The sequence below is a fragment of the Astatotilapia calliptera genome, chromosome 5 (assembly GCF_964374335.1).
Source record: "Astatotilapia calliptera chromosome 5, fAstCal68.1, whole genome shotgun sequence".
In the NCBI taxonomy this organism is placed as follows: domain Eukaryota; kingdom Metazoa; phylum Chordata; class Actinopteri; order Cichliformes; family Cichlidae; genus Astatotilapia; species Astatotilapia calliptera.
The window spans coordinates 4998944-5287301 of NC_137426.1; the positions used below are offsets into that span (position 1 = coordinate 4998944).

Here is a 288358-nt window from a genome sequence, read left to right on the forward strand (position 1 = left end):
AACCAAATAAAGTATTGCACACCCGAGCAAACATTTTTTAGTTGTGCCGAAACCAAAGGGTATATTGTATTATTTTATATGTATATTATGCTGCCAATGCTATGATCTTAACTACCTAATAATACTTACTTGATCAAGGTGTTTTATGCTCAAAATATGAACTTAAAAGAAAATAAAGTAGGACTGGCTCGCCACCAAAAGAGTAATTATTAAAACTGATCGGGGGTTATAACCGAAAGCAAGGATCGCCCCACCTGCCTCTCTCTTAAGCAAACCAACCAAATGCAGTTTGAACAACTATTTAAGGCTGATTCTTCGTTCTTCGCAAACTCTCAGCTCAAAGTCATTTGGGTCCACACACCTTTGATCCGGAAATATTGGTGCACAGAATTTCATTAGAAAACACATATTCACCTTCTCTGCCTCAGTATCTTATGGTCATGATGATTTAAACTGAAATGGAGCCTTACACAAGTTGCTATGGACAAATGCAGAAGTTGGTGAACTTCCCTTCTTTTTAGACAGAAGCTTAGTGAAGAGTTGTTAAAAAAGTGCTCGGGATTACTCACAACTATATGTAAGTGTACGTTTGAGTGCATGTTTGTGACTGGATGTAGATGCATGTGAAAGCTACAGTAAGGTCCATAAGTATTCTGTTAATGAGGCTTTTCTGTGTAATTTTCTCTGTGTATACCATCACTGTGGATTATAAAGCAAACAATCGATACGTCTTTGAAATGCTGACTTTCCACTTTTATTTAAACAGCTTAGGAAAAGAATTGCTTTAACTATTAATGAAAGATTTTTTTGCATACTAGTCTCCCATTTTCAGCAGTAACTGGACAAAATTCCCTTCACATAATTTTAAATATAATGATTGCTGTCAATGACAGTGTGAAACCTAGAACCCAACAATACATGCTGTGTTCCCATGCTCTGTTGGCTTGAAATCGGGTGACTAACTTAAAGATTATCGCATTGCTGGCAGACTCTGGACAGAGTCTTTTAGATGTTTTATGGCAAAGTTTTCTGTGCTCTTCTCGGTCTTTTAGTGTTTCAAATGTAGCCAATTTCTTTTTAAAATGAACTATATTGTAGATTTAGACACTTCTGAAGGTTTTTCTATCTCTCTGATATTTATTTTGTTTTTTCAAACCAACCACTTATTCAAAATCTCTTTTAACCTTGTATTGAAAGTTCCTGTTAACAGCCAGACGCAAGTTCAACACTTGGAATCACCTCTGGATTTTTTTTTTCATTTTTTAATTTGGAGTTGATTTTAATTTTGTCATGAAATAATGAAGGAATTGGTCTCACCTGGCCATGAAGCTGCTTATCAGTCAACTGTCCGATTCCTTTCAAGCCTCAGAGGCCTGTTTATAAAAACAGATGTAATTTTTAAACTGTCAGTGAAGTACTTTTGTTAAACCTTATTAATTAAAGCTGAAAGTCTGCATTTTACTGCCCTATTTGAAATAAAATCCACAGTGGTGTTGCATACAACAGCAATAAAATGTAGAAAAAAGTGTCATTGCCCCAAAACTTATAAACCTAACTGTATGTTGAAAATGTTTTTGTGTGTCTATGTTTGTCCAGGAATGTCATAGGAATTGAGTTTTAGTAAAATAAATAATAAATTATGAATGAATATAAATAATATAAATAAGTCACACAATCATCAATGCATAATACAGGGCCCAGGAACAGGAACATAAAAATAACTCCAACCAACAGAACCAAAAGCTGACCAATCAAACAAGACACAAGGAGGAACAACCACTAACAAATTATACAACAACAAACAATTACTTCAACTTAACAGTTATCAGACACAAAACTAACCGAATACTGAACTCAGAGAAACTGAAAGAAAACTTATTTAACCCTTAGATAATTCTGGGAACATTTTGTGCCACTCAGGGTTTTTTTTTTTTTTTTTAAATTTTCATGCTATTTTGGCTGCCCAGGATGAATAAAGCTCACATTTGCCAGAGGATAACTGCTCCCTCAGTTCCTGAAATTAGCTTAAAATGGTTAAGCAACACAAAATTCTAAGCATCCAATATATACCTGCACACCATGCTACCAACTATGACGAAGAGCTGGCAGCTTTAAAATACATAATGATTTAAAGTAGAAGAAATTATTACTACACAGTATTTTTGCAGCAGTTTTCGGGAACCTGTCATTTTTTGTCGTTAGGATCAGGAGTGTCAGTTTGTTTTTGTTTTTTTAAAGAAAAAATAAATCAATGCTGTTACCAATCATTGACTGTGGAGCTATGTAAACATACTGGCCTTTAAACTATGGGTCTTTTAAAATGGAAAAAAAATTACCATAATTTTACTGCAGTTTTTGGAAGGTGGCATTTTTTTCCTTAGGGTAAAAAGAGTCCAGATTCTAAGGGTCATTTAAGAGTCAAGCTAAATTACATATTCATTTGATGATTTCTAATTATAGACAGTCATCAGAAAATCTAGGGGTAACCCAGGAGTGTGCTAAATTTGTGAAATCCTGCTTCCTAGTTCAGACCAACCTGCCTGCCTTGGTTTACCCTTGTCTCTGTGTCCTGAATCCAAACTGTAAACAGGTTCCACAGAAGCTACCTCCCATTCAACCTTTAAATATCCTAGGAGACACCAGTAAACCAGCAGTTTAAGAGTGAAGAGCTCTATTGAGTTACTATTTGGTCATTAATTTAATATGAGGCCTGATTATTCAAGACCTTGTACGTGAGGAAAGGGAGTTTAGATTCGATTCTGGATTTAACAGGGAGCCAATGAAGAGAGCTAGAGAAAAAAATATTGGCAAAATATGCTCGTTCTTTACGTAGCATTTTGGATCAACTGAAGGCTTTTAAAGGAATCTTAGGACCGCCTGATAATAATGAATTACAGTAGTCTAGGATAGAAGTGATAAATGCATGAACTAGTTTTTCAGCATCACTCTGAGAAAGGATAATTCAAACTTTAGAGATGTTGCGCGAATGGAAGAAAGCAGTCCTATATTTGTTTAATATGTGCATTGAAGGACATATCAAAAATGACTGCAAGGTTCCTCACGGTGTTACTGGAGGCCAAGGTAATGCCATCCAGAGTACACATGTGATTAGATGCCGTATTTCTACAATTTTCAAGGCCGAGTACAATATTTGAATTTACAAGCAGGAAATTAGAGGTCATCCAGGTCTTTATGTCTTTAAGATATTTCTGCAGTTTAACTGATTGGTGTGTGTTCACCAATGGCTTCGTAGATATAAAAGCAGGGTATTATCTGCATAGCAATGAAAATGTATGCTATGCCTTCAAATGATACTGCCTAAGGGAAACATGTATAATCAGAATTGGTCCTTGCATGGAACCCTGTGGAACCCCATAATTAACCTTAGTGTGTGAAGAAGTCTCTCCATTTACATGAACAAACTCTATTGGATGGATATGATTCAAACCACTGCAGTGCAGTACCTGTAATACCCACAGCGTGCTCTAATCACTTTAATAGAATGTTATGGTCAACAGTATCGAACGCTGCACTGAGGTCTAGCAGGACAAGCACAGAGATGAGTCCACTGTCAGAGGCCATGAGAAGATAAATTGTAACTTTCACTACAGCTGTTTCTGTGCTGTGATGAGCTCTGAAACCTCAGTGAAACTCAGTAAAAGCAGTCCTCTGCACATTATCAGTTAGCTGTTTTACGACTGCTGTTATAAGAATTTTTTAGATACAAGGAAGGTTGGAGATCGGCCTATAATCACTGAGGTTAAGATCAGAGACTGTAAATCACAAATTAAAAATTAAAGTTTAACCTTAAAAGGATTGGACTTGTACATGACAATGACCAATTTATTACATGAACTTAAACTTAACTAACTTGATATATATTACCTATGATTAACAATGAATTATTAATTAATCATGTTTCACAATTTTTAACCAATTGTTTGCCTGAAATCGTTTTATAGAACAAAATATAAGAGGCAAGAGAAAAACTGGAAAGATTATACCTGACACACTGAATTAAATTTACCCACATTTTATAGAGATAGTAGTGCCATGTAGTTCATGCCATACATGTATATTTCCAGGGAAATTCTCTTTTAAAAGTCATATATAAAATGTAGCAACCAGCCAGTATTGCTGGTTCAGCTGTGATGAGCACAGAGCACTGTGTCCCTTTCTTTTCTTTAGTTTTTAAGTTTTTTTTTTTCATATTATGTTTTGCATTTTACTATATTAAATTATATGCTTGTTGTGCTTGTTTATATTCATAGTAGGGCTGCATGATTTTGCATAAAATGAGAATCATAAATATTTCTTGCACTTATTAACTGCACATCAACTTCGTAACAGTTGAAACTGAACATAAAAAAATGTTGTACTGCTTATAATCCCATCCCCACCGTTGCTCGACACTCCGTGTTTAGAGCAGGTAGTGCAACATTTTTTAAATAGTTGCCGGACGGCACTGTGTAGCGTTTGTCTAGGGCAGACCTTCCCAAAGTGTGGGGCCCGCCCCCTAGGGGGGGCGCAGAGCCATTGCAGGGGGGGGGGGGGGGGGGGCGCAGTATGAAAAGGGGGAGAAAATTCCCCCTGTCTAAATCACGGACCAACAGTATCCCACAGTTGTTTATGTTTTTGAACCCATTTTGCACAGAGAGACACTTTTTGAAAATGTATAGGGGCGATCATGGCTCAAGAGTTGGGAGTTCACCTTGTAATCGGAAGGTTGCCGGTTTGAGCCCTGGTTTGGACAGTCTCGGTTGTTGTGTCCTTGGGCAAGACACTTCACCCGTTGGCGCCAGTGTCCGGCAGCCTCGCCTCTGTCAGTGCGCCCCAGGGCAGCTGTGGCTACAATGTAGCTTGCCATCACCAGTGTGTGAATGTGTGTGTGAATGGGTGGATGACAGGTTGTGTAAAGCGCTTTGGGGTCCAGGGACTAGAAAAGCGCTATACAAATACAGGCCATTTACCATTTTTATTGATAGCAATGTTGAATATTGTTACACAGGAAAAAAAACAACTACAGGTAAAATAATCACAAGGTGACGCCTCTGGCTTTCTAAATAGAGGGACAGTAACTGCATGTGTGTATGTAAGCCTGTAAAAACTGAAGATAGTCAGATTAACAGAAACGGTATTCTGTCTCTATCTGCCATTCTGCAATTCATCTCATGTAAACAATAACGTGGCGCACAGCATGATGTGGAAAAAGGCACAAACCTTTGACGTTGCAACGAACTCTGTATTCCTCATCCACAGGTAAACGCAAAAAAGGAGTTTTAAAAAATCTCCGCTTTCGGTGATTCGAAACGCCGTTTACGTGGACGAAACAGCTGAGTTGTCAAAAATACTCATGTAGGTGTGGATGTAGCATAAAAGAATTATAAGTTTATTTTATTACTACCTGTAATTTATTGCAGATTACTTGTATTTGCTTAATTGTTTACTGAATGTTTGAGGTGTGAAATAAACCGAAATGGAGCAAAATAAGGGTGTGGTTGGAGGATGTGTTTGTGCGCGTGCACGCGCGGGAGGGGGGGGGGGCGCGAACATTTTTCTTGTAAAACAAAGGGGGCCCAGCAAAAAGTTTGGGAACCACTGGTCTAGGGTGTTGATCATTTTCCTAAATCCCTCGTTTTGAACAGTGTTATCTTCGGTCAGGTGATAAGTGATAACCTCCGTAATTTCTTTGCGCCTGCGGAAATTCGAGAGGTATGGGGAAGCGCTGTATAAGGTTGTCAAAGGAGCTTGCAAAGAAAAGCGTCCGGACTTCTTTAAGTTGCTTGAAGACGTTTCACCTCTCATCCGAGAAGCTTCTCGGATGAAGACTGAGAACCTTCACAGACATGCTGTATAAGGTTCCCGTTATTGATGTTTGGGTGGTTGACCGGGACGGATTTTCTCCTGTCACTTTCTTGGCCTTTACAGCTTCGTTATCTCTCACGTGCTCTCCGTTGTTTTTTCCCTGCCAGCTGACTTCTGTATCACGTGGTATAAGCCTCCGCCCTTGTCATTTGTTGAGTCATTTGTTGTTTGAAGAGTGGGCGCTTGTTTTCATGCAGCTTATGTCCCGGAAGAAAATCCGGTACATACGTCATCTTTTTTTTCTTTTTTTTTTAATCGTTGTCATTTCGAAATGAGTATGGATTGAGATCGCAATTTTCTAACGATTAATTGTGCAGCCCTAATTCATAGGTTGTGTTCAATGTTTATTTCTGTTGTAATTTGACATTAATTAAGGCATCTTATCTTATTATCTTATCTTATCTTATCTTATCTTATCTTATCTTATCTTATCTTATCTTATCTGATTATTAAATAATTACTTCAGGCTTTAGGAGCTGGACTGTAGTGCGACCACGCACTCTGGGCACTTCTGTATATGAGCACTGTAGGCACACAGCTAGTTTTTGTGTTTTCTTCACTGCAGTGTGCCTACATTTCCCATCGAACCCTTCGGTAGGACGAAAGTGACTACACTTTTTGTTTTTTTTTCAACCAGCCCTTCGTTTCTGTCAGGGGTGTGGGCGCTGCTGTGCTGCTTCCTCGTCAGGTCTACCTGGAAATATGCGGCTATTCGCTCTGAGACGACTCACACGGGTAACTGTAATATATTTCTGTGCTATTTTGCCCCTGAGGTAATGTTTCTTACTGCTGCTTAAGTAAACTGTAGTGTTTATATTTAATAAATAGAAATGCTCAGCAATAAACCGCTGGCTGTTTTCTGTCTGCCCTTTATGCACTGCATTCATGGAAACTTGAGGTTGCCAGAGGTTAAGTTTGGTGAATGCAGCTGGGTCCACGTGATGATGCCACAGCGACTGCCACAGCTTACAAGCATAAAAAGTGAATTCATTATTATTATTTTTTAAGTGTAAATTAATAATGGTTGCACAAGAACCTTCATTAAAGATAACATGATATTCAGTCCAAATACTTGGAACCGGGATGTGTTATCATGCTGCGTGTATACTTGTATTTGTATGTTTTTGTGCTAGCTCGACAGATGATCACTTTGTAAAAAAAAAAAAAAAAAAGACTGGATGAAATCATACTGAACTGTGTACTGTCTACCTTTGGATTAAAACATACTCTTATAAAGTAAGTATATAAAACAAGTGAGGTTTTAAAAATTAAAAAAGAAGGACAACAACTCATTAGGAAGTCAAACTTTGTTGCAAACCAGATTTGGCTTTGTTTTTATTTATTCTGGAGTATTAGATTCATATCAGCATGCTTTAAAAATGAAAAAACAAAAAAAAACCAACCAAAACAGTGTATTTAAAGTTTGTGTGGCAAGTCGGAACTGTTGGGACCTAACAATTATATCTACGCATGAAAAACGATCTCTCATATAAGTTAAGCTCTAATGACCTAGCTTTGTAAAGTTTTGTTTGCATGGGAAAAAGTGCTGGAAAAAGTGGAGAAGAAGTGGCATGGTTAGGTTGGAGTCAGGTACAGTTTAATGCAAATGCAGTTAATGTAAGTACAGTCTTAGATTATTTAGTCTGATAATAAATAACTGTAAATATTTTAGATGTTTATTGATTGCCATTCCTGCTGACAAAGGGTTTATAGAATAGAATAGAATTCAACTTTATTGTCATTGCACATGCACAGGTACAGGGCAACGAAATGCAGTTTGCATCCATCCAGAAGTGCTTTAGTGATATAGATATATTACAATATATATTAGCAATAATATAGATATGTGAGTATATTACAGAAATGGGTCTATTATGGTATGTTATAATGTACACGGTATGAAGTATGTTGTGAATATTCTATAACTATAAGTATGTACAGGCTGTAGTGAGTACAAGCTATGTACAGGCTATGAACAGGATATAAAACATGAAATTAAAAAAAACTATACAGAAATCTGAGATATACAGCTATACAGAAATGGGAACTATGCAAGTTATAAACAGTTGTAGGATTAAAAAGTTATCGTATGTACAGAATGATTATTTACACAGAGTATGAAGTCAAGTAAAGCCCTGATTCTGAAATATTAGGATGCCAAAAAATACCAAAGAGTGCCTCATTGTGTGATAGGAGTTACATGACATGTGAGAACTTGCCTGTGGATTGCTTAACAACATTCGTCACCAATGAATTTACAAGGAAACAAAGCTACAGCTGCTGTTCGCTGTAAATGTTAGTTACATTTAGAAAACTCGTGATCTGAAGTACAGTTGGATTATTGAAGAATGTGTTTAACAATTTCAAATGGCTCTTAAATACATGCAGTAATTTTGCAGGCAAACATCTTCCATTAGATTGTGCTTAAATCCTAATATTTAGTTACTTTTGGATTAGTCGATTATTCTGATTTCTTCTCTCCTGCCTCCTAGGCACCAGGACCACTCCTATTACTTCCTATCACGTCTCCCCCAGACATAAAAGAGGATGTTACCCGGATTTGCACATTGGCATCAAACCTTGTTTCTGGGTATAATAAGGACAGGCACACTCCAGATTGAGCTTTTTAAAAAAAACACAACATTTTCCCAAATTTAAATGATCACATCTTTGAAAGAGCAACCTGTGAGTGACAGATATGGAATTTGAATTTTATAATTAACATTATTTTCAGATTTGATTTTCATCAGTTCAGTTTTTTGCAAAGTGAGACGTGAGGTGTAGAGACAATAATAAGATTGTTTGTGAAAACATTGGAGAGTGCTGCTGTTCGCACAGACTGTAGAGTGAATCGTGTACATCAAACCTTTTTTTATAACCAATGGTTTTTGTGAGAGCTAGAGGTCATGTTGAACTAAACGTAGCTCAAACATCTAAACTTTTTGGGTTTGCTTTGCTGAACACTTGAAAATCTTTAGTTGTCAGTAAGAGATGTGGCCTCCTACAGATTTACTGATATGGCCGAAGGCCTTTAACAACTTGACCAGTAGGAAGGTCATCCTATCAGTGATGTAACCAAGAAACTGACATCAATTTACCAAAAGAAACTTTAAGAAAAAACATTCTTTGTAAACTCTAGAGACATTTGTGTGGGAAAATCCCATTGGATCAGCAGTTTCTGAAACACTCAGACGAGCCCATCTGGCACCAACAACCAAGCCAAGCTCAAAGTCATTTAAATCACCTTTCTGCCTCGTTCTGGTGCTCAGTTTGAACTTCAGCATGTTGTGTTGATTGTAAATGGTAAATGGCCTGTATTTGTATAGCGCTTTACTTAGTCCCTAAGGACCCCAAAGCGCTTTACACTACATTCAGTCTTTCACCCATTCACACACACATTCACACACTGGTGATGGCAGCTACATTGTAGCCACAGCTGCCCTGGGCGCACTGACTCCCATTCACTAAACATATATGTTTAGTCAGGTCTACTACAATTGCAATACAACCTTTTTTTAATTTATTTGTATTTATTTTGAATTAACTGAAGAAAACATTTTAAAGTTGACATTCTCTCCTTGTAATTTCGGTAGAATCACAACTAGTGCATAGCTTTTCATTTTGACAGATTTACATTAATCGGATTATGTTGTTGGACAGGATTAGCTGCATTGATAAGGTCCAAAGTAGCTTTTAGCTGTCCAAAAAATGATTTAAAAGATTTAAAAGCTAGGATGACTTGAACAAAAACATATTTCACACTGTAGACCTGATAGAGTTTATGAGCGGGGTTTCATGGAGGAAAGGCTTTGAGCCAGCCTTGAACCCAAAAGTGTTAGCATCCACAGCATGTGTCTGAAGCACTAGGAAACCATCTTTAAGAAGTGCAGTGCAAAGATTACAGTATAAATGTGCCGTTCCACTGCCTACGCCTCCTGAAGATTGCCTTTGTTGCCAGTATCGCTTAAGTCTCTGATTGTCACCCTGACAATCCTTTGATCCGAATGGAGTGTAGTCGTCTTGACTGTGCCTCTGTCCCTTTACGCCTCCTCACCCCGTCCAGATTTTAGTCTAGATTTCCAGTCTAGTGTCATCCAGAGTGTATCACAGGGCAATTTGTAATGGGCAGCCCTGCTATTAGTCAGTGACAGAGGAAGAGGCAACGCTGTGTCAAACTGACGGATGCTGCTGCGCTGTTGACACTTCTTCTCTGCAACCTTAAATATCTGTTGTGTTCTTCTGTGGGCTCACCCAGGACTGCAGCTATCGATTAGTTTAGTGATCGAGGATCGATTATTCTCTGAGTTAATTACATGATCGAATAAGAAACACTTCTGTTTTGTTGATGAGCTATAGTAAATATTAAGAAAAGGAAAAAAAAGACAGCTCTTTTGGGAATGAACTGCTCATTGGTTTCCATTTTATTTTGATAATTCAACTGCATACAGCATGTGGCCTAAAAAAGCTAAACACTGTCACTGAAGTTATATATTTTAAATAAAATATTTCCTAAATGCATAAATGACTAAATTATCATAAGTACAGTAATGTCCTAAAATGTCCTAAAATGAGGCTTACATACAACCTGAACTAAGAGGTCAAATAAAATAACCTTATCCTGTCTTTTTGGAAGACTTCCTTACATTAGTCAAAGGCAAAACAAAGAGTTCTGACAGTGCTTTATTTCCTAGATATGTACATAGATTTTTTTTATTTATTTTCTTTTTTTTTTGGGGGGGGGGGGGGGGGGGACTTGTGCGTGTGTCCAATCCAATCCAATTTTATTTATAAAGCACTTTAAAATACCCAGCACAGGAACAAAGTGCTGTATAGAAAATAAGTTAAAACAATAGAATAACGGAAAACAGCAAAATAAATAAATAAAACAGAAAACATACAATTAAAACAGCCCTATGTTAAAACCAAAACAAGATAAAACAGCATTGAATCACCTAAAAACAACTAAAATAAAAATAAAAACCAACATCTCACGTGGTGTCAAAGGCCAGGGTAAAGAGGTGGGTTTTCAAGAGTGACTTAAAAACAGATAAAGAAGTGGCCTGTCTAATCTCTAAAGGAAGCTCGTTCCACAGTTTTGGAGCTGCTCCAGCAAAAGCACGATCTCCTCTAAGTTTACGCCCAGTCCTGGGTATCTTCAGGAGCAGCTGATCAGCTGACCTGAGAGAGCGGGTGGGTGTATAAGGCTGTAGCAGCTCATGGAGATAAGATGGAGCTAGGCCATGGAGAGCTTTAAAAGTAAATAAAAGAATTTAAAAATGAATCCTAAAAGAAATGGGCAGCCAGTGAAGTGAAGCTAAAACAGGGGAAATGTGCTCAAACTTTCGAGTGCCAGTTAAAAGACGAGCTGCGGCATTTTGCACCCTCTGTAGATGACTAATATATGATGCACTGACCCCAATATAAAGTGCATTACAGTAATCCAGCCGAGTGCTAACAAAGGTGTGGATCACTGTCTCAAAGTGCTGCCGTGAAAGAATTGGCTTTATTTTTGCCAGCTGAAAGAAGCTAGATTTTACCACTGCCTTAATTTGATTGTTAAACTTCAGATCACAGTCCACTTTGACCCCCAGGTTTGTGACAGTTGGCTTAACATACTGGGCCAGGGAATCTGCATACACATTGGGGGTCTCAGTGGGGCTACCAAAAACCATCACCTTTTTATCATTGAATTTTAGACATCCAAGCCTTAATGTCATCGAGACACTGAAGTAATGGCTGTGTAAGGTATCTGTCTTTTTTCTTTAGAGGGACATAGATCTGACAGTCATCAGCATAAAAGTGGAAAGCAATGCCGTGCTTTCTCAGTACAGAACCAAGAGGAAGCAGATATAAAGAGAAGAGGAGGGGGCCTAGAACTGAGCCCTGTGGGACACCACACAAGAGGGGAGCGGAGGACGACACATAGTCACCGAGGCTGACACAAAAAGTTCGCCCCGCCAAGTAGGACCTGAACCACTCCAGTGCTGTGCCCCTAATGCCCACCCAGTGCTCCAAATGAGAGAATAAAATGGCATAATCCACGGTATCAAACACAGCTGTCAAATCTAAAAGCACAAGAACAACACAGTCCCCAGCATCAGTCGCTAAAAATATGTCATTAAAAACTTTTAAAAGGGCTGATTCAGTGCTATGAAAGGGTTTAAAACCAGATTGGAAAACCTCTAACACATTTTGCTTTTCCAGGAAGGTCATTATTTGGCTGTAAACTACCTTTTCAAGAATTTTGGAAAGAAAAGGTAGTTTGGAGATAGGCCAGCTAATTTGCAAGGTTTTTTAATCAGGGGTTTGACTACTGCATGTTTAAAATCTTTAGGGACAACACCTGACATCAGACTATGGTTTACCAGTTCAAGAACCAAAGGACCAACTGTAGGTAACACCTCTTTTAAAAGTCGAGGAGGGACAGCATCATTTGGAGACCCTGTAGGCTTAAGATGACCAACAGTCTCCTTTAAAAAGGACAGAGTCACAGGCTCAAACCTGTCAAAGACAGCAGAGCAGGAAACAGAGACTGAGAGGTCATGAGCACAAGGAGAGATTTGAGCCCTTGTGGAGGAGACCTTCTCAATAAAAAAGTGTAAAAAATTTTCACAGGCTTCTGATGAGGGCTCGATACAGTCAGTATATGGTGCATTAAGAACAGAGTTAATAGTTTTAAATAAAACACGCGGGTTGTGACAGTTTGACAAAATAATGTCAGATAAGTGTTTTCTTTTGGCATCTTTTACAGTTCTTTGATATTGACGCCAACAGTCCTTCAGCATCTGGAATGACACTTGTAGTTTGTCCTTTTTCCACTTGCGCTCAGCTCGACGGCAGTCGCGCCTGACAGCTTGGGTCATGTCGTTCAGCCAGGGCTCAGATTTAGTTTTAGGCAGTCTGGTGTGTCTGAGTTATTAAATGTTGTAATGAATAAAGGAGAAGGTGTGGTGTTAAGCCTTTAGAGGAACAAGCTGTAGCTGGAATGAAGTGAGGAAATCAGCATTGTCTGAGGTTTGCACTATGCTTCGATGCAACGTTTCCTGCTGCAGAAAGCAGACATTCTGATGGTGTAGATTTTAATAATTCATGTTTATAATTATTCAGCGTCAAACAGCACTGGGTCAGTGACTTCTGCTAGCTTATGTATATTTTTACTGGCCTGCGGGTTGAAAAAAGGTTTTATTTTTATATTTTTAAATATTAATATAATTTAATCAATATAAAAGCAAAGTAATGTTACTAAAGCTTTGAAATAAATATGATCTAGTACATCCCATGCCCTCCTTTAAACTCACCCCTGTTCGCTGAGTATATCACTGCAATAGAAAAATGGGATGGATAGATAGATAGATAGTTATTCCAACACCAACACAAGGATATCAGATCGTGCGCACAGTGATCAGTTCTTATTTAGTGTTTGGTTTGTGCAAAAACTACTGCTTAGTTGTCCCCACCCCCTTTGTCCTCCTGTTTCCCCTCTGCCTCCCCTCCAGCGAGGAGTTAAAGAGTTTAATGGCGTGTGGGACAAAGGAGTTTTTAAGTCTGTTGGTCCCAGACTTCTCTGGTTATTAGTGACCAACATTGTCAATAATGTCTTGCAGTTTTTTGCTGCGGTGGATAGGAGCAGCTACAAAAACTTTTTTTCAACATACTGGATCCTGTAAAACAGGTTGTTTGATGCAGGACTCCTCCCCGGGTTTTTAACAGAAATGCTTTTAATGGTGATTACAGTATCGGGTTCTGCTTCTCAGTACGGCTCCGCCTCTTTGTTCTTCGACGTGTGTGTGTGTGTGTGTGTGTGTGGACAAACTCTACATTAAACTACAACAGCGTCATCTTCACTGCTACTGTTGTGTTATCAGTTTTTTGTTGGAAAACCCAGGGCAAAAAATTTGCGTTGAGGATTTTTTTTTTTATAATCGAATCGTTGCAACCTACTTTCACCACTCTAATCCCATGTGTGTGTGTGTGTGTGTGTGTGTTAGTGTGTGTTTTTCTGGGTTGATTGTTGTTTGGTATAGCTGCTGATGGACAGCAGTCATCTGTAAAATTGACTCTCCTCAGGAGCTGCTTCAGGAAACGGGCAAAAACAATACAGAAGTAGGATTAATGAAATGATTTTCTTCCTTCCCTTTTCTTCTGTTTCGCAATTGTACTTTGAGCACAGATGTTTGACAGGGAAGGCAGAATGCCAACAATTACCTTATCATTGTCACCCAGATGTAGTGCATCTGTGACTCTGTCATTATTTTGTGCTCAGCACCCAGGTTGACGCGGCCTATCCCGCCCCTTTTCTCACAGCAGAGTTTTCATCAAGTTCACCTTCAAACGACAGCGTAATCTGTCGCCTAAAAATAGTCCCGCTGTGACATATTTGGTGCTTGTATCTTGGCTCTCGCTTCTCTTGGATCAGTTTGTTTTGTGTTTATTAATTAATCTCCCATAATGATCAAGGCTGAGAAATGAAGCAGGGAAACAGAAAGAAACACAACAGGGAGTAACCTGTCTTTTGGCTGTTTAAGCTCAGAGCTTTCCCATTTGGACACTGTGAAATTCACATCGATGACAAGAGGAACTAACAAAAATGCCACACAAATGTTACTTGGTTGAGAGTGCTTAGCGGCGTAGGGTGACAGGATAGTGCGGGGAAAGGATGAAGGTGAAGAGGAGAAAGGAGAGGCAGCCTTGTCTGTTTTTCAGTCTTCAGTAACCCTGTAGCCACTCAGTTTGGGTTTTTTCTGCCACTGCGTTTCCTGGCGTTGGTGTGCCACAGTCGAAAAAGAGACAGCAAAGGACAGTTCCCGTCAAGGTTTAATGACCCGTGTGATTTTTTTTTGGCGAGAAATGTGTCCTCAGAGGCAGCTCGACCTGTCTCCCAGGCCCTGTCTTTTCCAGGATCCTGGGGAGGGAAATCTCCACCATCATAAATGCTACTGGTGACAGAAGGCCAGGGTAGAGACTATTAGAAATCAGTCATTAGTGTGCCAGTTGGCTCCCCTGGCGTGTCACCGTTGTCTCTTTTGCCACACTGGGGAGCAGAGGAAGAAGTAGACAACCACAATGAAGGTGATAAACTATCTTTAGGGTATTTTATTTTATTTTTTAAAGAGTGTATTGAATTATACTATAGCTAGACCTCTTTATGTTGTAGAGATTATTTAGAATGAGAATATACATATATCTTAAAGCCTGTGAAAAACAACACTGGTAAATATTATAAAGCCATTTCAAATGAGTAAAAAGCCAAACTTAATTCACACTGCATGGAATAAGCATAATTACATGTTTTTCATATGGGTGTCCTTAAAGAGTCCTAAGTATTGTGTTAATTGCTTTTTAATGGCGCTATTAAAAGGAGGCTGTCCCTCACGCCCCAGCACACCTGTACAGATGATAACTATAGGTTTGTAGTGGGGCGATTGATCTCAGCACAGAGTCATCATCATCATATTGCTGATTAAATGAAGAGAATGAGCCAGTTTGTTTTGAGTGCAATCAACCTGTCAACATTTTATTTAACCTTACAGCTCTCCCACACAGTGCTTCTTTTTTGATTGAGAGTTATAATGGGAATCCACTTAAATAGAACACAAACCTTTTTTTGTGTGTATTCAGAGGTTTTCTGATGGTCCAAGCACCGTGTCGGTGGTGTGTCATACTAACAAAGAAAAGTGGGATCAGGATTCACTTTAGAAAAGAGCCAGTGAAAATTGTATGGAGTCTGCACTCTCACACGATCAAGCATTGCAGCAGAGGAAGAACTCGCCAGCCCCAGTCCAGATTAGATAAGCAGGAAGTGCTGAATCTGTTCTCTGTATGCCTCCTTCTGGTACACTGAGGCTGTAAAAGTCGGTCCCAGTTTATAGAAGTGCTGATAGAGGCATAATTGAACAACCATGCTGATTATTGATATCACGAAAACACGCCAGCTTCTAATTATACCAGGCTGCATTAGAGTGTAAGGGAAGCGCAGTAGTTGAAAGGAGGCAAATGTCTCCTAATTTGTACAGGACAAATTAGAATCACACTTTAAATATATGAAATGATCAAATAAAGACTAGAGAATTGATGTTCTTTGTAATAGGACAGCTAGCAGCAGCATGGTGACCAAAAACTGACAAATGTCCATGAAAATTCAGCAACTTTAGGAGATGACAGGGACTTTAACTGCACCATGATCTGTGGCTACCAAGTCAAACTAATTTGATTTCTCAACTTTGAGATGATAAGCTTTCAGCAGGCTACAAAGAGAACGACATGATTAGGTGGGAAATATACAATAGTTGTACCTGGAAATCCAATACAACCATCTGTTAGCTGCAGGATGATGGACACACTCTCACACTCTGGCAACTCATGACCCAGTTTGGTGCAATGACACAGTTTTAGAAAACATTTCTACTGTAACTGCGATATCTGTGTAAAGCTGACAAACTCTAAATCAAACCTTTTCCTTTCTGTATTTTCTTTCCTCATATTCCCAACTCGTCTTCCACCCACAGCCGCTGTGCCAGCGAGTCCCTGTTTGTCTCAGTGCACGTGCCCACCAGTCTCACGCTGCCACCCGTGCAGCGGATGAAGATCGTCCTTGGACGGGTCAGGAGACCCTGGCTCAGGATGACCCCGAGATGTGGAATCTGCTGCAGAAGGAGAAGGACAGGCAGTGCCGTGGTTTGGAGCTCATTGCATCTGAGGTACTAGGAGCCAGATTAAGTGGCGCAAAATAGCATGTGAGCGCAATCTCCAAATTTCGCTTGTGGTTGCAGTTAGTTTTCCAATCATAGACATGAGTTTGTTTAAATATCAAGTGTGAAAAAATATCATTCAACATCAGCGCAACTGGCAGTAAATTGCATGTGGCAAACATTAGTAAATCAGTTTGTTCTCTGAGAAAGGAACTCTCAGAAATGTAAATGCAGCAGGGTCAGTTGCAAAAATCTCTGAGTTCCCATCTCTTACACACTGTAATCTCTTTGTAAATATGAAAGAATTTTTGTTTATACTAAAACCCAGTTTGAACTGGTGCAACTTGCTAGTAAATCTATATAGAAACCTACATTGAAAGTCAGAATACGTCAGCGCACACCTTTTATGTTAATCTATAAATGGTTTTGTTTCCTCTCGTCATTTTGATTGAAGCGGATGGTTATTTGAAATATATAACTAATGATTACCTTAAAACACTCAGTTGAGAATAGGCGCTTGAATTTTTCACAGTCCTTTAAAACTGTTGTCACGGAGTTGTAAGGCGACAGACTCACTTGTTTAAAAAAAACATATTTTTAAAAGGGTTTAGTCAGTCAGACACTCGTTCCACTTTTTTGTATTGATTCAACTGTCTTTCTTTTTTTAAGCAAAGATGGTCAATGTAAGCAGTTATTCGGTGTCTCAGAGAGCTGATAGCCTCTCCCTGACATGTTAGCAGTGCAACTGTCTGAGAATAACTAATCCCCTCTCATTAATGAATGAATGCGCCGACTTTGGGATATTTATTATAGTTATTCTACATGTTACTGCTGGCTGGAAAAGTGAGGGAAAAGCCTTTGAGGTCTTGTGATAGATGTGCACACCAAATCCAACACATGATCGTGGGTATAGCATTTGAAATTCACACTCTGCCAAGTTATTTATTCTTGAATCCTCTTGCTGTCTGCATTAATGTTGTATACCTCCAAATGTCCTGTTTTAAATATTTCCATTGGCCTTTGAGGCTTCTAAAACTGAACTTTTGTCTCACACATACAGCTCATAAACTGATGTCATGATCTCTGACAGGAATAAATTCATATCAAGCTTCCTGTTAATTCATTATTCACTCACTGAGGAACTGTACACAGTAGGCTGGAAGTCATTCAAACTCAACTTCTTTAATAGTAAAAACACTTACAAGAAACTCTGCTTGTTGTGAGCGAGACTAGCTCAGTTATCAGAAAGATTTGGGCAGCTCTTTGTTTTCATTCCAAGGCTGGATGGTGTGAAATGAAAAATTTTACTATTCAGAAGAGCAGACAAGGTTTTATTTTCTGCTGTTCCTTCTCTCTCCTCCTGTTCCTTCTTCGCCACAGTAGTTGTTCAGTGGAGTATGTCAGCCCCCTCTCAACACAAAGCCTGACCACTCTAGTGTGAGATAAAGCTGATGTCTTCATTCTGCCTCCTCCCCAGCTCACTCTGCAAGTCACATCACAGTACAGCTCAGACAGACATTCCTCCGATGAGAAGACGTACAGTTTTGCACACACACACACACACACACACTGACACTAAGAAGCAAATGCGTTTCCTTTCTAATATATGCACAGTAGTTGGCATGACAGACGGATGCAGTAGAAAGCTGTTACTGGAGCTGTTATCTGCCTTGATCTCCTCTTGGCTCACAGGTGAAGCATTTGCATAACAACACACCACGACCACCACCCCACTCAGAGAGGCAGCATTCAGACTTTATTTGTCTGTGTTCATTTTATGTCAGATGCTGTTACTGACCAGTGTGACGATATACAAGAGAGACATGTTACACAGTCGGGGCTGCATCACTCAGATTTTAAGATTTTGGTCAAGCTCTACTGTATTGCAGTAATTGCAGATTTAAAAAAAGGCAAAGGAATGCATCTACTAACATCATCAGTCAATGAGTCCAGCCAATAAATTTCATCTTGAGCAAACTGAAAAGATACAAAGGAAACAGTATGCTTTTTTTCCTCTAACAATAATGACTAAAATTTGTTTCTCAGTGCGTCTCAACGATCCTGATGTAATTCAGCATGTGTAGAAACATTTATTGCATTATCTTGTATCCTCCAGCTGCAAGGGGATAATCATTGGAAAGTGCAGAGTGTTAGTCTATGGAAGTCCAGAGGTTCAATACTGTAATGATTGCCTCTTGCCGGAGGGGGATTTCTCACTATCACTTAACAGACTTTAATTTGCTGTCCTTGTCCCTTCTGTCTACTCGTGCCATTGATCTGTGTGTGTCCGCCTGTGTGTTCTCATTGCAGAATTTCTGCAGCCGAGCAGCTCAGGAAGTTCTCGGCTCCTGTCTTACCAACAAATATTCACGCAACCCTGTCATAAAGTAAGTTTTTATTCAGCCACACCTCTGTTTGTTTTCACTATTAATATTATGTGCTTGAGGATATTTGTTACAGACGTGCACAAACACACACCGATCTATACTGTGTAGTCTTGTTTACCCATGATAGTAATTTCTTACCAGGTACATAATCCACAGCCTCTGCCTTTCCAAAGAAAATTCCTGAGGGGTTATATTTGAAGAATTTAGTGCCGGGCTGATAGTTGCATGTTTTCTATTTTCAGTTTAGTTCTGTTATTTCCTTCAGATAAGTCGCATTTATCAGCAGCAACCAGAAAGATGACATGTTTTGAAATTCATCTCATTTGATGCCTTTGATTCCTGGAATACAATCCTACCACAAATCTCTCTCCCACTGACTGTGTTTTTAATTTTTGTTTTTTTCCCTCCCGACATCCCACTCATCTGTTGTTTTTTTCTCCCACTTTTAATGTAATGTAACAAAAGGATGATCTCATTGAATGAGTGGTTTGTAAAGTAGCCATCTGTTGCACCTTCATCTGTAATTCCACTGAAAAGGTTTGATTTTCACCAGAGATGCCTCACATCTGCTGTGGAAGTTTTGGGTCTAGGTTGGTGTAGATCTTTCTTGACTAAATTTACTGTTTGTGGAAAATGTGTGAAAATATGTTAAAGGGGCCGTAGTCTAAACAGTTTTACAGCAATGTACCAAATGACAATGCAAAATTAGTGCTTTACTTAGAGGGTTTGCTTGTACTGATGACTCTAGACTATGGAGAACATTTGTGTCCATAATGTATACCTGTCATAGTGTTGGTTTTTACCAATATGTCCTACCTGCTCAATCCCAAGCAACAGACAAATAGATGGCAAGTAGCTGGTGATTGCTGTTGGCTATATAGGCAGTTCCCATCAGGGGCTGGCTGTAACAAAAATAGATTTAATGGACTGAACAGACTGGTATAGCTAATATGATGAATGATAATTTCATTTTGTATTTGCATGGAATGCAGTTAACAGCAGTTCACCACACTGGCTTGTCCGTTGTGTTCACGGCATTGTTCTGCTGGCCAAAAATGAACTATCCCTGGTTTAAGGGACCAACGACATAGTGAATACAGATAAAGCATGTCATCAATGTTCCCTCTAATTTTCCATGTGTCTGAGCGAACACACAAACTCCCTGAGCGGTCCCTTGGACCACTGTGAGCGACATCAGACGTGTGCACTGTGGTCCCACCAACATTGAATCCATCCAAGTTACATGGTTTATTAAGATAATCAAATTACAGCATTTATATTTATGTTAGACTACTTTTAATTAACTGCTTTAGCCCACTTACAATGAAAATGTAAAACAAAAATGTAGTCATTGACCTGTGTAGTTTGTTAACACTATTGGGAGTAAAAATAACTTGAATTCCAATTTTGAAAACATATCTTTCTTCTTTTTTCTTTTTTTTTATAAAGCTCTGACTTGTATTATGAGTATGAGTCTGTGGTCTGGTAGAGAGTCCTGTAACTCTCTGACTGCAAAATACAGTATATAATGACCAATGTTGGACAATTAATTATATAGTTACTTTTTAAAAAAAGTATCTCAGTTTGGCAAACAAAGTTTTTTGCAGCTATTTTTTTTAAATGCAGCCAAGGCGTTTTTTTTAATAAACATTTCAAACTATTTACAGAACAATCAGCTGTTCTGCATCAAATTTAATGCAATACAAATATTTTTGGAGTGCCACTCCAAAAATTATTTCTTTCCACTATGAGATAAAGGAGAACATCAGCCTGCAGGCTGTACTTTTTTCGACCAATAGGAAAGGGTGGGGGTGTTTTTGGTTTTGTTTTTGCTCACAGGCAGAGCGTTTTTTCTTATAGAACGTTTCTTCCTGCAGTAAATATAAACAACGACAGTATTCAGGAAGAAAACCAAGCATTTCATATATTTTTATCATAACTCTGGTTTTACGTGGCCGATCAACACAATTTAAAAACTGGTATAAAGTCCACACTTTTTCCATCAATTGTTCCGTCTGTCCTGCTCACATCTCCAATGGTTGTACACGTTGTCATTAACGTGGCTTCACTCCACATCAGCCACGCCGCTTTGCCAGCTAAAACACCGGTGTCGGCACATAAGGACGCTGTCATAGCCTGTCAACCACGTTGATTAGCTGCGTATATACGAATGTGAATCGCATCATTGGCTGGACTATGGGATAAGGTGGCATCGTTCTAATCCCATACAGGAGCAGCCAGTCACTCACTGACTAACACTGCAAAACAGAATTGTTGAAATTTTAATTTTAATTTCAATTCAGGTTAGATTTTTTTTGTGCGCAACGAAGATTTTCTGTGCACAGAGACCGTGTCAGCAGTGCGCAATTGCGCACGTGCGCAGCTTAGAGGGAACATCGCATGTCATGCATGTGAACTCAGCTTGCACTTAGTTCTTTTCCCATCCTCAAGCACTCGTCTTTGTACCAGGAAGTCACAATGACATACCAATAGTACACGGACATTAGATGAATTGAAACAAATTTTCCATTACAGGTCTCATGGTGGAGGAGGAGTGGTTGACCAAATTGAGCTGCTCTGTCAGAAGCGAGCTCTGGAGGCCTTTGACCTGGATCCAGCTCTGTGGGGCGTCAACGTCGAACTGTACTCTGGCTCTCCTGCCAACTTTGCCACTTTCACCGCTGTACTCAATCCCCACGATCGTATCATGGGCCTGGACGTATCTGATGGTGGACAGTTAGTATTCACTGTTGCTTTATTTTCATTGTTGGTCCTGTTTTTTCTTCATCCACACACTTTTAAAGCCACCCAAGTTGTTGGTCAACTGTAGTGTGTTACTGCCCTGTTTTAGTTTCCTACAAATCTGATATTCATATTGAATAAAATTTTGTGAAAAGGTTTACAAACAGAGTCTTTGAACTTCCATGTTTTATTCTTTATGTATATATTGTTTTTTCTCACTCCAGTCTGTCTCACGGCTACATGTCTGATGTGAAAAGAATCTCTGCAACCTCAATCTACTTTGAGACAATGCCTTACAAGCTAAATGTAAGTAGAAAAACCTTCTACTAATATCTACTGACACCTGTTGATTAGGGCTGTTTGATAGGATGATACATATGGGATGATATGAATATACATATCGGATATGAAAACATCGTTTCATATTATGCTATCGTTTGTTTTGTGGTGTCGCAAAATAAGCTGTTTACGGCAATATTTTTTCATCGTTTTGATGGTCACTGTAGTGGCGATTTAAAATAACCACACTATGGACGGACAAGCGACTGTTTTTACACGTACTTTCATTAGCAACGGTAAAATCATTGTGTGGTTCCGCCGTCTGCTTGTTTATTTTCTACATAAACCTTTCACAATAAAGCTCAACTTTTCAAAATACACTGAAATGATATACATTATTCTCAAACATCAAATTTCAGAATATGCGTCAAACAAATTACCTGAAATAAAAACATAAGGTAACTATAAATGGTGCTTACAGTCACCACGTGGATGCGGGCACAGAGAATGCCAACATGGCCAGTGAAGATGAGGCAGAACCAGGTAGCTCCAAACAGAAGGACCAGTCAAAACAAATCGAGGACCTTATTCCTAAACGAGGGGCTACCTCTGTAGCATGGACAGGGTTTGGTTATGAAAAGTCTGACACGGACCAGAAAACACAGAGCAGGCAAACCTCTTCAACCACCTACTCAAGAATCACGTGAACGAGTATGGAGAGAGTTAACGGATGAGAAGCAAAAAAGAGCCATCAGGTGTTCAAAATACACCTTAGACTCAAACATTAGAACAGGCTTTTCCCCACAGCACACCGTGTAATAAATACAAAGAAAATGACAGCCAGTACAAGTTATGTCTAAAAATGTATAGTTTAATGCATCAGTCAAAACACTCGACTCCAGGTACACGACGCCCAGCTGAAAACGCTTCACACAAGTCGAGTTCCCCGAGATTCACAGAATTTACAGAAAATGCACTATTTTGTGATATATATTGTTATTGGGATAAGAAATGTCATATCGGGATATGACATTTTGATCATATCGCACAGCCCTACTATTTATACCAGTGTAGTACGATTCGCTTTTTGGAGGTAGAGTATGAAAACTGGGAGATATACTGATGTATTTTTGATGTCTTACGAATGTCAGTGTGAGAAGTCTTCCAAAAGCCAATAAGCCAGCAAATGTTAAGACAGTCAAGCTTTCAGTATGTTAGAGTTAGATGTAAACACATTGCACAAGGCCGACACACGCAGCTTTTTTGCTAGTTCTTCTTATAATAGAATTTAAACTTAAAAATAATAATGTAATAATGACTACTGCCACATTACAGTAAATGTATACTGAGCAATAAGCCATGTCTTAGATTGCTGTCATAATATTGGCAGTTATGCTGACAGTGTTGGTCAGCTTGTGTTCATCAAATGTGAACACCTGGGATAACTAAACTATATTTGAATCTTTTTACAGTGTTACTCTTTTTGTTTAAAATCATTAACTTATTCATTGAAAGAAACACAAAACAAGAGCAAGAAATGTAAAGACAATAATAGCCTTTTAGAAAATCCTGTTTGTTTCCCTGCCCCAGAGGGAAGACATGAGGCAGTGTGGCTAGGGATTTAGTGTCTAACTTCACAAAACTTAAACGCAACAGACACTTGCTGGCAGCTGTTTGCTGACACAGGGCAGTTCGCAAGTTTATAGTCAATATACGGCGACCATGTAGTCTTACTGCTATACTTGTAACACATTCAAAGTATTTTCCACCTGCACCAGCATCTGTTAAGTTAGGTTGCATCAGATTTAACAAGTGATTTTTTAAAATTAACATAAAGTTTTGATCACTCGACTATATTTAGTGTAGAATATTTTATTTCTGCGGTCATAGTTGCAGTATTGGTAGCAGCTGATGGATGGTCATGAGAGTCTGTGTGTCCAGACCTGCTGATGTATGGGCAAGCAGGACCCCTCTGTGAGAAAGATAATGGGAAATCGACAAGCTGGCCAGCACTACTGGCTCTGTCTTCACAATGAGCAGGTTGATGGAGTGAGGGGGCATCCATAGATGTGCTCTGGAGATGGGAGATTATCAGGCTGTCTAAATAAAGCTTTCCTTCCTCCTTTTCTCTCTTCTTTTTCGTGTCTCTGTCTGCCTTATTCACCATTGTTTTTGTCCCTCACTTTGTTTTTCGGCTGCATTCTGGTGTCTTTCACTGCTTCTCTTTTCTGACGCTTAAAGGTGGACTAGAGGGGCAAAACTTCACTATGAGGCATCAGACATATCGGTCACTGGACAGGGTGAGCCTGGCTCCATTTCATGTGACTTCAAATTGCATTTACTGGAAAAAATGGATTGTCTAATGTGTTTCTTACATTGTTCATTTTAATAAAAGGGGGCAGAGAGAGTCTCGAAACCAACCTGAATCTGTTCAGGTTCATTGCACCAGCATAGCAGGTCCCTGAATGGTTAAATTAGGATAAGTAGGGGTGCATTACTGCAATTGCTCCATCTTCTTCCATGATATGATAGGTATAAATGCCTCCTTTAGATAAATTCCTTCCCCTTTTAAGGTAGCCAAAGTACTTCAAATACAGCTGCTTCGAATGAGCTTCAAATGGAAAAAATCTCTCTTCCGTGTAGATATGTTTGCTCTTGATACTCAGATATCTGACAGTTTTTTGATCTTTACATATTCCTTTTTTCTCCTGACCCTTACATTCCCTCTAATATTCTCACATTCTTCTTCCACTTTCTCTTTATTCTTTCACACTCTTCCTTTATCTTCTCTGTTTCCTCAATCTGTCTCCCTTTCTGCAGATTGCAACAGGACTTATAGACTACGACCAGATGGAGATGACGGCCAAGCTGTTCCGGCCCAAGCTCATCATCGCTGGCACCAGTGCCTATGCCCGGCTCATTGACTATGCCCGCATCAAGAAGGTGCACGGAGAACTCTCTGCATTCACAGCTCACCCCATGTTCACCCCGTCTTTTTCCGTTCTTTGCATTGTAATGCCAAACACACCAGCTTCCCATACCGACAGGTCACATCTCGCCAGCATTACTTCAAACCGTGTCTTTGCTAATTTCGTCCGACAGAAATGGAGACTCGTCTGCTCTAAATAAAGAGCATTCACTTTGAAGCTTCAACATTTTCCAAACACACTAATTTCAGGGTCATTACACACTTTACACACAGCTGCTTTCTTCTTCTGTTGACTACTCAACTCACACTGAGTCACAAGTACTCAGTAGCAACTTTTAACCACACACTTCACTGTTCTCTTTGACGGTGCACAAGAGGCCCCTTTATCTGTTTTGTTATACCCACCCGCTGATTCACTTCATTCACTCCATGACTGTTTCCCTTTGTTGCAGAGCTCCACTTTAGCTAGTACCATCAGATGGAGTGTCCCACCATTACAGAGCTGTGTTTTTATTAAGCACCATAACTACTTTGCCACTAGGCCTGAAGAGGGGCCATATTTTCCCCCTGGCATGTCTCTGTGCAACTGTTCTCTGTTTTATGGCCGAATCTGTTAGGCAGACTTCACATTTTAGGCGGGGGTGAGCTACCTAGATTGTAGAGTTGTTCATTTTTTGTGTGTTTTTTTTTTTTCTTTTACTATCGGTATTCATCAACTGCCGCGCTTCACCCTCTTGTGTTCTTTACCCTCTTTCCTTTTAATCTAATAAACGTGCAGATCCAGTTCAGATATGAGAGGAAGAGAGATTGTCACGATAATGCATATTAATTGGAGCACTAAAAAGATTGTTTACTGCTCTGATCATTCGCCAGCGAGTCATTTGCATGTTAGCGAGCTATTTATTGTTTGTGCCTTTTTCAATAAATGCTGGCAAGAGACAGCAAGGATTTATTGAATTGCGTTATAATATTTCAGGCCTCTGAAGACTGCTGAAGGATGTAATTACACCAGCTCTCATTTGAAATGTCTTTCCTTAGAGAACATGGGTACCGTTAACAGATGGAGTTAGTCCTCAAATCTTAACTGTGGGGGGGTAAATGTAAATGTAGTGCCAAGACATTGTATCTGAAAAACATTTTATATGCATACACAATGTAATTTATCTATATTTGAGCAGTGTCAAAAACTCACTAAAGCTGAAGTGCTAAGTTTGAGCTTTATCAGGGCTTGGGTGTCTTCATTAAATCACTTATTTTTGGAAAAGACGTAACCGCCTGGCAGAGTCCACGGTGAGTTTAGGGGTCATATTTAATATGTCTGCAGTAAAGTCCAACTGAGCACTGTGAGCAGAGAACTTTACAGATGGCAGAGATCAGTAGGAATTTAAAAATATTAATTGAAAGGAGCTGCAGTGAGCTTATCATAAGAGCAAATCATAAGTGTTTACAATTTTTAAACATGGTGAGCACTGATTTGTTCCAAAACATAAAAAGTAAACCCCAGGAAGACCCCCCCCCCCCCCCCCCCCCCCCCAAAAAAAAAAAAGGCCCATGAAAGAAATGCTAAGTAAGATTTCGCTAAGTAACAGAAGCTAGTGGAACAGAGGCTTGTCCAGATGGGACATCATAGCTTCGGCTCTCTTTTGAACTTTTTTTCTGAACTCAGGACTGTGTCACCTTAAAGCAGGGGACAGTGTCTAAGAAAGGCCAAAAACCTTACACTGCAAATCTAATCCAGATGGAAAAGAGAAGGTATTTTCACCTCATAGTTTTCAGGCTAATCCTGGAGGCTCAGTGATTTTAATTTAAAGTCTTTGTGAAGCACAGGGAACTGCACCCGATTCAGGATACTTTATTAATGCTTAAGGAAATTGTCTTAAAAAAGGACTTGGATAGTTAGCTATAGATGATTTTCTCAGTATTATTGTAGGGTCTTTGCCTAATAATATAAACATTCAAGATTCAAAGCGTTTATTGTCGTGTACAAAGTAAGCATTTCTCTGTACAATGAAATTCTGTCTCTGCTGTCCACAAACAGATGCCGGTTAATATGTACATTAGAACTAGAACACATAAAGCACAAATAGTATAAATAAATAAATGGAGACAAGAAATTGAAGTATTAAATAGATTTGTGTGCATTGAGGCCACTGGTTTAATTTGGGCTGTATAAATAAAACTGAATGGAATTTCACATTTTATGTTAGTTTTTGTTTTAAACATTTCACCCATTAAAGTATAAAAAGTTCAATTTTAAAAAATGTAAAATCCATGGATGAAACTTTACAGTCAGTTCGACCATTCAGACATTTTACACAGCAAATCGCCAAAACTGTTTTCAGTAAGCAGTTCTTCACTCATCCATTTCAATCTAATCTAATAAATAGATCAAATTAAAAAGAAAATTCAATACAGAAAATAATACAAGCACACAAGCTTCTTCATAGATACCAAACCGCATGTGAAGGTTATTTCTGAGACTGGTAGAACTTTATTTTTTATTTAGCCTGTTGTTTGCTGGGTCGTTACTTCTACAGACCTCGGTTTGATTTTTGAGCATGTCCTTCATTTTATTTGTTAGGTTGAAATTTAATATTTTGATTTATTCTTTAGACTCTTTAAACTCTTATATTGTGCAAGAGTCTTGAGTGCCCCATAATTTCTCTACATTTCGCATAAGACATGCCAGATCTTCTCCTAGTTTTCTTTTATGAAGGTGTTTCAAAGTTGTTCTTTGGACATTGGCTGTGTTTGAACGTTGTTTCAAACGAAATAATTGGACCAGTTTTAACTTCATAGATGTGCGTGGGTGTGTAACTTATCAGCTGTTTGGGCCTGGTCTTTGGGAATATGAACAGACAAAGCAATCTCATGGTGCCTTCCCAAAAACGGGGCATATACTACTATGTGAATTCCATAAATTTAAGGTTTTCCTACTTCATAATCAGTTTTTGTTGTTTCTGTTATAGCTCATCACTCATCCAATTGACTCCTTGGATGAGTGATTAATGTTTCTCTCACTGAAAACACTACATCCAGATGAACAGAATCAACTTTTTGGGATTTACTTACCTGGCACGAATCAAGAGCTTGTTTAAATTTAAAATTGACTATTACATTGATTTAGTAACTGAAAGGTTGGAAACCTTTTGGGGGACCAGCACTGTATCTGTTGTTGCATTCGGAGTGTCCATTTCACAGTGCAGTATTATAAAAGGAGTCAGACACATGTGAGGTACAAGTATTAACGGCAGGCAACTTTTTGCTTTAACTACTGCCAAAGCAACCGTGCATAACTATGATCATTACTGCAATGAATGTTTGTTTTTTTCCAAAGCCAATGCATACAGTATTTGGCATGTGCAGATTGCCTCTACATGTGCAGTAGATGCAAGGGCAGTACCAAAGCTTTGGTTCCCTCTCCTGCAGTTCAGAAGTGTTTCATTGAGTCCGAAAAATTTAGAACAGAGCCCAACATATTTCTGTCATATTTCATAGTGGCACATACATTGTTTTTGCTATCATGGTGCTCTCATGGTCCTTTGATATCACATCTAAAAAACACTCTTCTCTGACAGGACCAACCTACTATTAATTTGTGTTTAAATTTCGAGTTACTAAGTGCTTCCTTTGTAACATTCACACACGCATTCATACACCAATGGAGTATTCATACTCTGATCGTAGAAAACATGGAGGTTAGTATCTTGCCCAACTGGAGCAGACCTGGGATCGAACCACCAACCTTCCGGTTAGTAGGTGAAACTTTATTAGGTAAAACTTTGTTATTTTTGTTATTTTCACAGTAGAGGGTGTGCAAATATTAAGGGTATAACTATTGCACTGTGTATTAGATGGAGGAGTTGTAAAGTGAGACTGATTCCCTGTGTCTTTCAGTGGTGCATTTGGGTGATCTTAGTCTCTCACTTAACACTGCTCCTGTGACTGGTCAGCACAGATGAGTGGGCGGGAGGTATTGCCCAGCATTGTCCTTACTTTCAACAAAATTCGGCTCTCCGACACCACCTTAAGGGAGTCCAGCTCCATCCCCACAACATTATTGTCCTTTCAGATCAGTTTATTGAATTTGTTGGCATCTGCGACCCTCAACCTGCTGCCCCACCATGCAACAGCATAGAGGATGGCAGCAGCCACAACAGACATAGAAAATTCTGAGCATTTCTGACAGATCTTCAAAGACGTCAGCCGCCTCAGAAAATACAGACGACTCTGGCCCTTCTTGTAGAGCGCAGTGGTGTTTTTAACCCAATCCAGTTTATTGTCGGTGTGTACTCTCAGGTATTTATAGTTCTCCACAATTATCACATCGACCTCCAGTATTGAAACAGGGGTCACATGTTTCCTGATCCTCATAAAGTCCACAATCAATTCTTTGGTCTTTGTCATATTGATCTTGTATTGAAAAAAAATGGAACTTTCCTGCCACATGTGTATACATGTTGGTCTTAATTTTATGACTGTTTCCTCATCCTGCCTCTTTTTCTTCCAGCTGTGCACCAACATCAATGCCTACCTGCTTGCTGACATGGCTCATATTAGTGGCCTGGTGGCAGCCAAAGCCATCCCCTCGCCCTTTGAACATGCTGACCTGGTCACCTCCACCACGCACAAGTCCCTCCGTGGAGCAAGGTAAGGTCAAACTGTAAGAGACACGGGTGGGAACAAAAATCAAATTACTGAGAAGCAAACCTGGTTTGGTTTTTAGAGAATAGTAAAAGTGCTTCATCAGTAAAAGATTCTGTTCTGTCCAGGGCTGGTCTCATCTTCTATCGGAAGGGTGTTCGCTCAGTTGACAAAAAGGGAAAGGAAATCATGTACGACCTCGAGGACAGGGTCAACTTTTCCGTCTTCCCCTCCCTGCAGGGTGGACCTCATAACCATGCCATTGGTGCTGTAGCAGTGGCACTCAGACAGGTCTGCACAACCTTAAGAACATGTTGCATAAACTTCAGTCAGCAGAGGGGAAGTAATCTGTTCTGTCACAAGATGCATATAACATTAGTTTTTGTTAATAAAACTCTAGACATGATGCAGTTACATCATACAGTTTCTTGATGTCTGTATCTATTTTTGATAGCCAAATGATAAACTTACTGTATGGTTTTGGTTCTGTGTGTCCAGGCACAGTCTCCCCTGTTTAAGGAGTATGTTGACCAGGTGCTAAAGAATGCCAAGGCTATGGCTGCAGCTCTTCTCAGCAAAGGCTACACTCTGGTATCAGGTAATCTAGTGTGTATTTACTCAATTCTTTATTTTCCAAGTCACAGACTCAGCACAGAGCATTTAACACTGAAAATTCACATAAAATGTCCTGTAACAAAATGCAAATTACACAGCAAGAAAAAAAGCACAAATCCATTTAAATTCATGATGTGCAAATAGGCTAATGTCGCTGCGCCTGCCTTGTCAGTCAAGAAAATAAAATCAGATGAAAGTGGTCACTTTGCGGTTGTGAGCAAATGCTTGAATCTTGTACTGAATCCAATACGCTGGCCTCAGCTGTTTTTTGATGTATAGCCTTCAATTGATACTCTAAAAATACAGACTTGTCCTGTGCTTACTCTGCAGTGTGTACATACACCCTTCTTTAATCCCTTAGTAAATGTTTTAGCCAAATAACTGGAAAGAGTGAAAGACCGTACCAGTAAAACACAAATTCAGTGCTTTTACAAACCCTATACAAATGTTGGTTGACTTAGTTTCAACTGTTAAAGACAATTCCTGTCTGACTTTCCTGATTAAGTTCCCTTCAGGTGACAAACTATCACAGAGACTAATAATATCGTATCTTATAACGTTTGGATGACTCTTAAAACCTTTGTAAACTGGAAGTGGAATCTAATTAGTTAACATCTCCCAGTTGCATTTTCTCAGTACAAAGCTAGAATAAGTTCATACGATCTAATTACTAGGAGGTACACTGTACAACTACCTTCCATAGTCTCAGCTAATGGAGAGCGTCATTACCAAAGTGGGAAGAGGCCTAAAATGTTCTTGTTCCACCACAGGTTATAAATAATGCTGTCAGTTCCTAAATGTTGTCTAATTAGCAGCAATCTTCAGACATAATGTGTGCTTAAGAAAACAAACAAGCAAAAAAAAGAAAAAAGAAAACGCAGTCCAGAACACGCTTGGCCTGTGATTTACTCTATCCCATTAATCTCCTCACTGTCATTCTCTTTGGGGGTGATTTTTGAGATTTATGTTGTAGAGTTCTCTATTTTAATGGTCAGCCATCTTGAAAATTGAACTCTGTACATTATGAACTTGTAAATGATAATTCCAGAGTAGTAGAATTACACACAGTTGCACATGGGCTACTCTGATAGATTTTCATAATGTTTAACTATTAAATGAAGTGCTGTGGAGAGCTGCCTTTGTATAGTTGATGTAAGGAGCACCAAGATAAAAAAGCATCAGTATAAAAGTCATCTTGTCCATAACCAACAAATTTGTGAACTAATGAGCAAATCCTGCAGCCCAGGCAAGGTAAACTAGCTGACAGGTTGTGTAATGACTTATCCATGTTTTTAAAGAAAGCAACATTATCAGGTACTTCCATTGATACTCTGAACACATAATTATCCACTCATGTCCCAAAATCAGCAATTTAGTGAGTCCTCACTTAAAAAAAAGAAAGAAAACAAAAGGAAAACAAAAAACTGCCTCACACAGTCATCCAGCAGCTCGGATTATTGTGGGTTTTTTGGTTTATTATGTCTAGAATAAAGATATTTATAATACCTTTGGTGGTTGTCACTATTATTGGTTAGACTTTTACGTGTCCTGCTTAAAAAAGTGCATTTTGACGGCCTGTATTCCAGGAACATGTGCATTTACTCTTGTGGAAGCTAACGGGGATCTAAATAAATGATCTATTTGTCTCCTTCACACTTAAATCTTATTAAATGAACAAAATCTAATTTGGCTTTTTTGGTTTCAGCGTTGTGAAATGTATAAATAGCATGAATCAGATAAGCACATAAAAGAGGAGAAAATGTCAAGCAGTACTCCTTCTTAAGCTAAATCTAATATCTGTGTTTCATACATTGGTGTGACAAGGTGCTGTGATCAAATGCTTCACAGCGAGGTTTGTGTGTCTACAAAACAACATGCTTCTGTCCTCATTAAAAATTCCAGGTGGGACCGACACCCACCTGGTCCTCGTGGACCTGCGGCCCAGGGGTGTTGACGGGGCTCGGACTGAGAGGTTACTTGAGCTTGCGTCAATCTCCACCAATAAGACTACCTGCCCTGGAGACAAGAGCGCCCTGGCGCCTGGTGGCCTCAGACTAGGTAAGAAGCAGCTTCACATCACACTGTGTTTGGCCGAACACACACCAGGGGTGTTGTGAAACCATGCGCTTCCCTGTATATTCATTTTGAATGTTAAAAGAAACCGATCAGTTGTCCAGCAATGTTATAAAGTTTTTTTTGTCAGATTTATTTTACATTCACCACCTTCTTCAATTAATCTGTGTTGCTTTTTTAAAAATGTAGTTCTGCAAATGGAAATTAGTCAGCCACAAATTAAGCCACAAGCACTGAGCTGTTCATGATTAATTAAACTTGTTTGGCTTTTTAATCATCTTTCAGGAAGTTCAAGAGCTTCTCATCTACACTCCCTCATTTTTAGCATTATCTTAAGGCAATATTTCGTACCTGTAATCCAATGCACTGCACTTATTACTTTCTCTTTTGTCCTGCACTGTGGCAGCCATTAGTATTTGTGTAGTTGAATCTGTATAGATTAATTACTGACCTTTTAAGAAGCTCCAAGTCTATACAATTTTTAAAAACTATATGGCAAAATTAGCAGAAAAAAAGCAAGAACAAGAATTTAAAAAACGTAAAACTGGAAAAGTACAAAAGGAAGTATATAGTTCATAGTCTATTTCAACCTGAGTGATGTGTTCTTCTCTGTCAGGTGCTCCAGCCCTGACCTCGAGACAGTTCAAAGAAGCTGACTTTGTGCAAGTTGTCGAGTTCATGGATGAGGGTTTGAAGATTGCCTTGGATGTCACGAAAAAGACAGGTGAGCCTGCTGTGAGGAGGGGGGCAGATTAATCTGTAGCTCAGGGGATGCCTAAAACATGTTTAAACTCTTTTTACCAAAGCACAGTTTGAAACTGTTCATTATTAACTGTAATAGCATTAGTGAATTTATAAAGTCAAATATAGTGCACGGTCTTTAAAATTGCTGCATGAGAGAAGACAAAATGCCCAGTGGTAGTGAAACAGAGGAAGCTAAGAATAAACATCTGAGCATTTCTCTTTTCTGTTGTTGTTTGCAGGAAAGCTCCAGGACTTCAAGAACTTCCTTCTTCAGGACCCAGAAACGGTGGCTCGCATCGCAGATCTGCGCCACCGTGTTGAAGCTTTTGCCAGGCCCTTTCCCATGCCAGGGTTCTCCGACCATTAGCCCACTGTGGACTCACGGGTCTATCACAGCCAGATGGCAGAGAGCCGGCAGGGCAGAAGTGTGGATGGAGTGAAATGTGGCCGGTGCCTGTGAGCTGAAATGGCTTCAATTCACTTTTTCAATCATATACGGGAAACAATTTTTATACTGCTTTGCAGTCACGAGTCATCTGTTTGGGTAAAAACATAGCTTCCATTTTGAGTTAAAGAAACAATCAAATGTGACAGATTTTCTAGAGCAGAACAACATATTTTCTATTGTGTGTGTGAAGATTTTCTTCTTCATATCATTTTGTAATAAAAATGTGTGTGGAAGAAATAATTAGCAAAAGTCGGTGTCATAGTGTCTGTGATCTCAATGAAAAAGAAAAATCATACTGGATATGTTTACTCACAGTCACCTACTAACTGGAAGGTTGGTGTTTCGATCCCTATCTGCTCCAGTGTGCATGCCAAATATCTTTGGCTGGGCAGGCTTTTGCAAGATACGAACACCAAATTGCTCTCTATCAGAGTATGAATGCGTGTGAATGTTAAATAGAAAGAGCATAGAAAAAAAAAGTGCTATATAAGATCCAGTCAGTTTACCATTTACCCTTTAATGTGTGTACCTGCTCTCATCACTGAAAAGCACAAGGCTAGTGACAATTCTGGTATTCTATGGCGAATGCTAAAAGGTGCCAGGTAATACGCACAGGGCCCACTGGAGGATGTCAGGCCCCAGCCACCTTCATGAAGTCTGTCTCTTAATCTTTGGTCAGAGACATTCACACTAGTGGCCTGCTGGAGGCCCTTTCTGTTCTCATGTGCTCATTCTGCTCCTCCACAGTGCACATGGTTTCAACAAATGCGAATAAACTGTCTACATCACAACTCAGTCAAAACATATTTTACTATAATGTTCAGAAGTCTCTGATTTTTTTTTTAACTGACAACTGCTGGTTTGAACCAATCTTTTTCATGTTTGTGTTCATTTTAGTAGTGCCATTCTAATAAACCCCAGTAATGAAAGTATGGTCTGTGTTGTGTAATTCTGTTATATTGTTATGTTTAACGTATTTGCAGAGGATTAAAACAGAAATCTTAAGCTTTGAAAAACTAATTTAGTCAAAATATATAGAAAAAAAATGTGAATGCATGCATCTATTTGATATTGACATAACATTGTTGGTGGCATTTACCTGGCAGCGTTTGCAGATGAAAGTTTCCTAAACAGTACAGATTTTCTACATCTCCACTTACATGCATACTCATATAATTACACTTGAATTTTTTAATTTCATGATACCTCATTTCTGGTTTTCAAGAAGAAAACTTTTTACAAACCGTTTTACAAAAAAGTGTTGGTTTATAAAATAAGTATGAAAAAGTTTTTCCTTATAACATTTTTTTGCAGTTTGGTTGGTTTTCCACAAGTCAGCTTGTTACACTCACTGGCCATTTGGTTGGTACACCTCACAGTAATATTTCTTCAGGACAAACCATGAATTAAAAACTCATCTCATTTAATATGTGCATCTGTTCACTTGTTTTTTTGCCCCTCAAAGCTACGCTTATTTCAATCTCATAGCAAGGTGTCTCTGAAGGTGTGCCCGTCTAACCTTAACACTGATTGGAACAGGGTGACTGGTGGTTTGCGCATGGCCATTGTAGATAACATTCATGTCTTTGACAGTAAACTAAGGGAAACCAAGACAGCAGGCATGCTGCCACTGGCCCTGCTTTCACAGCTCTGAGATCAGTTACGATCTGCGCTTCCTTGCAAGCTCCAGCTAGCATTAGCAAGTAAATGAGTTTCTGTGATTTATCATTGTACCAGAAAGGTTTTCTCCTGTTAACCATCCTTGGTCAACATGTTGACCATGATATAGAGAAGATAGAGTTTGAAAAAGTTGTACTTCATTGTCAGTACATTAACAATCAAAACTCAGAGAACTGCCGTTCACTGTTCAAGGTTCAAGGTTCTTTATTTGTCACATGCATAGTTATACAAGTATAACACACAGTGAAATGTAGCCTTTTTTTTTTTCTTTTTTTTTTTGAGGTATTTGGATATTAGGGCTGGGCGATATGGCCTAAAATCCATATCATGGTATAATTTGAAGCACGAGCGGTAACGATATATATCGCGATATATTCTTTTCTTCTGTATAACATATTTTCCACACTATAAGGCACACTTAAAATCCTTTAATTTTCTCAAAAATCGAGAGTGTGCCTTATGTATGAATTCTGGTTGTGCTTACTGACCTCGAACCGATCTTGGCTTGCAAAAATCTGTTAAAAATGTTTTAGTACAACTTTGGTAAGCCGCACTGCTTGATGGATTGTCAGAGCATTATGGCTGCTGTGGTGAGGAGCTTCGCGGAGTAATCTGGGTCCAAAACTCCATCGACTTCAGGTCCCAAAGTCAAACGAACACTGAGAGTTAAAAACGGTCTAAATTATTTCATCTTTAATAAAATCATCAGCGTTGCTGCTTTACCAGGTGCAACAATTAAGTTTAACATCCATGAAAACAGAAGTTATTAAATTTAACGGAGTTACAAGTTAACAAGAAGTTAGCTCGCTAGTTTCCACCTAAACATGACATACCATGTTCTGAGAGATTTTTGAAACTAATTAAAACGTACAGCTCTGCTACCACTTCCAACATAAATGAAGACAGACAACTAAACAGCAGTGGCGTTTGCAGGGTTAATGAAGTTGGACTACCTGGTATATAATGTTGTGCTACGTGATTGCTAGCAACACAGCTATGTTAGCATAACATTAGCACAGTAAAGCTGGAGGATGAACGCCAACTTTTTTTCCACTCGATGATAAAAGTTAACGTGAGGGATTCTGGTGGTTAGGGACAAATGCAATCGCATAGCAGGATGCTATACACGGGGCAAACTTCAGTCAGGAGAACAACTGAGATTATTCATCCACAATAAGAGGTTAGTTATTAATATACTGCAACAATATGGGAATAGAAGAGCTGAGAGAGAATTCAATATTAATGAATCAATGTTATAGAAGTGGAGGAAGCGCAGTTTTTGGCTTTCCCCATATTTCAAAAGTGCTTCATCTCTGTTAACATCTGTTCACCGGCATAATTTGATTGTAGCCGCTGCGATGCTTTCGACCAAAACAGGCGCAGCTTGATGACATCATCAACATGCGCTATCGTGATAGATCAAAATCTCTATCATTGGTCAAATTTATATCGTTTCTATCGTATATCGTTTATATCGCCCACCCCTACTGGATATATTTCTTTTAAATCCCAGATATGGTTGTGTTAGAAAATCAGAGTAGATCAGTTGTTCCCAAAACACTCAGTCCGGCCCTTCTGGAACAAACAACCACATTCAGAGTCAGCTTGGTCAGAACGGCAGCAGATTATCTTGACCATGTCAACGTGCCTAAATACAATAGTTGCTGCCAAGAAAATGTTTGCACTAGCAGGTGAGTCTATCATAGTGGCTGGAAAATGAACTGCAATTTGCTAAAAGGACATTTTTAGAGCTGGTTCCTTCATGTGGCACACTGCCCGTGCCTCAATGCTCTTTTTTTTTTATACTTAAATTGTTATGCCCCGCCCACCGTTCGGCTGTTCTCTTACCTGCTGACTGCTTAACAGTGGGTGTGAATACCTGGCACTCATTTACCATGAAAGTAAGCAAACTTGCTAAAAGTTGTTTTTGGTTTTATAATAGTTACTTTCATAAACATAAATACTTTTCCTTTGCTCGTTTCCAATAGGAAGAGTTGCACCGGACAACTCACGCCTTTCCCACTCTACGAAAAAGGTTCATCTGCTAATGTCAGTTGGCTGCATCCACAGGTAGGTTTTTGGTTGCTGCTTGTGCTAATATGTCCAACAGAGGCTGAAGTCTTCTCTCTATTTACTGCTACTGCCTTATATTGTAACATCTAACCACTGCATGCAATAGAATCCATCTATTTTTTTTAAACGTTTGCATGAGGTTGTTTTCTCTTGCTGAGCTGTTTGTATGACGATACCAGTTGGCTAATTTGCATAAAGTAGAATGGCATTTGGGACTATTTGTCACGATCCTGGGTCTTATGACCCAGTGTTTTGAGTTTTAGTTCATTTTGATGTTTTAGTTTATGTAAGCCCTTCAGGTTCCTAAGTTCATTTGTTATCATGCTTAAGTGTTTCTAGTTCTTATTATTTTCCCCTCGTGTTTCCAACTATGGTAAATCTCCCCTGCTCTTCATGTGTTTCATGTCTGTGTCTTACATTGTGAAGTTCGGGTTGTCATGTCTACGTCTCATTATGTTTCCTGTTTTATTGTGAAGAGGTCTGGTGTTTCTGTGTTCATCGTGTTCAGTTTTACTCTTCCCCTGTGGCGTTGTTATGTTCATGTTGATCTACTGTGCCTTTCTGTTCCATGTTTCAGGTCCCTATGTTCTGTCTCCCCCAGTCTGTTAAGTTCACATGTCTTGAGTTCCGTCAGTGTGTTTCCTGTTTTACTTTCACAGTCTGTTCTATGTTAATGTTTCTAGTTTTGCTCCCCTTGCCTCGTCCTGCTTAATTACTCTCAGCTATGCTCTCCTCCTGTGGCTCATTCCCCCTCGTTATCCCTCAGTGTATTTAAGCCCCATGTTTCTCTTTGTCAGTGTTGCGTCCTCCCTCATAGCTGTGTGATTTTTCCCTGTGGCTCCTTGTGCTTTAGTTTTCCCAGTTTAGTTTATTTTGTATTGTTTTTCGTGTCCCACTTCACGCCAGCAATAAAGCTGTGTTTTTTGAGTTTACCTTTTGACTCTGTGAGTTTGCGTTTGGGTCCTACTCTTGCCTGCACACAGCCGTATTGTGACACTATTTTTGTGCCAGTGTTGGGCTGAGTTGTTTAGCATTTCCCTGTAGACAGGGTGCTGTTGTTTTGGAGGTTTCCTATAGGCTTGCTATCAGTGTCAGAAAATATTGGCATTGAAAAGTGAATATTAAATGCAAACATTCACATATTTCACTTAATTTCAGGAGTAGGACAAGAAAAAATATTTCAGTGGAACCAGTGTTCATTCAGCCTTTGCCACTGTCCACTGTTAGGTTATCAGCTGTTTTGTGTTGATTATTCATGTCATATCTATGAAGACATTTTTATTGTCATTTTAATTAAATTAATAAGAACACCTGTGGCAGTGTTTAGATGTGTCTGAATCTTTTCGGAGCTGTGGACTGGTCCTTGTGCAGCGAGTCATCACAGACCATTTGACCTCAGCAGGATTTACAGAGATGCATTAAAGCTGGCGCCGGGATTGTATTTTTGTGGAGGAGTCTTTTGTTTGCGTGAACATGTGTTGTGCCAGGTTCCTGCTTGCAGGACTGATCAAGTCAGAGTCCCTGATATTTCAGCTATGCATGTTATGTGATGTGTAGATATGCATATTAAATCTGTGGATTTACATGTCTGAGCATGAGGTGGCACATTCAAGTTGGTTTCAATGCGTAACAAGAAACACTTCTTTAAATTCACTCGTGTAAAATGTGTCATTTCTGGGTCTTGAACCCAAGGCTTTGTGTTTCTCTGTGGATTTAGTGAATCCTTGTGGTTTTGAGGGTCACTTGTTTTAATTTGGCTCTTTTGCAATTTTAGTCAGGCTTCTATATTTCTTTGCCATTTATTATATCCTCTGTTTGTATTCTAGTTTATCTTTTTGGTTATGCAATATTTAGTTATCGTCTTTTGTGATCCCTTTCTGTGTTCCCAGTCATGCCCCCCTTTCTGTCTGGTCTCTCTGTCTCCTGTTTGCATGGTTGTCTGGTTTCCTCTTTCATTCTGTTACTTCTATCTGGTCACTGTGCTTGTTTATCACCTGTATCAAGTTCATAAGTCTTAGTCTGGGTCTCAGGGTATGTGTTAGTTCCTGTTTTATTTTGATAGTCCTGTGTTTCATGTACTTCGTTCTGAGTTTTAGCTTCTCTGCTTAGTTGATTGACGTGATTTGTTACAGCTGTGTCGTCCCCCCCCCCCCCCCCCCCCAATATATTACCTGGTGTGTATTTATTTTAGAAGTCTCTGCTGTTCTTCCCATGGTAGTGTATTCCATTGCCCTGTTTTTCTCTAAGTTGTTCCTCAGATGCTTTTGGGGGGTTTTTCCTTTGGAATACCAGCACAAAAATGGTAAAAATGGCCTGTATTTGTATAGCGCTTTACTAGTCCCTAAGGACCCCAAAGCGCTTTACACATCCATTCATCATCTTGAGCCACGATCGGCCCACAAAAGCTGTGATCTTGTTGAATCGTGCATTAGGATCCACACTACTGAACCATGACAAAATAGAATTGACTAAGGGTACATTTATGTCATACTTTCCTTTACTTTGAATTTAAACGATAACAGCTTATGTGCATTGTTGAATATGTAAGTTAAATATGTAAGTTAAACAATTTGAAATGGGTTTTTTTGGAAAATCTGAACATTTTTTTGTGTATCAGCCAGCCACGACAATAAAACCAGTGAGAGGTGAAAAAGTAGCATTGATTATTTTGTGATAACGACGTGTCTTTAGAGGTGGGATAATGAATAAAGCTTTGTTTGGGTTTTTTCAGTCTAAGATGGCTGCAAGAGGCTCTGGGTTTGCCGTTCAGGTGGGAAACCTTTTTTCCTGGCATTTATGCTGATACATGTTCATGTTGCTCTTCACAAGTCTTGGCAAGTCTATGCCATGCCAGCAAGTTATTTTTGAAGCAGAAAGCTGACCTGCCAAATATTAGGCAGGTGCTTTTAACAAGCAGACTGATTTGTAGGAATCATGAAAAGCAAATTGCGCCTGTACCTTACTTGTCTCCAGATGATGTGTGTGACAAAATATGACTATAGTAATGTACTGTCAGTTTCTAGTGCTCAGAGTAGAAAAGCAGTATAGAAACATTGTACTTACAGGAACTGCTCCAACATGGAAGCCCATGACACAAAGCTCAGAGTACAGAGGTTTTGTGTTGAGGTTAACGCTAGACGTTTGGGGGTCTGCAGTTAATGAGACAGCAGAGTGTTGGTCACTTTTGCCGGAGTACTCAGAAAACCTTAATCTGCCAATTTATGGGGTCTCGAATTCAATGAGTGACAGTAATTCATACCTGCAGTTATAAATATATTCAGGTATAGTTTGGGAATATTAATTTTGTTGGTATCCACTCAGGTGGTCTTCATTCTGTGGTCATGGTATTTTTCTTCTATGAGTTTGTTATTACTTAATGCCTACAAAGCCGAGGTTACCTGCTGTGCATTACAGCTACATAAAGAGTGATGTGTGTGACTACTGACACCAGTAACTATTCTTCTGCAACCAAAATTTAACTCAGTTTTACATCAGAAAATACTGAAAACAACACTGCACACCTGCATAGTAGGTTTTGGAAACTGCTTTACACATGCACACGCGCGCACACGCACATACAAACAACTTGGTGAGAAACCTTTCAGTCAGCACTAATGGTTCCGTCCTTAAAAAAAAAAGTATTTGTTTTTTGTTGGACATCTTACGTAACGCAGCTTGCTCTTAATCCCTTGCAGGAGTTACCACAATATTTTCATTGTTCCGTTCTGTAGAAGCACAGCAGATGAGTTATATGTTTTACCAGCAGAACAGATCATAAAATCACTCTGTAAAAGGAATGGGTTCACAAGCAAGAAAAAGTGCAATGAAAAAGTACTCTTCAGTTGTAATTGTCATAATCGTACACAGTATTACCCATCTGGTACATTTCCTCATAATGCCGGTCATATATCATAGCCTTAAAACTCCCTCTGATCTGCCCTCTGCTGTAAAAACAGAAGCAAACACACACTGAGACACACATACACACACACACCGAGACACGCACACAGTTTAAAATGAAAGGATGATAAAATTTAATTCCCTTGGTAGCTGATCTGACAATAAATCATGTCCTTTTAATGAGGAGAGGGATAAATGACAGTGTCAGCAATTAATTAGAAATGCATCTTCAGCCTGTCATGTCTGTGGAGCTGTGTGTGTGTGCGTGCGTGCATGCGTGTGTGTGTGTGTGTGTGTGTGTGTGTGTGAGAGAGAGAGAGAGACGGTATGAGTGTGCCTCACAGTATGCACGAATGTACCTTTGTCACTTCAACACCTGTCATGATTAAACCTGGCAGAAGTTGATACGACCATAAAATGATCTAAATATAAACAGGAGGAGCTGTCTGTCTGTCTGGATGTAACCATGTTACAAGTCATATTTATACATCCAAGCCACACTAATGCGTTGTAATTATTCCATGAGTGCTTCTCATAGTGTCAGTGGCATCACATCAGAGCACATGGATGATGCTGGTCTGTACAGTAATCCTAATCCGGCTCCTAATCCTTTCATGCTACCTCAAATGCTGCTGCTGCTAGTGCTGATAATCATAGTCAAACGTGACCCTTTATCGAATCCCCTGCACCAACAATGCACAACCTAACAAAGTCCTGCATAGCATGGAGTTTATCTTTCTGCCAGCTGTACCTAACAAACGTGAAACACAGATTTAGACATGAGTGGAAACAACCTGTCGTCATATCAGACACCCCTTTTTAAAGTAACCTGAGACAACTTTTTTTGATCAGTGCTACGAGTAACAATTACAAGAGAATCATAGCTACAGGTCATCTCTGCTTTTTTTTTTCTTCCTTTGTGTTTTTTTTTTTTTTTTTTTTTTACAGATGGCATCATATCAACCAGCTCCTGCTCTACTGAGTCCTTCTCTGCTATTTTCCTGATCTCTTATAAAGAGATAAACTTACAAAGTTTGCTGTTTCAGTGATAGTTTTTATATCATATTATATCACTTCAAACAGAGGTGATCCAGTAATGCTGCACTAATGAATTAGACTAACTATTCACTTTAGCTAAAGTTATTAAGTTAGCTAAAGAGTTGGGATGCTGTGTAAGACATAAATAAAGCTAAAATACAAAGGTTTGGACACCGTTTTGCATGTTTCCCTACTGTAGGGGTCTCTGCAAGCATACAGGGCTCTGAGAGGGTCCAAGATGACAACTTTGGAATTCTACTAGAAACAGTTGATCATATTTGTTTGTCAAAGATGAATTCAGGGGAAACTACGCTAAATTAGCATTTTTAGCTAACAGCTACAATAAGCATAAAAGTTACTGTGCGGTATCATTTGTTAACATGACGCTTGTTCTTATACATGTAATACATTTATTACCAACTTGAGAGTTTATCCGCTGGTCATTCGACATGACGAATGACTTCTGAACTCTTAATTCAGCTCAAGACACTGTAGATTCCCGTCAGTAACACTTTCGGTCCTCTAGTAAAACGTAGTTCTATTAATCTGCGTTCATTACTCTTGAACCGGAACCGGATGTAAGTCCCAAAAAACGGAATTTTGGAACTACGTTTGAAACTGAATGGTGAGAAGTGAATCTGAAATTATTTGAGAGCTAAATTTTTAAAGGATGAAATACAGTTTCAAAGCAAATGAATTCATTTTCAAAAATAAAATTCAATTTCAATTTAGTGATGATCATTTTCAAACCAATAAATTGAATTTCAAATTAGGCTAATTCGTATTCAGTTTTTTAAAAGCACTTATTCAAGTTACAATTCAGATTCAATCCAAGCAATTCAAATTTAACTTTTTCAAATTCAGTTTCTGATGGCACAAATTTCTGCTCATACATATGAGTTTGGCCCCAAGCTAAATGGAATAAAAGTTGATTCCTTTGAGCTAATTCGAGGCCTTAGGTAATTAGGTTTGGCCCTTCAGGGTGTTTCAAGGATTAGGCTTAAATCTAAAGATGGTTCTGCTTATGCCATCAGGGCCCCTAGACTTTGGTACAGCATACCAAAGGAAATGAAGCTGCATAATCATTGACTTCCTTCAAATCACTTCTTAAAGTACATTTTTATACGCTTTGTGATCTGTTTTTCTTTTTGACTTCTGCTGTGTCCACTTACAAATGATAGTCATATGATATAGTAACAACATAAAAAAAAACAACTTATACAGTTGTTAACCTATAGCCAATTATAATAATGGGTCATTCCACATTAGTTAGTACAACCTACTAAAGGTATGTCATTGAAGTGTTTTAGGCCAAACTGTGACTTTAGGACTATGGAATTTCAAAAGTGTAATTGAAATTCTGCATAAAATTGTGGGAGCTTGAATTTGCTTGAAAATTTGACAGTACAGCCTACACTAGAATTTTTGAAAAGCTGTTGAAATGTGTAGCACAGATCACCATATATGACGTGTACCCAGTACCATAAAATGGTACTTTGAGACCGTTCATCTGATTTGAATATTACAAAGACATTAACCTAGGAAATTGGTGGGGGGGAAAGAGTATCCTGCAAAAACATTGTAATTAAAAAAAATTGCATCTAACAACTTAAATTTCACTTTCATTGATAGATTTGGTGTCTGGTAGTATCAGAACTTATGAAAGTGTTCTGTGTCACTTTCCCAATATGAATATTTGAGTTATTTATATTTTTGTTTACAGGCAATAACAAAAGCCTCCATCTCAGTCGTTGGCCACCCAGCTGGCCTCCTGATTGGCTTCACCTCAGGAAATTGTCCTCCTGACTTACCAGTCTTTCTGTTTGTTTGGACTTGGACTCATTGTTCTATTTTTTGGTTCTGTTCTACGTTCCATCTGTGGTCTGTCCCCACATTATCCTGTGTGTGTATATTTTGTCTCATCTTTCCCTTGCCCTTTGTCGCATTGTCCCTCTAGGTTGCGTCGCTCTTGCCCTGTTCTCTGTGAGTTCCAGGTTCCCTTGTGTGAACCTAGTTCATAAGTTCCTACTTCCTGCCTTGTCCAGATTATTTTGTAATATGTATTTTGGACTTGGCTAAATTATATATGCACTTGTACTATGGTGACCCTGAGAGGCTAAATGTACTGCAATATACAGGAAGCAAAAACACAACAGAAATAGAAAAAACCCACAAAAGTTAAAGAACCTTCTGCTTCTTATAAGCGTGTCTCAGGGCAATCCTTTGCATTTTTTTGATTTTTGTCACTTCCACACTGGTCCATCACATTATTGTGTCCGTAGAAGCACTTCTGTTGTGTTTTGTGAGCCTTTTTTCTACTTTTGTTGTTTTATTCAGCATCTTTTATGTATTTTGATTTGCTAGTGCGTTCTTAATTTGCAGTCTGTTTGACCTCTCAGATCTACCATAAAGTAACAGTCTTTTGCTGCAGAAATAATAAAACACCACAAGAGATGAAATGCATTTACTATAATTTTATTTCACTATCTTACTGTACATCAAAGCATCAAGATCAACGAAATCAGAGATGGTCAAGCTGTAAGCATTTGGTCAATTGACACTGAATGACCCTGATGACAATACAGTGAGTTCACTGAATTGGTGCTCTATTAATTAAGAGTAAAACTGTGTTATTTTTTTCAGAAAACAGATACAAAGGATCAGTTGAGCTAGTCTAAAAAGCAAGGCAGAGAGTTATTGTCTATGACTTCCTCTTCATGTAACCTCTGTTCGTGTGTCGGTGTAGCAGTGAGTGCTCTCTAAGTGAGCCAGTTACACTTGATTTACACACAGATTTTCTCCTTTTTACCTTGACCTTAAATAAACAAATATTTTCCCACACCTGCAGCAGGGAGCCAGTAATTGAAACCTGTTTTTGTTTTTGTTTTCACCCTTACCGCAGTGGAAGCTGTTCTCATTCCTAAAGTGAAGAGGGATTCAAGGAGCCAGACTGCCAATGCAGCATAATTCTTTGTCCTGCTTTTCACACAGTGGGAGCTATTCTCATACACCACATTATAAAGTTGCTGCTGGCATATTCAGAGTTTCATATAGAGCGGATGTTACCTGTGCATTGTTGTATTTTTGGTGGGATGTGCCATTTTCTGCTTTTTCTTTTCAGCTTTCTTCACAAGCAGCTCGACTGTGTTGTGGTTTTGTGATGTTATAAAGGTCAGCTCTGCACACTTCTCAATGACGCATCATTGTAGGCGATGTTCTTATAACATATGAAAGACTGGAATACAAAATCATGTGTATATATCACCAGCTGATGCGTGTGAATAAAATGCTTAAAGGTTTAACTGTATTGGTTCCTTTACATTAAAATAAAATCCTGTTTTTGTTGATTTTTGCAGGGAAGCTTTCTTTGCCTTTAGACAAAATTATTTCAAAACATTGTGTCTCTATAAACACTTACAGTTTATTTAATAATACTCGATCTTACTGGTATTGTTTTGTGAAGTTGATAAATACAACTTTTTTCTCCTTCTATTTACTGATGATAGTCATATGAAAACTCAGTATAGGCTGTATAAAAACTCTGTATAAATTCATCAGTCACAACATTAAAGTCAATGACACCTGGAAATAAACATTCAGTTCTTGAAGTGGATCTTCATCTGTATCTGTGCAGCTCTGATTAGAGCAATCAGAACATCTTATTGAGGTTTCAAGTGGTGTTTTTTGTTTGCATGTGGGTAGGGCTGGGCGATATGGCCTAAAATCCATATTGCAATGTAATTTGAAGCATGTGCAGTAACAATATATATTGTGATATATTCTTTTCTTCTGTAAACCGTATTTTTCACACCATAAGGCGCACTTAAAATTCTTTGATTTTCTCAAAGATCGACAGTGCACCTTATAATTTGGTGCACCTTATGCTAAAAAAATCTGTCAAATCTTTTAGTACAACTTTGGTACGCTACGAATGGCTGCACCGCTTGATGGGGTTTCGGATCATTATGGCTACCGTAGTCAGGAGCCTCGGGAAGTAATCTGGGTCCAAAACTCCATTTGCTTCAGCTCCCAAAGTCTAACGAACACTGTGGCATCACTGAGAGTTAAAAACTGTCTAAATTCTTTAATCTTTAATAAAATGGTCAGCTTTGCTGCTTTACAAGATGTAACAATTAAGTTTAACATCCAGGCATCCAAAGTTAGCAGGAAGTTAGCTTGCTAGCTTCCACCTAAACATGATATAGCATGTTCTGACTGAGAGATTTCTGAAAAAATTAAAACAGCTAACATTCAACTGCAGGTGCATATGACCGACGTCGCAACAGTCTTCCAAAACAGGCGCAGTTTGATGACACCATCAACATATTTTCACATTTTACGAGGACTGCTGGGTGGAGACCTGAAGTACTGAGATTTGTTAGAGGTTGTTGAAGTGGCTCCTTTTTAGGTCCTAAATTGTCATCAAAGGCTGTTATGAGGCTCTTACTCTCAGACATGCCTGGGTTTGATTGTTGTTGTGCACACTGGGGAACAAAAACGGACGGTATTGCTATAATAATGATATTATTACATAACAATTATGCTGGTATGATTGCAGACAATATGATACTTGTTATAAAGTTGGATGCATTCGAGTATTGGTAAAGATCTCTGCTATAAAAAGGTCTGTCTGTAGTTAAATTTAATAAAAATCAGAATTACATAACCCATTTAATTTTAATCTAATTTATATCCTTTTTCTATTCACCTTTTGGCCATTTTTTTTTTTAGAAACTAAAAAAAGTAGAAATGCAGCATTTAAACTGACAACCTGTTCCTTTATGAAAGGTCATGAGGGAGAGGCGTTAAAGACAAACATTGGTTTTCTCTTTGATTTTTACATCACTCCAGCTCTGGGAGAAAACATGAAAGGCCTCTCTATCTCTGCTAGATCAGTGGATCTGCCCAGGGCCTCGCAACAACTGCCACATTACCCTCCACCACCACCACCGATGCCTCCTGTTTTGCGGCATGTCCTATTTACTTATTTATTTGTCCCTTCTCCACCCACAACTTACTTCTTATCTCAGCCATTAAAATTAATCCTCTTCTAAAAATATCTGCTCAGAGACGATTTAATCGAGGAGGAGATGGTCTTCATAAGTCTGTCTCATTCTGCTTCGCTGATGAGAGCTCTCATATCAACTTATGTAATGGAAAAGCAGCACTACCTGTGTTTGTGAAGCAGAGATCTTAATCACACGCTGCCATAGTTCATTGCCTTCTGAAGTCTGATTGGGGCTGCATGTCTGCATTCATGTTTGCAGTTATGGAAAAGGATTGCCTGGGTTTGTTGACACGGTGTCATGGTCTGGGTGGGCACCTGCAGGTCTCCGACAGTGGCCCCTCCTCCTTTGGGCGGAGTTCGGTTGCTCCTCCCTGGCTGACCACCTGTGAGCAATCATGCCAGCAGTATATCAGACCTGCGCTCTCAACCATTCATCGCCTGAGTATCTGCTATCCCCATGTCAGTCGAGTGGAGCATCATAACTCTGTCAGACGCTGTGTGATGTCTTACTTGTTTTTCTTGTCCTCAGAGGTAGCACCTGGAGTGGAGATCTTGTCTCCCTCACTCCCGCCTTCCTGGACCTGGGCCGCCTGCTGCTAACACGACGTGGCCTGCCGGCCCACCACTCACTTGCCTGCCTCCCCACGCTTCGACCGCTTCCGGGCTTCCGCCCCACCTGTCACCTCCACCTGAAACCAAGTAAGGCAACTCAATTCAACTGTGGAGGATCGTTGATTGTCTGCTGGATCCCACTGACCGTGATCTCCTCTTATTCCAGTGCCCCGGCCCCTGCCTAGTCCTGTTTCTACCTCCCCGCTGCCTCTGCTGTTCAGCCGTCTCCTAGAGGTGTCTAGGTCGCCCTCTTTATCGTAAATAATCCTACGCGCCACGAGTGTGGTGGCGCCGCTTTGCTTTTGCTTTTGTTTGCCTGTGGGCGGAAATAAATCATTTGTTCCCTACCGTCTCGCTTCCGGGTTGGTTTCTGCACCTGTGTCCATCTTTGTTCCCTCGTGCCGCTGGGCCGTGACACACTGAGTTTTGAAGCCGTATGAATATACTAATTCAGCTCTATAGTCCTCCTTAAATAGCAGTGTTGCCTTGACTTCTGTTGAGTTTAGAAAATAGCTAAAAAGCAGTCAAGGAAAGCGTATTATTAGACTACGAGAGCTTAAAAATGATGTTTGTGAAGGAACAGGGTGCAGGTGATGTTTTTGAAAAGTCATATTTGAAGTAAATAAGGAGGGAGTGAATGGCATCAGAATAGATTATAAAAGGAAGCTTTTACTCCTAATTAGTAAGTTGTTTCATAGTGAGCTGCTCTCGCCTCTGTGTGTTAGTTTTATATTACCGCAAAGAGGCAGTGCAATCACGGCGACCTGTGAAGCTGTTCAGGTTGGGTAATAACTGTCCCCCCTGTGTGTGTCTGTGTGTGTGACCTTGCGATTATGCCCCAGTGTGATACTTTGGCCCAGCTGATTACCTGTCAGCAGGTTTTGTGCATCTGACACAAACACACACACACAATACCCAGCAACAGACAATACCCACAGGGCAGGTCACCACATTGTTGGAGAAAGCATATTACTGTTTAAAAGCTGCACACACACAGACACACTCACATAAATGGACCCATGCAGGGTCTGGAACATAGATTGTCTATTAAGCAGTGTATTAGAAGAACCCAGGGGTCTGTCATTGAGACAGGTTGTGTGCCATTAGAGCGGGATTTTATGTTGTCAGGTGGCCAGTGATACTGAGCGAGGGCGCGCGCACATGTAGACTCACACAGACACACAACATTCATCATTCAATGAACTCTCCAAGAGGGGAGAATTGTGCCAGCAGGAGACATATTTGTAGAAACGAATGCTTCTGAGTGTCCTTTTCCTGCTCCATACCTTGAAAAAAAAAAGTGGTTTTGGTCTTTAAAAGACACGCAGTGATCAAACAGTTTTGTGTCTTTGGACGGCATCTTTCTGGGACAGAAACTTGGTTTAAGAGCTCAGTAACCCACACAAACATTAGTCTCTCATGATTGATTCTATTTCTGTCCTCTTTATCTGCAAGTTCATTTCTCAGCATGTGTCCATGTGTGGCTTACTTATCCAATCAGCCGCAGATTTGTGAAGTGATGAGCCTAATATTATTTTTTGTCTGGAGGTTGTTGTTTTTTTGTTTTTTTGTTTTTATAGAATATGAAAAAGTTCAATAGAAAAGTCAGCTACAAATATTAGAAGCTTATAGTGTATGTAACAATTTTACAAACCGTTTAATTAACACCAACAGCGTGAGTGGAATTCTGTGTTAAAATTTTCCTATATGCGGATGCTGTTCTTAAAATCTTCTGCTTAATAACTAAATAACTAACCCCGGACCTCTCCTCCTGCTGGCCACTAGAAAGAATGCAGGTTTAGGGTGCTCATGTCCACTGTTTCTTGTTTTTTCCATCTACTTTTGGCTCCATTGTTTCTCATCTATGAAACCCTGGTGCATAATAAAGTGTAAATTGCTCATCTGTTTATTATTATTATTTTTATTATTATTATAAATAATTCTTGTTGCCATCATAAGGTCTTTGTTTGACAGAAGCTCCCTATTGTTATTTGCGTGTGTGTGTTTTAAGTAGTAGGAAGTTGCTGATCCTGTGTTTTTTGGTGTGTTATTCCATTTCATGATGTGAAATACATCTGCATAAACACAATAAGCATGATGCAAAGCACTTGGTAAAAAAAGAAGATAACAGCTTGGCATTATGTTACTTTACTTTATATCACATCATTAAGTTAGTGTGTTAGAAAGGTTAGAAGGCATGAAACACACACTTGCTTAATTGTTTATGTCTCAAGCATGTTTATGTTGTAATGCAGAGTAGGGTGAGAAGTCATGAAGCTGCACATATCAACATTGCAAATGTGTGATATGTGCAGCTTTGAGAAAATAGGCTGGATCACTTCCAGCCTCCGAGATGAATTTCAGAGTAAGACCCTGACCTTTGACCTCCTAGTTAAAGTGCCCTTACAAGAAAGAAAAATGATAAAACTATCACAGATTGATTCGTGCTTATTATTTAAGCCGTTTAAGAATAAAAAACTTAATGTTTATATTTAAAGTCCACTGAAAGATTTTTTTTAATGCTGTGTATGTCAGTTGGATAAACCAACACTTTTTATGACAACACGAAAAATACAGTCATCTGTCTCATGTGATCTTTATTTATTTTTGTTCACAGTGTATATTAGAGAGCATCAGAAAGAAGTTTCACATCAGTGAGATAACAGCAGGAGGTCCTGCTAAACTTGGTGCCCCTGGAGTTGCCTGGAGGACCTTTTAGAAGTCAGGTCCCTCTTTTTTCAGGTTCTTGTAGTCTGTGTTGATGGCCACAAACTGCGGAAGGAAGGAGGAATACATTTAAATCTGTTTTGCTTAAATTAAATTCATCAGTGTCGTCTTTAGGATAGCATTTTACAAAAACAGAGGGCAATATAAAAACCAAAAAAAGCCTAGAACTTCTCACCCTCTAGTATAAACAAACACTACCATGTACTGTGACCTCTGTCTATTTTTTTTTCTTATATTTTCATCCCACTGATGCTTTTAGGACAACAGTTTGCTGTAGGGGTTGGCAGATTATTGCCCTGGCCAAATCATTTTTCTTTAAGTTTTGAGGCCGAGTTCCACATAAAGTAAATCAACTTAAAGGCATGGTTCTTTGAGAGGTGGGTATATCACAGCCAATCTGTGCTCTTGAGAAACATGTCTCTCCATTCCACTGTCCAATCAGAGTGCTGTGTAACCAATGAGCACTGCAGGTTACGTCATAGATAATAGAATAGAATAGAATAGAATTCAACTTTATTGTCATTGCACATGCACAGGTACACGGCAACGAAATGCAGTTTGCATCCATCCAGAAGTGCTTTAGTGATATAGATATATTACAATATATATTAGCAATAATATAGTTATGTAAGTATATTACAGAAATGGGTCTATTATGTTATAATATACACGGTATGAGGTATGTTGTGAATATTCTATAACTATAAGTATGTACAGGCTGTAGTGAGTACAAGCTATGTACAGGCTATGAACAGGATATAAATATGAAAAACTATACAGAATATGAAATAAATATTCTGTATTTATAAATAAATAACTTTACAGAAATCTGAGATATACAGCTATACAGAAATGGGAACTATGCAAGATAAGCTCTGTGAAGCAGTTCTGGTGAGTGATCAGAAGCGGATATGTTTGTTTTGTTTTTATTTTATTTTTTTTAAATTAAGGGTGTGAAACTCCCTTGACTTTCGTTCATGGGCTACATGCACCCCAACGCTGTCATTGTTGCTTGGATTTTTCTTCTACTTTCGACTGCTTCCTTTAGGGTTTGCTACAGTGAAGCATGTCACACCAATCCTCTGCTCTTCATTACATCCATGGATCTTCAATCTTCTCTGTGGTCTTTCTTTTTCTCCTGACTCGAAGCTCCGTCTTCAGTATCCTTTGTCTAATATACCCACCATCACCGCTCCGCATGATCAAACCATCTCAGCCTTGCCTCTGTAATTTTTGTCTCCAAACCACTCATCCTGTCCTTCTGATGTGCTCACACCTAATCTTGTCAAACCTCCCATCTCCAGTTTGGTCTCCTGTCTCTTTGTTAGTTCCTCCATCTCCATCGCCAAACCTTGCCTTTCACTTCTGCTGTCCTTCTGTACCAAATCCCAGCCTTATGCTCTTCTTCACCCACTCCACCCCATCTGCACTCTCTTCTTCACCTCTCATCTGCTGTCCTTTGCTTTGGATGGTTGACCACAGGTATTTAAACTCATGCACCTTCACTACCTCTGCTCCTTGCATTTTCAGTGTTACACCTGTTTCCTTCTCATTCTCACACATATTCTATCTTGCATCTTCTGACTTTAATTCCTCTTGTTTCCAGCACATACCTTCATGTCTCCAGACTCTCTTCCAGCTGCTCCCTACCCTCACTACAATCATGAGGTCATCTGTAAACATCATAGTTCATGGGAACTCTGACCTGACCTCATCTGTCAACCTGTCCATCACCACTGCAAACAAAAATTAGCTAAGAGCCAGTACCTGATGTAATCCCACCCCCTAATTCCTGATGTGAAGCCATCTGTCACTACCACATATCTCACCACTATCTTTCTTTGCTCATACACATCCTGCACAGCCTTTTTGTCTCTGCATGATCTGGCAAACGTGGCTAATGTAGTATAAGAAAACTATAAAATAGAATTTGCAGCGAGACCTTTTCCTCAGATAAAATAAACAGTTTTGGCAACATAATCCATTCTTAACAACTTCGTCCAGAATAAAAAAAGTTTGCAGTTTTTACTGTAAATACCAATAAAATTTTGTGTTGTTCACCGAACACCGAAATGTTCATTCACTGCAAATTGATTTAAATTCCAAATATCAGTTATCATTCTCTGGATTATTAACTGCTACTGGCGTTGGCCCTGATAAAACTAATCGGTCGACCCTTAGTTTGCATATGCCATGGATAATAAATACTGTGCGAGTGCATGTGTGTGTCCTGCACGCTTCTCAGACCTCCAGCCGTGAAATCACTGGCAGTGATTATTTTCTCCACATGTATTTTTCTTGATTGGTCTGCCACTAAAACCCTCACCTCCCCCCTCGTCCCTTCTCACTTCACCCTCCTCATTATGATCATTGTTTGGACTTCAGTAGAATTTCGATGCGAGACCTTTGCCTTCCTATCGAAAATTAAACATGCCATGTCCTGACCTTTTGTCTGCAGGGACTTTCATTCCACTAGCGTGCAACGCAGCCTTCAAGCCCCAAGAAAACACTCTTTTTCTCTGAAAAATATCATCCAAATGTTCTTTAGTGGGTCCTGTCAAGTGGCTGTTTTTCTGCTTTATTTTGGGTCAGTTTTGTTTATATTTTCTTTAGTTTGTTTGGAGCTCTGGCCTTGTTCAGAGGTAAGGCAAATTATTACCAACCACTAAAAGCTCCTGGTTCCATCTGCTTTAATTTGTTTTTGAGAGACACTTTGTTTTCCTTTGTTTGAGCAGATGTGAAGAAAGCCAGGAAGCAGCGTCATGTATTTGACATTTTGCCAGAACTGATTTGTCAGAATCTATTTTGGTCATTTTTAAGCTGATGATAAATGTGAGATTTTCAGTGAATGAGTGAAACAATGCCATTCTTGTCTAGATTACTATTCTGGCATGATTGGTGCAAATGTGGTCTTGGTGTGTGATGGGATTATAGTCACCTTGTATTGGTAGGTTGGGTCGAGCTTGCTCCAGGGCTCCGGGTTGTTGTTCTTATCCCAGAGGCTGCAAATGTGCAGAGATTCATGGCATGCAGGATAAAGAGGAGCAGGACAAAGGAGAAAAAAGACAGAACATAAGCATAAAGCAAGGCAGGTAAAGAGAAAAAGACTTAAACAAGGGTAACAGACCACGATGCAACAAATAACAAGGGAAAGAAAGACAGAGCAACAGAAGGACGGAGACAAAAGAAGATAAATATGTGGATGCCGAATGGAGACAGAAGTTGGGGGGAGAAGAGAGAGTGATTATGAGATAAGGTGAACTCATCCCAGTGACTTGGCAGTTCTCCTCTGTTCATTAACCAAAGTCTGGATTTCACAGCACTCCTCTGTGACTGTCCATCCCTCCTCCTCCTCCCCTCCGGCAACACGTCACACCGCCAAAGCACAAACAAAGAGACAGAGAGACCGATGGCAGAGAAAGCATATCTCCCCTCCTCGCTTTCCATTAGCACCAACAGTAGTGTCTGCAGCTGGTGATGAGGTCAGGCTTTATGGCTGACCCTCAGAACAAGTGGGTTTGTGTAGCTCAAAGTAGGACACGAGCAGTGAACATTTACTGTATGTGAGCGGTCACCGAGTTCAGTGCGGTTAGTGCAGTTCTAAAACATGACAGTTTAATGCTGCTACCTGATTAAATTGTCTTATTCTTAGTGTTTACGCCTTGTTTTGATACTCGTATTGAAATCAGTGCATACTTACAGTTCTGTGTTTTCAGCACCACTCGGCAAAATATCCTTTTGGTTTTTAAAGTTGGAAATAAACACAAGCCATCCAGCAAATAGGCATTAACCATACAAAGTCGCTGCTTAAGAACTTGCTTTTTAGCAAATGCTCCTTTGTATTCAGCTGAGAGAGTTTGTAGTCTTGATTAAGGTAATTTCAGACAATTTTGTTCAATCACTTCAAGTTCTAAGATACTTTAAACTTGCATGGATAGCATGTTTAAACATGTGTGGCTGGATTTTAATGATGCTGAAGTGAGAACTTCTGTTTTGTTTAATAGGCCATGTTGTGTCATGAACTTTAATTGTCTAAGACTCATGTTAGAAGGAACTGGGCAGTTAGAGTTGAATTTGGGTCTTTTGTGGCTGTGACTAAGTGAAAGAATAAGAACTCTGGTCTTTGAACTTTGTTAATTTAGAGGCTGCATGAGGAGGGGCTCTTTAGGTCTGTTGGCCTACAGGTTTCATAGTTGTTAAAACCAAAGTAATTCCAAGTTTGACCAGCTCTCCAATGGTTGCAAGCTGATGGTGACTAGTTGGAAAAGTCAAAACTCCAACAACACTGGTCGTATGTAGAACAACTGTTTTACTTGACCAACAGATGGCTTGTGTCCTTCATCAGGATTGAAGATGACTCTGATCCTGGTATTTTAATCCACTATTCCTTCCAGCTGTGGAGTGTTTCCTCTGTGACACAAATTATTTGTTTTATTTGTCTACCCTTCAGACACTGATTTTTGTAATGATCATGTGGGATTTATCAGATTTTGGACTGTGAAAATTAAAAGCATGAAGACATTGTCAATCGTAGTTTGGCTTCAACAAGTAGCTGAGACGGGAGTAAATTTCAGCTACTGAATTGATTGTCATGAAATTTGGAGAAGCATGGGCAAAGATGGTACCTGGTTTTTTTCTTCTACTGTACCATTCTGCTGAGTGACTGTCTTCTGCTCGTCAAATACATTTCATTGCGATGTTGACCCTGTGCTAACTTGCATATGACAAGTAAAACTGAAAACTGAAAAAATGTTGTTTCTGATCTTTTATCACTTTATTTCAAATTGTGATATGGAACATTGGCTTTGGTAGAAGATGGACTCTGACTGTCTGACTATGTCGCAGTAATTTGGACCTAATTTTCAGATCCTTGGTGGTTAAGAACTTCTTTGTTGTTATCGCCACAATTTTTACCAATTTTTGAATACTTAGCTGACTGAATTATTCTCGAACTTTTTAGGGGTCTTACCAAATCCATAATGACTTTAAGAGAGTTCAGCAGCAGAAAGTAGTAGCGAATTAACATTTAAAGAGAAGCAGGGGTTACATTTGGTTCTTTTTACTTTAGAAATTAACACATCTATACAAGTGACATTGGGGTTCAGAGGTGATAGCGTTTTATGTATTCCATCCACTTGCTGACTCCAAATCTTTCTGATTTTATGTTTTAAAATAGAGTATGTCATGTCAGCAGAGACCCAGATCAAAACTGGGACCAGCTATTGAAACCAAACCGTCCAGGCAGTTTGATATCAAGCTTTAATCAGCCAACGTTTCAAAACCTGTAAACTCACACTAGCAATAGCAAAGTGGAAGAATCCTACGGTGTGCAGACAAACAATATGAAAACTTACGTGACATGCGGCCCTCTTGCCAGACGGATCAGGTAGAGAGAGGCCCCTGTGATGCCCAGAGTCATGAAGAAAAATTGAGGGATTAACTGAGGAAAGGACAGTAGAGGAGAGGAGGGTTGCATTAGTCCCAGAGCACAGAGACAGAAGGTGGTAAACAAACACATTCCATCAAGTGGTTGGCTGTGATATGTACCATGAACATACGCCCGTGTGAAATACACACACATATACTGGTAGTTGTTATTCCTGTTTTCCCTCTCCCTGCCCTCCTCCATATGCATGAGACCCAGGCCATGTGTGAGGCAGCTCACTGTCAGCCTGGGTTGAACGGGCAAGGACGCAGTGGAAGAGAGAGCTGCCGCGTCTCTGTGTGCCAGCCTCTCCTCCTATAACGCTATACCTGTCACAGTGAGTGACAGAAACACAAACACACACTGAGGCGGAGGCACACCTAACGCATACACTCACACAAATGTGCACAAAAATGAGCTTACACACCCAGTGGGTGCTCTCAGACGCACAGTCATGAATGTGTTTATGCAGACACATTTATCTGATATCCTGAGAGGTGATGATGATGGGATTTAAACATTTTAAAAAGTACATTAAGGGGAAGGGGGAGGAAATGTGATGTCATCCTAAACACCCAAAGCTTAGGTGTGACAATCCCTTCACCATGGCGCATCTATTTATCAGCACTACATAGGCATAACTTTCCTAATATTACTGTGTGATACTGTGTATACAAGATGGAGAGGGAGAGTCACACCACTGGTGAACAGCTGTTCGCAGCCCACACAGATCTAGTCAAGCTGTAGAGAGATGACAGTTTGATCAGGTTGAACTGAAGGATGTCTCTGCTCAGCTGTATCTCGACATCTGTCTTCTGTCTGATTGCGTTGCCACTTGCCTTGTTGTTGATTAGGAGAAAGTCTGGTGATGATAAAACTTTGATATTTTCTACTTTAAAGCATAGACTATATGATAGATAGACTTGGGAAGTTATTGCAGAAGTTCCTTTAAAAGGGCTTTAGTTAGCAGGATTTGACAGTTCTGGTTTCAAAATGAAGTGCCGTTGTATAAAAGTCTGAGAAAACGAATCCAGTGCTGACTCGATTTGTGATCTCAGTAAAGACTTTCATGGTTTCAGGTACTAGTTTTAAGTTTTAAATCCAAATATCAGTAGAATTGATACCAAAGCCGGCAGCCGGTATCATATTGATACTTTCTTTCTATCCTGCAAGTCCAGTATGTATCTCACAGAACTGTAAGAAATAAATCTTTTTGAAATGGAAAAACTATACCTATGCACTATGAAAAATGTCACAAAAAATATATTTTGTGTTGACTGTCACGCCTATTTTGTTTACAGCCTATAGAACATTTAAAGAACGGAAGACAGCCACATTAAAATTACAGGTCTCCCAAAAAAAAGTTTGAAAAGCTGAAAGATGTGTTTTGTTGTATCAACTAATTATTGCGGAAAGCAAAATTCACAGTGATTTAGTGGTCATTAAAGTGTGTTCAGCATTTGCAAATTGATGATGATTCCTCTCATAAATCATGACACACTGCTCTCCCCTACATAAGCTGCCTTTATAGTTTAACAGTATTGGTGTCATTCAAAATCAGGAGTGACATCACCGTGGCTACGCTCTCGTTTTCATTCAGAGCATTTTATAGACTTTTGGTCCTCATGTCCATGTGTCAAAATGAAGTTTGAATAGTTTTGCAGCCAGCAGTTAGTTAATACAAATGGTAATCTGCAGATTATTTTCCTGCTTGTGTTATTAATATTTTGTCTTAATTCATGTTAAATATCACCCAGAATCCAAGGTGCCAATTAACCAAATATCATAATAATTAAGAAATTATGCACTAACATGAAACTAGTCGTCTGCATGCGTTATCAATTAAGATTAAATGATTTCTCACCTTTCTTTATTATCCTTGTCAACACGTTGTCAAATGTGTTTCATCTTAATTATCTCCATATTTCTTGTTTGATCATCAATAGCCTGAAACCTAAAGATGCTGATTTGCATTTGTAAGCTAACGAGCTGAAACCAGTGAGTATTTCCAGTTTTGTTTTTTTTAATCACAACTGAGCGTCAGTAGGATTGTAGTCAGTTTTCATCAACTAAAACAGACTTTTTCCTTGTGTATCTAGCACATGTTGTCTTACTCGTGTACTGCACAGTGTGCCCACGCTGCATGTTTTTTGTTTGCTTTTTCTCCAAGTAAGATCTCGATGAACTTGGCATAACCTTGAAAAAAGGTTCACGCTGTGCGCTGCACACACACTGTATCTTACTGCAGATGCCTCGCTTAGATCATCACTGAAGCGGCAGCACATATAAACACAAACAAAGCAGGTCAGCTTTGATCGCTGACACTCAAACAAACACCAAGAAAATAATGAAGACTGTCGTGTGCCGGGAGCTGTCCAATCCCCGGGTGCTGATCTCTTCATGTCGAGCCACGCAGCAGAGGGTTTCACCTTTCACCATCAGCCTGACCGATATAGGAAATGTTTTATGCTCGCTGGGGTTCGATACTGACGCTGCCCTTATTACTTTTCTGGTGCACTGCCAAGCCAACAACGTCAATCCTCAAATTTGGGTCAGCCCAGCACAGCTTTGAAGCAGAAAAAAAGACAGCTTCTGTGTCTTTCTTCTGCTTTCATTTTATTATGTTGGTAAAGCAAATTAAGATGCCAGCGTAATTATACACTGCCACAGTACTTGTTTCAAACAAGTTGATCAGGAAAGGAGTTATAATTGTTGTAACAAAAGAATCCAGACTTTAAGGTCCACTTATTAGTTTTCTGAAGCTTTCTGTAATCTCTGAGCTGTCATTGTGAAATTGAAAGGGACTCAGTTACTAATTAATAACATTAGTATGTCTTGTAGACAGTATTTTACTGCATTTTTAAGACATAAGTTGTAGTTGCAAATTGGTATTCTAGTGCCACGCTTTAAGCTGCACAGTAACATATTGCTCTCAGCGGCGTCGAGGCAGTGTTGCAGATTATTCATGCCATTTACACGGTTGGCTTCAAATGTATCTTCTTCTATCATTCTTCACTGTCATGTTTTCAGTTTTGTGTCTCTTTTTCAGTGACTTGCAGTTTAGAAGTGCAACTGTTAGCAAACACCAGTCTAAAATTACAGTCAGCTGTTTAGGCCTTGTTTATAAATCTCTGACTATATAAAAGATAAATGAATGACGGAACCTACCCCTGGATGTTTCTTCGCATGTTGAAACATGGTTTTAATCATCTTTATAAGTCTTCCACAAACAAATCCACCAAAAAAAAAGACAGTTAAAGGCTGATGAAGATATCCATATAAGAGACTCTCTATCTCTGCAGATTATTACAAAGAGGTGCTTGCTAGCTTAAGTACAGTATGTTGGCCAGTGTGGCGAAACCTGTTGCCAGTCTATCCCGTCTCTCCACCCCCCCACCCGCCCTCGTGTTGGATAAATGAGAGGGTCAGAGGCGAGTGGGAGGAGGGGAGCAGAGCGGGAGAGACAGTCCTAATCCACATAATGACATCTGTTGAGGACACTGTATGTTTCCACTGAGGCTCACTGAGTACTCTGTGTCCTAAAGTGTTTTGTTGTACAACAACAAAACTGCAGATTCTGAACACTTTTTTTTTTTTTGATGCAACAGATAGAGACATTTACCCAGACATTTCCTCCTGAAGGTGCAGCAGTAGTGTTGCTATAATAGATTCATGTTTAGACAGCACACCAACAATACAGCCATTGTGCTGGCTAGTTTCACAATGTATTGTCATTTCTGAAACGATGAGCCACTATTTTTATGGGTAGCCGTTACTCTTAAACTGTAAAATCATCCCTCGGTGGCCATAAAATTGTGCTGCTTTTGCAGAGCACCTTGTTCTGTGCGAAGAGGAGAGAAGAAACGGCAGAATCCAACACGTCCCTCGGGTCGAGACCTTTGTCCCGGACATGATAATGGCAATTGATTAGTCGGCGATGCAGCACTTGCAGACCTTACAGGTTTCTTAACAGCATTTTCCGACCTAATTTAATTAACATCAAAATGCTGTGCACTGCAAAATGTACAGGTCATTGCAATTACCTACTTAAGGTGCTATTTATCATGCGATACAGCAAAGTGGTTGCATTTTAAGCCACATTAGTGTCATTATTGTAATGCCAGACTAATATGTTGGTCAGTGGATCTACCACTATGCTACATAAAGAAGCATCTCAGCACTGTTTTATATCAGTTCTAACTTAGACCACCCTCATGAGGTTGGTTTGAGATGTCCGGATAATTAATTTTTTGATTTCGGTGAAATTTGATAGAAACATTCATAATTGCCAGATGATTTATTTTGAAATAGTATTTCTGGTCAACACAGAATTGAAAGGACAAGCATGAGTTTTTGTTCAGATGTTAACAGTAGGCCTGGATACACATTAGTTCATTCAGGCCTAAAAGGTAGCTTTCCCAAACACAGGTTAATTGCTGATTACTAAAACCTGGACTACGGAGTCTTGGACTTAAAACCACCTGTGCTAATCTGAATGAGCTGGACTGAGGTTGGACAGAGTTACACTCTAAAAGCTTAAAACCGTTTGGAACAGTAAAGGCAATGAAAACGATGGCACCGGATAAGCTCTGCTCTGGAAAAACTGTAGAAATCTATAGAATCTATGGGAAGAATTCATTGATTTCAGGTAACATTTGTTGGCTTCATCTTGTTACTTTTTTGTGAAATCGCTGAGATGGCATGATAGTAGAGGTCCTGCACATATGTTGAGGAAGAATATAACAATGAATTAAAAAAAACTGCTGCTGATTCATGAACAGTCTAAAACTGATGAAGGACCTACAAATAAGGAAAGAGAAGCAGCAGCCTTGAAGAACATAACAGATGATGACGATGATGATCAGATCAGGCATCATACGCACTTACACTAAGTATATGAAAACTTTCAACTTTGAAAATAGAAAAAGAAAATGCAAACTTTCAGTTGCTCCTGTGTCATCTGATATGAAATATGTTCTACTTTTAACTAATTCTACAAAATCATCTCTGTATGCAACTCATTAATACATCTGGATTATCAGACTGCTGCCGCGGGAGCTTGGCATCCACACTGCTGACGGTAAAACAGCTGTTGTGATAATGACAATGCAGCATCTTTAACGAATAAGAACTCATTTAATCAAATTGCATAAAAATGTCAGGAAGAATTTGTCTGGCTGGTGATGCTCACTGATCGTCATTAATATAGTGCAAGTAACTCATTGATCTTCTTTGACAAATGACGTTAATCTAAAATTAAACTTAACTCCTGGAGGTTTAATTTAGTCCTGGAGTAGCTCCAATTTGTCTTCAGGAAATCTGTTTAAATAATCCAGGACTAGGTTAAGTCTAGGTAACGGATGTCAAACATAAGGCCTGGGGGCCGGAATCGGCCTGCATTGTAGAGAAACTGAGACTTTCTGTTTAAATTCTTTTTTTCTTCTTTTTCTGATATTAAAATATCTCAGGAATTAAATGTTTAGTTAAATGTCTTTATACTGACAGAAAGGGCAGCTTTACTGGTCCAGCCCTCTTATGATACTACTTCAAGCCACAACTAAGAAAGCTGGTTTAAGTGGCTTCTGATTTAACACCAGTCTGGGAAACCACCCCATTATTTATTTATTTTTCTTACTCAAGTCCAAGTACTCAAATTGAGCTCGATGGGCCCTTTGTCTCAGAATTAGCTGAATGCTTGCAGCATTGAAGGTTTTCTGAGCATTGGAAAACTCTTTCAATTAACCTATAGGATAAATATTATAGCTGCCGTACTTCACCAGCCACAGGGTTGTTCACCTGTCTTTTCACCCATTCATCTATGTGAATGTGATTTATCTTGAGGGGAATTTCTTCAAATGTAGATTTGTGGTGGACATGGGTCAGGGTAACTGAGACCTCAAAGCCATCCTGATTTTCTTTCTTATTTATATTATGTTTGAGACAAACATCCACTTGGACTCAAGGCTGGCCTGATGATAATTTGGTGGTTAAAGGTCAAGAACACTGTAACACACTATTCAAAAACATTTTTCTGTTCATTATTCATTAACTCAAGAACAGAATGAGAGTTGGAACCTGGTTGGAGGAAGAATACAGATGTTGTTATTATAGTTTTAATTCGTCCTGAAATTCTGTATCAGTGCATCTAAAAGAAACAAGGATAACAGATCCTTCCATCCACGTGTCACGGCTCGGCTTGGACGCTGCATAATTTGCCCCCATTTCCTGAACTTTTAACATGTTTACTGCATCAAAGTTGTGAAATATCTGGGATTGATTTATGCTCTTGTGCTTTCGTCCTGAGTCACCCTAAGTTGTTTTACCTGATGCTTGTCAGTGGAAAAGAATGCTATTTCTGTATACCACATGACAAAGGTAATGGGTGCAATTTTTCACCCAGCAAGGATAGAGAGATTGATGAAGGTTGATGGGGAAGGAAAGGTGTTGAACAAAAAGAGGTTGGGGGGGAAAATGAGATGCATTAAGACGAAAGAGGTGAGAGAAAAAGTCAATACATACTCCCCCTCCCTTATCAGTCTCTTCCATTGTTCCCCCTAACAGATTGCAAGCCGAGTGTTTATAATAAGAGGCAGACTGCAATATCCAAATGTTTCTCACTGGTGATATGTAGCTAAGAGAAAGGCTGGCTTTTAATGAGATTTTCTTTGTAAGAATGGATACAGTGGGATGGGTCTGACTCCAGTTTTGACCCTGCACAATGCTGGATGTGAATCTTGTGTCTATATTTCTAGAAAAATGGCAAAAAGAAAAATTAATTTTTGTAGAGAAAAATACTGGCACATATCCATAAAGTTCTTCATAACATCTGCTGTCTATTTGTTGCAAAAATAAAAGGTTAAAGTCCCAGTCATAGAGGACTAGAGGTATGGGTAATCATGTGGCAACCAATCATCATGAGGGAAAAATATGTATTTCTTGACCAGTTGGCAAATGGTTGCTGAAAGACGATGGAAGCTCCTGTGTATTTTCCATGGAAGAGTCCAACTTTTCTGCAGCAACTGAGCTGTAGGGACTGTGAAAAGTGCAACACAAACTGGAAATGGAGAATTTTACCTTCAAAGCGAAAGTTGGAACTTTTTCTTTGAAAGCAAACGTTTTTTTGTTTGTTTGTTTTTTAAATGAGAAATCTCCAAGCGACCATAGCAAGGCGAACACAGTACGCTCTTTGCAACCTGGCAATGGACTGTGATCTCCAAGAATCTCATCCCTATCAGTCAGGGAATGTGCTTTTTTTTTTTTTTTCCTCATGATTGGCGGTTGCCAGATTGGTGCTGATTGTTCTTGCTCATGTGACTGAGGCCCGAGATGCAAATCTACAGGCTACCCACCCACTACACTCAAATCACAAGGTGCCACTCCTCCATGTGTGGTGAGATAGATGTTAGACTGTCTTTTGTGCAGTATGTGCAGTAGATATAGATATACACTGTCTGGCTGGCCACGACATTAAAAACACTGACAGGTTAAGTGAAAAACATGAATCATTTCCACAAACCGCCAAACTTCGGCATAGCTGCACACTGACAGTAACTGCAGATAATCCCCCAGCGAGATAATGCCTTGCACCGTATCGCACAATCAGCTTAGGTATGGTTGGAGGAACCCAAGCAAAAAGTCCAAGACACTGACCCAGCCTACAAACTCCCATGGCCTAAAGGATTAACCAAAAACACCACACTAAGCTTCTTTGGAGTAAAGGGGTCCTACTCAACATTAATCAGATGGTTATAATGTTGTCGTCGAGCCGTGTATGTATGTGAATCATGTATATTAAAACAAGTATATATGTGCAATCAGTCTGGTTAGATATGAACCTGGAGCAAAAATGAAGCCATGCATCTGTTCAAATTTGAAGTGGAACATCTACAATGTCAAAAACAAATAAAAAAGAAAGTTTGTCATGTAATAAATTGTCCCATCATTTTACACATGGTTTAATACATTTGGAAACTCACTACTTTTCTCAGTGCTTTGCTCTCTCCACCTCTGCCTCTCACAAACAAACACACTTGGAGAAATACACACCATACTGCAGTAAGGTCATGTAACTTGACGCATGCTCGAAATCCACCTGGTGACCTGGCACACACTCAGAACCCCTATAAATTTTCAACATGTTTTCCTTTCATTTCTGAGTGTAGAGGGCAGTCATGAGTCACAAGTGTGACACGTTCAGGGAACGCGCGAGCCTTTTCCAAACTATAAGCCTGAACATGTACAAATAAGTGGCGACCCGTACATGTGATCCCTGCAGGATAGTGTCCGAATAATAGATGGCTGTGTTAGTGATTCCTTTCCTGTGATTGTAGCACATTATTGAACAGAGATTGACTGTGACACTGTTTATTTAAAAATTTGACCCATTTCTAGTACTGCAATGCCGCTATTGAATTTTACACATAGGAAAGTGAGGCAGACGCTCTTCTCTAATGCATATAATTTACATTGAATGTACTCTGTGATAATAATCTTAGCTTTCTAGTTTCATTTTGCAACTCTTTTCCCCTTAAAGCTCTCTCATGAATAATTGTAATTAACAGTGACTTTTTCCTGCTGTAATTTCTAAGGGTAAATATTCCTGACACTTTAGATTTTCAGCATGGTGCAGTGTCACATAGTTGTGTGAAACCCAAAAGAGAATTTCTGTTCTTTTCCACACTACAACAACACAAAGACATGGTGCACCGTAAGATGCTTTATGTTCCGGTGTCATATCTGGGGAAATTAAATTGGATATCAACCAAGAATGTTTGGCTGTCAGAATCATGCACCTAATCCTGTGTGCTTAGATAAAACATAATATGCACATCAAATATTACTTCTTATGGGGGCTAAGGATTACAGTTTCTTTGTCGGGGAGGAGGGGGGGTGTCTTTCAGAAAAACCTGTAAAATCTATATTTGTTGGCTTTGAGGATCTACTACGCTGAAAAAGTAGCTTGGTTATGTCAAACACAGGCAACTGAATATATTTTCTAAAAACACACAACTGTTTTTGATTAACATTATTTTTGTTTGCTTTTTCTGTTTTATTCAGGTTCAGTAAGAAGTCACTGACATTCAGATCCTGACAGGTGCATCTGCAGCTCTGCATACTGCACACCAATGGATGTGTAAAGCTCCCCGTGGCAGTTTAACATGTTGGAGTACTGTGAGTTTCTGCAGTGGGATTATCAAGAAAACAAAGGTAAACATAAAGAACAGAGCCAAACAGCTAAGACTTCCAACAGAGGTGGAGGGTGTGGTGATGGCGGCTTGAGTTCAACCTGGACGCATGTCTGCATTTTGTAGTTTTTCTTACTCTTCTTTGGTGCAGTGTTTAGGACTGTGTTTGGACTCTGCTGCTCTATAATTGTCTGGTACTCCTGTTTCTTTCCACTATCCAAATCCATCATTTCTCTTCTGCTTATCCAATTTGGGATCGGGGGTTGGGGGGCTGGAGCCTAGCTATGTTGTTAAGTTAGTTATTCAGTAATTCAAAATTAATCATATGTATAAATTTTAGAGTGAATTTGAGGGTTAATTAGTCTCTCTGTTTTAGTGCTGCAATGAACTACGGTGTTTCTAACTCCATGATAGTTTGAACAGGTGGCGGTCAGCAGTCATTTGGCATCCCGGGGAAAAATGTGCATTCTGCAACTGGTTTCAGAGTGGTTGTGGGAGGTTACAGGCAGCTGCTAGTATGACACTGGTCACAAAGAGGCATACAATGCTGCTCCAAAAAACTAGGTTACTGGGTTACCACAGTCACCTTTATTTGCATGTCGTCCATGCAAACTGTTTGGTGCAACACCTTTTTTTTTTTTTTCACCTTGCCATTATCAAAACCTCTTTACAACCAGTCAGAGAAAACACAGTTTTCCCAAATGACCTGTGGTTGCCAGGCAATCGTTGACCAGTCTATAGGTCTTTGTGACTGAGGCTTAATCCAGTTCATATCACTGCTGTTTGTCTCAGGTTGGGATATTATACTTTTGGGATAGTATGTATCAGTAATTAAAATTTTGTTATGGACTTACTGGTCAGCAGTTAATAAAACGATTACAGTACAGGAATGTCAAAACATTCAGGACACAACAGGATTCTGTTAATTGACTTTGCATCTGAAATACGAGCAAATTTTGGATTAATTGAGGGGAAGTTAATCAGCAGCTCAGAGTTTTGACTGTTGGACAAATGACAGTCTGTTCTGGGGTGCTGGTTTAGTGCAGTGGGTGAGGCGGTGGCTGTGTGCTGTATGGCAAGAATGCACCGGTCCAGGCTCGAGCACCGACCCAGAGAGAGTGGATCTTCGACTTTCTCAACTCTCGAAATGCTTTCTTGTCCATCTACACTTATTGTCCAATAAAGCCAGAAGCAAAAAAAAATTCTTTTTTTTTTTTTTTTTTTGCATCTAAAAAAAAAAATCATAATCTTTTGGGATAAACACCAGCATTGATAAGAAACCAGTGAGGCTTCAGTTCCAGTCACTTTAACATGTGACCTATCTCCACATGTTGACTGAAATCCAACTTATGACTTTTATGGAAGCTGTAACTATAACAGCATGATCTTTGCTTCTTTTTAACCATACAGAGAGATGAACTTATTTTTCTTTTTAGTCTTGGCCAAGAATTGCAAAGCAGAAGATAAGTGGGGAGTACGACATCTGCAGGGAATTATCCATCTGCGAGTGATCTCATTTCAATTTCTAACAGTCAGTGCACATGTAAGAAAGTCATAGTTAGACTGGGGCCATCGTTATTTGTGATTTCTCCGAGCAGAAGGTGGAAGAGAGAGTTCTTCTTAAAGCAGAAGGCATTTCGGCTAATAGCCATGTGTGAATGTAAGCATGAAAAACAACACAATCTGTTTCCAAGTTTTTCAGGAGGCATAAAATATACAAGCCACTGCCACTGACAAATTGTTTCAGTACACTGTATAGCACAGCAGGCATGTGCATGCACACACGTACACACATCTTGGAACTTAAGAGGCACATCCACAGAAATTACGGGAATTTGTGTTGCCATGGTATGGTGGAGAGCTCGTTTTTAATATTAAGCGGCAGGAATTTTAAACCCTCAACCATAAGCAGCACCCCTCTCCTCCTCCCCCCATCCTTACCACTGAGGTTTGGATGGTGGTCACGACTTTGTGTGCCCAAACTGAGTCCCTCGAGTTCTGCAATTGCTTTGATGCATTTTTCAAAAGGGCTGTGACATGAATGCCAAAAACACATAGCTTCCCATTCCTCCACACAGCACACAGTATCCTCACTGTTTCTCCTTTGTCACGTTTTCTTTGCTGTACCAAAATCCTTGTAATAATAATAGTTCTGCAGAGACCCCATACTGTACTATACTCTACCTCCCCACAGCCAGCTGACAGAATATTGGCAATGGTGAAGTCCTGTTTGGTACACTTTGGAATAACTCCCCCCCCCCCCCCTCCCTTTTTCTTTGCTTTCTTACTCTTGATTTTAGATGTTTATCCAAATCCATCCAAAAAATGCATTTGAAATACCTGCATACTGTTCATTTTATTAACATTAATGTGTCTGATACTTCTAAGCAGTAGAATTTATTTAATATTGCCTTGATCATTAACTTATTATTTGCAGTTAATTAATTAGGAGACGAAACTGCTGCATAAAGCATATCTGAATTAATTATCTTTATGTAGCTTACAAATCCTGCTCTTAAAGCAATTTTTTTTAAAAAATAAAAAAGACTAATTATTCTACCTGCACAGGACTGACCTGGCTCCAGACCTCTGAATGTCGGCTCATATCTCAGATTATAAAAGCTCTGGTGTGTGCACACCTCGTGATGCTGATTTTCTGCTCACTCAAAAAACAGATCAAGTGTTTAAGAATTTAAAAATATAACAAATAAATAAATCGCACATTTCTAATAGGGGGGGTTGCGTGTTATTTCTATTTAGATGACATAATAACATTTACAGCTTGTGTAAGAACAATCGACAGCCTTCTGGACCTTCTAAAAGAAAAGGGGGAGTTCACTGCCCCTTCCACACAATGCTACTGAGGCATGTCAAACAAAACAGCAACACAGCTTTCAGAGCTTTGGCAAAGGTGGGGCATCCACCCCAGGGGTCTTACCTTTTTTCTTTTAAACCACCTTTATCACTCTGCCACAGTGATAGGGCAGATAGGCAGGGTGTCAGAGAGTGTCACTGGGTTTCCCCCCTAACTATGTCTTCTGTGGAGGTCAGCAGCATTCACTCCCCACTTTATAGCGTGTGGGCAGGAAGGACTGCTCCTTATGAGTCACCTGACAGTTTGCCAAAATCACTTCAAGGCTAACTGAAAGCTGAACTCCACCTTTACCTGAGTCTTTGCTTCAATTACTGCCAGTACCTGGTAAGATTACTTCCTTAGCCTAATGGCTTCCTTCACATCTTGTGTCCATCATTTGGGTCTTGGGTTGCTGCCACAACAGGCACCTTATGGAAGCAGATTGGTGCCAGCAGAACAAGCGCGGGTAGATGAGGTACTTGTTTGTGCCCCAAACTACAGACACAGAGCAAGGGTGATACAAATATACCCATCTATTCCTTTTACTTAGGGTATCTACAATGTGGGATACACTCCAGCCTCTTTCCAGGAGAGTGGTTGAGCTGTATGTTAAGGTGAATCGGACTATATCTATGTATGCACTTGCTCTTCAGGCTCCTTCCCCAACAAAAAAGGTGACATTCAAAGCCTAAAGAACCAGTTTCGTCTGCCAGGATTGATCCAACAAAAGCCCTGAAATCAGACAGGTAACACAGCTCTTTGGTCTCTTCTTTACTGGAGTCTTCTGAATCCCACTTTGTCTAGCCCCTCACCAGGAAACACTTTGCAATGGGAGACCCTACCGGGGCTAATGCCCTGGACAACATAGCTGCTGGGATCACTCAGGCGTACAAACCCCTCCACCACAATAATGTGGCGATGAACGAAAGGAAGGAAAAAGTGTCAGATGTGTCCTCACTTCCCTTGTTCCATTTACACTTCCAAAGAGAAGATGTTTGTAACATTTATTTTGATAAATTTTGCTTTAGCTTGCAGTTTCATCAACAGCATGTGTTTAACTCTTATTTTGAGGGTGTTAAGGCAAAAACACCTGAATCAGAGGTGAACAAGGAGGAAAAAGCAAAAGAAATGATATGTGACTTTACTGCCAAATATTCTCAAAATGTTGAAAATATGCAGTACCAACAAATGCAGCAGTTTCTCTATTTCATGTGATTGATAAGACTTAAGTTTTTTTTCTTTTTTCCTCTACTGCAGATTCAACATAAAGCACTTTTAGTGTGTCTAGTTTTTGTCAGAGGGGAAAACTCTCCACTAGCATTATGGATTGACTGAAGCATCATAAATTCTGCCAAATAGCCTAATATCATAATATTAGAGGCAACGTCATATATGAATATGAGAGGAATAATAGCTTTCCCTCCTTCTGTCTGCAGGTCTTGATGAAAACCTAATTTTATTGCCACAATCATAATGGAATTATCTCCAGGTGTGATGAGGGCATTTAATGAAATCATTACAAAGGATTACTTGCTCTTTTTCATGGGGCTTATTAAAAGTGCCTTTGTGATAGGAGGCTGGGTGAGAGAGAGGCTGGATTTTTTTTTTCCTTCTCCACTCTGACTGATTGCATGTTTGTCAGTCTGGCAGTCACACCATTTGTGGCTGGCATAAAAGCCTGCAGGGAGCCACAAGATCTGATTGGGAATCTTGCAGCAAAAGTGGGAAAAAAAAGGAAAAAGGGGGGGAAAATACATCGGCTTCTGCAGTGTTGTATTGATGTGTTTGAACCATAGGGCTCTCATTTTCATGCCCTCAAAGCACACATAAAAATGGTTTTTCAATAAACGCTACACTTTGATGCATAGTTTATCTGTTGAGGCTATAATAAAGGAGTTTCTTTCTCTCTCTTCCTCTCTGTCCTTGTATTTATGTGAATCCTCCTTTCTTTTCTCCCTTTCTGACTGTCCTACTTCCTCTTCCTTTCTCCCACTCTCTGTCTACCCAGTCATGTGACTTCACTTCTGAAGTATTGAACTGTATTTAACCTACCTAGTAAATCCTTTTCCTACATCCCCTGAAGGGAGACGTACACTATGGATGTTAAGTTTAATGAGCAGCACAGGAAAATCACAGTAGTATTGCCATCCATAATTCTCTTTGATTGAAGCTTGAATTGTAAAATCAATGTCTTCTTGTCCCGTGTTTACTTGTAGTTAATATTTCTTTGTATGACAAAGCAACTTTGTTTCTTTCCTCATCAACAACCGGTCGCCCGGAGATCTGCCATACATCAGTGTTTGATGGAAAGCACACCTCAGATTATTTTTCTTTGTTGTTGTTATCAGCATTGCTTTTATGTCCATTCTTCTAAAGTGGCATCTAACGGTATTTTCTTTATATTGGTTCATCTTCTCTTCTTTGCTTAGGATAAATGCATGCAGGATAAATTAAAATGCAATTTTGAGTTACTTGTACTTGAGTGTATGAGAAATGTCCATGCCACTTAATATTTGCACCTCACACGTTTATCAAACACCAACCCTCTGATTAGCAGATGACCTGCTCTACCTCATGAGTTACAACCACCCCAAAAAGCGTAGTTGAGGTTAATTGAAAAAACAATTATTTTCAATACCATTAAAAATATACAACCCCTCGCCTTAGATCAAAGTACAGGAGCCAACAGAATTTGTCGTGCACAGCACTGCCACCAGAGGTCAGTCGTGGGATTGCCAAGCAGAGAAGCGTATAGAGCTATGGCTTGCAATCAAAGGTTCAAATCCCAATAACGATATGTATTATAATATAGATAAATCAAATGAATTAATAGTTTATATAATAGCCAAATGGAATGGACACTTTCTTATATGTTATTAGTTTTCTTCTTTTAATTTGGAACTTCTGGGGGAAAATTAGAAATGTAAAAATAAAAAATAGTAATTATAAATCATTAAACATTTTTAATGATTACAGGCCCAACACAAAACATTGCTACAAGGGGGAAAATAATTGACCCCCTGTAAATTTGTAAGTTTGTTCATTTCTTTGTAAGTGAGCAATGTCTCGTTTTTATGGTAGTTTCATTGTAATGTAGAGAGACAGAATATCAAACAAAAAACACATTACATAAAAGTTATACATTGATTTGCATGTTATTGATTGGTGAAGTTGTCCTGTTGACGCCTTTAAATTCCACAGTGAAATGCCAACTGTCCATGGGTCCACAAGTAGTAACAGCATATTTCAAAAGGCTGATTCTGTTCTGACTGCATGTTTTTTTTTTTTCTTGGACATTAATTTCACGATCATTAAAAGAAAACTCACAGCTCATTGTTAGTCAGTGGTGCCATTTTCAGTCATTATAAAAGTATCCTGTTTATAAGGTTGGGGAAACCTGCAGTCAGCTAAGACTGAAGAAGTCACCTGACCTGAGCTGATGAGGGACGAAACATTTCTCCCAATCCCACATCCAGATGAACAGAATCGACATTCTGGGATTAATTTACCTGGAATATTGAGCATGCGTCAAGTATAGTAACATAGTGACAACATTTAAAAAATATAATATTTTATTCCTAATCAGCACTTTTACTTAATGTTTACAGGTGTGTGTGTGTGTGTGTGTGTGTGTGTGTGTGTGTGTGTGTGTGTGTGTGTGTGTGTGTGTGTGTGTGTGTGTGTGTGTGTGTGTGTGTGTGTGTGTGTGTGTGTGTGTGTCATATTCCGAAGTAAACAGTCATGACTGATGGATGTCATTGTAATTTGGTGCTTGTGCCGGGGTGTGGTCTGCGGCGTGGCTGCGGGGTAGGCGGATGCACCCAAGCGGCATCTGCACCTGAGTGGCATCCCCAATCACGCCTCACCAGCTTAAAACCAGTGAACTGGGTCATCGGGTCTTCGTGGTGGTGGTGCATGGGTGGCTGTGAGCTGGAAAGCTGCAGTCGTGAGTATTGTTGTGAACAGCAACCTTGATAAAGTAAAGTGTTAACGAGTCCTGAAAAGCGCTTAGATGTGGTCGGACCTAGTGTGCATCGTTTACAGTGCGTTTAATGATTTATATTTGAACTGTTATTTTTCCAGAGTTGAATGATTATACAGCATACATATTAAAGCCACACAAGGTTGTGGATATTTGACCGCTCTTCCTCGCAGAATTGATAAAGGTTATTTAAATTGCTTGGTTTCCTGGCAGACACCCAACCTTTAACCACTGTTCAAAAATTTTAAATAGAGTTGAGGTTTGCTGGGCTTTGTGAAAGTCTGGGTCTTCTTCCAGACGTTGGCAAAGAGGTAACACATCTGAAAACTTACACTAAAACTAAACTTACTTACAATAAAGATCCTGTTTAGAAATGTCTCTAAAAGACCTTCCCAACTTGTTCTGAGTATTGGATAAACCAGTATCATCAAACAAACCCATGTTATGCCGGTAAAGAGAAACTACCAGCTAGTCACTCAGGATCTCTGAGATGACCTTGTGAAGTTAAAATTAATTTAAACCATGTGTAGAATATTCACCTATTAAAAGTTTGAATATATTCAGCCTTCATGTACACTTTAGAGCCTGTGTGGATTAAGGAAGGTCCAAAATAAATTCAAACTTGTGCACCTAGATTTTTTGCACCCATAATGCAAAAATGTCTAAGTGTCAAGAACTGGACTTAGATATATTATCAGGAAATTCAGAGAGAGCCACAAAGACCAAGCCTGGCAGAGATAGGTACTGAAAAGAAAGCAATCAACGCAGCACAGGAATGGACTGTGAGGTTGCAGACCAAGAAAAACTCCACTTCTGCAGAAGAGACACCTTCAGGTCAGACTGAAGTATGCTAAGGGCAACCTAGAAAAAGGAACCTTTTTGATCACATGAGACAAAACTAGGGCTGTTTGGCCACAAAAATGCTGTGGCCAAAGAGGGAGAAGCCTATAAGGGAGAGAGGAGGGAGAAGCCTACAACCCAAAAAAATCAGTGTCCCCAAAATGAAACATGGTGGTGGGAGATGCTTCAGTGCATCTGGAACAGGGACACTCGTCAAGGGGGAAGGAATCATGATAAAAGGAGGATATGTAAATGTTCTGGCAGAATTCCTCAAGTAGTCAGCAGCAAAACTGTGTCTGGTCTTTGTCTTCCGACATGACAGTGACCCAAAACATACTTTGCTCTTAGTGAAGAACTACATCCACAAGACCAAAGTGAACATTATTGACTGGACTCCACAAAGCCTTGACTCCAACCTCCTTGAAAGTCTGTGAGGTTAACTGAAAACCAAGGTCCATGCTTGAGCGCTTGAGAGAGTCACCAAAGAAGAATGGGCTGGAACTTGTCAGGATGTTATTGTAGTAGTAGTAGTAATACTACTAATAATTATACATTTTATTTATAGGTGCCTTCCAAGACCCTCGAGGTCACCTTACATTGGTACAACAAAATAAAATCCTAAGGTAGATTATAAAATTTAAAAAACCCGCAAAAGCTAATGATTAGCTATGAGCTAATAAGGGAAAAATTAGACTAAGACCAAGTCATAATGAAGGGTATGGAGCTAAAAGGTTATATAATTGACTATTAGCATCAGCAGACCTAATAACTTATAATTATTTCCTTATGTATATAATACAGAATATGAATATATCTCTTAAATAAACTGTCCCTTTCATCCGACAGAAAAATATATTTAACTACTCACAGCCCCAAGAAGATTTTCAATTTTAAGTGACTTGAGGGTAACTCGGCGGGCTGCTGAGTGTGTGCAACCACTTCAGCAAACGCCAAGGGTGAACGATGGGCACGTTCACAGCTGTTGTCAAGCTAAGATGAATGACTCCGCCTTACTACTCAGGAATAATACTTAAAACAGAAAATGAAACCAAGTCGTGAATAAATGAATTAAACATTTGTGTTTTGCCTGGTCAGCGCTGATTCCAGTTAGTTGAAGGAAGAAGGGAAGAAGAACAGTGAGCAGTAGTGCTGTAGTGGCAAGAAATCAAGCACTCAGCAGCTCCACAATACCCCATTAGTCTTCATTTTCAGCAGGACATGCAACAGGGCCCTTACGTCTTAAAGAACAAACTAAAATTTATTGGGCTGACCAGTTTGGGCTAATTGAAAGAAATTGTCTGTCTGCTTGCTTTCCATTAGGATTGTAGTGGGTGGTGGGTTGGGGCGGGGTGATGATTTGGGGGCCTGAGCTTGTTGCCCTCTGCTCGTCACCCCGGCCTGGTTTCCTGTTAATGGTTTGATCCATGAGCGCCCTCCACTGAGCAGACAGTCTGAGCTGTGGGAATCATTTAAGGAGGAATCATTTAGGGAGGATTTATGAGATGCATTCATTATGAAGTGTGTACAGGCAAACACACTTCGATCCGTAATGGCGGCTCAGTAATGGTTTACGACACTGTGCCTGCACTCGCTGAAGTTTTGCTTCGCTCCTCTCCCAGAGTGCAAACAAAAGTGATCATGACTGATTATCTCTGCTCTGTGAGTCTGAAATATTATTTTTGGTGATGCACAATTCTTCTCTCTTGATATCTGAAGGTCACATGTTTAGTTTCTATCATTTTTCAATGTGTTTTTGAGCAAAACATAAGCGTGTCTGATGATGCGGCTAGTTTGAATAATATTTGAATTAATCTCTTTAATAAAGGTGTTTACTGTCGCTCTGACAAGAGGACACCAGGATGACAGATGGAAGACAGAGTACATTACAGTCTATAATTTATCCTAAAACGTTCATCTTATTTTTATACTGTGGGATTATTCTGCTAAATTACGATTAACATTTTAATCTCCATCTCTCCTGCTTATTCCAATAGAGCGACACTCACCACATTTTGAAGCGCTGTAGTAGAACTGGACCTAATATAAACGCAGTTTTTTGCGAGAGTTTTTAAATCTAATAAATAATCTTATTAAACTAATCAATGCAATAATTTCTGCAGTTTTGCAATCCCGTAGCTAAATCGGAATATAATGAACTAGTATTAAGCACTATGCAGACTTTTAATTTATATTTTTTTATTTCACCCCAAATTTGCAAAAAACAAAAAGTCCATCCATCTTCTTCCGCTTATCCTGGACCGGGTCACAGGGGCAGCAGCCTAAGCAGAGAAGCCCAGGCCCCAGTCACCTCCTCCAGTTTATCAAGGTATTCCCAGACCAGCCGAGAGATATAATCTCCCGTGTGTCCTGGTCTGCCCTGGGGCCTCCTTCTGGTGAGACATGCCTGGAACACATCAACTAGAAGGCATCCAGGAGGCATCCTTGTCAGTAGCCTGAACCACCTCAACTGGCTCCTTTCGATGTGGAGGACCAGTGGCTCTGCTCTGAGCCCCTCCCGGATGCCCAAACTCCTAATCCTATCACTAAGGGAGAAGCCAGCCAACCTTCAGAGGAAGCTTATTTCCGCGACTTGTATTCGCAGTCTCGTTCTTTCAGTCACTACCCAAAGCTGTGGCCATAGGTGAGGGTAAAGACGTAGATTGACCGGTAAATTGAGAGCTTTGCTTTTACACTCAGCTCTCTCTTCACCACGACAGACGACTACAGCATCCGCATCACTGCAGCTGCAGCACCAATCCATCTGACGATCTTCTGCTCCCCTCTACACTCACCTCAAGATGCTTGAACTCCTCCACTTGGGGCATGAACTCGTCCCTGACCCAGAGGCCACCACCTGATGAAGCCAACAGAACCACATCATCTCTGAGACTACCAAAGTGGAAGGCTTCCGCAACTTGGCTATGCCTAGAAATTCTGTCCATAAATATGAACAGAACATTAACAAAGGGCAGCATTGGCAGAGTCCAGCAACCACCAGGAATAAGTCTGTGTTTTGCTGGCTATGTGGATCAAGTTCTTGTAATAAGGATCGAATGGTCTGTAGCAACGGGCCAGACACCCCAATACTCTCAAAAGCACCTCCCACAGAATAGTCAGAGGGACACAGTTGAGTGCCATTTTTCAAAGTCCAAAAAACACTTGTAGACTGGTTGGGCAAACTTCCATGCACCCTCAAGTATCTCAGCGAGGGTAAAGAGCTGGTCCAGTGTTCCGTGACGGGGACAAAAACCACATTGTTCCTCCTGAAGCCAAGATTCAAATAATGGACACACTCTCTTTTCCAGCACCCTGGCGTGGACTTTCCCAGGGAGGCTGAGGAGTGTGATCACCCTGATGTTGGAGCACACTCCTCCGGTCCCCACCACCCCGGTCTCCCAATCCAGAGGTATCGCATCTGATCTCCACGCCTGTCAGCACAAAAAGTCATCTATAAGAAAACAAAATATGTGATCACTGCAAAGACTTATTGCAGAAGGAGATGAGGAGGAAATATCTTACTCGTTTTATGTTCACATACAGCAACCTAAGGGACATGAAGTGAAATAATAAAAAGACACACAGCACATGCATTCATCCAAATGATATGCACTGAGACCTGCTGTGATTTGTTGGTTGGAGATGGTGACACTAACAAAAACACAGGACGCTGAGCTGGAAAATATTAAGAGTCTCCAGAATAGACGGGATTATAATCAGAGGAGCAGCTCAGGTTGAGCAGTTTGGAGACAAAGTTAGAGAGGGGAGGCCGAGACGGTTTGGACATGTGCAGAGGAGGGAGGGCGGATACACTGGATGCTGAAGATGGTGCTGCGAGGCAAGAAAAGAAAAGAGGAAGACCACAGAGTGAAGGAGGACATGCAGAGGGTTGGTGTGACAGAAGAGGATGTATAAGGATAGGGTGAGATGGAGGAAGAAGATCTGCTGGATTTACCCCTAAAGGGAAAAGAAGACTTACTCTACTGGATATAATTACTTTATATTTTCCAACAATTAGCACAAGTTGGAGCTTTTTTGGTGTGTTATTTACTGAAATGTACTTACTTTATGTCCCACTGACCTGAATTCATCAAGAGAAAGTCTTTAGTGAAAGTCTACAAAGACATAATTGTCCACTTCTCTGTTATCTTAGATTATCATAAGATTTTTGATGAAAAGGACATTAGCAGATGTAAAAGTTTATTCTGCCATCGAAGTTTTTCCCTGCAAAATAGGCGCATGCATTTTACTCCTTAGACTTCCACTACTCACAATATGTTTAATGTTATTTAATAAGGGGTTAAAATGGCAACAATTGTTGCCGATGGGATTAAATGGGTTTTAAGTCATAAGCTTCTGAGGCAACAAATCTTTTCAGAAAAAAATGAATGCATGGTAAATCTAAAGTATATTAAGTATTTAAAGTGTGGATAATACATGTTACATAGGGATATCTCTGGTATCACTATGGACTGGGACACACATGAAGTTGCATGCATTGAGATAATAGGACTCTTTTATTCAGATAAACGCAGCAGTGGACGGTGATCATCAATCGTACACTCCCACTAATCTCAGATGCACCCAAAGTCATCTTGTTCTGTCATTTTGTTCATTCGGTCTGTTGTGAATCCGCCACACACTTGCTGCAGCCCACGTTTTTATGGAAAAGGGAGCTGTGGTGTTAATTGGACCCGAGAAAGGATGAAGACTCATGGTGTCATTACGTGTCTCTGTAAACGGCATCTAGTACTCTGAAGTGTGCCATTAACACAGCTCAGACTGGCTGACCCTGCTGCCTGTTAGCACACTGCCTGTCACTTGTCTAAGTTACAGTTACCGACAGTCAAAAGCATAATCCACAGCTGCCAAAAATACTTTAACAACTTATGCCTGCTGCCCGCCTCCTCTCCCTCCTCCTCTCTGTCACAGGTTAGATAAACTGCCTCTCAGTCTCCATCCCCCTCTCTCTGCGCGTTCGATTATAATTGCTCGCATTTAGCAGCTGAGCTTCTGAATCCGGAGGAGCAACGAGAACGAGGGGGAGGCGGAGCGCACACACCAAATACATGTGCACATCTCTGGTGGAAACTGACTGGCACCGGTGTTTAAAATAATAAGATGCAGCTGTTGATAGTAGCAACTGTCTCCAGGTTTACTTCCCTGTGGCCTCTGTGGCAGCAGAGGAGCGGTGATGAAGGCAGACAGCTGACAGGTGCTCCAGGATGGTGCTGCCATCAGGTGCATCTGCTAAACTTAACTCCGAGACAGGAGAGGAGAGACGGAGAGAGGGGAGGGGGAAAAAGAGGGCAAATGAAAAAGGGGAGCGTGAGGAGTGGGGAAGAAAGAGAGGAGTGGCCAAAAAAAGAAGGTTAAAGGAGGGAGAAGAAGAGCAGTGAGTAGGCGAGGAGAAAAGAATAAGTGTGTTTGTGTATGCAGTGTGTGTGTTTGTATGATTGCATGCTCCTTGAAACCTCATGCCAGCCCTCTCTGTAAAGAAATTCATAGGATGCCTTTGAACCTGTGAATCTGACAGAGCAGGTACCTCTCCGTCTAGACGCCAACACTGTGAAGGGGTAACGAGTACACTGAACAGGTCAGGAGTTGGGGAGACAGTGGAGGGAAGGTAATAAGGAGAGATAATGAGCAAGTGAAGAAAATGATGGAGAGGAAACTGTGAAATAAAAATAAGAATTAAATAAAAGATGCAAAAGGGAAGAAAAGTCAGCTTGTCAGAAAGTGAGCTTAAGAGCGTGCGTGTGTGTGCATTCATGAGAGACAGAATATGCACTTTGCCATATGTTTATATATAACTGCATGCATCAGCACTTTGCAGCTACTACACAAATGCAGGCACGCCTTCCAACTGTTGTCGAAGAGCAGCTCGGGTACACAAACGTAATGGATTCACTCTTTGTGCTGCTGTGACAGTGGCACTGACGGTGAATCTGACTTTAATAAAAGGTGCAGCGGGCACAAGTCAGGAGCCGAGGCAGGGATACGAACCCCCTTGAACCTCCCCTGCAGAGGGAGGGGGGCCCTTCATCAAAGCCGAGGCCAAGCACAGATGAAGTGTTCGCTCGTATCACGACTCAGTTCTGGGCCGAGCAAAAGGTGACACAGAGCGTAACCAAGGACCTAATCTTCAAGCTCCTCTTTCTCTCATACATGTCTTGTGTCCACACACACACACATATATACAAATGCACAGGAGTGAGGAAGAAGAGGAAGCTGACAGAGCCCAGTGCCTCACAGGTAGCCAGACAGAGTGGCTGGAAGCGCTGTCACCAATTTGTTCCTAGCCATAGGGGACATGCAGGGGATGGAGAGGCGATGGCAGCTCCCTGTCCTCATCATAGCTAATGAGGCCTCGACTTCTCCTTCTTCCTCTGTGTGTATCTGTGTGTGTGAAATCAGTTTGTAGAAGTTTGTGTCAGAGTGCTGCCAAAGCTCCTATTCCTGAAAAACCGAGGTTGATATCTGGCACAGACCACTGTGCACTCTTAGTTCTCCTCATACAACTCTCCTGGCTGAATTATTTACCGGGCCAAGAAACACACACACACACGGAAAAGACGAGGTCTTGTTCAAGGCAGCTACCATTCAATACATTGCTGCTCTTCAGGGACACCGCACCAGCTGAGGCTTGCTTGCTGTGCTGGCTGACCCATCAAACCTTCAAGGAAGGCGAGTGGAGGGAGATGGGTCCAGACCCGCTGTGATAAAACAGAGCCGGGAATAACGAGTTCTTATCAGGAGAAAAATTGGTCAGTGTGTGATTGACCTAACCCCTTAAGAAACACGTAGCACACCGTAAAGACTGCTGCATTCAAAGATGTTGCAGTTATGAAACCATTTTTGACCTTTTTCTCACTGACTTTAGACACCAATGTGCAGCATTTTGTGGCATCTTATCTGCGATCAGCATGAGAGCGACGCTGCTTCATGGTGATATAGTGCTGGGAACTATGTTAAAGACTTTAAGAGTGCAAACTGAGAACAGTCGGGTGTAGCACTGTATTTGTAGTTCAGGAGCTCCCCAGTGTGGCTGAAACAAGAAGTGCAAAAATTGCAACATTTTCTCTTTCTCTTAGCTTTAAAAACAAATGCAGTTAAATAAGAGTTGACAGGTAAATATGAAAATGCTACTTTATATTTTCTGCACTCATCTATTTTCTGCAGCATACCTTATAATTTGTTTTAAATGTTTCCTTTTAGAAACTTTATCATTATGAAATACTTTGCTTCTACTGGAACCTTCAATAATCTCTATAAAGTCTCTAAATCTTTAAAAATAAACAGACTTTTTTTGCAGGTAATTTTCTGGTTTCTGTTTGAAGTCCTGCAGTAGTCCAGTCGTGTTTGAGCAAGCTCGTGCTGAATGGCAGATAAACAAGAGAGCGAAAGAGGGATTACATTCAAGAATGTAGTCTCAAAACAATCATTAGCAATACAACAAATATGTAATGACGCTCCTCTTCATTCATTAGATGATCAGGCTTCACACACTCATGCAAAGAGGTTTGTCATGTTTCAATGACTGAAGTTTTCTGTAGGCGTTTCCCTGTAAGTAGCTTTGTAGCTGGTTCTGCAGGAGGTCTGCTCTAGGAACACAAGTATAGATTAGTATGGAAAGTTTGGTTTGGCCAGCAGAATACAATACTTTTAGCTTTTACCTGGGGAAATGTTTAGAAACATTAAAAGTGCAAGATTGTGTTTCTTACCTGTGTGTTGTCTCCCTGAGGCCGTTAGGCCAACAGAGCCCCCGGGCATGCTGACCATCTTTTAAAGGTTCCGAGTGTAAATGAGGATGTTTTGGAATAAGAACATCGTTTTATGTTAGATTGTTGACCATGTGAGGAGATATTTATTTAAAAGTCCTTGCTTTTTCTGTAGTATTTGTTTAATGTTAAAGCTTATTAGCCAAGCTGTGTGCTAACTTTACTAGTTTAGTATTTAATATTTAACCATACAATGGTATGGCAAAGAGGGCCTGCCTCTTTTTCTCCTTCCATAGAGCACCGCTGAATTTTGAAGCTTCTGACCTTGGTGTGTTGCCTAAGTACTCTTGAGACACTTGGTAGCAGTGTAGAAAAGCTGCAGCTGGAACTATGTCTCACCTGTGGACGTCATTGTTTTGGGGGTTTTTTGTGCTCTTCAATGTTGGTGAGTAATGGATCATCTGCACTTCATCTCTCTAACCATGAATTACTGCGTCAGTGTGGTGTGGCATGGAAGCGATCGGTGCTGAGGGGTTTTTGAAGCCCAAGTTTCTTCACAGGACCCTTCAGCTTCAGAGTGAGTTTTCCTTTGTTTGGGTTTACTACTCCCAAGAGTCTCTGTGGGGTTCAGGTCAGGTGAGTGGGCAGACACAACAATAGATGATCAGCAAACTATTTTGAAGACCATCAAGATCCCAGAATTCAAGGTGTTTTAAGTCCAGTGTCTCCATCTGTGATAATCTGGGCTTCCACGTCTTCTGATGGTGATTTCCAAATTACAAAACAGCTCTAATAAAATTAGTTATTAATCAAAAGTGTTCATAATTACAAAGGGATTAGATTTGAACATCAGCAAAGCCAGTGAGACATGCGAGACTCATCCGAGGGTAAAGGTGGTGTACAAGGAGCGGTCTCTGTTCATTTGGCAGATTGAGCTTAAACTTTGTTATTATTGTTATTACTTTTTACAATCGGTACTCTGGTTTTTGCATTGCACAGGAAGAAAACAACTTTCAGTGCTGGAAATTTCACATTAGGGCTCTAAATAAGAAAGCAACTGTAAATTAGAGGTTATATAATCAAACTGCACTCAGTAGCACTACAGTTCTTTCTGCTCATTGTTCTGTTTAAATATGAACAGAGCTGCCAAAGGATATGGTAAGATGATATGTGTGAAGGTGATGTGGTATTGTTCAACAGCAACACAAAACAACCCAAATATAAAAGAGAAATTCTCTTTAATTAAATACTCAAATCAGGAAACACAAATGATTCAACATTCTTCATCCAAAGTTTGCAATGAGCTTCACTTGTATTAGTGACGTTGCAGTTACTGCTTCTGTTCTTGTATTTGGGGGGAAAACTGTAAGAAAGGAAAAAAAGGAACAAAGCCTCCAGAAATACTGAAGGGATCGGAAATGGATGCCAAGAGAGAGAGAAGGCAAACGGCAAAAAGGAGGACTAAAAAGTAAGGTGAGAAGGAAGGTAAAGATGAGCAGAGAGGGTTGCAAGCAAAACACCAGAACATGGCCGAGTCAGCTGCTGGAGAACGGTGCAGAAGAGATTAGCTTAATCTGACAGTTTAATTAAAAATAACACAATCCCTGTTCACTCTTCTGATTTCAAATAAATATTTGATACATTTAAGTCCTTATGTATGATGAGCCAAAGACTTCAAACCACAGTAAAGCATTTGATCACTTCGATCTGTTATAGCGATAAATGACGAGGGAACCTGAATTCACAAATGTGAAGGTGTTTCAGTTTGAAGCCAGATGAATAAAGATTTACAGGCATTAGGCCATTAAAGAGGTTTGTTACTCAATGAGGCAGCAGAGGAGGGGCCATCAGGGTGCAGGTGTGGGAGGTTTGAAGAGTCCAGTCTTTCTGAAGTAGCGCACAATTAGAGGCACAGACACCAGAGTGATGCTCATGCGAACAGGAGCGAAGAGCTTGTGAATGGCGTAGGCCAGGACGAATGTGCTGGTTCCAGCGGCCATCTTGGACTGAACGAACGCCTCGCTGAAGCCCAGTTTGCACAATATGGCAGTCATGTCGATCCCACTGGGAACACAAATAACAGGAAATCTGTAAGTTGGGACCAGAAGGTGTTTGTGTGTATATACACAGTTAGGTCCACAGTACTCTTTATGTGTGCCTCTGCAAAACACTACAAATGGATTTTAAATCAGTCCCGTCTCCCTCCCTTCCCTCCCACCGTGTCGCAGCAGATGGCTGCCTCTCCCTGAGTCTGCTTCTGCCAGAGGTTTCTTCTTGTTAAAAGGGAGTTTTTCCTTCCCACTGTCACCAAGAGCTTGCTTGTAGTTGTTGGGTTTTTTGCTGTTTCTCTGTGTGTTTTTGTTTTGTTTCTGTCTTTACCTTACAATATAAAGCGCCTTGATGCGACAGGTGCTGTTATTTGGCGCTATATAAATAAAATTGAAAATGATTGAACCAATTAGACTTTAAGCTTTAATATTGTGATTTTTACCAAATTATTGCATTAACTGTTTAAGTATTAAGCCATTTATTTATACAGTCCCACATTTTGGGGGTTCAAAAACTACTTTAACCTTGACTAACCTTTAATTCCAAAATCATCCACTTTAGTTGTCTTTTATGGTTGCAGGACTTCCAGCGTTGCTGGCCGTTGCATTGTTTCTATTTAAGAATGCACATGATTGCTGATTTGATCAATCTAACATTTTGGCTCTGTCTGAGAGGTTTACTTCGATTTTGATTATGTGAGTAGCTACCAAATGCAATTTAACAGTATTTAAATTAATAGCCTATATATTAGTTGATAGCTATCGAATAGTACACCATGGACAATGGAGGAACAAGCTCTCTATGAAAGCTGGCTATGAAACTGCTCGTCAGCAAACTGTCCGATTACTTTTGACCATTTCAAAATAAGAAGCAGTCCTACAATTAAAGCTGAGGGTTTGTACTTCAATCACACATCTTGATTGTTTGATTTGTGCACAGAGGCAAAGATACAGAGAAATGTGTCTTTGTCCAAATGCATCCAAAAACGTTTTAATCACATGAGTGAAAATAGTCCACCACACACACACACACACACACACACACACACACACACACACACACACACACACACCAATATATTGGGCCATGCAGCACATTTGCATTATCATCATAATCCTTTAAATAAAGAATGACGTGATGACCATGTTTGCTATATATACATTTTTCTTATGTTTTTAATGGTATGTTTACGTGTTACTGTAAGGTGACCTTGAGGGTCTGAAATAAATGAAATGTTGTATTATTATTATTATTATTATTATTATTATTATTATTATTATTATTATTATTATGTGATTGATTTTTCAATGTAAAAATGAATTAAAATATAATTAAATACATATATTAAAAATATTTTTAGGATTTTCTTCTGCAGCATTAGTAGTGAATTAGCATAGACCAGAAATAATATGATGTAACATCTTTTTAAAACTGGTTTCCTCATTGCCTGTTGCATAAAGTTGTAATTCATCTTGATCTCCACTAGGGGGGACTGTTTACAATAGAGAATTTATTGTTTTTGTTTTTTTAACTTCACGTCTTCTTAACTTGAAGCTATTAGCACATGACTTCTGATCTGCCTTTAAAAGGCTACAGGCACCACTGCCTTCATGAGAAAAGTTTTGATATAGTTTTGCAATTTTGACCCGACCTACTTTGGGAAGCAAATATGCAAAGAATGTGCCAACATGAGTCAGTCATTACAGCACACAGTCACACACAGTTTGAGTCAGCTATATAAAGCGATCTGTCTGCACTCTGGCTGCTGTGTGCTCAGCACACAGCCCTGTATTAGCACACCACATGCCTGAGCGCTGTGGCTGCACAGTGATAATGCACAACAGTTGCAGAGTCATTTTTCAGTTCAAGGGTCATTATCAGCTACAGAAGGAAATCTCCAAGCTCTCAGATTATATCTGTCAGGCCTCTCTGGTATTCGTGCCTCTGGCCAGACAGAAAATTGTTGAGCTGATAAAGTAGGGGTGTGTTGTGCTGTTTGACTTTTAACCGTCTATGACTGTCAACAGACAGAACGCAAGGACTTTATATTTTGCAAGTCACACAACAACAAATCCTTGAAAGATGAGTAAATTAAACTTGAGCATGAATTTGTCTGCATCCAGCGCCAATGTAATAAGGCTGACTGTCTATACTTTGCTATTGTCTCGTGAATTGGTCCCATTTACTGCCAATCTATGTTCCTCATTGCAAAAGCACATAAAAAAAAAAAAAAAAAAAAACTGTTTTCGCTTCAGTTAATGATTTCCTACATTGTCCCAAATGGCTGCGAGAGGATTTCAGAAAATGTGGTATTCAGCTGTGGATCAATGAGGACTGTTGTTTCACAGTCAATAGAAAGCAGAAAATCCTCTAGTATAAAGACTTCTCCATAAATCTGATTAGTGTTTGGTGCATCTACAAAGACTCTATTCTTTGAGGACCCATTACTGTCGAGCAATGAAACACGATGTTCATTTTTTTTGCCCCACATCAGATTTTAGTGTCGCTACTACATGACATTGTTACATTTTTGTGATTAATTGTTGGGAATTGTTTTTTGGAGAAATGTCAAAACTGTCTCTGCCTTTTCTTTAGAATAGTAAATATCTTTTAGACTCTAAAAGGTGGCTGTAATGGGATACTTTCACCATAGATTGAAACATAGTAGCTTTAGTAGCTCCCTTTGCTTAGGCATCAGTAAGAAGGGAAAACAGATCACTTTAAAAGTGTTGAGGTATTCTTTGTAGATTTTCTCTAAGGTGTAAAACTGTTTTAAGTATATGAGGTGACTTAAACTTCCACTTGTAAGTCAATTTTATCAGTCTTTAACCTCATCTCTGTAAATCTTAAATGTAAACGCCAATGCCTCGTGCAGTGACCGGACATTTTGTTACCTGGATACTAGCATGTAGAACATTCCTAGAGACATGAGAGAGATCCCGATGTGAAAGGAAACTCCCACTGCTCCATATTCCTTGAAGACGTTCTTAAGCTGCTGGGTTTTGTTGGGTTTCCCTCCCTCTGGCTCTCTGTCCTCCAGGCTCTTCTCCGATGACGTAGTAGAAGCCTCCTTTAAAGTCTGAACATCCTGTACAAAAACATGAGACGCACAACATGAAACAGGAGGATGGACTCTGATACCGTCTCTGTTGCTATAGGAAGCAACAACAAAGACGGTGGCTGCAAGGCAAAAAAGAGAAGACGCTTGCCATGAATTAAAATGAAGTTATTTCATTTTCCATTCAAATACAACTGCAGATCACTTTGATATGAGTATTATGACATCAAGCACAACAAAGCCAAAGAGCACAATCACTGGCAACACATGGAACTGTGGAATTGACTAGTGCTGTGGATCTATACACAGTATCTGCAGATAACTGAACTGCTTTACTAAACAGGTGTGTAAAAGTTTGGAAGCCGAATTCATAAAAACAAAAAGAAGAAAGAAGAACACAATACAACTACACAACATCACCTCCATCTTTCCACCATTGCTGTTGTGCTGTCAGCACGTTTAACTTGTGTATGTAATTACAGAGTAATGTTGCTTAGCTGGTTAGCTACCGGGAGCTGTGGTTGTAGTGCCTGGTTTCAACATGCTGGTCTTATTGCAACGTTCAAAGCATCTAGGTGAAAGGTTACTGTAAATACATCAAAATAACTTTCCTTAGTGAGCCTGAACTCTGCACAAACAGTCGTATCTTGGAAATGATGTTGACATGCCATATTTGTTTTGTTAGGACAGATATAGAAACGAAAGTACTATTATAATGTGGAGCAAGCTGGTCAAACAAAGACGATTTTTATGACCCTCCTATTCAAGGAGCAGCCGAGTCAGCTGATTAAACACAGGCTGCTGCGTCTGCGTTGTTTAAGTGAATCACATTATCACTCTCCCTCTCACACACTTAATGTCAGTCACTTTGTGCTACACAAAGAGCCTCTCACACACGTCGGGTTGCGTTTGTGAGCCCAGACACGCACCACTCCAAGATGAACAAGCACCAGACACAGTCCAGCTGCCCGACACGTAACAGGGAGCAGGCAGGTCACTCAGTGTGTGTGAAGCAGATTAGTAAACTGCAACACACAATAACGACATTCAGGCCACAGCGGACGGCAGACTGCAGCAGAGCAGCGACGGCGGACACTTGAGAACGCCTGCATTTGGAAACAGTATGTAAATAAACAACCCTCCATCTGGCCTTATGGCTAAGGCCGTAATGGTTTTATATCAGTAAGAGCTTCAACAGATGGTCAAAAAGAAACAATTTTCTTGTTGTGAAATAAGTTTTCAACCTTTATTTTGAATCAATGTTTAAGTACATCATTTGAATCTATAGGAAAAAAAAAAGCTTTCTTTTAAAAAAAATATATATTAAAATAAATAAAGTCTGCGAGTAGTTTTCAGCTTTTAGTAAATGGATTGTGTGAATGTGTTTACTGAACACGAATGAACTCACTTACACACCTTAGAAATGGTTCAGTTTACTGAAATCTTAAGCCATCAAAGCACAAAAGCCCAGAATTTGCACAACACTGTCACCAGTGCTACCACCGAGGCCCGGCTGTTTGCAAGCATCTCTGGGCTGTTGCTGCAGCTTTGCATATCCATGAGAGCAGTGTTCTTGGTGGATATCTGATGGAGCAGAAATCCAGAGAATGCCTTAAACCGTATTTGTGCCATTCTTGTGGCAGCTCCCCAACCTGCAGTCGTTTCAGCAGGACTATGCCCGAGCCCACACTGCAAGAGTGGCCCGGGGCTTTCTAGATCAGGGGGTCTTTGATGAATAAATCAATAAATCTTTTTTTTTGGTACCGGTTCTGGTTTTATTTTGTTGTATTTATCCGCGACAAAAGGCTGGTCCGTGCAAATATTGTCTGACAAACTGGTCCATAGCAAAAAAAGGTTGGGGACCGCTGGCTTAGAGTACTAATCAGGTGGAACCAGATAATCTTCCACGGCACACCTATGTGCCGCGGCACAGTGGTTGGAAAACACTGTTCTAGAGGAAGCCATACCTTGTATTAAACATCTTATATATGCGTATATTGCAGTATTGGTTTGTTTCATTTACAGCCGTCGTCATATCGAAACATCAGGACTCAAAACTGAAACCTGCATGAAATTAGAAATCAACGATCAAGTTGTTCATTTAATCAGAAACATAAAAAAATCCTGAGCATGGCACGCTTTTTCCACTTTCGACTATTTGTTCAGACATGTAATGATACAGGTGTGTTTACACGGAGAATCTGTGTCAACCTACTTTTCTCTCCACACAGAAAACTCATGAGGCTTTTATAACACATTGATAGAACGGATTTGAGTAAAACTAAAATAATAAAAATAAGTGTCTTGTTTGCTGTAACAGTTACAAATAATTCCATGTAAAAGCATCTTGGTCTTTAGAACTACTTACTGCGTTACTATGAGCCCTGTACATTATTATACTGTAAGTTCAAGTAGTATACTAAAATTATCAATCATCTGAGTGACAGCACTGCTCCACAAAACAAAGACAAGAGTTGCATGAAGGCTGGGACTCCTTGTTGGAATAATAAAGAACAGCTGACTTTCACAGCTTTAGCGTTTTTAAAAAGGCACACCCCGAAGCCAAAAGCTGTCTAAGAAACTATTGTGAGTGTTGCACACCCTGTTATCATAATGCATACATTATTAAAAATTTCTTCTAATTTAAAGTATTTTCTCCCTATTTATACTGGACTAAATGGGAGACTAAATGGAGCAGCTTAGTATTAGATGACTTGGGGCTATTGTGACCAGTGGTTACTCAAATATCTTCTCTGCTGAAGAGGAAACTTGATCTTCCTCTGGAGGAACACACACACACAACAGGAAATACCTCCCGGGTGCATTCAGCTATTTTTTCACCATGTTCAAAAAAGACTGCTTATTGTGCCACTAAGCTTGACGTGTTTATGTAGCTAGCTGTCCAGCTAGCAGCTAAGCAATAATCTAAAGTAAATCCTGCAGGGATGTGGATGTGTGTGCTTTTATATGGAGTTTGAATGGTCTTTGAGACATCTGCAAATGTGACATGTTTGGTTGTTTTTAAAAATTAGGACCGTTAGAGGCAACGGAAGGCCATTCATTGCTATGTGTGACATTTAGCCTTTACATACAGTAACTTCCATTCATGTCCCTTTCTGCTTTTTAGGCTGCATTGAGACTACGCTTGCAGACTCTCTTTGTGGGTTTTAGTCAGCCACTTAATCAAGAAAGCAGTAACAATGGTGAAGAAGGGAAGATGGGGGGGGGAAACAGGCTTATCTTTTCTCTTGGCTACAATTTGTCTTGCTAAATTTTGGCCCAAGCTCCTGGATGAAGCCACACGCTTGGCAATACATTCACCGGGCTGCCAACAATGGACAATGGCAGAGTCCGGGGTGGGTGAGGGAGCAGGCCTTTGCTTTTCAGAGGCAAGAAAGGCCAAGCTAAAAGTAAAGGAAGGCAACGCTGTGGGAGGGTCATGTGAGCGAGCAGCTAAAGGGAGTTGTGCCAGGGAGGGTGTATAGGAGGGGAACAGTGGGACTGCTGTGTCTGATAACAGCTTTTCAGAGGCATGAAAACACATGTGACATGCAAGCAAGGACAAAGAGACACTCACATGCAATGCACAGGGCTGTCAGATTCTCACAGCACGATTATTGTGGCCATAAAAACTGACGAATACTACACTGCCACAATTTCTACGGAAATGTTTTAATACATACTGAAAATGCATCTTTAGCTTTTAATGCATCTCGTCTCACATTAGCAAGTGCGTCTGTGACCATAACTCTGCAAAACTTTGACTGTTTTGACCCAGCCAATCAATATATCACATCGGTTCCTTTAGGTAATTGATAGGCTATTTTATTACAACACTCTAAAGGGGTTCCGTCCCTGCTTTGTGACTCATTTTGGTGCTTACGAAGTAAATGAAGGAGGGTTAAAGAGAAAGGAAGCCACCTAAATCGCAGTCAAGGAGAGAAAACTCAAAGACAAAGTGGAAAAGCAAATCAGTGAGCTGGCTTTATACACTGTATTGCCAAAAATATTCACACCCATCCAAATCATTGAATCCAGGTGTTCCAATCAATTCCTTAGCCCCAGGTGTAGAAGACTCATGAAGCACCTACTCATACAAATGTTTGTAGAAGCAGTCTGCATAAAGATCTCACGATCTGGTGATGTTGTGCCATGGTACCGTGATAGCATACCACCTGTGCAAGTCCAGTTGTGAGAGTTCCTTACTATTAAATATTCCACAGTCAACTGTTAGTGGTATTATAACGGAGTGGAAATGATGGGGAATGTTGGGAACATTAGCAACTCGGCTGCAACGTGGTAAAAATCACAGAGCAGGGTCAGCAGGTGCTAAGGTGCACAGTGCACAGCGATCGCCAACTTTCTTCAGAGTCGATCGCTCCAGACTTCATTTGGCCTTCAGATTAGCTCAAGAACAGAGTGTAGAGAGCTACATGGTCGACCAGCTGCATCCAAGCCTTACATCACCAAGCATGGTGCAAAGCATTGGATAAAGCAGTGTAAAACACACCATCACCATGTTTTCTGGAGGTGACGAAACACACCTCTCCGTCTGGCAATCCAATGGACGAGTCTGGGTTTCATGGTTGCCAGGAGACCAGTACTTGTCTGAGTGCATTGTGCCAAGTGTAAAGTTTGGTGGAGGGGGGATAACATACTAACCTTATTTCATCTTTTGGATGTGACACTTTAAAACACCACTAAAACCATACACACCATACAGCAGGAGAGAAACAGTAAAACAGGAACTCTCTCTCTCATTAGAGACTGAAGTAGAACCCAGAAAGTGCCTGCTAGGTGTCCTTGAAACAAAGTTACACTCAAGCAGGTTCCTGTAGGTGTGTGTTTCATTTAGGGAACTACAGTTTATACAGCCGTTTACATGTCTTAGGGAGCGTTGCTTTAAATGTGAAATGACTTGACTCCACAGAGAGCTACATGAAAAATGATCATCGATGCAGGGTTCCCAAAGCCCTGTAGTCCATTCCTATTAGTCTGCTATCAGTTTTCCACCCATGAAAGCCTGTTTACTGTTGAGTTGCATTGTGGGTAATATAGGCATCAGATTTTGAAAAACATCAGGCTCTGAGAGCCTATTTCTGAGTTAAAGGGAAAACAGTATTAAATGCTGCATCAAATCTAATCACTTTCTCTCAACCTGAATCCAATTCTTCTGCTTCACAAAATAAAACAGTGTGGTGATTTACTTGTATTAGCTTCTTGCTAATAAAAGGTTCATATTTTATCGAGTTTTATGAGAATGTAAGTGCATACCAATCAGAAGATGACGTGTAAGTGAACAAAGATCTACACCATATGTCAAGTGGACACGACATCCTTTAAGGATTTTATTCTCTTTGTGTCCAGATCAAACTGAATGCCATTCCCATCCCATGTAAGGGTAACGTTGCAACCTGGTTATTTCCCTTATACATTTGTCAGCCTCAACTAACTGTTTAAGTTTTTAAACTAAAAAGTCAAAGAGAAGAAAAAGCATCATTTAAATCTGTCCAAAAACAAATTCTCATATATGAGAACCTTAAACTGATAAATGATTCTTTATCAGGACAGATCCTTGCATGCGTTTGTTTGCTGCTCTTCTAATAAACTAGTGAGATGTTGAACAAGGTAAAAAGCAAGGCAGCATGTTCTTGAGATCTTGGCATGCCCACTGTAGCACTGTAGGTGTGTCCATGTGCTACTGAGTCACCTAAAAATGATGGTAATGTAATCCAGCGTGACCTGTTACACAGCGCACGGTAATAACCTGCCCTGTGCCCACACACCTTCAGCTCTTTTAGCATCACGGATGCTGACTCGCACAACCACCCACCGAGAGCACGTGCAAGGCGAAGTTTAAAAGTGCTCAGATGTTTGGTGAGAGTGACTCAGCGCCACTCACACACCGTGGGAGCACGCTCGCTGTTGACACTGCAAAGTGTGATCCAACATGCTCTGAAAATGACACATGTGCTGCTTCGAGTACAGGTTTGTCGAAGTCATGTCAATTATACATGCACCACCGTGGATTCACTGCAAAGGCAGGCGGCCCACATAGCTGTGCGCGTCGTGTAGTGTTGTATAACAAGCAGGCTCGCTCACATGAGGGCTGTTATGCAAAAAGAAAAGCAGCTCGTCTGCTATTTTGCATAATTCATAAACATGTTTTGAATCTGTTGCTTGTGGGTGATAGAGGCCAGGACGGTGTGCTCGCCGGTTGATCTCTAAAACGTGCTGTGCTCGTGTTAAAGGTTGAAATTACCCCTTTGTCGTCGTCAGTCTGCTCCTCGTTCTTCTTAGTGGCAGCCTGTGTGGATGAAGATCTGGTCTGCATGGTCCTAGTGGAGCAGCGGCGACTGGAAACGTCCCAGTTACCCGTAAACAAAACATTACCCGCCGGGTCCCCCCTGCTGTTTGGGCGCCGGTGTGTGAAAACCAGCGGCTGCCTGAGGATTGTACATTCAGCGCTTTCACGGCGCACAGCTACAGCGGCCACCCAGTCCAAATGCGCCCAGTCCGTGCTGGTTACAAACGTAGACGATGTGTCCCAGTTCTGGATGAGTTCCGGGTGCTGTTTACCCAGGTGCACGGAGGGCAGATAGACACGCCTGACGGATGCGCAGGAAAACCGGTGTCGCTGAAACGAGTGGTCCGTGCGCAGCGTCAAAGTAACATCCTTCAGCTTGCTTGCTTTGGCTCGCAGCAGAGACGAACCCGGTGACTTGAAAGCCAGATCCAGAGCCGCTGCTGTGCGACACAAAAGCATTATCGACGGCACTCACAAGAGCTCAGTGTCTCCAAAAAACCAAAGCAGCAAAAAAAACTAATTTTTTTTTTTAAAATAACCTCATAAAGCGACTCGGTTGTGCCGGGCAACTAATTACGGGCATAAGCAGCTGTAAACATGCTGCCCTGTGCCCTCCTGTATCCCTCCGGTCCTCTTGTTGACCGATTATCAGCAACAGCCAATGAGGGCTTACGCGCAACCGCAGATAGTAAAGCCTGAAGTGAAGGGAGGGGGTACTTAAAGGTATAACCGTGCTCATTCATGTAATTGAGTCGTACGACTTCAAAGGCTGACGTGCGTGTGTGTTTTAAATTCAGGTTACTGAAACTGAAACTTTAAATTATTTATAGAATTTAGTTCGGTGTTTTGCGAGGCCTGAAACTGTTTTAAATACATTGGTATATATATACCAATGTATATATATATATATATATATATATATATACACACACACACACATATTATAACGAAACATTTATTTCGTTCTCTGGGACAACGTAAACACACACTGTTAATAGGAATGGGACTTACATACTCCCATAAAAAAACACCGTTCTCGTATAAAATCAAGTGGAAATATCAATAAAAAAATGTTTCACATTTTAATGGAATCCATCCATTAAACCAAACATGCTCAGCTCCAGGTGATGTGAATGCAATTGTGTGTACATATGGAGACAACATTATTTCTGAAAATATATTTGAAACATTCAGAAATAAAATAACCAGGAAGAAAAATTTTTTTAAAAAAATTAAAAATTATAATCCAATGTAATCTCATATTAAAACCATAAAGTCTTCCTTTATAAGATTACACACTTTGACACTCAAGTGTTTCTTGGAAGTCCTTACTATAAAAGTGTTCACTAAACTGTGTACTAGACCTCTGTGCAGAAAACTATCATGTTTTATGTCCTAATAACAGCAGCTATAGTGGCAGAACAGTTGGATTACAATTCAACTGTAACCCTCTCAGTGTGCTCTGTCAGATAACCCACCTAGCACAAACTGCACTCGTTATTATTATCTGAGATCAGTGGTGTCATGTTAGAGACAGATAAGGCTGTAGCCAAAGGGCAGCAGAATGAAGAGAGGACAGGAAATGTAAATGTTAAAGCTACAGCAGGTAGAAATCCAGAAAACAAAGCCTGAATTTGAAAATGGACTGTCCTTCTCCACCTCTGCACATATACTGTATATAAAATAGTCCGTTAGTTACTTAGACCTTCATTCTTATGAATGCCAGCAGGGGGTGAATCCTCTAGTTGCAAAGAGAAGTTAGACTCTACAGACGGCTGAGAAAATTACCTGACTTCTCACTTGATTTACAACCTCAGTAAACATTTTCCTGATGAGTCTAGGCTCCCAACAGTTACTTCAAAGTCCTCTTTTAGTTTTTAAAGTATACATTAAGTACATTAAGATTGTGAACATTAATAACATTAACTGGTATCACCACCAAATGGACACTCGGTAATAGTCAGGTCCACCCCTCACTTATGACGTCTGCTCCAAAACCCAAGGTGGACATGACCAAAATTGCCAGCAGTGAGTGGGTTTCTTTCTTCCCATGAGAGTCACGTTCATCTCTCCTTGTCGTGTTTAATCCATTGCACTGCAGCATCTCACATCTTTCCTGTTTGTATCAGTCTTCATTGTACACTGCTCACCTCATCTGCTCTGCAAAGACCAAGATCTCCTGTCACTGCTTAGTTCTAAGTTCTAATAACATGTATTAGTCTACTTTCCTCTTAAACCACTTGAATTATAATATGCTGAAAGGATTACATACTTACATTATAAAACACAGTTATAAAAAAATGTTGTTTTTGTAATTTTCTTCTTCTCTGCTTTAAAATTGCACGTAAATTTCAACAACAGTGCAAAAACAGACGTCAATATAAGTATATCCTGAAGAAGGAAGTGGTGAAAACGACCAGATCAGAAACTAAAGCCGCTTTAGTTTTAAAATGTAAATCATACTTCCTTAAATATTCCAGTGTTATCAGAGAATGCTGATGTATGCACTCAATATTTAGTCATGTGCTGAATACTCTATGATAATGAGGGGAATGTATTCTGCTGACTTTTCTAAAAGAAGTAAACTGTGTCGTTACACCTTCACACAGTGAACGGCAGATATAGACACGTGAGAGAGTGTGGGAGGAAAGATAAAGAGGGTGGGATGCTGGCAGGAAATCCTGAAAAAAAATGACAATGAAGCTGTGACGGCTCTGACCTTTTCTGAGCACAGCCACAAACTCGACACGTGGGCTGAGTTTAAAATGGCAATTAAGTTTAAAATTGAAGTCACGGTTGTGTTTTTGGTCCTATATCCTTTTAGCACCTACGAATAAATAAGACAGTGCTGAATGTTTGCCTCCCACAGACAGCGTTAACTCAAGTTTCCTCTAGTTAAATGGAAAAAAACTGCCCTGAACTTCTATTAATACATGAATTTATGTATTTTTACATCCACGGAGCTCAAGTTGACGTGAAAATTTTGCTTTGTAGTTTTAGGTCAGAAGACATTCAAGTTTAATGCATGAGCACATTTTAAATGGTCGTTCATTAAGCTCTAACTGGTCCTTACATACAGATTAGTTGGAAACTAAATATTTATACTAATTAAGTGCAAGGTGTAACTGTGTAGCTAATTAAAAACATTAGCTTTAAATGATGTGCATCACACATTAAACAGAACATGGTCTACACAACCTGAAACCTGATAAATGTTGTTTAAGCCTAAATTTAACAGAACATTTGAACACTGGTATTTACCTACTATCTACTGTTTGTGGTACAAGTGGCGAATTTGAAATTCTTCATTCTAATTGGAAGAAGGAAGTGGAAGATTTATTTGGCTGAATTCATTATCTTGGATAAAATGGCCTTAAATATCTCAAAAAACCTAAGAAGGATAACTTAGTTTTGGGGTAAACTGTTCATGGCGGATTAATCCAGAATATAAAGCATAAGGGTAATCCATATATAAGTATACATATATATAATATGTATGTATGTGTACAGGTTTACTATTTGGAGTAACCTGAAAAGTGAAAGTTGCACCTGACTTTCACTTTTAAATAAATTTAGCTGCTTTTTAATTTGGTGGTTTTCCTACTCTGAAAGTCAGTGGTTTGTTCAACTTTCTAGGTTATTCATCTCGTTTAAGGTCACAATGTTACAAGTGTGACCTCGATTCCAATACAAAGCACGCTTTGAGCTGTACTTGCATGCTGCTTGCACAGGATAAACAACACTGAAGTATTTGTAGGATGTATATTTGTGTGGATGCCGAAAGATGAGCATCCGTTCTCAGACTGGGAGGCCCGGGTTCAAATCCTGCTTATGGCAACATTTCTTTCAAATAACAGTTAAACTTTTTAAACTCTTTTCAGCAGAAATTCTGCTCATTCACCTCTTTTCAGCGCAATGTTCTGCTTTCCATCTTTTCTGCAGAAATTCTGCTCATTCAACTCTTTTCAGCAAAATTTTCAGCCTTTTCACCTCTTATCAGCACAAATCTCAGCTGTTTTCAGAAAAAAAAACTCTTTTCAGTAGAAATTCTGCTGATTCACCCCTTTTCTGCAAAATTTTTAGCCTTTTCACCTCTTATCAGCACAATTCTCAGCAGCTTCTGCTCATTTCAGCAGAATTGTCAGTCTCTCCACCTCTTCTTTGTGAGAATGAGTTTGGCTCAGTGAGATGAGTAGCTGCCTTGAGACCAGAAGGGCCAGGTTCAAATCCTGCTCAGGGCAGCATTTTTTTTCAATTTTTTCAGCTTTTTTCAACAGACATCTTCAGCGTTAAGGCATCCACACTGCATTTTCGCAGGAAATGCAAATTTTTCTAGTTACTTTGATTGTTGCATATAGTAACTGTTTTGCTTTTTTAGTAGACCAGTGTTCCCTTTTCCAATGAGTAAAAAAAGAGCTGTGGTTTAGTCATAGCTTCTAGGTTGGTGTGGCTTCTGCTTTTATATTATCTGTATGTTACCAAATACTCTCTGCTATTTCATAATCACTTATCTGCAGATGGATCTGACTGCTTTCATGACCGAGCCAACTGAAGCCGCAGCAAACACGTACCTTTACTCATCATTACATAGAGTGCTTTCCACTGTTTCAAATTATTTTGACTTTGAGTCGTTTATTTAACTGCAGATGAACGTGTTGCATGTTCTTTAAATTCTGGGCAACAGGACTGAGACTGAATCCAACATCAAAGGTTGGACATATCCACCAACGCCTGTCCAGCACTGGGTCATTGGCTCTCTGTTGGCAGACACTTTCAGTTAAAGGAAGGAAATGTTGCTGCACGTCGAAAGACTTTGGAAACCAGTAAGTCAGGTTTATTGAAACAAAGCGTGAGGTTTTGGACACTGCAGCATTTCCTCAAGTTAATGTTTAAATTATATGATGCCTTCTCTGCTGTTGGTGTGTTTCGTGACATGGAATCAATATTGATAGGATTTTATTGGTAAAATGCCATTATTCATTCTGCTTGTTTGATTCTTTATTAAATCCGTTAATGACACCTCACGCCAAAATAAAGAGGCTTCAAAGGTTTTCAGCATAATCAGCATAAATAGATATCTGCATGCGAAACTGCAGTATCTGTAGGCAGGGGATAAAAATTTGGTACCTGAAACTTTCTGGTTTCCATTTGTAGTGTGTGCTTTATGAAGTAGTCAGATTAGCATGCATGCAAAGTCTGTGTAAAGAGCAAAACAGCGGTTGCATAAGCCAAAAGTCAATCTCAAACCCACTGTTTATTCTCTTTGTTGCCTATGCAAGAAAAGGAAAGTTTTGAGCGACACAAAGTGATATTCAGGGATTTATTCATTCACGGACTTGGTGAATTTGTGTGTGTTGACATGAAGATTGAGCTAAATGCTAATTCAATAGCTGGGACCGCGTCCTCGTTTAGGTTTGATAGTGTTTCTAGTAGATAATGGCAGACGGCTGGAGCGTGAATTGAGGCTGCGGTTTGTGGAAGGCCGCTCCACCGGGCAGATCCCCATCTACTAATGAGAAGTGAATGAATTGCAAAAGGGAGGGAAGGTGGGGCATGACAACGAGGACAAACAGCTTGTAGTTGGGCGGGGGGTTATATATAGGAAAGAACTGGAAGGGGCATGTATCGAGGAGGGATCCCACTCTGAAATTTCAGGTAAATTATCCTAAATATTGGCATTAAAATTCTTTCACATTCAGTTTTATTCTTATAAGCCAAAGCACCAGAGAAATAATAAAAACTAATGCAGTACAGCTACAGTATAATTTGTGGTTTGTTGCTTTCATAATGTTTTAAGTGAATAAAGACAACCTGATGGTATTCAATAACTTCAGGGCCTAAGATGTAACTGTGTGCCAAGCTTGTTTAGTTTGGTGAACTCTGATCGCGGAGGAGGAATTTGCTGTCAAAACAAACAAACGGAGATTTCATTACAGTCAGATGCCCTCAGAGTAAAATGAAAGTGTAAGATTTCATGGCAGCTCATCCAAAGGTTCGCATGTCAGCACATGCCAGCATCCTTTGTGTGCCAGAAGAAAAGTCATCTGGAGTCCTTGAATATCACTTGATCATTTCAAGGCAGTCCATTTCACATGTGGTCAAGCATCTAAGTAATCAATAAGGTCTTATGTAGAGCCCAGTTTCATCACTCAGAACCGCTTTATATGATCATTAAAGTGATACTTCAGTACTGAAATGCTGCATCATGCTTGAAAATGAGTTGCTGCCTTCGATCGGCCTGTTATCTATCAACATTGCTGAGACAGAATGGCATCCACTTATTGACTTAGACATTTTAAATTCAGGTCAGATAACCCACTGAAGCCCTGTTAGGTCCAATGGACCCTGGGAATAAGAAGAGGTTCTGACCCAGTAAGCCGTCTCTCCGTCCATCCATTCTTTTTGTGCAGCTCTTCTATCAGTCTTGGCTGGACGCTCAGTAGCTATGGCGTCCTCCCAGTGGAGGCCCATTTTAAAGCTGTCATCCACCCTTCCTTTGCATACTTTTTCTCCTTTTAGTGCAAAAACCTCTTCATTGATCCCATGGACTATTCAGCTCCTGCCACTGGTTCATTTTCTTGCTTTATGGACCACATTCCTGCTTGGTTCCCAGTGCTTTTTATCAGCATCCTCCATTTATGTGGCCAGCCGAGTGGTCAGTATGTATCTGTATGCGCTTTCTGGAACCGATCCACTTTGCCCTCCACAGTGAAGAGGACTGAAGGACCTGGACCACAGCCAGCTGGCCTCCAGTTAGTACAGCCAGGGCACAATAGCAAAGCCAGGCAACACAGAGGAGGCCAATGTTGTCCAAATCATGCGTTTTCCAGCACCATTGTCCTCGCCTCTGTTTATATGCCTTAGACATAGTGACTGTGCCCAAATCAAAGAATGATTTCTGCAAACATTTGCTTAGCACACTTAAAGGACTGTAAGATGACTTAAATGTTTGCACTGATTGGCCTTCTCAGCGGCTCATGGAGTGAAAAACAAACTATTAGTACAAACACTACATAATTTGCCTAGTTTAGGAGCATGTATATATGTTAATGTAATAGTTTACACACTCACCAGCCACTTTATTAGTTACACTGTGCTAGTACCTGCTTGGGCCCTCTTCACACAGCTGCTGCAGATTTGTCGGCTGCACATTAATGATGCGACTCATGTTCCATCACATCTCAGAGTGCTCTACTGGATTGAGATCCGGTGACAGCATCGTGTTCAAGAAGCTAGTTTGAGATGATGAGAGCTTTGTGACATGCCGTTCCATCTTGCTGGATGCAGTCATCAGCAGATGATGGATGTGCTATGGTCATAAAGGGATGGACACGGTCAACAATAATATTCAGACTGTGGCATTTTAAATATGCTCATTCGATACTAGGGGGACCAGACGCATCACACCACCATCAGCAGCCTGAGCTGCTGATACAAGGCAGGATGGATCCATCTGAATTTAAATCACTGTTGCATTCCCCTCTGACCTTTGACATCAACACAGCATTTTCACCCAGAAACCTCTTGCTTACTGGATATTTTTTCTTTTTCATATCCTTCACTGAAAAGCCTAGAGATGGTTGCGTGGGAACATCCTAGTAGATCAGCAGTTTCTGAAATTAGTCAGATCAGCCTGTCTGGCAACAAAAACCAAGTCACTTTCATAGTGACTTGTGTACTTCCCCATTCTGATGCTTGGTTTAAACTTCAGAAGGTCATCTTGACCATGTCTACATGCCTAAAGTCATTACTGTATGAGTAGCTGATTACATATGTGTTATAATGGCAATGTGTACATAATAAAGTGGCCAGTTGGAGTACTCATAACAGGAAGAATCTAGGCTAGGTAACAACTGCTGTTCTAAATAAACTGGTGAACCTAAAGCCAGTGAATGAGAGGAAGTGCAAAAACAAAGGAAAGAAAATCTTTGAAGGAGGGAGCAGAACTCAGGCCAAGACCCTGACAGCTGTGAGATGAAGGACGGCACAGTCTCTGCTGGTCTCAGAACAGAAAGTCGCTGCAGATGTCAAAATACAGCAGACATCCAGAGCCAACTGTAGGAACCAGATTTTAAAGAAAATAATGGAGGTTTTGGTGTTTAGTGACCAGTTCAACTGTACATTATACATCTCTATATGAACTATTTATTATAGCTTTTTTGACATCTATCCAAAACCTATTTACCCATTTTCAATGGTTGTGATTACAGTGATTAAAAACAGAAAACGAAAAATGTTTCTTCTCATGTCCACAGCCTGCAGGAAATCTGAACTCAAACTGTAACAGTATAAGAGCTAAACAGATTCAGATTCACCATGTAAAGTTCTCAAAATATACATTTTATTCAAAATATGTTAATGTAACCATCAATATATTCCAGTAATTACAAAATCAGTAGTTTTGTCTTCATAATTTGATCCTTAAACACAAGCCTGGATCTGTGTATGTGATCACAAGTAACTTTTGAAACAGGCTACTGTCCCTTTCTGCGTCATACTGAGCAGTCGGTACTTTTCTTGAACAAATTCCTGTTCAGTTGGATTGAATTTAATTAATAAGGAAACAGGGTTGAACTTTTTTTTTTAAATCAACTTGTTTGCAGCTACCAGAAGTAAGCTGCCTCATAACAAGATGACATCGCTGTACCTAAAATAAGGGAAATGGCAAACTGTTTGACTTCATTTCTACTTCCTCAAGTTGAGGTGAAAAACAAACTGACCATTGCAGAAAAATCATGCACAAAAGTTCAGTCACCACAGACACTGGTGTCTTAACACTCAGCCATATCTGGGTATGCACTCGACTCTGCAGACATTTTGGACTCCTGGGACTACTTGAGGGTCTACTTAATCGCACAGTCCCCCCCCCTTTGTACAACCAAAAGTCTGCTAACACTATTCACCCATATGGTTAACTGTAGTTTCCTATATGTTCATCAACAGTAACAACACAGACATGTAAATGCAAAAACATGGGAACATAACAGGGGGAGTACTGATACAAACATATTTACAAACCTGTCCGTACAAATACTCGAACGCTGTACAGTTGATGTGGTGAGGAAGAAGGGTGATGGCGTGGCATTACAGGTAATCACATTTTCAAAGAAGTCGGCCATCAGAAAGCTTCCCGCCAAACTAAATTATTTTCAACTCATGGAAGACTCTTTGGCACAAACACATTTAAAGGAGCTGTTAAATTTAAGGAATAGTTTCGAATTCCCGGGTGTAGTCTGACTGGCTTCTGCAGGTTTGATGACAAGGTTGGTACTAAACTCCTTCTTAGTCTCCACAAATAGAAACTACTTGGCTTAACTTACCACGAAGACTCGAAACAAAGAGAAACATCTTGCTCTGAGAAGAAAACAAAGTCTCACTAATGTTTTTCACTTTTTTCCTGCCATGTCAAGGCAGGAAAAGGACGCCTGCAGTGTTAATGGCTTTATTACATTTAGGTAAGCCTGCTCACGACACACTGTGGTTAGCGATTCTGCATGTGCTTGTTTTAAACTAAGACAAGTGTCACTGTGAGCGCACCAGCTATCATCTAATGGTGTGGCAATGACCAGTTTTTGAAGACAGTGTAGCTAGTAAAGATCCAGACAACATATCAGAGTCTAGATTTCCTATTACGGAAGTCTGTCATTTACAATCTGACAATCCTGCAGAGATTTAAAAGTCTTCAAACAATAGCTCATTGTTTTGCCACTGCATTCCCGTTAGTGCATTCCTGCTTTGCTCTCAGACCCTTTGCTTGCTGAGGTGCAAACTGCTCAATATTTCTCAGACTACAACAATGTCTGATAGCAAAAATCAGAGTCTGGGTGTTAATATGCTGACTGCTGGCTCTAGCTCCTCTCATCAACTGTTTCTAAAATGATGAAATATTCATTTAATTCAGCAGACAAACCACTACATGTAGTACTGGGTTTTTTTTTCCTTGGGGGGTGGGGGGGGGGCATGACACATTACCTGATATAACAGCCTGGGCTCGCTACATACCAAAGATTCTTCTGAAAACTCATTTTTCATTTACAGTAATCATTACATAACATACAGTTTCAGTTTAGAAGACAAATACAGTGACTCAGGGGAAGTAAAGCCACACAATGGCCACCAGGAAAAAAACAAAAACGAAACATAAACAAATAACACTGTTATTTGTAGTGACATATTCATGAATCCATCCAGTATGATGGCTGGTTTTTTTTTTTTTTAATTACACGTACATAACGCAGACAGTAACCCTCGTTTCATTTGAACCGTTCTTCCATGTCAGAAGGTGCTCAGCTGGGGAGATTCGTCTCCCCCCCACTAACTCACACACACTCTCCACACGCCATCCAAATAATAAATACACTCGACTTTAGAAACCATGTTTTTTCTTTGTTTTGTTGTTTTTTTTACAATTTACATTTCATAAATAAAACATGTACAGTAATTTTCAACCATGTTTGCTTAAATTATCTATACGAGTGAGCACAAAGTGAATAATGCATAAAACAAAGCACGACCTGTCAGTTTAGGTTCCACGTGAGAGGACGGTGAGGTGACGCATAGTTGACGGAATATAGTGACCGTTTCAAACACTAGTGCAGTACTTTTACTCTTTCCGGTTATCTCTCACTGTAGAAGTACACTTCATGAGTATTTTAACACTGTTTTATGGCATTCCTTTCCCTTACTTTTCCAGGCAGCATGTCAACACGGAAAGAGATGTCACAGATCTCCTTTTGCCATGTTTTGCATTTTCTCATGTGTTGTACTACAACAACACGGTGTATTACAAGATATCAGCACCCTTCCAGGATGACTGTCCTGCTTGTTTGAACATGACAAGAATGTGGTTTGATAACAAGATTAGTTTATCCTGGAAGAAATGCTGTTCTAATGAAATAATACCAATCTGTTTGTGGGGTAACAGACAAAGTTTCTTCCATGTGTGAAAGTAGAGGATTCAGTACCTTGCGATCTTCTCTCCTAATTCTAAATTTCTGTCAAAAAACACTCCCCATCCTCTTTGATTTTTAACAGGGAGAGCGGGACCACTTCTTGTCTTTACATTTGTTGTGTAAAGAGACTCCATGTATGAAAGGAATTTCCTCCACTTCTCAGCTGCACTTTAAAGGAGTTACGAGACTGGGAGGTGAAAGGAAATGTTTTCATACTTTAATCGGGCCGCCTGTCTTGAAGACATTTTTGAACCGGGAGTGGTGAAGGATGTTCAAAGACTTTCCTTCTTTCTTCTCCTCCCTTCTACACAGCCTTCCTTGCTTCCCTCCTCTCAGTGCAAACACTTCCTGTTCTGGTAACAGTCACATGACCGCGCACCAACTATGACACGCAGCAGCAGGTCCGCACCTTCGGCTGCTCCTCCTCCATAGGCTGCTTGAATTTGAGCAGGGGTGGGTCGCCGCTGGCTGGGGTATAATATACGGCGTTGCCATTGGAGGAGACCAGCGGCATGCGAGGATCCTCAGTGGTGGTTTTGGCATCAGTGAAGGAGTCTGTGGAGCCGTTACCAAGGTGACCGTTGAACAAGGGGTGGTTCAAGAGCTTGGCAGCAGCTCGCTGCTTTTTCAGCTCTGACAGAGTCTGAGGGCGCTCTTTTGGCCAGGCTTCCTCCTGGGACGGCTGGGTGGTGACAACCCCACCCTTACTGGACGTCGGTGTGCTGCCATTGGAGGGAGGCTGAGGTGGCATGGATGTTGTCGTGGAGATTAGGCCATTCTGCTTGCTGTTGCCTTCTTTGAGGATGGTGGGTAGGTTGGACTTGTCGGGCAGCTCCACAGCGACAACAGGCTTGACCTGCAAGACATCAATAAGGATTACTTTAATCCTCTGTAAGACTTTCTTTTAGCTCATTAAATACACAAAGGCCTGACTGTGCAGGGCAGATCAGCAAACTTTGATCTGCTGCCGAGGCTTACAAAGTTCAAATGAAATCAGATGTAAAGCCAATTTATTTCCTTCATTATAGAGAAAATCTCCCAACTGTTCAGAGTTATTTTGTGCCAGAGCAACATTTCTCTGAATGTCATCTGATAATCTGCAGATAATGTGTGTAAAAAGTTGAGGTTACAATAAGCAGCGGCGGCGGCAACAGAGTCTACTGATAATGGAAGACAGTATTTCAGTTTTTTTCTGTTGTGGGTTTCCTTTTGTGCAATTGCTCCTGGGTGCTGGAGGAAGTCCTCTGTCTGATTCATCCAAATGTGACATTTCAGCTTCTGAGTGGGAAGAATCATCTTTCTACCTGTGCTTAAAAATATCTCTCACACACATTATCATCTGACAGCGTGTGTGTGAGGGGGCGGTAAATTCCACCAAGCCACCCCCCACCCACCCAAAAAACCAAAGTTAGAACTGCATAGAGCTATTTATGTAATCCTTAAAAATAGTCTCACACTAACTACTTGGCTATTCTCCTGATCAGACTCCTTTTCTTTCTCGTCCTCGTCTTCCTTTTCTTTCCTCCACACGATGGCCTCGGTCTCGTACTCTTTACGACACAGGTTGTGTCTGTCCGACAAACTGGCTCGCCGCACCACTTTTCTGTGAACACAAGTGGAATTCCCAGTAAGAAAAAGCAGCTAGAAAAATAACAGCTTACCATATATGGTACTTTTACACATGAAAGTTAAAGAGCAGAAGAACTTATACACACGCTAAACTGACAGCTTCATTATGTCAGACATTATGTCATTATATCAGCGGAGGCTTCTATCCACCATTCTCCTATTAAATGTAAATACAGCTGTAAGTATACAGAACAGATGTTTTGTCTGTTTTCTAATTTCTCCAAATAACAAAGCCTGTAGTAGCCATGCTACCACCAACAGATGTCAGCACATACCCACGACTGCCTGCACTGGACGTTCGCCTGCACAGCGAGGTCTTGTGCTTGAGCTGTGACTTCATGATAATGTCGTGTTTGTGTTTCAGGTCCAGCAGGATGGCTCTGAACTCCTCGTCCTCACACAGATCTTAAAGCAACATGGGTAAAAGGGACACTGTTAGTAATGCTTAACATAAAAGTGAACACTTGGAAATGAGACCCTGCTGAGACGATACTTTTTTTCCCCTGAACTCATTACCAGGTGCACCGGACAAGTGAGTGCTACAGTATACTGTAAACATACCAATTGGAGTCTCCTCCAGGAAGGTCTTGGCATTGAGACTGGCTCCGTGAGACACCAGCAGCTCTGCCACATGCATCTAAAGCAGCAACAACAACAACAGTGGAAGCAATTTGTATTAATGGTTCCAGAAACCTTTGTGTGCGCCTGAGCGCCTGAGGCTCTTATCTCTTTCCTGTTGTGTTTTCCTTACCTGACCCCAGCACGCTGCAGCATGAAGAGGCTGCCATCCATCTGAATCTCTGAGGTCCACACGAGCCCCCCCCTCCAGCAGCAGCTCTGCAGCCTGCGCGTAGCCATTTGCTGCTGCGATGTGTAGCTGCAACAACAGAGAAGGAAATAGATTGTTTTCCCCCAGTGCTCAGGATTTACTGTTTGCATGCAAAAAAAAAAATGTGAAATTCATACTAAAGTGGCAATGAACATGCCAAAGAACGTTATATAGTGGTAACTTACAATTGCTTACTATGTGAGACATTGGACCTGCCAAAAATCTACAAATAAAGTATTTTTTTGCTTCTAAGTTTAAAGATGTCAGTTTATTGCTGTGCATCTTCTAATATTATGTTAAATTAGATGTAGATTATTGTGGTCAATTCAAGGTCCTGATCAAATTAGGCTGAGCCTGCCTCCATGAAACAACCTAATCTGTTAATGTTAAGATATTAATTCTTGTCCTAGCCTCATAAAACTAGCCTGGAACATGTCATCACTCAGAGGGAATTTGTAATCTTGCCCGAGAGACCTATCCAACATACTGTAAAGAAAAAAAACGAACTGAAACTAATTTACCATTTTCAGACAACGAAACCTAAACCTGAAACTAAACTGAAAACAAACATGATTAAAGTAACCCACGCAAACACGGGAACAACATGCACACACCACACAGAAAGGCTCTAACCAGTTGGTGGAGTCAAACTCCACTGAGCCAACAGTGCTAACCCCTGCACCACCGTGCTCCCCAATAATAAAAACAATGTTTAATAATAAAGTAAACAGGTAGTTTCAAAAGTTCTAATCAATAAAAGTCTCAACAGACTGAAGGGCTCTGTCCCAGAAGTCTTTTCATCTTCCAAGGAACAACTAACAAATTCAGAGCCTGTCATCGAAGATTGTGAGCCTCAGTGTGATTAGTGTGAAGCTGGGATAAATAATTTGAAGCCTGGCTATTTACTGGGACCCGTGTAAAAATTAATGTGAGCTCGCCAACTAGAATATTTTAATAGCAACATTTTGTTAAAAATAACTTTTAATCAAATGGACCAATATGGCAAGGCCATGATGATCCACTTGGTAAAATAAATCCGCTTGGCATCTTTCTTGGCCTTAAGACAACAATTCTGATGGCTAAAGATCCAAACGGGACACAAAAAAAAAACCAAAAAAAAAACAACTTTTTTATTGCTTAGAGCAGGGGTGCCCAATCCCGGTCCTCGAGAGCTACCGTCCTGCAGCTTTTAGATGCATCCTTGTTCCCACACACCTGAATCAAATGAATGGCTTGTTATCAGGCCTTTGCCAAACATGATGGCATGCTGTAGAGATCAAACCATTTGATTCAGCTGTGTTGGAGTAGGGATGCATCTAAAAGCTGCAGGACGGTAGCTCTCGAGGACCGGGATTGGGCACCCCTGGCTTAGAGGCATAAAACAGATGATTTATCTATAAAAGGGCTTTACAGCAACCTAAGCACGATAACACACAAGCATCAACAATTTCCTCCAGTTCAGCAAAGGAGACCATATATCGTAATTTAGAAATCTTCTTTAAATAAAAGGTAACAGGAACAAGAAATACATTTTACAGGTGAATCAAAGCCCAGACTATAATCAGACATCCCAAACTCTGAACCTAAAGAAGCAAAAGGTTCAGGAGGAGCTATAATTGTGTTCTCAGTTGATGTTTAGAAGAAGGTAATGGCTAGACGGCCATTAATCTGGGTTAAACAGTGGTCCAGGGTTGACAGCCTGTTCAGCTGGTGAGGTTTAAAATACATATGCAGCTTAATGTCAATGGCATAGAAATGTCAGAAAAGGATGAATGATGGCAGATGAAGAAACAACATAGATAGAAAAATAATAAGGGACCCAGAACTGAACCTTGTGGAACTCCACAGGTTAAGGAAGCAATGTTAGAGTTCATCCTAACAGAGACGGTCCTATTAGATACATAAGTAGAAAACCAATCTAACAAAGAGCCAGAGATCAGATGAGAAAAGAGAAATAATGAAAAAATGCAAAGTATAATTACTCTGACAGAATCATCAAGTTTTTACACCAAGTCTTTTTCAGCATTTTGCTTATAAGAAATAGCAACTAAATAATGACCTAATTCAGCTCCACTTTATACATTTAAAAGAGAAGCAGCAGAATATTTGAGTGTCTCAAAGGTTCTCAGAGTAGAATATGCTTTCAACAACCTCAAAATGTTGTTTTAGGAGGAAACAAAAGCAAAAATCTTTTTTTCATTTTTTCATTTTGCTTTTTTAAATCACCAAACTGAAAATTGTTAATTTCAGTTTTTATTGGAACCTCCTTTGAATATTTTCCTTTCCTGGCCTTCAAATTACTGAATGCCTGAAAAAGAAAAATATAATATGATGGCAGCACTTGGCCTTTCATTCTGCCAATTTCTAAAGCCCCACACAAACTGTGGCTGTGAGGTTGAACAATAACAAACTGGTATAAAATATGTTTATTGCAACAGGGAAGTTGGCAAGTGGTGTGACATTCATGAAAGTCTGGTTTGCAGCTTCAAGTGTCACTTACAGGAACTGTACTTAATGCTGTTTGCCTCTTTTGGTGAGACCGCAGAAGTAGGTTATGTTTGGGATAACAGAAAGCACCATCTATTCACCAGTCTATCTTTTGGAAAATGCCATCAGCATTCCAGAAGACCGAATATCGAATCCCAGCGTTCCTTTATAGGCATCTAAAGGCCGTGAGACATGCAGAATTAGCTAAAGGAAACAAGCTAAAGTTGTCTAACATGCCATAAAAATACAACTAAGGAACACATGAGTTTAACAGAAAACATCACTGTAATTGTAAACCAATGTACCGGTGCATCCCATCAAAGAGTGGTTACATTGATCAAAACTAAAAGACAGCCTCCTCATTAAGGACAAACTTCCTCATCTAAGTCAGTGTCAGATGAGGCTGAGGACGACAAGTAATAATAGGACAAACCTGAGGCAAATGAAAAGATCATTAGCATTAGCCAAATGACAAATCTGACCTTTTGGCGGGACTGGACAAAAAGCCGCTGAAAACATCTAAACTTGATCTAATAACAGTCTGTCCGGCTTACTGAGACGTTTCACTCAAAACCAGAAATGTCAACCTCATGCTGACAGTACAGGTTAAGCCGGGGGACCATCAGAGTCTTTGCTGAGATTTTCGTTCCGAAACAAACCGGTGGACCGACACTGGGCAACACTGCCTGTGTCACCGTGCCAAAAGTTTCATAATGTCAGCATACTGTGAGCACTCCAGTTCCTCCCACAGTGCCACCAGCAGCATGTCCTGATTTACCCTTCCACTGGTCAAACGCATGCCGGGACAAGTACTCTCTTGTCTTCCGTTTTCACCCACAATCTAACGACATGCAGCTAAATGTGTGATTAAAGGACTGAAATAACCTCCATCGCCATATCTTAACTTAACAATGCGTTTCACTTGTTATTTCCAGTCTGAAATGCTTTGTGTACATGTGAAACTTCACTCGCCTCACTCATTCTCCTTCACAAGGCTAAAACTATAGTTTTCTTAAAAATAAACAAAACCTGAGATGACAGTAATTGAAAAGAGAGGACTGCAATAATAGACCCATAAGTTAGGAGGCAGGCGCCAACGTGGTGCACTTAAGAAACTGCTCATCTACTGGGATTTTCCCTCACAACTGTCACTGGGGTTTACAGAGAATGATCTGTAAAAGTGAAAAGTGAGTTCTCTGGGTGAAAATGACTCATCGATGTGAGAGGTCAGAGGAGAATGGCTAGACTCCTTCGAGGTGATGAAGGCAAGAATAACTCAATTAAGCACTCATTACAACCAAGGTATGCAGAAGATCACCTCTGAACACTCTGGTCCAAAACTGGACAAAAGCAAATTGGGAAAAACATCCACTGGTCTGATGAGTCTCAATTTCTGCTGTAACATTGCGATGTTAGGGCCAGAATTTAAGCAACATGAACGCACGGATCCATCCTGGCTTCTATTATATAGTAGAACAGCATTATAGTATATAGTTCAGGCTGGTGGTGGTGATGTAATGATATGGGGGATATATTTTTTGGAACACTCTAGGCCACCCATTACTACCAATTAAGCATCATTTATATGCAGCAGCCTGCCCAAGTATTGCTGCTGACCATATCCATCTCTTTATGACCACAGCATACCCATCTTCTGATGGCTTCCCCCAGCAGGATACAAAGCTCAAACCATCTCAAACTGGTTTCTTAAGCATAACAATGAGCTCACTGTCTTCAAATGGCCTGCACAGTCACCAGACATCAATCCATCCACAACCAAACCACAGAGAAACATTTCCAGCTAAATCTACACAAGGAAGAATTAAGGCACTTCTAAAGATATAAGGAGGTGTGTCCAGTGAGTGTATTTTTATATATAAACTTTGTGTTTATGTGTCCTTCGTCAGGTTTATGGCACAGAGAACAACATGTGACACTTGTTACTTTTCCTTACTTTGTTTACACTTTTTTTTTAATAAACTTCCAACAAAAATGAAAAATATTTCTCTTGCTTTGTGACTTCTGTCTGAAGTCACAAAGCATACAAATCATTGTGCCTGCACATCAAAACAGGATCATAAAAATGCATTTCACTGGAAAACAAAAGATTAACCTTACATAACTTCCTGTCAGTTCAGGGTCTCTTCCTCTCATCTGTGCCAGGGATTTTAATAAGGCATGCTCTAGTTTGCTTCATCGTGCTCGAATGAAGATTAACAGGATGTAGAAAGCAAAGGGACAAGCAGCTCAATCACACAATCTGTAGTAAGACTTTAAAGCTTAACGGGGTTATTTTGGGATACTACTATCCCCTAGCTACTTCCATCCAGTGATCCGTCACTGTGTTTCCCCCGTGTAGCTAAATCCCTAATACATAATAAAGACTTCATTAAGGCATCTGACATTATATGCTCTACTCAGTAAATTATGTGCTAATGATTTTTTTTGTACCTTGCTTGACTTTTATTGCATCACTGTACTAAAGTGCTAAACAAAACAAATTTAGGGACTTATTAGGTACACACAATCCTCGCGTACCTTTGCACTATGCAGCAAAGCATAAAGACATGAGGGCCTTTATTAGTTTTCATTCTCTTGTCTACTTAAATCGCTCTAATCACACTTATGCATCAAACTTATAAACTTTAGGGGTTGGCATAAAACGCACACAAAAGGCCAACAGGAGCACACACGCTACTGAAAACCAAATATCCAATCTGACCATGTTTTCTTTGATGAAATGCTGCTTTTATGTTTCTTGTCATCTCTTCCCGCTCCTCTTAAATGCAATTTTATCATCACTACAGGTTTACTGTAATCTAACATTTGTTTAAATAATGACTGCAGGCATCCTGAGCATTCATAACTGGAGCACTCAGACCATTTAAAATCATACAGCTGATTTGTCTTTAAAAAATTATAATGAGGCTCTAAATGCCTGATTAGCTTTGGAGGTTTTACGGCCTCGCGAGACAGTGTTGCAGAGCACATGATCTTTAAAAGGTGAATCTGTAATAAAGACGGTCCACTGAATATTTACACACCATTTGCTTTTTTCCCCCTCTTTGTTCAGACCTGTGACGCCTGATATTAACGCGAGAGGTTTGTCTCTCTGCAGCACATCTGGAACCTGGTGGGTAGGAGGGTTCATTTCATGTTTAGCTCTCTTATCTTATTTTATTTCTAACTGCTTCCTTTTCAAATGCTTTTTCTTCATTTCCTATCATACGTAATATTAAAGAAGATCAAAGTTTCCAGTAATGAGGTCAGTATATATCCAAATAATCCCTATGAGCCAGCAGCTCAGGCTTCACGCAGACTGCTTTAAATGAGCCAATTCAGACAGCTTTTTTCTACTGGCTGTGATGTTAATAAAAACGCATATCCCCAACATGGTCATCTCCGCCACACAGGTCTATGTGTGAGCCAAGAAGCCCTAAGGGTAACTATGGGGGGACAGCAAGCTGTGTTGAGCTTAAAGTCAAGAGTTTTCCAGTGTCATGATGGTGGCTCTGCTCTCTCTGTCTAATATTTTATACATACAAACTGTTGAGCCACACCTTACTAACGCATGAAAGAAGCACTGCTGAAATTTGGCTACTTTCAGTTTGTGATGCAGAAAATGTGTTTATGTTCTTGGTGCTAATCTGCTGCTGAGCCTCTTTTATAGCTGCTGGAATTACAGCTACAAGAAAAATGAAAAACAAAATCCATTAATTACATACTGAATACTCATTCAGTCAATAAAAATAATTTCATTGCTGACTAAACTAAAATGATTTCCATGTCTCCTTTATTATGCTAAGGGAGAATCTCAGACCTGAACACAATGAATAATTTTCAGTATTTAAACGTGTAAAAGGTTTCCCAGCTCTAATGTACAGTTCATTTTAGAAACAACCAGCAGTATCAACACCGGGCCGAGCATTAAAATACATTATGTATATAATTTTCTCTCGTCTTCTTTGCAGCAACACGGTTGCATTTTACTGATATATTTTTTATGTTCTTTATAGCTCTCCATCTTCTGTTCATCTGATAATATTTCTGATTAGAGTAGATAATGCTCACTTGAGCCATTTAGCTCTGAAGAGTGAAATGATGTGTAAACGCCAACTTTTCCGTGAGCCTGCACGGATTCTGAAGAAGGAAGCAGCTTGGGTTAACAGAGAAAGTTGATCCCGACTGAGGGTTTGGGTTTTGTCAAGCCAGCTTGGCATGTTGAACTTGCTTTGCAGTCTATTCATCTGCTCATTTGCTATGCAGATCTTCTGTTTATATGAGAAACAGAAGAAAGGAGGGGAAGATGAGAGGGAAGCAAACATCTGAACAGAAGAAAGTTGCTTTAAAGTGTGCTACAACATCGTTTTTCTTTCCTCAGACAGTGGATAAACTGAGGCGCTGCACCAAGTCCCAGTGTAAGATGAATCAGATGAATTTTATAAATGTGTATCATCCAAAACTACTCTTGCAGAATCCAAGGGTAGAAATATGGAGCCACAAATGAGCACAATAGGACCACTTTAACAAGCTTACATGGAAAAAATGGCTTCAGCCCAGGAAATAATATTAAAATCATTTCCTCTTTATTGCACCAAGATTTGTTTGCTTAGATAACACAACAAAAATAGCAAGAAAAGGCTTAAACCCCAATATTAGAAACCTCCGGGTGATTCACCAATGGAAGAAGCCTCCAGAGCGTACAGACAATTAAAGCAGTGATATGGCAACACACTAACTGCATGGCTGCAATGCATGCATATGTCCACCCTGCTAATCTTTCCTAATCTTTGAATGTAGCAATCTTAATATCTGCTTTCCCTTTTTTAATAATATAAAAACATTTTGTCTGAAGAGCAAAAGCAGTGGCTGTCGTCCAGATGATATCACAGTGAAGATTTTAACCTCTCAAGACAATTTCTACCCTCATCTATGGCAGACTACTCTAACAAAAGCTACCCGCAGTAACAAAACACTTGTAGCTAATTTAAAGCCACAGTCAATTATATCTCAGACAATGTATTGTGGAGCAGCTACAGAAAGGCAGCTGCATTAGCTGCCTATTAACACCACACACAGAGCTTAGCTTTGCCAAATTAGTGCACCATCACTGAGTAACCTGAGCACATAAATCTGCCACTTTACATCACATTTTACATTAATCTAAGTGTATTTATGCAGTACATGCAACCAATTTTATCATTTTAAGCGAGCGCATTCTGTTCCACATAAAAGGAATTAAATGTTTACAATATTAAAGCAGCAAGAACTTCAGTGATGCCGTTTTAAACTGAGTTTAGTTGAGATTTTTAGAAGAAAATCAAAGCAGATAAACTTACCAGAGTAGCTCCCTGAGAGTCCTGCTGGTTGACCTTTTCTCCTTGACTCAGCAGTTCCTGAATGTCTCCTATCATCTTCCTCTCCGTCGACGCTCGCGTCTCGTTGATCATCTCCTGGGTGATGCCTGTCAGTCAAACATGCAGGCAGAGCAGCCAGAGTTAATCGCAGGGGAGTTTGGTCCTGACACTTTTAATATATAACTGCAGCCTGAAATGGACAGTTTTTGATGTGAGGCGAAACCCACTTGGGTATGATACCTCTGAGACACATACCTGAAAATAAATGTAAAAAGTTAGTAAAGCCTTCTTTAAACTGTAACGTCTTCTTTTTATCTAAGGAGGATGTTTTCTGCCAGCAACAGTTTCCACAGTAGGTTGGAAGCAAAGCAGAAATAACTGCTTTTTGTTATCTTAGTTTGATAATATTTTAAATAAATGGTATTTGTAATAAAAAAAAAAAACTAATGCTAGTGTTGAAGGTGAATTTAATCTTCACATAAAATTTTTTAAAATGCATTTATTTACTGAAAATCAGTGCAGAGCTGCAAACATTTGGACTTGAGCATCTGAAAGTATAAAGTGACCATTTTCTGCAGGTAGCAGAGTAGTTTATTCTCATGCTGGCTGTCCTTCCATGTCCTGGCAAAGAGGTTTGTTTGCAAAGACGGTTTGGCCCAGGTGTTTCTGGATGTCACTTCCCCTCTAAATTCCTCGTTTAATCCATCTTCCTGCTGCCAGGCAGGGCTAAATACTGAGACTGCCACACTTCAGCAAAGAAGTTATCCTCCTTCGGCTCAGTAACATTCAGCGTTAATTGAAAGAGGTGTCAGTCAAGACTGTCTCTTGTATTCTTGCAGTGTAACTATCAAAATATGTGAATTAACCTCAGAAGAGATCTGGAGCACAGGGTCAAAATATCTACACAACCAAAGTAAACACCCTGCCCTAATTTAACAAAAAAAAAAAAAAAAAAAAAAAAAAATGGGAAATTGAATTCTCATTCATCCTTAAAATGCTGTTTACAGAGGACACTCCCCTGGATCTGATCATTCTAACTTGAAATAAATTGTAGAAGCAGTCAGGTCACATTTGACTGCACATTTTCCTTTGTTAGGATTTCAGCCCCGTGACCTTTCTCAGTAATAAATTTGTCACATAAAGCTGAAGGCAATGGCAGTCAGTCATCCACAACTCCTACTGCAATGTCGCTCTTTTGTTTTAGCAGGTGTCCACGCATGTGAAGGTTAACAGTCGTGATGAAGGGAGTTAAAAGGGTGAATTGAATTTGCAATCAGAGTCACCTGGAGGGGTTTTAAAGGCTCACGGATCAAGGAAATGACAGCCCCTTTAGTCGATTTAATCCATGCCTCCAGCAAATGTTTTCTTCTGTGTTTTCTGTTGTTTCTCTCAGATACTCGTGTCACAAATTCTACCTCTTTCATATTTTGATTTTGCTGCAGTGATGCGCCACAGCCAGAAAAAAAAACTCCCAGAAGGATTAGAGGATGTCAAATCTAGAAAATATTCCTCACCCTCAAACAAAGGATTGTTCCCCCTGTTTTTAGCCTTTTCAGGAAACGTACATAACTGGCAGTAAATGTGACTACATTAGTTTCAGGTGCTTCAAATACCCTGTTGAGTTATAAAGTTGTATTTAACTAAGTAAACAATATAAATGAGAACAGACAAGAACATCGGGCGCAGTGAAAAACCTAACCAAACAGTTCATAGCGGTTGGACAAAAGATCTGGTCAAATATTCACCCAGAACCATTGATCAGGTGTTCAATGTTTGTATGTGTGTGTGTGTGTGGATGTAGCAGGCTTGTATAAACATACAGTACATGAGGACATGATGTCATTCAAGTATACACAAGCAGTTATATTTTTGCACATAAGGCAACAGAATGTCCTTTCTGTCTTAGGGGCTACTTGTTTAAACAGCTCCTAACTGCAGTGTTAAGCAGAAAGGAGCCTGTCTTAAACTGAAATGTCTGCAATTCCTAATAAAAGGGTAACCATGCTACCATGGCAGATATCTGGTATGGCAATCCTATAGCAGTTTCCTGCAATAGTACAGTAATAAAGACAGTGACTGCTGTGATGGCTGCACAGCTGGCTAAAGCTGTCTACACTGCACTTAAGGCCACTTGTATCTGTTTTTACTTACATTATGAAAATGTACTTATTCTTAATCTTGTGAAGAATTAATTACTTGGAAATAGGTTTTTAGAAATAAGCCACATAATGATTTTTTTTAGCTCCAGTCTTTTTTCTTATTCACTGCTCTTTGTGGATTTGGCCAAATGAATTCCACATGATATAAGCAGATGTTATGCATGCTACATGGCTGATTTCCAACCCCTAGAAACTATAAAACTAGTATAAAATGAATAATTCAGTGAGTAAGTCTAATCAGCATCATTATCATAAATATAAATTCCTGCTAGGTTTGACGTCACCCAGTAACAGTACCCTAGTACCCACTCCAACAGTCCATCACTATAAATTTTTATCCCAATACTGCATAATTCAATTCAATTCAGTTTTATTTATACAGCGCCAAATCACAACATCAGTCGCCTCAAGGTGCTCTATATTGTAAGGTAGACCCTACAATAATACATACAGAGAAAAACCCAACAGTCATATGAACCCCTATGAGCAAGCACTTTGGCGACAGTGGGAAGGAAAAACTCCCTTTTAACAGGAAGAAACCTCCAGCAGAACCAGGCTCAGGGAGGGGCGGGGCCATCTGCTGTGACTGGTTGGGGTGAGAGAAGAAAGACGGGATAAAAGACATGCAAACTAACCAGCTGACCTGCACTAACGGCTTGGTATTTCCACACACCTTTTAATAACTCAAAATTAGTATATTTACAGTATTACACTAATACTTATATGTATAATTAGTATACTAGGTATAATCAGATATAGTCTAAGTATACTTAGACTATATCTGATTTAAAAACTAAAAGAAATGAGGACGTATTCACTAAGGCTACGTTCACACTGCAGGCGAAAGCGCATCAAATCCGATTTTTTTTTGACCCTATACGACCCATATCCGATCATGGTATGACAGTGTAAACGTTACAAATCCGATATTTTCAAATCCAATCTGGGTCACTTTCCTATGTGGTACTGAATCTGATACATATCCGATGTTTTAGAAAGCGACTGCTGTTTTAATGCGACGGTCATGTCGCATTAAATCCGTCTTTTACGTCACTGACACAAGACAGACGCCAATTATCAGCGCCGGAGAAGACATCGTGAACGCTTCCTGGCCATCCAGTATAGATGTCAGTGAAACTGTTGGGAAGACAACGTTGGAGAAACGTGAACATTTTCTTTGTACTGCATAATCTGCAGATTCTGACAGAAATCTGCAACTATCCTTTGAAGCACCGCTCCTCTCTAAAACAGCAATAAGGATCATTATTAGGTTATTCACATTATTATGTAAATAACAAAATAACTTAAAGCAAAAATTGGGAAACATGAAGTCCGAAGTCTTTATATTAAGGGCCATCAGTCAAACAATATTGTTTGCTCTGGGTCTAAACAGAGCGCGTTGTGTGTGACGTCTTCTTTTGCGCATGCGGCCGCTTTGAGCGTTCACACTAGAGTGCGTTTGCTGTCGCATTTTATTTGTAGTGTGAACGAGCAGACAAAAAAATCGGATTTGAGAATTAAGACCTGCAGTGTGAACGTAGCCTTATTCAGCAATGCTTCTTTTAAACATAACCGTCTTCCTCTCCTTTCTCTTTTAGTGCTGCAATTAAAGTGGGGTTTTTTTCTCTCCTTGGGAAGGAGCAACTTTACATTTAGCTCAGATATATTTTGTGAACAGTCTGTATGTTTGGTGTTACGTTTTGAGCAGTTTGAAAAGTTGTATTTGAAGTGGTCTGGAACTTTTGTCTCATAAGTACTGCGACTGCACCTTTACGTATGCACCATGAACGCATCACAGGGATGAGAAGGGAAAAGGGACGTCTGGAAGGTGTAAGCAGGCTATGGGATGTCATTATCTTCTTATTACTGAGCAGGTACCTCCAGGCCCTCACCGGAAGCAGTGCCAGGCTTCAGCACATTGAATAGTAGTATGCATTAACCTGCCAATCAGATTTCATTACTCAATAACTGAAGGTGTTGGAACACTTTTCCGGATCATTTGAATTTAACACCTGAACAGAAGAAACAGAGCGCAGGGGCTTGTCCACGGATAGTCTAGCTCTACTATTATGTGGTATTTTTGTGTTTGTTACAGGGGAAGTGAACTGATTTCAGCATCAAAACACAACATCCATGTTCATCAATATGCCACAAATTTAAGCCATTAAGATTTATTGTATTGTTTTACTGGAAGCATGTTCATTTTTGGCTCTTAGAATGAAACTACTGTGCAGCAGAGTGATTTCATCATGTGCCACCGTAGAAGAGAGAAAAGGTAAGAAGCTATAATTTTGCTGTCTACACAGTACAACCTGAGGAACTATGACTGCTGCTGCACTGGAATCGTGAGACTTTTTCCTTTCAAATAGCGATGCAGAACAGGCCAACGATATTCAAAATATGCACAAAGTGTTACCATCTTCCCTTCTTTATTGCATGTGTGGATTTGACTGGGCATTAAAAAAAGGCATTAAAGGTGTCATGCCCCACTCTATTTTACCCAGATACACAGATCCGCTCCTTATCTCTGCAGCTCATCACAGATGAACTGGGCTCTCCGGGGAAGGATCAAGGAAGCACTGAATCCGTCGATGCTGCATATCAAGTGCTGTGCGTGCGTGTGTGTGTGTGTGTGTGTGTGTGTGTGTGTGTGTGTGTGTGTGTGTGTGTGTGTGTGTGTGTGGGGAGAGAGGCTGACTGTGTGTTCCCATCCCTGCAGTGTCTCAGGGGAGACAAGTCTTATCCAGCAGTACAGTGCTGAGAACATTACGGGAGCAATTAGCAGCACCACGCTCCTTTTAATCAGCTTAATAATCATTCTTCTCACCTACTGTACCGCTATCTGCTTTCTGCAGCTTGAGAGATCCTATTGTAAGCTGAGAACCTCATTTTCAAGTGTCTGTTTTCCCTCTGAGAGCCCCCGCTCTCTGTCTCTGTGCATTTTCAATAATGCCTCGCATCCACACAATGTGGCTTCATGTGTCCTGTTTGTACTGTTAAAAAGATCAAAATTATTAACTGCAAACTTGTTTACGAGTGCAATAACCAGGCTTCTCGAGCTTTCGTTAACCAGGGAAATATGACTGAGCACCCCTGATGCTCTCCTCCGGCACCCTGCATCTACAGTCTCCTGCTTACTCACACCAGCTCCACACATGCATTTGGCATTTAGCAGTGTGCTGAAGGGCACCTTAACCAACTTAGGAAAGTTTCACCTTTTCTTTACTTTTTTGTTTTTGATACCACTTGTGAAGCGCACCAACCAACAGCCTCGTACTGGTAAACAAAGAGGTGTGAGCATATGAATAAGCAATGACTTTTGTGAGGCAGCACGCTGCCCTGAAACACGTTGAATGTGTCTGTATGAGACTCGAAAAGAAGGATTAGATATGATTCATGTACTACTGAGTTTTTTGTCTTTTTTAAAGATGTTTGTTGAATCGCTAAAGTGGAGGTGACGTTAACAGTGTTAACAAAATGTTAGAAAGATTAATATGTGTGTACGATCTGGGAGGCAAAGAATACACTTTAATACTTAGAAGGAAACTGTGCTGCACACTCACTCATTTTAATAAAGTAAGTATGAAGCTACAGCCTGCTAGACTGCTTCTGTACAGGAAAAACAGAAAGTTTGTTCTGTCCAAAGCAAACAGCATCTTCCATAAAAACAAAATCAATGCAGAAGCAGAAAAAAAACTGCAGTTCAGTCAACAGTCGTGTCATGCTGGCCCCAAAAATCACAGTTCAGTCTTTTCATTGGCTGAGTTTGGTTTTAACACAACCATAGTTAGTTAAGACTAGCCACACATACCTAGGGTCTGACTAAGTCAGGGGTGCCCAATCCCGGTCCTTGAGAGCTACCGTCCTGCAGCTTTTAGATGCATCCTTGTTCCCACACACCTGAATCAAATGAATGGCTTGTTATCAGGCCTTTGCCAAACATGATGGCATGCTGAAGAGATCAAACCATTTGATTCAGCTGTGTTGGAGTAGGGATGCATCTAAAAGCTGCAGGATAGTAGCTCTCGAGGACCGGGATTGGGCACCCCTGGACTAAGTCAATGACTGCCCATGACAAGCAGATGCTACGTGAAATTGCTTGCAAATAGGTAGGCTGCACTAATTGCTCTGGTCACTAAGATATTGCCATGGTGGCCTGTAGTTTGCATGGAAGACAAGTGACAGTGAAACTGTGAAAAGCGCAACGCAATCTAACTGGGGACTGTTCACCTTCAAAGTAAAAGTAGGACTTTTTGAAATATGTTTTGGATGCAAAGGTAAAGCACCAGTTTTACTTTGAAGGCAAAAAGTCTCCGTTTTGGTTTGCATCACACTTGTTTGCAGACAAGTGAAACTCTTCTATGCAAACCTTGTAATAAGCAACAGGAGCTTTTTGGTATGACAACATGTATCCACCAAACTGACACAACCACTTGCCACATTTTTCCCAGCAAACCAGGGGTTGCCAGGGGATGCTGACTGGCCTTGAAAGTGTATAATACTGGCACACCAGCTTTGCTAACCAGACATAAGTGGTTAGGACTTAGTAACACTAACCAAGCTAGAAAGCCATAACTAGGGTTAGCCAAAAACCCAACTGTACCCAGTTTCCTGGTTAATAACTACTAATACAACTGGAGGTCTGTGTGACGTCTTTGTTTTAGTCTATGGCCCAAAGGCAACACCATTAAACTATGTTGTAATCAGAAAGCAATTAATTAAATTTTTTTGCAATCTTTTTAATTGCATTTTGCAAAATGATATTTGAAATGAGCCACAGTTTAGCAGCCAGTTCTACAATAGTACAGTGAAAACCGCCTGCTGCTCGTTTTTGTTGTTTTGTTCCCAGCCGTGAGAACACATGCCAGCTTGAGGATGTAACCATTTACCAGAAAACAACAACAAAACACTGAGAGCAGCTCGTGTTAAGAGGCTTGATTTTACTCCAGTGTAAATAAATTTGTCTGTTGCTTCGACAGCTTTTGTACGCGTCTTTCTTCACACCGCACAAACAGACAAAAATGCAAACAGCACGAGTTTCCCCCTCCTTCATCACTGATGTGCAGTTATGTCAGCGCTGATCTCCTTGAACTCTCTTTCACTCATGTCGCAGAGACAAACTGTGGCGTCTGCAGCTGTTTACAGTGACACAGCATGAATATACAGTATCCTAATCTGCACCCTGCTGGCACAGAGAGAGAGAACTGTGAATACTTTCAGCTCCTCACAGTGTCAATCATAAAACTGTGCCTGACACTACGTGTGATATCAGGTCACAACTCCGATGCCATCTTCTTCAGCAATCTGTTCTTATGACCGTTAAGACTGCCAAAAGCTGCAAGCCGCAAAGGTTAAAATAAGATTTGCATCTTCCTTCCTTCTCATCTCTAATTTTTGCTAGACCTGGGCTCTTAAACGACTGCTTTTTATAGCAGTCACACTTAAAAAAGTAACAAAAAGTAACAACACAGTCCAAGTGTTAAAGTACAAGGAAGCTGATTAATGTCATGGTCCCCGTGCCTGCTCGGCTGGCCCTGTGTGGCTACATGTTATGTTTTGTCTTTTCTCTCTCTCCTCTCTCTCTGCTCGCTGCCTGGGCGGAGCTCATTGTGAGCTCCCGGCCTCCACCACCTGTAGGCAATCACCTGTGGCTCTTCACCTTGTTTGCTCCCGCTACTTAAGGCAGTGACTGAGAGCACCTCGCCGCTGGACTATTGAATAACGCTCGTCAGTGCTACTTTAGCCTCAGCCAGTTTTGAGCTCTGTCCGTGAAAGTTCCGTGCTAACCCTTGTTCTCTGTATGCAGATTTCTCGTGTTTGGTTTGGAGACTCTGGACGCTTTTCCCGACCCCGCTCTGCACCCCTGGGAACCCTGGCCCCCTTCTCCTTCACCTGTATATAGTGCACCTGGAGTGTGTAAATAAACCTGTTTTTCTGAGATTTCAGTCTGCGCCGAGTCCTCCCTGCTCCTCCGTGACAGAATAGTCCAGCCAACCATGGACTCAGCGGACTCTGCTTCCTCGGCCCCGGCCCCGATTACCTTGGAGGAGCTACTACACCGGCACGAGCAGATGTTAGTCCGGCTCAGTGGAGAGGTGGCCGCCTTGGCTCTGGCCGTCGCCCAACGAACACCACTAGAGGCGAGCCCCCCCGAGGCGAGCCCCCCGGAGCGCCCAGCCTCTGCCTCATCTCCTCAGGTAACATCAGGCTTTGCTGCAAGCGCTGCTGCACCACCTCTCTCCTCTGTGTCTTTGGATAAGCTGTTGCCCACACCTAGTGAGGATTCGAAAGGGAGACGAGTGGAAGACGGCATTCAATACACATCTTGGTCATTTTGAGTATTTGGTAATGCCCTTCGGTCTGACGAACGCCCCTGCTGTTTTCCAAGCGCTAGTCAATGATGTCCTCAGGGATTTTATTAACCGCTGTGCTTTTGTCTACCTTGATGACATTCTTGTTTTTTCAAAGACTGTGAAGGAGCACGAAGTCCATGTGAGACAGATTCTCCAGCGCCTGTTGGAGAACAGACTCTTTGTAAAGGCGGAGAAATGTGACTTCCACGTAGACTCAGTGGCGTTCTTGGGGTACATCATCGCTCAAGGTAATCTGAAGCCTGACCCGGCAAAGGTCCAAACAGTCCTAGACTGGCCCAAGCCCCCAAATCGCCTGCAGCTCCAGCGTTTTTTGGGCTTTGCCAATTTCTACAGGCGCTTCATTAAAGATTATAGTAAGATCGCATTGCCTCTCACAAGACTTACTTCCCCGAAGGTGTCGTTTCAGTGGGACCCGCCAGCCCAGGAGGCGTTCGCCTGCCTAAAGGAAAGGTTTGCCACCGCTCCTATCCTTCAACAGCCTGACCTCAACCAACAGTTCGTGGTGGAGGTGGATGCGTCGGAGACGGGGGTTGGGGCAGTCCTGTCTCAGCGCTTTAAAGGTAAACTCCACCCGTGTGCCTTCTTCTCTCGCCGCCTCACACCAGCGGAGCGGAATTACGACATCGGGGACCGAGAGCTGCTGGCTGTGAAACTCTCACTAGAGGAATGGAGGCACTGGCTAGAGGGCGCTGAGCATCCCTTTATTGTATGGACAGACCACAAAAACCTGGAGTACATCCGGTCAGCGAAGCGTCTCAACTCCCGGCAGGCCAGGTGGGCTCTGTTTTTCTCACGGTTTGACTTTTCTCTCACCTACAGGCCCGGGTCACGAAACGTAAAACCTGACGCCCTTTCCCGGCTGTTCACCGTTACGGAGAAAGACCCTGACCCTGAGCCCATCCTCCCCTCCTCCTGCGTGTTCGGAGCAGTCACTTGGGCGATTGAATCCCAAATCCTCGAGGCGCAAGTCACCGAACCCGACCCAGGGACGGGCCCACCAGGGCGGCTTTATGTTCCCACGTCCGTCAGGTCACGTGTTCTCCAGTGGGGTCACACCGCCCGCTTTTCCTGCCACCCTGGACTTCATCGCACGATCTCCTTCTTGCAACGTTACTTCTGGTGGCCCTCCCTGATAAAAGACACTAGAGACTATGTGACCGCCTGTCCCACGTGCGCTCAAAACAAGCGTCCCAACCAACCGCCGTCCGGGTTGCTCCAGCCTCTCCCCACTCCTGGCCGGCCCTGGTCCCACATCGCCCTGGACTTCGTCACGGGGCTGCCGTCCTCTTCAGGTAACACAGTAATACTAACCATTGTGGACCGTTTTTCTAAGGCTGCACATTTTGTTGCCCTCACAAAGCTCCCGACCGCACTGGAGACTGCTCAACTGCTCACGGCACATGTGTTTAGGCTGCACGGCATCCCTGACGACATCGTGTCCGACAGAGGCCCTCAGTTCACCTCGCGGGTTTGGAAAGAGTTCTGCACGACCCTGGGCGCAAAGGTTAGTCTTTCATCTGGTTTTCACCCTCAGACCAACGGACAGACGGAGCGTGCCAACCAGGAGCTGGAAGCTGCCCTTCGCTGTGTTGTCTCCCACAATCAAGGCACCTGGAGCGACCAGTTACCGTGGATTGAGTACGCTCATAACAGCCTCACGTCGTCCGCCACGGGAATGTCGCCGTTCGAGGCTTCTCTGGGGTACCAACCGCCGCTGTTTCCTGCTCTTGAAGGCGAGCATGCGGTCCCCTCTCTGCAACACCACCTCCGAAGGTGCCGTCGGGCCTGGCGTACTACCAGAGCGGCCCTGCTCCGAACTAAGGAGCGAAACAAGGCCCTCGCTGATCGCCGTCGGACCCCTGCCCCTGCATACGCCGCGGGTCAGAAGGTATGGCTGTCCACTCGCTTTGTGCCTATTCGCGCTGAGTCTAAGAAACTGGCGCCCACCTTCCTTGGGCCTTTTGAAATTGACTCTGTTGTCAACCCGGTGTCTGTTCGCCTGAAGCTGCCGCGCAATATGCGCATACACAACGTCTTCCACGTCTCTCAGGTCAAGCCCGTGCTCTCCAGCCCGCTGTGCCCCCCTCTTAGGGCCCCTCCGCCCGCCCAGCTTGTGGATGGTCAGGAGGTGTACGCCATCACTCGTATTATGGACTCTCGGCGCCGGGGACGGGGTTTCCAGTACCTGGTGGATTGGGAGGGCTACGGGCCGGAGGAACGATCCTGGGTGCCCCGGTCGGCTGTCCTGGCCAAGGAGTTGATCCGGGACTTCCATCGTCGGTATCCGGGTAAGCCTGGTGGGTCGCCGGGAGGCTCCCGTTGAGGGGGGGGTACTGTCATGGTCCCCGTGCCTGCTCGGCTGGCCCTGTGTGGCTACATGTTATGTTTTGTCTTTTCTCTCTCTCCTCTCTCTCTGCTCGCTGCCTGGGCGGAGCTCATTGTGAGCTCCCGGCCTCCACCACCTGTAGGCAATCACCTGTGGCTCCTCACCTTGTTTGCTCCCGCTACTTAAGGCAGTGACTGAGAGCACCTCGCCGCTGGACTATTGAATAACGCTCGTCAGTGCTACTTTAGCCTCAGCCAGTTTTGAGCTCTGTCCGTGAAAGTTCCGTGCTAACCCTTGTTCTCTGTATGCAGATTTCTCGTGTTTGGTTTGGAGACTCTGGACGCTTTTCCCGACCCCGCTCTGCACCCCTGGGAACCCTGGCCCCCTTCTCCTTCACCTGTATATAGTGCACCTGGAGTGTGTAAATAAACCTGTTTTTCTGAGATTTCAGTCTGCGCCGAGTCCTCCCTGCTCCTCCGTGACAATTAAACTGTGCCTGCCTGCTTTAAACTCCACACATAACCTGTCACAGCTTTATTCAGACTAAAACAGCAGATCTATACAGCAATACATGAACTTTGCTGTCCAGACAATGATTTTTAGACTGGATACAACTTTTAACTTTTCTAACATAAGCTTTAAAGTAAGGTAGCGGTAGGCTGTGTTTTCAATAAGTCTAAGAAGCTGAGGCTGAGTTAGCAAGCTAGCCTCTTCTGGTAAGTCTCCTGGCGTTTTGGCAAAATACACAGTTGTCGACTAGGAATGAACAGATGTAACCAGGGAAGGAAATGAACGGGTTGAACTAAGTGAATGTTGTTTTTCCTGGAAATATCTTGTTCACTGGGAGTCTAAAAAGAAAAAGGAAATGTTTTACAAAAAAACTCACATGTGCTGGTAAAGTTAAAGTTACATTTAATTGGAATAATCCCAACATAAACGTACTTTGTGTAACATCATTACTCCTGCGCATAACTATGTAATCTTCTCTCAATTATCAGTCTGACAGTCTGCAGACAGACTGAATCTGATTCTAAACTTACTAAAAGATTTTATCATCTGTCTAACCTTCCTGTCAGTAACTTCCCCTTTAAGCATTTATTCTCTACCTCTGTTGGCCATGGCCGTCTCAATGATGTCCAGCGTGGGATCATCTTCACACAGGTCGTAGGGCATGTTCCCATCGGAGTTGACTGCCAGCAGATCTGCGCCACTGTGGGAAATGAGCGGATGAATATTTCAACAAATCCAATCAGAGTTAATAAATGCTCCGAATGTACAATATGCAGGGCTAACGACTCAATGAGAAAAAGTGTTCAATATATTACATTTCATAGCACCATCTGTGATCCTCAAAAGTTTAAAAATAACCAAAACAACTTGAGTCATCAGGGTAACGCCGCCCTGTTTTCATGTCCCGACCTACTGTAACACACAAAGATGCTGAAAACTAACAATCTATAACTCAAAGTCTTGGATGGGGATGACAAAACAAATGTGCATTGCACAGCACTAACTGAAGAAGCTAATTAACGTCTTTCAGCCCAGAACAAATGACACTGCCTCATTCAGCAGTTTTTAACTTCATCCATGTCACAGCACGGTCGCTTTGACGAGTCCTGCACGTCAACAGATGGCAGCAGTGTGTTTGTGTGTGTGTAAGTCTCTGCATACAGGCTGCAGTTCAACCCGTCATGTTAACAAGCAGAAACAATACCAATGTGTACACGTGCAGTATGTTAATTTGCCTGTTTTGTCTCTTTGTGTGTACATGTGTCGCTGTTATTGCTTCATTAGGATGCAATTAAAGCCTAATAAACTCAGTCTAATTAAATCCTAATTAAACATGTCCACAATGTGTGAACTCATGAGTCATCTATACTTCTTACACGTATTTGCATCCAGTCAAAGACAGTAACAAGGACATTTTTCCCTATGGGAATTTGGGTCAGTGTTACTGAATTATTAACAACATCTGCATATCAAAGTTGGATAATAATTCAGTCTCTGTCATTATTAAACCACTACACATCCTGCGGCTGGAAATAATTCAGTATTATCCTTTACTGACCTTCAGTGGGTTTGCTTTATCTTCAAATATCATTATAACACTGATTTTTAGTAGAGGATAGTGTCATTTCCACGATGTTTTTCACTCTTTTTTTGTATAATTTGTCACAGCTGTTAGGTGCATTAGCATTAATTGTTGCTTCTGTTGATTTTGGAACAGAAAAACCTAATCTGTCTGGACAAGAAAAAATCAGGTTCCTCAAACTGCGTCTGTGGCTCATTGGGGACAGTAGCTGCAGTTATATCTGTATATTTGACAGCATGGCAACAACATGCCATGCTATTAAGTTTAGAGTATCATGTAAGCACATGTTTTTGCCTGGGAAACCATCACAGCCATTCATTATACTGCTGGTCAATTTAAACTTTCAACCTAAAGTGGATTCATTATGGTTTAAAATAACCATGATTTATCTTATACTGGCCCCTTAGCAAACTTTTTAGCTTGGGGCTCTTTAAGCCAGGTCTTCTGATTGGCTGTCCTTTACAAACAGAAGAGCTGAAAAGCAGGTGGGAGGGGCTTCCATATTAAAATCCTCTCTTTATAACATCATACAGATCCAGGAGCACCCAAAAAAAAGTTAGAAACAGCGTTTCAAGCCTCCTCGGGAAAATCTGTCCCTTAGTATGAGCCCACTATCACAACAAAATGAACAATAATATGGGAAACCATAACAGACCCACCACAAAATCAAATTGTATTGTTTATTCTGTGGACTGTAGAGCTATTCATACATCTGATGTTCACAGAAATCTTTATATCTTGTCACTATATCATAACTGTAAGCCTCCTCTCATGAACTGCAATAATGCAAGTGAAGTTTAGTAGAAATGAAGCACGTCTTTTAAACTTTATGACTAATAGTTAACAAATTAACTACATTTTGGTGCATTCAGTCTCGAACTGCAACTGTTCGGTTTGTTTATTTTTGTTGTTTTAATGCTGTGACGTGCTGATCTCAATATTTACCCAGAACTGACATGTTGAGCTGAATCCAGCAAAAACCTGATGTCATATTGTTACAGAGCTACTACAGGGAGTGCAGAATTATTAGGCAAGTTGTATTTTTGAGGAATAATTTTATTATTGAACAACAACCATGTTCTCAATGAACCCAAAAAACTCATTAATATCAAAGCTGAATGTTTTTGGAAGTAGTTTTTAGTTTTAGCTATTTTAGGGGGATATCTGTGTGTGCAGGTGACTATTACTGTGCATAATTATTAGGCAACTTAATAAAAAACAAATATATACCCATTTCAATGATTTATTTTTACCAGTGAAACCAATATAACATCTCCACATTCACAAATATACATTTCTGACATTCAAAAACAAAACAAAAACAAATCAGCGACCAATATAGCCACCTTTCTTTGCAAGGACACTCAAAAGCCTGCCATCCATGGATTCTGTCAGTGTTTTGATCTGTTTACCATCAACATTGCGTGCAGCAGCAACCACAGCCTCCCAGACACTGTTCAGAGAGGTGTACTGTTTTCCCTCCTTGTAAATCTCACATTTGATGATGGACCACAGGTTCTCAATGGGGTTCAGATCAGGTGAACAAGGAGGCCATGTCATTAGTTTTTCTTCTTTTATACCCTTTCTTGCCAGCCACGCTGTGGAGTACTTGGACGCGTGTGATGGAGCATTGTCCTGCATGAAAATCATGTTTTTCTTGAAGGATGCAGACTTCTTCCTGTACCACTGCTTGAAGAAGGTGTCTTTCAGAAACTGGCAGTAGGACTGGGAGTTGAGCTTGACTCCATCCTCAACCCGAAAAGGCCCCACAAGCTCATCTTTGATGATACCAGCCCAAACCAGTACTCCACCTCCACCTTGCTGGCGTCTGAGTCGGACTGGAGCTCTCTGCCCTTTACCAATCCAGCCACGGGCCCATCCATCTGGCCCATCAAGACTCACTCTCATTTCATCAGTCCATAAAACCTTAGAAAAACCAGTCTTGAGATATTTCTTGGCCCAGTCTTGACGTTTCAGCTTGTGTGTCTTGTTCAGTGGTGGTCGTCTTTCAGCCTTTCTTACCTTGGCCATGTCTCTGAGTATTGCACACCTTGTGCTTTTGGGCACTCCAGTGATGTTGCAGCTCTGAAATATGGCCAAACTGGTGGCAAGTGGCATCTTGGCAGCTGCACGCTTGACTTTTCTCAGTTCATGGGCAGTTATTTTGCACCTTGGTTTTTCCACACGCTTCTTGCGACCCTGTTGACTATTTTGAATGAAACGCTTGATTGTTCGATGATCACGCTTCAGAAGCTTTTCAATTTTGAGACTGCTGCATCCCTCTGCAAGATATCTCACTATTTTTGACTTTTCTGAGCCTGTCAAGTCCTTCTTTTGACCCATTTTTCCAAACGAAAGGACGTTGCCTAATAATTATGCACACCTGATATAGGGTGTTGATGTCATTAGACCACACCCCTTCTCATTACAGAGATGCACATCACCTAATATGCTTAATTGGTAGTAGGCTTTCGAGCCTATACAGCTTGGAGTAAGACAACATGCATGAAGAGGATGATGTGGACAAAATACTCATTTGCCTAATAATTCTGCACTCCCTGTATTCCTCACTGCATACATGACCTTTTACAGCCTAAGGCAGTGCCATTACTCAATTTTCCTGAAGCATAATGAGTTAAATATTAGATTTCATAAGAACATATTTAGACTTTCGTGGTGCTGGTCTTTATCTCAGACAAGATAAGGGCTGTGCTGCAGGAAATCATGATGTATCATATCTTTATGACTTACTGTGCGATGAGTATCTTAACAAGTCCTGCGTGGCCACAGGTAGCAGCAGCATGCAGCGGTGTCCACAGTTCGTTGTCCTGAGCGTTAACACTGGCTCCTCGGTCCAACAAGAGCTTCACCATCTCCTCATAGTTGTCTATGCAACACTGTATGGAGAGAGAGAGACAGAGGAAAAGGGAGGGAAGGAAAGGAGGAGTAGGACAAGATTAGATTTGGTTCAGGTTTTAGGAAATATTCAATAGCCCAGTATTTTCAGGATTTGAATTTCAGTGTGGGATTGTGGGTACTGCACATAGAGGAAGAGAATGAATGGATGGACCGATGGAAGACACAACAACAGAACAATAAAATATGTGCAGCTCACCACTATCCCCTCCTTACCCAAACAAGTGGTCACCCTTGTGGAAAACAGTTAACCCCCAATTTTGAAATATGACTTTAAAGGCCTGATCTAAAACCTTGGGGGGGGGAAAGTAGTAAGGAAAATACAAAAAAATATGATGGTTTGTAAAATAACATTTCAGCATCTTAATCATTCAAGAATGACAACAAAACCATAAATAAGTAAGTACCCATTTGTGAAATCTATATAGTATTTTGTTAGGCTATCCTAGAGTACAAATCTAAGCAACTTCATACACATTCATCCTGACTTCTCAGCCATTGTGTGGGTTTGTTTCCTGGACAAAGGCAGAGGGTCACAAAGTATTTTGCTTGTAAAGCTGGGTGTGATTACAGGGTGGAGAGGAAAGAGAATTTTCCATGAAAACCATTCTCCAATCAGACGGCTGTCAGCAGCTGCAGTTTGCTCCATCAGAGCTAATTAGTGAGTGTGTCAGTAACAACAAATTACTGCCACAGATAACAAAAAACAAGAGAGAAAGAGGCAGGAAAGTGCTGAAGAAAAGGATGGAATTACTTTGTCACAGTGGGAGGGTCAGATATTATCAGAAAATCAAGACGTTCAGGGAGAACAGTTTGTTTCCAAAGTCTGAAAAGGGCATGTCAGCTAATGCCTCTGTTATTGTTTGCGGTGGTGAATCTGGTCCATGACATTTTTAATCAAACCTTCCAAACCAATTTTTATTTTTCTGCTTTGTTTTGTTTGTTCATTTTATACCAAAGAACCCTTGGACACCTTTATATCAAAGGAAATGAGACATCTGTCACACAAAAAAAACAAAACAAACAAATGCAAAATCACCTTTAGCAAATTGTTTGCTGACAATCCTGCTAAAAAACCCAAAAGTGCTTCAATGAAGAAAAAAAGGGGGGGGGCGGGAAAGAAAATAAAAGAAAGAGGACTGGCAGCAAATACAAAAAAAAATAAAGATAACAAGCAACAAAAGAAAGAAAACAAAATACATCCACTCAGTAATCCGCTTATACTGTGAGGCTTTGGCGAGCAGCAGCCATCTCAGCATGTATTGGAAACCACGATGTTAACACACAAGTCTCAAATTGTTTCCACTTTCTAAATCCCCGATTGCAATCCATCAAATCACAAGCTCCTCTGTTCAACTCCTATGTGATTATATTCTGACTTCAATTCTGCAATTTGGGTAAAAATTAGTCAAAGTTTGTGAACTACAATTTTCTGTTAGCTCACCATCCCATGTCTTCAGATTATTGATAGACTCTACTTTTCTGCAGTGTAACACTTTCTAAAGTGACATTTTTTTGCACCGTCTTCTCAAACGTGAGGGTTTTTCGGCTCTTCTTTATTTCATCTGATTGCGAATTGTTTACTTGAGAATATAATCTACAAGGAAACATTTTGTTGCATGCACAGGTTAAACCTATGCGCTAGTTATACGATGCTAATCACTTCTGAGCAGAAAAAAAATAGACATTTTCTGTTAAACCAACTGTATGCTTATTTTTAAGCGGCTATAGGTCGTTTTACTTGTATATAAGCAGTTTAATTAGAGTGAACCTGCTGTGCTCCATATTACTTTTCCTTAGTAAAGCCTGTCAGCCTCACTCTCTCATACAAAGCTCCCTTTCCTTAAAGGCCAACATCCCTTTAAGCCATTTTTCTTCATATTGGCTTCCAGTCCCCTGGCTTCTAAACAGAACTCATGACTTTTGAACACCATCCACTCCACATGCCACTGTGAAGGTTCTGAAACAAACAAAAAAACGAAAACAAAAAAAACATAATTTCTTGATGTGATTTGATTGATTAGCATTCAAATATCTCAGTGAAGACAGAACAAAGATCTACCACAAAGCAAGAAAGCATGAGACAACAACAATAATTTCTCATTCTTAATAAGAAATGATAGTTTCTGGCATCTGTCTGTGCAGGTAATTATTCAATCTGGAATAAGAGAATGGACTGTTGGTAATAATTTACTCATTAACTGCTTAATATGGCATTTAAGGTGGATTTGATGTTTAATCCGCAGACAATATAGAAGCTAAGTACAGGGTGGGCCATTTATATGGATACACCGTAATAACATGGGAATGGTTGGTGATATTAAAGTCCTGTTTGTGGCACATTAGTATATGTGAGGGGACAAACTCCTCAAGATGGATTTACAACTCACAATGTTTAAACAGGACTTTAATATCACCAACCATTCCCATGTTATTACGGTGTATCCATATAAATGGCCCACCCTGTACTGTAACATCATCCATGGGTTTCTGGAGGCTTGTTGTGAAGCAATTATACTTTCGCCATCTTGGTTTTAAAGAACTAGATGTGACTACGAGGGTCAAATGTCACTATGAAACCACTCACTCATTAACTAACAACTTAAATCTGCCGTCTATGGTTTAATCACAAGCATAATGGCGTAGTATAACAACAGTGATGGTAGGAATAATATCAGTAAATTTTTCTGTGACATACAACTGTCATATCATAATATCAATGGCACAGTGCAGAACAGTGTTTAAAGCCCAGGCATGCCCAACAACGAGAGCAGCGTGTCAGCCTCCAATGATGATTTAGTAAATAGTGAACATTAACAACCTCCAACAAAAGAGCAAATGTTTGATGGGTTAGGGTTAGAGGTTACAGGTTAGGGATTTTCCATTTCAATTTTATTATGTGCAAGCATAGTGCAGGGTCCTGAAGAGTTACAAGGTTAAATTACTTGAGTTATTGTTACTGTTGAAATGTTGAGCATTTCAGTGGAAAAGACTACCTGGGATACTTTTGTGCTTATGCTTTGTATGTATACCTGTATCTCTAATATTGCACTATATTACTGCTGCTGGCACCTTGTGGCAACAGATTCCAATTTTGAATCAGGGCGTCTATGATCCATGAGCTCACTGGAGAACAGAAGGATGGAAAATGCGTTCATTTTGTTTGCACTAATAAATGCTGCTGTCTGCAAGCTGCAGTCACTGATGTTCAGTATTTTTTTTTCCTGAACTGTCAGAAATGCTGCAAATTTTATTGAAATATTCTGTTAAATTTTCACCTCTAATATTACATTTGGTACCTTTCAAGATGGTCGAGGACAACTTACGAGCAATGAACAAAACCACAGTATGGATAAAATAACAGCTGCAAGACAGCATAGAATTAAAATTCACAACACACCAAAATCAAACAGCATAGACATGTTTTCAGAGATGTTTTCAGGCTGGCTTTAAAGACAGGGACAGGATCAATGTTGCAAATGTGGTGCAGGAGAGAGCTCGAAAGAAGGCGGAAAGCTTTTTGGTAGAAAGCTCAAAAGCCCAAGGTGGACAGCCAGGCAGCTGGTATAATAAGAGTAACAGAGGAGAGTACAGGAAGGAATGGCAATGTGCAGAAAGTGAGAGAAAAATGAAGGTGCGAGATTGTGGAGAGAGTTGAAAGTAAGAAGCAAAAATCTTAAAATTAATGCAGCTGCTGAAGGAAATGAGTAATACGTTCTATGGAAGGAGTTCTGGCTATGAACAGCTGAACCCTATAGAGAAGTTTAAGATTTTTACTTTAATAAATATGATATATAACCAGAGCACGTCCAAGAAAATCAGTACTGATGTACAGGATGTATGAAGCCGACCAATATCACATTGGTAGAAATATGCAGGCTGAGTGATATTATTGATGTGCGTTTCAAAATTTAAGGCATTATGGAAAACAGCAACTAAGCTCTTGATCTGGGAAGGAGGAACGATTTGAGAAGTGGCAACGCACAGAGCGAGCTTAGCACATTTGTTCAAAAAAAGTTTTAGTTGCCCAGTTGTTACACCACTAACAACTGGGCAAGGTTGTGAATTGAAAAGTTTTCACTATACATGCTTTACAGACTTACAACAGACTTGACCAGACTTTAATCTCTTTAAAAGAATATCATGAGAGATTGTATCAAAAGGCAGAACTCAGATCAAGAAGCAACCCAGAGTCGGCTGCCATCAGAAGATCATTTGTGATCTTGACCAGGGGTGCCTCTGTACTGTGAACTGGCCGAAAACCAGACTGAAATTGTGAGATGATTGTTAGTAGGGTATGAATAACTCTGCAGAGCAACATTCTTTTTTGTTTGTTTGTTTTTGAAAGAAGAGTAATGTATGGTAATTATTTTGGTTGAAAGGGTCTTCTTAAGAGTCGAACTTATCAAAGCTGTTTTAAGAGGTAGGGGGGGAAAAGGACAAGATTTGGGAAAAGTAAATTATGTCAGTTATAAAAGGAGTGAGAGAGAATCAACAGGACTTGGCCCCCTAGTTGACAGTGGCTCTGAGGTGTAGTGGTTAACACAGTTGTTTTAATGCATGAAACATCCCCAGCTGGAGGCCAGGAGGAGACCTAAACCCAGCTGTGTTGATCCCTTGGGAAATAAGGGAGCAGCTGAAAGCAGCTAAAAGCGCCCGTGCAACAGTGGTGACAGAGCTTAAGTAATTAAGCTAAAATGTCAAATTAAGTATAAAAAAGTTTTAATGTCAGGGGTGTAAAGTAGTTAGTAAAATGTTTTTCTCCATCTCTCTCTAATGTCTCTGTTACACCCGCGAAGCAGTTTTCACTTTTTCCACTTAATAACTATACCCAGTAATGCCAGTGGCTCCCTTTTTACACTCTGCATCGTCTTTTAGCAGCGGTTAGAATGAACGTCAGGACTTCTCAAATTTCCCCCTCATCTTTGAATTTCCACCATAATCATCATATAAACGTTGGGAGGTCGAGGTGCAGAGAGATTTTTTCTTTTTGTGGATTTGCATAAAAGATGAGCTAAAGTGCAATCTCCAGAGATTTCTAGTATCTCAGAGTAGGAGTGAAAGAAGGGAAGGCAATAATACAGAGCGAGGCAAAAACATAACTATAAGCCAACTGGAGAGAAATGCCAAGAAGAAGAAGCATGAGGGGCAGATTAGAAGACAGAAGAAAGTCACTTTGGGATATGTAAACAACAACCGCAGACTCCATTCTTCAGCATCATTTACATAGAGTCCCTGCTTTCAAGTAATTTTAGAAGAATTAGCAGCCTACTCTACTCAAACTCAGAGACCAGAAACCTGTGTTACATTTGACCATAAAGAAAATCCCTTTAGGATCATTTATCTATGTCATGAAACCAACTATAGCTCAGCTGTGTCTGTGAGATGATGTGACAGCTCAGACTGTTACCTTCTGTACCCCATACAGTACATCCCCTCTGGCTCTAAAACAAACCCTCAATCTCCATTCTTTCCATTACTTGCACTCCCTCTCTGACGCTGCCTTCCAGCTCTCTGATAAAACTTTAATCTTAATGCTCGAACAACAATAAAAAAAAAAAAAGACTTAAACCACACTGACGTAAGAGAAACTGATTTGTGTACATTCTTTGGAGTTTTGTAGTGTTGACTTACAAGGCTGCTCAGATAAGGCACATCTGACACGAGCGTGTGATGGTGGGGGAGTACGTGAATTAATATACAGCACAAGAGAGGAAATGAAATTACAGCACAGATGCCGAGGACAGGCAGCAGGAAGACAGATAAGAGGTAAAATGGATGCAAAGAAGAAAAAAAAGAATGCTGACTGGAAACATGTCGAACTGACAAACACATCCTTTCAGAAACGTTTTAGTGCAGGGGAAGATTTTCATTCTGAAGATTATCGATGAGAAGTTACGAAATGAGGTTTTGCACCTGATCTGCAGAAAACCTTACAGGCTGTCTGTTTAGTTAATGATCATTTTGGATGGATTGATCATCATCAACATAAAAACATAATCAACAATTAAGACAGAGATATGGTTTGAAAGAACCAAATACAAGTTTAAAGCAACGGGGTTTCTTCTGATGGTAAAGTTAGCAAACTTAGTAAATGTATGATTCTTGTGCTGCTACCCCAAAATAAAAATATCAGTGGTTTTAACCAGGAAGTGAAACAAGAAGTCTGGTAAGTCAATGTTGGACTAAATATGAAGTGAAACAATCCAAACTTATTATTGGCCTTGGACTAATAATAAGTCCATATACACACACACACACACACACACACAAAATGGCTATAGCCTGGAGATCCAGGACCCAGTCGCAGAGCGCCGGAGGAGGTGCGCTCAGACGTTTCTCTTTTTCTCATGATGCAATTTTTCCTTTACTATCAATGATGCAAATAGCGAGGCGTCAGACAAAATTAGCAGGAAGGAACAAAGTATCTTTATGACCTCCTTCTGATGCTGCCAAAAGCAGAAGTGGTATTCTGTGAAGGCTGCTCTATGTATGTCAATGACTTCCAGTGTTAATGTTAGAAAAGAAACCAAATTCAAAGGAAAAGAGAAGTGCATGAGTCACACATCTTTTTTTTTTTAAACGTGCGCGTGTCAGTTGATGCATGTGTGAGCATATATGGGGATAAATTGATAAACTGGTAATTCAGTGAACAACTTATGGGTTTCATTTTCCATCCGAGTCTGGTAATTGGCAAGCTGCAAGAGATAATTAAAAAAAAAAGTGAACACAAGCTTGTCAAAGACATTCAGTACACTGTGTTGGCTTATTCCAGCCGGCGGCAACGTCCTGACAGATGTCATCAGAATCAGAAGAACAGGCTGCAACCTACACACAGCAGCTAACATCTAGGCTAATCTCTCCAGCCTTCTGAATACACCCACATGCTTAAGCCCACCTGCTAGCTAACTGCTTGGCTAATCTCATTTCCTGTGACAAACAAAAAACACACACTTTCACCCACGAGCTACGAAAGTAAAGACAATGAAGCAAACAGGAAAATAATGTGCCATTCATGCAAAGCACTGAGAATGGGAGCATGGTTCAAACAAAGGCCCAGATTATTTCTGTGTGCCTGGAAAACAACGGCAACAGTCTTACCGTGGGCTGAGAGGACCACAGCTCGGGTCGAGGAGCGAAACGATGAGGAAATAAGACCAAGTATTTGAATAGGGGCAGAGAGGGCAGACGGTGACGGGCCTCGTACTTAAATCAAAATACCGAGGGGTTAAGTGAGCAAGAGCAGGGCCAGCCCGCTGAGACTACAGCTGATATAGCAGGAGACTAGAGGCTGAAGGGGGTTTATATTTTACTATAGCTAGAGGAACTAATCCAAATAATAAAGAGTACATTAATATGAATGAATAAAAATAGAGATGCCTTGTTGATGAACTGCAGAGAATTAAATGAAATGGATTAAGAAGTGGGGCATCAATGGATCACCATATACAGCCTGAAAAGCAGATTTCAGGAGTGCAACACAATTTAAACGCCTCCCGTGTCTCATTTCCTCTGGGTTTTTTCCCCCGCCTCCATCTCACAGGCATCATACTGCATCTCCAAAGAAAAAAATGCATATAAAAGTATAGTATATCAAAGAAAGTATATTAATAAGAAAGAAAGCAGGTTATTACTGAATTTTGGAAGCAGAGTATAAGAAGATGATGTCGAATGGCTGGCGTGTCTGAGTCCTCCAAGGCTGAAGTAATGAAGAGCTGAATGACTAATGAAGAGTGTGGAACCACACAGGAATGCCGACTCACAATTTTACAGCTCAGCCTGATCAAACCCTGCAAATGATTATACGGCACGAGCATCAGTCATATCGCTACCAGTCGGTCTCCCTGCATAAATATCTGCCTGAACACAGCTAATGTTTTTTTAATGCAACTCCAGCAGTCTGTTGCTGTTCGGGGTCATCGTGCCCACTCGACAACATGGAGGCCCCCACCGAGCAAAACACTCAGAGCCGGAAAACAGCTGTGGCTCGCCCAAATATGGGACAACACAAGGCAGGTGTGTTTAGGAAAAAAGAAAAATAGAAAAAACGCTGCCTTCCTCTACCTCAGAATAGCTTCAAATCAAAAATATCCTTGTTTACCTCCATTAACTGCAGATTTCAGATACTGTAAAGCACTCCAAAGGTTATAACATCACCTTAACAAAAGAAACGGATACGATTTATGGTACATAACACATGTATGTAGATAATATTCCAATAGGGCAGCAGCGTTCACTCAGGGCGTCAGGAAGACAAACAGTGTCTGTTTCTGAAAAAAGCTAAGACAAATTCAGAAGGGTTGGATGAGGTGATTCATTTGTTGCATCATACAGAAAAACAAAGTGCTCATTTTACACAGAGCCATGAATGTGGTTTCCCCCGATTTCAGTCTTTATGCTAAACTAAACCGCTGCTCATATTTACCACAGAGGCATGAAAGTTTTATCTTTTATCTAACTCTCAGCAAGAAAACAAAACGTCAAACGGTAAATAACTAAGGATTTATGCTTGAAGCTAACAAGGGCCTACAACAGTGTGCTAGGTGTCTGATATTAATGTTTTGACTCACTCTAACCCTTTACATAGAGTACGGAGCTCAGCAGGGAGATTTTGATGTAAAAATCCCAATAACTATGAGCGATTACGTAACCATTAAACGCAGACTTACTATGAGCTACAGCTCTGTGAAACAATGGTGTGAGCTCCCCCTCGTTTCAACATAAACGTGTTTTATTCACGAAAAGAAATAAAGCCACAATCCTAAATTGAAACAGCGATGTCTTTGATTAGTGGAGGTCAACGTCTATGCCTTTGTGGCCCACAGATACAATCAATCAATCAATCAAACTCGAATGTGTTTGGAGAAAGAGAAACTGAGTATTACCCAAAGAACATCATCCTCACAGTCAAGCATGGAGGCGGAAACATGCTTTGGACTATTTTTCTGCTAGTGGTACAGGGCAACTTTTCCACATGGAGGGACCAGTGTGAATGGGACAAGGTCTTCCAGCATGACAATGACCTAAAACATATCACAAAGGCAACAAAGGAGTGGCTGAAGCAGTGGCTTAGCCAGTCTTCAGACCTGAAGCTTCCTAAAACAACGGTCCCCAACCTTTTTTGCACCACGGACCGGTTTATGTCTGACAATATTTTCCTTTAAAGGCAGCTAAATTGAATTGAATTATAGGTCTTTAAGGTGTCGCAGATAAATACAACAAAATAAAACCAGTAGCGGTACCAAAAAAAGGAAGATTTATTCATAACACACGGGAAAAGACCGAGGGAAACAGAGTTAATAATAAAAACCATTTTTAAAAAAAAATAACGCTAAAAACCAATTAAAACCCTGAAAGCCATAGATTTTAACCCGGGCCTCAACTCTCGCGGCCCGGTACCAAACCTCTTATGGCCCGGGGGTCGGGGACTGCTGTCCTAAAAGATTTAGAGAATTTAGAGAAGAGCAGTGGGCCAAACTCCCAGCTGAGATGAGACAAGAAATGTCTTACCACTTGCCAACAAGGCTTTCTCCAACTACTAGGCCATGTTTGGTTGGGATTAAATTTTAACTTTAAAAAGAAAAAAAAAAAGCTGAAATTGTGTTTTTTCTGGAGTTTTGGTTGATATTCTATCTCTGTCCCTTAAAATGAAACCACCATAAAACCTTTCATGTCTTTGTAAGTGAGCAAACATACAAATTCAGCAGGGGATCAAATAATGATTTTCCCCCAGTGTATGCTTTACTATTGTACTCGACAAGCTTCCTCATCAAACTTGTCACACTTGACCCCCTATAGCAGGGTGCTTGAAAATGACACCAGAACACATTAGAGGCTCTCACCGCTGTGTTTTATTACATGATTATTTTGGCACGAACATTTACCCACCAGAGTGGAAGCTACACCCCTGAGGCTCATCCACTAAATGGAACATTTACCCACATTTGGCAGTTTGCTGGGTGCTAATTTGAACTCTGGATGTCAGAACTTATGAAATAAAAGAGCAGTAAACATGTTTAAATGCTGCAAATCACTGTAGAGTAAAACTGTTATTGCCTGTATGGCAGTACTGTAATACTGTGCATGTGCATATACTTAGCAGACAGAAACAGTGAAAGCAAGTTTTTCCCCCTCAGATATTTTCAGGGTGAGCCCTCTGAACTGGCAGGCTACTACTTCCAATACAGCAGTTTTCCTTAAAATGAAGGACTGAGGCTGTGTTTCGTGTCCACGCTCCACTCACATTTACGCAAACAGACAAATGCATGTACGCTGATTTTAGACATCCCAGCTAAAGGACTCTGGATGCATTCATCGAAAAAACTGTAGTAAATACTGCAGTGTGTGTAGCTGTGTTATTGTACATACAGTGACCCCCTGCAGGACGCCTCCTGATTAATGTCTCGAGTCAGTGAAGCGAGACCAGTCCAGGACAGGTATGACACTTCATTTAGAGAACATCACTGCTACCTTCCTTCATTTATCTCACCTTCTGTCGGGTGTCTGTGTGTGTCTGTATGTGTGTGTATGTGTGTGTTCTCACACTCATTTCTTTCCCCAACATCCATTTCAGTATCTAGTTTACTGTCTCTGCTTAATCTAGCTTCTGAAAAACAAGATGACAAAATGAACACAGAAGAGCATTTGTGTGAATTTCCTTTGTGTGACTGTAATTTTTTACAGTGTGAGCGCATGCATGTGTGCGCGTGTGTGTCTGTATGTGTGTTGCTATTCATAGTCACGAAAAGGTCTCATCTTGAAGACACTGGCTGACCCATCCAAATAGCAGATTACCAGGTACACACACATTCAAAGCTGAAAGGTCAATCTGATCTCTTGGCAGCCCACCACTTTTAAAAACAGCATTCACACTGTTGGTGACTGATGGACTTCAATTTTCTCTTCCCCTGTTCATTTCACCGCCTCTCAGCAGGAGCCTGGATATTAGGCTGTGAACAACCAGGAGAGAGAGAAAAGGACGGCTGTTCGAGCTGAAGCAGACTGAGAAGCTAAAGAAGGAGAGAGGACATAAACTGTCAGGGGTACACTGAAATTGCACAAGGAGACAAACGAGAAGAGCGGGGGACGAGGAGCTAAAGAGCAGAGGGGAAGCCAAAGTCATAAATAAGCATCGGGCCTTCTGAAATGTTTAAATGTCATCACTCAGGAAGTCAGATTTGTTTTTATTTTACATTAAAATGTGACCCCACTTGGGGAAGGTTGAGAAAGTTTGATGACTTCAACATTGTAAACAAATGCTTTTTCACCCATAAAGTTGCCATCCAGACCTAAATAAAATCTAGAGTTTACTCTACGAGCTGCTTCAGCAATTGACATTTCAGCTCAGGAGGGACAAACAAACCGATGCAGTGAGCTATACCAGCAAGTTTATGGCCATCCTGCTCCTTCAATAATCCAGCTTCCTGCAAAATAAAATGTTCTCTCCTGCTCCCATGTTTCCAGGAATCTTTCAGCTCAGCGATGGACGCTGGGACTGAATAATGGCGATGTCAGAAAACCTACAACTGGGGTACAAAAAAGTTTATTTTTTAAATTCAAAGGCTGACTTTGTTTACTGAGAAGTTTAAAATGAAAAGTGACACGCAGAATTGATTTGGTTGAGGGGGAAGCTTTGATTATCATGTCAGTAATAGCTTTCATTAGCAAGTGAAAACAGGCCTCACATCCTCTATGAATATCCGACGGCAAAAAATGATTCGTTTCCCCAAAACTGAACTCATTTCCGGACTATTAAAAATCATTTTTTCAATGTCAGAAAACCTCAAACATTAATTCCCACCCAGGCAAACCTCTCTGGAAATTATTTCATTACATTAGGGGCGATCGTGGCTCAAGAGTTGGGAGTTCGCCTTGTAATCGGAAGGTTGCCGGTTCGAGCCCCGGCTTGGACAGTCTTGGTTGTTGTGTCCTTGGGCAAGACACTTCACCCGTTGCCTACTGGTGGTGGTCAGAGGGCCCGGTGGCGCCAGTGTCCGGCAGCCTCGCCTCTGTCAGTGCGCCCCAGGGTGGCTGTGGCTACAATGTAGCTTGCCATCACCAATGTGTGAATGTGTGCGTGAATGGGTGGATGACTGGATATGTAAAGCGCTTTGGGGTCCTTAGGGACTAGTAAAGCGCTATATAAATACAGGCCATTTTACCATTTACATTTCAACAAAGAGATGGTGATGGCGGAGGTAGAAAAAGCCTTGATGTTACAGCGTTCAATGAAAAACACATGATCAAAACAAAGAGATTAAAAAACGTTTTACACATATTATGTGTCTAACAATAGTAAATGTCAGCGCTGCCCCAATTAAAATGATTAACGGTGCATTTTTCTGAACATTTCCTCTACCTAATTATTATTTTCACCTCCCCAGTTGGTGCCTTTTTTTGCTTCTTGAAGGTCAGTGGTAGAGGTAAGAGACTGTCACAAAATACAGGAATACTCCACTGAGGTGCATATTTTTAAAAGGGCTGCATATAAACCGAATTCCAAACATGTTTGGATTTCACATGAAAAATAAATATAACCAGACTTTAATGACTGGCAAATCTCATAAATCCATATTGTATTCACAATAGAACCTGTTGGATCCGTTACCAAATAACCAGTAATCAGTTGAAAAATGTTTGTCCAGCTGTTTCTTTTAACTTTTCCAGCCTTTTGTTGCACCCTTACAGCTTTTGTTTGATTTATCGCCACCATCAAATTCAATATGAGGTAATATTTGTCTTAATATTTGTCGATTATGTTCAATCGTGAATAAAATATAGCTTTATTTTTCACAGCATCCCAACTTTTTTAGAGCTGGGGGTGTATATGACTAAAAAATGCTCGTAAAATACTGACATATTCTGCATGTCTTAATCAGGAAATTCAACAATCAGTATAAAAAAACTGGATTAAAAAAATGAGACTCAAATTATACATCAAGTTCTTAATCTTCTTTTAAAAAAACAGGCAGAGTTAAAACACATCAGAAAAGTCAAAGATGGACATAAAGAAGGACAGGTGGAGACAGATAATCTTACCTGATGCAGAGCTGTAAGGCCGTCTTCATTGCAGAGGTCTGGACTCACATTGTTCCTCAGCAGGTAACGAACTGTTGGCAAAGTGAAGAAAAGGAATATCAATAAAGCTGAACGTTGCACATACACTTCCAGGATGTCTTCGAGTGCTTTGAAAAACTGCACTTCCTTTTATAAATTTATCCCCTTGCTTTCGCATAATTAAAGTCCATTTTGTGGCTGAGAATTGAAAGATCTTTTCGTTTCTTTCGCCGCTTGTGAGGCACGTGTGTTGCGTGGTTATTCGGCTGTTTGGAGAATAAACAAATTAACAGATCCAGGTTAAAAGCACGACAACACCCTATATACCTTAATTCCTTTTAATTGCTGAAGAGGCTGCAGGTGCACTTCAACTTAACCTTTTAGTTAAGGGGACATCACCAATCAATCTACAATCCATTAATCCTGCAGTATAATCGTGATGCATCTCTGCAGGGACAATCTCTCAAATTATCAGCCCAGCCAGGATGTTACTCAACTGACCTTGGAAATACAGAGGAATGGGCGAAGGGTGAGGTGGGGATTGTTGTGACGGAAGATGGTGATGATGTAACAATGCCTGGGATTACACAGTTAGTCTTCCCAGACAGATAAAACTGCCACAATTCACAACATATCAAGTGCCAGCTGTCTGATTGCTAAACCTGCCGGCCTGAACAGGAAGTGGCACGTAGGGCTCCTCTGAGTGTCATAATTACTCCTGCTTTTTTTTTTTTTTTTTTTTTATTGGGGGGGGGGGTTGTGGCTGTCATCTTCCCAGACAAAAGACACCTCGTGAGTGGTTGAATCAGATTATGATGCTGAACGCTGAGAGAGAGACATGAGATGGTAATTATCACATCATGGCTCTGTACACAGTGACATCACACAGCATGTATATATTGTAATATATCTATATCACTAAAGCACTTCTGGATGGATGCAAACTGCATTTCGTTGCCCTGTACCTGTGCATGTGCAATGACAATAAAGTTGAATTCTATTCTATTCTATTCTATTCTATGTGCACGTTTCACAATAATCTTTGTACAGCTGTCTACCTAAATCAGGCTTCACTTTCTCTATAAAGACTATTTTAAAATCACATTTTCCTTTTTCTCATTTGACAAATTTTGATGTGAATGCTCAGATGTGCATTTTTGTTCTGTAACAACTGATCTTGGCCACTAAAAATGTAACAACAATTTCCACAGATGTTTAAAAAATAAATAATGTGTCATGAATTCAAGCACTTTACACAACAAGATGCCAATCACTCATATTCAGGAATGCAATTATCCTTTTAAACATCAAAGTAATTACACCGATTGGCAGAATTATCCGTCTCACACGGTAACATTTATCTGCCATGCTGACAACTGTAACATTGTTTGCTCCACATCTGGTCATCTAATGGGGAGAGATACCCAGTATCTTACCACAGAAAATGTCAATCAATACTGAGCAGGTCCATTGTCCTTTACTATATAACCTCTGATTTAGATTCAACTCTAGTAAAGTAATTAATAAAGAACAGTCTGTGTGTTCTGTGAGAGGAGAAGAAAAAACTTAATCAACCAACCAACCAATCAATAAACCCGTCATCTCAAACTGTAAAGTGTATTGTTGGGGGTACAGAGTACTAATTGAAACCTGCCTAGCTGAATGTATCGACATTTTGTCAATATTTCACTTCTCTGCTCATTATAACATCAATATGCGGTTTAGATTGCGCCATCTTTTCTTTATTTTGAGCACGAGTATATTTCAGCTCCTTTCAAGAACCTTTTGCATGAAAAAAACAAGCAGCAGATGAAAAGCAGGGTCTTCGGGAGGAGCTGTGCCTGGCATCTTTTGGCAGAAATCTTCTGAAAGTTAAGAACAGCTCGAGCTCCCAGGCGAACGCCCATGATATGACCTGCATTTTTTTGTGACAGCTAATAAAGAGCAGGGAGGCAGAGTGCGCTACAGAGGGAGGTCACGATAAGAAGCTGAATACAAATGGAAGTGGAAGGTTCAGTATTTAAGCACACTGGCTGAGTTGTTTCCTCTATGTGGGGGTTTAATTGAAGCACTGCTTAAAAATAATGGCAGATTGTCATAATGGAAGAACACTGTGCTCTGAGTAAAATGTGGCTCAGAGAGTCCTTTTTCCATAATAAAATAGAATGATTAAAGTGCAGCCATTATCAACCTATTTCTATTACACAGCTTCCTAAAACCTGCATTGATTAGACCTCAGTTAAGCTTTTGATATTCACCCACACCACAGCAGTATAACTGTTATATGTTACTTTGAACACTTTTGGCATCGTCACAGTACGTCTACAACTTGAGTTGCTCTTAAAACCCAAAGACGCTGAACCAAACCAGAGAAAATGGGCTACTGCAGCATCACGCACTTGTGCAAAATCTAAGAGAGGAAATAATGATGAGTGCTCAGAGAACTGAACCAAGGTTATACAGTGCAAGCTCAGTCTGACTGCATCCCATAAACGCCATAAACACTTCCTTCGTTTTCTTCCATTTTCCTCCCCAGTGACATGGGTGGGAAAATATAATTGCTCTGCATTAATATTTTATTGGGTGGCCACAAGTTAGTAATGCATTAGGAGAAGATAAGTGAGTGTTGGCTAGACATTACAGTAGCAACTGACAAAGAGATGCACATGTATGACTATCAAATGTAATAAAGCTAAGACTGTGTGGTTGATGGTGAGTGAAGTACTTCTGCTTTTATCTCCAAGTCCTTAATTTAGCACTTGTAAAAAATAAATAACTAAATAACAATAATAATTTGCATATATTGGAAATTTCTGGGGGTGACCATGAGTGCTTAGAAAAACTTGGCAGATCTACGAATCCATGCTAACAACAGCTCACAGGGAAATGAAATCATTATCCAGCTTCCCAGTTTTGGTTCTCCAATCCAGGCTTTTTAGGAGGTTCTATATATAGTCTAACAACATGTGTTATTATATACACGCATAACATTTACTTCACAATGAGTTAAAGCAAAAACCTGCTTATTGCCTTTTAATAAGGCTCAGGAAACTCACAAGTAAATGGTGACTACAAGATGTAGAATGTTATTTACTGACCGCGCTAAACATTGCTCAGCAATAAATTTGAAAAATGTTGTGAGGTGGAATCGACAGCTTTGTTCATAAATACAGTTTTGTTTACTCTGAAAGTCTGTGCCTAGAGACTGAAGGCTAATATATATGTCAGACTAAAGCTTTATGGAGATTAGCACATTAGCGATAAGGTGAGTGGTGCAATCGTCTGGCAACAAGCGTGACAAACATTGCGGGATATTATGATGCGTCGCAAAAATAAGATCAATCCAAATCAAATGTATCTATGCTTCATGCATGGAGCTCGTCCAGTGTGCAGTAAGCAACAGATTCAGTGTCATGTAGCCACAATTGAGTTATCATGTGCCCACACCTTACCAGCTTGTGGCCATGAGTTATTGATCTTTTCCCACCTATGTTGCCATGGGGGCTCTGTAATTTGCAGCCCTGTGTTGTTACAGTGTACAACCGGATTGTAAACACGAAGCCTCAGAGGAACTATGGGACTAACATCACTTTGCAGCTGCATCCTCTGTTATTTTCTTATAATGAGAGAGGGATTGTGTTTTCCTGGATTTCAAAATATAAAGGTCCTTCATTTGGCTAGGTGCGCAGACTATAGCTGAATATAAATTGCATCCATCAAGCACACAAAGTTTAAAAAAAAGGCCCCCGTTCCAGGCAATTTCTTTATATTAAGGAGATGAAATGTCTGATGTCAAATGGAGTACCTCAATATGTGTCTAGTCATATTAGAGTCCCTGAGGATTCAGTGTGATCGACCACAGCAGAGAATAACAGCCCCCTCGTAGCTAAATATTTCTGCTAAGTAACAAATCAAGCACCGACTGAATGCCGACACATGCCACTGTCTCTTCTAATTTCAGACTGAGTTTAAATTGCCACTAAGGCAATCAAAGACAAAAACTATCTATTAAAATAATTCGATTATTTGAGAATCTTACGACAAACTCACTTTAATATCTCTATTTTGGTCATAGGACGTCTGAAAGAAAGCAAAATATAAAGACAGATGAAGATATAAACGCATTCAGGATAGAACCCTCATCCACTTTATTTACACTTTCCTGATTCTTATTTTACAAATTAAATTGTCTGTATGGGGAAGAGAGGGCTGCCTACACAACACCCACCTCCTCCTGTCTGCATGCCAAAGGGCCCTTGAGCAAGAAAGTGAACCCAAAGTTGTTCGGGATGGTAGACGAGTACCTTGCATGAAAGCTCAGTTGCCAGTGCTATGTGAGAGTATGTGTGAGCCAAAATGTGTAAAGCACTTTGTGAACGACTAAAAGGGGAAAAAAGGCACAATACAAGTCCATTTCCCTTTTTCACTACACCCACGAGTTACCGACCGAGTGTGATGAGTGCAAAGCTGTAATGAGAGGACTTCAGGAGGTCATGAAAGAATATTGATTTTTTTTTCCCAAAGTAGCTATTCCCCTTCTCTTACATGCAGGGATGCTAGAGTTCAGCTGCAATCTAGTCCCAAAGTACAGCTGGGAGGTGCTCAGCATTTTCTACAAGGAAATACTCACAGATTTGGTATAACCAGCCTTCTGGTTGAATATGGCCATTACATGTTTAGGCAAGAGGTGTGACCCAATACTTTTGTTCATATAGTACATTTCATATTCATAAGGTAAAAAGGTTTCATTTCACAGAATATTTGTTGGAGCCACGTGCCTCTCATGCAGCTTTGCATCACAGACGAACACACTAACCAGATCACAGGCTTAAGGTCCCACGGTACCACTGTTTGCACACACATTAATGGCATGTGTGTAAGCCAATAAATCAGCCCCGTCTTTACAAACTACATTAACTGGCCGTTCATTTCCTATTAATGGAAATCAGAATACATTTACCTCCTCAGGCAAGTCTCAAATATGTTATTCTACCGATATGTTGAGCAACAACTATCACTCTTCACCGACCCCGCTATTAATCTCCCTCAATCTCATTCTGCTGTAAATACTACTTCACCAGATACTTGTTGAATTCATGCCGTGGCGTGCTGAAGTTGTCCTGGCAGCCCCACATCTTTTTAATCTTTAATTTCTTTAATAAGTTAATTAAACATTTGTCCACCTATACCTCCATCTATAGGTGTGTAAAAACAATTACACCTTACCGATGCCCATGAGAAATGATTGTGAGCATGTCATTTCTCCTTCACTTTTTTATTTGCAGGTTATCCTCTGCATTAACATACTGTCGACACACACATTGTCTTTCTCATTGTCTAAGTCTGGAAAAGCAATCAGAAGGTGCCAGTTTTATAATAGTGTTTGTCGGCAGCAGAAGTCTGATAGCTGTGGAAATTATACATTTTATAAATATGTGAAAATCCACAAATGCGCATGCAGACAGCGCAGACACACTCAGACACATCAGACAGCGTAATGTGCCATTGGTTTTTAGGCTGAACTGCATCGATGCAAAATTGCTCTGTCTGTGACAGGGTGAATATGCTTTGGAGTTATGATGTGCGACGATAAGAGAGGTGTGAAAAATAAAACGTCAGACAACAATGGATGCAATCCACTAGAGGAGTGTTGTCACTTAATATTTATGAACCATGCTATTGGTATTTTATTTCAGCTATCATTTAATGTGTATTTTATATTGTTGTGTCTGGCCTGTCTGACTCGATTTGTGTTAGAATTCATTAAATTGCTCATGAAATTCAGATTCTTTACAATTTATGCAAACTGTAGTTTTAATAAAGCATATAAAGGGCAGAGAGTGTATAAAGTATAGGACCATAGACCTTCTAAAAATCAGAGAGAAAGACACAACAACAAACAGAAATGTCTCAACAAACAGGAGCATATTTTATTTTCTCGTTGAGCGTGTCCACACTTTAGGTAGCACAACATGCAGCTGTAGTTTAAAAGAAATGAATCAAATTTTCTACATTTTATTTGCATCAATATTGTTTTGTGTATATGTGACTTAGTGATGCTGTTGTGACTGACTCGTCTCATTTCAAATAAAATTCCACTGAGGTCAAATCTCCGTGACGTGATTTGCAATAACGAGAGACTTCAAAATAAACCCCCTACCAGCTGAAAGATCGATCGCTGAAACACTTTTAAAATAAAAAACCACAGAAAGCAAACATTATCATCAAAAAACCCACAACAAATAACACCCTTTTAGCAACATAAACTAATTACCATACTGTAATTAACAGATAACTTTGTGAGCATTTTAGCTGTCACAGGGGACTAAAAACGAATAACACCAAAACCTCATAACTTTATCTCTATAATTAAAATTATAAGCTCTGTTAAAAAGTCAATTAGCAGCTTTAGTAAGCTTCAACAAAAAACAAAACAAAAACAAAAACCAACAGGTTTTTAACTGAACTGCTTGACTTACTTTCCAAGTTCACTTTTTAGTTAACTTGCGTCTCCTGTGTCTAATTGTCAGAAAACATTGTAGCAGTTTAAAGGACCTGAATGTTACTGAATGTATCCATTTTCTTAACCACTTATCCAGCCAGTGTCGTGACCCCTGAACAGATCACCAGTCGATCACAGATTTAACAGAGACAGATTAACCCTCGTGCAAATACTCAAAGACGTGAGTCGACTGTGCTTGAAAAAAGAAAGTTCAGCAGTTAGGTCACGTCTCTCCTGAAAAAAAGATCTCAATCACAATAAGACTTTTACCTGGATAAATGAAGGAAAGCTGGCTTTTATTCAAAAATCTCACACTCGGATCGACGTTTTCTGTCTGAAAGAAGTTGCAATAATCTAACTATACAGGCAGATCTTTCTCTTATTTCTAGAAAGAACCACATCATCATTTCCATATACCAATCAGCTGGCCTTATAATGCTGAACATACAAGAGCACGAGTGATAAAAACTGGAACACTGAGATGGCTGCTCTACTTTTGATCAGCAGCACATGGACTTATCTCACTGATGGCACAGCCGTTTTATGACAAAGGGAAAGGGGAATTTCAGAAGATACCTGACATATAAACCGTAGAGTGAGGGCATAAGGGGTAAAATGCAGTCATAAGTTATACAGACAGATTCTGGAGTACCAAAAGATTCACAGGAGGGAAAGAAAAGCGCAGAAAGTAAAATTGAGTTGGCGACAACCCATGAATGTGATTCCTATCAGTCTGTACCAGTACCCTGTGGGACGGAGCAAACACACAAACAGAAAAATCTTTAAAAAGCAATCCATTACATGCAGGAATCACCATGGCAATTATCTGCATACCGCACAATCCACTAACACAAATCCCATGCACGTCTTCCTGGGTGGGTCCCATAAATTCCCACTGAGGGAGTAGACGGAGTTGGACGAGATGCTTCCCCAAAGATAAAAGATACATCAACAAATAACGGTGCAGGAACAGAAACCCACCCTTCCTTCCGGTTATCATCAAGTACAGTGTGTGTGTGTGTGTGTGTGTGTGTGTGTGTGTGTGTGTGTGTGTGTGTGTGTGTGTGTGTGTGTGTATGCATGAGTTGGAGATGGAAGAAAATCCTACACCAGTTATTTAGGTCCCAACTTTCCTGAACACAGATTATTGATAAGAAGATATTTCCACACAAAGACGCGTGCTCTGAATTAAACTATGAGATATCTACAGGACCAAAAAGGACTCTATAGCTTTCCAAGTCTTCTCTTATTAGAGCTATAACTCCTCTTTACTGCCTAAAGCTAGCAAAATAACATTTTGAAGGAGTAGTTCCAGTAGGTGATTTCGGGATGATAATAATGCACTGATAATAATACACAGCAAGTCAGCAAAGATCACAAGGCTCACTGGTCTACAGGAGATGGAATAAATGAGCCAGCTACGCCTGAACTAAAGCCCTAAGTACTCCACTGTGCATAATACACATACATATTACCGCCGTGCCTGTTCAAAAACACCGGCCAACACCTTCTGATGATAAAGGCTCACGCAGGACTTCAACATTAGCATACCATTGCAAAGGGTGAGCGCAAACCATCATATGAGGACTGCTCATGCAAACAAATTCTCACTCAATGCTCGAATTCCTTCCACAGCAATACACCCACTAAGTGTAAGGTGGCCACACACATAGAACCAGACTCCTTCCTTTAGAGGAGGGCTTTCATGATATGAAAATAGCACAGTGGTGTAAACAAACTGGTAAGCAGTGGTAAGCAACCAGTTCACTTACCACTGCTACTATCTGCAATGATATGTGAATTAACAACATAACATCTATATTTATTTTTTATGTATCATGGTTATTATAAATACATGGTAGTCACCCTTAGTTTATAGTTAAAAATCGACTTTATAGACAAAACTATTGGGCCACACCTCTTCAGTTATTTTTTCATTCCCATCGTCGCAGGTGTATAAAGCCAAGCACCTGGCCATGCACTTCGGCTTTACAAACATTTGTGAAAGCTAAAGCTTGTTTTTCGCTGAGCTCACTGACTTCAAGTGTGATGCTGTAAAAGGACGTCACCATTGCAACAAGTCAGCTTGGATAAGCTGTACATGTGGAAACAATTAAGAACCATGGCAACAGAGAGGGGTCTCACAGAGTGGGTGCACAGTGCATATAAGTGGCAACACTCTGCTGGACTCAATGACAGCAGCACTCCAAAACCTCATCTGGAATTAACATCAGCACAAAATCTGTGCACCAGGAGCTTCGTAGCATGGGTTTCAATGTCAGAGCAGTTCCTGTAGGTGTAGAGTATAGTGTGCAATACGTTATACTATATGTGACATTACATGATACTGATATTTAATTGTTTAAAATCAAAGTTATTATCAATAAACAGTTACTTTTTGAGGCGTTTCTTCAATTATTCTTTTCAAACAAAGAACATATTTCACAGATCAGAGTCTTGGGCGGATATCTGTGAAATTGGGGTTATCACTAAAGAATACCTCTCAAGGACCTTTCACTTTAACATCATCATAAGATCCACATTTGTGGTTTTCTTAAGAAGTCTTAGGTGGATTTCCATGACGTTCAGACCTGGCAGGTGTGCCACAGGATGGACTGTATGGTAAATTTGGTGCAAGACGTTTTGAACAAATAAAGCAAAACTAGTAAGTGTGCAATTTTTTTTATGGCTGGTTAGCGAATCAACGTGCTAAAATGTGTTTGCACTGTTATTGTGAACATTTCACTAAGGTGATTAAAGCATTTAGCAACAGGTCTACCACGGGGTGCTTTCACAGAGCTGCCAACAGAGCGGACAGTTGGTGCTGTTTCAATAATAGTCAAAGTAATGCAGAAAGTCGACTGACAGAAAAACAACTGTTAACATTTAACAAATATCAGAAAAAGACTGGTGCACGGGTTTCCCTTAGTCATATATAATTTGAAAACTGAAACATTTTGAACCGTTGATCAGATAAAAGAAGAGATTTTCGATGACAACTTGAGCTCTGAAACTTTATTTGCCACTTTTAAAAGTCATGTTTCACAACTGATAGACCAGTAATTCATAAAATACTTGGAAAAAATGTCCAGTTCATTCTTCTTCTTCGTCAATTATCCTGTAGAAAACCTCTTTTTCAACACAGACCTATTTAAAACTGCACAGTTTACAGCACCAACTGTACAGTTTTCCAATACAGCAGCATATTTCAGTTTTACATTTGCAGCTGTATTGAAATTTTTTGTGTTTGTTAAAGCAATAAATGGCTACCTTTAAACATTCATGCAAAAACAAGCAGTCATTTCTAAACACTGTGTGGAGTTTTGAGATTAAATTTTAAATACATGTCTCTACACCAGGTTTGTGCACTTTCATCTGAATATACAGAGTTCTCATTGATCATTTCATTGCATGCTGAATCTACTGAACAGCCTTCCCCCTTAATGCAGCTATACAGATGTAGATCATTCTGGGTTCATTTTAAGACCCTACTTGTTTCAGTTCACAAAACTCTGTAGATCACTGCTAAGTTAACGGATGCACAGATGCTCTTATCTTTTATTTTAATGTCTTTCAAAGAACAAAAGAAGAACAGTTATTAGAATGGATATTCTTACTTTAAGGGTTTATCTGATGATCCTGACTGCCACCAATCCAGTCAGTCTGGTCATATCTCACACCCATTGCTCACTGATAAGAGGGAATCACCAGTAAAGTGAGGATCGAGTAAAGACTGTGGTATGAGAGAGCCTGCTTGAGGTTCAGGTCTGAGATTATTCCTCATGGACAATTGATTTTCTTTCCAGTGTGTCCCTTTTTATATTAAAGAGACAAATATTTGTTGTGCTGCAATAATAGCTGCCACAGTATCTCTTAAACCACACTGATACCTATTAGAGTGCTTTATCCAATATACCCACCATCTCACAGCCCTTTATAAACCCTCTAAAACTGTGATATGAGGGGAAGCCGGTTCTAATATATAAAATGCTAGGCTGGTATTTCTGTAAAACATTATAAAATGATTCAGATTAAATACCATGAGGGGGTTCTTGAAGCTCCATTAACAAAAAATGACATTTTTCCAAAAAAATTTAAAATGAACAAAATGTATTTTTTGCTATTTCCTTAAAAAAAATAATGGATGGGAAACTTCTCAGATTTTTTAAGGAAATAGCATCCAGTAATGCGGGCCACTTCCCCATTTCCACTTCACATTTCCCGTGCAAAATAAGCATATCCCCTGCCCCCTCCCAAAAAAGCTTAACTTTGACATTTTTTGCCTCTTCCTGCACTGATTTAGACGAGTAATCCTAATCAAACACATAGCCAAACCAAATATGTAAGCACTTATGCCCAGCTTGATTTTCTTTTAAATAAAAAAATAACAAAATAAATCAAATGAAATAAATAAATTACAACCATCCATCTGAATAACCAACCACCAAACAACCATCTTCAGTTATCTTAACATATGTATACAAACAACTTAGAATCGATACACTCGCTATAAACAATTTATGATTTCACTACTTGTATGTGAAACATCGCTTCTAGTGATGAACCCAGAGAATTGTGAAATGTTACAGCTGCCTCGAGTTTCACTCTACTCTCTGTAAACATCTTGGAGCTAGGCTTTAAGTTTTCATCTCAGCGGTTTATTTCATCCCGTCGTTGTTGAAATCACTCACAATCTCATATGTAACACAAACGTACATTTCTTTACGTGGGTCTGCCACCAGTTTCAGGATGCAGTTCAAAATTCATCATCACATTGAGAGCTTTTCATTTTTTTAGGCAGTAGCCATGACAAAAAAAGAATCAGAAGAAGAAAAAATAAATACTGCAGCCCTTTATCACGGGCCAAAATCTGATGTCGGGTCTGTTTTTTTGTTCTTCACTCCAGGCTCAAGTCAAAAGGAGATTATCTTTTGAAGGAAGTGAAAAGGTGAAAAGGCTCAAAGAACCCATTTATAAGCCGAGCTGCAAATTATGGATACAAAAAGTCAGGACATATCAGATGAACGTAGTGGAGCATTCATCGGCTAATGTGACTACGGCTTCTCAGCTAATGTGCATCTTGATGAATCATTTTCAGTTGAATTAACAGAAAACATGAAAACATTTCAAGTCATGATAAACATTAGCTAACTGCTAAAAAGCTGCAATTACGCGGTGTCTTTTGGAGCATTTTAGAGATCGGCTGATAAGCTACGTTAGGCTTTTGCAACCACCCCATTTCAATCATTTCTTTGCTGCATTAAAATGAGAATGGAAAAAGGGGCTGATGCATTGCACATGCTCACCAGAGTGAATCATTTCTTACAAATTAGATATTTTTTATCTTAATGCAACCAAATAGCCCCAAACGATGTCAGTGCAGCAAATGAACAGTTACTTTCCAAACACAGGCATTCAGGCAGCCAGGTAGCCGTTTCTGTCTTCCTGTCAGCTGTGCAGAAAAGTAGGCCACTCTGCACGTCCATAAGTAGCAGCTAAATGACATTGGTTTTACTAGGACGTTAGGAAAGAAGATCATTAATATAATTAGCATTCCGCTGTGTGTTATAATTATCCTCCACATGATGAGCTATAAAGCGACTTTAATTGTATGTTACGCTGCCTTAACAGATGTAGTTAGATAGCACCGCGGGGAAAGCAACAGAAAGACCAAACAAACTGTGGATTGGGATGCAGAAGGTCCTCGCAGGGTCTCGGTGAGCAAACTAAAGCTGGAGCAGAATAAACAGATCATTCTCCACTGACCTCAAGTTTTGGTTTTGGAAACACTGCACTGAATGCACTCAAAAGCTGAACAAACACAGGCATGCGATAATGTGATTAACAGACAAATCCTTCAGGTGGTCCACTAACATGATGAACCCAGAATTTAATCCCACTCCCATCCTGTGGTTAGCAAATGTTAGCTGGAGCTATAAAAATGTCTAAAAACATAATGAAATCAAGTCCACATCTAGGCAAACAGGTGATCAGATTAACTCCAAGTCCATAAGCACTAGGGGTGTGTATTGGCAAGAATCTGGCGATACAATATGTATCATAATACAGGGTAGACGATACGATATATTGAAATACTGAAAGCCAGACAGATATTTGTGTTTAGTAGGACTCAATTTAATTAGGAAAACTCACAGTAAACAGTCCAAACTGTTTAATGCTTGACATGAAACATCTGAAACAAAAACACTCTCTAAGTTCAAAATGAATGGAGAAATTAACATCTGCCTTATTAGAAGTCATGTCAAATAAACAAACAAAAACTACTTTACTGAAATATCAAGTATTTAACATGAAAAACGTAAACATGTAACACTGAAGTCTTTCTAAGTACTATGATTGTAAAATACTTATCCAAAAACTGCTCTATGGAGCATCAAAACAAAGTACTTTTTATGTGTCCTTAACATAAACAAATATAAATCAAAAATGAAATTGCTTGAAGAATCCATCCAAGTAAACATTAACAAAAAATGTAAAGTGCTATTACAACTAAGTGTTAATAAAATAAAGTACAGCTCTGCAGTGTCCATCAATGGAACACTTTTAGTACAACCTGAAAAAAGGAATTTACTCATCTAAATAAAAGTGCTTATGAGACTCAACCAAAATGTCAAACATTCTCATATCAGAGATTTTACATGTGTAGTGTTTTCTCAGTGTTTATTTTTCAATTTCCAGATTTTTGTGCAGGAATACAAGCTGATCGACATGGTCAGCTCTCAGGACACTTCTCTGTGCATTTACTATGTCTCCTGCAGAGGAGAAAACTCTCTCTGCAGAGACACTTGTTCCAGGAATGCATAGGAAACTCCTTGCTACTTTGGATAGCTGAGGGTATTCCTGTTCATGGTCCTTCCACCAACTGAGAGGATTTCCTGTGAGAGGCAAAGGGGTCTCATCTCTATACCTCTTGATCTCAGCTGCAGCAACATCATGTTCTGATTTTGGTGCAGTATTGTCACTAGTAGAGGCAAACGTAGCTCCGAGCAAGTCCACCAATGCACATGAGGTCCTCTGTCTTTTTAGGGGTGGCCGAGGGATGGAGTCAAAGTTGTCTTTGATATGTGGGTGATGAGCCTCCTCTGTGGCATTCTCTTCCTCCACCTGTTTGTCAGTCTCCTCATTCTTTTGCTGCTGAAAAACATTAAATTCAAATAGTATTAATGTCAGAAAGTCAAAATTCAAATCCAAGATTCACCCTGTTTTTCACTAATATTTGATGACAAATGTCATCAATATGCATTTTTTTTTGCTTTTTACTTTATTCACTTGCTTATAACTTCAGTTGAATTTTTCCAAATAAATTAATTTATTTACTTACATTTTCTTCCTTCTTTATCACAGTCACCACAGTGTCCAACAGTCTGGAATAGGTCTCACTGGTCTCTGCTTCAGACAGGAAGGGCAGGTCCTTAAACCGAGGATCAACAGTTGATGCCATCCATAGTGTCTCCCTCTCATTTACATATCTCTTTCCCAGATCTTCTGCTATGGCAGTCTTAATGTCCCTTACTGTCGGTGTATCATCAACACTTTCTTGTGCACCCATCACAAGCTTGGCATGAAGAGGAGCAATGATGGACAGGGTTGGCATACTCTCCTCTGACATCACCAGGGTGGCGTCCTTCATAGGCTTGAGTGCCCTGACAACTTCTTCTGCACATGTGATGTCAGACTCACTTAATGTGAAAATTTCTTTTTCACTCTTCCTAACTTCTGCAGAAAGCAGAGCTGCACAGATGGCTGGTTGCTGTTCTAAAAATCGTTCTATCATATCATAGGAGCTGTTCCATCTTGTAATTATGTCCGTGATCAATCTGTGAGCTGGTAGCTGAAGGAGGCACTGTTTCTGCTTCAACTGGTTGCTGGCTGTGGTGCTGCGCCTGAAAAAGGCTGTTACACGTCGGATCCTCCCGAGAAGTCGCACCACGGATTGTATTTTCAGTGCTTTCTGTGAGGCGAGATTCAGACTGTGTGCAAAACATTGTATGTGCGTTATGCCTGCAAGTCTAGCCGCGAGAGCCATGTTTGGTGCATTATCGGTAACAACAACAAGGTCCTTTGCGTTCAATCCCCATTCAGCCACAGCGTCAGTTAGTAACGCTGCAATGTGCTCACCTGTGTGACTGTCATGCATGGCTCGGGTTTGTAGTACATGAGACTGAAGGTTCCACTGGTCCGTTATGTGATGTGCTGTAACAGTTACGTACGATTCAGTGGCTCTCGAAGTCCAAGCGTCGCATGTCAGAGCAACTGTCTCAGCCGAGCTGAGAGAGTCCAGCACTGTCGCTTTGACTTCTTGGTACAGCTTTGGCAGAGCGATGTCCGTGATGTGTTGTCGAGAAGGAACGGTGTAACGGGGCTCCAGCGTTTTAATCATATTACGAAATCCTTTATTCTCCACAACACTCAGAGGGCGCATGTCTTTGCAAATAAAAACAAGTACTGACTGCGTTATTTTTGTTGCACGAGTTGAAGTTGCTGGTAGTTTCGAAAAGTTAACTTCTTCAATTGTCCGTTGAGAGGGATCGCCTCGTTTCGTTTTAAAATTAGCATTTGACGCTACGTCGCTATGGTGTCTAGACACGTGTGTTCGTAAATTTGTTGTGTTACCGGAATATTTGACTCTGGCGGTGCAGATTTTACAGACTGCATAGCTCTTGTCATAGTCTTTACTTCCTTCTTTTGTCCTAAATCCAAAATGAGTCCACACATCAGCTTTGAAAGCTGCGGGGGCCGGCTGTATCCTCTCCTCTTCAGTCATCAGTTAGCTAGCATCACACACGTCCACTGACTGTTCTACTTCGTTCTTTTGGCAAACTAGACGCTTCTACAGTTATCGCGAGACCTCGTTTTTACGTCATAGTAAAGGCGGTGAAAACTGCAAACCAGTGGCCGGAGTTTGAATTCCAACATACAAAAGAAATAAACAGTAAATGCATGTCATTTTTCAATTAAAAAAATCGATAACACTGATTTTAAATATCGATTCAGTATCATTGCGTGAAATATCGCGATATTTCGTTGTATCGATATTTTCTTACATCCCTAATAAGCACTGTTTCAAATAGCTGACGCTTTTCAGCTCATTTTAATATGATAATGCCAAGAGTCGGGCTGCCTTTTAAGTCTGAAGACAGTCAAAGATAAAAGGGAAAGAGATGCTTTTATTACACACAACCCAATACGCTTTTGCCCCATTCGTGTGTTTGTCCACATAAATGAAGATTTACAGGCATCACTGTTGCCCTTTAACGCTGTACTTTAGCAAATTGCTAACATCAGCAGACAATCACAGCACTGATGTTTAAACAGTGTAACATCTTCACCTTCTTATTTTGAAGAATTAGCATGCTCTTTGAGTTACATTTTGGAAATGAAAGCACCAAATGACAAGTTAATGGTTTCGCCAAAACCAGTGGTATACGTCGATGTATACGTCAAGTATTGCTGTTCTCTATCACACACTTCCTGTCTTTTTCTCCACCATCCTTGTCAGGAATAAAGGCCTTAAAAATTTTTAAAAAGCTGGAGGAGGGGAAGCTGTGTTATTCTATAACAGATCTACAGGTATGTGGGCCAAAGTAGAGGATTAAACTACGATAATCATAATAATCGCTTTCTCCGTGAGAGCTCATATGATGTACCGAGAAAACCAACCAAACGAGGCTTCATCGTGAGTCACATCACATCCAGTGCAGAGACAGATGGGAGAGAGGCACAATCATTTAAAAAGCTTCCAGAACATTTCAACTGATCCCCCTCTCCAGATAGATCCCCAACCTCAAGCCAAGCTGCCCTAAACCACCACGTTGGTAGCAACTGCTACTCAGTTCTACTCAACCATTCCTGCAAACACACTGACATAACTGAGAAAAATTCTACACGTGGAGGTCACAAATTCATATGATAAACATGCGACGGTCTGATGACTTTATGACACACACAAGAAAAGAAAAAAAATCTACACGCACTAATTGTAATTGTCACTTGCTCTGTTTTTTATCCATAGCTGCTGTGCTTTCCCTAGACATTGTTTAAAGTTTATTCATAACACTTCACATGTGCCATTCCTTAAACTGACACTTCCCAGCTCCACTTTCTCTCGAGCAGGAGAGGATGGATGACCTACAAAGACGTTCACTCCCTCGTGCACTCGTCTAAACATTTTCTTAGCCTACACAAGATTGTCCAAAATGAGATACGGTCTCATTACTGGTTTCATTTTAACACAGACTTCAGTCATGCAGATGAGTTATCAATAACTTAACGGCTTCCCAGCCTTATGGATGAGACTTAATTATCGGTTTACATCATCAACCTTTTAATTTCTCATTCCTCCACCTCTTTTCATAAGGGTGGCGCCCACAAACATCTAACTAGCCTGGAAATGAACTGAGTGGTTCAAATGCCAACTTTTTACTACAAGAAAAGAATTAGTCAATTCTCAAGAGTTGATTTTACTTCCAATGTTACACTTGGCACTTGCCGATTATTGTTCCACTGAGGATATCTGAGGCTTCTTCTCTGTATTGATTGGCACATCCTCAGGCTGTAAACAGCTGCAGCGGTTGCCATTTACTCATCGCAGCTCAGCTCCATTTCTCCTGTTTGGATTTATGGCTTCGGTAATACCTCATATAGACGGCATGACGGTGGGCTGTGTTCCTTGAAACCTTTCAAAATGTATTTAGCTTAATTTTTAAAAACGTGAAATACTGTCTAGATTCAAAAACACATCAGGCTTTACCTTCTGCATGGATAACATCCTCTGACTTTCAGCACGTGCAATTAAGAAGCTACTCAAGATGTTTCTGGGATTTAACATTATCGGTCTAAGTGTTGTTAATGTGGCTGCCCCTTTTTGATTTGTTGCGGTCTAATCCTTGTTGGATAATCCAGAATCCTATTGAAGGATTTATGGTGGGGGCCTGTTTACTCACTGTGAAGGTGGGCATGTGGAGAGACAACCTAAGATATTATGAGGTGGCTTAGAAGAAGCGAGGGAGCAGCGGGATGCTGAACAAGCACTCGGGGGATTGGCAACGGTGGATCAACCTCGATCCACATTGATGCTTAAACGCCTTCAGCGAGCCACCGTGCAGGCAGGTGGGCTTCAATCACAGCCACTGATAAGATGCAATCCTGCTGCTGGATTTATTTGGAGCTCTGTTCCAATTTCACCATTTAGGATCCTAAAATGTTTATTTTCCCTATTTTTCTTCCAGCTGTGCTTCCTGTTATCTCCTGGTATATTTCCATTAAGATGGCTTCAGCAAATACAATACCAGCAGTGCTATTCCAACTCTTTAATATCAGACTAAAATATTCTGATCTGACAACACTATCACTCAACAGCACATGTGCACTTTCCAAACCTGTAACACCGTGGCTATGATGAAACAGCAGTTCATCTGATCATTAACACAAATATCTAATCAGCCAAGTCAATGCCTGCAGGCTTGCAGACGTGGTCAAGACGACCTGCTGAAGACCAAACCGAGCATCCGAATATGACAGGAAGGTAATTTAAGTGACTTTGAACGTGGCGTGATTGCTGATGCCAAACAGGCTGGTCTGAGAATTTCCAAAACTGCTGATCTACTGGGATTTTGCACACACCCATCTGTGTGTTTACAGAGAAAAGGTCTGAAAAAAAGAGAAAATATCCAGTGAACGGCAGTCGTGGAAATGCTTTGTTGATGTCAGACGAGAGGAGAATTGTTCAGAGGAGAGCGCTTTGAGCTAAGAGGAAAGCAACAGCAATTCTAATCACCGGTTGTTACAACCAAGGCAGAAGAGCAAAAAGTTGAAGCAGGTGGGCGACGGCAGCAAAAGACCACACCAGCTTAACAACAGGAAACTGGGGGCACAATTTGCACAGGCTCACAACGATTGGACAAAAGAAGAATAGAAAACATCTCCTGGTGTGACGAGTCTCAATTTCTGCTGCGACATTCAGATGGTACCATCAGAATTTTGTGTAAACAACATGAAACCATCCAGCCCGTCTTCTATCAGCAGTTCAGCCTGGTGCCGGTGGTGTGATGGAGTGGGGGATATTTTCTTGGCACACCTTGTGCCCCTTAGCATCGTTTAAATGCCACAGCCGAGCTGAGTATTGTTGCTGACCATGTCCATCGCTCTATGAACACAGTGTGCACATCTTTTGATGGCTGCATCCGGCAGCATAACATACTATGTCAAAAAAAAAAAGAAAAAAAACTCTCATCACATCAAAGTAGTTTCTTGAACATGACAAGTACTACACTCAAATGGCCAAAGTGGCAGAGGAGATTGATGTACAGCTGACAAATCTACAGCAACTGTGTGATGCCATCATGTCAATGTGAACCAAAATCTCTGAGGAATGTTTTCCAGCACATTGATGGATCTATGCCGCAAAGAATTACAGCAGTTCTGAAGCCAAAACTAGGTATTAGCCAGGTGTACCTAAAAAAGTGGCCTGTGAGCTTTTCCTTTCAATAAATCTCAAACGTGTGTTGTCTACGGTTTAGTCCACCCACGCCAGATGTACTTAAGGTCAAGTTAACCTAGTTGCCACAACCACATCCGACGGCCTCTTGCATGCTATGCCACGGAGCTGCAGCAGTGATGATGCAAAATTTGTGCCTTTGCAGCTGAGTAGCTTGGGGCCAAGGCTGCGTGGCCCTCTCTGCCTGCCTCAGTTACCATGGAAATAAGAGTTAACTTGAGAGTTGGGGATCTCCCGAGAGAATTGACTGATGTGAAAGAGGGAAGAGGAGGGAGATCTTAGCGAGCCCATTGGCAGCCTACCGCTTAATAACCACGGTTCAGTTAAGATGTGCCTAAAATAGGAAAGAACAATGATGTAATATGTAATTCCACGTATAATAATTTAATTTTGCATGCAAGTTTGCAAAAAGGTGCACACATGAGAAAGAAATCCAAGTGAACAGAAGAGAAGCGTGCTGTAGTGAAAGTAACAGGCACAATGTAGCAGAGGTACTCAGTGGTCAGTTCCAATCAATAACCCTTTGTTGTTGTGCAGCAGTTACACAGTGTCCGAACACGAGACCAAACAAGCCAAAATTCAGATAATTCCTCGCTCCAGTGCATCCTTCCCTTCTGACTGGACCAATTCCTGACACCATATCACAGACGTTCATCCTCAGCACAGCCTCATTGATGTGTCCAGCACCATAATGTTGTTCCTACTTCTGCATCAAGCATTGTGAATTCCAAATTATGTCACATGACCAAGATGATTCAGCCCCCCCTGCCCGAAAGCTTCGCCCAGGCTGAGGCACATGAACAGAGAGGAGACAGCAGTGCCACTGTTGCTGCTCTCCCTAGCACACAATGCCCGAGGAGCTCCGTCTGACGAGTCGAAGAAGACAAATCCAAGGGAAAGAGAAAGACAAGGGCAGCAAAAGATAATGACAACGATAAGAGAAAGATCAGAGTTTTGTTAACCTGCAGGTAGCCTGAGAAACCACCCTAACCACAAAAGGCCAACCAGGAAAGAAAAGGAGGAGGAAAATACATCCAAAATTTCAACACTCCTGCAGTTCAGATGTTAAAAAAAGAAAAAAGAAATTCAGCTTTTTAGAATCCACTGAAGTCAGGCAAATGAAACTAGTCCTCCTAATCACAGGAGCATTTGATAGATGCCACCCTCGCAAGGCTACGCCTCATTGTCGCAGCTCTGCTCGTAGCAATGAAATGCCAGATCCCACTTGAGTAATCAACCACTCCAATGTCACATAAAATCAACGATTATGAGGATGAAGAGGCAAAAAGGAAGGGGGGTGGGGGGGGATGCAAAGAGCCAATGGTGAAAGAGCCTTGATTTAGCCTCGAGTAAAGTAGCATATTTTCAAAGATGCAGGGATAGTTTAAAAAAAAAAAAACACAAAAAAAAAAACCTCGTCTCAGTCAATGAATAAATGAACAAAGCATAAAAGTGCCATATGGACCTTTATGATGCAGATTAGATGAAGTGAATGCAGAAGTTTTGCTTGACAGATTTAACCGTGTGATGACTAATTAAAAGTCTCACAGCGCAGCCAACACCGTTCTATTGCATCAAGATGAATTATTATCCTTTAGGACTGTAACTTTAAAGCAAACACAAAGTGACTGTTTCATAATAAGGCTTCCAATCTACCAAACTGATCAAAGAGTCCACCTAATATAAAATCATAAAACAGAAAATAGACAGAAGTTAGCAGTAATTATTTTTCTGTCCACTAAATAAGCAAATATTAGACACAAATATCGCACAACAGAGACACTTATTCACAGATTTTCACATTATTGGTTACAATGAAGCAACTCAAGCATATCAAACAGACGTCAGGACAGAGCAGTAACTGTTGAGGGATACATGCAATGCCCGTGTCCTAACAGACCGCTCACCCTTTTAGTGACCTGTGTTTCAGCACATGATGCACGACACCGGCTGACCGGCTTACTCCACAGATGTCACAGGTCATCCCCGGCTTAACTGAACATGTGAGTAAACAACCTCATGTTCTGGGTTAGTAGTTAGTCCTGAGTAGAAAAACAAAAGAGCCAAAATTTTCCTTTTTCTTTTTTAAGTAGAGTTTGTGTTTAACATCAAATATCACAGATCCTTACTATTAAATAAAAAGAAATCCAGGGGGGAAAAAGAACAAGCAAATCCAGGACACATTAAAGTCTACATGCCTCTAATGGACGGCTAAATCGCTTGTCATATCACTGGTCTTATATCACACCTAGTGGTTTATAAAGCATTTGAAAGCAGGGATAGGTAATAAGCCTCGGGCAGCTTTTAGTGGCTGGTAAAAAAGTTCATCCTTTTATGTCTGTGAGAGCAAATCATCAGAAGTTTACCAATTCTCTTTCGTCTTGGCCCGACATTATCACGGCAATCTAACACAGAGCAGTGACATTAATCTCACAGAGTGACCTACATCATCACTGCACATTTATTTTTTCATGGCACGACCTGTGAGCAGTTCCCCTTCATCTGCTCAGCTCATTACCCTTTCATCTTGACGAAAATACACGTTAATGACACCATCTGATGATCAGAGTTAGTCTGGCTAGTCTGGAGGTTATTTTTATTCCCTCGCACTATAATAACTTTTTTGATTGTTTTTTTCTTTCTTTCTAAAGAAAGTGACACGAAGTAGATTCATCCACTGTGTGTGATCATGAGCATCCATGCAGTGAGGCAACAAAAGGCAAAACAGTCAGTCCATTTAACCCACAAGACACCGAGCTGCTTTCAAGAGTAGAGTTATTTATGGTAAATAGTGGCAGGAGACTGAAATTAATGCGACCATGTGCAATCAGGTTTTCTTTAAAAGAGTTGCGTCATAGACAGCGACCAGGTTTGTGATCATTTGCAGTCCATTACCATCTTCAAGCAACTTTGTCGCATCAAGATGGTGACAGAAATGCAATAAGACGAGTCAGTCTGTTATCAGTCTTCTATCGAATGTGGTCCAGTCTAGCTGCTTGGTAACCTGTGTGTGTGATTATATAGGAATATAACCAGAATACAACCAGTATTGACTGGCAACCAGTCAAGTCTATTGAATAATTTCACAGCATATTACAATAAATCTGTATTAGTCTGTCTTAGGAATCTGTGTGCGTTTATAAAAACATATGACAATCATTTACGAACCTTCGTCCAGCTGTCTGACCACATCCAGTTGAAGTTGGACTGCAACCGTTTGGAGACAGGTTGCTAAAGTGGTCAACCGGTGGTTGAGGATCTTACACTCTTAACCTCTAAGCAATCACTAGGCACCAAGCCATCCTATTAACATCAGATATTTTTAGATCCATTTCTACTCTAGTGTCACTGAGTCATATGGCAGATATTCTTAATTAAATGTGACTAATTATGGTTTTCAATCATTTTCATGGCAAAAGAGTTTACAAAAACCCAAACTGTATCATATAAGTTGTGCAGAAACACTCGAGGCTTCTGCAGCGGTAAATCCCACTACATAAAATCTGTTTAGCCACGGTTCACTCCAAGACAATGCAGTGATTAGAAGAGGAAAAATGCAAATACAATCAAAGCCTATAATAAAAACTAAAGAGCCATGCTGGCCATTTGCTCCTGCTGTCTGAAATGCCTTTACATTGCGATGTGTTCATCTAATATTTTGAATCCAAGCACTGTGCTGCCAAAAGTCATTCAACCACCTTAAATCATTTAGAACAGATTTATTTTCTAAAAGCAGAAGTTCACTGGATGTGAAAATCCAACACAAAGCTTCTTTTAACCATCTGGGCTCTTCAATTTCTTATGTGCTCCGATAGAAAGAGTTGGTTGGTGTGTGAAACCAGATGTAGAGATGAACCAGTGTGTAGTTTATTTTTTATCTATAGGAGGAACAAAGAATGAGAGAAAGCTGGAAACAGTGAACTGAGGAGTGTGATAGAAAGAGACTGAACAGATATTACTGTTAAAGGTCACTCTTCTCTTGACAAGCGGTGACATCTGATGTGAAGCATTTATGTGTGTGCTGCCTTCTTTTTTTTTTTTAATGGCACTCTATTGCTGCCATATGCCTGGGAGCAGCTAAGCCTGGCCGAGGCCTCTGAGGGGAAGGCCTTATGAGTCTAATAAGACAGCAGAAGAAGACAAAAGCTCCTCTGAGACCTAATTTGCAAACAAATAAATACGAAGAGAAAAGAGACGAGGGAAAAGCCACATGTGAATTCTCCTGCAGGAGTATTTTTCTATCCCGAAATCCACATTTATTCCTCCTCTTTGTTTTTATGGTGATATGGCAGAAGAAGAAAAAAAGGTTGTGAACCAAGAGCAAAAGCCGCATCGCTAAAAATGGAATGTGGATTTTAAGTGTGGCTTTTCAAACGCTGAGTTACAAGTTATGATTTTCAGTAGGGAATAAGTGGTAATTAGCGTGCTGGGTGTTGCCACGTGAGTGGGTGTATAAATAAATAGAGCTCAGGGGTGGGAAAGGCAAAGAAGCTGCAAAACAACCTGGGTTCAAGAGAACACCACTGCTTCTGTCACTGCTGCCGTTCACATGATCAGAAAAGCCGAAGCCCTCTCATAGAGCGAAGAAGAGGCACAAATTTAGAAGTAGAACAAGTTGATTATTTCTCCCCACAGATGTTTGTGCATTTTACACATTCACAAGACTTTCCTCCCCTTTTTAGATCCGTTTTACAGCTTCCTTCTTGGCATGTATGATAGCTTGGTGAGGGAGATGTTGCACCAAAATATCTAAAAGTTTGTACTGCGATTGAGCAGCAGCACAGATAAAAGATAAGGAGGGGTTTGAAGCCCTAAGCTGTCTTTGTCCTATTTGATTTACAACTATCGGTGGCAACAATTCTGTCCCTGTGTTTGACAGGCTGCTTTTTCAACCCGCCTTCAGCTGTTGCTTCTGGGAACGACTGTAAACCACCCCCAAAGACAAAGTCAGACAGCATGTTGTTTGAATGATCCGGGGGGAGGGGGGGGGGGTGTCCAAAAAAGCAGCTCTTACAAACAGACATTGAAAACAAAAAGACGGCACAAGATACTGAAAAGCAGTTACTGAATGTCCTGTTCATTCACACTACTTTTCACCCACTTACACTCTCGCTTATTATAGTTGGTTTTCTCCAAATGCCTCCATTGTTTTCTCTGATTTTGCTTTCTGACGGTGTTTAAAGGCTTTAAGTCAGACATTTTTCCCCCCTCTACAGTTCTACTCTTACTTTTTTCCCCTCTTTCCATTAATACTGTTGACTCCCGGGCCATCTCATCAGATTACCCAGCGGTTTTAGGAGGAAATGTCAGGTCATACCACGCTGACTGTCTTTGAGTTTTGTTGACAGTTCCTTCTGACCCCACTAGCTGCTCCTCTGCAGGACGGCAGTTCTCTGGAGAAGAGAAATCCCATCCATCTCAGTTGCCGAAGAGGCGCGCATAAAAGACACCAAAGTGCTTCACAGTAATTTCACAGCCATCAGCCTTCATCACTATGAGAGGGCAGTGGGTTCAGGATGGTGCGAACCACGGGGCGAAGAAATGGACTCACACTCAGGATCCAGCACTTTCCTACTCACTGCTGCTTTCACACATCTTGAGACAGACACTCAAAATTTGCATTTACGTAAGCTCAAATATTCTTCCTTCTCTCTCTGTCACAACCACACAAAAACTTTTTGCATACACACATGCGCACACACACACACAAACATTCTTAAACATAAATGTGCAATATACCCTCTGCAGTTTCACCATACCCGTCCCGTGTCTCTCACAGTCTGGTGAGTCTGCTTCCTCTCTCAGCAGACAGGAAGTTATAATGACAAGAATACGCACACACACACACACACACACACACACTTAAATGCAAGCATAACACCTGTACACCTGCATCTACATAGATTTTAATAACAGTCAATATAATAAAGCTTGAAAATACACAAAAAACTTGATTTATAAAGCATGCATAGGAGTTATCACACATAATATTGGTTATGTCCTCACACAATCACAGGCCGCCTCCAGCCAACGCGCTCTGAAGCTCTGACCCAAACCACAGGGAGAGAAAAAAAGAGCAGGCAAAGAATCGCAGGAAGCAGCTCGCCTACTCCAACCAATCAGGGATTAAACATGACTCAGCCCAGCCTCTCATCTTATTGTGGCCTTGAGGCTGTTAGAGCAACTCCTGGGTCAAAGTTAGTCTCTCTGTATTTACTTCTCTCCCTTCCGTCCTGTTCATGAAAAAGAGGTGATGGCTACTTTTGTTCCCAGCCTCATCGTCAACTCGCTGCTGCTAGCGCCGCCTTTGTAGTCATTCTTTAGGCCGACCAGGGGTTTAACTTCTGTCCAATAAACAGTCCTGATTTCTAAAAATACCTCAACCTTTTCCCATCATTTCATCTACTTTCGATTTCCTTTTATTTATATATATATATATATATATATATATATATATATATATATATATATATATATATATATATATATATATATATATATATATATATATATATATATATATATATATATATACATACATACATGCCTTTTTGAAATGACACTGTCTTTAAAAAGGGTGCTGTGTGCTGGAGCAGCACAGTGTGTGGACTCATGACGCCTGATCGAGCATTTGGGGACCAGAGGGAATGAGAGAGGAGATTATCAAGCTCCTAAGCTAGCCAGCTGCCACTGGAGCTGTGTGGGCAGCACTACATCCTGTCTCCCTTTTTTTTTATCCTCCCTGCCTCTTTCATGGTCACTCTCATTAGACAGTAGTGATAGCAGACATCTCTATACGGAAGTACTGCAGGACATAAGGAGAAGGAAAGGGAATCAAAAGCAGAGAACCATCAAAAATCATGCACACTAAATTTGGAAAATTCCTTTTCTCTCTGCTGGCATGTTATTCTGACAGTCATGATGGTGGAGCTTTTGTACACCTGAACCACCTGCAAGCCCTCTTATTAATTTTAAACAGTCTTCAGACTCCGATAATAAATTTGTGCTTAGAGGTGGTAATCGTAGCTCGTTGTATAGCACAGTCACGACACAACTGTGTCACAGAAGAACATGAAGTCTTTTCACTTTTGCTAACTTCATCCTAATCCATTTGCAACAAGGAGTCACATTATAGCAGCTCCTGCAAGTCAAAGCATTAACGCTCAATTAATTAGTCAGTTTATTGATAACTGCATCAGAAGGAGAAGGGACACAGTGTACAGTCAAAGCAATAATGTATCCCCCGTCTAGCTGTATTGAAATTAAAAACCTCCTTTTTCTACTCTTGAAAAATTGATCAGGAATTTTTGTATGTGTGCATCCTTAACATGGAGGACACAGCTGAAGAGTTCAAAAAGAAATCTATCAGTGGTGTACAAATACTCATTCGTTCTGACACGAGTAAGTGTGTGACAGCAGACAAATGTTTGTTGCTGTTAAACCATCCCTGAAAGGGACCTGTCAATATTGATGAGTAGACATTGTGTGTTCCTTGCTTCCTCGTGTGGTTTCTCAAAACCAATCTAAAGACTCACACGATCAGCCCCAACATCCTGGTGCAGTCTAAGTGCCTCAGCAGACCTTCTGGGAAATACACACAGCGCAGCAGTTTGCAATAAAAGCCCCGAAATGATGCTCAAACCATTTCTCACATCACGCACAACAATGAAACCAGCAACAAAAACATCAAAGATTTTCTTTTTCAGTTTTACCCAATTAAGTAACTTCCTTTTGCTTACACCAAAGTTTAATTTCGGCTACACGCCGTGATAAAATCCAGCAGACCCCTGTAGACATCACAAGACTTCTAGTGTCTCACACTCCAGCTGGAGCTTAGACGTGCCAGTGAACAGTCCACGTGTGTGTACAGGCACAGCAGAGTAGCTTCAGCCTTGTAAAAATTATTGTGAAAATACATCAGCCTTGAGAGGGATGTCCTATCTGTGAAGACAGCTTGCATGAGCAAAGAATATACAGTAGCACTGCTGTGGGCTGCATTTGTGACGATTAAAAAAAACAAATAAATAAAACAAACTTCAATCCAATTTCAAGTTACAGTGACGTTAAATTAGACGCAAAATCTAAGCGATAGCAGCCTGTTATCATCCCTGCATCGCCGACACACTGTTAGCACAGCCACAGCAACACGGGGCTGCCGGTACTGGAGGAAAACAATTATTATCTCCAAATAGGGGGGCCCCATCCGTAGAAATTTTAATTAAAAGACTGGCAGAGTTTCATCTCAGTGTGACAACTCCATTATTTCTCAATGATAAAACAGTCTCCTAGCAGAACAAATTCAATTGGAATGGAGTGACTTCCACTGGCGGTTTAAGTGGGCAGGCCAAGCTAATCGTTTTCCTGACCTTGGCATTTTGATATCCAGGGGAAGTAGTGTGGTGAGGCCGAAATTAGCGTCATTATTCAAACGCGGTGTCGAGGGTAAGTCTGAGCTCAGTTGAGCAAAACTTTATTTAAACTATTTATTTTTGAAACAAGGAATACTAAAGTTCAACAAATAAATTAAAAGGGCAACGCCGGCCTCTGTGCAGCCTGTTCATCCTCCTGTCGTCTCGCAAGCAACAAAGAAATAACCCCAGCTCTACTCACCCTGCCCCACATCCATAAATAATACCTTTATTTCATCGCTAAATCAAAATATTTAGGATACTTGATGTAATGAATCCAAACTAGTTGTAATTAGGCAAGCAGAAATAAATAAGCCACCCTTTTGTTTTCTGATCTGCACGTATCATTAATATGCTGTACTGGTCTTACCTTCATCTGGATCATTCCTGGCCGAAGCCTCCAGGAGCGCCACGCTGGCGGAAAACGACACATGTTTCTTGGGCTCTGATTGCTGGAGGCTGTTAGCAATGCGTCCCTTCTTGTCGGCCTTTCGCTTCTTGTTTTGCATCTCCTTCTCATACACAGCCCATCTCTTCAGCTGCTGGGTGCGCCGCTTCTGGGCCGCCCGCAGTCTCTCCAGACTGGGCACCTTGTCCAGCTGCTGCAGCTCTTGGATCAGCTCCAGGTGGTTGGCCATGGTGCCAGGTTGGGGTGGGGTGGACAGCAACACTGGGCGATGGTAAAGGGGTGAACTGGAAGAGAAGTAGGATTCTAGCGAGGGCTGCACCTCCGGCCGTGGCCTCCTCCCACGATCGTTATCATCCTTTCAGCGGCAGTGAACGACCTGGAAGAAGAGACGGAGGGAAAAGCTGAGCCACAAAATGCCAGCTATAAACTTTTTATCATCTGGAACTTTAATACACCAGTAAATAAAACGTGAAAGTTGTTTGATGCTTGTTATTCAAGCCGACTCTGGACTTTAAAGTTGTAAAAGCTCTACATTGCAGAGTCTATTGGGACACACTGACATTTAAAAGAAGTGCTGGTCTGACACACCACAGCAAAGTGCACAGAGCTGCATTCTGGTGTCCTAGTTAAACAGACCCCAGAACAAGCTACCAGTTAACAAGGCACCGAACCACCGTTTGAGTCTACTTTCTTTTGTCTGTTGTGAACAAATATGAAATCAATATTTTGTTCATGACCGCTTCACTTCTTTCACCAACTTGCATATTTTCACTTAAGAGAGAATCAAGAGCAAGAATGAGAGGTCACGGTTTCAATGTTTAACTGAACTGCATGGGTCATAGTCTTGGTGATCCACTTGCTTTGTGAGCTGTTAACGGGTTTTTCTACCATCCTCCATCAAGGCAAACCGCTTCCTGAACACTACAAGCAAGCGCCAGCACAATGAGAGAGAAAAAAAGCACCGGAGCAGCGAGTTGACGTGGGGACTTTTCATGTCAGCGCTGCATTTGTGTAAACATGAATAAAATGCATCTCTCCTTTTCTCTCTGACAATTGACAGCAGCACCGTGAGTGAATCAGCAAAAGCCCATTTTTCAGTTTCTCGTAATTTTTGTGGACATGCAGAAAAAACAGCTAACTGTGTGGTGAAACCTAAAGAGGAGACAACTTACTTTGGTCATTGTATAAAGATCAGCAGCTGCAAAAAGTTAAGCTGAGTAAATAAAGAATAAACATGCAGGAACAGTAAGTGGAAAGTGCAGTGATTGAGTTTTGTCAGGCTACTTCCTTTGAACAGCACTCACAACAATGTACGGACGTTTTAACGCCACGGCCAGAAAAACTTCTCATCAAGTCCGGCAGGATTATCACGCGATCGTTGATCATTTGTCACACAAACACACGCACACCAAAAACAAACAACACTAAGTAAATAGCTTGAAACGTCAACATCTGCATGCTGGATGCATGACACATGCTGGCTTCTTTTCAGTTACTTACCATCACGTAACCACTGATAAGCATTTCCCTGTGCCCGCAGCTGTTCACCAGTGAAACCTGTGCAGTCTGGCTGCATCCCCTGATGAAAGGCTCCACAATGCAAATCGCTGCTTTATGTATTCAGCCTCCACCAACCTCGTTCTACATTTCCTCTGCAGCACCAAAGTGCTAAAAACACGGACAGGAAGCAAGGAGCACAATCACTTCCTACAGCATCACTTTCAGTCGCCAGCTTACCAGCACAGCGCGTCTGTCTCCGCTTGGCTCAACAGAAGTTTTCCGTTAACATTCTCAAGTGGCAGCCAAGTGAGCGGTGCAAAAATGTCATCACAGCACACAAATGAAACGAAACCTTGACACACCGTTGACTCTTAGGTGCATAAGAGTTTCCAGCACAAAGATGTGAGCGGGTTCTCACAGCTTCTCACTCAAAACCGACGAGATGGAGACAACGGGCCGTGATAGTAAATACTTAGTAAAGAATGTGTCATCACTCAAAGGTCGATGCAGGAGGATTAGCTGCAGGGTCTCAGATTATTCTGCAGGAATTTAAAATCGAAGCTGTCGGCAGTTCTTGCACCAGAGGTCGTTTAGGAAACTGACAGTGAACGCAGAATTCCTGTCTCAGTTTCACTTGTTGGTTTTTAAGATGGTCTGTATACTGTTAAGTATACATTAGTGCTACACAGATATGCAATGCACAAATACATGAAAAAACTACACACTTCATTAGAAGAATTATTAATGTTTTGCCTGTGAGCATACTCTGACAGACTACTACTTACTCCCACCGTACTGTGATAGTATCAACTCGGTGCATAAATACTGTGTGATATTGTTTGTTCTGTCAGAAGCATCTGTTCCTGCTCCTCCTCAAGGAGGCCCATGCATTCAAGTAAGGACATGAAACACACCGTGAAGCTCATCCCGAGGCCTATCACTGCTAACACAGGAAATGCACCATGCTGGGTAATAAGGACACCGCTTGGATGATGTGGAAGGTTACAGACAAGGGTTATAAACAATGTCACACACAGCAGCGCGCCTACACAACTTCATCTGCGATGAGTTTTATTTTTATATGTAGAAAGTGTAAACGACCTGCAGACTTGACTGTTTTGCTCGTATTATACTTTATATATTTAGCAAAGAGCATTAAAGTTTTTACTGTCCTATTTTATCGGCGAAATGAAAGTTTGCACAGCTGAACTGCAGCCAGAGAGACAGCCGCCCGTTTCTGGTTTATAGGGGCTGATTTTAGCGAACGAGCTGATGAGATAATAAACTCACACACGCACACGCCCTCGCAACACTGCTGCTCGGTTACAAAAGGAGCAAAAGATTTCTGATCATCCGCGAAAGTGGATATTGCACCTGCAATCGTGCCACGTCCAAAGTCACTTAAATTGCCTCTCTTCCCCGTTCCGATGCTCGGCTTGAACTCCAACAGCTCGTCTCTACTGTTTCTAAACGTACTGAGGTGTTGGCCTGTGCTGGACGGTGATTCGATATCTGCATTAGAAAGCACTTCAACAGATGTACCTAATAAAGTGGCCAGTTAATGCACAAATCATGGGAAATGAGTGTGAGATTTGGGATTTAACTCTAAAACCACGAGTTTTCAAATGAAGATGAAGGAAATGTCGATTAATAAAATGGGCCTAAAACCTCTTTTAAAAAAAATGTATGAAGCCGTTTTATTTTACAACATATTGGATTTTACAATGTTAAAGTTTCCTCTGAGGTACAGTGAATGAGCCCATCCAGATCAAAATGGGCTTTATTAGCCTGAGAGTACAGTATTGCAGTATCATACAGATTCCTAGATGTAGTGCTGGGCGATATGGAAAAAATATTTATCACGATACGAATTATTTTATATCACAATAATGATATGTATCACGATATACCACCTGACCTGTGGTCATCTAGAAAGTATGCAGTCTGTAAACAGCAAGTGCCGAGGGTGCAGTCTTTGTTTTGAGTTACCGTAAAGTATGTCGCAAATCCGGGTGCACGTACAGCAGCACCAGGTCGCAAACCACAAGACGGAATTTCTTTGTGAAAAATATAATTTTTTATACTTTATTTTCTCTTGCATAAAGTTAAGAGCATGTACAGTGATAAGACAACACTAATATATTTGCCACAGGCTATTTAACCCTTTAAGACCTACCATAGAACCAAGGCCGCCAGAGCTTATCTTTATGCTTTTACATGCTGTAGTGCCATTTGTGGGAGCATTTCAAGTTTCCATATATCAATACAACCGTTATAGCCGAAATTTTAATAATATGTATGCATTAAGTCCATAGTAACTACATAAATTGCAAAAAATTGTAGTGCAATAAACTACAAAAAAATTGAAAATAGTTTGTTTTTTGCATATATTTCTAGTTAGAAAAATTTAAGAGGCTTATCCCTCAAAACTGTAAATACAAAAAGGTTGCACAAAATAATTTCCAACCACGAGAAATTTATTTTGAGTGTCTTCATAGTTTTATTTTTGAGATACACTAATTTTTATATAATACAGGAAAAATGAAAATAAATATTATAATGCATCAAAATAAACTATTTCCAACAGTGTAATTTGAGTTCTAAGCATCCCAGAAACGATACAGAAAAGCATAAAGTCAAACATGACTTTTAAAAACACCAACATAGGCTTATAAGGCCCTTTCGCGAAAATGACGTCACTTCCGGCTTCGGGCAGGTAATGGCGGACATGCGATAGTTCGCGCTGACGTATATGTCAACGTAGGAAGTGTTATTGAACATAGGCAAAGCGTGTTTCTGGAATATTCTCTTTTAGTTGCTGCAAGTGCTTCTTAAGCAATTTTTGCAAAGCTATATGTGGAAGGAAACCGTGACCTAGGGCATTCAGGGCTAATGGCATTAGATGTAAGTACAACTCCTCCGGTTTCACATGCAAAAAAAAAAATGATTGCGCTACCTTACGTGGTTCCAGTTCTACAAGGATTTAAAAATAGTTAGGTAAAACGGAGTGTGCCTGCTCCGACCGGTTGTAAAGGGTTAATTATATATTTTATGTAATAATTTATATAATTTGGGTTAGAAACGATAGAAGACAAATGGCACGATAGACACTTTTCTATCGTCCATACGATATATATCATCATATCGCCCAGCACTACCTGGATGCATTTATTTGCTATATTGCATTTTGTATCTAGAAAGTAAATAATATTTAAATCGAGCCTGAGTTCCTTATACAGGAAGGAACAGCTCAACCCTGTCTTCAGAGTGAGGAATACAGCATCTCAAACACCTCCACCACCGAAGTTGGGTTTTTGGTAGCATTTGCCTGTTTGCATTTCATTCAGCAATTTGAATACATGTTCAGTGTTCCTGAATAAGTATATATTTCTTTTGGTGGAGACTTGTGCTCTCAGAGTGCTTCTTGTTTAAAACTGGTAACGGATCAGTGCTCCGTATCTGCAAATATTTAGAGCTAAGGTATCTGTATCGGATCGGAACAGGATCTGTTAGCGTAGATAAATGCATGTGTCACTCAGGTTAATGCATATTTGTGCATGCTAAGCAGCATCATCTTGTCAGCTTCTCAAAGGCATAAATTTAACTTTAAGAATTCATTAAATTTGAAATATGAATTTGAAATACACTTTTCTGTTAAAGAGAACAGTTTGTCTGCAGTCTGCAGGAGGAAAATGAAACCTTTTCCAGGAAACAGGCAAACAGCTCTAAAAATCAACACCTCCAAAACCAAGGTGTTGTGCACCCATCAGTTAAAAGTGGTCCTCTGTGCTATGTCAAGGCCCTGCCTACCTTCACAGCCTTGTCAGCGAGAACAATTCAGCACAAAATGACAGCAGTGCAAGCCCTGGCAAGGCATGCAGAGCATTTGCAACACTCCAGCCCACACAGCTGCTGAACACAGGTCAGACTTTATAACAGCTTTGTCAAACCGGATATCCTTTACGGCTCAGAATACCGACACCCGGTAAAAGGTAAACTGCTCTAAGATGGACACCACCTGGAAAAATGCTAGCAAAACCACCCCAAAACAACATGGCAGTTTGTGGTCACTGAGCAAGTCTCTGCTTTTTATGTTCTACAGTAGACAATTTATTTTCTTTTTAGGACCTGGGGGCAAAAATCTAATCTACTTTAACTTTTAATTTCTTCTTTCAACAGTTCCAAACAGGTTTCCACTGTCTAATAATTGACTTTCTTTGATTGGTGTTCAGACAGCAGTGTTTCTGTGGGAGTGGATATTTAGTCTCAGCTCCAACTGACCCCATGCTCTCTCCCTTTCGCTGCGATTTGTCAGGGCAGCAGCCAAAGTGAATTAACTTCAGAAGGGATGTGTGACAAACACAGAGCGTCCACTGTTTTCCTTAGCTGTCTTTGATGCTCAATGGCATTAGTGCAGGAAATATGAAACCCAGGAGCTACTGTTGATCAAGTTAGAGGAATCAGAGCAGAGGTAATGATGTTACACGCGCACACAGACACACACACCAAGTGATAGAAAAGACAGGAAGATAGAAACCTACCCAACTGTTGATGAGAGATATGTTAAACTTTATGTTACTTCACATGTAGTTTAACCGATTTGTCCAGATTGTGCCACAGAATAAACACGTATATGGCTCACAATCAAAGTTTCTGACTAAAATCCAACTGTGCAGCTGTCACAATCCCAGGGAAAATCCCTGACAGAAGTTTTGAGTTGATCAAAATGTTCACATGCTTAACCAGGCTGTCCTTTTACGTTACTGTGCATCAGCAGTGATTAACTTTACAAGCAGCAAAATGTGAACTTTTTCATTTGCCTCTCAGGCAGCCATATGGTGCAGCTTTTGGGGGAACTCTTGTGAAAAATGTCTGCCAGCTCCTCTGTATGTTTCTCAAGTTATGGCTCCAGTATGGCAGTGTGCTGGTTGTGCACTGGTTTCTGGGCTACAGAATGTACAGACTTGCTGCTATTTTGATGTCAAAGTGGAACAACTTGCAACAGAAGCTTCGCTTGCTTGTGTTTGTGACCCTGCTGTCATGTGCAGTATAAAGTCAATGCGAGACACTTTATACTATAATGTAAAGAACCAATGAGCAGCACTTGACAACAGAGGGATTGAAGAACTCCCTAAGAGGATGACTGAGAGGGATAGCAGTCTACTGCAACCAGTTTGGAGGTAAGAGGAAAAAGAAGGTGAATATAGGGATACAGCACAAAACACACTATGCTATTTAATAACATGCAAAAGCAGGAAATGTGAGGAATGAAGGAGTGAATTTTTCCCTTGTTAGATGGTAAAAGTCAGTGCTTAAACCATGCAGCACTCTCATTGTTCATGAAGGTGTTGCACTGGTCTACAGCCAAAATAAATGTCATTGGATTTTGCTCATTTTGGGTCCCTGAAAATGAAAATGATGCTTAAAACTGTCATTTGGCTCTGGTTTTCATGATATGTTAGTAAATCAAAAAGTTCTTGGCAGGAACCAGAAATGACTAAAATACATTTTGACCCTTGAAAACACAAATGGCAGTAGTATAAGTGGGTGGTGATTTTCAGATCGGGCTCTATATGACGTGTAAATCCTAATTGTCAGATTTAAACTTTTGATTTCTGCTCTGTAATTCCTTGTAGTAGTAAATCACTTCAACTTTTTACTTTTCTTTCACAATATGCGTTTGATTGTACTGCGACTCATCAAAGTTGCACCAGTGACACATCTGTAACCTTTGCATTTCCTCTATTGGCACCATACATTATTAAATAAATAAATTAGTTTGGTTAGGAAACATATAAAGGCTGATATGCAAGTGGTGAAATGAACATTTGTGGATGTCATAATATTCTGGGTAACTGACGAAACCGACGTTCCTCCGTGTCACAACATCCTAGCATGCTAACACACTGGTCATTGAGTTTTTCTGTGAACTGTGGAAAAACCCCGGCGTGTAGTCTAATATAATCTTTCAAATAAAGTCTTCTCTAGACCTTTTTCTGATTTTTAAATTGTTCCGTAATGAATAAAGATGAAATATTATTATATAAAGTGACCATAACCAGATGAGAATGGTGTAACATGTAAAAAGACATGAAATAAAAATGGTAGCCAATCAGCTTGTTTTACATTTGAAATTTGCACATCAAAATCCATAAAAAGCACAGTTTATCTCTGAAGTCGACAGCTTCTGAAAGACTGCTGACAGCATGCTCTTTATCATGCTGTATTCTGGGAGCAGTGACACAGAGCATATAAAGGCATTTTCTCTGGATGATTTCACTCAGTCTCTAAAGCTTAAAGATGCCCACACGCTGATACGCCGACTTGTTTTTGTAAGATGAAACCAGCCGAAGAGTAAAATTGACATCAGCATAGTCATTGGTGTTTATTAAACAGTTTCTGATAGCAGAGAATAAATCATTCGCAGCCTTAAGGGGAGACCGTCTGGCCCACAAGGTGCTTCATCAGGACCTAAATATCAGACAAGGCAAACAGTTGTACCTGATACGATGGCCTCACAGGAGGCAAAGACAAACCATGTGAAGATATGTAAAACACAGGGTGTTCTGGTGACTGTAAAGCCTCTGGTGATATCACAGCTGGCGCCCAGGGCCAAGGCTGCAAATCACAGATTGACCTCAATCGGCTCCCTGGCTGCAGATACGAACGTTATACTACGCTCACGCATTCTGCGAAAAAGACACAGCATACATTTGATAACAATTAAGGCAAAAAGCAGGACAGACACCGAACGTGAAGCACAAACACTTTACTAGCAGCAGCAGCTGCTTCACGTTCGGTGTCTGACCTGGTTTTTCAAATTCCCAAAACAGAGCAATTATACACAGTTTTTCAAACTGTTTTGCAATAAACAGTCTGAATTTATTCAGGCTAGGTTGTTGTCTTCATAAATTGGCAGCTGCTACAACAAAAGCCCTGTTTTGCTGTGATTGCAATGTCACAGAACTGCAGGCGAGGTCACTACAAAACATAAGCAGCCTGGATTTTAGGAACACACTCTTTCCTCATAAAGTAATAGACAGGAAATCCTTCTGAAGTAGACTTTTCATTTAACCTTTTAGTCTCAACCCATAATTGACTTTCCTGTTTCAAGTCTAAGAAGAAAAGGTATAACATGAAAGGCAAAGGCAGGGCCTCAAAAAGCAATATGTCCTAACAAATGAAGTTTGGGGTTTTTTCTAGCTTTAAGCTGTTTACTACTGCTCGCGCAGGACGAGCTTCAAAAAGAAACGGAGACGTACTTTCTTTCACTGATCACTCGCATCTCTATGATCCAGGTCAGGTAAAGTGGGTGTTCGTAAGTTTGCTCATTTATTGGGATTGTGTTAAAATGTTTAAGCAAGGAATAAATGCTTCCAACGAAGGCCTCATCCATTGGTGTGTGTGTGTGTGTGTGTGTGTGTGTGTGTGTGTGTGTGTGTGTGTGTGTGTGTGTGTGTGTAGCAGCACTGACATCAGCTTTAAGCCACCAGCATCTCCAGAAACCAGCTGAACTGAGGTCATTTAGGACTTTCCATCATCATTATGAAGGTGAATGGGCACTAATGGTTATAGACATATAGATAATGGCAGCGTGAGTGTGTAACACCACCGTACAGGACATAATACTCCATTGGCAGGATTTCATCTAAACCTCTTAAATGGCTGGCAGGATTTTTGTCTCCATATAATGCCGGATAATGTTTGAATCGTGTTCGTCAGCAGCAGAGAGGAATATACTTTATTTCGCAAGAAAACCCTACTTAAGGTCGACTGATTTCAAGGTCGACAGCAAACTCACACTTCACACTCTTCCATTTGGTGATAAAGACTGCAACAAAATAGACTAAAAATGATTCAATCCAAGATTGAGACTGAAAGTTTTTTAAATCTTAAACTAACAAAATTATATTTTTGTCACACAAGAATGAGAATTTGTGTGCAAGAGGAGAGCATGAGTGCATAACTCTGCTAAGCCCACACTGTGCAAAAACCTCTTATATCCAACATATCCAGATTGGTTTGTGATGTTTTTTTCCTTGAGAACATCAAGCTGTTTTTGAGAAGATATGGCGTGAAATGTCAGTGCAAAGATAAAAAAAACAATTCAATTTAAAAAATTCCCCAAACTAGATCCTTATCATCTACTCCAAAGTCTTTGATATAACTCTGATGAATATCTGTGTGCATCCCAAGAGACAGACAGACTCACAGAACTTCCTTAGTGGTAATGATAGAAAGGCTCTTTAAATCAATTGTGTCAGTTTGATACAGCTAATGACTAGGGATGGGTACCGGTATCCGGTGTCATTATGGCACCGGTTCTGACATAAATGGTGGTAACCAGACCGAAAAGCAGCGCACATTTCGGTGCTTTCTTTCGGTGCTTTTTTCCCTTGAGATGTAATACACTTTGAATTCTAGCCAATCATTTTACCTTTGCAAGCATAGTAGGCGGGCCCGGGTACGTACGTGCTTTTAGAGCAGAGCTACAGATTAAAAACGCCCAAGGCGAAGCGGTCAAAAGTCTGGCTGTACTTCACAGCAAAAGATGCAAACTCAGCAGCCTGCAACAAGTGCTTTAAGCTGATACTGTGCAAAGGAGGTAACACCTCGAATCTGATGAAACACCTGGCGACGCATAAGGCTTTTTTTAAAGCCGAGAAATGCGCCGTATTTGATAGCTTGCTGCGAGACCTCACACCGGGCACATCTACTGCGGGTGTGGTGCCTGTTATCGGACCCGGAGTTAGCAACATCCCCCAAGAACCCGAAGAGGAGCGTCCTGGCCCCTAGCCCTGCCAGTGTAGCAGAAATGATGACGGATGATGATGGCAGCAGCAGCCGTTCTTCTCTGCGTGAGTAGCTTAACGTTGTTCGTGTGTAATTTACGTTGAGTAGGCTAACCAAGTTATTACATTAATGCATGTAAGGTGAACTAGCAAACACCGTCGTAGTTACATGCGGCTGTCTTCTTGTTTGATGGGAGATACTCCCTTCACCCTGGCCAAAAAGGCTAAAATGCCCAAAGAAAAAGTGGAAAACAGCTAAACATGAGAGGTTTTTGGACCAATTTTGTGTTCTCCATTCTTTAAGCACCAGTTTGAGCACCGTTTAAGCACCGGCACCGTTTCAAAAGTACCGGTTTGGTACTGGTATCGGATAAAACCTAAACGATACCCATCCCTACTAATGACTAGCATTTGTCTGCAACACAGCCTGGATTATGCTACTGCTAATGCACGCTAAATGCTTCGTATTAAAAAGTGTGTGACGGGTTAAACACCTTTTATGAAAGATTAAAGACTTTTTATGCTGCACACGCCTCTACTTTCCCCACAAAGTAACCCACCCCTGCTTTTAGATGTTTATAATAAAACAAACATTAGCTTTGTTGGGTTGCTGTGAACTGATGCATCAGCTGCTGAGGTATCTGCACAGGAATCAGTTACTGCAGACTTGAACTCTACTTGCTGTTTTCACTGGACACCATGATCGACCAGGACAGACATTTTTACGATAATACAAACTTGCACTGAACACAGAGCCCAGCTGGAACCGACTGAGCATTTTATCTGTAATTAGAAGACTTCCTCTAATTGTAAGAAAATGCAAGACCTTCTCTTCCACCCACGTAGATACACCCAGTGTAGTCTGTAAGAAAGGGTTTATGAGGAGCAGCACAAATGAACACAAAGTTAATCCCCCATGCACTGAGGCAATGCAAGGTAGGCACGATTTTCTATTCACTGCTTCAAAATGACATTTCATCTATTAGAATTTCCAAGTCAGTCACTCATTTTGAATGTTTTTCTCTGAGCACCATCATCAGTGTCCTTAAGCACATTTGCTCACAAAAAAAAAAAAAAATAGAATAAATAAACAGGTCTGAAGTTGAAAACGAAGCCCAGTGGTCCCACACCTAAAGGCCGTTTCCCCCTCATATCACCCTTTTGTCCCACTCAGCCGCTCATTAAAATGTTTTTGACGAAGAAAGTTTTTAACACAATGAATAGAGATAAGCGTTCAGCTTAAATGGATGCTGGCTGACTACAAAAGCAGTGTCAGTATTCGAGTAGAATCAGTGCTGACTAAAAACAGCATAGAGGTCATTTTTTTCCCACTGAAAACACAAGTTTTTTTAATATGCCAAGTATGCACACCTCTCTATTTAACAGCTTATAAAAGACTTTAATAATATCTCAAATGAAGCCACTATCTTTTTAATGACTTCACATTCAGTCACTTATTCCATCGTGAACGCCTAATATCATCATAAAATGCCCTCATAATGCATTACAAATACACTTCTTGTAACTCCAATGAGAGTTTTCTTCAAGTAGTGAATAGATCACCTTAACAAGCACTTACTTCACCAGATGGCAATTAAACGGTATAAAGTTTCACAGCTGCCCTCTAAGCCTGAAAGCACCGTTGCCAAAATAAGAAGGCTCCGCCCACAACGGCCGTGACCCTGTCAATCAGCAACTCACTCGATGCATGTGTCCGCTTTCTCTCAATGTGGATGCTTCTGTACATGATGTGCTGCAATGCTCTGATCTGTCTCTGCCTGTCACGAGCAGATGTAAAGCCAGAAAGGTCAAAAGACACAAATCGCGCAACCAGACGGCAAAACATCAACAACAAAGCCTTTCATCAAAGGACGGAAACATTAACGCACAGCAGTTTCCATCGGAATTTTGGACTGTTTCCAAAAATAAAGCACAACGAATCGCAAAGGTGCTCCGTTTGCAATGATTCAAAATTAGGGCAGGCTGAAGATAACCCAAGTTACAAAGTTATCTTGTATCAAAAAGTGACTCAAATGATTATCAAACACGTTATCTTGTTTATTTGTCCAACCCTGGAGCATTCACATCACGTAACTGTCACCGTGAGAACACACACTTGGCCCACTTTGATACACTAATCATGTCAGTAACTTCACATGACATTTAGCAGCGAGAGGGCGTGTGCTGTGTCAGGACGTACTGCGTGGAGACACAGTAGTGGTAGTGTCACACATACAATACCCCATTGTGTTTGACAGAGCGCGTGTCTGTGTGTTTTCTATACGTGTGCACGCATTCATGCAAGTTGTACAAACCCCTCTATGTCATGATAAACTGTGTGTGCAGAAAGAGCCAGCGCCCTCCCCGATCACCACCACAGCTCCCTCAATCCCTCACACCCCGAGTTCCAGCCCAGTGCTAATGTCTCCGGGTCAGGCTAATTCATTTAATCACCTGCTAATGCCATCGACAGGCCAAGCAGATTAAAAAGACCACCGAAACCGTTCAGCAAGACGGCAGAGGGAGTTACAGCTGTCGCACAAGTGACACACACCATCATTCACTGCAGAGATACGAAGATTTAACTCCCCGCAGAAAGCCTGTCAGGACTGAGAGGCAGAGGAGACAATTTCACTATTAATTACAGTAAAAAATGGGAAATTTATTACAGGATTTCTCTGAGCTTCTGTGTGAAATGGAGGATTGAGCGCTGCACAGCGCCTCTTTCAATCTATGTCAACTTTTTATGCCACTTCTGGAAAAGTACAATGAGATTATTTTGTGCAGTAAGAGCTCAATCCAATTTCATGTCCACAATGAGAAATATAGCTTCTTGGTTAAAAAAAAGAAAAGAAATGAAATGACTCCCTGCTTATTTCATAGTTTAGCTGAACGGCAAAGACTTTTACAAAGCGAATGCCAGCTCTGGGTTCATTACTGAGCCCTACAAAAGTGTTGATGGCATCAGAGAGAGAAAAAATAAATCCATACCATTAGGACTGCACAGTAATTGTCAGCATACTGTGCCTTTCACTGGCACTGCTGAAGGTGATGGCCTCAAATAACATATTGCACTCAAGGAGAGCAAAGCGGACATTTTGCATAACAGAACACTTGGTATTAAGTATGCGGTATATATTAATGGATTAATCTGGAAGGAAGTGCTAATGAGGACTGATAAGGATATATATAGTCCTGGTAAGGAGAAAGCTCTCCTTCAGTTATAAGGCTTTATATATCAGAATGAAAGTAGCCTGGTCCCTAGTGGGCCTTAAAATCAGTTACGCACAAACATGACATACACCAACTATTTATTTATTTAACAACCATTAACCCAACATTTAGAATCAGCGAGTGAAAAACCAAAAACACCATTACTGCTTAGAGGGTAAGTTAAAGCCGAGTGCTGCTAATCACATGCATTTGATTTCCTGATCATGAGCAAGTGTTGAGCAATGATCTTATTGTTACTGTCCATCAGTCCGGTAAGGCTTATAACAATTAGAAATTCGGCATTCTTCAGTGAGGCCGATTATTCACAAATGGAAAACATTCAAAGCAGTCGCTAATTTTCCCAGGAGTGGAAATCCCAGCAAATTCCTCCCAAGGTCAGATCACGCACTGCTCAGAAAACCTCTACACTACTCAGTTAGCACATTAGATATTAAAATTCATAAGAGTACAATTAGAAAAAGACTGAACAATTTTGGCCTGTTGGGAATGATTGCCAGGGGAAATATTACCAAAAAGTGAATGGATGATCAACTTCAAAGGCCATGCTCTTCACCCTCAGATGTGCCCGACATTTGAATTTTGTTGCTCTGTGTTTCAGCGTAGTGTTACTCATCCACACTAGCCTAGGACACTTCAAGCTGCACACTGCAGAAACAGCAGGGATTGGCCTATGCAGGCATGTGGTCACCCGTACAAAACCAGAACGTGCCTCACATAAAATAAAACCTATGAGATTTTTTTTAAAAGCTGTAATAATAATAATAATAATACAAAAAAAAGCTGAATGATTTTGACAGCACTTGATTGGCTTTTGGTTTTGGAATGTTCGCTCAATCATGTTTGTTATTCAGATTAAAAGTCGATTTACTGTGCAGCCCTTGCACCAACCGTCAATCACAGTGATGATTTGGACCTGGGAACTCTGCAGAAATTGAGTTGACCATGAAAGCCTCTGTATACCAAAGTTTTCTAGACTCAAATGTGCCGCTGCGTCTCCGACAGCTAAAACTTGCCCCAAATTATGTCATGCAACAAGACAATGATCCAACACACAGCAGCAAATCTGTAACAAAAAGAAAAAGAATCAAAGCTTTGCAATGGCCCAGTAAAAAACAAAAAACAAAAAAAAAAAAACAACACACCTCAATCTGACTGTAATGCTGTGGTGGGACCTTGAGAAAGCTGTGCACAAACAAATGCCCCCAAATCTCAATGAACTGAAGCAACGCTAACGAAAGCTAGGGCAAAATTCCTCCACAGTGATGTGAGAGGCTGATAAAGTTATAAAGAAAACAACATGGAGCCTACTAAGGGTACACAGCAGAACAAGGGCTATCAATCTGCTCTCCATGACAAGATGGAGCATGTCAGCCCTATCATGGAGAGGGAAATTTGTGACACTATGAGGTCATGTCAGAGGTATCTACGGTATGGGGAAATGACAGAAAGGCGGTATAAACAGACCTAGATCACAACAGAAGTGCAGGCCCACTCTAAAACTCCATTAGCTGACTTGTTGTGTGATGAATTTCAAACTGCTGGCCTATTAACTTCTTGGTCTGAAGAACCATATTTTAAAAATCATACAAAGTAATTTCTGAGAATGGTAGCTTAGGCAGAAAACAGAAGATTATACTGGCTGGTACATCATCAGTTTTAGATAAATCCAAAAATAAACACAACTAACATCTTTTATTTAAATTGTGAGGCCACACAATTACAGCAAGTACACTCAGTTAAACTTAAACCGGGAAGTTGGTCCTCGCAGACTTTGGAATTCACGTGCTCTCCATCATTATGTTGTGTTTGAAAGGCTGGGAGGCTAGAAGATTCCATAAGCCTGTCACAGAGCAGTCCCTGGACTGTACAGTCTCTTTTTAATAGAATTACTTTCTACTTCTAACAGTATACTGTCACTTTTCCTAAGCAGGTAAAACTGCTAGCCTGTAACAGCAATACTTCAATAAGTAATTCATAGCTGACTGGGTCCTTCAATGTCTGATAAAGTCTGGAGAAAGTCGAGCTGTGATGTCTTGCAGCCATTAATTGCTGATTTGGACAGCGCTGGTTTGTTAGCGCTGTGCAGCTGAGACACCTGCGTGCAGCCAGGGAGGTTTATAGAGGTGCACGACACCTCGTGTTTCCGACCTCTTCAGCAGTGTTGTTTCTCTGATTGTTCTCTGCAAGTTAAGTACTGCAGTGTTATCATTAATGATGGAAAGGGATAGCCAAAAACTATTAAATGAAAAAGGTGGCATCATCTGATAATTATAAGACAGTGACACCAGCTTTTTAACTCATCTGACAGCATTTTAAAGAGATTTAAGCTTTACCCCAGAGGCCTCATTATCACACACTACCAATTATTCTGAGCCCTTACCTAGTGTTGAAGAAACACGGCGCAAACGTCTAATGACACAGCACACGGCAATTAAAACAGGAAGCCGTTAGTTTTGACTGTAACACCAAGATTCGACACCTGACCTTTCTGACAAAACACATTCATTAACCGAAACACGACCCCTGGATGTGTCAAACTAGTCTATGTGGTCAAACTGACAAAAGGCAGGTCTGCATTTTGACAGAGCCAGGAACACACGCACACAATCACACCTTCAGTGCAGTGTCAGGCACTGTATCGTACTGCAGTTGTTCAATTAACCGTGCAAGTACGAATATGATACGTCTATAATGTGCTGTCGTTCTACTTCCCCACAGATGTAGAAATAAAGACCAAGGCTTTTTGGAAATTTTGTTTTTATGGGCTCTGATGCAACGAACCGATCTGTCCGTGTTTTATGTTGTGTTATGTTCTGGTCGCCAGTCTCCACTCGCTCAGTAGCAACAGCAGCAGTTTCCTTTTTTCGCTGAAAACAGAGTAAAGAGGAAACCTTGTTACTCAGCAGCAGAAGAGAGAGCAGAGGAGCAGCAGCTGCTGCTGTACGTAAACAGATAAACAGAAAACCGAACAGGCACTGGTGAGATGCACACACGCGCTCAAACACACGCACGCACGCACGCACACGTGTGGTTGAAGACGCTGATGTTAATGGATATTTGAAGTCAAATACTGAAAACAGGTAGTCTCTCGGTTATAGTGGTGAGCTGCAACACCACAAAGAGACAACTAAAAGCTGAGACAGCTTTGATAAAGTTTTATCTGAGAAATGCATGAATACAAAAACACACAAAAGACATTTTGTATAAGTAGACCTGGGTAATTTCATATTTTTCAACATAAATGTGAATAATTTACTAAAATGTCTCTTGTTTGATGCCCTAATTGGATGAATATTAAAGTCTTTCAGTACAAAACATCAAAAACCCTTAACCCTTTAAGACCTACCATAGAACCAAGTCCGCCAGAGCTTATATTATATTTTTACATGCTGTGGAGCCATTTTTGGGAGCATTTCAAGTTGCTATACATCAATACAACCATTATAGCCCAAACTTTAATAATATGTCTGCATTAGGTGCATAGTAATTACATAAATTGCAAAAAAGTGCAATAAACTACAAAAAAATTGAAAATCGTTTTTGTTTTTTTAACATATATTTCTAGTTAGAGAAATTTAAGAGGCTCATCCCTCAAAACTGTAAATACAAAAAAGTTGCACAAACTAGTTTCCCACCACAGGAAATTTATTTTGAGTGTCTTCATAGTTTTATTTTTGAAATACACCAATTTTTATACACTGCAGGAAAAACGAAAATAAATATTATAGTGCAAATTTGCAAAATAACAGCATATGCATCAAAATAAACTATTTCCAGCAGTGCAATATGAGTCCTAAGCATCCCAGAAACAACACAGAAAGTCATAAACTCAAACATAACTTTTTAAAACACAAGTATAGGCTCATAAGGCCCCGATCGTAAAAAAACTACATTTCCGCAAAATGACGTCACTTCCGGTTTCGGGCAGGTCATGCGGTCATGTGATAGTTCGCGCTGATGGACGTAGGAAGTGTTACAAACAGCTGATCGGATCGGCGAAGCGTGTTTCTGGAATATCATGTTTTTGTTGCTGCAAGTGATTTTTATGCAGTTTTTGCAAAGCTATATGTGGAAGGAAACTGTGACCTAGGACAAGCTGATGGCATAAGATGTAAGTACAACTCCTCCGGTTTCATATGCAAAAAAAATTATTGCGCTAGCTTACGTGGTTGCAGAGCTACCGGGATTTAAAAATAGTTACGCAAAATGGAGCGTGCCCGCTCCGATCGGCTGTAAAGGGTTAATTTTAATAGTGTTGTTTACTTTTTTTTAAAACTGCCGTCAGCAGTTTGATGAGATGCCATTTATATTACATTAAACTAGCAGCTGGTTGCTTAGCCTATCACAGACTCCAAAACAGGTAGTCTAGGTTTGTCTAAAACAGGGGTGGGGGAACTCCAGACCTCAAGGGCCAGCGTCCTGCAGGTTTTAGATGTGTCCTTGATCCAACACAGCTGATTTATAAGGCTAAATTACATCCTCAACATGTCTCGAAGTTCTCCAGAGGCCTGATAATGAATTCATCTTTTGATTCAGGTGTGTTGCCACAGGGTGAGATCTAAAACCTGCAGGACACCGGCCATCGAGGCCTGGAGGGAACAACTTCAACAGAGTACTCTTCAAAATATTCAAGAAAAAACATTCCTGTTGAAGGTGGAAAGTAGAAACTTGTTTCAATGGATGTGGCACAAACACACAATCAACCACCAGGATATGATGGCACGCGAGGAGGAGATAACCAGCAGCCGGTGATGAGGGGCCCAACAGTAAACAAATGAGTCAACGGAGCATCGCTGGAGCTCTCACGTCCTGCACTCCATATGATAGAAAGAGCGGTGCCGATGTAGTTAAATGGTACGACTACCTGATTGTGTTAAAAGAAGTAGCGAATAATACTATTTTTAGCTTCTTTTTTTTTTTTTTTTAAATACCTAAGGCTGGAGAGGATTTGACATCAAAAGCAATAGACAGCAAATCAACAACATGCCTTACCACCTAAATGCCTGTGTAGTTTCAGATCTGCACCACTAGGTGACTGGATCCTAGTGGCGACTTTAGAGACCTACCAGATATATTTTCATTTATGTGACAATATTGTGCATCCTCCTGATAAGTTACAAGTTATTTTAGTGACTGTTAAACTGAAATGTTAAGCAGTTCTATTATACTTTTACTTAAAACTTCCAAGGCTATTTTTGCACTTACATATGACTTATACTGTTTAACTACTATTCACTTTAATGCAGCTGCTGGTGGCGCCTCGTGGCAATAGATTAACACTTTGAATTAAGCATTCTGTCATCAGTGACAGTAGCTCATTGGGAAAGACAGATAGAAAATGCCCTTCACTTCCATCACACAATTCATCCTAAAAATCATTACAGTAAATTTCCTTGAAATATCCCATCATAGAATTTTGAGGGTATTTTTCGCTCCATCTCTCCTACAAGCACCTCTAAAGCCCATTAATTCACACACCATGCTTGGCTACAAGAACATTTTTTTATTTACATATCATCTAAAACTGGTGATGTAAACTACGAACTATCAAAGTAAGCAAACAAGTCTGCTAATCCCATCAGACATGCTTGCAAACATTCTAATGGTCGGTCTTTTAGATAATTTAACTAAAGTCAATTGTATTCATGTAGTGTCAAATCACAACAGCCATCGCTTCAACCCTACAGTAATATTACAATCAGACGAACCCCTATGAGCAAGCATTTGACGAGAGTGGGAAGAAAAAACTCCCTTTTAACAGGAAGAAACATCTGCCAAAACCAGGCTCTTGGAGAGAGGACTAGAGACACACTTAAAAAGCTTAAAAACTAACATTCAATACAAAATCTAAATATGGAAAACAAATTGTAGAGAGGTGAAGAAGACAAAGCTCAAATGTTTATTTATTTTAGTTTCTGTGGGACTGCTCTGACTGGTTTCCCATGTGATACCTCTCCATCCTTTTTCTTTTTCTCTTCCTTTCTTGCCAATTGTGTCTTCCTTCATCCCTTTCTCCCTCAGCGCCCTCTAAAAGGACGATTTTATTCTGTCTGGATTACTTGTCCTAGTTGGCGCTGGGCGTGCTGCTGGGGAGAGAATTTATTTCCTCTGGTGAAGCCTTGATTTAAAGCACTCAGGTCAACTTGATTCTGGGTCATTGTCTCCCTTGCCGTAATGAACCAGGGCAGAGGTAGAAAGCCCGCTGCATATCGACAAAAGCAAGGAGTTGATGTGCCACAGGATACCTCAACTGACCGTCTGCACCCAGAAGTAGATTAAAACCTCTCTCGTGCCTGTGGTTTTAATGCTCAAAAGCAATTCGATTACCCACTTCAAAAAAAAAATGTGACGCAATAAGCTCAAGTCAACTCATAAGCACACCAGTTACATTAGCTTACGTCAACATAAGCTGTTTACTTTATGTTTGTAAGTACCGAGCCAGCAATCTTGCAGTAAATCTGTGTTTCTCTGGCAGAGCTGATCCTGCAGGGACCTACTGACCAACATATTTATGGCTGCATCAAAACACTGCTGGCCCTACAGTCGTGCAGGGTATAAGTCCTGTTAATTTAATTCATGGTCCTGCCTGAAAAAACTAGCTCAACACTGCATCAACAGTCCCACGGTTATAGCATCTTCAATTCTGCATTTCAGCAGCTGGGACGTGCCTCACATCACTTCGCATCATTTTCAAGAAGAACAATAAATAATTTTGCTTTTGCATTTTAAAATGTAATGTACGGACAGTGTACAGTCTCAGTGCAACAGAGTTCCAACCCCTTGTAGCATGTAGATTTGATAGATTTTTAGAACATTATACATATTTAAAAACTAAATAATTGTTTCCTTAAACTTCTTTTACATTGGTTGCTTCTTTGTAGTCTAATGGTTTTTTTCTTGGTTTGAGTGAAGGGAGAAGACGCTCTTTATTCATCCCAACATTTAAAGAAGTTTAAAAAGGACAAGACACGTTACACTCCATACTGCCTGTGAAGGTTTGACAGCCTTCTCTAAGGAAGCACGCAGATGTCACCAGTCATTGTTCAGACAGGCATCCAAATAGTGCACCTAAACTTCAAAAAGCAACAACTTAAATGTACAACAAAATCTGCATGGGCATGAAGTCTCTCGAAACTTCAGCCAGGCTGAGTTGTACCATTCGTTTTCTTTCCTTTTTGTGATGTGAATAAAAAGTGGAAGGAAAGAAGAGCTAGAAAAACACTTTGTTTGCTCTTCACGGGTTTCTTGTGGTTGGTATCGAGAATGAGTTTTCTCACTTCTAACTCATTTGTTTTCCTCTCTAAATTGTGTATTTACCCAAAATAGAAGATGGGCAATGATATAAATAAACAGGTAAACTAAAAGCAGGTGTACTACGAACACATGGAAAGAATAACCAACGCAAAGTTATGTTGAAGCTGTGCAAAAATGCTGACGTGTTTAACCAATGAGCCAAATTGCACAATGTGCGATGTGTTGTTTGTTTTTTAGTCATAAATCCAGCCCTTCTTGTTTACTTCACAATATAAAGCAAGCTTGATACATGTTGGGGAAAGATGGAGTCAAACCTTTTGTTCATTTGAAGTATTCATACATACAAAAAAAAAAAAAAAAAAAAGAGTTTAGTTTTGGTTTATGCACAATCTTCTGCCGTGCACAGCAGCTATACTGGTTTACATTTGAGGTTGGACTGCCACTCAGAGACATGCTTCCAGGATCTGTCCGTCTTCCCGACTTCTGATCACTTCACTGGGAAACACATACAATCTGACTAAAGTGGATCTGACTATTCTAGGTGTCCAGTGTGTCAGCATAGCACATATTTAGCAAGAAGACCATTTTTAAAACTTTTTGAAGGAGGGACGCCACAAAATTCCTCCATGCAGGAGAAATCCCACATTTCCAAAAGCCATCTTTGCCCACTTTAATCTGGTAGTATGTGCTTTAGTTTGTTATCTGCTTTACTTAGAGGCAGGGGTTCATCAGAACACAAGGTTGAAGGTTGGGGGTATATTAAGATTAGCAGCAATCTTCCTCCATGGCTTTAATGAGGACAAAAGCAGTGACGGTTCCAGTCATAGGATAGAGAAGGGCAGATTTTATGTACACAGACAAACTTCTGTTCACCTTGGACTGATATCATTTTCACTTCTCTTCTTAAAGCATTTGGTCTATGAAATTAGTACTAAAAAAAAGCTAATTTGTTTGACTTACCATAAAGCACAGAACTATTTAAAACACAGGGAAAAAAACTCCACATTCAAGAGGCTGCATACAAAAACAGTTTGATATATTTTTGGCTTGAAAATACCATTAATCAATTATCAAAAATCATCCTGAGTCTTCTGCTAATCAACACAAATTGAAGACACTAATCAATAAATGGAGCGAGCCTTTCATGTCTAAATGCATTTCCTTCCTCATAAAATATTTGTAAAGCCAGTTTTGAAAATTGTCCTGTACTCATTACATCCAAAGTGCACAAGCTTGGGGTCTTTTACTGGGTCGGCCATTGAAGGTCCATTTGCATCAGCAGTCAATTAGCGCAATAGCATGAATTTCCATTGCCTCATTCACAAGAGACAAACAGAGAACATAAATGTCAGGAGGGCTACGAGTGGTCCAAAACTTCACAGGATGCGATTTCACTTTGTCATTATTGTCAGACGAGACATATGGCAAAAATATCTTAATATATTTAACACAGCTGTCATTTCTATATACACTGGGGGACCTACAGCAGGTGTGAACTATCGGTTTTTGCAGCTAATTTAACAGATTTTTTGCAAGTTCCCTGCGTATAAGAGGCTTAAGTCCTCTGATCTAGTGTGAGTCATCTGTATTCCTGTCTTATAGTCCATTAAGCAAACTTTGAAGGAGTATAACTCACCTCCTCTCACCGGCGGGCACTTTGCAGTAAAGATTCATGTCCCTGCCACGTCCAAAAAAAACACTTTAATTATTCTCCTTACTCTGCTTTGTTGTTATGTGCATCTGTAGGCTGCATTTGCTTGTCATCTTCGTTAATGCGTGACGGCCCTTTTCATTCTTTGAGACGCTCCTTTAGTACAAATGTACAGCTTTTATTTCACCTGCCCACACGAGCCCATTGCTTTCTGTTACATCAGTATAAAAGCATGCAGGTTTAGAGCTTTAAAAAAAAAAAAAAAAGAGCGCGAGAGACCCACAGCATACACCTTTTTAACTTTCCTTTAGAAAACATCACACTGCTCCTCTTTCCCTCAAGTTCTGAGTTGGGCGTGTATCTGAAACGGGTGCTTTCTGTAGGACCACATTTTTCTAGTGTGGGGGCGTCTCACAAAAGGCCTGACGCCAAAGCAAAGGAAAGCTTGACCTGCACACGACAGCAGCTCATGTTTAGCGCCCGCTGTCCGCTCCGGATCCTGGGTGGAGTTACTCGTCAATCCGCTGCACACTAACACGAGCAATTTGTGTTTATTTTAGAAGCATCTTTTTGTTTATTTATATAAGGGTTTGACCACGACACGCCCTGGCCTCGAGGGTCTATAACCCACCCTGCTGCAGTCAGTGTGCTCTATCTCCAGGCAGATTCAGGAAATATCTTCTGCTCTTTAGGTTTTTGTCCCTGCTAGATTTTCCCTCCTATTCTTTCTTTCCTCTCTGCCTTACATTCGAGTCATTTCACTGCTTAATAACGGTTTGAGTCCCCGGCTAAAACCCAGCCAGAGTAAACAAGGGTTAGAGTCAGCCAGCCTGCAGTAAGTGTCACTTCTAATCCACTACTAAACCAAGATGAGTACGCAGTGAGCCTGCACCGTGCCAGTAACCGCGGGCAGAGCGAGAGTCAGAGATTACGTGCCGATTTCTCATTTTACTTTTCTACAAAGCAAATATTCGTCTGTATTTGTTAGATTCAGAAAAGCAGAAAAAGAGAAGAGCGCCACAATCTGTTCTTCCTGCTGGGCAATTTGATGCTCCTCCGTGAGTGAAAGGTGAATGAGCATATGCGTCATTTGGGGGTTTCTTAAAGGATAATTCCACTTTATTTCCACCCGGTGTACTTCCTGTTCATGTGGATGTTTCAGCCTAATGGTTCACGCCAACTTTGCCCCCCTACTCTGGAGATTTGCAGAAATGTGAAGGCAAATAGCACATCTGACCAGCAAAATGTAACATTGATAACAATATTATTATTTATGGCAATAACAATATGGCTTTTGATAAATAGAAAAATACCAACATATGAATATTAAATGTGTTTCTTAGAGATAGGGGCTAAGGTTGTATTTGGTGAGAGAACCTCTGCAGTGTCTGCTCTGTAGTAATCGTGGTAAAGAGAAACTTGAGCACACAAGGGAGGCTTCCAATGTACTGGGCAGTTCACTCCCACAGTGATCATCTCGATGAGCTGTTAATCATGGCCAGATGAATACGCAAATACAAGCAGAAGAAGTACACTTCCCTCGACCGGTGTCTGGGCTCATCGTTAGAGACAGGGTGAGGAGTTTGGTCATTCAGGAGAGCAGAGCTAGTCCTAAATGCTGAAAGGAGCCACTGAGTGGGTTCAGGCATTTCAAGAACATGTCCCCTGGATGCCTCCTAGGTGAAGTGTTTCCCACAATTACTACCAAGAGGAGACCCCAAGGTAGATCCAGGACACGCTAGAGAGATTAAATCTCTCTGTCGGCTGGCTTGGAAACACCTTGGTATTTCCCAAAAGACCCAGAGGATGTGGCTGGAGGAGAGGATGGCCTGAGCATCTCTGCTTAGATCACTGCCCCAAATACCAACCAACCAACCAATACTGAGGGTTGGTATATAAGATAAGATAAGATAAGATAACCTTTATTAGTCCCACACGTGGGAAATTACTTCAGTTGCTTATATTCATAGCACATGATGAAAGGAAAGATAGAAATTGTTATTACATTATGATAAATAAGAAAGGTAAAAACCTTTATGAAAGAGTAAATGATACCACAGACTGGAACAAAAGCAAATAAGTAGGAAGGCAGATCATCAGAAGCAATTCAGCTGAACAACCAGACACGGAGTTTTTGGGGTTTTTTTAGAAAAAACAATTATAACACTAGCAGTCTAAATTTGTCACGTTAATGTTAGAAAATGTTGTGTTTTCTTAATCACGCTCACTTGTCTGTATGGAATTATTGCAATTGGTTTTTACTTGTGTTGTATTTGTTTTAATCTCAATGAAACTTGCCCCACATACCGTAATTGTCGGGCTATAAGCCGCTACTTTTTGCACAAGCTTTGAACCCTGCGGCTTTTAGTCAGGTGCGGCTTTTCTATGGATTGTCCATGATTTTTGTGATATCGTAAGACGATTTGTTTTGTGTGTTCCGCTGTTGTACGGCACTACGTTGCCTGGCGGAAGGATCGGGGTTCAAGAGTGGTATGTTAGTCACATGTCCGTCCGCCAGGCAACGTAGTGCCGTACGAAGTAGCGCGAAAAACAAACTTCAAAGTAGCGCTACGCATTCAGCGGGAGGCGTGGATGATGAGCGGAGATAAACTTGCGAAAAGCAAGTTATGCCCAACTCCACCGGTGGATTCTGACAGCGTGGAAAAGTGCGAAAACATCCACGATCACCAACGGATTTTGAAGGGCTGGACTGCTGCATGATGAAGAGGAGGACACCGCCACGGCCCTTCTGAGGGTGTTCGACTCTGACACTGACAACGAGGATTTCTTTGGTTTTGAAAGTGACAACGAAGGAGAGAAGCGGAGAGTGGATGACGAAGCTACCCTGAGCCTGTTCGTTTCCGACATTGGAGGAGAGGACTTTGGTGGTTTTAGTGCGCAGGAAGAAGAGAAAGATGGTGAATGACTGACTTTTCTTCTTGTTAAAGCCGTGTCACTGCACCTGAGCCTAAAAGGTAGTCCGAATCTATTTTTCTGGTGTGCTGTAGGTTACTGTTATGTACTACATGTGCAAATATGTACCCATAACTTGTTTTTCAAAATATTAATAAAAGGGGTGTGTCTCCAAACAGCCATCTCTTTCCTGACAATTCCCTTTGTGCATATTCTCTTACATATGATAAGTCAACATTGAAACACCTGCGGCTTTTAGTCAGGTGCGGCTAATGTATGTACAAAACAGGATTTTCCCCTGATTTTAGCTTGTGCGGCTAATATTCAGGTGCGCTTTGTAGTCCGGGAAATACGGTAATTATGGAATAAGCATGCCACTCTTTGCATTAAAGTAGATGAGAATGAACGAAGAATTGTAATAAAATCACCGTTTGCAACATCAAAAAAATCATTTTAAAAGAAACACAAATCAAAGACACTTTGAGACAACTTCAAGATAAGGCAGGAAAACATAAAAACATCCTTAGAGGAGGTACTGTATTTCCCGGACTACAAAGCGCACCTGAATATTAGCCGCACAAGCTAAAATCAGGGGAAAATCCTGTTTTGTACATACATTAGCCGCACCTGACCAAAAGCCGCAGGTGTTTCAATGTTGACTTATCATATGTAAGAGAATATGCACAAAGCGAATTGTCAGGAAAGAGATGGCTGTTTGGAGACACACCCCTTTTATTAATATTTTGAAAATCAAGTTATGGGTACATATTTGCACATGTGCTGTGCTTCATAAATGAGTAACAAATGTAGTACATAACAGTAACCTACAGCACACCAGAAAAATAGATTCAGACTACCTTTTAGGCTCAGGTGCAGTGACACATCTTTAACAAGAAGAAAAGTCAGTCATTCACCACCATCTTCTTGCGCACTAAAACCACCAAAGTCCTCTTCTCCAGTGTCGGATACGAACAGGCTCAGGATGGCTTCGTCATCCACTCTCAGCTTCTTTCCTTCGTTGTCACTTTCAAAACCAAAGATAATCCTCATTGTCGTTGTCAGTGTCAGAGTCGAACACCCTCTGAAGGGCCGTGGCGGTGTCCTCCTCTCCATCATGCAGCAGTCCAGCCCTTCGAAATCCGTTGGTGATCGTGGATGTTTGCACACTTTTCCACGCTGTCAGAATCCACCGGTAGAGTTGAGCACAACTTGCTTTTCGCAAGTTTATCGCCGCTCATCATCCACGCCTCCCGCTGAACGCATAGCGCTACTTTGAAGTTTGTTTTTCGCGCTACTTGTACAGCACTATGTTGCCTGGCGGATGGACATGTGACCAACATACCACTCTTGAACCCCGATCCTTCCGCCAGGCAACGTAGTGCCGTACAACAGCGGAACAAACAAAACAAATCGTCTTACGATATCACAAAAATCATGGACAATCTATAGAAAAGCCGCACCTGACTAAAAGCCGCAGGGTTCAAAGCTTGTGCAAAAAGTAGCGGCTTATAGCCCGACAATTACGGTAATTAGATAGCTGGAGGACTACAGCCCTGCAGCGACTGTGAACCACAGCAGAAGAGAAATGACCACATCCCTGTAACTGTGGTACCGCTCTACTCCCTGTCCTTTCTGTAGATTAATGCTGGAAGTGTTGTGTATCAGCAAGGACATGTAGATCATCATCATGTCTAGACACTGATGCACTTTTAAAACATTTGGTCTCTTGTGAGGTTTACTAAAAGGAAGCTTTCAGATAAACTTGTGCTCACTCATCAATTTTTAAAGAGATACAGATGCAAACATTTTGAAGAGATCCTACAGTTAAGGAATCAAAGCTACAGAGAATCAGTTAGCACTATTTTTAAGCTCACAGAACACCAACAGGCAAAATATATATGTGTGTGTGTGTGATTTGAGCAAAGTTGCTCATAAAAATAAAGGAAAAAGAAAAAGGGGACAAACTTGGAGATGCATCTACGGTCATGCAAGCTCAATGCAGAAGAAACCACGCAAGAGTTCAAACCACAACTCACTCACACACACACACACAATTACTGTGCAACTGCAGCCTTGGCACGACCAGGCACGACCAAGCACCAGAGCATGCGGTCAATTTTAGACCAATGGGTGCAGGGCACAGACAGAGAAGCAAGACAGAGCAAAGCAGACATTAAAGGGACCATCTCCAACAATGCAGGGAGAATTCATAAAAACAAGCCATCAAAAAGCAGGGATGCACACACACACACACACACAGACCCAAGGATGGTTTCAACAACACTTTCAATGTTGGCTGAATTTTCCCTTTGAAGTGCAACAGCTGTGGTCGTCTAATCTAAGAGCCATTTTGCTCATCAGGAGAGCAGAATAAAAGCACGACACTCTGTGAACAGCGACTATTTTGCAGCCTTCACCTGAGAGCCCTTTTACTACTGCCTGGTACCTGTAGGTTATAGATACAATACCATCAATACAGCACAAAACAATCCAAGAATTTCATGTGTATACAAAGAGGCATATGTTGAACTCAAAGAAAACCAGAGAGGCTCAGTGTGCTTCACACAACAATGTGAGGAAAAAACCTTTACAATCCCCCCTCAGTCAAATGCCTTCCTGAGCACAGTGCAAGCCTCAAACTCTATGAGCTCACTTCCTGTTCACTAGCTTGCTTGACTGACTACTCTGGCAGGTCTGTCTCTGCAGAAAAAAAGCACATAGAGAAATAGGCTGAAAGGTGTATATTTATAGCAGGGGGTTATAAAAAAAAAAAAAAAGCCAAAACCCTAAATCCTTACAGACACTCTATAAGCATGAAAACCTATAAAGATGTGTTGTTTTTGCTTTAACGGCAACAGCAGAAAAGTCAAAATAGAACCTTTAGCTCTGCTATAAGAACATCAATGACGAGTGTTAAGGGCATCTACCTCTTCAAAGTCATGCAGGTCCCCCTCCATGATATTCAGAAAATACAGCAGGGGAGCGAGACCAACAAGTGTAGGAGATGAGGCCCTGTGGTTAGTGTGTGACAGAGGGAGGGTCAGGGGATACAATGTAGCCTGGGCAGAGACGTAGAGCTGCTAGTCAGAGCTAACCAGCCATGAGAAGCTGTCAGACTCGCTGTGAGGGGACTCTGGTTGAGCTTTGACAGTCACTAGAAACACAATTATGGCCTTTTCAAAAGCTCACTATGCGGGAGCAGCACTGTCCCGAAAGCCATTTTGCCGGCCTTTGGACTTTCAGTAGTGGATATTTGAAGCTTCGTGCAAGTGCCGGGGACTCAAAATCACCTTACACAACAAAACAAGTTAACGACCATGGCTGCAGACGTACAATGTTAACTGAGAGAGAAACTTAGACACCAAAGAATGTGTCATACTTTCTCTTCCATTCAGCTGTGCACTCTGTCAGAGGTAAAAGCTCGCTGTTCGCTCACTTGCTGGAAAGAGCAGAGTCAGAGGGAGAGCTGTACCTGCGCCGGGAGAGCAAGACCTCGTTGAGAAAAGAAAAAAAAAAAGGTAATGTCAGTACAAAGGAGTACATGTTTCTTTGAAGCTTTTTCTGAGAGAGAGAGCGAGAGAAGAAGAAAAAAAAGTTGCTAAATGCAGCGAGAAGGTGGCAGTACAACTGCCATTTGAGTTCTCAGTAAAGATGGAAAAGTGGTGTATAAATACAAATCCATTTACACCGCTGTCCCCATGCTGGGACATTAAGCGGTGTGCAATTGTCTTATTGATCAGCAGCTTAGAGGCACATCGCAGCTCTCTGCACCTGAACTGTCGACTTTATCGTTTCCAAAATGAAATGAAAAAGCAGGTTCAATTCAGGTGGCATCTTTAAAAAAAAAAAAATCACATTGGAGTTGCTGGTTTTTAAGTGGACAGTGACCATTTGCAGATTAAATGCTCTGCAGCTAAACCTCCACCCACCGAGCAGACTGATTAGGGCTGCGTGGTGCTAAAGAAGCTAACGCACATCTCTGCAAAGCACTGATGTTTGTGGTTTTATCCTCTCAGTGAGGGGTCGCATGGGGGGCTGGGGGGGTTAAGATATCCTAGCATCAGTCAGCAGGGGATCCGCCATTACTCCCACTGATCACTTAAGTATTTACTCAGCTGAAGCCCACCACTTCACAGACGGTCCAGAGGAGAGTATAAATTAGATGAATACATGCAGAAACGCCACACAAGTGAAAATGTGTGATGATGAAAGACAGATGAAGGATTATTAAATCATACTGAACACAATTAGCAATCATGCAGTTTTTTTAAAGCCAACCTGTTTGAATGATTGCCTGTTTTCTTAGATTGGAAAATAAGAATCTGAATTCTGGCCTGTTGGTTGGACGAAACCAAACATTTTACTACATTATGTCAGAATTTGGAAAATTGTGACGGGCATTTTTTATTCTTGCATGATCAATCAAAATAGGTCATGTGTAAGCTCAAAGCAGATAATAAACCGAGGTCTCACTATGAACGCGGGACCTTCTGCTTCACATCTTACTCTGCTCTTCTGACCAGTGAGCATAGTGTTTGCATTGGTATATTTTGGCTTGTTGGATTTTCCCTGCCTTACAAGAAACCATAGCAAAGTTTACAAAATCACCTACAGATTTAGAGCAGAGCAAACAAATTAGAGGTCTGAAAGTGCACTTAAAGCAAATTTACCTGACCAGCATTCCTTCCCTGGTGATTTATACCCAACCGCAAAATAAAAGCATTCACACTCAAGCCCACTTTCAAGTCAACCTGAAGACAGCAACAAAAATCAACAAATCTACACCTTAGGAGACGGCTGTGGACTTTGAGGACCTCTAAGTAGGCTTGATAGCTGCCCTGCGATTTGCCTGTCTTAGTATTAAGACCACAGATTAGCAGTCAGTGCCTGCTCCTAGCTGTAATCAGAGCGCTGATCTACTATAATCGCTTATCCATAGTAAGAAAGCGCACTGGTTTGGGGTGCAGCTCAGATAAGACCTGTTTAGCAGCAAGCAGCTGAGAAACAGATTTCCAATTTATACAAAGAAACACAAGTTTTATTTCACGCTTCTGCTGACCCGCTTTGATGCCCCGTTTCACTGCAGGCCCTATTTAAGTATCAAGCGAGGCCAGTGTTTCAGCATCCCTCCAGGGCTGTTTCTGTTTCAATATTTTATGAGCAACAGTCAAATCACTGTGTTGGAATAATTAAACATCAGTTAGGGCACAAAGCTGCAGAGAATATATGGAGGCAGCTCTTCAGTGAGGAGGGAGTAGTGAAGCATAGCAATGGGGCTCCTTAGAGATCAGAGACGACTCACTCAGACACTCACAGGAATATAATTTTGCCATTACTCTGTATAACTGCTGTTGGTAATGTGGACGAGTGCCATGTTAATGTGCCTGTGTGGGTTTGTGTGTGAGCTAAACAATAACGGCAGGCAGACGTCGCAATATTACGCTTGAATGTGGCATCTGTTACCGCGCATAACTTCACAGAGAGAAATTCATTATCAGCACAGTTTCGATTTCGATCTAATCCAACATAGAGGCAGTTTGCAGTTACAGTACATTTACAAGGCTTCAACATTTTCTGGGGATTTCACTGTATTTTCCAGTTTATTTTATCCCTAATAGTTGTCAGTTGCTTGTTTTTCACAGCTAAAGTTTAACTTTTACACTAAAATCAGTTCACAGCCACATCTTACATGTTTCAAAGATATAGACTTTACATCTTAGCGCTTCGCTTAAAGTTCAACCAGTTTAACCTTTGACCTTGTTAATGTGTGATCTATTAATCAGCAGCTGATGGGATGACAGTCGCTGTTACCTGAAATAACAACAGCTGGGGGTTGAATTTATCTGTTCGATTGATTATCGGCATTATTACTCAAAACAGTGTGGCCAAATTTGCATTAAAGGCACAGCTTGCCCCCAATTTAGAAGTGATAAACTTTTGGAGTCGCCTCATATATTCACAAATACAAACTTTTTTCTTCATGAAAATTTTGCAAACTAATCTGGATCCAGATATCCTTTCGAATCCAGCAACAAAACTTTGCAGAGGAATGCCGTCTAACTGCTCTTTATTTCTGATCCCTCCTGGGGCCTCCCTGCTACCTGTCACACAAGGGTTGCACCCTCAAGTTTATTATATTTCTATCTGCATCGCAGAGTGAGCTCAGCTGGTACAGTTGACCTCTGGTAGTCAGTGGTTATCTAGTTAAGCACCAACTTGCACAGTATATTTAGCAGCAGCACAATCCGGACTCCTGTTTGTGATGCACACCTGCAGGAGTCCAAGATTTGGGTATTGATGTTTCGCGTGTACAGACACGCTTCGTCGCTCTTGTGTTGTCGCATGCATGTACAGCAGACATGCACGCAGTACAGCAGAGTGAACCGTCACTCCCCAACATAAGCCAACAGCCAGTGCAGATGCTGAGAGGAACAGCAGGCGGAAAGCGTTCGGGATGTCTCCACACATCAAAGATTTAAAGGTAACACAGCCAGGCAAGAAGCCCACCTGTCTTAGCAACGGGTACACCTGGCACAAAACGAGATGAATGCTGCTGATGATGTTTGGTGCACATCTCTGGAAGCAGCACATTAGGACACTACTGATGTCATCACAGCACTGGGAGGGTCAAACAGATGTTTAATGTGGCCTGATGTGCATTGTAGCCAGCACAGAACGGGTTGTGGTCATGAAATAAAAATAGCAGCCATTTTCAAACGTTTTAGTCACTTATGTTAGAAAAAAAAAAGCCAACATATTTGCCAGTTAAAGCTGCTTACATGAGAATTTCAAGCTCTTTTCTGTCTGAGGTCATTGTGAAGTGAATCTCTTTAGACTGTTGGACTGTTGGATGAATTTAGGGATTTGGGGGTGTGGGCGGGTGTATTATGACATGATAAAGGCAGTATTTAGGGGAGTATAAGCTAATGCTTAAACCCTGGTTGAATATATTTGACCAAATCCTTTAATGGATAAAGTGATTATCAAACAAATCAGCAATGAAAAGTACTGTTAGTGATTTTAATGGCTGATTTTGGCATTTGCTGGTTATTCTGCAGGATTTTGCACTGGTGATGGACAAAAAGGGGCAGTTTGCACATTTAATATAACATTTAGGGTCATTTTTAAGTACATCTTTATTATACTCATACATATAAGGGTTACACATTAGACTAATCATTTCAAATCACATAAAGGGGAGGAATAAGTGAGCATGCTACAGTAACAATAAAGCGGAAACTGTATGAGTGCACATACGAAAATGTCCTATATAAAAGTTAAGACGAAGACTCTGCTCGTCGGCACGTAAAGCCTGAACATCGGTCCTTTCAGCCTGGATTGTGGGAGTCTCAAACTCACAAAGTAAATGCAAAATAAACATCTGCAGCTTCGCCCGCTGCAAACAGTCCCGGTGTCCCAGCAGCAGGCAGCCAGCACTCCCGGACTAAAGGAGGGGGAAGACCCATGTGTGTCACCGCAGCGCTGTTATACCAACATCCATGAGGAGATGTTAAAGCCGCTCAACCCGTGTTGTTGTGTTTACTGGCGCCAGCAGCGGAAACGACGCTTTTCACCGGTTTAATTACAGCTCAGTAAGGCGTCTGGTGACCCGCTAAAGGCGGTAAAGTGCGCTAGCTCGGAGTGCTCCAACAGTAGCCGGACATGCCTCTCCTCCTGCCTGTCTACTGCCCCCTTTTCCTCCACGGGGGGAAAAAAATTCCCTTCTTCCATCTTCTGGTTTAGTCTCAAGCGGTCCACGGCAAACACCCGAAATTAGAAAGAGAGCTGGCAACATGTGTGGATGTTTGCACTCACCTCAGTCCGGGGTGTTCACACTGAGCAGAGGGTCCACTGTGGTATCCAGGAGGTTTAAAGTTGTCCCGTTAGTAAAGAGACAGCAGCTGGTGTGAGGAGCTCAGAGTGTGTGTGTCTCTGTTTGTGTGTGTGTGAGTCTGCAGAGTGCCTCTCTCTCTCTCTGTGCTTCAACACCAAGTCACTCCTTGAGGGCGGCGCTAAGAAGGAGGCGGAGACTGATGGAGCCACGGTGGATGGCAGTGGTGCACAGAGTGGTGGCCCGCGGAGGCACCCTTTCACATACATTACGGGTTTTCTCCATTGCTTTGGTGCAAATGTCACTGCAGGACCAGTTAAAGGGTTTTTCACATGTGTGCAACTATGCAAGGGCAGTCAATCAGGGGCGTTTTCAGGATTTTCTAAATGGGGTGGCACAGGAGGGGACCATGAAGACAGCTGAAAGGGGGGGAAGGGCGCATGAAACCAAAATGTTGGGTCAGTAATATTTGATAAGTGTAGATAACTGCTGTAAAAACCACAAATTCTCAAGATCTTCCACAGCCCAGCGTCCTATAGCAGATTTATTATGTGAAAAGTGGAGCTGTAAAAGAATTTAAACATAACCTTGTGATGAACAGTTTTATAAATAATAGATTTATTTACTTCTTTAAAGGTTATAATCCTATTTAAATAGCTTAATAGTTCACAGATTGTATATTCAAATATATTTAAAGTACATAAAGTAAATGTATACATGTGAAAGTCAACTTTAGGATCCTATACATCAGCGGTCACCAACCTTTTTTGCGCCTTTGTCGGTCCGACAATATTTTCACGGACTGGCCTTTAAGGTGTCGCGGATAAATATAACAAAATAAGACCAGTACCGGTACCAAAAAAAGAAGATTTATTCATAAGACACGGGAAAAGACCCAGGGAAACCGAGTTAACGATAAAAACAATTTAAAAAAATAACGCTAAAAACAAATAAAAACCCTGAAAACCACAAATTTCACACCCGAGCCTCAACTCTCACAGCCCGGTACCAAACGACTCGGGGGTTGGGGACCGCTGCTATACACAATATTAGTAAGTTATAATTATTGAATTGCTGAGATATATATATGTCTGTAATGTTCATGACCTTAAATATTTGCAGTATTTGTAGACCTTAAATATTTGGATCAAGTTTCTAAGTAACTTGGTCCATAATAATGCAATCCAGAAATAATAAGTAACTAAAGCTTTAAAATAAATAGTATAGAGTACAAAATGAAGTAATTGTATTCAGAATACAGTGGAGAAAAATCAGATAGCAGTGTAGTACTACTTCAAGTACTTGATTGAATGTACTCAGCTACATTCCTACTCATCCAATCAGTGCTTTCATCCAATGGTGTTGTTAGGCATTGTAAGATTAACGGTACTCTAGTGCAACGGTTTTGGTGGGGAGGCACGAGGAGGGGACCAATCATATTTCTAAGGGGAAGTGATACCACCCCTTGTCCCTTCCTAGACACACCCCTGCAGTTAATCAATCCAAATCTGTGATCAGTAAATAAAAACTAAGACCATTATTTCAAGATTTAGACACCAAATGGTTTTATAGTTTTATTAAAAACATTACTGGCTTTGGAAAGAGTACTGCAAAAATGTGGGACTAATGTAGAATAAAAAGGGTTCAGATGCAAAAATGAAATGTCAAGGACTTTTTTTAAAACTGCTGAAAGTGAGAAAAGCAGAATGATCATTGTGAAACTATATTAATCAAAAAAGAGACATATATATATATATATATATATATATATATATATATATATATATATATATATATTAGGGGTGCAACGATATTCGTATCGATATTGAACCGTTCGATACAGTGCTTTCGGTATCGAACAATACAACATTTGTAATTTATTTTATCAACTTTCCTTCCGACGATGCTGTCTGTGTTGAGCGCTCAGTGAATCTGCGTTCGACTACTCCGCCTAGGCTGCACTGTCGAGCGCAGATCCACTGAGCACTCAACACAGACAGCATAGTCAGAAGGAAGAGCGCAGGGCAAGCTAGCAAGACACATGGACCTCCCCCACCCTCATTCAGATCTGGCGTTTGGAATTATTTTGGTTTTCATGTGACGTATGACCCTGAAGGTAAGCGAGTCATGGACTAAAGTAAAACAGTATGTTGGATGTGCCATGCAATGCTCAATTACATGGGTGGGAACTAGTGTGTTAGCGCAGTTAGCTCGTTAACGTGTTGGCCGTCTAGCCCCACACACGGGGCGATCGGCGGTAGCTCGTTAACGGAGATTTGCCGTGTTGTGGCGTTAAGGTCATTTCAACGAGATTAACCTGAAAGCACTAGTGGGAACACAACGAATATGACTGCACATTTACGCAGACATCATCCTAGTGCAAAGACCAAAACAACAAGCATCCTACTAACTTTAGCCGAGTCATTTAGACAGCTGTTAGCACATGATTCTCCTTATGCTGCTGAGAATATAGCCCAGAAGAAGCGGATAGTATAGCTTTTATTTTGGAAAGAGACATTTCTCTGTAATAAACTCTCTTTTCCAAAGATGAGTGATTCCTCAATCAGATACAGGGCTTGCAATATCGCTAGCCCGACGTCCTGGAGCTAGCGATTTTTTTCAGTCGGGCTACCAAAATCTATCTCTTCCCTGCCCGTCGGGCTATTGTAGGAAGGAAAAATATATGTCAATGCTTTTGCATTCTTTCAGAAATGTAGCTGGGTAATTATGTCATTGGCATCGGTGAGCCACTGTCAATATGTGACATATTGAAATCGCGTTTGAATTTGCGCTTGTTTTTTTGCTTTCACTTTGCAATCGCGCGAACTGTGTATAGAGAGCGACAGCACTGGGCCCTGTGCTTCGTACGTCGCTTACTACATCCAAGATCAAATGAAACATCCAAGACCAAACCATCGCGCTAACCGTGAGCGCGCTAATCCGGTTCCCCGAACACACCTGCTGTTGACGATTAGTACAGCTGGACGCAGTAATGTGACATCACTGGGTGTCGTAAAAGGGGCTACGCATCGATAGTGGAAACATTGATCGGCAACCCTCTGATTGGTCGGCGAAAATGTCGACGGAGCGCGCTCGGCTCAGTATTTTTCGGCAGCAGAGCAAGAACTCTTGAGTGAGGGATTTCAGGAGTTTCAGAGTTCAATCAGAACGCAAGGGAACACTGCAAAGGCTGCAAAAGCAAGGAGAGAGGGCTGGCAGAAAGTTGCTGACAAATTAAACTCATAAGTAATTTAATAATAACAATAATAATGGATTGGGTTTATATAGCGCTTTTCAAGGCACCCAAAGCGCTTTACAATGCCACTATTCAGTCACTCTCACATTCACACACTGGTGGAGGCAGCTACAGTTGTAGCCACAGCTGCCCTGGGGCAGACTGACAGAAGCCAGGCTGCCATATCGCGCCATCGGCCCCTCTGGCCAACACCAGTAGGCGGTAGGGTAGATTTATCATATCACACTATATTATCCAATATTATATTACATTATATTATATTATAATATGTTATATTATATCCCCTTTCACATTAGAGCCACAACAGGACCCACTAGAACATGGGAACAGGTAAAAGTGACATATAAGAATATTCTACAGAATGGTAATATTTATCACTTATATTGCTTTTCGTCTCTTGGAAAGAGACCCTGAAATAATCTGTTTGTTTCTAACAGCAACCAAGAAAAGGGCAGAGCAAAAAAAAGACAGGTGGTGGTCCTGCACCCCCTCGTCAACAAGTTGGTTAAGTAAATAATATCCTCACGGGATAATCGATATCTCTCTATGAGCACACTGTCGCGCTGAGCTAAAGGATCCTGTCTGTCCCGCAATATACGCTGAATTCTGAAAACTCTCCTTATCAATCTTGCACCTTCCGCAATGGGTGGCTCGCGTATACGGACAGGACATGGCTGCGACAGGCTTCCCAAATCCACCTTCGCTTTTATAGCCGTGGTCTCTCATCTTGATTACACAAAGTAATTTGCAATTACTACTCTGAAATCTGAATTACACCTGTAATAATCACATACATGTAATAGAATGTTAATAGTACATTTCCCTTTTTAAGGAAATGACCTGTATCTATCTGTGTGAAATCAATAAATGGATCAGGTGCTGCATTGTCTTTAGTTACATTGATGTTATTTATTTATGGTGAAACAGTGGTGGAATATCGCTGTTGCTTTCGTATGAATGACGCGGGCATACCTGCGTGGCCGCGATCTAATCCTGTTTACATAAAGTAAACCTGCTCCCCAGCAGGTTTACGCTTACGGCTCTGTTGCTATGACAGCAAGTCCCGGATGGGCTTCGGGGAACCGAACGATCCAGGATCACGCGAAATCGTCAACAATCTCATCCAGCTAACTCACTTAGCGCGGTACGAAGAACAGGCCCCAGATCTGTGAGTGATGATAATTTGTGCACCAATTCCTCTGACATCGTCTTATTAATCGTTAGCTTACTATGCAAACATGACAAGTGAAATCTCCCGCAGCTTAAACATGTGAGAGGTTGATCGCGCAGAGAATCGCTGAGCTTATGTGAGTGCGTGTGTAAAAGCATTTCAGTTCTGCTGAGCCAAATAAGACAGGTCAGGGTGAAGAAGTGACAGCCAAAGAAAAGCTTACCACAAAACGGAGAAGTTATGACAAATCAGACTATAAGGCAAAAAGAAAGTGCAGCTTTATGGTTTCATGGACAAAAGAATTTCTGTGGCTGCAATATGACGAGCTATATAACCAGGGCTGCACGTAAGTGGTCCGCAGGTGCGCATTCGCTGTCAAAATAAAAAAACACGCACAAGGGTTAGGGTTAAATTTAAAAACTGTACTTTTGAGTTAAAATATATATTTATAATTTTAATAAATGCCAAATTAAAAAGGCATGAACATTTTTTTTGTATCGAAAAAATATCGAACCGTGACACCAAAGTATCGAACCGAACCGAACCGTGAATTTTGTGTATCGTTGCACCCCTAATATATATATATATATATATATATATATATATATATATATATATATATATATATATATATATATATAAGAAGAACAAGATCTGGGCCATCAACACATACGCCCTGCCCGTGATCAGGTACCCTGCTGGGGTAATAAGCTGGCCAAAGGAGGAGATAGAAGCCACTGACATAAAGACAAGAAAGCTCCTTACCATGCATGGAGGGTTTCACCCCAAGTCCAGCACCCTGAGGCTGTACGCTAAGCGGAAGGAAGGGGGCCGGGGACTGGTGAGTGTCAGCACCACAGTCCAGGATGAGACAACGAACATCCAAAAATACATTGGGAAGATGGCCCCAACTGACCGAGTGCTCAGTGAATACCTCAGGCAGCAGAAACCCAAGAAAGAGGAGGGAGACGAGGAACCATCATGGAAGGACAGGCCTCTGCACGGTATGTACCACCGGCAGATAGAGGAGGTGGCTGATATCCAGAAATCCTACCAGTGGCTGGACAAAGCTGGACTGAAATACAGCACAGAGGCACTAATCATGGCAGCACAAGAACAAGCTCTGAGTACAAGATCCATAGAGGCTGGGGTCTATCACACCAGGCAAGACCCCAGGTGCAGGCTGTGTAAAGATGCCCCAGAGACAATCCAGCACATAACAGCAGGGTGCAAGATGCTAGCAGGCAAGGCATACATGGAACGCCATAACCAAGTGGCCGGCATAGTGTACAGGAACATCTGTGCCGAGTATAACCTGGAAGTCCCGAGGTCAAAATGGGAGATGCCCCCAAGGGTGGTGGAGAATGACCGAGCTAAGATCCTGTGGGACTTCCAGATACAGACGGACAAAATGGTGGTGGCTAACCAACCGGACATAGTGGTGGTAGACAAACAGAAGAAGACGGCCGTAGTGATCGATGTAGCGGTTCCGAATGACAGCAATATCAGGAAGAAGGAACACGAGAAGCTGGAGAAATACCAAGGGCTCAGAGAAGAGCTCGAGAGGATGTGGAGGGTGAAGGTAACGGTGGTCCCCGTGGTAATCGGAGCACTAGGTGCGGTGACTCCCAAGCTAGGCGAGTGGCTCCAGCAGATCCCGGGAAAAACATCGGAGATCTCTGTCCAGAAGAGCGCAGTCCTGGGAACAGCTAAGATACTGCGCAGGAACCTCAAACTCCCAGGCCTCTGGTAGAGGACCCGAGCTTGAAGGATAAACCGCCCGCAGGGGCGTGCTGGGTGTTTTTTTATATTAGATAGATAGATAGATAGATAGATAGATAGATAGATAGATAGATAGATAGATAGATAGATAGATAGATAGATAGATAGATAGATAGATAGATAGATAGATAGATAGATAGATAGATAGATAGATAGATAGATAGATAGATCACTCTTTTCCAGGCAAATGTAGAGTGCACAGTAGGTGTATAGCACGTTAATGCAAATATCTAACCAGCCAATCAAATTTCAGGAACCCAGTGCATCTAGGCATGTAGACATGGTCAAGATGACCTGCTGAATGGACTCAAAGGCAGAGCTCACAAAGGCAGACTGAAGTTTTTATTTACAGGTAGATCAGTATAATGAAAATGCACAGAGTGGCGTGGGGGATATCCAGGAAGGGGAAGGCTCCAAGGGGACTCAGGGGTGTCCACACAGGAGGGAGTCCAACTTGCAAACCAAGCCAGCAGCCATTCCACACAATCCAGATCAATGTTCCAGTGATGATTGGCCGTCTACCCACGCCTTAAGTAGGAGCCCCTAATTGCTCATCTTCCACATGTGGGGAACCAGCCACAGGTGAGTTGGGTGGAGACTCAAGAGGAGCCCTGCCTATGGACAATCTTGAACACAAAGCACAGAGAGACACACACACACACACACACACACACACACACACACACAGAGAAACAGAGAATGCACTGGGGTGCCCGGGTCCTGACATGTTGAATTATGTCATGTTTTAGATTTGTTTGATCGCCCTCTCCTAGTGATGAATTCTATTTTCTTTAATTACCCGTTTTTCCTTTTTTCTCCCTTTTGTCTTTTTGTCACGCCAGAATTTCTATACCTTATTTATTGTTTCACTTTGATCTCTTAAATGTTTCATTTATTGTTTGTTTCTGATCTTGTCCTGTGAAGCATCATCATCATCATTATTATTATTATTATTATTATAATTATCATCATTATACCCAATAAACCCACCACACACTAAGACAGTTGACTACAGTTATTCGACTATTCGACTTTACACATGTGGTTCTATAAAAATGGGACAGTCTTCATACAGGAAGTTGCAAGCGTGACGTCAATGATGTGTTAGTAACAGCTGGAAACTGTAGACTGTTGTGAGTTCCGTTTATGTAAATGCTGACAGGCAACAATTTAATCACAACACAAGTGTGTTCAAAGGTGGATTCCGAAGAACTAAATCTTTCACAAGCCAAGCTGCTGTGATAATTCATGTAAAATATGCTTTTTTTTTTTTTTAACTTCTTTCTTTAAGGGCCATTCTTAGATTGGAGATGTGTTTAATCACATAAATGTTCACAAAATCCAAAAACATATATCTAAATACAGATAATCAGTAGTATTCATCTTCATATACTGAATATTTATTTGGTGGGTGGCTGACAGACAGACAGACCAACTGAACTGAATTGAACTATATTGCTTCCTGTTCACAATAGCAGGTGGCACGATGGTCCCCGCAGAGCTCAAAATTGGACACATTTAAAGTGCTAGTAGCTTAAATTATCTCGTGATTCGATGTGACGTAAAACAATGTAACACTCTGCAGTCTGACACAGCCCTCTGGTTGCCTGTTGACTCAAACGTCTCACACATATGCCTAACAGGTTTTTGTTTTTTGTTTTAATTTTTTTAATGAGACCAGAGACGTTTTTTACCACACGATTTCATGCGTTGATTTAGGCCTTTAGAAAAGGCTTCTAATGAGTGTCCCAGATTTCAGCCTGAGCTTTCCCACATTAAGAACTGTGCACCATCTTTTAGCACTATGGCTGCAATTTCTTCTCTGTGTGTCTGCGCATCTGCTTTTTCAGATATGATTAGAGAAAAACCTCAAAGATTTCAGAATGGTCTTGGGTGCAGATTATGTTATAGGCTATTTACTTTTCTCTATGACATTAAATCACTACATTTAGAGGTACGCATAAAATTATGTTATCTATATTCTTGGATTCACTCATTTGCACTACTTTTGCAGCCTGTAAACCTGAAATAACTACATGAAAGCTACTTTTGGTGGCTTTGCTCCCTTATTCACAGGAGTCACCACAGCGAGTATCATACCATACAACTCTAATTATAAAGCACTTTAAAACAGCCACAGGAATACCCTTTTTCTGTACAAAGAAAGGGAATAAATACATTGAAAATGATAAAAAATAAAAATAAAAACAACACTGATAGAAAGAACTACAATATAAAAATAACAAGTAAGATCAGTGCCTGATTCTGGATCAAAAGCCCAAGAGTATAAATGCATTTTAAGATGAGTTTTCAAAATGGACATTGTAGACCGATGTCTAACATTTAAACAAAATTAATCCACAACTTAGGGACAACCATGGAGAATGCTCTGTGGTTTTTGTATATGTAGGAGCAACTGGTCAGACGTCCTGAGAGCTCAGACAGTTCAATTTAGTTGAATGCAATTCTATTTATATAAAACCAAATCACAACAACAGTCGCCTGAAGCAGCTTTACCCAATAAGAGTGTAGGGGGGGGTAACGCAGCAGAGGTAAGCCTTTTCAGCGCTGCATTACCCTTCCTACCCTTCCTCATGTAACCCCAGAGAGATTTGTATTTCTTCCTGGGATTAAACTGAGGATGTTTCATTTATTAGGTGAATGTGTAAACCACTACTGGTCTTTATCTTTATTGCAGTCAAAAAATTTGACCAATAAAGCTGTTTCTAATTCTAGCTTTCCCCCCCCCCTACACATCAGCCTTGTTGCTCTAATAACACTAATGTTTGTTTTCCAGCTACGTTTAATTTAAATTTAAACCTTTTATCCCAATGAGAGAATATTTATTGTAAGCTTTACATTACATTTATTAATTGCCAGTATTCTTACTCATCTTAAGGCTCAGGAGTTGTCAGTAACAGTCTGAAGCTGAATAGGAAATTGACTTTGTCTTCGCCACCTCGTCTCTCTACTCAAAAAGTCGACCTTGGATCAGATGTGATGCATATGAAAAAGGAAACGAGCCACTGTGATTCCTGTATCACTCTTTTTATTTCTGTATCTTCGATTCTTGCACATATCTTTTCTCTCTCCTCTGTCTCATATCTATCTCTGGTTATACACCTCAAACAATCTCTCGCAGACTGAAGTGGGTTTTCAAATTTTTAACATCTTTCATGGAAATATGTGTATATAAAAGCAACAATATAACCAAACAGGACGCTACACTGTATGATTTACTTACCAGCACACTTGTAATTAGAAAACACTTAAATGTCACATTTGAAATGCTCAGCATCCATCACTAAATTCATGGCAAACCCTTTTTTTATCATTATGCAGCCACATTAAATTGATTGCAGCTTCATCGAACTGCATCGCTAGGATAAGCTGTACTTAAAATTTACTGAGAAACGTGGCCTGTGCTTCGCTGAGGCTCCTTTTTCATTCTCAGTGGCAGGGGGGCAACTGCAGCGATCACTCTTTTCCAGGCAAAGTCTAAATGGTTTATTTTTTTATGAGTGTCGTTGCACAAAATGAGGCCTTCCACAAATATGTGAAGCCATTCTTCACCCATGCTTCTCTGTGCAATCTGAAAGGGAAAATTTAAAAAAAATGGTGATAATTTTACTATTCTTTTACTATTGCTACCCAACTGGCTTCTATGGACAGTACTGTCAAACAAGTTGTATTATTTCAGCGAGATGTTTCACCTGATGAAAAATGAAATGATCTCAGTATTACGGTAAGAACTTCTAACAAGCAGTTACATATATAATGTGAAATTAATTAGCATCTTCGCAATCATGATAATCTAAATACTTTATTGATACATCTGTGCCTAAAGATGTAAACTGTAAAAGTGTTAACACCACACACCCTAGCTGAGAATCTGGGTCAGCAACGGCTGATGGAGTTAAGTATTTGCTCATACCTATGTGCCCCCCTTTTGCCTCTTAACCCCAATCTTCCAGGTCCCATGGTGGCTGTAAATGGTGTGCAAGCTTAAGACTTTACTCTACATATTTAATGGATTTGCACTTGGCCCACTTCTCCCAAGGAACAGAAAGGGGTAGTTGTTTTGTTGATAACTCAAAAAACAAAGCCCACAAGTATCAGCAGAGAAAGAGGTTTCGTTCCCCCCTGTTTTAAGCGTCCGTGCTAAGCTAGGCTCACCATCTTCTGGCTCCAGCTTTAAGTTCAGTGGACAGACATGAAAGTCATGTGGAGCTGATTTCTTTAACCTTGTTGAGGAGAGCATGGAGCTGCTTATGGTGACGTGTTTAAAAATGATTAATCTGATCATTAAGCAATGGAACTGAAAGTAAGTTTGCACTCAGAAGCGCTCCATCATCATTGGTTTCATAGTTTAAAAAAGCAGGCAGAGGACAAAAAAGACAAACTGCTTGACTGATGAAACCAGAAGACAGACAGATAATACCCAATGCTATGGCTGAACTCTTCTTGGAAGAGCAACTCGGGCAAGATCATTTTTCTTTGTGTGATGCTATTAAAAATGTATTATAAATCAGCACACAGCACGTCTTTCTGCCCCGCAGTGATCCACCCTCTCTTTTATGCATCTCCATATCTTTGTCTTCTCGCTCTGTTGTGAAGACTGGATTGGCGCCAAGAAGCTGCCACGAGCAATGAGTCCATATTGTTAACTCCCACATTAAGATATTAATACATCAGTGAGGATCGAGTGTGCTCTTATTATCAACCACTTAATTTTTTTCAATCAATTGTATATGAATCAGACTGTTATTAATCATAATGTAATGTATACAGTCACATACTTTCTTGCGGAGCGCTGCTGCATATATTATCGAGCTGCTTCGTGTGGTTTACAACAGAGTGAAGGACTGTCAGTGTCATAATGGGCTTTACACTAAGTATTGAAGTGAATGTAATATTTCTGAAAGTGTTCTCAAGGTACTGCTTTTCTCTACCGGAGCCTGTCCCAGCTATCATAGGCTGAGAGGCAGGGCAAACCATGGACAGGCTGATGGCCAACCATTTACACTCACACCTACAGCCAATTTAGAATGACTAAACCTAACGACATGCATGTGTCTGGACTGTGGGAGGAAGCTGGAGTAGTGGAGAGAACATACAAGTTCTTAGACCAGGAACCCAGGACCTTTCTGCTGTCCGGCCGAAGGCGCTAACCACTGTGCCACCCAAAATATTATTACACATAATGGCACAACATATCAAATTCTTACTTTGTATTTGTATGTACATCCATCCATTTTCTTCCACTTGTCCAATTCAGAGTTGGAGAGTGTGCTGGAACCTATCACCGCTGTCACAGCTGGTGAGAGGCAGACTACACCCTGGACAGGTTGTCAGTGTGTCTCTGGGAGAACACACAAAGACAGGCAACCTTTCAAGCTCACATTTACTCCTACAGCCAACTCAGAATCTCCAATTAACCTACCCCAATGTACGTCTCTTGGTCTGCGAGAGGAAGCTGAAGTACTCAGAGAGAACGCGCACTGACTCCACACAGAAAAGCCTCAGTTTGGATTTGAACCCAGGACCTTCTTGTTGTGAGGTAACAGTGTGCACCACTGCCCCACCCTGGTACCCTACGCTTGTGTTCTTCTGTTTAAGTAAGATTTTGATTGCACATATCGCAGCATGAACATCTCTATGCTTCTTGCATCTTTGGAAGAAGGTACATTTTGGCTATAATTGTCATAATTGACCTGATTATCCTTTATAAAATAAGATAACTTTTGAAAGATCCTTTGGAAGAACATAACCTAGCAAGGTCAATAAAGACTTCTTTTTTTGACCCAGCTACATTGCTTGATCCATATCCAAGTATCAACCGTGCTAATTATTTTTGCAACTTAAACTAATGTAATCTCTTTGTAAATATATTTGTAGCTGAAAGAGAGTTTTCATCAACATTCGATTCTTGCTTATTTTGTGATCTTAAACTGATAAATAATGAGGGGAAACACATTAAGAAAGACATGTAAAGCCAAGGTGGTTTTTAAAACAATTTTTAAACAACATTTCAGACAGTAAATATCATCCCATGCTGAGGTTTAAATGTACCATCATTAAGCATGACTGCAGAGGTGGAGTGCAAAAAGTACTTGTTGTCGTTCTCTTCTTTCTGTATTGTCTTGAGTAAAATTACAAATCCAGAATCGGTGTCTGAGTGCTGCCAGCTTTAATGTAGCATGTGTCTGAGCTGTGTGAGTATGATTGAATCACCCCAAACCACCCCTCACCCAGATTCAGCCACCCCTCATCTCTGTCATGATAAGTGTGCTTATGAGAATGTCATCTAATCTCTGTCTGCTACCTGATCAATAACTTCAGCATACAAAGTGTTTTGTTAACGCTATTAGTCACAGGCTTTAAAATCATACTATAGTTTTTTACAGTTTAAATATGCAACAATACTTTAGGCAAGACATCTTCTTCTTCACTGACAAGTTAGATTTCCAAACTAGTCATTATGTCACAAAATTATGCTCATATACACATTTTGAAATTCAGATTCAGCGTCTGGTGTCAAACTCTGCACATGCATCATTCTGCACATTGAAGCTAAAACATCGAGATGAAGTAACAGTATGCAAAGCACTTAAAAAAATCTAAGAGGGGACTTCTACAGCCTGCATAGAGTCTCAAAGCAAAAGCAAGAGTGTGTGAGTGACAGCTGCAAATGACACATGTTGTCCCTTAGCGCCAAAGGAGGGGAACATCTCCTGCAGGCAGAGACTTTTAAAGGTGAAATGAACTGTGAATGCACCAAATTAAGCTATGGATAGAGATTAATGAACAGAGAAATGACTGCACACAATTGACCTTATATTTATGGTTACTTTCACAAACTTTTTTATTACCGCTCAAGTACAGACAAACAGGACTTTAATATCACCAACCATTCCTATGTTATTACGGTGTATCCATATAAATGGCCCACCCTGTAGAAAAATTACAACTCGTACACCCATGACTTTTTTCTTTTTTTGTTAGAAATACCAGGACTTTTTTTCTGCAGAAATTATGCTGTACCAGCGATTCTTCTGAGTACAGAAAACAGTGTCATTATTATGGCCCTAGGAAAGAGAATTCACACAAGACTGTATTTCCTGAGTGCACTTATACTATGGCTATTTGCATATTGCTGATGTGTAACATCGACTTAAGCAAACAAAACAAAGACTTCCAAGCACAAGGAAAGTGGTGCATTGGTTTTGGATAGATAGCTTTTTTTTATCTGATTTTGTTGTTTTTGCTGTTGTTGTAATATACTGTGAGACCTTATTGTCATCCACAGATTTAGAATGGCTTAAAATTTGTTCATTAAGTTCCAATATAGTTAAAAAATGACAATCATATCAAACTGCAGGATTTTGCATTCGGAGACATAGTTCATTCCTCGACCTCCCCACCCTTCCATGCACAAATGTGGAAAGCATGAGTTCAGGAGGTGAGCAGCAAGACCCCTGTATCAGTGTAATCAGTGATAACAGACGTGACACTGATTTAAGTAGACACAATATGAAAGGTGGAGGTGCTGTTGAGGTCGAGTTCCAAAGTGGCTTGGAGATATATGTATCTAATGTGCACTATGTGCGATGTATGATAAGGTGAGCTAAGACCAACCTTTATTAGTCCCACACGTGGGAAATTTTTTGGTCACGGCAGAAAGTACAAGATAAGAGCAGTAAAAATTAAGAAAAGGAAAAAACCCAATAGAATGGAATAGTATGGAAAGGACGCTTAGCAGGACCAGTGCTGAGAGCAGCTGATCTACTGGGAACTGCAAGTGAGAAATTAGACGGGTTGTGAGCTGATTGAGCTGATTAATGATGTATGAAAAGAGAAAAAAAATGAGATCGCCAATGCCTAAAAATTTACTTTGAAGGGTCTCTTTGGTAGTACTGCTAAGAACACACAGACAAGTGAAATATGACAACAGACCTCAATGAAAAAGTGTTTTTATAAGGAATTGAGGCGGAGAGGCCCAGGATTGTTCTTTAACAACATTTTACACTTTATTGGCTCAGGATGGGGCTTTTCAATGTAAAACCATGATGTTAACTATATCTAGTAGCCATGATTGTTAGATAAATGTAGTAGGGGTAAAATGTATGATATTTCACCCTTTAATATAGTGAAGTAGAGGTGGTGGCATAAAATTAAGATAAGTGAAGTACTTGCTGCCCACCACTGGCTGCAGGCTCCATCTTCACTCTGTGTTAGATTCTGGCACTTGAACTGAATATTGAGCTCCTCTCCACCCTGCCAATGCAATCAGTGATCATCACGCACATGCTGAGAGGAACAATATTCCGTCTCTGAAGAAAGATCTGAAGGTCTAAGCATTCTTTTGGCAGATTTGACACTTAACCAGATTATGTTGTGATTCAACATTGTGTCATTCTCTCTCATCTGCATTGGCAACAATAAAAATAATTTCTCCTCTGGCTTCTTTTTCTTCTCGGCTTTGTATTGCTGTTCCTTGTAGGCTATGCCAGTAACTGTTAAAGCTTTAAATGTAAACCTATGTTTAGAATTTGGCCGAGACGTTCTTTCATTTCTGGCAATGACTGTACGAAAGCTGCTCTTCCTGTTTGAACAGGCACAAAAATGACATAGCACCTTTCCAAATCTTAAAACACATAACAGCAATAACAGCAGAGGGGTAATTTTCTCTCAGCTGGAGCCGTGCTGCTGTCCGCCCTGCAGTAAAGCTTTCTTTGGAGATTCTGACTGAAATTTAACACCTGTGAACACAGTTAACCGGATCATATACAAAGGTTACAAAGTAAAAGTGTGCAGTAAAAGAAAGAATCCCTGCTTATTCCCTGGACAACTGACTCTTCAACCAAAACAGATACTCTGCTCCTTTGCTTTACATATATTACTGCTATTCACAGCTCAATAGTGACAGTTCTTCAGGGAACTGCCAGCAATTAGTAAAAAGGAATGATGAAAGCGTTCCTTTCACCCTCAATTGCTCTTTGATTGCAGCCTGCGGCTTTATGTAGAGATACAGAAAGGTAAGGGCTCCTTCTAGTGGCTTGTTCAAGAAGTTACATGTAGAAGCAATTCAATAATTATTGTCACGCTGCTAAAAGAAGCACAAAAATACTCATGTTACCAATATGTGAGAAATGGAATATAACTTTCACACGCTGTGTATCTGTATGCCCTCGGAGAACCTTTTAAGTGTAGAAGGATATCACATTTTAATTATGATTCAACTGTAGTGCCCACATTGTGACACAGAGGGGTGCTGGTGTGGTGTTGCACTGCATTTCCCGAACGGCAAAGTGATGCTGATGGAAGCAATGCCTCCCTACACTTTCTACTTACCTCAGCAACTGCGCAATAGTTTTACAAGCTTCTGAATAAGTAGTTGGTGTAGGAATGAGATGGCGCTGCAGTAATGCATTAAAATTTGCGTGTATACTAACTGAAGATTGAAAAGTGAACATAAATAACACTTTATCATTCCATTTGTGAACAAAGTGGGGAAAAGAGATGCTAAAGTTACAAGCAGACGACTTAATATTGATCTTGTGGTCTCGTGACTGAATAGCATAAAACCTACAAAATAATTTTATTAGTTAATTATGATTATTACCATCATCGTTATTATTAGCAACTGCTATTTAATCAATAAATCACGTGGCAGCAGTTGAAATGCCTCCATGTGATGCTGTACGTCACAATGCATTTAGGCACGTAGACATTGTCAAACTGACCTGCTGAAGTTCCAACTGAGCCAGAATAGATTAGAATAGAACAGCCCTTTATTGTCATTGTACATGTACAGCAACAATTGTGGGAGTTAAGTTAAATGACTTTGAAAATGGCATGGTTGTTGGTGCCAGGCAGGCTGGTCTGAGTACTTCAGGTCTGTTGATAGGTGCCACTGCTGTTGAATATGAATGGAAAACTGATGATGCAACTTATCAAAGTGTCACATAGAAGATTGGCCTGAAATCCATTTCTGCTGCATTGTAGAGTCGGATTTTGGCATGAACAACATGGAAGAACGAAGCCAGAGTGCCGTGTAGCATCAGTTCAGGCTGATGGCGGTGGTGTAATGGTGTGGGCGATGTTTTCTCAGCACACTTTGTGGCCCAAGTTGAGCACTGTTAAACACCAAAGCCTACCTGAGTATTCTTGCTCACCGTGTCCTTCCAATGTCACGAAGCTCAAATCATTTCAAAGTTGTGTCTTGAACATGAAAATGGGTTCACTCCATAATCACCAGATTTCAGTCTAATAAAACATCTTTGGAATACGGGAGATTCACATCGTAGATCTACAGCCAACAAATTTACAGTAAGTGAATGATGCTATCATGTCAGTGTCGACAAAATCTCTGAGGAATGTTTCCAGCACTTTGTTGAACCCATGCCAGAAAGAATAACATGGGTCTAAAGGTAAAAGAAGATCCAGCTGAACACTAATAAAGTGTAAATAATAAAGTGATAAGAGAGAATATGTACTTTTTACTAAATATTTTTGAATCATCTAAGTGTCTATTCATGAGGTCAATGTGTGAAAAGGAGAGCAACAGACAGACTGGTCATCACTTTTCCCATTCCACTGAATTTCCACTGAGTTCATTCTGAGCTGTAACTTCAGAAGAACAAAGCACACTTTTATTTGCTTGTTATTTCCTCTCCCCATCCCCTTTGACATATTTAATTCCCCTGTCAAATTACACTGCAACTTGCTGCTGAGCTCACATTTCACCTAGGCTACTTTGTTCAAAGTGTTCAAGTGAGGGTTAATCCCAAAGCAGGATATTAATCTGAATGAAAGGCGAGTTGGTTAAATATATCAAGTGCAGCCCAGCTTGAATAGTTTCTATTGTCTGAAAATTTATGTAATCTCCACACTCCTGCTAAATCTCTCACTTGTAAAGTAACAACAGAAAAAGTCCATAATTTTATGCAAATGAAAGTCTGATATGTCTGAGCACATTAAACCACGTTCATGACATTAAAGCATGACCGTGATAAATAAAGTGAGAAATTGATGAATAACTTTAAATTTTTTTGGCATAACATTATTATTTTCCTAAAAAAGCACACTGCATTAGATTTGGCAAAGAGAAATTCGTTATTAAAGATCATTTCATTACTTCAATATTAATATGCAATATGAAAACCAAGTTCATACACTTGATAAAAATCCACAAATTGTCCCTTCACACCAAGAATCAGGAGATTTTGCAAGTCATTCACACGAAAATCCATTGTACAGCATACCACATAAGAAGGGCAGGCTTCACGTGCTTGACGTGAGCTAGGCAGCAGATGTCTGGCCCTTTTCCCAGGTCTACTACGGTAAAGCTGAAGGCCCGAGGGATTTAGCAATCCAGCTTAATGCACACATGTCAGTGTAAGCTAATGAAAATCCCATGCATCAACAATTTCCCTATCAATAAGTCTTTTTTGTTAGCATAAACCAAGTAACAACATCGAATGTGACGCATGGCTCAGTGAAGGAAATTTGGCAGCTAAAGAATGCAAACCTGATCGTCAGCACAGGTAGAGTTCCTCACTCCAGATCGAGTTTCAGTCGTTGGCCTTGCTTGTTATGAGGTCATGGGTGCATACACCCAACAAGAAAGGGAATTTAAACGTGCAAAGTAATAAAAATGCACACTTCTGGAGTTCTAACATGTAAATGAGCTTTCACTCCCTCACACACAGACACATCAATGCACACACAACCCTGATGCAGTGTATTAGCAGATCTGCAGGGCTTTAGTTAGTCAGCTCAAGCAAATGGAAGCATAGCATGCTTAAAGAATTAGCCCAATATTTTTTCTAATTTTGTATGATTTTTAAATGTATTAATAAATGTTTACCAATCGTCAGTGAAACAGTAAAGTCAAAGGGTTTGTTTTACAGTTTTATCTGTGACTTTTACAGTTCACTTTCCAAATGGAAGGACAATTTGTTTGCATCTCAAATGGAAAAGAAAAACTTCTAAATCAGAAGTGCTTGACTCCCTGGTGTAACCCATAAATGCGCATGGCTGCCCATTCCTAAGCCTGGTTCTGCCAGAGGTTTCTTCCTGTTAAAAGAGAGTTTTTCCTTCCCCCTATTGCCAAGTGTTTGCTCACAGGGGTTGTCTTATTTTTGGGGTTTCTCTATATTATTGTAGGAGCTTTACCTTACAGTCCAAAACACCTTGAGGGGATTTGGTTCTATATTAATGAAATGAAATTGAAATATATAATAGGCCATAATGTTTTTTGAGTCCATGCTCACAACACTTGCTCCCTGATGTGTTGCACCACTGAACCTGGTGAGATTGTTGTAATTTATGAGCAAAGATATTGAACAAATGCCATATTTTTAATTAATCATAGTGAAAAGTCAAAAAACCCAAAGTGTTGCTATGGATCAAATGCTAATTTAATCTTAGTTCATACATGACATATTGGCCTGAAATATATTTAATGTTATGGATATGAGAAAATGTAACATATTTAGGATCCATCCTCTGGGCACCATAGATGCCTATATGCATTTCTAGGAAATCCATATGTAGTTATATGCAATTTGTATGCTGAGATATTTCAGTTTGGACACAGAGGAGGACAAGAAGGAGGAGATGGAAGGAAACTACAATTACCATACCCATGTGATTATCACAGCTAAAAACAAACACGGAAACAAACAAAAACCCTCAGTATTATCAAATAAATCACATAAATGCATTTCTTTTTATGAGTTACCACTGACGTTTTCTTGTGTTTTTTTAATGGGCAGATTTTAAATTTCAGGTTAGATTATTGTTTATTACTGTCTGCAATTTGCCTTTCAGCAGGTGATGCAGTCATCTGCAGCCAAATTCTCAATCTCCATGGAAACGCACAGCAGCCGTAGGAGGAGCGTGCCAACAGGAGGGTTAGCAAGCTGATGTCCAGGAGGCGTAACCTTGCATAGTCTCATCTGGGTCCTTGAAACAATAGCAGGAAGAGAGCAGACAGCTCTACTGGCCCTCCGTGCCCTCTATTGCTGTGGGGCGCTCTCTGCCAGCTTTTTTCCCTCAGTATATCTGAAATACACGCACACACAAGCAGAAAAACAAAGAGAGGGAGACTTGCAATGATCCAGACTGTCTGTAGGAAAGCTGAGAGGTCAGTAAAAACAATAACAGGATGTCACAAGGAATTTATCTGTCCAGGAGGATGGATCCTTTCCACCTAAATGCTGTGAGCAGACTGCTGCAGGGTTGGAGTGAATGAGTCATACCGGGCTTCACAGTATGTTTGAAATGAGATATCTGCAAGTAAGTCATTCCTTGTGCCTTAGTGTGTGCACGAAGCGTGATGCATTTCACATAAGATTGCAGTGAGAGGGCAGAATGAAAGATAGGCTTAGTCACAGTGGTGCTTTGAGCTAAACAAAAGCAGATCAGTTAGCACCCAAAACCCAGGTGAGAAAGATGGAAATGTCATTAGTCCAATGGGTGCTTGCTCATAAACCAGTCATCCTTCGGGCAGTATGGATGCCTGTACAAATTTTCATCTCAGCTCACGCAGCAGGTGTTCAGATATTACAGTCTTGACCAGCTGAAGCTGAAAATAACCCATAATGTAGCATTTTCACACAGCTGTGAATGTATCTCAGGAAGTAGTGGTCAAACTTTTAGACAGATGGGACTTTGGATGTGAACGTGCCATTTTACACAGCTGATTCATTGTTTAATGTGAGCATGAAGGTTGGTTATTGACCTCGCAAATGGCAGTCTGGCAAAAACTGGTGGCATAAGTAACACTTACCGGAAATGCTTATATTTTTAGCTGCATCTTATGGCCTTCAACAGGGAAAGAGGGCTGAAATGTCCAGTAAGCGGATGCTTGTGAGATTTATTTCAACATTGCTTTGTTGCTTAGTCATTCAGAGTCAGGCTCTTCATAATCAATGCTGCTATTCATTGTGACAGCTGCAGAAGTTCAGCTGTTTACAATCTTATGAGACTTATTTTTTGTGAGTACTATAGCCATGTGGGTATGGTACACTGACAAGTAAAAAGGATTTATTGTAAATCTGAAAATATGATATACTTTATCTATGCAGAGTTTGCATATAGTCACACAACTTTTCATAGTCAGAGGGGCCAGTATAGTCATCTTTATGGGTTGCTTTTTACCCTAGAGACTAATAATAAACTATTAGAGGTTAGGCTGCTCTCCAAACGTACTGCATCATAAAAGCTTAGACAAATGGTGCCTTAGCTATAAAAGCCCTATATTCTTTTTAATAGCTAAGGTCATTTGGGCGGATACCAGCAGAATCTCCCCTCCAGAGCTTATTAAAAGTTGAACCAAGGTGACAGAAACAATATATTTATTTTATAATATGATACAGTTTTACAAAGAAACACTACACTATTGTAAGAATCCACATGAATAAAGGGGATGAAAGAGCAAAAGGTTACTTTACATAAAAACATATATATCCTTTATCTGATAAGCTTCATTATTTGGAGAGAGTTAAATAAAAAGATGGGAAAAGCTGAAATCTAACATTCATTGTTGTAATAATTAAAACAATGACTGGACAACATTTTTTTTCCTGGTAGTCAGGAGGCTATCTGTCTACTATGCGATATAAAATCTTGAAGTTTCCTCACGTGTGAGCAATCAGTAAAGAAAATATTTGTTTTCTTAATATAAATTTATATTTTATATGTATGTCAAGTACGCAAATGGTTATATGTATAAATGTTTTTCCCCTAACTTGTTTATCTTGATATTCATGCTAACATTTCACTTAAAATAATAATTATTATTATTATTATCATCCTTTTACAGAGAAACAGCAAAAAACTGCACCTTTCCCTGGTGTTTTTGATGTTAACGCTAGGTTTTGAGGTTTAAGCTAAAAAGCGCCAGAGGAGCAGATTGAGGTACAACTGCACATCATGTGGTTGCTGCTGATGAGCCCGGCGGAGTGACGTCAGCCGCAAGGTGAGAAGGATAACGTGGACTGAAAGCGGAGGAGAGTGTAGCCTCGGTCATCTCATCCCGTCCCATCTGCTTGTTGTCATTATCACTCACAGAAAGACTCGCTGCTGCTGCTGGACTACATGGAAACACATTCTTTCCACGCTCGGTCGAGCCTTCGGACACCGGGGGCGTCGACAGCATTTTCACAGGTAAGGAAACCGGTTTTATTTGTTGGACGCGACGCTTTGTTTCCACTTAGCCACCTACCCTCCTTTTTTCTAGTTTGGCAAGCACGGTGATATTTTTTTTCTGGTTAAAACACAAGTCTTATCCTACACAAAAAGGCTGTCTTTATTGAAAATATTTCTAGAGCTTTGTGCAATTTTTCTATTGCATTCGCTTATAAAGGTTTCTGGTTGCTAGGGTCTCTGAACCTGTTACTATGGGCGTTTTCCGCCTCACGTGCAGCTGAGAGCCTGAGCCTATACAAAGCGTTGATTCCCCTAATTTTAATCGCTGCATATTATGGTAGCAGTATGCATTTGTTCATGTTTTAAGCCTATACTCTTTTTAGACAGTTTATAAAATCTAATATTGGAATATATTGATATGTGTTGAGGAGGATATTTTAGGCTTCATCTAAAAACTGCAGGTTCTGTGTTCAGTTATAGATAAACTATGTAGACACTTTCCAAATCACCTCAAACACATCCTTGGTGCTTCAGTAGTATTTGTTTATTTATTATGAGCCCGATTAGTAGTCCCATGAACCTGTCCTAGTCTTCCTGGATTTTAGTTAAAACAGCATTACATTACTTTAGGACACAACAAACCACAACAACATGAGCAGTTCCAGCAAAAACAATTTTTAAAAAGTTACTTGTTTACATTTTAAATATTGATTTCAGTGTTAATTTAGTCATTAAGGGTGGATCAGTGTTTTCATTGCTTTACACAGTATTACTTTGGCTCTACTTAATGCAGCTGCATTGTAAATGTTTGTAGTGATAGGCCATTTAATAACAAGCCTAACAAGTTCTTTTTTGGGGGGCGGGGTAGTAGAGTCTATCCCCCTTCAAAAAAAGGACATAGTTGGTTAATTACCTGTTCCGTGAATTCCCTTGTTGTAGCAGTTAGCAATTATGTTAAGCATTCCCTATCACAAAATACCTTAAATAAGTAGAATACAGCTCAGTAAAGTGTAACACAATATGTTAAAACAAGTATGTAGAAACTAATTTGAAATCAGTACAGTGAAATATATTAAATTTAACAAACCAAAATAAAACAGGATTAATGCTTTTTGCTGTTGGTTTTCAAGTTAAGAAAAAAAAAATCTCTTTCAATCCATTGCTTTAGACTGGCATGTGTCTACAGTTTTGTGTACTGTAGTGGTAGACCCTTTAATATCCTGGGTTTTATGATTGCTATTCACATGGATAAAAAGATGTGGCCACTGTGAATGTTCTCTGTAAACAGGAACAATTTTTGCTGCACTGGTAAGAGATAATACCTGCAAAAGCTTGGCCAGTCGGTGTTTGCTTCCAGGTCCAAAGGGTAAGGGTAAGAGTCAGTGCAAAATACCTCTGTCTTGTAATCCACTTTAGCTCCATATGGCAGAGGAGAACGTATTCTAGCTTTCATTGCCATTAGACTAAGCCCTGCTCTGCTCAGCGAACACATCTATGTTCTGGCAGCCTGTCTGTTTTCAATAGAGAGAATATAATGATGTCAACGACTTGGGATAGCTCAGTAGGTAGAGTGGTGGCCCCATGATCGGAAGGTGGGGGGTTCGATTCCCCTGAACAGCTACCCTGAGGTACCCCTGAGCAAGGTACCGTCCCTACACACTGCTCCCCGGGCGCCCAATGGCTGCCCACTGCCTCACTGAGTGAATGGGTTAAATACAGAGAGGGATTTTCCCCACGGGGACCAATAAAGTACACTTTCTTTCTTTCTTAAATATTAAGACTTAACCTGTGACATCTCATCGCTTCAGTCGTTGCCCTTTTCCAGCACCAGAGATGACAGTGTGTGTTTGTGAAAATGCTCAGTGAACGAAATGCAGTCACTGAAATTGTTTTTCTTTTTTAACCTGGTCAGAAGAGATCTGGTTACATGCTGCAGATCATGTTCCTGATCATTTATTGTGGTTATGTAAGTGTAGGGTTTCAGGAAAACAATATCATTGTATGCTTTGTTGCCCTTTCACTGCCAATTTATGAAGTAGAACTGAAAGTCAACAATGAAATACCTTGAGCCTGATCTTCTGTGTAGGGTGGGGAAAGAAGGAATCTTTTCTAAGAATGCAAGCTGTTATCATAAGCCTTAAGGTGATTATTATTTCTTATGAACCAACCGGGCTTGTGCGTCTTTCATGCCAAGCATAGTCTCTTGAAGTTGTAAACACAGCAGAACTCGCCATAGTTAGTCCATGTAAGCCCAGCTTGCCTAAAATAAATCTTTCTAAAACCTCAATGAGCCAAATTGGAAATGCTTTACTAATTAACTGAAGCTGAACTGTTTCAGGTAACCTACTTTGAGTTCAATCATGTCATGAGAAGCAAAATAGAACAGCAAAGTAGTGCATGAGCCTCTGTACAGTTTTAGTCGGACTTTTAAGGTTTTTACATTTGGTTCAGTCTCAGAGCTTCACCCAGGGACGCTGAGTGATGCATCGCTATGTTCATATGAGCAGATAATGAAAGCTTTTCCCCAACTCACTTCCCGTCTGTGCTTTCAGAAGGTCAACCACACGGCCCCGATGACTTAGTGTGCCGAGCTAGTGTGGAATTCGATTGCTGCAGCTCAATTCTGCCCGTCTGTATGTATACAGTGAAAAAAGCATGTGCATGACTCATTTTTTTCCCCATCCAAGAAAGTGTTTTGTACATGTTCACCAAATGTTTGCCTCAGTGGTTTCTGTGGAATTGTACTGGTTATGGTTGCTCTAATAAAAACATGCTAGCATGGGCTGCATGGTTATTTGATGATGCAGTTCACCACATCGCTTTGTTTCTGTGAGCTTCTGTGTCAGTAAATAAGCGAGCATGCATCTGATACACGGCCAGGTTTTTGACTGTGTGTGAATATGAGCTGTTGCCACTCACACTGTGTCATCATTTGCTTGGATCTGGAGGTGTGGATGAGTCTGCCTCAGTCTGAGCTGCATGGCTATTTTAGTTTACATTTTTTAGAATCTCTTAGCGAGACAGTTTCCTTTAAGAGAATCTGAGCAGGACTTTGAAACTGATGTATTTTAATGGGAAAAGTCTTCTTAAATGGTCCAAATTCTTCCCTTGTATATTAATTGATGAGACCAGTCTGCTGAAAATTTGTGTTCAGGATATGAAAACTTTTGTCCAGAAACACAAATCTGTGGAAACTGTGAGGCTTTGTGGCTCTATAACCACATTTTATCCTAATCTGTCATCTTTTATCTTTGAATGTTTTTCTTCCCCACCTGTTTTCTCCTTCACTTCCCTGTCTTACTCCTCCCTTTCCCTCCGCTCCGCAAAGGCTCAGTGGTCTGTTTGCCAAGAGTAGAAGAGAGCAGGGCATGAGGCTGAGCTGGCTGTCACATGCCATCTGCGGGGTCACATGAAGACACGCCATCACGTTCTCTACTCTCCTTTTTTCCCTGGCGTATCTCTGAGCCAAGGAGGATTGGCAGATAAGGTGTGAAAGGGGCTTGAGTTCAGAGGAAAGCCAGTCAGCAGTCAAAGTCAAAGAAGACAGCCTGATTCTAACTTGCAATTTAGTGTCTACATAATTTTATTATTGCCTTACAATATAAAGCGCCTTGAGATGACTGTTGTTGTGATTTAGTGTTATATTGTTATTGAATTGAATTTAAATAGTTTAGGAAATCAAATACAGAAACAGGGACCTCAGAGACTTCAGGTTGGCGTATTAAAATAAACAAAGAAAAATAAGGAGTGTGTTAGTGTCAGCACAGAGCGGATGAGAAAGCTAGAATCTGAAGAGGTGTCCCTGCGGCCTTCAATTTGTTTTTGTCTTGTTAAACACAAACTGAGTTTTGAGAGTCACTGGGACCACTGCCAAGCGCTGAGATGCCAGTAACACAGAACGTGTATCAGGCTCGCCAGGTAAACTGTCAACAGGAGGACGCCGTGTGTTGAGTGACTGCCGTGACTTGACATGTTTATTGGAGTAGACACGGAAGCTGTTCGGTGGGGGAACATTCTTGTACAGGAACTAAAATAAGATTTACAAACAGAGTTTTTTTCATTGTGTTAGTTATGATACTCTTTCTTTTTACAAAAATCTAAATGAGCACCTATTTCATTATTTTTACACCACACCTCACTTTTATGTAGGCTAAATGTTGATGGATGGGACAGTGATGTAGTGGTTAGCACTGTCCACTCACAGCATAACAATTGCAAGTCCAAAGAAATGCATGTTAGTTAGATATGCAGGAAGTTAGTTTTCTGGAAGATTCTTCTATGTTTAACATAACTGAAGCATATAGGAGTCCCACGTTATGTCATAGCCGTCTCTACGTTTCTCAGAAGACACCATTAAATGACGAGCATCTATGTCTCTAATTGTTTTTCGTGCTCAGGGCTAAAGGACAAGTTAAAGACACAGTTTTGCAGATTCCTATGCTTGGGTTTAAGTAAATCAGTAAGTGAATATTGTAAAGGATGTTTCACATTTTTCTTTGTTCCAGTAAATGATGTATCTCCAGCACAAGTTAATCCAAAACTTAATTCCAGCCATAGGGCTATTAAGACAAACATGTTACTTTCTGTGCTCCATCCATTTGTTCAGCCCACCAGCTCGAGTGCCGTCCCTAAAAACCATTCATATGGTATCTCTCCTCTGTTTGTCCCAGCCTCGTCAGCTATTCAACCAGTCAGCTTCTAGCCTTGCCGAGCCCCCCATGGCGACCTCCTTTCCTGCCTCAGGATGCGAAGTAGTGACGTTTCTGCCAGCACAGTCAGACTGTCCTTGTTCTAATGTGTTTGTGCATTGAGGAGATTACAAGGAAACAGCTTGCCAGGGGCAGGCAGCTGCTGTTTCCTACAGCTTGCAGCAGTTTCGGGGGACAACAGCAGGATGCCATGGGGGAGAAGCGGCTCGGCGGCCCTGCTGCTGTTCTCTGGCAGGGTTATTGGACGATACAAGGCCAGGTAGGATTAGGCTGTCGGGGTCTGCTGAGGCTTGCGGCTCAACTCTAAGCCAGCTGAAATGTGGTGTCACTTTTGTTTGTGTGTCTTTGATTGAAAATTTTGTTTTGCTTTTCTTTATTTTTCCCTTTTTGAAGAAGTTAAAACATATAACTTTATTGATGGATTCATATTTATTATTTGGACGAATAATATATAAAAATTTGTTTCTTTATGCTCTTCTCTGTGCACCTTGGTGGTAGGTGAATCTCTATTCTGGTGCGCTTTTTTGTAAGATTTCGGTGCTTTATAGATCTGCTACATGCGTTTGTGATTTTCCATGTCACAGATCTTACATGCTGGGATGACTTAGGAAAAAAAGCATTTGCTCAAGGCTGTGTGAGCTAATTGTCGCATTCTCTGTACTCTAAGAGGCTTTCAGTAGAATTCAGCTATAAGGAAGAAACGCTGTGTTACTACACAGACCTCTTTTTCAGTGGATTGCAGTATTCCTTCACCAGAGTTGTTGTTGGGGTTACTTTGTGTTTCCCACCGTGCTGAGCATGAAGGTAGACAACAGGGTCACGTTTTGTCCATTCTTCTCTCAGAGTGGATGGCTTCCTGTTGATACTCTGTCTTAATAGGAGGTCTATTCAACAAAGAACAATTACAGCTGCATGACATTTTCAGTATTCCTTTTTTAGCATTAGTATGAAGCATGTTCTTTGTTTTGTGGCCAAGCTACGTGGCTTGCTGGCAAGCTGAGGAGTATTATTACCCGATTTAAAATTAAACAATGATTCTTTTCCTCCTGGTTCTTGAGTCAGCGTGGGAGAAAATTCAAAGCTAGCTTTATTCTTCTTTATAATCCCTCATCTGAGGGGAGTTAGAGGTATTTTTAGCTTGAGTCCTGCAGTATTTTCAGTTTGTATGAGTCTTTGCACAAATTCAGAACACAGCAGGCATGGCAACTTTAATGTATGAGGATATTTCTTCAAGATTTTATTAAAACAAACAAATATATAATCTATCAGTAGACAATATAAAAATGTTTTAGGCCCCTTCCCCCTCATTTACCAGGTGTTTGTGTATTCACGTCCCCAGCTGATATGTAGGACATCAGCATGACAATAGAGTATTGAGAGAGCGAGGATGAGTCACTGATTGAGTGAGGCCTTTGGGGGTTACATACTCACAGGCAATGTTGACAGACCTGTTGCACTTGAGAAACTTTCACTTTATGTTCCTCTTACTCTGTTGTGCGCACATACAGCACACACATCATATCCTCTGGTCACATTACAGTCATTCTTTTTCTAATCTTTACCCGTGCCCAAGTATGCAGTTGAACGAATGCGTCTTTCTTCTACATATAAGGTATGATTTGATGCAACCTACTGCATCATTAGCTGTCTGACCGCACGTTTGTGCAATTTGTCAACACTTTAAAGCTGGGTTTTTTGTTGTTGTTTTTTTAAAAGGGGGAAAAACTCATCATTAGAAACATTTGATTTAATTATTTCTGGTCACATACATTGAAGAGGGGATTAAAGTGCTTCATCTGGCCATCTAAGAATCCTTGATTAATGAGCTTAACAAATGTCGTCAGGCTCATGCTCAAAGGTCAGTAAAGTGTCTGAAGTGCTATAAACATGTGATACAACATAAAACAAGTAAGCTTTTGCTCAAGGGTTCATTGTTTCTGTCCACTTAGGCTACTACTGTCCTAAAACAATGACTGTTTTGTGTTTCAGGGTAAGCATTTTAAGCCAGGTTTTGAAATGTGACAGGTCATAGATGTCAGTTTGAACCAGTAGGGAAGAAGATGGCAGTCAGGCGTATAAGGCAGGGCGCGTCACCTCGGAGTAACATGGGAGGGGACAGGTGTGAGTGATGTCTAGATGCTCACGGAAGTCGTCACTCCCTCTTGCATTCCTGCTCGAGCTTAGAAACATGCCACACAGCCTGAGCCACACTAAAGACGCTTCCTGTCACCTTACAAGAAACTAGAGCTGCGGACAGATTCGCTTCGCTCTCACACAGTGTTCATCAACCGGGACTGGATAAAGCTAGATTTTGTGCAAGACTCTAATTCCTGGATTTCTTTAGGAATGTGGATATGGGAGGTAGAGCGGAGGTAGTGGTGAACACGCTCATGTCCAGCATGCCCAGTACGCATTTTTCACGCTCCACACCGAGCCGCTTAAGGCTCCGTCCACAGACTCAATGGAAGGGCAAGCGCGTGAAGATATCCTTTCACAAGATGAAAGCCAGGTAGGTGTGAGAGTTAGAGACGGAGCTGGCTCACAAGAGCTTTGGTGAAGGTTTGGAGTGCTTTCTGTTCTTGAAGAGAAGTGGTGCAAATGACAGGTTCTGCGGTAAAAAGAACAAAAGGTTCTGCGAGGTTACGGTAGATTTACTTTTCGTTGAGAAGTCTGTACTTACAGAAGAGTTTTAAAAGGGTGACTCTCTTTAGATTTTTATCCCAACATTTATCACATGTGCTAACTGTCTCACAGTTTACAGACAGTCATTGGTGAGATATAAAAGAGTTTCACCTGGGTCACATATGAACTGCCAGGTTCGTATGTGATGGTTTTCATAGCTGCATGTGAGTAATATAATGAAGCAGCTTTTGTGTGAACAATAGCCTTTATTACATCACTGATTATTTATTTCATGGATGTATCATTATTCGCTTTATGGTCAAACTAACATTCATACTCCTATTGGCTGGAGAGTTTTGATCAGCTTCTATAAAGTATCTTTAATTATTAATTTATTCATTTAAATCTGAGTGGAGCTGGTAGAGGTAGGTGTTACCAAGATGGTGTTTATTATATAACTCTCGAACAACTGAAAATTAGTCATCAGAGGAGACGGGAATATGTAACTGTCAAAGTTAACACATATGCCAGACATCTGCTTCTCAAGCACTTGCAAACTGCATAAAACAGTTGGTCTCTGGCATGCCTTGTGGTATTTTCCATTGTTTTCTGATCGTTATCAGCAGACAAACGCATTATTGAAGGCTTGTTGCCAGGATCATTGCAACTATAAAACTGTTGGGTTAGGGGCGATCGTTGCTCAAGAGTTGGCAGTTCGACTTGTAATCGGAAGGTTGCCGGTTCGAGCCCCGGCTCCGACAGTCTCGATCGTTGTGTCCTTGGGCAAGACACTTCACCCGTTGCCTACTGGTGGTGGTCAGAGGGCCCGGTGGCACTGGTGTCCGGCAGCCTCGCCTCTGTCAGTGCGCCCCAGGGCAGCTGTGGCTACAATGTAGCTGCCATCACCAGTGTGTGAATGGGTGGATGACTGGATGTGTAAAGCGCTTTGGGGTCCATAGGGACTAAGAAAAGGGCTATACAAATACAGGCCATTTTACCATTTACTATCAATCTGTGAAGGTGGATTTATGCATCATTTTTTGCAGTTAATTTAATGTCTGTTGTAAATAATTCATGATCTGGATTCTTCACGGTTGTGATATATTTTGGGAAGAAACATTGTTTGAAATGTTCCTAAAATTGCTGAAATATTTGAGATTTTCCATTGAAATTCATTGGATTGGGGTAGGTACTGTCAGCTAGTCTGTATCCTAGAGTACTGCATGTGTGTTGGAATGTAGCCTCACTAGTTTCGAGATCAGAAAACAAATGGCAAGAGGCCATTTGGTTCACAAATCTCTGTGGAGCTGTTAGTTAATACAATTTGACAGTTACGAAAAATAATTTTTATTTTAATTCAGTAGAACCACTTCTATTGTTAATAATAATCTGTTTTAATAATCTGGTAACTGATGTATTCATGTTTAATGGTGATGGATCTTGGAGTACAAAGTGCAATATCAGTGAAGAACAAACTTATATAAACTTTTGTGTCTCTGTTTCTCCGTGCTGTTACTTTGCAAGAAAAGAACCGATCATTGAAAATCTGTTGAAACTCACACCTCTGCCACCACCACCCGTGCCCCGCCTCCTCTGAAACTGGTTAGGAACACTACAGCACAATATGGAATAAAACTAACCAGACCTTGCTTTTGTTGACTAGTGGCTGATGTGGGCATCTGTGAGGAACATTTCGATAAGCTCACCAGAATTACAGCTGAAAGTATGACGAGTATTTTCTGATAAATATTACTTAATGATAAGCCACCAGGCATTCCACAGAAATTCCCCAGCATGCTTTGGTATGAGTTTTAACATTTGGTGACTTGGAGAATGTGACCAGGCTGCACACCAATGGAGTGAATCATTGATGTGCAGTCAGGCTACTTCCTGTGTCTGAGATCGCTGGGTCACATTTAATACTGGAGGGTGCAAGTGCATCTGCCAGCGGAGTGTGTCCTATTGTTGGCACAGAGCAGAAACCCTTGTTTTTCAGTTCTGTGCAGGAAATACAGGCTGCTTTTCCTTGCATGTGTACGGAAAGGAGACTCCGATCAGATTTATTCATTATAGAGCTGCATATTTTGTCTTCCATTGTTAGTATGTGACATTCACAGAAGGGCGTAACCCTGAGGAAAACAGATTTCACATTGTTACAGTGACATCTAGTGGATTTGTGGGGTACTTTGCCTCCGGGCCACATTTCACAAGAACAATAGAGACCCCCCTTTGTGTCCATTTGCGCCGTCTCTCTCCACACTCCTGCCCTCCCTCCATCCCACTCCTTTTGTCTCTCCATCTCTCTGGGCTCTTCCGGAGGATTCACCCTCCCTGCACCACCCCAGTCTTTGCCATTCATCCTGCGTTTGTATGTGCCTTTGTGTTTCTATCCATTTGTTTGCATGCATGTGTGTGATTTCTTTACGTGTGTGTATGTCTGCACCAGAGATCCCAGCCCCACCGAGATGAGCGTGGAGCCTTGGGCCAGCCCGCAGGACCAGGCAGCCGCTGAACTCTCTCACAGCGAACACACGGACACGCCGCCCTCTCAGGATCAGGAGCAGCACCCTGATAAACTCTGCCTGGACTCGTTCTGGAGTGAGGTTGAGAATATCCAACAGGGGAGTGGCTACGCAGATGACTGCAGCAGGAGAGATTCGAAACACTCCGAAGGTAAATACTGCAGATCCTGCACTGATTGAGGAGTAATGTAAAGAAAGAGCTGAAAAAGACACTCGCTTTAGTTTATGTGATAGCATTATAAACATTTAGTGCTTAAAGCAGCTGCTAGTGAAGAGTCTCCATGAAATGATGCATTAGCCATGGCAACATATCAGGTTTCTCTCATGCAGCAAAGTAGTGCTTGTCACCATGACAACACCATCAAACAGTCTGTGGCAGAGACTGTTTTATATGCAGGAGCCAAATAGCCATTCATGAATACTGACTTCTAATAGGAGTGCTTTTTTGTTATGCCCATTCAGATGATCTGATTGTGTTAATTCAGTGGATCCTTTTCATGTCACTTTGTAACAGGGGTGCTCTTTTAATTTTGCTACTAATGAATAGTGAGTGAGTGAGTGTTCAGTTTTATGTTTCTTATGGCTGAACATTCACTAACTGCTGTATTAAGTGTTGAAGAGCAATTGTTTTAAACTTCGCACTCAGCCCAAGTTATCATTTTAAAGCCTTTGGACCACCTACAGTTGTTTATACTTCAAGTTTAGTTATTATAGATCACTTAGACTGCAGCCAACTGAGTGAACTGTTGGCCTTGTAATATGTTCCCTATTTAGAATTATGGATATAAAGAGAAGTTTCATTAAAGGGTTTTTTTTTAATCTATTGGATTGGTTTCCTGGTACCCAATTTACATGTTACTTTACATTTTTAAGCAAATATTACCAAATAGTGTTCTAGTAAAGCTACATAGTTAGTTGTAGTAATTTAGTATTATTTGAAATACACAAAACTACTTCAGAGTTAATAGGGTTGAGTCATTCTGCATGTTTAAATGCATTTTATACAGATCATGTCGTTGTTGGTGTTTTTACATCCCAGCGTTATATTTATGTGTTTCAGAAGGAGAGCAGGAGGAACAGTGGTTGGCCGATGCTGGCTTGTCAACCCTCATCAGTGAGGACACTGAGACAGTAGACAAAACTGCCCTGCTGTCCACTCTGACCAAGACGCAGGCTGAAGCCGTTAAGCGTCGAGTAGAGACCTACACGCTCCGCAAACGGAACAAACCGCCACCGCGTGACGTTCGCGACATATTCAGCTCACAGGTCAGGATGCTCAAATACTGAACCCTTGACTGTATCTGAAGAAGGAAATTGTGCAGTAATGATTGTTTTACATTGTAGAATATCAGCCACTAATTAAAGGAAAGCAGGTAATTTGTATGCAGCTTTTCTTGATACACGCACATCAGCTGGTTTCCCGGGTTTCCGGTTTCAGCACTGCTGCAGAAACTGTGTGAAGGTTAACGCAAGTGCAGAATATCTGTTTCTCATGCGTTAGATTATACAGTAAAATGTAAGAGACTCAGTTCCCAGGTAACTGTCGTGACACATTCAGGGTCTTCTATTGTTCCAGCGATGCTGTCTTGTTTGATGGAAGAACTGATCTGTCACAATGAAGGCAAATCACATGTAAAGGCCATGCTTTGTCCTCAGAGACAGCCTTAGAGGGGAACAGAGACACTGTTCTTCTGATCCTTATCAGTGCTGTATCAAAGGAAACACCCTGCACAGACCATGTCCCTTCACTTAGTGGACACAGTTAAACACACACTTAATTCCCAGGGGTAGAGAACACACATAAAGCTGATATTTATTAGTGTGACTTATTGTGGAAACTAACATGTCCGTGATCTTCCTCTACAGACCCTCGTGTCCGAGTCTCAGCATAGTGAAGACCCAGCACAAAACAGCATGGCATCGGTAGCCAAGTCACCTTTATCAGGTAAGAGCTGCTCACCTTACTTAAAAAAATTACTAAAGGGAATAACAAAGTGGTGGAGGCACTTTTTAGTCTATTCTAAAACACTGGCTGAAGTCATTTCAGTAAAATAATTTAATCAAACTTTTCTTTGAGTACCTGACTCAAACCAACCCTTTGTTTGGATTTTCCATCACCATTGTGTCATTTTGATAATGACTCACATGTTTAACTGCAGTAGATGATGAAATCAGGTGAGCTTCGGATTTCTGGGGGCCTGATGAAGGTAGCTCAGGCCATGGCTGCGTCATCTGTTTTCTCATTGGTTCATATTAATCCCTGGATAACCACTGGCCTCTGCTTAATGCTGCCTGTGTGTATTTTTTTTGCCAACTTGACAATCCTGTTTCTCATTTTCATTTTTTCAAAAGTATTGAACACATGCAGACATCTGATAGCGAGGAACAGTCATGATTAACACAATAGCATACTTGTCTTACAGATGAACTTTTGGCACAGTTAAAGGTGTTGTGACGTCAGTATTCTTGTTTTTATGTGCTTATGCAATGATTTGTTTCCCTGATTTAGCAGATAAGACACAAAGTCTGTTCACAGAACATTTCCTCATATCAGGGCTTCCTGTACATTTTTGTCCTTATCGTTCTTTTCTTCATATTATACATTCCCTTTTTATTTTGGAGGTTAGTTTTGTGACATTTCTACAGTAGTCTTGCCTGATTGAACTAATAGGCCGGTGTTTGTTTATGGAAATGTTTTCTGCTCAGCTGTGACCCCAGAGCATCAGCGAGGTACTCCCAAAGATGAATACTTCATCACTGATGTGGCTTATTGTGAACAGGCCGTCATCCTCATCAAACAAGCCAAACTGCCACAGAATAACAGCCAGCGCAGGAAGGAGGACGGCACCCTGCCCGTAAGCACCCAAACAGTTTTCACCTCTCACACTCATTTTCTAGGACAGCTGCAGCTTTCAGAAGACTTCTGGGGTTTAAATATGTTGCTTTCTGCTTTATAAATGTTCTGGTGATAAAATATATCTACTTGTACATTTATTTCTTTTGTTAAGAAAAACTGTTGGCAGAAAAGATTTCAAAAGAATAAGAGAGTGCTAGTAACAGCGTGATTTGCGCATCAAGTGGGCAGTTTAGTTCAATTTAAGCTTAGCTGTAAAAGAACTTACTGTCACTGCGCTGATGAGCGGCTTGTTTCACTCAAACCTTCATGAAGATAAATGACAAGAACAGATTTTTTCTAAATGTTACAGCATGTTTTGCCGAAAGCTTTTAAGTCTTACAACATCTTGAGGCCTCAAATATTCAACAGCATCACCAACCGGCAGGCTGTTATCAGAAAAAAAACAGTAATTACAGCTATATAAGGAAAAAAATCAAGGGGTGAGGGCCACACTAACAGAAACCAGTGTACGTTTCAGTCGCTGATTGGATTAAGACTTTCATGTAAAACCACATGCGCACAAACACACACACACATAAATGTTATTATAAGCCATTTGCAACAATCAGCGCTCTGCTGTTAGATAACAGGGTTAAGGAGATAAGGAATGATGGAATTAGCCAGAAACAAAAGGAGAGTTGTTGTGTCACAGAGTCCAGCAGCTTTATTTTTCTATTTCAGGCTGAATAAGTTTGCTCTGAAAAAGGGCAGAATTAGTGGTTTTAATTAGTGAGGTTACATGTACTAACACACTACATAGAGATAAACTTATGTAAAGTACATTATAATTACTTTATTATTTACAGAAATTAATTTGCATGTCATGCTTGTTCTTTTTCTTTTTCCACTTTCCTTTTCTTTCATTCTTTTTTCTCCCTCTTTGTACATTTTCTGTATTCTCTCCCTCTTCACCTCCACTTTCTAACTTTCAACTGCACTCTGGCCCCCTTCTGCTTTTCCTCTCCTTCCACTATCGCCTCCCCAGCGGGTCATCTGCCCCAAGTGCCGTCTTGGAGTGACTCGTATTCAAGATCTCTCCCACGCTGACATGAAGAAGGTGCGTCAGTTGGCTCTCATCGACATGACGGCGCTGTGCGACCTCCTAGAGCTGGAGGTCAAAAGGCACAAAACTGGCAAGAGGAAAAACCCAGGTGTGATTTCATTCACCATCAGGTCGTTACAGGAAAAGCACACATAGAAATGTTTGAGGCATACTGTGAGGGTAGTAGCTTTAAAAATAAACACACTGGAGAGAAAATGATGATTTTAACTGTATGTTGTGTGTTTAGATTTTGCCATCTATATAAACCTGACAGCTTTTTCACTTCCGCCAACTATTCCTGTTGTTTAACCGATAGTTAACTAGTTTAACAGTGGTCATGTCCGGTGTACTGACGAGTTGAGTATATTCAAAATCTTTTTTACATGCGTATTCTCCACACAGAATAGCACGAAAAACTAGACTAAACTGTGGTTACATATTCTTTAGAAACAATCAGTCATAAATAACCTTCAAAAATGTGGGTTAGCAACAGTATAGCAAAAGCAGTGACCCGTCTCACACAAAACATTGAGACTTTGCCCCGTATTCTGTTCGGGCCAGATGTTTATATGAGGGCAGGCATGACTGACTCTTTGGTCTTTCACAGAGAGCCCGCTCTTTGGAGTCCCACTGGCCACGCTGCTGGAGAACGATCAGAAACTGAAGCCCAGCGCTTCGATTCCTCTCTTGCTGCAGGAAGTAAGAACTCTGAAAAATATCTGTGTCATGTGTCCTAAACAACATACATACTCTTTGTGCATATTGTGTTCTATATATGATGTTTATGATTCAAATCTGTTGATCGCACAAACTTCACAAACGTCTTCGAATCAAAATCAGAAAACAGGCCCCGTGTCCTCTGCATCTGAAACACTTTGACCACACCCTGTTTGTAGCAGCAGTTACTGAGTATAACCAGCAGAGGTGATCGAGAGATTCTTATCTAACGATGCTCAACTCTGCTGACGTCTTTCTCTCTCTCTCTCTGCAGTTGTTGTCATTTCTGGAGAAAAAGGGAATCGATTCGGAGGGGATCCTGCGTGTCCCAGGATCTCAGTCCAGAATCAAGGTACAAGAGCAGGGTCTACACACCTCATTACTGTAATAAATAACTGGATGTTTAAAGCAAAAAAAAAATAAAAAAAATTTCAAACCAGCCAAAATATTGACACTGTAAAATGTCAGAAATTCCAGATCAATACAGAGGAAAATCAAATGGCTTCTGCCAACTTTAACTACAGCTGACATTTAGAAAAACAATGTCCAATGAGACAAAATCAATACAGCTTTTGCAGCTGCTGGTGTAAAGCAGCGCTCACGATAAAGTATTTAATTTCTTACACACTCAGGTGACGGTGAATCAATTAAATATCAGCAGCCACTAGAGGGTGCCAGTTAGCTCTAAAGAAGGAAAAACAGCTAGAACAGATGCTGGGGTTGATGACAGCAATTACACAGAGAGATGTAACTGGATTGGTATTTGTTGAGTTTATTGTTTTGACAGCAAATCAAACAGTTAAAATGTATTAATGCATTTAATGCTTACACAGCGTGACCCACCGGCATCCACTGGCATTTGGTGTTTTGATTTCTGCTCAGGAAGACTGAAATGCTAACACATGAGTCCAAAATGCAAAAAGTACAGGAACAAAGACCATCTGACTAAGATGAAGAGAGGAATATATACTTGATGACTGGAAACAAGGCACAGGTGGGAATGATTAAACAGGTGAAACTAATGAGGGCGAAGCAGACAGTCATAAAGGAGGAACAGGAACAAAAACAGAAATGAGAAACCTTCAGAGTAGAACAGGAAGTAACCAAAAAGAGTAACTTACAGTGAAACATGAAGACAGAGACGGGGAACACAGATTAAGATGAACAAAATGAGCACAAACATTATTCTATGAAAGTTTAACAAAATTAATTTGATTGAAACTATAAATAGATTTTAGTTTAAGTCTAGTCATCCAGTTGGTCCTGTTACATATTTTCTGCATGACTTTTCAAACACAATTAGAGCTAATAATAGAAAAATGTTTGCAGCCTTACACAAGGCACAAATAAAGACTGTTGTCAGTTAAATTTGCACATATACAGATGCACTTGAGATGAAGTATGTGAAAGTACATGAAACACCTTTGATACCTTTGTCCTGAGGTCCATCATCATGAATACATAATTTATTACTGTAAAGGTTTTAAATGCATACAGGTCAATGTGCTTTCAAATTGTCAACGCTGAGTTATGCTGAAAATTTTAAACGATGACTGATCCTTGACATTATCTGTGCCGGGTCGATAGTTTGAATCAACATTTATGTCACGTAGCTCTTAAACCGCCATCTTTTGTGTCTGCAGCTGCTGCAGCAGAACTTGGAGGCCAACTTCTACTCACGGCATGTCAGATGGGATGAAGTGAGTCCGAACGACGCCGCTGCACTGCTCAAGAAGTTCATCCGTGAGCTGCCCGCTCCTCTGCTCACCGCGGAGTACCTCAACAACTTTAGCGCCGTCAGGGGTCAGTCAAGACTAAGTGACAGCTCTTGCTGGATAAAACATCTTTTGTATTTGTGTTATATTTGTGGCACAGTGTTGTAGCACACTGTTGTATAACTAAGTATTTTGGATTGGACGAGAACTGTGTCTGATGTTTGTATTAATCCTTAAAGGTTTTCATTTTTAGGACAAGGCTTTATATTTACAGTGCAGCCATACAGTCAATCAGCATTTCACCGCTAAAGTACCCGAGTATAACTTTGGATCATTCATTCATTGTTGCCAGGTTGTATCAAATTACTGTACAGAGCATCAGCTCTTCTTCCCCTCCTCTTCGCACTAATCTGCTGCCCACTTTCACAGACAGCTCAGCAGGATTCACATCATAATTATAATTATATTAATTATAATAAGTCTCTTCACCTCGACGGCAGCGCCGTGTGACACTTATCTATTCTACTCTGGCTGAAAAATTAAAATTAAGATGAACAAGTTGATACCATTTTAAGAAATATCCCTGCACTGCCACAAATACATGTGCAGTGACACAGCTGTACTGTAGATCAGTGCATTTACATTAGTTTCACTTTAATAAAAATACAGATTGATATTAATAGAATCTAGCTGGTGTGTAGCTTGCGAGGAGGATCACTGCGATGATGAATGATGTGCGACCGCAGAGACATAAGCTAACAAAGCTAATGGCCACCTGTCACACTGTCATTAATCCTTAGACATACCATTATTCTTTGTCAAACAAAGGAAATGAATTATGTGTGCGTGTGTGTGTGTTTGTCTTACCTAGTTGTTTCTTCTTTTAGAAATCACAGAGCTGAAACAGAAACTCCACATGCTGAACCTGCTCATCCTGCTGCTGCCCGAGCCCAACAGAAACACACTAAAGGTAAAGACAACACAACACAGACACAAACAGTGAGTCGTGCTCTCAGACGCAGTAAAGCCTTTTTGTTCTGGCAGAAATCCGTGCAGCTCCTTATTGTGGGCTTGTTCGATAATGGAATATGACTTTTCTTTTCACATACCACCTTTGTGCTTTTTATTTACTATATTTACTCACTTTAATTTGTTATGATTTCGTTTAGGAGCACAGCTAAAACAGGTCATTTTAATACATGTTAAGTCAAAGTCAAACGTTGTCTTTACTCAAAAACGAGAAAAGTTCTTTTGACGGCATAAATATTAATAACTTTATATTGTTTTGTGCTAAAGGACTCACATACTTTTAATGCTTTAGTCACATTTTTTTTAATACTTGCAAAAAGTTGTAATGCTGCCTAACATGTAAATAAAATAACAGCAACAATGATTTAATCATTTCGTACTATATTTTAAACAGAAAATGTTCATCACAGCAAATTTCATCAAAGCATTTAGAGATTCAGTGGCTTTCTTTAAAGAAAATAAAATGCTGTAATCTTCATGCAGTACTGCATTAAAAACAGACACAAGTCTGTCCTGGAAGTCGGTGCGTGGGCTCAGGAATACTTAGTAAGTGAACGCTGTCTGATAACTTGATATCCAACAAGTCCAGTTAAACCTCTGGATCAGAGCTCATGTAAGATGTGCTTTGGAAGAACATCAGGAAGAACACTAGCTTATTATTAGCACTCAGTTCAAAGGCCAGAATGTGTGAAAGCTTCACATCTGTCTCATTAATGCTGAACAGCAGTGTTGGTCAAGTTACTTGAAAAAAGCAATCTTCCCCAAAAAAGTAATCTTGTTACTCTACTGATTGCTTATTTTCAAAAGTAATTAGTTACTTAGTTACTTTAAAAAAAATTACAACCTGAATAGGTGATAAAGCGATAGATCTTTCAGCCCAATTCTATTTTTTCTGCATAATCCATCATATAAAATGTAATCAAATGAAAAAGTCTCTTTTTGAAACTAGTTTTATTAGTTTTAATCTTTTAAATTTACGCATGAAGCAAACATTAAATTATATGCAACATTCTCTGACTGGAAGAAATTTGTTTAACATTTACATTAACTTTTTTCTGCATATTCCAGCATATAAAATAAAATAGTTTTTTGTGTTTACACTCTTTCAAATAAATGCACGTAAAACACAGCAGAAAAGAAATAAAATCAAACACTCAGCAGTCCTGTTGCTCTATTTTCACCTGTATAGCAGGAGTGGGGCAGGCGGAGGTTTGTCCTGGTGCAGGTGTGTCCTAGCGGTCAGTGGAAGGATCTGGGAGTTTCATATTCCCGTGGCAGCGTACTGTCGGTGCTTGAGCGGAAGTTTAGGGGGTTTTTTCGCTGTAAAAAGAAGTTTCCTTCCCACGCAGTGAGCAGCGAAATCTTTACTTTTTACGAAATCAAACTTAAAGTAAGGTCAGTACTTCCACGCTTTAAACGCTGCACGTCATACTCTCTGCCGCATTTGTTACCATATATTATCCGTTGTTTATCTGCACACAGCTGTTGCCACGAACGTCGCACTCGCTTACGTCATTGTCATGAGACACTCGCAAAAAACTCCAGTTTTTAGTAACGCAGTAACGCGGCGTGCTTACAGGAAAGTAACAGTAATCTAATTAGCTTTTTTGCAATAGTAATCCCTTCTTTTACTCGTTACTTGATAAAAGTAATTGGATTACAGTAACGCGTTACTTGTAACCCGTTACTGCCCATCTCTACTGAACAGTAAATACATTTAAGGATTCTCTCTTTCTCGGGAAAAGCCTTTTTTATTTATTTTTTATCAAGATGATACTAAACCACCTTCTGCATTGTATTAATCTTTCAATGTTAATTTAATGTCAAATTTCTAGTATTTTGTAGTGTTACATTGTTCCTTTCACTTGCATGCACATGAAGAAAATCTCCAAGTTTCAGAGCCAAGTTCAAAGTGTAAAACGCTACATGAATGTTACAGAATGTGTGAATGACCCCACGTGTTAAAACTGTACTTGTGAACAACAGGCTCTGCCACGTTTGATGTCACACTCTACAGACTCTACTTAGATTTTCCACAAATGTATCCAGGATGACACTTGACCAAAAGCACTGTTTCATAACACATTACTGTATTGCTCTGCTCCTATTCCACATTTTAAACACTCTGCTCTGTTATATAACCGCTTGCATTAACCATGACTCATTTTCACTAAACACAAGTATGCAGTCATCTCCATTTATAGCAACCAGGAGCTTAAAAGCCACCTGAACTAATTACTTTGACTCCAGCGTCACAGCTGAAACTTTCTGTGCATTAGCATACTTCTCAGCAGAGGTGTTGCAGATGATTCATTCACTGTAATTATTCACTTCATCGTATTTTGTCCTGCATCTAAGTGCTCTCTTTTCTTTTTGAAAGACATTTAGCTATAGATCAGTGCATTAAAGCTCCAAGCTTTAACAAAAGGAAACCTGTATCTGCATCCGTGTTTGCTTTAGGCTCTGCTGGAGTTCCTCAGTAAGGTGGTCTCCAAGGAAAAGAAGAACAGGATGAACTTGTGGGCCGTCGCAACCATCATGGCTCCCAACCTGTTCCTGCATAAGGCTGTCCCAAGCAGACTAACTGAGGGTGGAGAGAAAGGACAGGCGGAGAAGGCGGCGGATGTTATGAGGCTCCTCATCCGCTACCAGGACCTGCTCTGGACGGTAGGACAGAGATCTGAACCTGCAGCTCCTGAGCCACATGCAACTCCTTTTGTCGATCTCCATAAACATTTACATTTTTGATTTATTGTTGTTGCACGTGATTCTTTACATTCTCAAAATGTAGTAATATGCAGCCTATACACCAATAAGCTAATAGTATCGTAATAAACTAGTATTCTGCAAACTAAAATGTGCATCAAAGCTTAGGTTACTGCTGGCCTACTGGCCTGCTTGGTCTGCTGCTGGAGTGGAGTCCGAATCAACCAAAAATCTGATTTTGCAGCTGGTACACTTCTAAAGTGTTGTATTCATTATCATTGTGGGCTAATTTTAATTTAAATCACTGCACAAACACAGGCAGGACTCAGAGCCGACGTAACTTTCTAGCTGGTCAGTTTTAAGCAGTAGCTATTTTTCCTCAACTTCTAAAGAAAATTATTGTATTTTGTATTTTCACCCCCTGCAGAGTAGTCATGTGGTAAAATAGTTTAATTATTTGCCCCTTTTGGGCTCATTTGTACCTAATAGACGTGTTACGTCCCTTTATAAGTCCCAAATGTATTTTGAAGCTCCACGCAGATATTTTTGTAGGGATAGGTTGCCAACTCCTGCTGTATTTACTTCACAAGTTTAATTGGTTTGACAAGGTCACTATAGAAACTTCCAGAGTGAGGCTGTGTTTTTGTTTTTGTTTTTTTTCCTGCCAAACAGTGTGTGAACATTTCTTGGCATGAGACAAACATTGTGTCATGTTGCTCCTCTCTCCAGATCCCTAATTTCCTCATGAGCCAGGTGCGTAGGCTGAACGAGAACAGTAACCGGCGTTACCAGTTATACGATCGTCGCTTCAAGAACCTGCTGAGAAAGATTCACACGGACAGCAGGGAAAAACCGGAGAAAAACTCCGAGGTGAGCTGGTGTCACAACACTGTACTGCTTCTTTCACTAGAGACGCTGCATGCCAGGCCCGAAGGACCATTTTATTAGAGTATTAGAAACTTTCAGTTGGTTTTTAAGACAACACAGTAGGTTTCAGCTGGTGGTGGAGCCGGACAGATTTCTGACATAAGCCGGTTAGGGATGAACAAGTGCACCATGTTTGTGGGAACTTCTACAGTGAACTGTTTTAGCAGTTTCCTAAATTCCCTTTGTAGAAAGAAAGGCATAAGTGTTCAGCTACCGAGAAATCAATTTCAAATACAATAACTGTGAGATTTTATACTATATAAGTATCGATGCGTTTGATATTCAAAGTTATTCCAGATGATGACCAAACAGGAAGAATAAATTGTGCTCTTTTTGTGTCCTGCAGCCACATCGTACAGTGAAAATCCAGGTTGGAGAACTGGAAAGCAGCACGATGGATTATCAGCTTAACTTAAATTCAAGAGCCTCCGACCTTCTCGCCCAGTTTTACCGCCAGTTCCTCAGAAGCCCTGAAAATGGAAAGGGCAAAATGCGGAGGTACGATATCACAATATTAAAAAAAATGTTTTTAATGCATCCAGCTGTGTTGCACGAATCTGTCTGCTCATACATGTGATTAGTTAAAAACAAAAACAGACCCTCATGCATGGTGTCGCGTGCGTGTCTCTCAACAGGAACGGCTCGGTGGCGTATTCGGACTGCGCCCTGTACGAAGTGGGCGGGAATATCGGTGAGTGAAAGTGTTCTCCGACCGGTGCAGCACTGACATTTGCGTGTCTTTCTGCTCACTGAGCCCACGAGTGTAGCAAGGTCTTACGTAATGAAGTGTACAAGCGCCAAAGAGACACGAGCAGTGCATCTGCAGTTATCAGAGCAGACAAATGCTTATTACACACATGTCTGCGCGCTCACATGAGAGCTGACACAGTACAACCGAAACTTTTTGTAATCTGCACTACTTTTGTGGTCGAAAAACTCTAATCTTTATGCTTTAATACAAGTACAAGGATTAGAATTGATTAACAGTCAGCACATTCATAATCAGCTGACAGAAAAATGGGTAGAAACCATAGAGATGATATAAACAAGTTCATATTCTTTTATTGTTAAAGGAAAAACAAAATCATTATGAACATTTTTGTAATGATCCTTGCCATAATTGTTTGATCCATAAATTAATTAATTGATATGTCTTGAAGTTCACTTTTTGTGTGTTATTTCTGCAGGTGAGCACTGCCTAGATCCAGACACACACCTTCTAGATTTGTACAACAGCAATCCTGGAGGAGAGTGGATCATCAAAAGGAGACCCAGCTGCAGCAGGGGGCTGTGATGGATGGACTGAACGAAAACTCAGTTTCAGACTAAACATAAAGGCATCAAGGTCTACGGAAAAATCAAATCCACACAGCCATCACTTCTTCATATCCTGTTCATCCCGTGAGCAACAAGCGAGAGGGAGACAGATGGAGGAAGCGGGAACGGATAGATGGAGAATCTGCCTGGAGCAGAGCCTAAAAACTGTCTGCGATCACACGAACACACACTACCCTCTGTCTTTCTCTTCCTGCCTCTCTCCATCTTCTTCTTTTCCCTTCACTACATCATTTCTCTCCTGCGTTGCAACGCTGAGAGCCTAAAGCTGCCGACGCGACTCATTACTTCCAACAGAGAACCTGCTGCACAGAAAAGAGGAGAGCGACCGGCTGGACAGTTTGCTTCGCCATCTTTTCTCTCAAGCAATCGTATCCAACCATGAGCGAGCAGATGGGGATGCAGAGCACCTCTGGCTATAGAGAGCTCACGCCCTCTGTCAGGCCAGCATCTGCTCCACAAAAGTGTTTTTCTATCATGATTTATCAGGGCTTTGTAAAAAGCTCAAACGTGATACAAGAGTTTTATGTGCATATTTGAAGAAAATTTATTGTCTAATGCTAAAAGTCAGCAGAATACAAGATTTCATTTGTAAATATTTGCCCGCCTGCATCTCCAGTGATTAAGCTATTATTACATCATCAGCCTCCAGTGTTACCACTGCTCAGCCACTTATACAGCCAGTTCATACAGATAACCCTGGATATTCAAGTATTCAGTGAACAAGGACACATGTAGCAGGTCAACTTTCAGTCTTATTATGAAATTCTGGATTTCTCAACTTTTGTCAGAAAAAAATAGTTGACCATGAAGTAATACATGAGGTGCTCCATACCTTGATTTCTTTGTTCACCCACCAGTGTTACTTTACCATAAATCAGGAGAAACACAGCTTTTAAAAGCTGATTTCTTTATTCTTCTATCCTGACTTAAGCAGCAAGTTTTCCTATTTACACATTCTCTTTACATCTAGAGCTACTCGTAACCTCGTGTAAACAAATTTGAACATAAAACCCTTGGATCATTTTTTTGAAACAAAAATAATGAGAAAACAGCAGCATGACAGAAGACACTGGGCACTTAAGCTGCTGGAGCAGAAGCTAACCTGGAAACAGACAGTTGATCCAGATCGATCCAGATTGATTTTGCAGCTTTGATGACTTAAGTAAACAAAGACTGGGGTTTGTCAGTGTCAACTCCCTTCTTCACCTGTGCCATTCAATGAGGGAAAGAGACCCTGATGAACTGATATCCCTTTATCTGTGAAACCCTGCGATCTCCCGGGCATTAAAATAAAAAAAAAATCCTCGGACTTCCTGAGCTGCACAGAGCAGCGCTCAAAGAGACTCTCTTGGACACCACGAGATTTGGTGTTGTGACCTCAAGGACAGTGACTGTACCTCTAAAGGGAGTTGTAAAGGACACACAGTGAAGCTGGTCTTCTCGTCTTTTTTTAAAAAACACACGAATGAAGGCGAAAACGAGCAAAGTGACTCATGGGGTGTACTGGGATTATTATTATTATTATTATTGTTATTATTTATATGAATGTAATACCGTTGTTGCTTCTTATTCAGTGAGTATTGTGTAGGATAGCGAGACTCAGTGTAACAGTATGATGTGTTAAGCTGCCCATACTCGGTGTGGGAGTTTGCAGTGTTTGTGTTCATAATTGTTCGTATGCTGGCATTTTTTTAATGGATCTCTTTACATCTGTTAGTAGGAGAAGTTGTATAAATATGGCTCATTCATACACACTTTAAGGATAACCCTCTGCAGTAGGACTGTTTGTTGTGAGGCTACTCAAAGCTTTTTCCGAACGCAGTCGAGCAGCAGATGAATGTATTTAATATTTTGTACCGATCGCCAGATGTGAATCGTTTGCTCCTCGCAGACGGAGCCATGTTGGTGCACCGCGGCCATTTTGTGGGAAGCGTTTCACACACTCCACTCGATAGACGGGGTAATGACAGCCGGCCCGCACCCGACATCTATCAACACCCTCCCCTCCATCTCTGTCACTTCCCTGTAATGGACCATAATGGCAGCGCAGCATCAGAAATGCACACGGAGGAATCGCATTTCTTTGATAAAGCAGAACGTAATAAATGGGCGTTATAAATTCTGCTGCCCTGGACCTGATGACAGCAGTGTGTGTGTGTGTGAGTGTGTGTGCATGCACGTGTGTGATCAGCTTCATTACACAAGTCCAATTGGCCCGTCCCAGGGTCCCAGGCACAGTTCAGTGCCTTGGCACAAAGCGAGCTGATGAAACTGCCTTCTGCTGACAATCAGGAGAACTAGGTCACCTCTGAAGCAGCATCCCGGAGGGCGAGCACCCTGAGGAGCAGAGCACGTGGACACGCATTGTCTAAACCCACACGCTGAACAACAGCGTAAACAGGGGCACAGGTTCACACTGCAGCAGCTTTCTATGATCTATGTTTGTATGTGAATGTATTTGTGTGTGTGTGTGTGTGAGTGTGAGAGAGAGAGAGGACGTTTCCTCTCTGAAACAGTGTTATCTGTGTGATTACCCAGGGACTCTCACACAACTACATGAAGGACATTTACAGTTTTTAATATATCTGTGAAAATATTTCTTTTCTGTAGAAAGAAAAACTTTTGAAAAATGTTCCTTTTTTTTGTCAATAAATGTGAATCTCATGTTGTGTGAAGCATGATTTATTTTTTCAATATGAGTTAATGGCTGTTGGAAAGATTGCATCAACAAACGCATCATTCATCAGCACTACAGTTACAACTGCCACCTCTCATCCATTCCCTGTGTGCTTATGCACCAGCAGAAAACGGAAACCATAGACACGTGTGTGAAAACAGAGAAAATCTGGTGGTGAAGCATTAGTTTAATCTGCTGCAATAATCAATAGAGAGATTAACCTGGTAATGTGGGCGCGCGAAGAGGCCAGAGCTGCTCTGTTCCTTGATTAATCATCACCAGCTCGCCTAGAAAAACCATTTACAACTAAGTGCCTCATCAACTTCAATTATTCAAGGTCTCAGCGTGTCCAAAAGGGCGCTTGGAAGACAAAAAGAGCAAAACTGATGTATCATATACTGTTCGATCATTCATTCTTTCAGTTTTGGTTTGCAGAAAATTTGATTTTAGAGATGCATTTGATATTTTTGGAGTTAAATATTAAGCTTCCGCAACAGCAGATGGAGTTCGTTGTCTTATTATTGTATAAGTTTGTAATGCCAATGTAAGTGTGTAGAATATATCTTGACAATTGTGATTTTTAAAACAAAATCTAAAAGAAAATGACAAATATTTCACACATAATCCCAGATTCCCCTTCAGACCCTACTTTTCTGAGAATGTGCTGTGTGTTTGGTTCCTTTTCAAGCCCCATTCACTCATTTCTGACAACAAGAAGAAAAAAAATCAGACACAGCAGCCAGCCTGCCAGACGTAGGCCCCTTTGGCCTGCTCCAGATCTAAATTACTGTAATCAGCGGATGAATAGCAATCAGCAGCCTTGTATGAGCTGCTGGCAGAACGCCTGACCCCCGGCTCTCTGCACCAATCAGACCGCCACATCCCATTCACATCTAATCATGACGTGCGCTCAGAGCTCGCCACTTCCCTCACAGTTGATGGAGGAAGCACTCTTCTCCTCCTTTTTATCTTTTTGTGTCAGGTTGACCGGATTGAAGAGGGGATGACAGTTTTAAATGAAGCTCCTTCCTGTGCTTACGTGGTGGCAGCCACGGTTTCCCTCCTGGCACTGGCTGTAGAGGAGCCACCACCAATGACAGCTGACAATTTGCACAAAAAAGTAAAAGTTTTTTTCAAATTCCTGCTAATGATGAGTTCAAGTGAAGCAGGAAACAGCATTGCTCTAAAATTAACAGGTTTACGGGACTGCAGCTCGTCCTGATTGGAACAGGATGAGCGAGCGGAGAGTTTGAGCCAGAAGAAAACCTCACGGTCCTGATTACAGGTTTAAACCGGCTGAGTTAGAGTCAAGTATTGCTCGCTGTGAGTCAGGGCCTTAAACACCACTGTGTTGCTTTCGGTAATGCGGGGGCTTTATTGAATTGAGGAGGACGTTTTATGTGACAAATTACACATTTAAAAAACGCAGCTGAAAGATTTCTGGAGCTCAAATTAAGGCCTTTTAATCATTTCTATATTTAAACAAACAAAAGCAAAGAACAGATGTTACTCAAATGCCTCCCAAAGAGAAAAGCAAATATTATTATTATATTGAAGCCAGTATTTCTCTTATATGTCATATATTTGCATGGCAGCATGTTTAGCCTTCAACAGCAGAGCTTTTTTTCAAAAAATGACTGAACAAATTTTATTTTGGTAAAACCAGAACCACAATAATCAGACTTCACTTCATTTTACAGCTCTGAAAAATCCAGCATGTGCAACAAGGCACTCAGATGAAGGTTTTAAAGTCAAGATCGCCTTCATTAACTCCAGTAGTTTAGACCTGATACAACAGTTACTTCAGTTGGATGTTTGAGCTTTGATGTCCAATATGACGTGTGCAGAGTCTAGTTTGTTGACTTGTGCTGTGTAGTTGAGCATTAAAAAGCTTTTTCTTTTTCAAAAAAGGTTTGAAATACATATTTTTTAAAACATTTTTCTTCATAGGGGCTTATGCCACTTAGATCAAATGCCTAAAACAAGTGTTCTAAACAGGATTTGCCAAACTGCTGGGTGACGTCATAGTGTTCAAGCTTGCATTAATACAAAGTGCAGTGTACAAGTTAGGTGCAGCAGGACCAGGTCGGGTATTTGGCTCTGCAGTGAGCACCTGAAGGCTCCCTCGAGAGGTGCTGCTACATTATTGCACTAAAACTCTATGGGAAATAAATGCTGAGTAATGGAGACTAAATTAAATATTTGAAACAATGAATTTGCTGATTTAAAGATTCTGAGTTTTTTTAATAAGGAAGATGGAGTAGATACAATATGTTTTTTGGGGAGGAAAACTGTATCTGGCACAGACGATTAGGTTTCTAGGTGTCTGAGTGGAGGGGATGAGTTTTTACTGATTAACAAACAAGAAGACAAGAAAACAAGAGAGGTAATAAAGGGGGGTAATGGAGGGAGAACAGGGAAGCTTATCTGCCGTGAACAAAAATGCCTCTGTCTCTATCACACGACTCACACCCTCCACTCTCTCTTTCTTACCCTCTGCCTCCCCCGACTCTATCCCACCCCTCCGCTCGCTGCCAGGGGTGGATCCAAGCGTTTATCTCCACCATCCAGCCCCGATGTTTCCTAGCAACAGAGCATGGATCATTTAACTGCCCCTGCATCCTGTGTTTCATCCATCCAGTTGTTACATGCAGTGTGCCAACTGCCTTTATTCACATTTTCTCTGCTTTTCTTTCCACCTCTGAGGCCTTTAAACTCTCATCAGGTTCTTGGTGGGCTTTTTCCCCCCCTACTACGTCTCTCAGGTTTGCAGCACTCGAACAATATCAGTGCCACACTTGAGGCAGACAGACAGGCAGGAGAGGCTTTTCTGTCAGGATGTGTCACTCCAGGATCCAGCAGGTGCACACACACACACACACACACACACACACACACACATGCACAATCAATGTGAGAAGACAGGGCTTGGCCCTCGGTCTGAAAGGCCCTCGCAGAATCAATTAGCATTTAAATTAATGAAGCGCGTAATGAAGAGAGTGCTATCACTCCTGCAGACAGCCGACAGACAGGCGGAAGGCTGATTGTGAATCTGCATCAGGAAGACGCACTGAAAGGAACATCAAAGATATTCAAATGGACACTTTGGCCCTTATTTTTTGAAGGAAATGTGCCAAATTAAAAGAAGAGCGGCTTTAAATAAACCTGCACTATGTATGCAGTGGTAATATAATCGCATTTCCATATAAAAAGTGCCATTAATAAAACACATAATTAAAGATGAAATGATTACATGGAAAAGCCCATTTTTATCTTTCAATATTCATCAGTGCAAATATGCTTAAAGGAGGCTGCCTCCGGTGAAGATAATGCTGACTGATTTATTCAGGCAGACAGGAATGTGAGTTCATTCTGTTTGAAACGTGTTCTTCTATGGGAATATATTCAAGTTTTAAAAAATTTAAAATAAAAACCCCACAATATTAATAGAATAACAGGTGAGGCACTACAAAATAGCAAAAGGTTAGAAAATAGGCCAAGATTATGATTTTCAAATTACATTCACATAAAAAATAATACATTTAATTAAACAAAGGAAGCTTTTCCAAGATCTCTGTTCAGATAGAGAAGAAAAATGTGGTTTGCAGAGAAACCTCTGAAAACTGCAGTTCCTCTACTGGCCTCTTGAGGCTGGCTCCAAAAGGGAGTAAATCCCCATAGACTGTCCAACTTTATAGCATTGAAGCGCATATTTCCACCCTGGCACTAAAAACATTTTTAGACTTGATGCATAGATTTTCCCTATATAACAACTCTGAGTGGGGTCAGATGTTTTCATCTTTGCACCATAAGTAATGCAAAAGCACAGACCCAAAACTAAGTAAATACATAAGCCTGCAATGTGCCATGTTGCAGTTGTTGAGCCTTTGTACTGATGAGTCAGATTCAGAGTTTCAAGCCGATTTGGGACATAAAAGTCTTCCAGCTTTAAGTCACAGAACATGGCCCACAAAGAAAATAAATGGGAGTTTTATTAGCAGAAACAGGGGCACAATAAATCTTCCCTCCCACTTTGCAACTATATGTGAAAGCAAGGAAACGTTGTGAGGTAAATGGGGGGAAATAATTACATGCTAAGGAAAATGAACCAAGAAGAATTTGACTTGAAAAATAAAACAAATAGAGTTGAATTATTTACATCAGCTGAATGTTTATCGCTCATATAGCCTGTGATCAGTGTTGGGAAGGTTACTTTTAAAATGTATTCCATTACAGAATACAGAATACATGCCCCAAAATGTATTCTGTAACGTATTCCGTTACGTTACTCAATGACAGTAACGTATTCTGAATACTTTGGATTACTTAACATATTATCATGCTTTTTACAACAACGTGAATGTGCTATTGCTGTGTGATTTATTACTATTACTGAAGGTCCGCGACTCCGAACTGTAGTAAAGGGACCTCTGACTAATAAGGCGGGGTCCCTGTCGGCTCGTAGCCGAAAAATAGCTTTACTTTGTTGGGGGGGTCAACTTTTCTTGCGAGAGACAGAGAGAGGCGTTGAAAGACTGCTCCAACGGAACTTATTGTTTCGGAGGAAAACACGAACACGGTGTACAGTCGAGTCTTAATAGCTTACTTACAACTGGGCTCGTCAGGCACTCTTCTTGGCTGAAGTGGTTATTATTATATTTACATGCTTCCAGCTCCCGTTTTTGCTCGATGACAGCTCGTACCTTTCCACTCCCCTTTTTCTCTCTCCCTCCTCGCGCTCACAGACCCATAACGTGTATGGCAGTCCACTCTCCCTGCAACACGGACTACACTGCCCATGATGCTACATTCTTTAGAGCTATGCTTGTAGCATTCTGCCTGTTAGCTTAGCACAACAACAACAACGAAAAGGCGCTCTCTCACCCAGGAAACACACAGTCGCAGAGAGAGAGAGAGAGCGTCGCCCTGTAACCATGGAAACCGTAGCGCTGCCGCCTGGAACAACAGAACGTAGCTGTCAAACAAAACCCAAACAGTCCTGACCCGCGACAAAATGAAACAGGAAAGTACCGCAGTGTAATCCATTTATTTCAACAAAGTAACTATATTCTGAATACCACCTTTTTAAACAGTAACTGTAACGGAATACAGTTACTCATATTTTGTATTTTAAATACGTAACGGCGGTACATGTATTCCGTTACTCCCCAACACTGCCTGTGATTCATAGATGCCATTATTACCTCCATTAGCTGTTTGTTTAACCTGGAGCTTGGCTCATCTTTTGAAGTCAATCCCAGATCTATGAATTTTTTGTAGGAGGTTTTTTTTTTCTAGACCAAGACTGGACAATTTGAGTCTTTGCAAATGCCACAATACCATCAACATGTCCAGTTAAAATTATCCAGAAGACTCCAAAGCAAGTAAAATAGTTTGGAGAAGAGTCAGCACATCACTCCGGGCTCCCCAGCGTGTGTGTTAAATAAAGATAAACAGACTGGTACTTACATAGCGCTTTTCTACTCTGAGCACCCAAAGTGCTTTCTTACTACAACCCTCATTCACCCACTCACACACACATTCACATAAGCGCTTTTTTTCACGATGTCTAAGTGCTTTTAGCTTAACATTCACAAATTCCCACTCAGATGGATGCACGAACTCAGAGTTGAGTATTAAGTATCTTTGATATGCAGATTAGAGGAGCCGGGGATGGACCCACTCCAACCCATTCTACCATCTTGAGCCGTAGAAAGGACAAGAGTACACTGGGATGAATTGATTGAAGTCCCAGGTCTAAAAAAAGTGTGTTGAACAGACAATTTTTTTTGAATAGAGGTTAATGCCTCATATATCTGTTTTCACATTACAGCTCATCTGTGTTAAAATTGCCAAAACATAAAAAGGGGTTTATAAAACAGCTTAATTTACAGATCAGTGTGTTTCAGTTTGTGGCCTTTACTGGGGTTACTGGGGCCATTTTTACACATCTGATAACCTTTCACTGCCTCCAATGGACACACACACAAACACATGTACACCACAAACCACATTTTTAGCCTCAAAAATGCCTTCAAACTCGTGGGGACGGGCATTTTGTCCCTATAAGTGACTGCTGGTCTGGTAAAGTAGCATGCTAATTTTCTGTCCTCACAAAGATGTCTAAACATGTACACACCACACACACACACACACCACACACGCACAGGGAGACACACAGTGACACTTCAGACTGGCAGCACTTCTCAATCTGAACAAATCGTACTGTATGTATACATGAGCTCATGCATTCACACTTCAAAGAATAAAAGGAGGGCTTCTGCATGTCTTTGCATAGGCTGGCACGCACACACACACACACACACACACACACACACACACACACACACACACACACACACACCTTATCGGTACAGCACAGTAACAATAGAGAGCTTTCACCCTGAAGCATGATGTTGGTGCATCGTTCCTCATTTCCAAAACCCCACGAGAGAGGAGGGGGGGCTGTGCTTCTCCTCCTCAACATGACTCATGACTCATGACCACCACACCCTCCACCCCCGACACACACACACACACAATGTGTCACTACCATCACATGTAAATATACACATCAAATGCCCCCACACTTCAAATACTGTACCCTTGACATTGAAAGGAAAGGAAAGGAAAGGAAAGGAAAGGAAAGGAAAGAGCGTTTAGGAAAATGGATGAATAGACTGTAGAAATGAAAGAAAATACAAGTTTTAAAAGCAAGCAGAAGTGGAACAGCTGAACATGCAGCTCTGTCCTTCAGGTTTGCCCTCAAATGTCCAGCACCTCCTTGCACCACAGTCGTGATCGTGCAACGCAAATCCGTCATCCAATGAAAAACCACAACCTCAACACGCACCTACCACGTCATCGCCTCATTGTCCCGGCTGTCACTTCACTTTATGCTGCATGTGTAGAGTAGAGAAGCACCCACGCTGCACGACTCCCTCCAGGGGGCTTTTCCTGGCCACGGCATGGGGAAGGAGGGGAGAGGGGAAGACATGTGGGTGGACAGTAGTAATGATGACAGCTGGATGCCGGAGGTTAACAAACCAGTCTCAAATATGTGTGTGTGTGTGTGTGTGTGTGTGTGTGTGTGTGTGTGTGTGTGTGTGTGTGTGTGTGTGTGTGTGTGTGTGTGTGTGTGTGTGTGTGTGTGTGTGTGTGTGTGTGGGGAACACCACTGTGATGACAGTGTGTGAGAGGATGATGTTGTGCTGTTCTGTTATGACAGAGAGACGGGACAGAGCGCTTCATTCAGCTGCAGACTGACTGTGGCAAGCCTGATAACAGCCATACAGAGAGGGTTACACACAATGCTGAGAGGCACAGCCAGAAAACACAGCTGGAGGATTTCAGTTTTTACACAATCTCAAGCTAACGCAAAAGTAGCGAGAGGCCAAAACACCAATGAGGACTTGGAGCACACATATTTAAAAATATGATGTTTATACACCAGATACAGACACCAATAAAGAATACAGGGCCCGAGGGTGGGTGTAACGTCTGGGCTCTATACTCTCTACTCATGGGTCAGACTCCACGCCTCTTTGGTTTCAACCTTCATGCTGGTCTCATCCACAATCCAAAGGTTTTAACTTGCACTACTGGGTTAACCAAATCAGACAGACAGACATATAAACACCTGTCAACAAAGCTGTTTGTGGCAGCTCCTGTAGCAGCAGGCATCCTCAGGACCACATTGTAGTGCGATGTTTCACACACACTGGAAGAAACTTAGACAACAAAAAAAAATCAGCCACCGTTTCAAAGATATTTTAGCTTCAGAGTCAGGCAGCTCAAGACATATGTGTATTAATGTTCAGCTTATACACATTGTGGCAGCATCAGTCTCTACTCCACAGCTCTGTGGGAGCATCAGCAAGGAGGTCCTGGGAGACTTTTGGTTTTCAGGTGGTACAAGGGTGGAGTGTTTCTGCATGGAGTTGGCGTGTTCTTTCCAGGTCCTCCAGTTTCTGTTAGGCTAACTGGCAATTTCAAATTGGCTGAGGATTTAAGGTAGATAAAGTGCTTGAAATGTATTTAATAAAGTGTTTTTTAAATGCTATTAAAATGTGACTTGTCAAAGGTGATTGTGATGAGATTAGAAAAGCACCACATAAATGTGAGAACACTGTATCCCAGTGAGCAGTATTAAAACATGTAATCTTTTAATATTCTTATCATACACAGTTTTAAAAACTGACGTAACCATTGTGAGACTGAAAACAATTTTTTTTGCTATTTCCATATTTAAATTTTAGCTTAATAACTCCAGCTGTCCATTTTTCTTCATTTCTCTTATTCACAGTGGCAGAAGAACTAGAGCCTATCCCAGCTGCCATAGTGTTGGAGTCAGAGTACACCCAGACAGGTCACCAGTCTGTTGCCGAGGACTAACACAGAGAGACCCACGCAGACAAAGGAAGAACATGTAAAAGAAACACACAGCCTGGCCAGATGCTGGATTTTAATCCAGGACCTTCTTGCTGTGAGGCAACAGTGCTAACCACCACGCCACCATGCTGTGCTTAGTAGTGAAAAAAAATTGTCACAATTGCTAATTTTGTGACATTTTTTCAGCATTTTGTGTTAAATTTTAAAAAGATTAACCTAAAGTTTTGACTTACGGGGATTAAGAAACAAGCATCCGTACATCGAGCTGGATATATGTGTTAAATTTAGAGTCAGACTCATTGGGTGAAGGGCGTGGTCTATTTGATGCATTTACATGACATCATCACCACGAGGCCAAATTAATATTTAAACTTTCCAGTTCTTGGCCTAAATGTGAATTTTCTGGCTCGTTCCTGCTTATTTTGAGGCAAAAAACAATAATTATTAATAGATACAAGATTCACAGGTTTCTAATCTTTTTGGGATTTGAACTTTAATCAGTTCTAATATCAACATAGACAGGACTTGAAAACCAACAGCACATTTTTTAATCTTTTTGAAGTTTGTCATCTTTCTGGCTGTCAGGGCAGATTTAGGCTATAACCGGTGGACTTCTACTGAATTACAATACAATTATATTGTATTGTATAACTGTACAGTGTGTCTTTATCAGCACTCATCAGCAGCTAATGTAGTACCATGTCTTGCTGCTAGTCTGCAGTGTTGCCTCAAGCCTCTTTTTCTTAAAGTCAATTGTTGTCACTCTCTTTTTTTTTCTTTGTCTTTCCCTCTGTCTGAAGACATAACGAAAACATCACACACACACACACACACACACACACACACACACACACACACACACACACACACACACACACACACACACGGTCCTCTCTCTCATTGCTCTGCTTCCCAATTATTGTGACCATGGCAACTATCTTGGAATATGGCCTGTGGATACATTCACTATTACCAGGTCACTGCCTTGCAGCCTATCTGCCGTCCTATTGACACACTCAGACACACACACACACACACACACACACACACACACACACACACACACACACACACACACACACACACACAAACTCCTTCTAGCTGCTGTCGGCTCCAATCATTGGCCACCGAGGAGGCACAAAGCTTAAAAGAGAAAAATAACCATGGCAACAAATTTGAGGCAATTTCAGTAATAATATGAATTAGATGCCAGGCTGAATTATGTCGGGGAGGAAAGAAAAAGCTCTCAGCTCTTCTTTTGAAGCAATAGGAATAAGAAGATGCTGCAGAGGCCGTGTTTGTACGGTTGCAGCTTTATTTGAGAAAACGAGTTTTAATTTGTTTTCAGAGACGGTCTGATGATAACGCTCTGCTGTGATGATGACACTGTTTCTATTTTAATCTGGATGCTACATTATACTGGCCAAAATAGGACACACACACACACACACACATGAACGCACACACACACTGTCACTCATACAGAATGAATGTCTGAACATAAATGGCAGCTGGCAAAACAGGCTTAGCCAAGCATGAAAATCAACATGAATTCCCACTCGGCTGGAGCTCGATGCCCTGATGTGGTGCTGCCTGCGACCCGTGTCCACGTCCCCAGACACCCCTTCACACAGTGGAGTGGAGAGCCACGCCACTTCATGGGGCGGAAATAATCTCAGAGTGTTTGAGAACAGAACAGATCTCAGATGATGCAAAGAGCAGCACGGCAGTGTAACTGAGATAAATTATACTTAACCAGACATGGAAGTTATTTATTCATCTTAAAAAAGCATTTTGGTTTGGGGTTTTTCATGGTACGTGATTCCTTTGTGGGGGAAAAAAGAAAAGTTCAGAATTCTGGAAATATTGGAGAGTGAGATTCAAAAAAATTCAAAAAATTGAAGGCTGCAAGGGAATTTTTTTGTGCGTATTTGTCTGACATGGTTTCAAAGACATGCTGCCTTCATTAGTTCAGGTTCAGGTTACTTACAGCAAGCCTCTGTAACTGGATTCAGCTGTGACTCACCAATCAGCCTGTTCGACCTTTTAACAATTCTATTAACTGATTTTTCTGTGCTTTACACATAAATATCCAAACCACAACACAGAAAAAGGATAAACTCAGCACAGATTGCTTCAAGATATCAGGCTGAACCACCATCTGACCATTAATGCATGTGATGTCTTGTGTATGACTTCATTTCCTAAAATCAATGTCATCAAATCAATTTATGAGGCCGAGTTATATTTTTGCAACTTTCTGTCAAGGGAAAATCTCAGTTAGCTTTGTCTCTTAAAATTGGGCAGCAACTGTTTGTTTTTTTTCTCATTTATGAAACCAAACCTGTGAAATAAATCTGCCACACTGACTCAGTTTCTGTGACTGAGTGAGAAGAGAATAACTGGCAGCTTTAGACTGTGTGCACGCTGCAAACAGACCTCATTCACACCTCCTTCCGCTCTCTTGTTGAGTGATGCAGGTGCAATATGGAGGGCAAACTGATTCCCATGAGCACGAATTCAACCATCAGATGTTACACATTTAGTCAGGAGCAGAAGAAAATCACACAACAGTTGTGTAATCATTTCACATCAGTGAGTCATCTGCTGTTTCCCCCCCCTCTGACTGCAGACAGGAGCGACAGCACTGTAATCTGAACACAATGAGAGGCACTGTGTTGTTGGATGGGGACTGACACATTTAACGTACTTTGAGGAGAAAAGCAAAAAACTGCGGGGCATATGCTACACAGACCATTATTCAATTATTAGTTGAATAAATAATTAGCCTACACACAGAGAGAATAATCAGCACCTACATTTTAAGACTAAAATCTTACAATTTTTTGCTTCTTGAATATAACTTTTATCTGGTTTATTTCATAAGTAAATATCTGTTTGTATCCTTTCAGTATCCAAATCACAAGGAGCTTTACAGACATAAGACCAAGATTTAAATGACACCAGGACAGCAAAATACAGGTGAAATAAGACAGAAACAAAATAAAATGCTACATGAATCTGAGTTTGAAAAGGTGAGTCTTCCACTGAGATTTCACACTGAAGGCCAGAGAGCAAATATGTTTTGAATTTTGGGATCTGAACATCTAAGATTCCTGCTGATGGCATAATGCAGCAAAAGTTCACTGATGTAGGCATGTGATTCACCATGCAGACTGTGATCTGAAAACTTTAAATTGAATTTTCTATTTAGTGGGAAGCTGGTTCAGTGAGATCAACAGAGATGTGAGGCAGGAAATATGTGCAGCAGCATTTTTTAACAGTTGTAGATGATGTAGGGCGGGATTACTGAGCCAGGCGAAGACTGAGTTACAACAGCCCAGGTGAGATGAGATAAAAGCCTGAACAAAAATGTCCAGATGAGATTTTACTGATTTTTCTCAACTGATGAAAACAGAACAGAAGCAGTTCTTTGATATGCAAAACAGAGTAACAGTTCCCCCGTGAAGTTTCTCTCCCAGGTTTCTAAAAGTTGTTTTGATATAGAAGAGCGCAAACCCAGATTTGAAGCGGGCTGGGACACAAATAAGGACTTCAGCTTTATCCACTTTCAACCAGAGAAAGTTATCTGAAAACAAGGATTTTATGCAGTCCAGTTTTGTAGAATCAAACATTTAGAAACCCACTAAGGTTAAAAGCAATCATTTGATGGCGGATTTGGAGAAGGAACTCCATTTAAACAGGAAGAAGCCATCATTCAAACGGTCTCGGTGAGGAGCAACAACACTGATTAATTATTAGTTTCATTTTTGAGTAAAGAGGGTCTTTAAGCATGTACACTTAGGACAGGAGAATAAAATGAATTTATTTAAATTTTCCTAAAAGGAAAAGATTGAGGTACAACGTAACACACTGATGGCAGATTTTCATCAGGGTGCTGCGATTTTCGTATACCAAGCTTTGGCAAAAAATAAATACGTTTTTAAAGAAATTTGCATTGTTTTTAGGGTTTAGAAGAGGAAAAATCAAAAAGATGAAGCTCCAGTATGACGTTTATAGAAAAGGACAGGGAGTCAGTGCAGGTTGTAGCCCGGATCTGTTCCGTCTCCCCTCTCGTCTCAGCCGCAGCAAAGTGTTTTTGTTCAACCTGCCAGTGTGCCATTTACACAGAGCTCTGCAAACCACTCCTCCCCTCTGCCATTTAAATCACACTGGGCTATGCTGCCTTGGGTCAAAATTGTCCTTTTTCTAATTGCAAGAGCAAACGAGTCTTTTAGTAGCACCTCCCTTCTCCCTCCATCATTTAAACTGGCTTTGATGATAAGTCACTTTAATTTCCCTGTAAACAAACTTATTTAAACTAAATAGTTAATAGAAGTTAAAATGTTATGAAATGTGTTCCTATATGTAAAAAACGAGGAGGGGATATTTCTACTTTCATAATGTGCAACTTCATGTGTGACATGATCATCATCTCCTCCTACAAAAGCCCATAATTTACAGCTGCTGTGCAGCAAATTCAAAATGGGGCATTCAAATGAAGCTGGGTCTTTTCACCCTTCAGAAAGCACCAGCTGTAGGAGAAAGCACTGACTGAAAGTGGAGGAAAGGAGGGGGAAAAAGGGAGAGATGGAGAGAGTGAGGGGGTGCTATTAATCTCTGTCATTCACAATTCTACAATGAATTGCAGCTGTGGCTGCAGATAAAAACTGAGCTTTTCTCTTTCTTCTTCTTGGGTGATTATCTGCAGTCAGGTGCCTGGATGGAGGTATGATCACAACAAAGAAAGAGAAAGAGAGCGCTTGCACGGAGGGAGGAGAGGGACAGGAGCAAGGGCAAGTGAGGGATAAGGGAGGATAAAGATTAAATAATAAGACAATGAACGAGGAAAACGAAAGGCTTGTAGAGAGGAAAGCAGGAGATATGAAGGAAACAAAGAGAAGGCAGAACTGTTAATGACGACCAATAACAAAGAGATAGACACAGTCAAACATACTCAACAATTTCAGAGCTTTAAACAATTATTATTGTGTTAGTGGCTAATAAGAAACCCAATTTCCAAATGAACCACCAAACAATTTGGTCCAAAAACATCAGCTAAATTTGAAAGTGATGATTTGAACTTTCATATAACCAGAGAGCATTAGACATTTTGAGTCAAAGATTCAATTATAATGCTCCAATGTTACAAGTAATTATAATACTTTTATTACTATTGAGGACAAGACGTGGGAGAATATTGACCCTATATCTTGATACATTTACTTCAAAGGTAGCACCTTGTGATGCAGTCTGTGACTCCTCTAATTAAATGGAATTTGAATGTATTGAATTATATGTACCTTTAAATTCTTAAAGGTATGCACACGAGGAAGTAACAAGTCATTTTTACACGACACGAAGAAATAATTATACTGTAACTTTTGTGTGTTTTAGAGAAAAAGAGACACAAATGATACTGTAGTTTATCTGGGAGCATTTTATAATAAACAAATTGTGCAGAACTGAAGGACTGAAGTTTGTCCCAGGTGCCATAGGTGAGAGGCAGGGTACACCGTGTCCAGTTCAGAGTCCCTAGCTGTGACTCACCAATCAGCCTGTTCGACCTTTTAACAATTCTATTAACTGAGTTTTCTGTGCTTTACGCATAAATATAATAAAGGATAAACTCAGCACAGATTGCTTCAATCACGGATTGCCCTGTGTGTTGGGCTGCACCCCATCAACGCGTTAGCACGGTTAGCTCGTTAATGTGTTAGCGCCATCAAGCCCCACGCATGGGGCGATCCGCCCTAACTTGCTAACAGAGATTTGCCGCGTTAATGCGGTTATGGCGTTAACGTCATTTTAACAACATTTTAACGCAGACAGCACTACTATTTATATATTTCACTTACCAGACCAAGGTGTTAAAGCCGCTACAGAAGATCTGGAAACAGGCTGAACACACAACCATTGAGCATAGTGCTAATCCAGCCAGGCCATGAAGTGAAGTTCAACCACAATCCTGGCAGATCAGCTGATTTCAGGTCTAGTCCACTTTAGCTGATGGCTGAGCTGACACCCTTTTGTATATAAAGTGAGTAAATGTCATAAAGGACTGACTACATTACATAAGCTGCTTAAGCCTGCTCACAGTTGTTTCATATTTGCAAGCCTCTTTGCAACCCACCTTCACATAGTTCCTCCTTCTCCACTGTTTCTCTCTTAAACGGGGCCATTTCTGTTGATATTGATGTCCGTTTCTCTTCTGCATCCAGTCTACATATGTACACAGAAAGGCATGCAGGTCTCCCAGCAAAGCCATAACATCTAACATAAATAAGTGCAGACACAAATGGCAATCTTCTTTTGACTATAAGTGGTCCTGGCTCAACTACACTAATGGTGGTGGTGTTGAGACTAATACATTCAGAAGAGGTGGGGGTGAGGGGGCATTAGAGGACAATACAGAGAGTGGTGAGATTGAAATGCAATAAGTCAGCAGTGAGAGTCATATCTGGATCGTGTGAGAAGAGGGAACGGGTAAGGAGCAGATATGGAGCTGTTTAATATTGTTTGCTGTTTATCTCAACTAAACAGAAGCGCACGATCGAGATGGTATCACGTCCACCTGAGGGTGAAAAACGGTGGAACCGTGATATGCCACATTCAAGATTGAATTAGGGAGAGGTGCATGCTGATAGTCTGAATTCTGTTGCTGCATAAATGGCCAGATCTTGTTTTTATAGGAATGTAAAACACAGGATTAAATAATGTGGGAGCATCAGGTCCTTGTGGTTATGCAAATGGATTCAACTTTCCAGTCCTGTGACTGAATATGTGGTTACCTCAGATAATGTCTGCTACTTTTTTAGTAGCTATTTTGGCCGCATGAAGTGTGTCACGGAAGTGGGATAGGGACCAAAAATGGCAAGACATAGAGTCAGGACAATGCACAACAAGCAAAATAACCAAGAAAGAAAACGATCATGTCACTAAAACAAAACAAGAATCCAAATATTTAAGCACCGGAAATGTGAGGAACCATGGGATTAGGGTTTGGAGTACAATTGGAGCACAATTGGATAATGCTCACACTGGCTGATGAAACTAACAAGGGAGAGACAAAAAGCCACAAATGAGGGGAAAAGAAGCAAAGCAGGAAGTAAGAACACAACAAAACACATGAGAACATTACCCTTGAAAGTAAAAACCTAACACTGCCACATGAACAGTGTCTGTCATGGAAATGAAGACAACTGGACTTCTTGAAGATATTTCACATCTCATTGAAGAGGCTTCTTCTAAAATCTGATATTTAAACCCAGTGACATTTTCCTCTTGGGTCACATGCTGAGGTAACCTGGGCTCATGTCACCCTGTAATCATGTAGGTCAATAACTTTGCAGTACCTCGAACATCGGTTTTTAGAATCTCTAATTTCCTGGTTAGAAATAAAATTGAGGTTATTTTACTCTATCTTAAAAATCTTTGACTACATGCTTAATCTGGATGGTATTACCTTTGCCTCCAGTAGCATCTTGGAGTCTAGGGCATGTCTTTCAGTGAGACCATGAACAAATATGTAGGACTGCCTTCATTCATTTACGCAATATCCCTAAAATTAGAAGCATCCTATTTCAGAGTGATGGTGAAAAACTAGTTCATGCATTTATTACTTCTAGGCTGGACTTAAATGGACTCCTCACATAGAAAATCCTGAGTAATCAGACCCCATCGTATCTTAAAGGCCTCATAGTATCATCCCAGTAGAGCACTTCACTCTCAGACTGGTTTATCAGTGGTTCTTAGAGTGTTTAAAAGTAGAATGGGAGGCTGAGCCTTCAGCTTTCGGGCCCCTCTTCTGTGGAACCAGCTCAAGGGTTTGGATTGGGGGAACAAACACATTCGCTTCTTTTAAGATTAAACTTAAAACTTTCCTTTTTAAAAAAAAAAATAGTTAGGGCTAGATCAGGTGACCCTGTATCCTCTCTTAGTTACGTTGGCTGCTCGGGGTTTCCCATGATCCATTGAGTGTTTCTTCTTCAATCACCTCTTTTCACTCACTATGTGTTTAATAATAATTAGTTATTAATAATCTCTGGCTCTCTTCCAGACGGTGTCTTTTGTCCTGTCTCCTTCCTCTCACCTTCTCACAGCAGATGGTCGCCCCTCCCCAAGCCTGGTTCTGCTGGTCGTTTCTTCCTGTTAAAAGGGAGTTTTTCCTTCCCGCTGTTGCCTAGTGGTTCATAGAGGGTCCTGTGATTTTTGGGGTATCTTTCAATGTAAAGCACCTTAAGGTGACTCCTGTTGTAAATCCATCCATTCGCTTCCCCTTGTCCTTTTCAAGGCCGCGGGGGGCGCTGGAGCCTATCCCAGCTATCATAAGGCGAGAGGTGGGGTACACCCTGGACAAGTCGCCAGTCTGTTGCAGGGCTAACACACAGGGGCAGACAACCATTCGCGCTCACACTCACACTCACACCAATGGACAATTTGGATTAATCAATTAACCTATCCCCACAAACTGCATGTCTTTGGACGGTGGGAGGAAGCCGGAGTAACCGGAGGGAACCCACGCAAACACAGGGAGAACATGCAAACTCCACACAGAAAGACCCCAGAATGATGAACTCAGGGCCTTCTTGCTGTGCGGCAACAGTGCTAACCACCATGCCACCGTGCTGCCCCTGTTGTAAATCGGTGCTATATAAATGAATAGGACAGAGAAGCCTTTGGTATGAGAGCTGAAATGTCTTCACGGACCAAAAAGGAAGTCTAGTTTGGCTCCAATCTAGTCTAGTTAGCCTTCACATGAAGGCTAACCTTAAAAATGACAACAGAGACGGGATTATCCAGAATGCTGGAGAAACTAGATATACAAAGACACACAACGTCAACAAATTTGGGATTAACCCTTTAAAGCCTAAACCATTAAATAATCACCATAAAATTCAATTTCTTTGAAAATTTAGTGTTTATTGAAATTGTCCAAGCGCTCCAGCGCCCCCCGTGACCCTGAAAAGGATAAGCAGAAGCGAATGGATGTGTAGCCGGATGGGCTATTTGCTTACATTTGCTTACAGTTTGTTGCTTTAAAATGTATTGTGCTATTTATTGATGTTTTTCAGGTGGGGGAAAAAATCACACTGATGATGTAGCGCTCTTAAAAACTCAAATATCTGAAATATGATACACTGGGCATTAAAGGGTTCAGATGCAAAACATACACAACAAAAACCTGGGATTGTAACATCGTGTTTGTTAGACATGAACAAAATGTCCACTTCACATGAAAACAAGAAGCCGTGGTCAGACGGCAGGGAGAGAGACTGCTGACAGGACCTGATTTGTGTTGCTGTCAAAACACAAAGGTTAATGAATTTGGGAATGTAAACCAACCAAAGAGAAAAGATAGTATTACATGCACGACTGCAGAGGGCAAATAGACACAGAACAAGCACACAATTTCACATATTATAGGCTTTTCAATACCTTAGAATGGTTCTCCACGTTCTGTGTCTATTTGCCCTCTGCAGTCGTGCATGTGCTCCTTTATGTTCTGCTCAAACAGGACAAGAGGGAGATCAAAAAGCAATCGGCGGTGAAATGTAGAGACACAGGACGAGGGAGCCTGAGGGTCAGCGTGAAGCGGGGTCGGAGAAGTTGGGCTTATTGACAGGTTTGTATGAGATGTGTTACTGCAGTCACCCTCGGGGATGCAGCTCACTATAGAACAAGTAAGGCAGAAACCAACTGGAGAGATTAACCTCTGTGTGTCGATGAAAGTGAATGAAAGATGGACTCGAGGGAATAACAGAAACACACTTGAGTGACTTGCGGATCGGTACCGTTTTTACAGTCTTTTGATTGCACTCTCAGTCAGCTGCTTACATTAAATGATGTTTAAATCGATAAATCAACGTTTTTTACGTTATTTTTGCACTGCCTTGACTGCTTTGGTCACTGTCACATTTAAAATCTGATCGGATGACACCCAAAGAGTCATGAAGAGCAGATTATCTGAATCATCTTAAATCCTGCCCAATCACAGCTATTTTTTTTACTTTAAGAACTTTGATTTAAAGCCACTTTTTAGGACTCAGAGACAGCTTGTATACTGGATTATTATGTTTGAATAAACAAACCTTTGGTTTTATATATTTCAGTTGCTTACTGACAGAAAATACCACAAAAACACTAAACAAGTGTTAGATTAGACAGTTGTGCACGGTAATTTTTTGCAAATGTTACTGAATTTTTCGAGGCTAGCATCAACTGGAAATTAGTAGATATTTAACATATCAAAAATGTTCATTCCTACTAGACTCTACTTGTGTAGCTTAGCATAATTCACAACAATCCTTATTCAATTTCGGCAGGCCCGAAATTCATCCTCTGTTTGAAACAAGATGCTTTAGCTCCACCTTAAACCAACTTTCTCCTCATTGGCTGACCTTTGCAAACAGAAGGTTTAAATAGCAGAGGGGTGGGGCTGGTGTGTTCCCATCCACAGATGGCCATATTAAGCATGGCCGCTCTCACTGACATGATACAGATCCAAGGGTAGAAAACTAAATTTAGAGCAGTCTGAACTCTGGGCTATTTGGAGCTTTCTTGAATTTGCGATTGTTTTTTAAAAATATTTAAGCTGCCACTTATCTCTATAAGAAGGTGAAAGTGGCTGAGATCGGACTGAAGATTGAAGCAGTCCACAGCTTTACTGACCTAAAGTCTAAACATAGCTCAGTCATTGGCCTGGTGTCGCAGAACAATCATAGCTCTCGAAAGACAAAACACCTTTTGTAGCCCGGCCTCAGTATTTGTGCGATGTCTCGCACATCAGCGCAGAAATCAATAGTAACACCCATTCTCCTGCTGTGTGTTGTGCATTTTTGTGTGTTCCTGTATGTGCGTGACTCCTGTGGCTGAGCTCATGATAAGTGCTGGAGTATTTTTTTTTTTTTGCTCCTGCACTTGATTGTGCTGCTGACAATAGCAGTTAATGACAGCCCAGAGTGGCTGCACGGTTCGACTGCTGGGGGAGGGGAGGACACGGAGGGGAAAAACCCATTTTCAAAAGCATACATGGTTTTTGTTCCTAAACCTGTATGCAACATGGCCAGCGGTTGCCTCTATTAGACTGCAAGCACTCTCCACGAGCACGGCGAGTTTCAATTAAATCAAAGCTGTTTGAAGGCCTGCCGACATCACAGGGGCTGAACAAAAAGCTTTCAGCAGGTTGTGAATGTAGTCAATTGCAAACAAGATGTGCATTTCAATGACTCATTCAGAGTGGATGGGAGAGGAAATGGAGGGGTTACGCTAATAAAAACACTGGGATGCATTAGAATAAACAAAGCATCGCTGCTAATTTAAAAATAAGGGATTCCCTGTATCACTCACCTGAATTTGTTTCATCTAATCTTTTGATCCAGTCTCTTGTTAAAAGAAATATAGCAATTTACGCTATCAGAAGAAGCACTTGGCATATTTTTTTAAAAACATAAAGGTTAGCAAATGCAAATAACTTCAGGACAAAAGAAATAACAAAATATTCCAGTGGGGTTTTTTTGTTCGTTTTTTTTGCTTATGGATACAAAACCTACAATTCATGTTTTTCTTCTGTACAATCTTAGCTGATTTTAAGATGCTTCTGTACTGAATAAACTATGGTTACATTAATTACTAGAAGAGATCACATCCTCTGTTAGATGGACAGTGTTTCTTGAATGGCAGATGGAGTAAAGTTAGCTTTTTGCCTGTGACTACGGTTTAGTGAAAGGCCTAGCAGCAGCTCTTGAGCTCGGCAAAGCCCTGGGTACTAATGAGAGGCTTGAAAACTGAAAAAGGTGGAAGGTAGGGTACAAAAATGAGAAAGAAAACCTATGTCTCAGGAAGTCAAATCTAGTCATGGAACCAGAAGAAGGTATATGGGTTGTGAAAATCTGATTGAAGTACACCTTGAATAAACATTTTGAGTCCATCTGGGTCCAACGACTTTTTAGCGATAATGTTTAACTAAAATAACATACGGTACATGACTTTAGAGAATGTTAATCAAAAATAGCATTATTGGGAAGGAAATATTATCTGCTGACAAAAAAAAAGTCTTTGTCTGACTAGACGGTCACAATGATTTGTCAGCTACAGCCTTACTTGTGCTTTTTTGTGTGTGTAACATATTTTGATAACGAAATCAAAATCTGAAAAGTACTCTTATGATCTCTGTACCCACAGTTACAGTTTTTCTCAGTCGCTTTGGTGCATTTCTCACAACAGAATTAAACATTGCACAACAGTTAGTTCAACCACCACAACATGTAGTCGTTTTGGCACAACCCTGTGGCGGTTTCACGTTCACTGCGTCCAAAGGCAAATGCCTTTGGACATGAAGCAGTTGAGTGAGTACAAATATCTAAAGAATGGTCACGTTTGACTTCCTATTCATCACTATCTCCTTTCTTTCATCATGAATGTCACAATTATTCATACTTGTACCGGCTGAATAGTCATTGTCCTTACAACTAATAGTCTTCATTGCATTGCTTGTGTCAGTGCACTCAAAATTGCTGAACAGCTTGTCAAACGATTCATACACCCATTTTGAAAACCCTATTTTGGAGGAGTTCCCATGAAAATCTCCATAAACTACATGTCTCAGGTGAACCTTATCTCACACTAATGAAAATTGGTGTGTGTCACTCCTACTTGCAACCAATGAAAAGCCTCTCCTACCCAGTCACAGGTGAACCGCGGCACAGCATCCCCCACTCCACAAGTACATATATACTGTAATGTAAACCAACAGACAGGATTGGCATGAGGTGCATACTGAATCTACAAAACAGCAGAACATGGAACGTCAGCCTCGTGGAAGAGGAGTGAGGATCGGTGGAGGACGAGGACAAAGCCAGGTGAGAAGAGGCCAACCACATAGACACGTTCCTGACGAAATCAGGGCAACACTTGTGGATCATGTGATAAACCATGGCCTCACAATGGCCGAGGCTGGTCGAAGGGTGCAGCCAAATGTTGGGAGAACTACTGTAAGTTCTATCATCCAGACATTTCGTCGGGAAAACAGGTGAGCACACCGTAATCTAGTTACAGTATGCAGCACAAACTAATTTGCTCTGCACTTTCATAGTCATACAGGAGACTTGCATTAGGACATGACCTTACAGATCCTTACACATAGACGTACTGTAACTGAAGCGCAGACTTGGCCCAGGTGTGGCATAGTGTGCTGTGGTACAATACAGTAATGCTGTAAAGAAAGGAGTTTTGAATGATAGTCCTGTGACAATCACTGTAAGCATGTTTGCGCTTACATGTGTGTGTTTTCCCATCTGCATCTCAAAAAGGACTGCCAGACAACCTAGAGGAGGTGGAAGAGGTCCACTTATGACTCCGCAGCAAGAGGAAAGAATTTGTGCAATGGTGGCTGCAAACAACGCTTTGAGACTGAGAGAAATACAAAGAACTGTCGTAAACGATGACACCATCTTCGGAAATATTCAGTCAATATCAATTTCCACCATAGACAGAGTCCTCAGACGGAATGAAATGTCCATGAAGCAATTGTACAGAGTGCCATTTGAACGGAACAGTGATCGAGTGAAGGAGCTCCGTCACCAGTATGTACAGGTAACACATGTTCGCATATGTACCTCTGTTCACTGTAACAGTTTAGGCCATGTACTCAACCTACATTTATGCATGTTACTGTAATCCTATGTACAATTCCAACTGTACAATCTGTTCTGCCAAATGCACCATTACAGACCTGTCTGATTCTCATCCTTTGTAAAGCATATCCTGGAGTTGGAGGCCAGGGAACCCCTGCACATGTTTGTATATCTTGACGAAGCGGGATTCAATCTCGCAAAAGGCAGACGGCGTGGACGGAATCACATTGGAGAAAGAGCCACCATTGATGTCCCAGGCCAACGAGGAGGGAATATTACAATGTGTGCCGCAATCTCAGAGAATGGTGTTCACACCCATATTCCTCGTATTGGTGCATACAATTCACAACACCTGTTGGCTTTTCTGGATGCTCTTCATAGGGACCTGATCCCACAAAATGGAAGGGATGATCCTGGTGACAATCGGACAATGTATGTAGTGGTTTGGGATAATGTAAGCTTCCATCACTCTGCTGTAGTCAGGCAGTGGTTTGCAGCACACGACAGGATGCTTGTGGAGTTTCTTCCTCCTTACAGTCCATTCCTGAATCCAATTGAGGAGTTTTTCTCTTCCTGGAGGTGGAAGGTATATGACAGGCATCCACATACCCAAATGACCCTGCTAGCAGCTATGGATGCAGCTTGTGATGACATCACAGCAGAGTCCTGCAGAGGGTGGATTCGACACTCCAGAAGATACTTTCCCCGATGCATCGATAGAGCTGACATACGCTGTGATGTTGATGCAAATATGTGGGCAGACAGACGGGAGCGTCTAGATATCAATGATTGATATGCAGCAGTGTCTGTTTTTCAGTTTGTTTTTTTTGAGTCGTAACTACTGCAGTGAGGTTTACTGTCTAGGTGAGTTTGTTTGCTGTAAAATGTTTGATTTACTGTATTTCCCCAGTTTGCACAATGCTGTGAACAGTTTCAATTAAATATTATCAAGAGTGCATATGGAGTGTCTTGATTGTCCTTTACAATTTATGGTTTTCAACATGCCATGCATGCGGTCCGGACTTGACATGTCATTGGGAAGCACCTACAAAGACATCCGTCACAATGGGAACATGTTCAGACCATGTGATTTTGTGACCAAAGGTGCTGGTCTAATGACTTGTAATTGTGACAGCCCTGACACTTTGTTTGGTATCAGTACTTGCTTTTGATGAATGTATTGTCTGTTTTGCTCAAGGGATTTGTTGTTGATGCATTGACAACTTATTTTGGACACCTGACTTTTCTTTTTGATGGAGTGACTCACTTTTGCAAGTTATCCACCATGTTTTGCAGTTTGCACTAATTGTTTTGAGAAGTGCCTTAGTAGTGGTGGAGAGTTCAATTCTGTTGTGAGAAATGCACCAAAGCGACTGAGAAAAACTGTAAACAAGTGACCTGGTGATGCTGTCTGTGTGATAAACAGGAATCTGTAGTTAGCATATCTTAGCTTAGTTTAGCATAAATATTGACATCAGAGAAACTATCAAAAGCTTCCTGCGCATACTTGATAAGGGAACCTATGAGCAAACTATCTGTTAATTTACAGCTGGTTTAAAAGTAGCGTGTACTCTATGCTGTCACAAGTGACTTCACAGCTGCTGGCACGACTGTGTTGCACTTTCCCGCCATTTCAGTGACGATTATACAGCGGGAGATGCTAACAGTTTTTAAAGATGAGGCTTTCAAGAGAAAACTCGGAGATGTCCTGTGACATGATAGTTGTCGCCACTCAGTTAGAACTTCCACATCAGTGCTGGTGTGAGTTTGTGTTGTTTGTTTGTTTGTGTGGGGTTTTTGCAGTTTCTTTAGAAAGTCTCTTCTTTTCACATCATTGCAGCATCTCCCTCTGTATAATTTGGAAATATCTGAACTTGTGTTCTTCTGGCAGACGGTACAGAAGCCTGCAGACCAGGACCAACCGACATAGGAACAGTTTCTTTCCCCTCGCCATCTCCCTTCTAAGAACCAAATTCCTTGTATGTGTCTGCACATATACTTGGCCAATAAACACGATTCCGATTCTGATATATGATTAAAATGGAAGAAAACTTTTTGTACAATTGCATCTTCTACCCAGCAACCCCACCTAAGCCACCTTAGCCAGGTTACAAGCTGAACCAAATCAAAGCCTGGCTAGCACCAGGAGTAGTGACATCACTTTTGCTGTGTGCTGCTGTTGGTGAAGGTAGCATCGGGTATAAACAGGCCTTTGTGGGACTGTGGTGATGATACAGTCACCACACACAATAACCAACTATAATCTATGCCTTAACATTCAGGTATTGGCTATTTGGAGGAATTTCTGTTATAGCGAGTAATCATTTATGGAAGAAGGTATGTTTTAAAATTCTAATTAAAAAAATAAAGACTGTCTCCAGCCAATAAATTTAATTTAATTTCTGTTTTCTTCTCCATATAAAGTGTTGAACCTGCACACGACCAAAGCTTGCTCAGATATGATTTGTATTTTTATATGCCAATATTTGTTTAGATTGGTTCACACCTAAAGTTCACTGAGTACATAACTAAGTAACAAAGTTTAGAGGGTTGGTTGGACATTCAGACTGTGTTTAAATAGTGTTTATGCTAAGGTAGCCATGCTATAGTTCATATTTAATGTATGTTTATATAATAATGTGACGATTTCAATAAAAAGCCAACATAAAGTGTCTTAGTAAACCACCAGAACAGCTATAATTATTTACGTTTCTACAAATCAAAGGAAGAAGTGAACACCAATCTTGCTACAGATGTTCCCTGATTTGGTCTTTTGGTGATGATGGTTGAGACGACTAATACGCTTATCAATAAGTGTTTAGCTGAGTTGAGATCTGGTGATACGCTTCACATATTTTTTACTCATCAAACCATTCAGTGACCACTTTTTTATATAAACAGAGACCATGGGATAAAAATGATCATTTAGAATAACTATTGATTGTGAGTGAATCTTTCCTCCAGTAAGACAAGTGGACACCAGCTGTATCCCTCCAAGCCACCAGATCCCATCTCTGACATCAGAAGGTGAGACTCTTAAACCAGATACCCTGTTTTTCTATAAGGTGGCTACATGAAGCCATGTACATTATAAGTGCTTTAAAAGATGAACAGAAAGCTTGACATGCACTGAGCTTATCAGGCTCTCACTCAGGGAGTGTGTTGTGCTTCAGTATGAAACACGTGTGAGCCTTTCAGCTCTCTCAGTCAAAGTGCAGCCTGATTCAAGCGTGGGAATCCCTGTGAGAGCGACAAGACGTCGCTGCTTTCATGGCATAAAACTTTAATGAGAACAAAACTGTTACACATCCGTTAAGCAGCCACTGAGGTCTGCTCCTTTATTGACTTGACTCTGGGTGACAAGACCACACACACACACACTGTTAGACAACAAACACACACGAGTAGGAGTTCTAACTGTGTTGGAGGTTGGAGATTAGGTGAGATAGATATTTATGGTTCTTGCTGTGCTATTCACCTTCATACAAACATTATGTCTGACAAAAATGGAAATGAATGGCTAGAATCATTTTTAACTGATTAATGGAGCATTTTAAAATAATAATTAGCTCTGTTAATAGACTACTCATGTATTTTACCCGAGGGCAAAATACATGATCTCAAGTGTCAGATATACACCAGATACCCTACATCATTTGAGCTGAGAGAAAAACACGCATGCCCAGGTCAGAACTGTGTCTGGTGATGGCTGAGATTTTTTTTTTTTTTTTTTTTTTATGCTGGCAGTGTGTGAAAAATCGATGGTATAGCTTTGTGCCAGCCCCGGGCCGTGCAGGTCCCAGCGGATTGGCTCCGTTTATTGTGCTCAAAAAAAGGCAATTACAATGTTAATGTGTCACAGCAGGAGAGTGAACCCGAGCCGATCCAGCAAGGGGGACGTCAGAAGGTGATGGAGAGAGCGGAGTCACTGTGGGTTAACAGCAAAACAGCGTCTGGGGAGCGTTTTATATCAAATACACAAGCAGGAGGAGAAGGAGTACACTCACCAATGCTTTCAGTTTATATTAATGATATAATATAATATAATATAATATAATATAATATAATATAATATAATAGATAGATAGATAGATAGATAGATAGATAGATAGATAGATAGATAGATAGATAGATAGATAGATAGATAGATAGATAGATAGATAGATAGATAGATAGATAGATAGATAGATAGATAGATAGATAGATAGATAGATAGATAGATAGAGTAGAAGAATTCCTCTTGCTATTTGTCATTGTTGTCGTGCAGACAGAAGCCACCAAGCAGGACTAATACAAACCCATCAATGTGGAAGTCTCACGGGAGCCCATAATAAGCCATTAAACAGGCGCATTAGGAGTAATGAAAAGGCTCTTAGTGGTTTACCACTGCAGGCCACCTGGATTACTCTTCGTGGAAGTGGGCGGCGGCTGTGGTTGTCTAACGGCTCGGCTGCAGCACAGTGAGGTCAGAAAAAATATGATAATGTGAGCTCTACTCTGCATATCTATACAAGCTTTAAATGCTTGATTTGTAATTAAAATGTTTAAACTAGGGAAATTACGCACAGACGACGTGGCTGATACGGCAAAATTACGCATTCATATGAACACATTTTGACGAGGACCTCCTCCTACAGAAGGCACCGGTAGCCCACTTTGAGGGACACCTGTCTCAGCTGTGCTGACTGCTGGTGTCAGTTTGACTTAAGTGTTTTTTTGTAATGCGAGGTTTAAGCGGTAATACCCATAAAGTTAATCTCACGCTTTTTTCTGGCCTAATCTAAAGTTTAGATTTCAGGTATAACTTATAATAAAGTTCCCTGAACCCAAATCCTGCAGGAATATATATAAAAAAGACAAAAACACTCGGCTGAAAGTGATGCGTGGTTCACGTGGCACAGAGAAATATTCTTTTCTCTCTGCTTTCCAAACGATTCACAGCAGACAACACACAATCCAGTCGATAGCACAGGCAGAGCGCTACCTGTGATTGTGATGCAAATGTTAATGGACTCTGAGGTCCTCTGATTAGCCTGATGTGGGCTAATTTCCCTGCTCTAATCCCCAGAGAGCGAAGAGTGCCATTTCACCGTCCCTTATTAATTGAGGAGTGTTGGGGTGGTATTTTCTGCCTCGCTGAGCAGGCGCAGCAGCCGGACAGTCGTGGGTTAAATGGAAGGTAATATGGCACAGGATCCAGAAATCTTAACCAAAAACCCCCACATTAAAACGGCCGCATGTGCGCGTTTTGTTGGCATCGCTGTCTCGTGTCGGCTCGGCTTGGTTCGTGCGCCAAACACACAAATAGTGGCACAGTGCCATATCTTTCTATTGTTTCATTGAAAACATTCATGGCTGAACTGCAGACGCTGCAAAAGCAAAAGTTGACTATAATTGTATTCAGCGATGCCATGGTAACATAAAACCACTGTTAATCTTTGACACTGCACCGGCGTAAAGACGTCAGAAGCCCAACATTAGCCTAAGTATAATTTTCCTTTTGATCCAATAGTCTGGTTTATGGTGGCCAACAAAAGCAAACTGCCGCCCCGGTTTATTCGGTTATTTATTTGTTCGGCCTTGTTCTCGGAATGATCTTTCTGAGAGAAAATGTTTCCTGCAATTGAAAATTATTTTATGAATCGAGAAATGGGGAGGGGCGGGGTGGGTGGGGGCCTTGTGCCAGCTCACCCATGTGTGTAATGCGAAATTTTTAAAGAAAAAAAAATGTAGGGCCGGGAGGGGGCTGAGACACTGAGGAGAGAGATGGGAGGGAGGGAAAGCTGTGCATGCGGTGGGGGTGCGTGGGCTGAAATACTGAAATAAAATGAATCTGAGGACAAACTGAGATCACGATGCAATTTTGGATTCTTCCACCACAAAAAAGGCCGAATGGCAACGTAGATGACTCGAACATGTGAGTCAACATACAAAAGCAGCGCAAACTAGACAAAGAGCTTTGATCGGCCATATCTGTGTCGACAGAGATGTGGATCCTCCTGGGACGTGGCACCCTGACCCTCTGACGACTCTCGGGATGGGTGATAAACTGGGGGGTGGGGGGGGGGGGGGGGGGATCACTTTCTTGCAAGGATATCACAGCAGCGTGCTCGGATACAAACACAACGAATACTAGCTCATTCTGCCAGTTTATCATTTTATTATTATTAATAATAACAATAATAACAATAATAACAATAATAACAACAACAACAACAACAATAATAATAATAATAATAATAATAATAATAATAATAATAATAATAATAATAACAATAATAATAATGTGACATGACAGAAAAAGGGCTCTTATTTGTTTGAAAGTTGTTTGTTATCCTTGTGCACGATTTTGCGTCCCCATGCATGTGTGGGACTCATCACATGACCATAAAACCAAACTTTTACTGCAGAGTCAGACCAAATATCCACAAATGTATTATTATTATTATTATTATTATTATTATTATTATTATTATTATTATTATTATTATTATTATTATTATTATTATGTGTACAGCAGGTCGTGAGGAGGTCTGCAGCCGCTGTAACCTGCTGGCTGGTGGTGTCACGGCTGCTCTTTTCATCTCGCAGCACACTTCATCAGACAGTGCGGAGCGCAGATCAGAGGAGGGCTGCAGCCCGCTGATAACAGCCTCTGTCATTAACTCCTTCATTCAGGCCAAGGGAAAGCGGCCATTTTCGTTCCCACAGCTGGAAGTTTAAAGGGAAAAAAGGCACACAAAGGCGCGTTTGCCTCGTATTTTCTGATTCAAACGCACTGATTTAAGCTTTTAATGCTGATGCACAGGCCCGATAAAGAGCAGGCCTGCACTCCAGTCTGAGCCAGTCAGCGCGATCGTCGTGATGCAGTTTGGCTCCGGGGTGGATTTGGCTTGACACCGTTCAATTCTGCTACAGAGAGAAGAAAAATACATCTTTCTAGCTATTTTGCTAAAAGGTTTACATCACGCGTTTCATTTGAAGCAAAATGGTTAATTATAGTTTAATATAATGGCTCTTAATAGTTATGGAGTGTTAAAAAATACTGGGAAAAAACAGTTTGATATTGTCTGATTTTGTGGTTGCTGTTTGCTGATGGCCAACTGGAGATGAGTCAGCTGTATTTCTAGGGAGATGCATTTCTGGTCTTATCGGGTTACAAGCTATTGAAGAACCCAACGTGAAAGCTTTTAATAGGCCGCATTATTTATTCTCAGGTCCAAGTAAATGCTCTCCCAATGGAACTCACACAGACAGCAATGCAGCACACTGTCTGTTAGTTCAGGCTTCTTTTTTGCTTTTTTCTCGTACCGAGCAAGGCCCCGGCTTTGTGTTACGGCGATGAACTCTGATACTGCAGCCTGGGGAAACACTGAGCATGGTGTGCACATCGCACAAAGTGCTAGTGACAAGGCAATGTCAACAAACCGTTTACAGCAATTTGAGCCTTTGTTACCGCCTCACTTAACCTACATTTACAAAAACAAATAAAAGCCGAAGGATTTCAAGCATTTTTTGTAAAGATGAGGAGAACTCAGATCAGCCAAAAGTTAAAATAAGGATATTTATTAATTCTACTTACGGTATGTTTAGAAGATAGTTTGTTGGCACCCAAATAAAATATCAGACCCAATCATCTGGGTTTAATTCAGGCTGACATATCACTAATCCCCTGTCACGTTTTTTATGTTCAAACTACGTATTTTATTTTCTTAATGAATAAATCTCGCAGCGAAATATAGTTTTCTTAAAGGGAGCATCGCCACGGGTCAGACTGTAACATCACAGATGCAAAATCATGAATGAGTGAATGTGAGTGAATGAATGAGTATGCTGAATGAAGGCTTCAGCAATAGAGCCACTAAATGAGCTGCGGGTTTCAAACACAAGCTCAAATTCTACGTCTTACCACCTTTTAGCAAAGACAAAACGCGCGAGATCACATCCCCTGATCAATTAATCAACCCCAAAGCGATGTTTGAAACCCCGATCCAGGTAATCCCAGAAACAATTAAGTTAACTATTACGCTGCTCCGCGTCCTCTTCTTCTTAAAAAGAAATGACATTTGATAAAAGAAGAAATAATTACACCTTTTATTCCTACATCATACAATCTGGTCCGGAGAGCTTGGGGTTTCGTCAAATTTCAGCTTCCTTTTATATGGGTAAAGTTATGCAAGGTTTGAGGCCCCCGGAATGCCATTGGTTGTTGGGATGAGGTATTATAGATTATGGGTTGGGGGTGGTGGGGGTACTGCAAGCACCTCCCCTAGAAATGCAGCAAATCTCTCCCGTTTTCTCCTGGTGGGGCACTGGGAGGGCTGGAGACGTGCTTTGCATTGGCAGGCTGGTGAGGACACGTGTCTCCTCCCTGCCTCCCCCCCGGGCTCCACGGTACCGCATTGGCATCAGTAAAGGCACCTGAAAGACGAGAAGTAACTCCTGGAAGCGCTGCCTGCCACCTTATAACCCAAAAGAAAGCGATCTTACAGGCCTGCAAGAACCTGTGGCTCGCCTTTTGTCGTGCGTAAAGCTTTTGCGCACGCCGCTGAACTGCCTCAGAGACTGAGAAGGTGCGCTACGCGTCGAGCATCAGAGCGCAGTGCCAAGATGCAGAAACGGAGCAGCGACGTCTGAAGGTGACATGAACCTGGGGATAACGACAGGCTGCAGACGAGCAGTGACTAAAAAGTGGAGATAGCAACTGAAAACCGACGGTGTCTTCAACCAACATTTGCGCTTTCCTTCGTGGCTTTATCTAATGCAGAGAATCAAGAGCTGCAATCCAAAGTAGCCTCATTTTTTTTACTGACTGGAGGAGACAAACACTAATTAAGCTGCAGACAGTTCGGAATCCGGAGAGGTTCGAAAAATGGCGACGTTAATCAGAAGCAAGCTTTCCAATAAACTGACAAATGCAGCCACGGCTGTGTCCAACAAATCCCAGGCAAAGGTGAGCGGGATGTTCGCCAGGATGGGGTTTCAGGCCGCCACCGACGAAGAGGCTCTGGGTTTCGCCGCCTGCGATGACCTGGACTACGACCACCGGCAAGGCATGCAGATGGACATTTTAACATCCGATGAAATGGGGGGAGAGGGGAGCGGAGATGGAGGCGCACTGGATGGGGACAGCCACTACCAGAGGGACGGCACCGGTCCACCGCACTCTGCCTCAAAGGACGGAGATCCGACGAACGAGTTGACCGAAGTCAGACCAAAAATCACCGCTTGGGAGGCGGGCTGGAACGTCACGAACGCAATCCAGGTAAAAACGCACCCCCTCCACGGATTGTTCTGGGTTCCAAATGGTTGAGCCGCTTCCGAAGCATCCGAGAAATTCGAGATAAATAAATATCTACGAACACATCAAAATAATTATACACAAAGAAAAAAAATCAGCAGGCTTTTCCCTTTGAAGCAACTTTGTGAAGTGGCTGGTTTTTAAATTAAAGTCTGGCAAATATCCACTTTCTTTAAACCTTTTAAGTGCGTTCTCATGATCTCTGATCACAACAGTGCAGAGATTTTTTAGACGTTTATGCGCTATAAAGGGGGGGGATAGTTGATGCCCTGGCCCCCTCCTTTTCTCGACATGCACATTCTTTGTCTGGAGTAATGTGCTGTGTAGCTGATGCACGTCCCCGATAAATGCTCTCACAATACTCCGCGTGGGAATAAATAAGTGGATGGAGGAATTTTTGTGTAGACTCTAGAATAAAAAGAAAACCAAAACCTGCATTTTAAAAATGTTTTATAATTTTGTTTATATTAAAATCTAAATCCAGCTAAGTTAAAAGTAAGAATAACACTGTAGTTATGCAGGAAAATTGGTTTTATGATCAAGTCCAAGTGACATTTTAGGCTAAAACCATAAAGACGCGGCTGAAAAATATGAAATTTCAAATTACAGAGATCAGTGTGTGTGCAAAAAGCTGCATTTCGAAAAAGTATTTATTTTTTATTTTATCTTTTCATGTGGGGAAAAAAATCACCACTTTAAAGTGGAGCATTTACTCGAGAGAGCCTGTGTGTACGCGTGCGCGCGTGTGTGTGGAGGCTATGCGACAAAAATCCCTCTAGACGCAATCCTTTTTATGCTTTATCGGGGCTGTGGTCGCGGCAGTCACCCTGACGTCAGAGTGTGTCTCCTCCAGCTCGTGATGACGTCAGAAGCGGGCAGATGCGCTCAAAGCCAAGTGGAAAACCCACAACATGAAAAGGGGAGTGAGATTCACTGAAGGGTCGGGCAGAGCAGCCTCAAAGCACACATTAAAACATCATCTAGTTACACGAATAAAAAATACTATGATAAGAAAAATAATTAATGATTAAATTAATACTTTTCATTTAACAACTTAATATAGCGCACAGCCTAATATTAGCGATGCTTTATTTGTCTGTGTTTGTAGGGGATGTTCGTTCTGGGCCTGCCCTACGCCATCCTGCACGGAGGATACCTCGGACTCTTTCTCATTATTTTCGCCGCTGTGGTGTGCTGCTACACGGGGAAAATCCTCATTGCCTGCCTGTACGAGGAGGACGAAGACGGACAGCTCGTCCGTGTGAGGGATTCTTATGTGGACATTGCCAACGCTTGCTGCGCGCCCAGATTCCCGTCTCTAGGTGGCCATATCGTGAATGTAGCCCAAATCATAGAGCTAGTGATGACTTGCATCCTGTACGTGGTGGTCAGCGGTAATCTCATGTACAACAGCTTCCCCAACATGCCAATTTCCCAGAAGTCCTGGGCCATCATCGCCACCGCTGCTCTCCTCCCCTGCGCCTTTCTCAAGAACCTGAAAGCCGTCTCCAAGTTCAGTTTGCTTTGCACGTTAGCCCACTTTGTCATTAACGTCCTCGTTATAGCGTACTGCCTCTCCAGAGCGAGGGACTGGGCCTGGGACAAGGTGAAGTTTTACATCGATGTCAAGAAATTCCCCATCTCCATTGGGATTATTGTGTTCAGCTACACCTCGCAGATCTTCCTGCCGTCTCTGGAGGGGAACATGCAGAAACCGAGCGAGTTTCACTGCATGATGAACTGGACTCACATCGCTGCCTGCATCCTCAAGGGTCTATTCGCCCTGGTGGCCTACCTGACCTGGGCTGATGAAACCAAGGAGGTCATCACAGACAACCTGCCCCCAACCATCCGAGCTGTCGTCAACCTCTTCCTCGTGTCCAAAGCTTTGCTGTCGTATCCGCTGCCGTTTTTCGCTGCTGTCGAGGTATTAGAGAAAACATTTTTCAACGAAGGGGGACGCGCCTACTTTCCAGATTGCTACGGAGGCGATGGACGCCTAAAGTCCTGGGGACTCACTCTCCGATGTAGCCTTGTTGTGTTCACCCTGCTCATGGCGATCTATGTGCCACATTTCGCCCTCCTCATGGGCCTCACCGGCAGCCTGACGGGCGCAGGCCTTTGCTTTCTGCTTCCCAGTCTCTTCCACCTCAAGCTTTTATGGAGAAAGCTGCTATGGCACCAGGTTTTCTTTGATGTCGCCATCTTTGTAATAGGAGGTATATGCAGCATATCTGGTTTCATCCACTCAATGGAGGGGCTCATAGAGGCTTTTAGATATAACATACAAGAATAATTGCAAGCCATTGCTGGAACTAGATGTTAACTGCAAGTCTCCATTTAGTGAAAAAAATAAAATAAAATAAAATAAAATTTAAAAAACACATGACTCCCTGGCGAGCGCAGTCCCTTCTGCTTAATTCATGCGTAAAAGTGCGCACAGAGCACACGCGGACATTTTCGCACTCATACAGTGCTTGCATCAGTCTACACACACACACACACACACACACACACACACACACACACACACACACACACACACAGTTGGTGGCAGTGAGGGAATCTAATGCATCCACGACACACTTTAGCCTACGGACAATACATGTTGTATAAATATGCCAACAAGAGTACATATACATATTTTCCAGTGGAGTGAACGTTTACAATATCGACCTTAAAACAAAATTGCAAAAAGGGCAGTTCGCCTTTTCGTCGCTCTTGTGGTGCTTCCCCACACGAGACTTCACTTCATGTAACGCTCGAGTTTGTGATGGACGGACTTGTTGTGATTTAATGATGTTTAAGATGTTTTAAAGGGATTAAAACACACGCGCGCGCACACACGCAACACCACTTCTTTTTTTTAGGTGATTCGCAATTTGACTGCGGGCTTTGAGTGTGGCATTAAACCCAAAATCGAACGCCTGTGCATCTAAAAGATAAAATAAGACAACGGCAATAAGAGATAGAAACACACGACGGCGTAAAGACGATAAAAAGTAATTGTGAAGTTTCCTGAGAAATACGCAAAAATTGACTTTCCCCGATTATTTAATATTCTGGCAATGCAAAATATCAGAGAGTACACAGCAGCTAAACAAACTATGCATTGAATGTATGATATTTTAGACACAAATACATTGAAACTGGGAAGTGGAAATTTAAGAATCCTTTAATTTTCGGTTCATCCTCGTGTAATAGTAACGCTTTGTTGATAGGCCTGGTTTGTTTTTTTTTCTTCGATATTTACTTTAATTCACTTTTCAATCGGCAATAACGTCCAGCCCCACAGATCTCAGCAACACGGGGAGTATTAAATGAAATAATACACACACATAAGAAATAGAACGAAAACACGCACATGCACGCACACACACGCGGCCTGTTCGTTTTTTATTTCTAATTAATTTTGAAAATCTCATGTCTCGGAAAAAAAAAATTCGGTGTCTGAAAATCTAAAAGAGAGAGATCGTTAAAGAGGAAAATGTGCATACAGACATTTTTCATTCTGTGCAATCCAATGGGTCCTGTGGAAATGTTATAAAACCGTATGTGTAGTGTGTTATTGTGGTTTCAAAAAGATGGAATGTATATCTCAAAGTCGTTATCATATATCGTGAAAATTAATATTAAAGAATAAAGAAATAAGTGAAATTATATTGTAAAAATGTGTGTGGTTTTATGTAAAACGAGAATCGGTCAGAACATGTATTTTTTTTCTCTATAATAAAAGATAGAAAACGATGGTTAGTCGCATTCATATTTGTTAAATTCAAACTGAGGTTCAACGCGCAGAGTTAAGACTGCGCAGGCCCGTGACTTAGAAAAATAACCATATAATGTGTGTGCGAGTGAGTGAGAGGAGGGTATGTGGTCATACTACTACTACTACACAATCCGATTACCGTTTCAGCTCCACCCGTCATAGACCTGAGTCTGCAGAGACATCCACAGCGCGCACGTTTTCCACCAGGCCTCACATTCCTGCGTGTTCACATAAAATGTCGACAGATTTTCTGCTGCAGGCACTCATCAGGGCCTCATGGCCGACCTGTTTATCCACTCTGTTGATTTTATCCCGCCTCCTCTCAAGCTGTCAAGTTTCAACTTTACCAAGTGCGCCATACTAGTCAGTCAGGTATGGATTTTCCTTATAGCGCGGAACCCATCAAAATGAGTGCGCATTTAAAGGCGGGGTTACTGCAGAAAACAGGTTTTACAAAGCTCACTAGCTTGAATGTGATTTACGGCTCTCAAAAGGTGGAGATGCTTCACAGGTTTAACTGCAGACAAAAACAAAAATGAAAAAAAAAAGGCTTAGTTTGGTTTCAAGGTGTAATAGAAAACAAACAAAACTCCATCACGCATCAGTATTTTAAGTGAGCCACCCTAGAGAGCATGACATTATAGAACCAGAATTTACGGAATGTATGGGTTGAAAATATTAACGAAAACAACGAATTTTGTTACTAAAAATGAGTCTGATCGTCCCGTGATGATCTCAGTGACACATGGCAGGGGAGCCCCCTAGTGGACACAAACTGAAAATACTAGCTGGAAGCAGAGAGACTTATTGACTCCATTTCTTAAAATCTTTTCACAATAGCACGAGTTCTTTCGTGACCATTCCGGGACAAAACTACATTATTTTTACTGTAAACATTAAAAGACAGCAGATCACAGTTGTTCTTGATGCTTTATTAAATACAACTTTGAAATAAGCTGTATAACCATGCTGAGGCACTCCATCCACAGCTGTGGCTCAGGAGGCAAATTATCTACAGATTCAGTCCCAGCTCTTACATTATGCTTGTCAGATGGTCTTTGGCCAAAAGTACAGTGGGGCAAAAAAGTATTTAGTCAGCCACCGATTGTGCAAGTTCCCCCACCTAAAATGATGACAGAGGTCAGTAATTTGCACCAGAGGTACACTTCAACTGTGAGAGACAGAATGTGAAAAAAAAAAATCCATGAATCCACATGGTAGGATTTGTAAAGAATTTATTCGTAAATCAGGGTGGAAAATAAGTATTTGGTCAATAACAAAAATACAACTCAATACTTTGTAACATAACCTTTGTTGGCAATAACAGAGGTCAAATGTTTACTATAGGTCTTTACCAGGTTTGCACACACAGTAGCTGGTATTTTGGCCCATTCCTCCATGCAGATCTTCTCGAGAGCAGTGATGTTTTGGGGCTGTCGCCGAGCAACACGGACTTTCAACTCCCGCCACAGATTTTCTATGGGGTTGAGGTCTGGAGACTGGCTAGGCCACTCCAGGACTTTCAAATGCTTCTTACGGAGCCACTCCTTTGTTGCCCGGGCGGTGTGTTTTGGATCATTGTCATGTTGGAAGACCCAGCCTCGTTTCATCTTCAAAGTTCTCACTGATGGAAGGAGGTTTTGGCTCAAAATCTCACGATACATGGCCCCATTCATTCTGTCCTTAACACGGATCAGTCGTCCTGTCCCCTTGGCAGAAAAACAGCCCCATAGCATGATGTTTCCACCCCCATGCTTCACAGTAGGTATGGTGTTCATGGGATGCAACTCAGTATTCTTCTTCCTCCAAACACGACGAGTTGAGTTTATACCAAAAAGTTCTACTTTGGTTTCATCTGACCACATGACATTCTCCCAATCCTCTGCTGTATCATCCATGTGCTCTCTGGCAAACTTCAGACGGGCCTGGACATGCACTGGCTTCAGCAGCGGAACACGTCTGGCACTGCGGGATTTGATTCCCTGCCGTTGTAGTGTGTTACTGATGGTGACCTTTGTTACTTTGGTCCCAGCTCTCTGCAGGTCATTCACCAGGTCCCCCCGTGTGGTTCTGGGATCTTTGCTCACCGTTCTCATGATCATTTTGACCCCACGGGATGAGATCTTGCGTGGAGCCCCAGATCGAGGGAGATTATCAGTGGTCTTGTATGTCTTCCATTTTCTGATGATTGCTCCCACAGTTGATTTTTTCACACCAAGCTGCTTGCCTATTGTAGATTCACTCTTCCCAGTCTGGTGCAGGTCTACAATACTTTTCCTGGTGTCCTTCGAAAGCTCTTTGGTCTTGGCCATGGCGGAGTTTGGAGTCTGACTGTTTGAGGCTGTGGACAGGTGTCTTTTATACAGATGAGTTCAAACAGGTGCCATTCATACAGGTAACGAGTGGGGGACAGAAAAGCTTCTTACAGAAGACGTTACAGGTCTGTGAGAGCCAGAGATTTTCCTTGTTTGAGGTGACCAAATACTTATCTTCCACCCTGATTTACAAATAAATTCTTTACAAATCCTACCATGTGGATTCATGGATTTTTTTTTTCACATTCTGTCTCTCACAGTTGAAGTGTACCTCTGGTGCAAATTACTGACCTCTGTCATCATTTTAAGTGGAGGAACTTGCACAATCGGTGGCTGACTAAATACTTTTTTGCCCCACTGTATAACTGAATTCCAAATTGCTTGCAGGCCCACTGAAGGCAGCATGTAGTAAAAAGTTGGTTGCTTATTGAGTAGAAAAGCTCTACAGACTGTGTCAGAGAATCCTAAATAAAAGTGTGAATTTCACAACAGGAAAGAACAAAACATCATGGTCAAGACAGGTCAGCAAACCTTTAACATGTTTTTCATATTTGGCACATGCAGTTTTAATCTGTGACTTATTGAAATTAAAGTCAATTCCACTTATTTAGGACTCACACACACTCCCTCAAAACAAATATCTAACCAATCCAGTTACCACAGACCCACAAGTCACACTTACATTACAAATAAATGAAACAGGAACTTTTCATAAATGACAAATTCTTCTACCAGCTCCCTGTGCAGCCTGGACACAGCTGGAGGTGTATGAAGTCGATGAGAGCGCCTCACTCAAACGTCAGTGTGAAGACAGGTTACTGAGTAAAATAACTGAGCCTGAAACACAAAAACTGTTAAATACACACTGGACAAATTCCAGAGTGAGAGTCTTTGATGATAATTTATTTTTCAATTTCAAGTAACGACGTTTTAGAAAAGCTCAGTAAAACTCTCATAATTCTGCAGACAGTAAAATATTTACAGGAAACAGAATGCCACAGAAAGAAAGTTCAGGTAAGACAGAAAACATTAAGTTTAAAAAAAAAAAAAAGATAACAAATATAGCTAAGTGGCTCAAAATATTTGCAAACCAAAATACTGTTCCACCAAGTGGTTTTAAAGTCAGAGATAGAAGCAGATTTTCATACATCAGCTACACCCTCGTGTTTATCTTGTACAGTCTCCATCAGACGTGCGGTCGTACATAGAGACCAGTCACTGGCTGGGCTCTTCACTGTTTAAGGTTGTTGGCTTCTTGGTCGAGTACTCGACCACCCAGGGGTGGGACAGGACTCCCTGGATGGGCAGTCTGTGCATAGGGTTGTGCTTCAGCAGCCTGGCAACCAAGTCTTTAGCTCCAGCACTGATAGTGGCCTGTGGTGGGTAAGAGTACTCCACCTGGAGGTCAAAGACAGAAAATGGGAATAAATATTCAACTTTTGAGAGAAGCCGTAGAGCATTTCTGTACTGTGGTGGTGTCATACCCTTGAAATCCTGCGGTAGGTCTCCTCGTGGGTTTTTGCTTCAAATGGGGGTTTTCCAACCAGGAACTCGTAGCAAAGGACCCCGAGACTCCACAGGTCCACTTTCTCGTCATGAGTTTTCCCCTCAATCATCTCTGG

The 288358-nt window shown here is 40.8% G+C and overlaps 9 protein-coding genes and 4 long non-coding RNA genes across 17 annotated transcripts in view; 7 read left to right on the forward strand and 6 right to left on the reverse strand.

The window, feature by feature from the left end:
- The first annotated feature begins 6462 nt into the window (after window positions 1-6462).
- shmt2 (serine hydroxymethyltransferase 2 (mitochondrial)) lies at window positions 6463-34346 on the forward strand. The gene is made up of 12 exons (XM_026166814.2): window positions 6463-6600; window positions 16371-16562; window positions 18864-18940; window positions 21476-21676; window positions 21907-21988; window positions 24782-24904; window positions 29401-29540; window positions 29663-29825; window positions 30033-30132; window positions 32052-32207; window positions 32839-32946; window positions 33206-34346. The coding sequence occupies exons 1-12, from the start codon at window positions 6568-6570 to the stop codon at window positions 33331-33333; spliced, it is 1503 nt and encodes a 500-aa protein (XP_026022599.1). The 5' UTR covers window positions 6463-6567; the 3' UTR covers window positions 33334-34346.
- Window positions 34347-36636: 2290 nt separating this feature from the next.
- On the forward strand, window positions 36637-48073 carry LOC145428834 (uncharacterized). Its single transcript, XM_080301586.1, has 4 exons — window positions 36637-36785; window positions 37083-37164; window positions 47643-47812; window positions 47892-48073. Exons 1-4 carry the CDS (start codon window positions 36731-36733, stop codon window positions 47984-47986), a joined length of 402 nt encoding a protein of 133 aa, XP_080157712.1. The 5' UTR covers window positions 36637-36730; the 3' UTR covers window positions 47987-48073.
- Window positions 48074-50305: 2232 nt separating this feature from the next.
- On the reverse strand, window positions 50306-59310 carry LOC113021937 (cytochrome c oxidase subunit FA4). The gene is made up of 4 exons (XM_026166822.2): window positions 59046-59310; window positions 55807-55892; window positions 53391-53454; window positions 50306-50497 (listed from the first exon to the last, which is right to left on the reverse strand). The coding sequence occupies exons 1-4, from the start codon at window positions 59085-59087 to the stop codon at window positions 50441-50443; spliced, it is 249 nt and encodes an 82-aa protein (XP_026022607.1). The 5' UTR covers window positions 59088-59310; the 3' UTR covers window positions 50306-50440.
- A 22367-nt stretch (window positions 59311-81677) lies between these two features.
- Window positions 81678-92533, reverse strand: mims2 (mitochondrial inner membrane scaffold 2). The gene is made up of 3 exons (XM_026166820.2): window positions 91826-92533; window positions 85400-85593; window positions 81678-82520 (listed from the first exon to the last, which is right to left on the reverse strand). Exons 1-3 carry the CDS (start codon window positions 92327-92329, stop codon window positions 82304-82306), a joined length of 915 nt encoding a protein of 304 aa, XP_026022605.2. The 5' UTR covers window positions 92330-92533; the 3' UTR covers window positions 81678-82303.
- A 277-nt stretch (window positions 92534-92810) lies between these two features.
- LOC145428836 (uncharacterized) lies at window positions 92811-94317 on the reverse strand. The gene is made up of 2 exons (XR_013909161.1): window positions 94147-94317; window positions 92811-94030 (listed from the first exon to the last, which is right to left on the reverse strand). It is a non-coding gene; the product is annotated as an uncharacterized LOC145428836 (long non-coding RNA).
- A 7918-nt stretch (window positions 94318-102235) lies between these two features.
- On the reverse strand, window positions 102236-203183 carry ppp1r16b (protein phosphatase 1, regulatory subunit 16B). The gene is made up of 11 exons (XM_026166817.2): window positions 203043-203183; window positions 169845-170259; window positions 142030-142100; window positions 128827-128972; window positions 125090-125193; window positions 113107-113231; window positions 105203-105328; window positions 105013-105088; window positions 104727-104856; window positions 104278-104425; window positions 102236-103678 (listed from the first exon to the last, which is right to left on the reverse strand). Exons 2-11 carry the CDS (start codon window positions 170110-170112, stop codon window positions 103205-103207), a joined length of 1668 nt encoding a protein of 555 aa, XP_026022602.1. The 5' UTR covers window positions 170113-170259; window positions 203043-203183; the 3' UTR covers window positions 102236-103204.
- Window positions 103303-105532, forward strand: LOC113021940 (uncharacterized). Its single transcript, XR_003272381.2, has 3 exons — window positions 103303-103713; window positions 104816-104871; window positions 104971-105532. It is a non-coding gene; the product is annotated as an uncharacterized LOC113021940 (long non-coding RNA).
- On the forward strand, window positions 120886-121221 carry LOC113021939 (uncharacterized). Its single transcript, XR_003272380.2, has 2 exons — window positions 120886-121010; window positions 121090-121221. It is a non-coding gene; the product is annotated as an uncharacterized LOC113021939 (long non-coding RNA).
- Window positions 154663-164080, reverse strand: LOC113021934 (uncharacterized). Its single transcript, XR_013909159.1, has 2 exons — window positions 155892-164080; window positions 154663-155704 (listed from the first exon to the last, which is right to left on the reverse strand). It is a non-coding gene; the product is annotated as an uncharacterized LOC113021934 (long non-coding RNA).
- A 21059-nt stretch (window positions 203184-224242) lies between the features above and the next one.
- arhgap40 (Rho GTPase activating protein 40) lies at window positions 224243-247246 on the forward strand. Of its 5 annotated transcripts, XM_026166828.2 has the most exons (16): window positions 224271-224444; window positions 226979-227059; window positions 234204-234430; window positions 235340-235545; window positions 236146-236224; window positions 236986-237134; window positions 238161-238326; window positions 238825-238916; window positions 239209-239286; window positions 240578-240737; window positions 241537-241619; window positions 244139-244345; window positions 245114-245254; window positions 245658-245809; window positions 245947-246002; window positions 246499-247246. In XM_026166828.2, exons 3-16 carry the CDS (start codon window positions 234223-234225, stop codon window positions 246603-246605), a joined length of 1884 nt encoding a protein of 627 aa, XP_026022613.1. In that variant the 5' UTR covers window positions 224271-224444; window positions 226979-227059; window positions 234204-234222; the 3' UTR covers window positions 246606-247246. The 5 variants fall into 5 exon arrangements, with proteins under 5 accessions (XP_080157714.1, XP_026022613.1, XP_080157713.1 ...); XM_080301588.1 differs by lacking the exon at window positions 226979-227059 and having other exon boundaries at window positions 224243-224444; XM_080301587.1 differs by lacking the exons at window positions 224271-224444; window positions 226979-227059 and adding an exon at window positions 229206-229394.
- Window positions 247247-270587: 23341 nt separating this feature from the next.
- LOC145428837 (uncharacterized) lies at window positions 270588-272309 on the forward strand. Its single transcript, XM_080301589.1, has 4 exons — window positions 270588-270747; window positions 271028-271310; window positions 271476-271783; window positions 271889-272309. The coding sequence occupies exons 1-4, from the start codon at window positions 270662-270664 to the stop codon at window positions 272142-272144; spliced, it is 933 nt and encodes a 310-aa protein (XP_080157715.1). The 5' UTR covers window positions 270588-270661; the 3' UTR covers window positions 272145-272309.
- Window positions 272310-279657: 7348 nt separating this feature from the next.
- Window positions 279658-284399, forward strand: slc32a1 (solute carrier family 32 member 1). Its single transcript, XM_026166832.2, has 2 exons — window positions 279658-280616; window positions 281761-284399. Exons 1-2 carry the CDS (start codon window positions 280224-280226, stop codon window positions 282946-282948), a joined length of 1581 nt encoding a protein of 526 aa, XP_026022617.1. The 5' UTR covers window positions 279658-280223; the 3' UTR covers window positions 282949-284399.
- Window positions 284400-287618: 3219 nt separating this feature from the next.
- aurka (aurora kinase A) overlaps window positions 287619-288358 on the reverse strand; it is a 6265-nt gene continuing 5525 nt past the window's right edge. The window contains exons 8-9 of the mRNA XM_026166836.2: window positions 288221-288358; window positions 287619-288134 (exon numbers count right to left, since the gene is read on the reverse strand). The exon at window positions 288221-288358 is cut by the window's right edge and continues 37 nt beyond it. Coding sequence (XP_026022621.1) covers window positions 287952-288134; window positions 288221-288358 — 321 coding nt within the window. The 3' untranslated portion in view covers window positions 287619-287951. The remainder of the gene's footprint in view (window positions 288135-288220) is intronic.

What these genes read in the sequence shown, in the direction of transcription:
- shmt2 (XM_026166814.2), top strand. Translation starts at nt 6,568, where the DNA reads ATGCGGCTATTCGCTCTGAGACGACTCACACGG. An exon ending in AGGCTACACTCTGGTATCAG is followed by an intron (nt 30,133 to 32,051) that starts GTAATCTAGTGT and finishes TAAAAATTCCAG; the next exon opens with GTGGGACCGACACCCACCTG. An exon ending in GGATGTCACGAAAAAGACAG is followed by an intron (nt 32,947 to 33,205) that starts GTGAGCCTGCTG and finishes TGTTGTTTGCAG; the next exon opens with GAAAGCTCCAGGACTTCAAG.
- LOC145428834 (XM_080301586.1), top strand. Translation starts at nt 36,731, where the DNA reads ATGTCAACGTGCCTAAATACAATAGTTGCTGCCAAGAAAATGTTTGCA. An exon ending in GAAAATGTTTGCACTAGCAG is followed by an intron (nt 36,786 to 37,082) that starts GTGAGTCTATCA and finishes CGTTTCCAATAG; the next exon opens with GAAGAGTTGCACCGGACAAC. An exon ending in TCACCTCCACCTGAAACCAA is followed by an intron (nt 47,813 to 47,891) that starts GTAAGGCAACTC and finishes CTCTTATTCCAG; the next exon opens with TGCCCCGGCCCCTGCCTAGT.
- LOC113021937 (XM_026166822.2), bottom strand. Translation starts at nt 59,087, where the DNA reads ATGATTAAAACCATGTTTCAACATGCGAAGAAACATCCAGGG. An exon ending in GCAAGAGGGCCGCATGTCAC is followed by an intron (nt 53,455 to 55,806) that starts GTAAGTTTTCAT and finishes GCACATTTGCAG; the next exon opens with CCTCTGGGATAAGAACAACA. An exon ending in ACCCAACCTACCAATACAAG is followed by an intron (nt 50,498 to 53,390) that starts GTGACTATAATC and finishes TTCCTTCCGCAG; the next exon opens with TTTGTGGCCATCAACACAGA.
- mims2 (XM_026166820.2), bottom strand. Translation starts at nt 92,329, where the DNA reads ATGCTTTTGTGTCGCACAGCAGCGGCTCTGGATCTGGCTTTCAAGTCA. An exon ending in AGACTGACGACGACAAAGGG is followed by an intron (nt 85,594 to 91,825) that starts GTAATTTCAACC and finishes GTTTTTGTACAG; the next exon opens with GATGTTCAGACTTTAAAGGA. An exon ending in TTCTACATGCTAGTATCCAG is followed by an intron (nt 82,521 to 85,399) that starts GTAACAAAATGT and finishes TTGTGTTCCCAG; the next exon opens with TGGGATCGACATGACTGCCA.
- ppp1r16b (XM_026166817.2), bottom strand. Translation starts at nt 170,112, where the DNA reads ATGGCCAACCACCTGGAGCTGATCCAAGAGCTGCAGCAGCTGGACAAG. An exon ending in CAGGAATGATCCAGATGAAG is followed by an intron (nt 142,101 to 169,844) that starts GTAAGACCAGTA and finishes CTTTGCCAACAG; the next exon opens with TTCGTTACCTGCTGAGGAAC. An exon ending in CTGCAGCGTGCTGGGGTCAG is followed by an intron (nt 105,089 to 105,202) that starts GTAAGGAAAACA and finishes TTGCTGCTTTAG; the next exon opens with ATGCATGTGGCAGAGCTGCT.
- arhgap40 (XM_026166823.2), top strand. Translation starts at nt 231,490, where the DNA reads ATGGGAGGTAGAGCGGAGGTAGTGGTGAACACGCTCATGTCCAGCATG. An exon ending in TTTCACAAGATGAAAGCCAG is followed by an intron (nt 231,645 to 234,203) that starts GTAGGTGTGAGA and finishes TGTCTGCACCAG; the next exon opens with AGATCCCAGCCCCACCGAGA. An exon ending in GATCTCAGTCCAGAATCAAG is followed by an intron (nt 239,287 to 240,577) that starts GTACAAGAGCAG and finishes TTGTGTCTGCAG; the next exon opens with CTGCTGCAGCAGAACTTGGA.
- LOC145428837 (XM_080301589.1), top strand. Translation starts at nt 270,662, where the DNA reads ATGGCCGAGGCTGGTCGAAGGGTGCAGCCAAATGTTGGGAGAACTACT. An exon ending in ACATTTCGTCGGGAAAACAG is followed by an intron (nt 270,748 to 271,027) that starts GTGAGCACACCG and finishes CATCTCAAAAAG; the next exon opens with GACTGCCAGACAACCTAGAG. An exon ending in TCCGTCACCAGTATGTACAG is followed by an intron (nt 271,311 to 271,475) that starts GTAACACATGTT and finishes TCCTTTGTAAAG; the next exon opens with CATATCCTGGAGTTGGAGGC.
- slc32a1 (XM_026166832.2), top strand. Translation starts at nt 280,224, where the DNA reads ATGGCGACGTTAATCAGAAGCAAGCTTTCCAATAAACTGACAAATGCA. An exon ending in ACGTCACGAACGCAATCCAG is followed by an intron (nt 280,617 to 281,760) that starts GTAAAAACGCAC and finishes CTGTGTTTGTAG; the next exon opens with GGGATGTTCGTTCTGGGCCT.